Source organism: Siniperca chuatsi, linkage group LG3, assembly GCF_020085105.1.
Source record: "Siniperca chuatsi isolate FFG_IHB_CAS linkage group LG3, ASM2008510v1, whole genome shotgun sequence".
In the NCBI taxonomy this organism is placed as follows: Eukaryota; Metazoa; Chordata; class Actinopteri; order Centrarchiformes; family Sinipercidae; genus Siniperca; species Siniperca chuatsi.
In genome coordinates, this window is record NC_058044.1 from 12,588,004 (window position 1) to 12,831,796 (window position 243,793).

General features: G+C 40.4%; 8 protein-coding genes, 3 long non-coding RNA genes and 1 other non-coding gene across 25 annotated transcripts in view; 9 read left to right on the forward strand and 3 right to left on the reverse strand.

Moving 5' to 3' along the window:
* The window catches only part of bnc2 (basonuclin 2), a 165,138-nt gene extending 147,322 nt beyond the window's left edge, over nucleotides 1-17,816 (forward strand). For 6 of the 7 annotated variants that reach the window (XM_044189966.1, XM_044189965.1, XM_044189969.1 and 3 more), the window contains 2 exons: nucleotides 2,832-5,245; nucleotides 12,064-17,816. In XM_044189966.1, coding sequence (XP_044045901.1) covers nucleotides 2,832-5,245; nucleotides 12,064-12,886 — 3,237 coding nt within the window. In that variant the 3' untranslated portion in view covers nucleotides 12,887-17,816. Of the gene's footprint in view, nucleotides 1-2,831; nucleotides 5,246-10,929; nucleotides 11,004-12,063 lie in introns of all 7 variants that reach the window. The other variant, XM_044189970.1, reaches the window with a different exon arrangement.
* A 19,254-nt stretch (nucleotides 17,817-37,070) lies between these two features.
* Nucleotides 37,071-91,010, reverse strand: LOC122873348. 2 transcript variants are annotated; one of them, XR_006377403.1, is made up of 5 exons: nucleotides 90,772-91,010; nucleotides 85,207-85,349; nucleotides 81,826-81,915; nucleotides 75,021-75,163; nucleotides 37,071-37,673 (listed from the first exon to the last, which is right to left on the reverse strand). It is a non-coding gene; the product is annotated as an uncharacterized LOC122873348 (long non-coding RNA). The 2 variants fall into 2 exon arrangements; XR_006377402.1 differs by lacking the exon at nucleotides 37,071-37,673 and adding an exon at nucleotides 39,496-41,381.
* Nucleotides 72,561-79,762, forward strand: LOC122873349. The gene is made up of 3 exons (XR_006377404.1): nucleotides 72,561-72,723; nucleotides 75,079-75,191; nucleotides 79,698-79,762. It is a non-coding gene; the product is annotated as an uncharacterized LOC122873349 (long non-coding RNA).
* A 25,290-nt stretch (nucleotides 91,011-116,300) lies between the features above and the next one.
* On the forward strand, nucleotides 116,301-128,823 carry psip1a (PC4 and SFRS1 interacting protein 1a). 2 transcript variants are annotated; one of them, XM_044190366.1, is made up of 17 exons: nucleotides 116,301-116,456; nucleotides 116,932-117,021; nucleotides 117,281-117,357; nucleotides 118,100-118,238; nucleotides 118,994-119,083; nucleotides 119,420-119,533; nucleotides 120,808-120,867; nucleotides 120,976-121,030; nucleotides 121,370-121,463; nucleotides 121,923-122,103; nucleotides 122,247-122,326; nucleotides 122,652-122,707; nucleotides 123,684-123,754; nucleotides 124,932-125,033; nucleotides 125,158-125,359; nucleotides 126,684-126,780; nucleotides 128,094-128,823. In XM_044190366.1, the coding sequence occupies exons 2-17, from the start codon at nucleotides 116,950-116,952 to the stop codon at nucleotides 128,122-128,124; spliced, it is 1,521 nt and encodes a 506-aa protein (XP_044046301.1). In that variant the 5' UTR covers nucleotides 116,301-116,456; nucleotides 116,932-116,949; the 3' UTR covers nucleotides 128,125-128,823. The 2 variants fall into 2 exon arrangements, with proteins under 2 accessions (XP_044046301.1, XP_044046302.1); XM_044190367.1 differs by lacking the exon at nucleotides 119,420-119,533.
* A 383-nt stretch (nucleotides 128,824-129,206) lies between these two features.
* snapc3 (small nuclear RNA activating complex, polypeptide 3) lies at nucleotides 129,207-141,139 on the reverse strand. Of its 2 annotated transcripts, XM_044190368.1 has the most exons (9): nucleotides 140,876-141,138; nucleotides 136,544-136,627; nucleotides 136,370-136,448; nucleotides 136,096-136,200; nucleotides 135,841-135,990; nucleotides 135,522-135,604; nucleotides 133,664-133,822; nucleotides 129,642-129,749; nucleotides 129,207-129,541 (listed from the first exon to the last, which is right to left on the reverse strand). In XM_044190368.1, the coding sequence occupies exons 1-9, from the start codon at nucleotides 141,106-141,108 to the stop codon at nucleotides 129,394-129,396; spliced, it is 1,149 nt and encodes a 382-aa protein (XP_044046303.1). In that variant the 5' UTR covers nucleotides 141,109-141,138; the 3' UTR covers nucleotides 129,207-129,393. The 2 variants fall into 2 exon arrangements, with proteins under 2 accessions (XP_044046303.1, XP_044046304.1); XM_044190369.1 differs by lacking the exon at nucleotides 136,544-136,627 and having other exon boundaries at nucleotides 140,876-141,139.
* Nucleotides 141,140-142,720: 1,581 nt separating this feature from the next.
* On the forward strand, nucleotides 142,721-150,321 carry LOC122873797 (tetratricopeptide repeat protein 39B-like). 3 transcript variants are annotated; one of them, XM_044190969.1, is made up of 18 exons: nucleotides 142,721-143,045; nucleotides 144,526-144,557; nucleotides 145,046-145,150; nucleotides 145,290-145,421; nucleotides 145,642-145,718; nucleotides 146,304-146,433; nucleotides 146,558-146,660; nucleotides 146,876-146,941; nucleotides 147,095-147,203; nucleotides 147,348-147,415; nucleotides 147,526-147,585; nucleotides 147,707-147,868; nucleotides 147,944-148,035; nucleotides 148,121-148,241; nucleotides 148,331-148,442; nucleotides 148,522-148,639; nucleotides 149,255-149,371; nucleotides 149,999-150,321. In XM_044190969.1, the coding sequence occupies exons 3-18, from the start codon at nucleotides 145,056-145,058 to the stop codon at nucleotides 150,075-150,077; spliced, it is 1,641 nt and encodes a 546-aa protein (XP_044046904.1). In that variant the 5' UTR covers nucleotides 142,721-143,045; nucleotides 144,526-144,557; nucleotides 145,046-145,055; the 3' UTR covers nucleotides 150,078-150,321. The 3 variants fall into 3 exon arrangements, with proteins under 3 accessions (XP_044046904.1, XP_044046903.1, XP_044046902.1); XM_044190968.1 differs by having other exon boundaries at nucleotides 142,721-143,041; XM_044190967.1 differs by lacking the exon at nucleotides 142,721-143,045 and adding an exon at nucleotides 143,880-144,022.
* A 2,728-nt stretch (nucleotides 150,322-153,049) lies between these two features.
* Nucleotides 153,050-161,598, forward strand: dnajb14 (DnaJ heat shock protein family (Hsp40) member B14). Its single transcript, XM_044190632.1, has 8 exons — nucleotides 153,050-153,268; nucleotides 156,627-156,801; nucleotides 158,375-158,520; nucleotides 158,712-158,900; nucleotides 159,463-159,548; nucleotides 159,742-159,851; nucleotides 160,315-160,487; nucleotides 160,603-161,598. The coding sequence occupies exons 1-8, from the start codon at nucleotides 153,130-153,132 to the stop codon at nucleotides 160,725-160,727; spliced, it is 1,143 nt and encodes a 380-aa protein (XP_044046567.1). The 5' UTR covers nucleotides 153,050-153,129; the 3' UTR covers nucleotides 160,728-161,598.
* A 2,417-nt stretch (nucleotides 161,599-164,015) lies between these two features.
* Nucleotides 164,016-169,001, forward strand: pla2g12a (phospholipase A2, group XIIA). The gene is made up of 4 exons (XM_044189658.1): nucleotides 164,016-164,377; nucleotides 164,699-164,775; nucleotides 166,238-166,403; nucleotides 167,799-169,001. Exons 1-4 carry the CDS (start codon nucleotides 164,122-164,124, stop codon nucleotides 167,915-167,917), a joined length of 618 nt encoding a protein of 205 aa, XP_044045593.1. The 5' UTR covers nucleotides 164,016-164,121; the 3' UTR covers nucleotides 167,918-169,001.
* On the forward strand, nucleotides 167,189-167,292 carry LOC122874153. The gene has a single exon (XR_006377579.1). It is a non-coding gene; the product is annotated as a U6 spliceosomal RNA (small nuclear RNA).
* Nucleotides 169,002-169,412: 411 nt separating the features above from the next.
* LOC122873225 (caspase-6-like) lies at nucleotides 169,413-174,564 on the forward strand. Of its 2 annotated transcripts, XM_044189657.1 has the most exons (9): nucleotides 169,439-169,525; nucleotides 169,818-169,859; nucleotides 170,146-170,200; nucleotides 171,100-171,142; nucleotides 171,258-171,407; nucleotides 171,578-171,654; nucleotides 171,817-171,992; nucleotides 172,135-172,285; nucleotides 172,471-174,564. In XM_044189657.1, the coding sequence occupies exons 5-9, from the start codon at nucleotides 171,292-171,294 to the stop codon at nucleotides 172,704-172,706; spliced, it is 756 nt and encodes a 251-aa protein (XP_044045592.1). In that variant the 5' UTR covers nucleotides 169,439-169,525; nucleotides 169,818-169,859; nucleotides 170,146-170,200; nucleotides 171,100-171,142; nucleotides 171,258-171,291; the 3' UTR covers nucleotides 172,707-174,564. The 2 variants fall into 2 exon arrangements, with proteins under 2 accessions (XP_044045591.1, XP_044045592.1); XM_044189656.1 differs by lacking the exon at nucleotides 170,146-170,200 and having other exon boundaries at nucleotides 169,413-169,525.
* A 155-nt stretch (nucleotides 174,565-174,719) lies between these two features.
* On the reverse strand, nucleotides 174,720-191,187 carry LOC122873223 (calcium uniporter protein, mitochondrial-like). Of its 2 annotated transcripts, none has more exons than XM_044189655.1 (8): nucleotides 191,069-191,187; nucleotides 179,739-179,808; nucleotides 179,375-179,542; nucleotides 177,570-177,674; nucleotides 177,268-177,428; nucleotides 176,877-177,080; nucleotides 175,748-175,864; nucleotides 174,720-175,003 (listed from the first exon to the last, which is right to left on the reverse strand). In XM_044189655.1, exons 1-8 carry the CDS (start codon nucleotides 191,069-191,071, stop codon nucleotides 174,926-174,928), a joined length of 906 nt encoding a protein of 301 aa, XP_044045590.1. In that variant the 5' UTR covers nucleotides 191,072-191,187; the 3' UTR covers nucleotides 174,720-174,925. The 2 variants fall into 2 exon arrangements, with proteins under 2 accessions (XP_044045590.1, XP_044045589.1); XM_044189654.1 differs by having other exon boundaries at nucleotides 190,779-191,136.
* Nucleotides 191,188-191,320: 133 nt separating this feature from the next.
* On the forward strand, nucleotides 191,321-243,476 carry LOC122873227. The gene is made up of 4 exons (XR_006377378.1): nucleotides 191,321-191,483; nucleotides 195,844-195,954; nucleotides 196,629-196,733; nucleotides 239,766-243,476. It is a non-coding gene; the product is annotated as an uncharacterized LOC122873227 (long non-coding RNA).
* Nucleotides 243,477-243,793: the final 317 nt, after the last annotated feature.

Here is a 243,793-nt window from a genome sequence, read left to right on the forward strand (position 1 = left end):
GTTGTTATAATAAGAAACAGCCATGTATTGAAAGGCTTCTTGGCATAAAAACCAGTAGTAGTTTCCACATGGTCTGAACCTTAATCAAGTTTGTCCCTTCAAATTCTTTTCTAGACCGATTTGCTCCATTTTTGAATTTGTGTTGACTCAGTGCTCCAAGCCCGACCCCAACCCAAACGCTTATTGACTGGCCTCCAAAATTCAATTGACCAGTGAATGAGGAGTGCTTGGATAGCCTCCTCTCAGACAGGGTCCAGTGCATAGCAGAACTGCTGACCTGTTCTGACAGCTGGCTGGCCCTTCCTAACACTAATGGGTTGCAGTTTGGCCTGTGTCATTGTGTTTTGGCTTTTGTTTGACTTCATGAGTGGGGAAGTGGAGGCACAGGGTAGGACTAGTAGAGGATAAAACAAATGTCTAATGTGATTGAGATGCGGTTGGATAACTGCATGTGGGTTTGGAGAGCGAAAGCTTTTGTAGTTTTATTTCACGATATTACTTATAATTTGAGACTAATCCCTAGCATTTATTAATTGAGCTCCCATTAAAAGTACCTCATTTTTGGGAGCTTGTGGGTCTTATGAATGTTATTTCAATCTCAATTTGATGAGCAAACATCAAAGTGGGGCAGTCAGGAAATGGATATTAAGATGTCTTAAACTGGCTTAAATTGAATTAAACGTGGCCTAACAATGATCCCAAAAGTACTAAAAGTAGTATTGCTATTTACTGCTTATGAAACAGATACACTTATATTACATTTAGAATTTTTCATGCTTCTAATCAGAGTTGTAATTGTAGGCTAACTGAGTGTATTTACATGTGTAATACTCACAAATGAATCTTTTTCTGTCACTAGAAAATATTAAAAGACTGCTCCACTTCTTAGAACTACAATTTCTTAAGAAATGTGGTTGTGGAACTATTTAAAGAGTCACTTTCTAATTTTCTTTCCTTTTTTTTGTTTCAATTAAATCAAATGGAAGTACTAATGCCCAGATGGCCATGCAGTATGAAAAAACAGTGCCCAGGCTAGTATCTAAAGTCATACCTCCAGGCAAAAACTCCAGAGCGCACACAGAATGAAAGTGTAAAATGTTTTTTAATGTATATTTAACAACAAATACCCCAGTGACTATTGATGTTTCGTCTCAGAAGAATCTGTTTCTCCAGTATATCTGAGGGCATGATATGAAACCACTCACACTTTTATTTTCTCTGTTTTTCTCCTCTTCTTCCTCTGTTTCTCTCCCGTACCCCGTATCTATCTTTCGCTGTCTCTCTTTAAACATTTATCTTCTGTTTTCTCCTTACAGGCCCTTTGTGCTTTGTGATGTTGGTTTTTACAGCTTTTTACTCACCAGAGTTGCCATTTGTCTTTTATAGATGCCAGCAGCTAGGAGCACATATGAAATGTTACCATTTCACTGTGACTAATTGTCATCGCTTGCGTTACTCCCTTGATGTCACTTGCGCCTGGTCCCCCAGGAAGTATTTACACTATGTCTCTATGTCTCTCTCCTCTGTTTCTGTCTTGTTCACACAAACACCCATACTATACCATCTTATATAACAACAACAGTGGCAGCAGTTACTGTATGAGGATAATTTTGAGTTCTGTCATCAGTGCTATGAAGCAGGGAGAGACGTGATTTCATACAAGAGGACAAAAGCACTGGGTCAAACATTCATTGCCTCAAAACTTAGTAGCTCAACCACAAATTAAATTCTCACGCTTTGCCAAGATTTCTTTCCCAGAATCCCTTGCCATCTCTTGATGTTTGACAATGTGCACATTTGCAAGGAATCAAAACTTTTTATTTTTCAGCTGTTAATAGCAAATCTCCAAAAGAGCACTAGCCAAGTAAAGTGCTCTATCTGGAATAACGCCCAAGTCCCATCGGAGTAGTTCTGGTCTTTTAGGAAACTTGTTTCTCACCATTCCCAAGCCTCAAAAAATACAGGAACTTGAAATGCCAAGGGCTATTATAAATTATCTATTAATATTTGTTATTTTACATTTCTGCCCCTTGTCATATGACGCCACCACCAACTGAAAATGCATCATCAGTTGACAGTGTCCTACAAGACATGGTTGTTTATTACAGTATTAGTAGTAAAGTATTTCACCATTGGTATTTAATAAACGAAACACAAAATCAATGCCAATATCAAGGCATACTCAAATATGACCTTAAATGAATGTGTTTTTGTCTTTGAATGTCCAAGGCCATTCACTGATATATAGTGTAGCAGTCCCATCCTCCCATAAGCATTTCACTGCCTTAGAGATGGAAAACACACTGAGAAAAATGCCTGCCAACCAAGGTGTGATTAGTGGCTTGCATTAATTATTCTATTATTTCTGTTTTGTAAATATCCCTAGGTACAGTTTGTGTACAGAGGGAGTCCCAGCAAGAGTTCACATCTTTTACAAAGCTGTTTTTGTCTCACAGATTAACATCCCTACAATGTTGGAAGTCGCACAGACCTGCTAATCGCCCCACCTAAGTGCTTTTGATTTGTTTGCTTGAGGCTCAATTAAACTCTTGCTTACTTTCATCACTGTGTGATTAATGATCACATTCGCAGGACCGATTTATAGAAAAAACAAATGAGTGAAAAGTGGATGGCAATGAGGGACAGTGGAGGGGGGAGATTTTCGACAAAGCTCTGTTAGTTACTTGTCGCTCCAGAGGCCTCTGAATTTCATGAGCAGAAAAGCTTGCCCTTACAAACTAACCCATGCGCTATCTTCACCTTTGACCACACTGATTATGTACAATCAATAATGGTTTGTATTTTTGTCTTGTCTCTTCTGGGGCATCTAGGATGCTGCAGGCAAGGTGCTGGACCGCTGGACCATCATGTCCCGAGAAGAGGAGATCATCACCCTGCAGCAGTTCCTGCGTTTTGGTGAGACCAAGTCCATTGTGGAGCTGATGGCCATTCAGGAGAAGGAAGGTCAGGCAGTTACAGTTCCCTCCTCCAAGACAGACTCCGGGATTAGGACATTTATTGAAAGCAACAACAGGTCCCGCAGCCCAGGGCTCCTGACACATCTGGAAAACAGTAGCCCATCCAGCATTCACCATTTCGAGAATATCCCCAACAGCTTAGCCTTTCTCTTGCCCTTCCAGTACATCAACCCAGTCTCTGCCCCCATGCTTGGCTTGCCCCCGAATGGCTTGCCTATGGAGCAGTCTGCTCTCCGGCTCCGGGAGCCCAGCCTACCAAACCAAGGTGAACAGGTGGATACCAGTGAGTCAGAAGTTTCCTTGTCACCCTTCCGCACAGGCCAGAGCCCTAGCCGTGGAGCCCTGGGAGTCATGAACAACAACATTGAACCCAAGACAGAACCAAACAACAGGGCATCACCCATCTCACCAACCCCTTCCACCCAGCAGGCTCAACAACAGCAGCAACAGCAGACACAGCTCCAGCAGCAACAGCAGCAGGGCCAACAGCAGTCCCAGTCCCAACCTCAGCAACCCAACAGCTTGAGTGACCACCAAGTCCACCATCACTTTGTAAAGGACGAGCACTCTAAAACCATCACCCATGCTTCCTTTTCCTCCAAGATGCATCGCATGCGCCGCATGGGATCCACCTCACGCAAAGGTCGTGTGTGTTGCAACTCTTGTGGCAAAACCTTTTATGACAAAGGCACACTTAAGATACATTATAATGCTGTACACTTGAAGATTAAACACCGTTGCACCATTGAGGGCTGCAATATGGTCTTCAGCTCACTACGCAGCCGCAACCGCCACAGTGCCAATCCCAATCCACGGTTGCACATGCCCATGCTGCGCAATAACCGTGACAAGGACCTCATCCGTGGCAATTCAACCCCTGGTACACCTGTCATCTCAAGCACCAAAAATGGTGGCTTCACACTCACCAGCCCTGGAAGGCCACCACTTGGGTTCACTACTCCACCGGTAGACCCTATGCTTCAGTCACCCCTTCAAAGCCCACTGGTGTTCCCCTCCCTGAAGTCAGTGCAGCCAGTCCAGCCAGTGCCCCCATTCTACCGTACACTACTGTCCCCTGCAGACCTTGTCAGTCCCCCAGTGTCACTGCCCACAAGCCCCATCCTGCCCACCACCACCAACAGTACCACCCTGATGGACCAACAACAGCAGATCCTGGCTGCTGCAGCTGTAGCTTCACACAATAATGTTCATATGTCAGAGGCAGGACCCATGTCCCACCGCTTACATACACCTAATGCCAATCACGACCTTACCACTGGCAGCATAGACCCCACACCCAAAAAGAAGCCCCGTAAATCTAGCATGCCAGTGAAGATTGAGAAGGAAGTCATTGATGTGGCAGATGAATACGAGGACAAAGATGATGATGACGATGATAACCTCCACCATAATCACCACCATCACCAGTCCCTTCTTCACAACAATGTCAAAATGAATGGTAACTGTAACAGCAACAACAACAGTGGCAGTGGCACTGGGAACCACAGTGGTGGTAGTGGACAGCAATCCCCTTCCCAGGATGAGATGAGCCCTGGCCTAGCTCTGAGAGGCATGTTGAGACAGAGTGAAGATGAATGCCGGGAAGGAACTGGTAGTGACAGCAGGGGTGGAAATGATCTTCAAGGCTCTGGCGAGCTACGTTGTATGGACAGCTTCACCTCTGAGGACCAGGACCATGAGAGAGACTTTGAGAACGAGTCTGAAACCTCTGATTCCAAGATGTTCTACCGTGATGAGCTGATAGATGTGGAGGAACAGCAAAAACACATCAGAGGCGGAAGGAGTCTGGACAAGGAACAGAATGATGAGGGTGGTGAGGAAGCCCATTTGAGAAAGGAAATGGAAGGCAAAGGTCATTCCTCACCCTCCCCTCATCAGCCCCCTATCAAGATCAAGGAAGAACTCAACGATCCTACTTATGACATGTTCTGCATGGGCCAGTATGGCCTCTATAATGGAGGCATGGCCGCGGCTGCTGCTGCTGCTGCAAGCATGGCTGCTCTACATGAGAGCTTCATCTCTTCGATGGGCTACGGTGCCAGCCCACCCAAATTTCCTTCTTCTCAATCACCAGAGGGAGACCCATGCTCAAGTCCTGACCCCAAGATCTGCTATGTGTGTAAGAAGAGCTTCAAGAGCTCCTATAGCATGAAACTCCACTACAAGAATGTGCACCTCAAAGAGATGCATGTGTGCACTGTGGCTGGCTGCAACGCTGCCTTCCCTTCCCGGCGGAGCCGAGACAGGTTAGTCCTAGAACTTAGTAATGTAACCATGTTATTTCAATGTAATTCTGACAGTCGCAGGTAGGTTCAATAGAAATGTTTAATCCAATCTTTATTTATTATAATCAAAATTATGGCACTACATAAATCTACAGAATATAATGGGGTTTTTTGTAAGGATATAGCAGGGTTTTTTGTGAGAGATATGCCTTTTCATTTCATGGTAACGAAACAAGATGCAGTATTTCATTACTGTATGACATTTACCTGGATAGGCTATCACACAACATCTGTTAGCTAATTGAACACTAAATTGATTCAGGGACATCTGCTCCTTGTCAAGTCAAAGTTCAGAAGAGTAGGGTGTCAGGATGAGAAACACATACACACACATTCAAACAAGCACTAGGCCATACCCATCAACCCTGCAGCTATAGTGTGTTGTTTACCTGCCCTCACTACCTCACCTTGTCACAGGGAGGTGATGGCGTATATATTAACATTAACAGCGGTTTGTCAAACCACTGCATTTATTAGCGCATTAGGAGGTGAGGCTAGCCGTACTCACCTGGGCTTGTTAGCACATATCAGACCAACACACTCACTCTGCAGAATATATATACTGTAACAGCACTGGCAGCAGGTTGATGCCATAACACATGCTCGAGGTACATAACATCACTGGCGCCCTGGGCTAGCACAGGCTCCCTATTACAAACAACTGTTTTTTGCATCATGGGAGTTATTTTAAGTGTCAAATTGGCCAGCATTCACTAATGCTTAATGGGTAGAATTTCTCTTTCACAACCGTTTATATATAGCTACTAATAATATCCATTAGACTTACTGTCATTACAGAAATTAAATAGATATTAAAATATCAGCGTGAGAATTCATATTTCAGGTTTGGTGACACAGAAAATCATATTCCCTTGCCTGTCATGTAACAAACATGGTCAATTGACAAAGAATACTTCAGACTGGCTAACAAATCTTTCCAGAGGGAGCTTTATATTATTCCACCCAAATTCGTTGCTCCTTTCCCACCCCAATCCTTTTATTACATTTGTTGCTTTGGTGGCATCTGTTTCTACCACTGTTTGTTCATTAGCAGCATGTAAATAGAGCAGATGATTCTGGGACTGGGACTATTAAAATGGTTGGAACAGGGGGGAGAAGAACAGGAGATAAGTTAGAGTTAGTGAAGTTGCAACCCTGCTGCTCACCTGACGCAGCTGTGCCGACTGCAGCAAGATGATAGGAAATGTTATAATAGCATGCATTGACTCAGTTTGGTGTACTGCCACCGGTGAGTTTCTTAGCTCCTCCCTTTTGACAAGGAATAGAGAATGCCTAAGGTATGACCGACCTGCCGTGTAACATGTGCACACACACAAGTATGCACACTTACTTGCACACACACGGATGCAAACACACAGCAAAATGTACAAATACATAACAGAGAAAACTATTTGTTCATCAATACACCTTATCTCTTAGTAATTTGTCTCCTAATGCTGTAAAACAGTTGTTGGAAATAAACAATTAACTGCCTTATCTCAACCTTTAAATAGCAAGAAGAGAGCTCTATAGTACATGTATAGGGGAATTTAACATGGTAAAAGATTTCAGTGATTGGTAATCAGCAGATATTGCTCATATTTTTTTGGTGCTAAGGTGGATACTGTGAATCATAAATTTAAATTCATACAGCTGCCCTACTTTTCGGTCACTTATGTAATTTAGTCCCTTCATACTGGAATCTGCTGTCTTGACCCCATGATGGCTCAAGGAAAACTAAATGAGGTGACATCAGTGAGAAGAAAAAAAGAATCATGGATGGTGTGGGGAAAGGTGCATTTTCACAAATATGTAGCCAGGCGTTTGGTATCAAAGCCAGGGGTGAGTGCTTTACACAGGCACAGAGGGTTCAAAGTCTTCCTATGCTCGCTCTCTTCCTGTGTCAGCTTGGATGTGTGTGTGTGTGTGTGACAGTTTGACTCCATGATGAGAAACACCAGCATATAAATGCCATTCAAACACATAAAGTGGCAGAACATATGGGAGATAGAGATAACTTTGTAGCAAGGAGGGACAATTGCTGCTGTGAACATAATGCATCTTTGAGCCAGGGGTGTACAGTATAGCTCTGGGTGGGTAAGACCTAAGCACACTATTGTTTCCATACTTTTTCTGTGGGGCATAAATTCCTGATAGCATATGGGACATATTACTCTGACGCTGGTTCAAACAGGGAACAAAACAACAGAAAGGAGGGCATTGCATAGCTAGAGGAATCCTGGGGCTTTGAGACGAGTCAATACACAAGCCCAGCTCTCATCAAATCTGTCCCTGGATGATCCTCTAATGACATAATGTATGTTAGAGTGTAATAGTAGCAATAAAATGGGAATATAATTTAGTTGTTTTCATAAGAGCATTTGCTCTGATAAGATTAAGAAACTGCATGTACGAAGAAATTTGCACAAAATAATGTTGAGAATGTTTGTTACTAGTAAATTAGATAAGTCAAAGCCATTATTTCTCCAAATTAGATTTTTTTGCCACTTAATACTTAACACAAAGTAATTCTCTTTAAAAAAAAAAAAGAACCATTAGAATAATAACCACATTGAATTTTAAAAAAGAGGAAGATAAAGCAGTGGTTATTTGTTGTTGTTTTTATAGCTGTATAATATATGCTAAAGCAGCATTATAATATGCAGCCCTGCCTGGCTTCCTCTTCTCAATACCTCCCAAACAGCTGTTGACATCCAGCAACAGGGAAGTCCAAGTACCTCTGCATATCTGATTAGTTCATTGACTGAGTGAAAAGCCAAAGGCACATAAACACACCATCAGACACCAGCATCAAAAGCTCCAATATCAAAGTGAAGAAGAAAACGTAGGAGAGGTCATTTGATCTACAGAGAAAAACAACCAAGAGCCAATGACATTGTCAGAGTAGGACACACTGTAAATGTGCTGCCACGGAAAAAAACTATCAGTAGTGTTTGTTCAGTTTGGATCCCTGCCCTATTTATTATAAGACTGAAGGATTTCACACACTTATGCATACACAAACATTAGTGCACATGAATATTGTACATACACACACTCAGGAATACAGGAAAGGAGAATTTAATGTGCCCTGGAGCAAGCCTGTAATGTGTGTGTTTTTGAGTGTAAAACAGAGACCAACATAAGAGTGTGTGTATGTGTGGTTTTACAGTAGGGTGTTTTCTCCCAGCCTCCTGGCCGCCTGCTGCACGGAGGTAAATGATTGCATATTTATTGTGGGGAGCAAGCAGCGTCGGCAGAAGTCTTGAAGAAGCTGCATGATTAACTGCTGGGAAGGCGCGAATACCAGTAATCATCACTATTATTGGCCTCGTTAATCATATTTTTTAAACCGTTGACAGGACTTGCCTTACTTATCTCAATTTTATCAGCCTATCCTGCTTTCTCTTTTTTAACCTTCACTCCAAAATTTTAACCTGCTTCTATGTTGCTAAAGCAAGTAGGTGTCCTCCCTCTTCCACATTCCCATGGTGCAGCATTGTGCAGCACGTGGTCCCTGCATGGGCCACTGCAAACGGAGAGAGTGAAGGTTAATTATGTTGGAGAGTCTCTTTCCTCCCCTCTCCTTCCTCTCTCTGTCTCCCTCCCTTTCCCTTGGTCCCCTCACGGCATGTGGGCCCGGCTCCGCTGCTTCACAATCAGCTCTCTGTTTGTCTCTTATAAACAAAGGGCACGCTGCTCACAGAGAGAATATGTTAACAAAAGCCACTCACCCCAGTTCAAAATATCTGCTGATTAAAATATGGAAACTTGAAATTATTATCATTAGCAGTTTCCTTGCGAGGAGAATAAGAGGAATTATTTTATTCTTAGATAAATAACGCCCATGCAAGCACACTATCATCAATAGAATCGTAGTTGTAAAACTGCAAGAAATTTCAAGTAATTTTAAATAACGTGTACTTAAAAATGTTTTTCATGTGATATTCAATATCTATGCACTCATTTATTTGAGGATCCTCAAATCTTTGTTTGTAGCCTAGGCTGTTGGACAGACTGAAACAATGCAGTAGATCTAACAGTGACAGAGAGTGATAAATGTTACTAACCCTCTTGTCCTCCCACTTACACCTAAAACCTCATAACACACCCCGAATGACAGAAAAGACAAAGAACCACTCGTGTCAGTTTAATACTGCTCAGCCTTCCATCTCATTTACACATTAGGAGTCATTTAGACAACATACACACGCGTATACACACACATACGCACTGACACAAAAACAAGGGCAAGGGCCATCAGATGAACCTAAAGATGATTAATGCCGGTTGGGACAGACACACTCTTGCTCTACCTCCTCTGCACAGTCAAAAATGGGCTCTCTGGAGGCCTCCCCCATCTTTTGGGCAAAGATGAGACTGTCAAATTGGTTTGCCAGCCACATTACTGGCCAACAGGGAGGTAGAGATGGAGGGGGGAGGGGGGTGCACTTAGGAGTTGGGTTTGGGGAGGAAAGATAGAGCGTACTGAAGTGGAGTGATGGAGGTGGAGGGATGGAGGGGAGTGGGAAATTGGGCAGAAAGTCTAAATTTGATAAATGAAGGGATAAGTGCATTATGCCTACTGTGTGTGGATTCAGCTGACTTATTTTGATTATTTAGGGCAAGGAGGCATTGCCAACACAGGAGTTAAATAATAATGTTTATGCAAATGATCATAAACTGGGCTCTTTTTCTCCTCTTTAGCTCCTGAAATTAAATAATTTCCAAATGGTTACAAATGATATATCATTAAGTGACTTTTTTTCCTTCCCTTTATTTTATTTTCATATATTTGTAAAATATATAAAAAGATTGTAGCATAAAATGTGACATTTTTTCATTAGATATTGTTGTAGTATTCTAACAATGTTGTGTGTGCATTTTGAGTATTTAAAATGGCTACTGTAGCTATAGCACAGACTACTTACTGCATGATATTTAGCATGTTTTAATATCTAAAACTGAGATAGCCATGGTTAACTTAGAGCTTATTAGCAGTGAGAAGGTGTTGTTATAGAGATGGAGACATGTTGCAAAGGACCTGCCTACCTGAGCATCATCAACAGCAACCTGAACTTCAGGTTTAATTGAGCAAATGTGGCCCCTCTTTACGTTAAAGCCTGTTGGTTGGTATCCCTACAGAAATTGTGCCCATTTCCTTATATATTGATCACTGATTATGGCATATTTCAGACTGTCTTAAAACACTCTGGCCTCTCACAGCCAAGTGTCCACACATGTATTTGACTAGACAGGGATACAGCGCCACAGACATTGAATCATGACTCCCATATTTTAGCCATAAGCTAACACCATATGGGTGCAACTGTACTATCAAAGGATAAAAAGAACAAAGGATTTATATAGTCCTTTTGATCAATGTCCCACTATATGGAAGTAGTATATTTTCTGTTTTTCACGCACACACACACACACACACACACACACACACACACACACACACACATACACACAAACAGACAAAAACACGTGCAAACACACCCACATGCAGTGACAGCCATGGCCAATCGATTTGCCACGCTCTCTCTCCTCAATGCTGACGATGCTTGAGTGGACGGGCTCCTGGTTGCCTGGTTCACAGAAAAGGGTCCCTCAAATGAATGTATTTTTACCTCTTGCAGGACAATGTCGGATAGGGAAGTAAATAATTAAAGGAAAGGGACCCTTTTTGACTGCATCAACCCTGCCACTGCTGGTAAGCTCTACTATCCATTGTGACTCCATTTTTGCCCGTCCTGCTAAGGATGACCGTTTTCTTTTTTTCTTTTTTTTTGTTTTACACACATGTGCCCTCCCTGCATGGAAACCCTTCACATTAAAGGCACTGAGTGTTTGCATATTATTCTTATTTGATTTAAGTGCTGACCTGATATGAGAGGAATGGGCCTTGTGTATGTCATATCTGACACCGGTCATGAGTTGCTTAAGTTTCCTTTCTGTGTTATGCAGTTTTATTGTGACGTGTGCCGTGGGTCCCCTTTTTCTTAGTCCGACTTGGCAACTGTGAAATTGGAGTGAAAAAGCATTGAATTAGATTTTTCAAGCCCATTTCACCTTGCATCCTTTAGCATGGCTTTGTATGCTAACTGAAATCCTCACAAATCGTATCCTGGCTTAAGCATGGCACTTGTTACTCAGTTTCTTTAATCAGCTATAGCACACTGTGTGATACAGTTTGCCTTGTGTTTGGAAAAAATGCCCATCTTAATTAAATCCAGGGCTACATAAAGACATGTTCATTGAGGTGCTCGATTAAGCCACCTCCAATAGGGAACGAATGCGATAATGCTGTCAAGGCCTAGTGCTAATATGCTATCCAGTTCCCCTCGATTATCACATTACCACAGCTCGAATCAATTGATAAACTCCCATTCAATATGGTGGAGTATTTAATTGAGTCAGAGTCTATTGGATTTGAGGGCTGTGCAGTGCAGACATGCTGACAGCGGTAAACACTAGCAGGATGCTCTCTCTCTGTGATCTTAGAGCATTTTTCTGAGGAGAGCTGCAGGGTGAATGTCTGTGTACCTCAACTGATAGTAACAATAATTAATTATATATAGTGGTTCTTGGATATTGAATATTTGTAGCCTGGTACCATTTCACAGAAGTGAGATAACTTGACAATATGAAAAATGTTGTAAGTACAAATACATGTATTTCAACACTGTGGCTATTGTGTATTTGAGTCGTAATCTACATTCCTCAAACTGGCAGAATTCTGATTAACAACTATAACTGTCTCCCCACATTAGGCATAGCTCCAACATCAACCTGCACCGCAAACTGCTGACCAAAGAGCTGGACGACATTGTCCTGGACCCCCAACTCACGCCACTGCCCAAGGACCTGCGAGCCGAGTTACTGGCCAAGATCTACGCCGGGCACCACATGGGTTTGGACCCTATGGCCGGGATGGGCATTGGAGGCGGTAGCCTCGGGCCCACTGGCCTGAACCACAATGTCCGTTCCCCCATGAACATCGAGTATCCCCACCACCTTCTCAACCAAAACCTTAAAAACCACCACACCAACGGCTTCTCCCGGGGCCAGCCAGACGACTACATGGTGTTGGACCTGAGCACCACATCCAGTGTTCAATCCAGCAGCAGTATCCACTCCTCACATGAGTCAGATGAGGGCAGCGATGAAGGCATCCTATTGGATGACCTGGAGGAGGAGGAGGGAGAAGAGGATGAGGAGGAGGGCAACAGTGAGGGGGAGGACTGCTCCCAGCGTGCCGAGGGGCAGGCTGAAAGGGGGCATCGGGATGAGACTGGAGAACTAAGAGGAGAAGGATATGGTGAGGGGTTGGAACCTTCCTCCTCACCATTCCTCCTTTCGTCCACTGGGGGCAGTAACAGTGGCAGCGGTGGGATCCTCTGCAGCATCTGCCACAAAATGTACAGCAACAAAGGGACCCTGCGTGTGCACTACAAGACTGTGCACCTGCGTGAGATGCACAAGTGCAAAATCCCCGGTTGCAACATGGTGTTCAGCTCTGTGCGCAGCCGTAACCGACACTCCCAGAACCCCAACCTCCATAAAAACATGCCCTTCTCTACAATAATAGACTAAATAATGACTTGCTACGTTACCCTGTTGTCAGTCTGCCCGCTCCTCCCTTCATTCCTCATCCTTATTCCTCCTCAAATTAGCTTTTAACCCCAGCCCAGGGCCATCAAATACAAGCTAAATGCCTGTATGCCTCCTGCCCATCCTCTGTAAGTCATTGCAAGACATTGCTATGTCCCTCTATAAAATTCATTGACTCTAAATACAGTTTATTATTGTGACCGTTGACTTTTCCTTCTTTGGAAGAACAGGATGACGCTCTTGAGCATGGAGTTTGCTTTATAACAAAACTCCAGTTGTTTTTTTCATAAGCCTCCATCTTTCCTTTCAACCGTCTCCCCCACTTTGTTTTTATGTCCGTCTCCAAAGAATCTATTCAAACTCTTATTTGTGACTTTGCCTGCAGAAACGATAGTATTGAGAAAAAAAAGAAAATCTTCTTGTTGTATTTGTGTAATGATAGCTTTTAAATGAACCCCTTACAAAAGCATGACAGCTTCATTTGTAAATAATGTCCCAAGAGGCTTTTGGTGTAAAAGAGTTGTGTTGATGGTTGTTTGCTTCTTTTTTCCTCTCTCTTTATGGTTTTATGTTACAGTCCAGTACAATACTTCCAGCTATAGGCAAGAAAGAGGTAGCATCTTACTAGCTTGACTCATTTATGTTAGCTTCAAAGACACGTTTTAAACTGAGTCCTAGGAAAAAAAGAATATCATGTGGCTTGTTTTATCTACTTGTTAGATATTCAGAGGTTGCCGGCATGCATTTTTAGGCTCCTACACTGATATCATTCTCTGTATTTCTATTTTTTTTGTCTGTTATGTTTATGAGCTTTAGTATACCAATTCAGTTTTTGCACTTTGCATCTATACAAGGGGATGTGTAATATTATTATAATGAGGACTTTTGCAATGGTAAGTTTAGGTCATTGATGGCTACAGGGCCAAGGGAAATGACAGTACCTTCAACATACTTGTGCCAGTTTCTTTTTGTACGTGCTCAGTTTCAAACACAGTTTCACAACAGAAAACATCTTGCCTCCCTGAACGAAACCTGAGATCTCCCCCCATCGCTAAACAACGTGTGCAGAAAGTGTCTCCAAAGTGTCTTGCTTAAAAACGAATCCAGGTGTGACTGAATATAAACTGCTGTTTCACAAACACAAAGGAGTTAAATACTGATAATGCCTCTCCTCCTCTTTTTGTTTAAGGAGTAATTTGTGTATGGTTGCCAGTTAAGATCACAATAATTACTTCTGAGGTTTTGTGGGGTAATCTGTGTAAAGCATGACATTATTGTGACATTGTCAAACAAAGTTATCAATGCAAGAACTCATGTTTGTTCTCACAAAAGGCATCTTAATGAAATATGACTGTCCCATAGATTTGAAAAAAAAGAAAAAAGATGAAAATAGTCCTTCAACTGTGACCAAAACAAAAGTGTTTTCTTAAGAAAAGCTCTTTCAGTGTGACATTGTACTTAAATCATACCCCCATTGGATTAATATGATGCACCTGAGTCTTAAATCTTTTGCTGTGATATTTTCGGTATCGGTTTCCATTGCTGAGTGTCGACTACAAATGTACTCTATGAAAAATGTTGCCATTTTCCTGGCTGTTGGTTGCAGCCATTTTTAACATATCCATGACTGTCTCACGGTACAAATATTTCCAGTAACTGGGCAAAGTAGCCAAGGGAAGGGGTATTTATTGGTGGGTGATGTATCTTCATGGAGATGTTTTTGTCCAGTATAAGAATATTTTTTGTAAAAAGACAAAAAATAGAGACTGTTCCTCAGTTTGACTTGTTTATCAATGTATTAGCAATGCCATGTGTTACTATACAAGGAGATCTTCTCTTACTTGACTGGTGCTACACACAGAGGGAAAAATATGCAGTGTTATGTGGAGTGCTGTACAGTATTCACAACAACTTACATCCATTACAGTGTTGAGTTCCATTTGTTAGCCATTTTGCAATATAGACATGACCTATTCTAGTGAAATATTTCATGTCCTTTCAAGACTCCACCTATATGACACATGCAGTTTTCAGTCCTCTCTTCTCAGAGATAAAGAGAATGAGACAGAGAGCTGAGCTGAGCTGATGGAAAGGTTGCGGAGGTGGAAGGCTGACTAGGGAGGAAAGGATGACAGCAACGATCATTAAAAATGTGCTGCTTCTCCGTTACCTGGAGGCGTCCCTGCCATTCCAGCTTCTTCTGTCTAATAACTCACTTGTCACTTCGTTACACTGCCAGACGCCAAGGTTGCTGACAAGACGGTGACACTGACAGAAAGAGAAAAAGAAGGCAAGAGAGTGTGTGCTGTGAACAATTCAATTTGACTCATTAAATTTAGTTGAATTCAATTCATCTATTCATTTTCTATGTGTGCTTATTCTTATTCAGGGTCACTGATAATTCAATTAAATTCCTTTCTCTCATTCTATTTTTCTCTTCATCTGTCAGAGCACAGTCATTTAACAACCGCCTTACCTATTTCTTCAACCCGCCACTCACTTACCACATCCACACCCCACAGCGCAGGTCCTACAGGGACACACACTAATAGTGTATGCTTAAGTTCACCGGACGGCCATGGCATAGGAAAAAGGGATGGGTAATTGCCTGTTTATCCCAAGTGAAGGGAAAATTGAGTACAGGAACCCCTGCCTTCTCCCAGGAGTGGGTTTCACTGAGGCGCTTGCTGCCTCATTCACTCATTCAATCCCCCCAGCCCTCGCTCTGGCAGAAATAAAAAAGTGCTACTCCAGGAACCCTGCTGACAGCTGTCTCTCTAACACACAACCATACAAACACCCACACATGCACACAGAGGAGAGTGGCACACACTCACATATGCTTCCTACTTACAGGCCAGAAGGATGACAAGAACTAGATGACTTGTTAACCTCTAGCGATGGAGGAGACAGGAGCAGAGAAAAATAGACAGGAAATGAAACTCTCCATCTAGCATTAACATTATAGCTGCTGCCACTACACAGAAAGCTAATATTCCATTATGGATAGTGGTGTGAGACAGCACTGAGTCAGGCTTGGGAAGTCCAAAGCTCATTTTATTATAATTATTTCATTCTAAATATTATATTTAACAGCTAATGATTTGAAACATTTTGCCTAAAGAGGACAGTAATTAATTAGGAAAATCTATTAAAAAGCCAGCAAGCTCACAGATTGATTTGAACTTTCTAGAATTAAGAGAGCTGTATGTAGTCAACATATCAAAAGTATCTTAATATAAATGTGCTCTGCTCACTAACCTCCGCTTCTATGCCCTTCTTGATCTTAGAAAACCCAGTTTTCAGACTTGTTTTTTCAGACTCTAACACATTCTTTATGTCCTGTTACTTTGCTGTCCATTTCTCAAGCAGCAGCTGCAGTGCATGACCTCTCTTTCTACGTACTTGTGTGTGCCAAACAGAAAACTGATTATCATAGAAGAGATTCCCTTACAACACCCTTCTCCTACCTCCTACGGGCTCCTTCTGTGTCCTGCATGGTGCTGGCCATGCCAGCAGAGCTCAGAGCTGCAAGAGGCTGGAAACAGAGCAGAGAAATCATGCAAACGACTGTCCAGCACAGAGACAGACGGCAAGAGAGAGAGAGAGAGGGAGAGATGGTGGAAAGGGGATTGGGCTTAGAAAGCGGAGCCGTGCGGCGGCCACTTAACAAGGCTGGGGAGAAAGAGAGGAACACAGGCAGAAGAGAGCAAGAGAGCAGCAGGGCCAGGACTCCACAGGACTCATCGCCAGCTTCTTCTTGATTGCCTGCTGGAGAGCGATCGAGCCACCCCTCACATTTCCACCCCTCTCCCCTACACTCTCCTCTCCTCTGAGAAATGACCACCAATTTCCCCCTCTCCTCTGAGAAAGCCTCCAATCCAATCTTTGTCTTTTTTTACTTCTCCAACTACAAGGGCCCAAGTGCATTCTGCTACCTAGTGACCGGGCAGTGGATCTGCAGGAACACGTCACTTAGAGCGCCTCATTGGCTGAGACCACTGGAGTGAATCTTTAATATTTGATTAGAGGAGCGTCAAGCATCAATTATTCTGTAATTCTACATAGCACACCGAGGGAGAAGGGGATGGCAAACGGCTGAAGCGGCTGACCTGTTAATCACTGTCCGTTTTGTTCACGTTACAATGAGTGAGTACAATAGGTGTAAGCAGAGAGGATGAGAGGTGACACCGCATGCAAACTGTCCAGTTAATGTAGCTCATGGAACAAAGTGGGATTAAAATGTTTGATGGGACATCATAAGAAATAAGCAGATAAAAGAAAAATACACATATACATGGGTTTGTATAGATGCTTCAGTCTCATGTGTTATGTTCTAAAAAAAAAAAACCCTCATGAATTTGAACTGGAACTTGTGAAATGTCAATGATCCTGAAAAAAACAACTGTAAATTCATGTTTTCCATTGTGCCAATTATACTTTATACAGTCTTAAAGTATAAATAAGCCTGAAGACGTGGTGAATTTAGATTTTTGTTTTCACTTGTGTTTTTGTGAATCCACTGCATTTGTGTCTGTTTCTTAAAAAGCCTGTTATGGCACTGGCACTCGACAGCGTTGCATGGCTACATAGCCGCACTGCAAAGAACAAAACTTTGGTGTCAAAATGATGATTTGGAAGCCTCATGAATACTGTATGTTACCTAAACAGGTGTTTCCCATTTGCAGACAGGAGGAAAAAAATGGTCCTCTTTTTAAGACTCTTCTTTTTTTTCTCTTTCTTTTTTGCCTTTCTTGTATTTGTTTCTGTATCATAACTGTCTATGGTTTTTGCATAAAATGCATAAGGGTTTTGGGATGTAAATGGAATTTTATTCATATTTTGTCCAAATACCTCTTGTAATTTGTATCAGAATTCTTGTACAATTTTTATATTAAAGATTTATCAGTCACTGGCATTTTGTCATCACATTATATTCAAATGTGAGAACCTCGACTTATAAATAACCACCGAATTGTGTTATTTTAAAAAGTAAAGTAGCTTGAAAAGACACCATTCTCTATAATGTAGAAAAAAATTACAGAGCCACAAAACAATGTGTCAATCAAGCCATTTTAACAAGACACTGCAGGTTTTACTGGGCTCTTTAATTACCCAATGATAAAAATCACTAGGGAAAAGGCTATCTTGACCAATTAGTGGACGATTAGATTAATAGAGTTATTAAAAGATGTACATGCATGAGGAGAAGGTGCTGCTGGTCTTAGCAAATTAGTAAGATGGTCACTGAAGGAGGGAAACAAAGGACATACAGCACCTTTGTCTGATCATATGCGGAAATTAAATTAAATACCCTTGTGAATGCACTATGTTTGGGGGGAAAATACATCTCATGTATTTCATCTCATCTACATCATACAGCTCAAAGATTTCATCTGTCTATGAAATGATTGTAGCAAACCATCAATATTTTCATTTATGACTCCACATAAAATGAAGAATATTAACGTCTATGAATATTAACAGTCAAAAAAAAAGAGTTTAACAATGGAACAACGATGTGACACTGAAGACAGAAATTGACCATGACAACAGACAAATGCAGGGTCATTTTTGCAAAAGCGACCTGTGCTGACATCATTTGCTGTGACTAGGGGTCACATTACAAATTCATATGAGCTCCAGCAGGGATGTCATGTTTGCTCTGGTAACCAACAGGAACATAATGCCTCCTCCCTCCCCTCTGTGAAAGTGAAGGAGTGACACAGGCCTTTTTGACCTTGAATTAGACACCATTCCTCTTTGTCACACACCAGTTCCTTGATCCCCTGTCATTGTTAAACACTGCGCACGCACACACACACACACACACACACACGCACGCACGCACACACACACACACACACACACTTAATTTCAGAATAACAGCGCTGAATGGTATTGATTATATGCAGGGTTAGTAAAAGATACTCCCCCACTTCTCACAAATATCCTCAGCCACCCATCTTAAACACACGTACACACTCCCTTCTTTGGCGACGACCTCCCACTGGGAAGGTGGTGTGCGCTGTCCGCCACTAAGCTGACCTCCCCGCTACATAACTGAGGCCATCGATTGGCCTGACAAACACACTGGCCCTACACTGACCTTTGAGAGGTAGAGCTCTTTGCTGTGGGAGAGTACATACAGACAAACAGACAGCCAGGGTGAACTTTGTTGTGACTGAAATGGAAAGGCGCTGCCAGGCGGGCAGTGTGGAGAGGTTGACAGGGCAAAGACGTCCATCAGTCCAACTATCTGAGTCAGTCCTTTGAAGAGTCTGTGTCTGTCAATGATGTGCTGGTTCTTTTTTTTCAGTGTTATGTTTAAGTCTCCAAAGCAACTAAGCAAATTGGAATCAATTGGAATGTTGAAACATTTCAACAACTTCAAGTATGGTTGACATACAATAAGATATCAAATTGGTTATTCAAGCATTGTAAACCTGTGCAGACCAGTACCTCACAGAGAAAAAAGACAAATCACTACCTCACATTCACCTTCACATTTACAGGCAAGTACAATATATAGGACAAATAAATAGGACACAGGTCTCTTTTCCAGCCACAAGCAGATGTGAAACTCAAGCGACAGAGCAACTTGCTACAGAGGTTATTTTAGAAATTCAAATGAAAGTCAATAGTGTCAGCAAGGCATTTCTGCTGCAAATGTCTACACGTAGCATGTACCGTCTCCAGTTCAGAACATGCTAATGTCATGCAATAGGGGCCTGAAGAAGAGTCGAGCTGTAAAGTGATAGTATTAACTACTTCAACAACAACACATGCAAATTGATATCTATTTTGTTATTAGTAAAAACAAATTTGGAGAACCCTGCACAGGATTCAGAAGCAGTGTCATGTGTATAATCAGCTGCTGTCATTCTTTTCGCTGTTTTGCTGACGCAGCACCTAAAGATTGATACTGTTACTCTGCCATGTGTCACAAAGTGCCATGGTGAGGAGGAACCATCTACCACCAGGAGCAACTAAAGTCTGGATACACAAACATACATTTTCAAACAACTGACTTTTTAAAATCTATAATCCATATCAATAGAAGAAATCAGTCAGTGAAGGAAGTATGACGTAGTGACCACAGACTCAAACATACAGTATTGCAGCACTCCGCAATACGTCACTATGTGAATCTCTCAATGCTCATGAAGATCAGTATGTGTTTCTGCATGAAATTGTCAGTGAAAACAGATTATTATGTGCAGGTCATAAAGATACAGGCGAATAATTCCATAGGTAAACTATATATATTCAAATTCTTATATGTGATTTCTGTTTCTTCCAACATGTGAAATTCATCTTTTCACATCAAAAAATGTACTCACACACACACATATATCCACACACCACCCAGCCACTGCACTGAAAGCAGAAATCAATTTTCAATGAGGACTAATTGATTGTAATTGCACACTATGATTAGAAGATAAATTACCAGAATTTAGAGGGAAAGAGCAGAGCAGATTTTATATGTCACTGCTTTATCCCATGGCTGCTAAATTTAAATATCCATATTTAATGTAACAATGAACAGAGACATTTCTTTCAACTTTTTGAAGGGTGCAATATATAATTATACTTAAATTGACTGGATGACCGTGAGCAGAAGGACTTATAAATGTTAGTGAATTGCTGAGGAAATGTGGAATTAAAGGGAATAAAGTAGATGGTGACTCCTGATTTCTTATAAAAACTAATCTGTGGTAACATGAACCTTGGCTGGGATGGACCGCATACACGTATAAGACTTTTACTGGGCCTTATTGATTTGGTTCTACACCAGTGAGGCCTGCAATGCTGGCTAATGCTATTGACGAGCCATCAGTCTTGTCCAGAAGTGTGGAGGCATGCAGCTCTTTTTCCAAGACCAACCAAGGAAGGAGAGAGGAAGAGGAGAAAAGAAAGAGAGGGGAAAAACATCAATGGACAGTGATGGAGAGTGGGGAGGAGGGCGAAGATGCAAGCACAGCAGACAGACTCAGACCCCTGTCCATGGTTTGGGAACACTAAATTAGAAAAAAGACAAAAGGGATGAGAGAGGGAGAAACTGTAAACAGCCGCATCGATCCAACTAGTGTTGGGCAAATCAAACCATTACAGCCAGAGACTCATGCCCCGGAGTTGAGGGAGATAGTGTGAATATCTATACACTTCCCTAGTGAAGGGAAAAGTTTGCACCAGCACACACTGGATCTCTTTTTAGAATTGTTGAACTTACTAACTCTTTAGTCTGCTTCACCCACTAAATAACAAGGTGGAAGTGCAGCAGGACAGGAAGGGGTTAACTCAGAAGAGGGTGGAAGGGAGGATGAAAAAAGCCCTCTGGCAACCCAGGGACAGAGGGAACGCTGAACTCATCACAAACCCCTCTCCTGGCATCCGCCAGCACATAATGACCCCAACAAGACGGGAATCCCTTTTAATTAAAGTGAAGGGAGATCAGTTAAGCAGATGGTTGCCGACAAATATTAGGGGAAATAGAATGTTTAATGGTCTGTGCACTTATCACAGGCTATTTTCCACACCCAGCCCCAAACTGATAAACAGGACAGAGCCTTGTTAATCAACCTTACAACCTTTAAAGCCCAAGATAAGAGAATAATTCGGGATCTTTGTAAATTAGCTTGAGATGTGGCTTAGACTCTGGCCCCTCGCGTACTCAGGGCCAGACTGTCGAGGAGGGAGAAGAATTTCTATCAGTGTAATAGCCTTGCGCCATGGTGAAGAAGTTTGGGGGGAAAAGTACTTTTTCCAGGGGATAAAGATATTTTTTTCCGGCATTTTTGTGAGTTTTTATTCTCCTTGTGGTTTGACCCTCTTGCCACCACCCTACTGCGCTCTTATCAGTGACACAAGAGAGTCACCCGCCTCCGTGGAAATCATCTAAACAGAGAGGCGGGAAATTTGCAGCCCAAGCCGGTGGCCTGTACGAGCAGGTTAACGGGCCCTCACCTCTCTAAGTCAGACACAGGTGGGGGTGGCCTGTGTTTATTTTGCAGATGATGGATTGAAGAGGAAGGGATTATCGACAACAGTACCAGCCCTGTGAGAGCAGTAGCATGTACTATTTTTCTATAAAAAGCCTTATACAGGAGAGGTTTTTCTTTACACAGCATACTGCAGCTATTTCAAAATGCATGTGACTTTTTAAATAAAATTACTAGCTTACACAAATTGGTCAAAGATGAGAAACTGGTGCAGATCAACTTTTTTATGTGATGAAATAGTAATGTTTAACCTCACAATGTGATCACATAGAGGATAAATAATACACATGACTAGCTACTTTTGCTAAAACCCAACAACTTTTAATAGCAAAATGTTCACATATGTACTATAACAGCTGTACAGTAATTATGTCAGTATGCCAACAACACACGCATGTATTGTTTTGCTCTCATTTTAATCTACAAATGTGGTTAGTGAATTCTAGGATGTTAGGATAACGACAAAACAAAATCATCCACGTCTCGGTTTTCCACAGACATCACTGATCTTATTTTTCAAAGTTGTTTGTTATGTTCATTTGAGGTCTATATGTCGTGACCACACTGATATAAACAATAAAATGCAAAAACCTGCAATGAACTTAGACGATTGACATTCAACGTATGCTGTCCTCAGTGACCGTAGACTTTTTGCCAATGCAAATTTCCCCTCTAGTATATTTTACCTTTTCTTAAATGAAAAACACATTGGCTGAACTCAGCTCCACCTCTTCCCACCCTGATCTTCTTTTTTTTTTAAATCACGCACAGCAGACCCATACCCGAGCATTTGTATTTTTTACCAGTTAAGCTTTGTTGCTGTTCTAAGCTCTGTTGTTTCCTTCCTTGCCTTTTGGAAAAGGGACACCGGATTGAAGGTAATTACATAGAGAAATGCAGACATTTATCAGTGCTTGTGGTTTGGGACCTTAAATGGTCCTGCTGACAATTTTCCCTTACAGTAGGCCACTGTGGAGCTGGCAGATTCTGTTCGGAGCCCGAACGCTGGGCTTGAAGGCTTAGAGTGCTGCCATATGTTGGACCTCACTAGTGCCAGCAGCAAATGTGCTGAACAACGCGACTCAAACCATGAACTCCGTGCCTTGGCAGAGGGTGTGTGCATGGGCTACTTGCAGGAGTGAAGAAGTACGCAGTTAACAAAAAAAGATTGCGTATTGAAGTGTTTTTGTGTGTCCACATTTCTGTCTACCTGTCTGTTTGTCTGTCCAGTGTCAGATTGAGAACACATTTCATCCCCCTGTTTCTGCAACACACGCACACACATGCATACTCATATTAGTCTGAATGTCCATGGAGAACATCCCAGATTGCAATGGGTCACACCTGGTTATGCTTCTTCCCTGTCTCCCCTCTCGCTCTACTCCCCAGTTCCCACACCGGCGGCATCTGGAACCTATTGGCGGCAGAGTCACACCGAGCCATAAAGCCCTCAAAGGCTCACAAACGCACTAGGGGTAGAACGTCAAACAATGTTGGCCCAAGAAGCTGCCAACAGACACAATGCATCTTGAACCTGAACAAACCCCACTGCTCATTTTTTATCCTGTCCGTCTCTCTGTATGTCTCTCTGAACTATTCCTCTCTTTCACTCTCACAAACACCACCTGGGAATGAGTCGAGGGAGAATTTTACATTTTTACCCCTAAATGGAATTGGTACTGATGCTGAGGGAGCTAAATGCGGCTCAGGCGACTGAGACTGTGGAGAAACAGATACTGATGAGGCCAGAAACTTGCTGTCAAAATAACTTGTAACAGAAACACAACACCCCAGTGCATTCAAATCTTGGTGTATTTAAACAGCTGGATTTATTTAAGGTTTTAATCAAACGTCCTCTTCGGTCACCACGCTCTGCCCACAGTGTCACCAAAGGGTTAATGACCGCTTATGCCACCCGACAGATAATGTGATCTGTCCTGGATAGGATCTCAGGAGCGTCAGCGAGACCCATTGTCACATAGCCATCCTTTTAGACATGAGAAGAGCGGGGGTGGGGGCCATTCTGTCACAGTCTTGTAATGCTGTTATCGATTCTCCATATCTGTTACGGAGGCTGGGAAGCACGTCCCAAATTCGATATGCTTTTAATAGGGGCCAAGTTCTCCAAACAACACAGTGCCGATCAAAATGGAAAAATAACTGAAAAGATGACAGCAGCAAGAACAAAGCCTTTGCAATTGAGCAATTAAATAAAACTGAAATATGTTACGTGTAGTTTGTCTGGCAGTTCCCTTCCACACTTTATATATTGCCGTCTTTCTCCCAGCCATTTCTCCTCTTTTTGATTTCTGTGGCATAAAAAAATGTTGGCCAGTGTTTGAGCACAAAAATCTGTGTTGGAGCTATTTCAAACCAGCATTTTATTGTTAACAAATGCTGCCTTTGATACTGGCTACAATAGGTGGTACTTCACTGTTTGTTTGTGCTGGAGGTGAAAATGAGTTGCTAACATTTGGAAGGGAAGGCTTGTGAAATATAACGCAGCAACAACACAAAAAAAATGGCACTCTTTAATGTCGTGCAGGAGCCGGCAATGTTTTTCCACTCATTAGAGGGACTTTGAAGTGTGTGTCTGAAACCTAAGCTTGGGAAAACTGACAGAGACAAGATTGCGGTGCGTACTTTCTTCTCCAAGAACACCACGATTCAAGGTAACATATCCACATCCTATTAGTTTGTGGTAAACTTACCAATTGGATGCAGACAGACTGTGGCATTAGGCAGTAGAGAATTTGATCATATTGCCCATAGTATAAAATACAGTAAGTCTACATGGTGAGATAAATACAGCTCTGTCAAATTTAATTTCACCTCACGACTATGACCACAACAGCATTATTAAAAGGGAAAAAGAAGGTGGATTTCGTGTGAGAAGCTACATAAGTGCTTTGCTGGGCAAGTCCTAAGGACTCCAGTGAGGGGTGGTGCAAAGTCTTGCCTCTTCACTGTTAGACCCCAGGGTGCTGTCTAAATTAACTGGGACGAGTGGATTGCTAGAGGGATGACCCTTTCCCTATTCACCCGGTTCCTCCTCCACACACACACAGTTCATCACACATACACACTCTGAACGTCAACCGCTAAGCCTCAATAAATCTGATAAGCCACCCTGGTGGCTTCTGTGGCCAATCCGTGCAGAGAACAACATGGCCGGTATCAGGCAGCTGCAAAGCCCTCGTCAAGCAGGACTCCAAAGTACTCTGAAGGGCCGCGCTCGCACCTCTAAAGCTGGCCCGTCTCTCAGCTCTCCTTTACCCCATCCCAGCTCCCATCCCCTACCCCCATGCCTGGGTGATGTCATTATTGAAGTCTTTGGCATGCTATCCGAGGAGTAAGTTACCATTGACAGGTTCAGAGCCTGGCTGGCTCACCCATGAGGATTCATGACTTTGAAGCTATTGGCCTTAAGCTGCAAATTATTCTTTTCAGGCTCTCTCTGCTCTACCTACAGCTTTAATCCAAACCCTCCTTCTCCTCAGTACACTGGAGCTCCACCAGGCAGCACCCACTAGCCTGCACACACATACGTATTATAGATTGAGGTAGAAAGCTACAGACACACAGAGGTAGAGCGAGAGTGAAGGCAAACACATGCGCACTCACTTTCCTAGATATCTGGAAACACATACTTTATTGAATAGCCTCATTGCCACCCTCCTCAGTACACTAAAGTTAATAACAACAGTAGGGCAGAGCAGTACCAGGCTCCAGCAGCACCAGCAAAGATCCTCTTAGCCCCAGCCCATCCATTCCTCACTCCCTTCATCAGCACTTAGTGGACATCTGTGCAGTGCCAGCCCTCTCCATATGCCACAGTGGTCAGAAGACAAACGACCATGTCAGTGCAGTGGCACGCCTGCATGTCTGATGCCACACAGGGGTGCAGGGTGGGTGTGGTGAGGGACAGAGACAGGAAGAAGGCCAGGGCCGGTTAGGAATGGGCTGGGTGTGCAAAGCTGCCAGCACACAGAGGAAGGGGCAATAAGTTATCTAAACTGTAGACACATGAAAAACCAAAACTAAGTAATGGCTTTTGTGGTAAATAAGGCCTGTGTGGAAAAACAAAGAAAAACACTTTAAAGAATTGCAGTCCATGGGCCATAGAGGTGGTTTTGCTTGTTATGGCTAATTAACTACGCATATACATTATATTACTGCATGCTGACCACTTTCAAAAGCAAACCATAGTTTTTCTGATTAATTTTCTACCTTCTGGGCAGCCATATTTTTTTATTCATTTTGCCCATTTTTTATATCTGCTTATTCTGTGCAGAGTCACGGTGGGCTGAAGCCTATTCCAGCAGAAACTGGGCAGCCATTTGTTCATTTTGCTGTCTTGATAAAATGAATACAGACATAATACAGACTTAAGTTAAATAAGTACTACAAAGTAAACAGAGCATTATTATGTATTACTTATTAATACTTATTTTATGAAGTCACTTTGCAGTGCTAATGCAGTTGCAATAGGGTCATTTTTGAAAACACCCTAGATTTTAAAGTTGGCCTTCAATTAACAACCTTTGTAATACAGCCCAACTAATTCTGGATTTTTGAGGCCTGTTACTGATATCAATATCTGGGAGTAAAAAAAAAATCCTTTTATTTATTTATTTTTTTTAAAGAATTGTGACCAAGATACATACTGAGTGGGACATATTACAGCTGAAAAATCTTCTTGTCAGTGCTCTCTGATACAGAAACTAATCTAATGGTCTAATGGTGATACTGTTTCTAAATGACCTTAAACCTTGTTTGGCATTTCTCTACAGCAGTTTCTTATTTCTTATCCAGCGACATGCACACTGATACATTTCTGCAATAAGCTAATTATGATATATTGGCTTGGCCGATTTATCGGTCTAGCTCTACTTTGTAATGCAAGGAACAACTAAATTAAATTGTTTACTGTTGGTTCTGCAGGTGGCATGGCTTTTATTTTCTAACAACATAGCATATGAATGTAATGCTCTTCAACACATCTCTCAAATACCTAGATTGTGGTGCATCGATGAACACATTACCAAGAAAGCTTTACTCGCACACAACTACTTTACAAAGATTATTTAGCCGAAAAAATAAAAAATAAAGGCCAGCAAGTTGATTTTCATATAGTATTTTAATGAGTGAAAACCAACCTCTCTGCCTGGAAAGTCGGAAATCAATGTAGAAACATGAGGTGTGGTACTGTACTACTGATGTAAAACATTTAACCCCACCAGCACTGGTAATACCGCTGGTATGTTTCTTTAACATCAAAATGACCTTCAAACCAAAATTTTATATCACGCTCACAATCACAATGGAAGTTTAGAGACACACTTTCTATCAAACGATGTGGAGCTGTCAACACTAAATTACATTTGGTAGACTATACAGCTCATACTGGTCAGCATACTTTTATGATAAATCAGCAAAGTTGTCCGAATGATTTCATAATGCAAAGAATGATCCACATTATTTCCACTGCAAAATGAAGATGATGAAATTAATTTGACTGAAAGGTGACTATAATAATTCGGGTACACATAAGGTTAAACTTGTCACACTTGAAACCCAAGGATTGAGTTTCAAATGTAACGATATGACTCACATATCACCCTCATGCTCATGCTCCAAAAACAAAAATCTGTGTCCAGCCCAGGCTGAAGAGAGGGATTGGAGGTGGGGGGATGAGAGATGAGAGAAGGTGTGTGTAGAAAAATAGGGGAGGAATAGCAGTATTCCCTGGGTAACAGGCTCTGGCGAAGGAACTGAGAGGTGTTTTGGCTTGTGTTGCATTCGGGGAGAGTGCAGAGTCTCCCAGAAGGAGGCTATAAAAAGACAAAGGAGGCAGGAGGCCATGTGGAGAGACTGTTGAAAGGGAGCAAACACCCACTCCATAATCCCACCACTGCCACCATCACCTCCACTGGGGAAGGGAAAGGAACGTACACTGAGATTGAGATCACATAAATGCTACACTAAATTGCTATTACAAACACAGAAACAGACATACACATTCATACAAATACAGTACTAGCTGAAGTTTAACTTTTATTGGTCCTAGTGGCCAGTTGGTTTTGCAACATGTATTAAACACAGCATTACATCAAATACATAAGACTGACTGCCGCAACAAACAACAGACAGACATCCACCAATACAAGGCGCTGATGGAGAGTTTTAGGCAAGCAGCATTAAACAAATGCAGCAGCATGCGCACACAGTTTGAACTGATCAGTCATTAGTGCCAGTTACATATGTAAACGATGAAAATAGAGATCAGTATCTCAAATGAGAACTGGAGATGTGGCTGCACACAATGGTCTCAAGGGGCAACAAGGCTTGCTCACATATACAAAACGAAACAAACCCTCAGGCCTTAAGTCACAACTGACAGTTCGATAGACATATACACAAATATACAAAAACAAATACATACAGAACACATGGATTCACAGAGGGAGTGTTGAACATGCTCTCCTCCTGCCTACCCCTGAATATCTGAACCATGAGGTAAAGTTGGCTGCCTTTTGTGAACAACAGGCATAAAATGTAAGTCTGAATTCCTGATGCAGTACAAATCAAAATCAAATGAATCCAAAGCCCTTCTCTGCTTTTGTTTTACTCCTGTCTTGGCCACCGTGGCCAACACGGTCAGTCAAAACATGGAAGCCTGATTTGAGTGAAGGGGATGAGACATGAGAAACACAGAGGAGAATAAAAGGACAAAGAAAAAAAGGGAGGATATGCCACATCCAATTCTGAATATTTACGTGTAAAATGTGCTCTGCAGTTCTTTCCCCTAGCAGGTCCATGGGAATGCAATGCTCTGGCCCTTTGCCTGGGTAAATGTGTTCCCTATGTGTGGGCTCTCTATCCCTCTGTGTTGTCTTCACCAGAAAGGGGAGCAACTGGGCAAGGTGCAAGAGAAAGGTGCCTCTGGTTAAAGAGCTTTTTTTCTACACTTACACATATGTTCGGGGAGAGAGAAAGAAAGAGAAAGAGAGAGAGAGAGAGACAGAGATGGGGTGGGGCGAAACAGAAAAGCCATGGCTCTGTGGTTGAACTTGAGTGTGGGAGGTCCAGAAATCCCCCCCCCCCCACCTCCACCACCACTACTATTAAATACCTTTGGAACATCCCGACTGGCTTTTAAACAGAGCTGTAGAGGGTAACTGGTGGATATGGAGGAAACTAAGCATGCCCAGAAGGGGGGGATGTTGTGAATCGCTGGGTGTCCATGACCTGGCACTGCTTTAACCCTCCAGCTCATTGTTCTGGGCCCAAGAAATCCTTTATAAGCCCATTAGAGTGTGAATTTTACCAATCAAATTGGAGTGTCTAGTACTAACAAATGCTAGCATTGGATTTTATTGCTGTTTGAGCCCTCCTGGTGCAGGCCTTATGGACTATGTGGTCAAGCTGTTAGCCATTACATTGACAGGCATGCACACGTTTCTACATCTGGCTTCTGCAGCTCTAACACACCAAGCTAATTACATGCTGTTGTTCTTTTTGACATATAATGTTTTTCGTAATCAGATAATTGCTCTACCCTTCAAACTCCCCCTATACATGTTTTTTCTCTCAGTGCATGTGTGTTGCTGCTGAAATACTCTGCCAAAACTGCTTCATCAAAACATGTTAGGAAAAGGGGAAGGAGGTTTTTCTATGTTTTCTATGTCTTTCAGGACAGTATTCAAGACTTTGCAAGGACTATAAATGAAAAAATAATTACTGGAAACCCTCAACTCAAAATTTTACACGGTTCCACTTTCAAAAGTGTGCACACATGCAGAGGAGATTTCCTGAAACATGTTCTCCATGACAAGAATCTGTCAATTTCTAAATACTTGCATGTGAAAACGGCCACAAAGTATGCTGAATGTGTCAAAACCTTGATGAAGGGAGGAGATCTCCTGATTGAGTCATGTGGTTGCATATTATCCCTCAAATCAACCAGCATGTGCTCTGCACTCACATCTGCACAGAACACTCAAATCTACAGCACTCCACAGCTCTGCCATTTAGCCCAAAATACTTCACACCCTCTTAAGGATATAAACATTATTGTTGGAAGACGTATAAATGAAATGTAATCTAATGGTCAGGGTGAAACCATGATCACTCTTTAACAACAGACCTTCCTTCTTCCCAGATTTTTTACTGTCTGAAACATTATGCATTTATGGGGAATATTTGCAGAAACCTCAGGAATCTGCCCTTTCATGATTAAGACATTTCCATAAAACTACATGCAGTCATGCCACGTCTGTATGGATGCAGCTGCAATGTATATGCAGAATTTAAGTGCAGAAATACAGAATTTTATGTAAAAATATATACAACAGCAATTAATACAGATCCCTCTATATTCATATGCATATCTTCTGCTTAAGTCCCCTCATTAGGACCAATTGCCATCTGCACAAACAGCTACCCAGTGGCTGGGATAATTGTACTGCTAATTGTCATGTGGTGTCTGCTGGTTGCCAAGAATAGACAGTGCCATGTGGCCTGGTGTCTTGGGGTTTGTTTCTGGCCTTGATAACTTGATAGGGAAGATGGGAGGGCATTGGTCTACCAGAATTGAATTAAACAGTAAATAATGTTTGTGTTTTTGTCACGATTTCCTGTTTGTTAGTAGTCCCATTAGGGGTTTATCTTGGAGCGTTTTCTCTCTCACATGCCCTGCCGCTCTGTCTCTCTTTGCACTCTCTCTCTCTCCCTCATACACACACAGGGAAGAAACACTGTCTATTTTATGCTCTGCAGATGAAACACATTAGCGAATGCATGGCAAGGGACACTTAGGGAGGGGGAAAAAAGCCCTCGTCAGTTCAACGACATCAGCATTTTTTCGCAAATTTGCAATTAGTCTTAAGGGCCAGTGTAAATTAGGTCTCCTGACAAATGAGCTACCGGGACAGGACATGAAGTTTCAATAAATCTGAGAGGCTGCTCAGGGCATTGGTGTCCTCTTACTCTACAGCATCAAGAGAGATTCCCAACAGACAGCAGGAGATCCATGGAATAAGCCCTGAACACAGCACTCACCACAGGGATTCATACGCCCAAGCTCCTGCCTCTCCCCTCTCAAAGCTCCACGAGGGAGACCACTCCATAGGAAAGAAAAAGTATTTCATGATGGAGATGTGAGAAGGTGATGGATCTCAAAAGCCCTGATAAGGGGCCTCTAATGTGGGTAAACTAGCACCGGTGTCTGTGTCTACACTCCTAACTTCATGAGACCACTTTACACTGAGACACTGAGAGTGAGAGTGCCGTGGTCCCATTCAGGGGAGTCTAGAGTTGCGTCTCATCAGTGTTTAAACATATTAGAGCGGGGCCTGCGCTGTTGCTGATTTGATCTGCTGCCTCAGTGGAAAGATGTAAAATATAAGGTTTTACTTTTTAAAGACTCTGCAATTCTCTCTGCACAGTTATTGATGATGCATCAACTTACACATTTGGCCATTGCACGGGAGGGTTTCTGGACAAGTATGACAGTTAATGGAGCTGGCTGAGGAAGCCTGAGCAAGGATCAGGTTGAAATGGATTCCTAGTTACTGTCCATTTAATCCAATTGGACAAAATAACACGCCACAATAAAGTGCTGCTTAAGGTCGAGAAATGCGTTTAAAGGGGAGGCAAACTGATGACACAGCGAGGGAATGTAGAATGGGACTGTGAATAGCATTAAAGCCCCATTTGTCTGCATTACCTGTATGGGAGGGAGGTGAAACTTCCACAAGAAGGAACAGTGATGGGAGAGAACAATAATGTGGTGGCAGGAGGGACTTCTTACAAGGTTACACGCAGATGTAGCCCAAGATTGAATTGCTAACAATTGGGATACTTGGAAAGTAGAGATTGAGACATCTGCCTCATGTTACAGCGTGATGCGTACAGTATCACATTATGTGACCATGTACTGGCTATTTGATCGGTTTCATGGTGCTGGATTAGGAGCTGCAGCAGTGCCTCAAGCATTGGGACTACTGAACAACAACATACTAGTGGTTTCCATTTTATAGATGGACTTCTTTATTGTGATTGGGAATGTTATGCATTTACCTGGAAACACCACGATATAACACAAAAGCTGGGCAAGCACTGCATATCCATGGTGACAGCTGTTTCCTGGTAGGCAATGGAAAGTGTGTGGCACAGTTTACCTGTTTATTTATACTGTAACCTCCCCCATAATACAGAGAGCCCTCCATAGCTGTGATTGGACTTCAAGCAGAGTGGCACTGTACTGAAGTGCTAGTAGATGGTGTATCATAGCCGTGCCACACCTTGTATATGGCCCTAAGCTTTCCATTAATATAACACCTGATTCACCTGAGAACGTCCCTCCAGTTTTGGAGATTGTTTGAAAGAAGATTTGAAGATGTTATAAAGATTCAGTCCAGATACTGTCAGACAGGCCACATCTGAGCCAACAATGCCAGTTAACTGCCACACGTGGCCCAAAAGTACAAGCTATCAGGAAAGTAGGGCAGAACTTTGGTCTTCTGTACTTCACAATAAATACTGCAACACTACAATACAGTGCAACAACGCAGCAGTAGATTGTGGCACATTCAGAGCAAAATTGGGACGGGTTAAGATCAGTATCTGAACAAAGGAAAGCAACAAGCGAGGCAGGTAGGGGGATAAGAGGAAACACGGGGACAATATGTTGAATCAAAGATAAGTGTGTTCTTCCTCCCCAGAGAAAACTATCTGCAGCTCTGCACTTCTTGGCTGAGGCTGAGACCGTTGTGTTTTGCAGACACTATTGACACAAAGTAAAGCTGATAATTAAATTACATGTGTTGTGGCAGTCCTGAGATACTCTGAATCATTAGCACATGTAGGGGGAGGAAAGAGGCAGTCGTGAGAGACAACGTGCATGCTCAGATCAAGTTTGAAGCTTTCCACGTTTCTATCGTGGGCTATGTAATAAAGCTTAATGACAAACAAATCGTTAATGATGGTGGTGTAAAACCGAAAGGAAGCCGGTGATTCCAGTAAGCCAGTGGCCACTGATTCACTGACATTCTTCCTGGATTTGGTCCCACACATGATTTTCAGCAGGGAGAAATAAAAGAGGGAAGGAAAAGAGTTTTCCAGTTTGGCGTCTGCCCATCCATTATAACTATAAAGCCTTTCACACAATTCCTTTGATGCGCATCACTGATACGTGCTTCAGGGGCTTGTACTGCTTGCATGGGAACAGTCTATCTAAGTGACAGCTCCACAAGCTCTCTACAAACACACACACTAACGGACACATGTGTATGCATACACACACACATACACACTGAGTTAGGCAGCTGCTTAAAATCATTACATCTTGTTTAGTGTGGAGATAGAAAAATGTTTCCAGATAGTAAATGTCTCCAGTGGATCTGTATGATGCCATGTCCCCTTAACTTACGAAAGACATTTAAATGCAACTAACAGTCCATTTCTGCAGCACATTAACCTGCAGTTTAGGGATGAAATCTCTCTCTATCTCCCTCTCTGACTCCTGGCTCACCAGTCCAGTCCCTGTCCTAATTGAGTCAGCTCTCCTCTGCTGCTTGGACCTTATCGTATCACGCTTTCTAATTGACCTGCACTGCTTCATAAGACAATGCGCCAGGAACTTGACAAAAGTTATTAATTTTCACTTTGTCCAAGGCTCTGTCCCAATTAGGTCCCCTGGCTGGGGCCGACAGGGCAGCTAACGTGATTACAGGACAAGCTTATTAGTCTGCAGCAGCATCGAGGAGCAGGAGGAGGACCCTAAATGAGAACACACAATACAGCGGGTGATTACTAAAAGTCAGAAGCATGCTGGGATTGTTCTAATCTGATCTAATACACACAAACAGACCAGGGTTTCCGCCAGTGTTTTGCAAGCCCGAGTTGACTCTCGCCGGGCCTAAGCATCAGGGAATATTTTTTTGTATTTTTATATAGTTATATTTTTACGATGCTTTTTAAATTAGTTACAGTGGGGCGGCTCGATTGGAAACATAGATATAATGGCTGGAAAGCTCACCAGCGACATCTGTTGGTATGCTATAGGAAAACAGCAGGTCTGACATCTGTGTTCTTTACCCTCATTGTGCGTAGAGTGATGTTCAACACTTGACACTTCCAACTATCACAAGCTAATGTTACCTAGCAACCTTAGCTAGCTGGCCAAACAGTCAGTAACACAGATACTTCATTGTGACATTTAGGGGAAAGGTAAAAGCCAAAAAACCTTCGGCTGATGGCGATGAGGAAGAGACTGCTAACATTCGGCTCCACCGAGTCAACACTGTTAGCCCAGCCTAGGGTTGACAAAGTACAGCTGGTGAGCACCTCATCCTCAGTAATGCAACAAGAAAAGCTGAGTATCAATAACATTAACATTACTTCAAGCAGAAGTAAACACAGAGTTTAGTTTAATGCAACATGGTAGCAATACTACTTTGCTTGCTTTAACCTACCCAGTCTTTTTTGACTCCAGTGCTCATGAAGGAGAGGACACAATTATAAGTAAATGGAATGCACCAAGTACCGATTTTTCCTTAGGCCTTAAAGTGATCATTTTGGATCTCTTGGTTGTCTGTCGCTGGCCCCATCAAAAAAGACACTTCTGTCATAAGATACTTGCCACCGGGCCTAACAACTTTTCTGGGGGAAACCCTGCCTACTCACCGTATTCAATGATTTGAAATGTATCCTGTTAATAAAATTAAGAATCAATAATCTTCAATATTTTGATAAGATCATAACATGAATTTAAAGTTATAAGACATTTCATAGATCCTTTACTGAACTGTGCTGATTTTAACACCGCTGCAAGTCATATTGATTAGTCTACCCTGTCCTTTCCAAAAGTATGCAGTCAAAACTGTGAACTATGCAGCATTAAGGCAGTAGTCACAGTGAGTCTGGGGGTTGGTTAAGAAGAAACCATGCGAGCCGGTGCTCAGTGAAAGTTCACCAGATGCCAGGAGCAATGGCATCACTCTTGTCCTGACTTCCAGCCAAGTCACTCGCAACTGGGAAGTGAGTGGACAAGCTTAAAGGAACCAGTCGGACCCAATTAAGTATAATTGCCAAGTCCATCACAGTTTGGTCTGAAGCTTTTACTTTTGTATTCTCCACCACCTCAAACACCAAATGAAAATAGTAGCTACTAAATGCAACAAAAAATGGTGGCTGTTGCTGTTCTGCTCTGATCTGCTTGATACGCTTAATCATGTGTGGCATCTATTTCAGCATTAAGCACATGACAGAAGAATAAATTTCAGCAAATTTTGGTTCCTCAAACCTGATAAAAAAGTAGCTGATGCTACTTCCAAAGAAAGTCACAACAGCAGCATGTATTCCGAGCCCCTTTCAAGTTTAGTTACAGTGCTGTCATGTTCAATCAAACACTGTTCCAAGGATTAGGATGGGAGATTTGAAGCCAGCTCGTTGAAAAGAGGAAGAAAAAAAAAGTAATTCTTTAGATGGCGACTTCAATAGCCCTGAGTGCAAAATTACTACCGCACTACCATGCCCATGGGGGCCGTTTTAATGACAGCTCACAAAGATTGGCTTCACCCGCCACGATTAAGGTTACCCTTCATGATCAGAGGCAGAGCAATACAAACAGTTAGTCCAGGAAAACAAGTGAGAGGTTTCACACAAAGACACCTGCCCACTCAGCAACTCCTTGTATAGTTTCAGCCATGGGGCCTCGCCTGTAGCTACCTGGCTAACAAGTCCAAAGTCCTGTGGATGATAGGAGAGTGACAGCAGGCTGGCAAGCTACCTTCTCTCTGATTAATATTTCATCTTGGAACTTTGGCCCTAAGATGTATCATACTTGTCTGAGTCTTAGATGACTTAGTGCTGAGACTACAAAACCAGGGACTTCAACACTATTTAAAATCTGTCTCTTGCAACTTTTTTTGACAGTATGTCAAATGTTTTCACCAATAAAGAAAACTGCTTTTACTGTTGTGGCTGGTCACTGTATTTTAAACCTGATGGTCATAACTCATTTGCATATTATTTTTATGTAACTATATGTATTTAAAATGTACAATTTTAGAGGTATGTTCATAATATTGTATTAAAATATTTTAAAAACACAATATTGTGAAAAGATAGAAATTACAAATATATACCATTTCAGACAAAAAGGAAATTTCACTGTAGGTTCTGGGCCCAAAATTGCAGTGTCTGGCAAATCAATGTTACATTCTATCCTTTGCTCATCCATCATTGGTGGTTTACTGGCAGAACTCTGGGGGTAAATATTTCTCTTATCAGATTTTCCTGGCAAGCACACCTGGTATATAGCACAATTTATCATATCCACTTACAGCACAACATAATGAGGCATAATAAACAAGCTGAACCTTCATTTGAGTATTTTCATTTTGTGGAAAAATACATTTCTGAGGGTTTGAAAAAATGTCCAGTTCAAGGACACAGTAGTGAGAACCGTGTCTCTGTTTAGTGTCCTGGCCTGGCTCAAATGAAATACGCTTAAATGAGTGTGAAATCAAAGAACTGACACATGCCTGGGTTCTGCAGTGCGTATGCCATCACTTGGTGGTCTCTCAATACGTTTCACGTTCTGAGACATGGCACATGTCTTGGTGAAGTGTCTAGCATTTTTTTTTCTAAATGGTTTATTAAAATATTTACCCATGCTGCTCTGTCACTTGGAGAAAATGAGAAAACGAGGATGCACAATCAATAAGCAGCAAAGGCAAAGTCCAATTATGTAAAAGTGTAAATTATAGATTTGGTGTGGTGCCAAGGACATGGGCACTCTTGCTCTCTTTCTTATACACACTCTCTTTCTCTCTCTTTTGTATTCACGCACAGAAGAAAATATGAAATTCTAATGTTTTGAGCCACAAGCTATTTCAAGTGCAGTGTGACTACATAGTGTACATGTGAGACCATATTCAAATTTGGACTCTTCAGCATCGGGGTGCACATTTTTGCTGAAGGTTTATGAAAAATGCATCTATTAATTCATTATTTCGATTGAACCTGTATTATAAAACCCGACACTGAAACACAACAGTGATTCTGTCTGCCTCAAGTTTCTATTTCCATAATTTAATTGAGGTCACAAAAGCAGCTTTGAAGAAAGTCAAAAGTTATGGGGCACAAGCTTTACCACATGTTTGCATCGACCTTTAATTTTGTGAAATATGTGTTACACAATCCTCAGCTTCCATGGGTCAACCTCAGTGATTATTCATAGCGAAAAACTAGCAGCTGTTGACTCTGACAGCCACATTCCTCTCTAGCCTCCTGCGTTTCAATTTGTCTTACAGCAAAAAGCCCTTCCGTTTTTAAATACCAAGCAGGGCTTTTTCCCACACAGGTCCTGCTGAGGTGAAGAATCCCACTCCTGCCACCACAACAGCAGATACACCAGGGTCTTCTGAGAGGTTAAAACATTCTGCCTATGTTGGAGGAGGAGAGATGAAGAGGAGGGGGAGGGAGGAGAAGAGGGTCTCTCTGACAGTCAGAAAACAGTCCCTCACAGCGTTCGCCCCAGCCTCTGCTGCAAAAACAACACTTGAATTCCTAACAGCGAGTGCCAGGTGGTCACAAGATGAATTCATCAGGGCAATGCATAACGCAAAAGGCAGAGATTATCACATTGCAGCAGCCCTAGGGCCATGGCAGCGCAGGCTGATTGGAGACATAGAAGGAGGCCCAGGAGAGGCGCTGGTCTTCCCTCTGGCCAGCGGAGAGGTGTCGGTCCACTCCTGGGAGAGATGGAGGAGTAAGGGAGAGAGGAGGGAGGGGGTGGGTGGTTCAGAGTTATGGTTCACCTCGCTACAGGCAGCCCTCCCATTGGGGCAAGAGCAGGCTAGGAGAGGCCTGAAGGCCACACACACACACTAAAATACACACTTGCATTCTGCTTTTCAAAAGACAAATACACAATGATCTTTTCTACCAGATCCTTGGCAACATTTTTTCTTGTCATGGGACTTGTAGTCCCAACAAGGTAAGGGTTAATATCAAACAAGAGTGCTTGTATTCTTTGCCACTATAACCCTGCATTGCTGAATAGTTAAGTCTGAGTAGCTGCACTAGTAACTGTGTGTGTGTGTGTGTGTGTGTGTGTGTGTGTGGTGTGTGTATGTTTTCAAAGGTGATGGAAATCAAGAATCATCTACGCTGCCCAACAACACAATGTAAAAACAGATAGCTACTGTCATTCAGGAGCTCATCAAAATGGCCATCTGGGAGATATGTAAAACCTAAGGGGCATCAACACTGAATATTTGTATGAACTATGTCAGAGCGAGGGTAATATATTCAGTTATCTGCAAGAAAGAAACTTCATGTGCAAAGAGTCAAACTGTTTCACGTTCATATCAAATGATATACATGACAGTCTGTGGTTAATGGTTGATTTCAGTCATTTTACATTATCATTACATGATTTGTAATATGCAATCTTAACTGTTGTTTATTGCCATTACATTACCAGCAGACACAAGTAACAGTATACCAACTCTATAGAAATTATTGCAAACTGCATAATGTTCAGTATAGGCATTGTGCATACTACACAGGTTGAATTTATTTTATTTTTTCTTACACTCAAGTTTCCCTTAACAATCATCACTAAGCTATTAACTAAGCTGTAGACTGCAGTCCACTGCTTCAGTCTGACTAAACTAACCAAGGGAGAAATAAATACCAAATTCATCAATGCTCCAATAAATGTTATTTTTAGTTAAAAGCAACTGTTACAAATGATAACAGATAACACATCTAAATGTCAAAAAGAAGAAAAACAGAAATTTAATTTACAAATTTACAAATTAACCTAAAACATGAAAATATACATGTAAAAAAAAAAAGGATTTGGGTCACCTGTGAATGCTACGTAAAAAGAGCGGGTTGGCCACCCTCATGAAGTGTCGTTAAGCAAGACACTGAACCCCAAATTACTGATGTATAGGGAGAAAAAAAGTATTTCATGTTGGAAAAATGGGTTTGCCGTATGAATGAAATTTAATGTTTAATGCCAAAATATGTTTGAGGATAAACTTGATGAGATGCAAAAACATATATATAGAGAAATAAGTAACGTATACAATTATCTTATTGTGAAGACAAGTTTATCCTGAACCAACTAAAACCAACATACTAAGTACTACCATTTACAGTACACAGATTTGAAACTCAGGTTCTTATCATACTATAACTATAAACTATAAAACTATTATAAAAAGCCACTTTGTGGATTTTTATGTGGTTATAAGATCTTTGAAATTATTCTGATAGCATACGTTTTTGTAGAAAAGTGAGACAATAGATGAGGTTAATTATCTGTCAAATAAAAAGAAGAGGGTGTTATTTAAAGCTATGGTTGTCGCTATAATTTTAATATTAACGAAAACTTGTTATGTGATGGCAACAATAAAAAGAGAAGTGTTTTGGAGGTGGAATAGCATCATTTTGGGGCATGCACTAGTGTAACCTCTGGATGCACTTTCTCAAGTCTGCCATTAATTGTACTTTGACAGTGACAAAATATCATAAACATGAACATAACATACAATATCACAATAACAGCAGGATCAGAGTTGCCACATATTAGTGCCTTTATATAATTGTGGTAAAATAAAAAATGACTATTTATGTTGCAGCTGTTAAAAAAACCTTTTTAAGATTAAGACAGCTGAAACAAGGGGCACTACTAAAACACTGATAGGACTGTAAATTAAACATCATATCATGTTATAGCACAGTATCAGGCCAAATACATGAAACTTTTTCTACTTATTTTCTCCAACTGGTTGATTTCTAATTTGTTTGTTTTTTTAAATAAAAGATCATTAGAAACAGATGATGGTAAAGTGAAATACCTGTCCATTTGAGGTCATCAAATCCCACAACATATGTACATGTACAGTTAATATGCACAACAGTAAACAAATCAATGTGTCAAGTTTGCCTCTTTAATATCCAATATTTATGGAAAGGTGTGTACATCTTTTCTGCTCAAATAAAATGTTTTTAACAAGCTCCTAATGGATGGAGGGAAAGAATAAAAGATAAAAATAAACACTGACCTAAGCAACTGACATTTTTAAAGCAAAAATCAAATCCCCCAGTAATTTGTATGTCGCAGCCATTTCCACCCAGTGTTGTTCACTTTTCTGTCAGTGTTTCTTTCTCTTTCTTATTCTACATAAATTATTGACAGGCTAATTTGGTCTGCTGGCCCTGTGAGACACTGCAGCATCGGCATGACAGCTTTATCTATTAGACTGAACCCAATGACAGGCTTGTTCCGGCTGCGTGTGTGCTTCTGTGCATGTATCTCTGTTCATGCATGTGTGTGTGTGTGTGTGTGTGTGTGTGATGTGTCTGTGTGTCAGTGTTGCAAGTGGGGGGGGTCAGGCTCATTCTCAGTTGCATTAGCACAGGAGCAGGACTGGGACACATCAACATCTTAATCAATATGCGAGAGTCAATTACTGAGGAAGCGCGTGCTTAAGCAAGATCTGATTATTGGGTTCATGTTCAGTCCACCAAATGGACCGAATCAATGCGATGCGATATGTGCTATACCCCACCCCTTCGTCCCTCCTCCTTTCGCGTCCTGTCACCTCACCCCTTCCTCACTCTCCACCCGCTGTCCCCCACCCACCTCACATTCCTTATGGACACTTGAGGAAAGGAAGGGAGGCTGATCAAAGTGACAAAGAGGAAGGATTTATGCTCTGGTACGGCAACTAACAGGACTGTGCTGAACTTGTCCAGACAGCACAAGTGTATTAAGATGAAAAGGCTGGAGGAGTTTCAAGCTCTCAACGAACCTTTAAATAAGTCATATTTGGGTATGATTTATGAAGATATAAGAGGGTAAAAAAACAGTATCATCTTAGAGGATATCTGAATGTGCTCACTACACTCTACTAAACCAAAACACACTTTATAGTGAGTCTGTTTTTTCTTGTGAAGATACACTGCAAACTTAATCCCACTTTTTATGTATTGTTTCAACTGTGGATTTGAATTTGTCTGTCTCTGATGCTTGCTGCTGATTTGTGGGAGCACAGTGGGTTCTGTTGCTTTTCATCATGTCATTCCAGCGCTGTGCAATGATATCTAATATTCTGCACCTCTTCTCAGCCACCCCAGTTCAATAAGGAGTGAAACACTAGTGCCGAGATCTGCCTTTCACTGTAGTATTTTCAGGGGCTTTGTCTTTGTGTTTTAGATATCGGTGGGTTTGTTTTTTTCTCTTTTCAACATTTGGCTGTCATATTTGCTTTTATTGAGGATTCCGTTTGGTGTGCTGCTCCTGTCTATAGCCCGTCATCTTATCAACACGGATCACACAGTAGGTCTGCCGCGCTTCTTCACAGAGAAACCTCGCCGCACCTCAGGCCCCTCCTTGGCCCGGAACCCCACCTCACTGTCGGACCACTTCTTTATTTACCTGACTGAGGACACAACAAAGGAGAAAGGTAGGAAAAACAGGGCGATGAGAAGCTGGGTGGTAGGGAGAGGACCAACAAGGCAAGAAATCAATAGCCCACAGATTTTTAACTAAGGGTTTTTTTTCCTCTCACACTCTGTCTTTTTTTATCTCGTAAGCTGCCAAACATCACCAGTGAAACTTGCACGAGGCAGTAGTTGCCAGAGGGTGAATCATAGCAATATTGATTTGATTATGTAAAAGCTCGGTGGAAGCTCAAGCCAGATGCAGAAATAACTCCTCACCTAGGTCCTGCGGGAGAGTACACACACTGGTTTGGAGGAAAAAGAGAGAGACCGAGAGAAAGACAGAGAGGAGAGAATGAGAAACGAAAAAAATTGTGTTGAGGATAAAAGCATAATTACTTCCCTCTCAGCTAAAATACTTTTTTTTTTTCATTGTCTGAATAGCGCTTCCTTTTGTGGCCCCCTGCCTCCCTTTCTCCAGCCTTGCTGGATGATAATTAACACTGCTCCACTGTACTGAATTAGGAGTTGACAGTTATGAACTCTGCAGAAGAATAGGAAGCTACCTAGGAGCGTGCTACCTTACGTGATCAGATCTGTGTGCGAGTGTGTGTGTTACCAGACAGCACCACGGCAGACAGAAAAGAAAGCAAAAGAAAAGGCAGAGCGTGCTTGGATTCTGATCTATGGCACCCTCTTCTGGACCCACTATCTCTCACTGTCCTCTCCACAGAGAACACAACAATAATTAATGATTTGCATTGCTTTTCTTATTCATCATTAAATAAATAAAAGATAAAGACTATCTATATAGGAATAAGAAGTTAAGTATATTTCTCCTTCTCTTTTTTTTTGGATAAGAGATTGTCTAAAATTCTGTAAGTTGTTCAGACCTAGGCACACATGTAATCTTATATAATGTCCAGTGTGATCTTTCAGTATAACAACCAGTAAGAATTGTATAATCATGACCATGTATTTGCAGTTAAAGGAAAAGACAAGGACAACATTTCATATACAATTTCTAGAATTACATTACTTGTAGGAATCCTTTTCTAAAATTACAAATATAGTTGTGAAGGGCTACGAAAGATTTAGAAACTCCCATATAGGATTTGGCGACTAATCTATCATTTTGCTGGCACACAAAAAGCCAGGTCTGACTAAAAGCGCTCCTGGGTAGGCACTAATTGGGCCACCTTTTTTACAGTGCATTATGGGAGCCACTGATCCAGAGGTCTGTCTTTAACTGCCCTAAATTATGATTCCACCTCACTGAATCTCCACCCCATCGAATGACTGGAACATTGTGGTCAGCTCTCATAATTGGCCTGGGCTGATATCTCATGTAAAATACTAATCAGATCACATGAGTGGTGGGAGTGTCTTCAAAGGGAGATGGGGTTTCACAGAATCTATTTGAGCGTGTGATTAGGTGGGTATAAAATGGGCCAGAATAACAGATCTCATTAAACTGGACTCTATGCCTACCCTCGCTTTTTTCCCCCATCCTTAGAATTTTGCTCATCTGGACTTCCTGTGAATTTTAAAAGGCATCTGTGCTTGTTGGTACAGTAATTCAAAGCAGATAGGTCTGAAATGCTATTGTACCTTGTTCTCCTGTGCTCTCTGCAGGGCTTGTACAGTAGATAAAACGAGGCACAAACACAAAAGATGCGCTGTTGCTTCCACGGTTGAAGAACAATAACTGTGTCTTCACTCTGATTTAATGGATATTTTAAAAATGTAATGAACAGATTATTTCAGACTTTTTCATGGGTTTATTTTGACATCGAATTAACTGGACTTCATTTTAATGAGTCATTGAAATTACATGTTCTCCACAGTTGTTTTACACATTCTTCTCTTCAATAAAAGGCCCCAATTTAAAATCACAAGTCTAAAGACTTCAACTGACCAAGAAAGCAAACCGAGATATTTTGTTAAAGCAAGGGAAGATAATTTTATCAGCTTATTTATATAGGACCTTGCAATTACAGTAAACAGAAACAATTCAAACAAATATCTTTTTTATTTTCTTTTTGACATTTTCTTCAGGGCCTCTTTTTTCAAAAAATATCAACCTGAGTCCAACATGCTATTTTACTTTTAAAAGAAAATTGGAAAAACAACCAGTTTGTCACCAATTGAATTTCTCCCTCATTCTGGATGATTAGGTATTAATGTGATTTAGTGTGAAGGAATGCATGGTTTCATACCTAACTGGCATTGACTGGTTTAAGAGTAAACATCAATCCCAGATGCACATAATCATATTACCAGGCTATTCAGCATTGATTTTTACTTGGATCAAGACAATAGAAAAGGTTGCATGCAAATAAAATAAAAAAGCATTTTAACCATGAGAAGCAGTGTACACAGGGAATCTGAAGGACAGATTGCACTTGAGGTTTGAAGTTTGGAAATAAAAAAATGTTCCTGTGTTCAAACTGATAATAATGCCCAGACTCCCTTCTTACCTGCCAAAAATCTAATTTATCTATTACTGTATCCAGGTAACTTTAGTTAGAAAGGAATCATCTGGTAGCAGAGACTCTTTGCTATTGCTGAATAATAACATTGGAGCTCTTAATTAAGGTCTGTTTCAGTGAGAAGTCCTCACTCCTGTAAGCCCCCTCTTCAGAATAAGGATAACTCCCATTCATTTGGAGGATCTCTTAATGATCACTCCCACACTGGACTCAACCTCCAAATAATACCATGCCTCAATCAGCATATTCTGCAATCAATTCTGAATGGATTTCCTTTGCTGCTGATTACTTTAATAACTTCAACATATCTATTAGCAAATGGGCATGTGAATCTTTGTGATGATTATCATTTAGCTATGAAAGGGGAGGGGAATCATTTAATTAGGGTCCAATATTACTTTTTGCTCAATTATGGCCCTCACATGTTCCTTTTTATTATCTAAATTGCTGTTTTAATACAGTCAAATATTGTTTAAAAAACAAAACAAAATTGGGAATAAAATCACTTAGATTATAATGTCAGATGAAGTTGTTTTTGCTGCTTTGCCCACAAAGAAAAGACCACTATAATGTGCTATGTGAAAGGTAGGCTGTTACAGTATCTGTAGTGTAAATGTTTAAAGCAAAACCTTACATGACATCCTACTATCAAAGTAGCATGCCAATTTGAGAGATATGAAAAAAAGTATTATTACTGATTATTAATAATCAGTGCTAATTCAGTATTACCGAATTTGAGTATTATTGGTGTAAAATTTCAATGCAAGCTTTACACAATTTGCTTATATGGATAATGATAAAATGTCATACAGATTTCAAGTCTGTGTCGATTTAAATAACATGAGGCATGATAGATCATGTCCTGTAAGTCTCTATAATATGATGATTTAATATTGTAATTTTATTTTATCACATATCTTTAGAGCACAGTGTGACACCAGAAAGGGCTTGAAAAAATCAGCAATCATAAAATATTTCAACAACTTTATCCTTTCCTGCTCAAATCTGACGTTGATCTTTTATGTCATTGTAACTGAATATTTACAAAGGCTGAAAAAGAGATTATTTAGGCTAAACACCATCACATTACATTTGAAGAAACATGCCAAATTACCAGAAAAGTTACCGAGGACACTCAATATTCATGCATCAACCCCACCACATACAAACACAGTAGCTACATTTGTCATCCCTGCTGACAGAAGCAACTGGGGAGTGCCATAAAATGTGCATTTGTCATGGCACATACTGATTTGTCAGGAGACCATCATTCATAGTTCATAATGCTCTCCCTCTCTCTGCCTATCCAGCAACGTTAATGTTGTTTAAATGCCCAGTGGAGCTGCACTACACCAGATAGCATCCATCTCCACCAATCAGTCAATCAGTACCTGGGAGAGCCCCAGAGAGCCTCTGGATCAGGCCAGTTAGGGTGCTCTCTGGTCTAGTTAGTGGATTAAGCCCTTCTCTCAAAAGGCTCAGTAGAGCAAGCCACTCAAGAAAGGTAGCGTAGCTGAAAAGTAGTATTTCCTCTGAAACGTATTTGTGGCTTGTGGTCTCAAATGTGTTCTTAATTCCTGGGACACATGTAATTGTTGTACTGTTGGCTGAATGTGGTCTGGTCCTGTGTGGAGAAAGTCTGTGTTGTTTTATATTTCATCATAGAAAAGCTATTTAAAATGTAGAACTGCTGCTCTTGGATGTCATCACATTAAATCAATGTGTGGAATTCCAATTATTCTCCATAAATCATACAAATAAACAATAGAAAGTTCAAATATTCTGATCTGACCCTTGAACCTGAACTGTTATCATTTCTGATCCAGAGATCTTTATCATCAACTTACAATTTACCCTGTGTGCTGCACTTAACTGTGGAATAAACAATTCATGTCTTGCTCCAAAGAAAAAAGACACTGAAAGATACACTTGCCTTTCTTTTAAGGGTACTACAAGTCTGTCCCCCAATTAAAATTAGTACCAATTATGAGTATAACTTCTTGAAGAACCTTACTGTCTACTGCTGCCCTTGTCATGAGCTTTGTGGAGAATACCAGGAGCAGAGGGTTTAAGATAGGACACATCATTCTGTTGGGGGAACTCATGGGGTCATTGAAGGTACACAGGCTTTTTCCCCCCGACGCATACAAGCATTCAGAAATTAAAAAACACTGCAAGGAAAAACAAGCAAATGCTGCAATTAAAGGCCAATCCTCCTCATATAAAGCAAAATAAAAGCACTGTACAAATGGCAATAAACTGTGGATAATGACCTCAGGATGCCAAAGTAATATTTTTTTCCCCCCTTTTTAATTGTAGTTGTATTTACCCTCACCGTTTCATGTTACGGGGTCGGGCTTTTTAAACTTTTCACAGCTGCGTGGAAGGGAAGGGGACAGCATCCTGAGGCGCTTTCAGGCCCTGGTGAGGGGAGTCGCTGTGCCAGCTCCCAAGACTTGGATTCATTAGCCGCTTTAGCAGTACAAACATTACCTTAAATGGTGAGGCCATGTGCTGGCAAGGACCCACTCTCGCCTTGTTTCAATTACATGGAATCAAACATTGCAGGTATGCTAGGCACAGGGTCTTTATTGAAAGAGGGGAAGGGAGGGAGAAAGTGGTTTACAAAGCCCTTGCCCTCCCTCGCCTGTGAAAGCCGGCCTTGTTTTATTTGAAAACTATTGTAAAACAAAAGAAAGTGGTAGTTTGGCAAACAGTTGTGTTTTCAGTAACAATGTGATATCTTTTATCTTTAACAAAGCTGTGCTAACTATTATATGCAGAATTTTATAGTGAGGTTCCTTTGATTTTATGTGACTTGTCAGCCTTGTTAAAACGTCTGAAAAGATTAGAGCTGGATTATACGTGTCACTCCTCACATGTATGTGTTTCATTATGAACCTTGGACTGATCCTCAGTTTGCAGGGCAGCATTCAGGCTGTTTGCATCGTTTCGGGGACTCCTGGAGTGCCCACAGCTGGTGCCAAAATAAGGCCTTGTACCTCATTGCCCTTACACCACAAAACAGCTCTAATGTGCTCACACATCTACCATCTACTAGGAGTCTTACAGGTAATGAGGTCACTGCATTGGAAAGGGATCATGAACACATTTCTATAATGTGACCCAACTGGAGGGAATTAGATGGTATGGCAAGTCAGTACACTAAAAACTCACACTCACATAGAGGGTAAGGTGCAAAGCTGAGGAGTTCAGAAAATATCAAAATGGCAGCCAGGTTTATGATAAGGTGTTGAGACCACTATAGCACATGCAGTTAGAATGCTATGCTTTTTGGACAGCAAATCTAACATAATAATGTACAAAACAAAGCACTCTGTTTGGACTAAATGAGCAGAAATAACTGTTATGTGCCCTATGTAGCAAGATGAAATAAAAATAAAAGGTGATGTGTTCTCTATTAATTATTAATATATTAACTTGGGGGAACTTAGGAACTAACTACTCCATGACCATGCCAAAGTAAAGCATACTCCCTACTGCGCAAGAATTACTCTGCATTGCCCTGTTATGTAAGCCTGCATCACCTGTGATATGCAGACCCAAAGAAGACTAAAACCAACTTTACGAAACATTGAAACACAGATGAGCATTTCTCTTTTCCAAATAGTACATAATCAATAGGAATGCTTTGCTAACACTCAATTCCAACTTGGTATCACTCTCCAATTGATTGACAGGACTTTAAATACAAGGCATAAAACAGGACTGAAAAGTTTGTACTCTTCAATGCAAACACATTGAAATTGGTGTGAGCTTTAGTGTGGCTGTAGCAAAAATGGCCCTAAAGTTTTCATTCGGGTTAGTAGGAGTAAAAACAAAATAACTTTTCCAGCAATTGGATGAGCCTTTAACCACTTATCAGGGACAGAAACACTGTTCCAGAAACACTGTCAAAGTTCTCTTAGGTTTCTTCTGGCTATGGACAGAATATTGTGACAATAGACAAAAAATATACAAAACATATAAATTTGCTGTTTTTATGTGGAAGTCACAGCAGTGCTATGAAGACTAGAAAGGGTGAATTAAAATCTGGCAGCAGTACTGAAGATTCACATTTGTGATTTCCTGCAATGCAGTCATTCTCTGTCCTACATTATATTCAAACGTGTTAATTTTATGTGAGCAAAGTACGGCTATGACACTGTTATAAAAGTTTATAGACTGTCTTGTCAGCTCTTTAGCAACATCACTTATACATCGCCGTGCCATCCAAAATCAATACAATATTTTTCTCCCAATAAATAATGTAGGCCTGAAAAAGGTCCAAATGCACGCATCGACAGTTGGCTGCAATTAGGGGGCGGCGGCAGCAGTAACTGATGACAGTCCCTCCCTCCCTCCGGCTCACATGGGATCAGCAGAAAATGAAGACGCGGAGACCACTTTGTCACCGGCTGAGGGTGGACCTGGAAATGACTCCTAATGGAAAAAGGGCTCCCTGAGCCGCCACTGCATCTGCTGCTCCAAGCACTTTCTCCGGGCCAATGGGCCAGCCCCAACCAGTTTCCAGCTCCCTTTATCTAAGCCTTTAATATGCTCTGGGCAGCCAGCAGCGACAGCAAGCTGAGGTCAGGAGGCATCAGTGGTTGAGTGTATGTGTGTGCCTAGTCTCTACACATTTGTGTGTGTGTTGTGAGAGTGGACGACAGCAGAAAATACCATTGATACGAGGCTACCAGCTTGAGGGAAATGATAAAACACCTGTCAACACCAAACAACAGAAATTAGAAAAAAGGAGGAGCAAGATTGTAGATGAATTAAAAAAGAAACATCTTAAAAGACTAGCCATGCTACAGTCCCTGTGAGGCTGCAATGCTCATTACACACCAGAAAACAAAAGAAAGACAACGTTGTTTTCTGATATCCTTACTACTATTAGGGCAACATAATATAAGTTTGGTATGAGTACCGAACCAGAAAAATTACTATGTTGTTACCTAAATCAAAGGGGTTTGTTCTCTGTACAGTGGACATCATCGGTTCTGTCTGTCAAGCTCAGCTCTACATTCAGACAGTCATCATGCTAACGTTCGAATGCTATAATGCAAGTTAAAGAGTGGGTCACACTGACTGTCCCTATTATATTATACTGAGAATAATATGATAAACTCTTAGCTTTTGCACATATCACTGCTGCTGTTTTAGCCAGCCTATACAGCCTACCTCTACACCACAAAATCATGAAACTGGAGTGGTGTGTTGGCATTCGTCTCAAAGTACAGCTGAGTTTGACAGAAATTCAATCATTAGTTCTATGTGTATCCTGTCATGTGTGTTGAAAAGGTAAAAAAATTGACTTACGGGTGGCACTAAATGAACAGTCAAGGATCACCAAAATTAGGATTCATCCTCGGTGGACCATGAATGTCTGTACCATATTACATGACAATCCATCTGGACATTTTATTCTGAACCAACGGACCGACCAATCAATTTGGTCTGTTGATTTACCAATCAACAGACCTACATTCGTATCCCTTGAGCCATGCCACTAGCATGTCTAAAAATGAAAATGAAGGTACTATGGGATAAAACTGCTCCTGCCACTTGGGATGCTGTGTATACTTTTTCAGTTTTCCCAGACATTTTATCTAACTCCTGTGGCTCCCAAGCATATTACTCTCAAAGGACTTTTTTAGCTCTTCAATTACTTCAGGAAATTCAGTGAGAGATAAAAATAAGTACCAAAGCAGTCAGAGATTATGAACCATACTTGCAGCACTGTACACGCTACATTCTGGGACTAACTTTCTAAACAGGCTGCTCTGAGGGGGTGACAGAGACGGTAGAATAGAGCCTCCCTTTGTGTCACTGTGCCCTGGCCTGCAGGTGTCTTCAAGTGATGGAGAGGGCTCTGGGAAACATTTATATCTCAAATCCACTTTATCGACCGTGCCCCTGTCAGAGCGGTGCTAGCAGTGGTAGGGGGGTTGGAGGAGAGCAAGTGGCTCTTAGCACACACGCTGACACTGAAGGAGCCTCCACCACTCACTCTTTAACTGTGAGTCTGGAACTCTTTATGGTGATTGTTTTATCAGCGTTCCTGTCTGTCCCCCGGGAGGCTGGGGCCCAAGGAAGATGACCCTCATTTTCTGAAAGCAAAGTGTTCAGTATTGATCAGTAGGAATGAGCAGTCCGTGACATGGGTTAATTTACTGGACCTAGGAAGGTTCATTGTTTCCTGTCATTCCTGAACCCATAGCACTGACCTTTACTAACCTGTCCTGCCATGCACTGTGTGTGTGTACACATGGACACCCAGACACACACACACACAAACTACAAATACATACTGCTCAAATGACTCCACTGTTCACTGCCTAACCACAGAAAGAGAAAAAGTGAGATCGACACATTGACAAACAGATGGACAGATAAAGACAAAGAGCAACCATCCCTTCCGCAAAAAAATAACCCTGAATTCAAGAAAGTTTCCCATCGTTTTCTATAAAAACCGCAATGGGAAAAGAAAACCAGTATTACTACAGGTATACCCCTCTAACTGGCGGTAAACTGTTAAGGAAACTTAATGAGGCTGATGGTTGATAAATAGAGCGATACATCTGAAACTATCATAGACCTATTGCACCTGTATTATGAAACATCTGCTAGGTCGGAAATGTATTCCACAGATAATTCACTAAATATGCAATTTCCCATTCAATCCACCACAAACTGAAAAGGACTCAATATCTGAACATCTTTTAGACAAGATATAATCAATACTAAATTCATAACCTGTGCTCTGAGTATTGAGGATGACAGAGGTCAAAGGTGAGTGACTGTGGGTGAAAAGGCCAGTTTAGTTACATCGAAAGGTCAAAGCCTTAATGTGAGGCTCAATTGCTAAACTTATTAGGGGCATGGCCTAACAACCAAAATACATAGTGTGGGGTTATATCACTTTTGATAATGTAAACCAAACATAAACAACAGAACAAAAAGGGGAAGAATTTCTGAAGAATACCTGTAATAGCTGCTTTTCACAAACAGGTGCAATAGGCATGTAAAAGGTTTAGCTTCTTCACAATGCCTGGCTCTAGTTTCATATGAAATGTTATTTTTGCTTTTTAAACTGTGTATATCGACAGTATAATAGTGATATTACTTTAGGGTACCTGCTGTATGTTAGTAATCATACATCATTTATCAAAAACACTACATGGAAAATGTATTTACTTCACAGCTTAAACGATTTGTGTATTAATCAATTAGTTGATCATCAGAGAATGATGTGGCAGCTATTTTGATAATAAATTCATTGTTCTATTTTAAACAAAACACCAAATATTCCCTGGTTCTTGCCTCTCACCTTTTAAGATTTGCTGCTGAACATCTTTGCAATTTGATGACATCACCTTAAGCTTTACAGTAGGAAATTTCAACGGGCATTTTTCATGATTTCCTTACATTTTATAGACAAAATGATTAATCAATTAATTGAGAAGGTAATCTGCAGACTAATCAATAATTCAATTAATCATTAGTTGCAGCCCATATATACATAGTTTAAATTTACTCTACTGTACTGTATCTCTCTATCAGCCAAGGGAAAATAATTAATCACATTTTGATCTAGGGTGCACAGTAGGGAAATTCAAAATGATGAAATAGTAACAATATCAAGATAATCAAGATAATAATTCATACATGCAAAGCAGCAAAATACAAACAGCTTCAGCTCAAACTCAAGATGTGTCTGTTGGTTCAGAATTTCCAGGATCGCATTTGCCATGTTTGGTTAACATGGTGGTTAGTTTTATTTATTTTGCCCATTTTATGCAGGATTCACCCAGCTCAGGATGGAGATTGGGAGGTAATAAATCCGTGAGGTGTCATCTCGCTCCCCTCCCCTCTGCCTGGCATCTGCGAGTGCTATGCCACTTCTGATTAGTGCCGCCTTTCCCTCCCAGAAAGCCAGCAGACAGGAACAAACTGATTACTGCCCATCTTCAGGGGATTGGAGACACCTAACAGGAGGATTACATTAACATATTAACGGACGCCCCTCACCTGCAGCCCTCCTAATATCAGTACCATGCTTCTTTATTTTTTAGGGAGGGGGTGTGGTGTATGTGTGGTGTATTTCATCTTCAGATGGAGAGCAAATAAAAAAAGAAAGATAGTGATTCCCTCTCTCTCCCAGGGTGCGCTATCTGTCATTGATGATAGGTGAAGAGGAGAGGGGCGCCTTTGAAGTTTTTCGACATAAAAGGCGCAAATAAACGCAAACACATCCTTTCAGCTATTCACATGAAATTAGGACCTGCTGAAGACAGGGGTAGGAAGCTGGCCTCCGCAGCCACACCTAATCACTCTGACGGCAAGAAAGACTTCAGTCGATGCTCTACTGGGAACATCAGAATTAAGAATGAGGAAAAAAAAGTCAAAAAAGAGTGCTTTAATCTGCCTCAGCTACTTTTCCACTGTTTTTAACAATGTTCTGTTGAAACAAAACAACAAACAACGAGCAGAAAAAGAGAAAAGTTTTGCCGCCCTCTGAAATAAATATGAGGAAACTTTAAGTTCGTTGACAGAATTGTGGATGAAGTTGACTCTGGCTGTGATATCTTCAGTCTTTGATATTTTCACTGTGGAAAAATCATAGCATGATCCTATGAATCAATTACAAGGGTGGACGGGATAGTCCCTCCTATGAACTACCTCAGAGTACGGAGTAACAGCACAGACAGTGATAGTTATCAGAACTGTTAAGTGTGAGGGGGCTCTTCTGTCATTATTATTTGAAGCACTGCTCCAGACAAAATGAGCTAACTGCCAAAGGAGATAAAGGGATTTAGAGATTCAAAAGAATAGAGATTTAAAAATTAATGGTGGAAAGGATTTGCCTTCATGTTTCTACAACTTGTAAGCGGAACATGACTTATAAAGAGTCAAGGAGACAAATTGCTTTTTAGAATAAAGTGATGGTGAAAGGGAAAAAAACAAGCTGTGAATATTTAATGGGCACCACAGCCTCTTCACAAACAAATCAATATAGTGATAGTAAACATAAGGAGACTCATACTGTGGCATGCAGGCCGGGAAAGAAGGGAGGACAGGTGTCAGCTGGCCCAGCCACAGAGTTTAGGTTTATCTTGACATTTCTGAAGGTTAAAAGATTGTAACTGTCTATCTGTGTCAATCACTTGGCTCAAAGGTCACAGCTAGTCTATTTTTCATTAATTATACCTTCAGATGTCTTCAGAAGACACCTAACAATCCCAACTCCCTAAACAACGACCGCTGAAAGGTTGTAGGAGAGGAATACATACATAAATTTATAATTCAACATTTACACTGAAGGCTTGGTCACATCTGATTTCAGACAATGTTTTATATTTGCTCTCTGTAATTAAAAAGGACAGTGATCCTTGCTACTGTATGTTTATTACAAAACAAGAGTACTTGAAATTAATACTTTAAATAATGCCTTACTTATCAGTCTGTGGCAGAGTCTGAACTCTGCCATTCTGTCACTTTCTCTGTGATTATAATAGGTGGAGCTGCTGTTTCCCTCCTGATTTTCTTTTAGTGTTCAACATGCCTAAAGCAGCATTTTATTTTATCTAATTTCATTTTATTTCTGCCGCGCAAATTTGTAGGACAAGGTGCCTGGGAAACTGAATAATAGAAAATATGGTCTGATGAGTCATCTTTCACATTTTTATACATCTGGATGAATATTCCTTTTCACGAAAGCCAAAGTTGTCTGCAAACTTAAACATGATGGTGGATCTATAAAGACATCAACTGCCATCTACCGGGAGCCATTAGCCCTAATGATTGCTCTGCAGTGTCGCATAGTAGAACTCTATAAAGAACTAGAAAAACATTTTACACTATCAGTTACACCTCACAATGCCCATTTCCCTCATAGCGTCCACATATTCCAGGAATTCAATTGTAAGGGTGGGCTAATGATCACAATGCCTTCCATAGCCTTCCAAGTAATCAGATGTAGACATCAATAAACTTTTATCAGATGCTCTGGAGCATGGGCATTATATAAAAGAAATCCAAGGAGGACTTGAGGACTTGTTCTGAAGGCAAATAAAGGTGCTTTGAAAATCATATAGTTTTAGGTGTTTATTATGTTTTGACTAGTCCATGCATATTTAAATTGAACCATCAGTATTCTATACCTAAATTTAAAAAACATATTTGCAGCAGTAGCCAAGCCACTTAGAGAAACAAAATTACAATGTAAGACACATTGAAAACTTTTACTTACACAATGGTTGTATGTAAGGCTTCAATGAAAATATTTCATTCCCCATGGGACTGTAGAGATAGCGACACACAACATCTCAAACCGGTGTCTGATTTAAGGAAACTGGTTTCTGACTTCTGCAAACTGGTTTCAACCATGGGTTTGACATAATCAGACTTTAACAGATGGATTGATCTCATCTGGGGAGCCTTCTGGAAGCTCAAGGCCCTCTGGAGAAAAGGCAGGAGTCCATTGGAACTTAAGCTAGCCATATTCGGGTCCACCTGCCTCTCTATTCTCACTTAGGTTGTGAGGAATGAATCATAACACCACCAACAGCCAACAAGCTGAACTCAGTTGGTACCAGCTGCTATTGTATTCTTCTTGGGGTAAAGAGAGCATAAACGCAATTCAAACTAGCCATTCTCCAATGTGTTTGAGCAATTTTGTTAGTGGATGCATGATGCATGAAACTCAAGACAAAACCTGGATGACTAGTAATCACATTCATTTACCAACCAGAAACAAGAGGTCTTTATGTAGGTATGTGTACTGAGACCAAAGAATCCTAAGGAATACTGCTTCACCTGTTTCTCTGAAGTCCCTTGCACCCTCTTTCACAAAGGATTTGGCCTTTCTAAAACTTTAAAGCTTGTGGACATAGTTGTAAAATTTACTTGACATTTAAGCACTTACTGTTTTTATATTGCTGCTGTAATTCAGACTATTTAGTTTTACTTATTGTGGGTAAGCCTTGTGAACAGGATTTTACAGTTTGCTTGTCCATTAATCTGCCTGTCACCTTTGACCTCCTCTGGAGCACTAAATGCTTTTCATGTCTTACCATGCGAAACAAGGCTGAAATAACAACGCTTCTCTTTCGCTCAGGGGGCAAGTAAGAAAATGGCACACAACCTGAAGTGAACAATAGTATGTGCACTCAGAGCACCTCTCAAAGCATTCCCTGAGCAGGATACTCCACCGCTGTGACCAAGCCCTAAAGTGAGCGCTGGACTCTTCTGAGGCATGAAATAATAATAACATCCCACTTCCCTCTCCCTGCTAGAGCGGTGGGGAGGAAAGTATATGAGGGCCTTCTATTGTCACCGTTCACTAGAGAGATCCCAGTATCCCAGAGACTTTAATGGGAAAGACAATAGGGCTGGCCTAAAAAGGCTTCGCATTAAAATTTAATCAGAGACTTTTGTCTCTCACTGTATGTGACCATGTGTGTGTCTCTGTGTGCCTGTGTGTGTGTGTGTATGTGAGTGTAAATGACTACAGGGACAGGTAACAGCACTCACAGCCCATCTTCATCCCCTCTCGTGTTGTTTGTTTCAAATTCATCCCTTTCCTGTACCTTGGGAGAGTTATTTCATTTTCTCCCAGGTGTGTCACTATCCTCCTTTAACCACCCAACCACATGGTAACGGCTCGAAAAAATGTTAAGGCCAAATTGGATTAACACCACGGTCTATGGTCTGGGCACTTAACAAACACAGATGCACTTAAGGGGGCCCACAGAATGATTTGTGACTGAACAAAGAACGGGAGAGATGGAGCCTGGGCATGACCACAGGACTGGTGTAATATGTCATCTACCGGAAGAGCTATCAGCTCAGCCTACTGGAAAAGGAGTAAACTCCCAAGTGCTGAAGGTAAATTATATAGTGTCAAGTGCTTCTGTCCTACTTTTGTGGCTAAGACAAACATATTTTTTTGCATCAAATCACAAGACTTTTGACTAGTTAGAGGCAACTTGTTTACAGTTTTGTATTCTCTTTAATAGACACAGCTTTTCTATGGAAGAATATGTCTCAGTTTAATTATATAGGTATGGACATCTGTGCATATGGATATATTATATAGGTAGGATTATATAAAGGTAAACTGAGATAGAAACTTTTTTATTTAACCAACAAAAGTTGCCTCATCTTTGAATCTGGAGTTTGGTGTTTCCTTACTAACCAAAAATTATTTATTTTCCTTTTTAATTTTTTAGCATTCTTCTGGGCCAACCACTGCAACAAATCAATAGTGGAGGTTAACATATTAGTATGATGAATGTGTTGTCTTACAATTGGGAGGCCTGACCCCAATAAACCTTGACTAAATTCTAACATTATGCAGCTGTGGCCTGTTGCATTGGAAGGATTCAGAAAAAAGCAAGCTCATTACTCTCTCTCTCTCACTCTCTCCCTTTCTCTGTCTATGTATCAAGTTATAGGTGTGTTAGAGAATGCATAAATGCATATGATTGTGTCAGCCGGTTCTATTATCATTCTAATGTTTTAAATGGATGATTAGAAGAAACATTGCATAAACACCAGAGGGTTAAAGGGTAAAGAAGAAAGTGCTGTAAGACACCAGCTGCTAGTGAATTGATGATTCATTAACTGAGGTTCTGCACACTACAAATGAGGTTTAATTTACATACATATATACTGTATATATATATATATATATTTAGCTGATATGGAATGTATCACTCTTCACTGCCTTTTGTGCTATCTTTAATTGTACTTTATTTCCTTCATACTTTAGAAAATAAGCTATTAATAAATGCTAATTCTACAGGGCCATATCACTTTCATCTGGTGACATTTCATGGCGAGGCTTAGCCATTGATTACCTCTCTTTGCTTTGTAATTGTTTCTTCAAGGTACTGTGATCCTGTGTGCAAGTTAAGTTCCATGTATGGATTTCTTTCCAATTAACGTTGGAATTATTCACAGGGGGCTCACCCTTGACGGCCTGCAAACAATGACATAACATTGGAAAAACATTTTTGAACCAATCGATGAGAAACAACCAAATGATGTTGGCTGAATGATAAACAGCTTGGACTTACACCATCAGGCTCTTAAGAGGTCTGATGTCAAGTAGAGTGACACGCACACACACACATAAACACGCTGCGAATAGGCTTGATCTTGTAGTCTCGAAGGCAGCTCGTTCTGCAAGGTTTCTGCAACACCTGGAGATGGGGAATGAGCAGGTAGGGAGTCGAGACCTATGGGGAACACTGTTCCAAAGGAATGGCTTTATGGAAATGAGGGTTAAAGGGAGCATCGTCCGTCCTCTGATAGGGAGCCTATGAAGTGCTGACACATGCACCCCACCCCCACCCCACCCACCAACATGAAACCATGTTATATGAGAGGGGGTCACCGTTCCCCCTAATCACGGCCGTGACATGACATGCTGTAGGTTGCCCCTCAGTGTTAAATATTTATGTCAGGACTGCCGTACTGCCTTGATGGCTGTCAAGACTTTGACACATTCTCGCTTTCTCTATCTCTCTCTCTCTTTCTCTCTTTCTGTTTCCATTAAAATTCAACAAAACAAAAGAACAGCAGAAAAACACAAAAACACAAAGGCATAAGCTAAAGGTAGAGGCATTTATGTATTTATAACAGCAACCAGCCATTAGAATTGACACCTTACTGTATATGCAAAGGCATGCACTATTTTCAGGTGCTTCTTTGTGTCATTCAAAACTCCATGCCTCAGTGTGCATGGACGCCGAAAGTCCAATTGGAGACTGTCCCAAAGACTGTGGATGAAAATGATCTGTCTAGCCATATCTATGCACAATTCATTAGACTCCTTTTAAGTTTGTGTTCTAATTATTGTTGTCTTAGTTGAATAAACTACAATAAACTAAACTGTGATGGCAAGGCCAACACATGGCTTTATATCCTCTCTTGATTAACGTCCATTGTTTATCTAGGAGTGATTTCACTCACATGACCAAATCCAAAAGACTTTGGGGGTGACTGAGATCACAGGAGACAGTGCTCTCCTCCTCTAGCCTTGCTGGCTCCCCATGATAGGTGTCAAAGATATTCTAATGAATGTCAGAGTACATTTCAGGGGGCCATGCTCCGTACAAACCACTGGAGTGGCCCATCTTATGGGGCTGCCAAACCCCCTCCACTCTAAGCTCCCCACAACCACTCTCTTCATGTTCAAGAGGGTTAAGAAGATTAATCAATGTCAATGTCTTTTCCCTTTTGAAGCCAATAAGGTGCACACTGTCTGGCCATGCCCAACAGAACATCACTTTGTTCCGTCGCACAGCCGCCCCTTCGCTGCCCTCACTGACCCCCCAGCAGTCCCACTTGTCAAAGTCAAGGGGGCGTTTGGCGTTTGGTAGAGACTGGCCTTCCAGATAGCACTCAGCTCCGCCCTGCTTGACCTATTCTCTGATATTTGACTACTCGGTTGCAAGACACTTGCTCTTTCGAGCTGAAATGTCACTGGGGCATCTTGTCAGTTCACAGACACCTCAGCCTGACAAGCGATTTTACTTTGGTGTGCTACAAGGCAGAAAATACAGGGCCGTGGCCGTGGCCTTGAAGCGCACAAACTGTCAGCTAGCCAGCAGGGCTACTCGATACTGACTTACAGGCCCAGGGTTAAGGCACAAGAATTGTTAAAAAAAATGTGTAGCTGGGACATTATATCAATATCTGGAAAATTATGCTGGCCATGCATGAGAAATGAAAGCTGTAGTCCTGTGTTCTCTGGGTATAACAGCATGAGTTGAGAGAGCATATAAACTTAAATGGGGTGTTTGGTTTAATTAATATGATGACAACAAACTTAACAAAGTAGGTATCCTGGTAGCTAGACATATGGCACAAAAGGTCAACTGATAACCTATGACTTGCACTAAGTTTCTACCCCCTTTTACCTCTCGTACTCTCACCCCTCCTCTCCATCCTCTCTTTTCTTGTCATTTCGACCCCCCACTAGTCTATTCACCTTTAAGGTTTTTACTAAATCAGCATGTTCTTCAGTTAAACGAGGGAAAGCACACTGCTCTCCCCTTTCTTTGACCGCCAGTGGCATTGCAGCATGAAAGAGAAAGATGGGGATTGGAAGTAGCAGTCACATCATTTCTGGTTTGCGCAACCTGCTCAAAGTTTGCAACTAAATGCTTGTCTTCAGTCGAGCTGACAGGGGAGAAGTGGGCGCTCAGTGAACCATGGCCGGGCTGCCATGAAATGACAGGAATCATTGGCATACATTTCAAACAGCCTCGCGCTATCCTATTAAAGTGCCACATCCCCACTTTAAAACAGACAAGAAGGAATCCGCTTTGATAGATAGAGACTAAAATGGCTTATTGATTTTCTCACCCTTTTTTCTTTGTTAGGAACTTTTAAAAATTAGACCCCAAACTTAGGTGTTTTTTTTAATTACAATAGATTGGGAAAATAAAAAAGTGGTCTCTTGCGACATCACAGCTTCTGTATAATAAACATTCATTGAAAAGTTTTTGTTATATAATTAAGGAAATACCACAGCACAGTATTCTAACTATGGATTGTCCTGTCATTACAGCATAAATATATTAAATTAAATGTGTGCAGAAAGAATGAAATAACATAGAACAACCTCATGATTAATAATGATGGTGTAGTAAAAAAAAGGTATTTAACATTATTAATGTTAAATTATTGTGACCTAAACATTATACATTACTTGTCTGTTACCATTCCTCCCAGTTCATTACATTGTTATGTGCTACTTTGTGTATAGTTTCAGTGGTGTCAGTGACTCATCTGATTATAATTACTGTATTTCCATGGTCTATTGTGTATACTGTAGTTGATTTTAGTGATGACTAAAATATTTCATGCACAGTACAAATAGATGTTCTGCATACTGAGCTGAATGTACTTTTTCATAATGTTGATTTATAGTTGTTTCCATTAATATCTGGATTATAAAAGATTAATAGACTACAGAGATGGCAATGAAAAAGTATTTTATCACAGAGGTATCGTTCACGACTTGACTGCTTATAGCCTTTTAACTTACTTAACTGCTTGACTTGACTGCTTATAGTACATTTAACCCATTATGACAGAGGAAGTAAGGAGACGTAATGGTCCTTTAAGCAGTTTACAAAGCTGTTAGTAGAGGAGTAGGGAGTCATGAAGTAGAATCAGACAGGGGGTGAACATTTGGACAATGGTAGAAATGTTTGAGGAATTAGATTTTAAGTGTATCTGATTGCATTAAACTGATGCTCAGGTTTTAGGTGATACTCGTGAGGTTAAGACTATAAGGACAACTGCACGGTTTATATGAAACGCTGAGTAAGTGCTAAAGACCAATTACAGGAGTTCTCAATGAATCTTATCCAACTATTTTGTTTCAAAGAATATTTTTAGGTTCACTCTTTAGAATTCAGCAATGTGGTTCAGTGAGATGTGTTAGGCTATTTTGTGAATATTGTACTACAGGATAATCAAATTAGCATTATTATTTCAGAGCTGCCTGAGGCAAGTGGTGGTTCATTCAGTGTCAAAGGGCTTGTGTCTAGCTGCAGGGTTGGATTTGATCAATTATATCCCAAACATCCTTATACTAAAGTGCCTTTGATAAAAAAAATACATTAAATTCATTACTTTTTGACTAAATAGAAAATTTAGGAACACCTTGACACAGAGCATGTAGATTTAAACTTGGGAGCAGAGCTCTGAATGTCTATTCTATGCTTCTGCACTGCTTGATACAAACACAAATCCACAGGATTAGCCTAATCGGTGACCGTGGCTGGACAAAGTCCTAACAACCTTGTCAAATGCTTTGTGCCTTTCAGAATAGAGACTGTGTTCTGGCCCATCAGTTTCATAAGGCCTACATTATGGATCGTTGAGTATGTTGAGACACCCATAGCAGGGGATCCGCTGCCATGCGTGATTCCCACACTGTTCAACACAAATATTACAGCCATGGACATAACATGGTGTAAAACACAATGATCTCAGGTCCGCGGCCATATTCCTCTCATCTATCATTCAATCCTCTCTAATTAGGGTCTTTTTGTCATACTGAGAGAGGGGCACTGAGTAGCACTTCTGGGGGTGTAAATGGTACAAAAGCAAGGGTCTCATTTCCATCTGACAGTGTGATGGAGATTGAATGTGAGCTTTAGGAAGATGGGCATCCCGCAACCCTCCGACACTATCTGCAAAGCTGCTCTATAACCCTCCCTGGGGAATCATTTAACGGTGAATATTTGGGGCCTCTTTCGTTAAGTTCTGCTTAGGTTTGTCAATAACTTGTCAGGTCCCCCACTCATTGCCATTAAATTAGTGAATACATTGAGGGGAAAACCAGTGAAAATGGGCAAACTGTTCAATACAGTCAATGTTATTAGTGTTCAATTTGGGTTTTGGAATTACAGAAAAAAAGTAGTGTGTTTGGCAGTCATGTTGTGCAATAAAACCATGATAACAATGATATAAATTCATTAGTTTGCCACATAAAATAGAAACGTTTTGATTGTCAGTAACCAGTTAATTCTTTAACTTAAAAAAAAGTTATTATTTAACTCTCTCTAAAATAATCTTCATTTGTGACAGAGTGTGGGCGTGCACCAGAGAGGATGAGTGAATGTAATTGGGTGTACGTGTCAATGTGTGTATGTGTGTGTAGGGAGGGGTCGGTCTCTCTCCCTAACAGCCCCAGCGGCCCTGCTTTAGGTCCGGTGACAGGGCTCTGTCTCTCAGCCACACTTGACTGGGTCCCGCTGACACTCAACTGTCAAGCCGGCAAGCCCTCAACCACCACCCTAACATGCTCTACAGCTTCACCCAATTAACTTGCTTTCACTTGACATCGCGGCAAAGAGCTTCATAATAGGTGGTCAAGGTGCAGTGTGTCTGCTTTCGCCCCTCTCTGACGACTAACAGTGCGCATACACACACATTCAAGCGTTGCCCCCACTATCCACCCCCCTCTACTACCTCTCAATGCTTTTGTGCTTCTGTAGGTCTAGCAGGCCTCTCTTGGCTGCCTCTGCCTGTTCACTGCACTGTGACAACGGGAGAGCATTGATCCAGGAGAGGGGGCTCCAGTGGGGTACAAAGAGTCTTGCATGGAAACGTACCTACACTAATCCTACTGGACACAACTCAGTCTTCTCACTATAGAATACAAAACTACATATGCAGATATGCACATCTGTGTGCATCTATGCTTGCATGAATGCTTGCGAGCATGTGTTAACATGCGTACATGCATGTTTTGCAGTTTGGTCTGTGTTATGTGCATGATATTAGTGTCTATTTCCAAATGTGACTGTGCGAGTGTGTGTGTTTGTGAAGCACTGTGTGGCTATCTCAAGCTCTCTCTCTATTAGACATTCAGTAAGTTGGACACCAAGCCAGACTGGGCGAAGGAAGGAAAGCGATTTGACCCCCGACTGCGTTTGGGGAAGAGGGTCTTGAAGCATGTCAGCTCCGCTCAGGCTCCACTTCCCCTCTGTGTCCTTCCTATTTTTTCCCTAGTGCCAGGCCCAAACTTTGAAAACATCCACCTTAATAGGACCTAGTCAGCGAGAGCTACTCTTCCATCTATCAAACTGTGATCCGAGGTGTCAGTCTGGGCTGGCTTTGACAGAATGTCTCCAAACGAACAGTACAATGGTGTTTCCCTCCCCAGCACTCGGCTACTCTAGTGTAGCCCCTTGGCTGCCTGGCCTCTCCATCTCACTACACCACCTCTCCCCTAGTTCGTCTGCTTGATTTCACCTCATAGAACACCTTGCAACAGTGGATTGACTGACAGCCACAAGCGAGCCTAATTGTCTTCTTTCCCAATTTAGAGCACATTGGAACGCTTCAGTCTTATTTCCCTTAATAAGAAGATTAACTTTTTCTTAAAGATGGAGGAATATGAAGTAGCTCATCATTATTTAATCACAATGCTTTATCAAACATGTACTGTAGTTTTTCAGAAACTGCAGTGATAAAAGCAAAACGAGAACCCTTATGTAGCTGGCATTGTGTATTTCTAAATTATATGTGGAGTTGTTATAGAATTCAGGAGCTAAAGTTTTATGTGCCTGCAGTGATTTGACCCAAAACAAATGCCTCATACGCCAAACTCCAAAACGTGTATGTACAGAAAATAAATATTGGGCTTAAATTCCCAAAACATAACAATCCCACTCCATCTATTCTTCACTCTGCCCAAAATAATATAATTCATAGCTGTCAGGCCCTATGGCATCCCAAATTTGAACAGCATCGATCGAGGATATTGACCATTCACCAGATGCAACTCCCTGTGTTTTAACACAGTGTGCTGAAATTATATCTGCCCTTCTCATTAAACAATGGGCTCCCCAGTGGTTCACATTACTCCATGATAAGTAAAAACAAATATGAAAGGTGAAAATTAACATTAGTAACTATTAGATATGCATACATTTGTACCACTTGCAATACCCAAATGGAAATTACAAAAATGTTAATGAAGATAACTATTCCATGCAATTATACCACATCATTTTGTTTGGATTTTGTAATACTTAACACTCCTGAACCTTAACATCTTCAATGCTGTGCCTCTAGGCATCCTGTTCACTGTAGACATCCACTGAAAAGACTGAGAGAGTAACGTAAGAGACTCAGAGAGCTGACTGTTACTGAGGCTTAAGTGTTGTTTGGTTTGGTGATCTGATTGTGCTGTTGAGTTTTAACTATTAATACAAAGTCCGGGCTGCATTAGAGTACGCTTGAACCGCCAGAATCTCTCTGATGACTTCCACAGCTGAGGCTTTGTCCAATAAATTAAAAATAACACAGCCAGCTACGTGTGAATCAGAGCTTCTTTTGCACCCCAGACCATTTTAGGTAAGGGAAAATAAAGTCCTTTCTCAAGGCCCAGAGTCAAGGAGAGCAACTGGAGAATAGGCAAGTGGTTTCATCCAGTGTTTCGCAGCACACCTGAGCTGCAGTATAGTGCTGGTCCCAGTCTCTCTCCTCTCCTCAAACAAATGTACCCCTTTGGCCCCTTGGCTGTCAGTGTAGTTTGTCATTCAAATTGTATGAAACTACTGTGGATTACCATGAGGAGGAAGCAAACTGCACTCCAGCTATTCACTGTAGTCTCTTAAAAGCACTATTTGATGTTGTTTTCTCAGTGTGTGTGCGTGTGTGGGTGTGTGTGTGTGTGTGTGTGCATGCGTGCGTGTGTGTGTGTGTGTGCGTGTCTCCCACTCAGCTGTGCTGGTGTTAAGATGGCAACACTTGCCCCTCTAACCATCACTGAGTCAACAAATGAGTCCACACTAGGTACTGTTGGAGGAGCTCCCAGTGGTTTCCCAAGTTCCTGCCAGAGCTGGTGGAGACACACGTGCACATACCTACGCATGCACTTGCCACACAAAAGAACGAGCTGGTCCCAAGGACACTCATGCGGTTTCACATCTAGTCAACCACCCAAACAGACCATTTTGGTATTTCAGTTTACTTTAACATCCACATCCACAAAGAGAGCACTGGCACAATATTATTAACACTTAATCATTTCCTCTGACCTAAATGATTTCTTTATGGTGCTGTGGAAACAGCAACCAGAGTCATGAACTGGGTTTTAATCTGGCTGAATGTCAGAAGTGTCTTCAACGAGCACAAAGGCACAGACAAAACACACATGCACACGCAATGGCACATACAGTAGTCACATAACAAAATATGCTCCTGACAGGCTGTGCATTTGAGTTTTGACTGCATTTTCCCTCTAGCTTTTCTCAGACTCAAACATGTAACATGAGTGAACCTTGCTCATATGTATAATAATAATAAAACTGGAATTTTGTGTAAATATTTCTGCATCACCCGCTCAAGTATTAGGCCCCGTTTCATGTTTTATGCTTGAAATTTCATGCCATGGCTGCTTCCTTTAGTGAATTTTCAATGCATATCAGGATAAGCGGTCTGTTCTCAGGAGTACCATTAGAATAAGATAAGTATTTAGCTTCAAGGAAAAAGCCTTTGAAATGAAGCCCTCGCTGTAATGGTAGAAGTAGCAACATATCTGAGAGGGAAAGACTCATTATTTGTTGGAGTGGGATGTGGCTAAGAACAATTTCAGGACAGACGTTACCAGGTGTTTCCAATGAATCACATTGTTCAGTTCATTCATTGCATTAAATGTCATTTTAGTCCAGCTGAATTAATTTAATTTTATATTTAAGAAAACAATGTGCATCTATAGAGTTTAACTGCAACTTGGCTGTACACGTTTTCAAAGAAGAAATAGCAGTCTGGAAAAGAATTAAGCGAGAGATGGAGTAAGGAACAGAAATGGAGACGGGTGTGAATGGGAAAAGAGGAGGGGGGCAGTATTTTAATGCCTGTTGTCACCACGTAATGTCCTCACTGCGACAAAATGCTGAACCAGAGAAACTGGAGAAGACTTTTATAAAATCCCCCTGCTGCCTCCAACATATCTCAGGGATATTCCAACAGCAAAACGTATAAATCTGGGTCTTTCCACATCCAAGTCCCTCTCCTGAACTCACACACACACACACACACACACATACATACACACACACACACACACACACACACACACACACACACACACACACACACACACACACACTGAGACATCCCTCAGGACCTATGACTGCAGTCTGAATACATACTGCACACTACCGGGCCCTTGTTGGAGCCAGCCTTGGCTAGGTTATATTGAGACTATAATAACATGTAAGACAAGATGTTGGTCCTCTTTAAATTGTCCTGTTACTAAGTTAAATTAAGAACCTCATGTCATCTTTACTACTGTGAGACTCGGCAAAATGAGTCACATCTCTCAGTTATTTGCAGGAGGGTTAAATCTGGACTATTCTTGATTATTGTTTAACACAGATGAGGGGGCCAGAGAATCCCATGGCCGTTGTTTAGTTAGTTGTCTCCGCCGTTCGCCAGTTGCATTCCATAGTCATTCCATGATTTGTTTTTAATTTACTTTCTCTTCCCACAGCTTACATTTTCTCTCCATCTCTCATCTTAGAGTTATGTGCTGGTGGGGTGTGTACAGACTGTTTGTGAATGAATGTGTGTCCTCATTGATTTATTTATTTGTTTCGGTCAACCACAAGCCGGCGAGTGGAGGAGGAACCGTCATTTTGCGTAAACAGTCATGAAACATGAGGGAGGGGAGCAAGGAAAAGACAGAGGGAGGGGAAGGATAAAAAAGAATTGGAGGAACAAAAGGAAGACAAAGGTGCAGCATGTTTGGGAAAGACAGCAGCTCTCCTACATAGCCTGGGGGCACAGAGATGGCAAATGTGCCCCATTCCCCACATGGAGCTTGTCAACAGGAATTCAGTGCCGGCTCTAACGTCTGAACCACACAGCAGGAAAAGGAGGAGGCGGCAATAGTGGCATAGGAAATACTCTCCCCACCTTCTTCATGTCAAACACAAGTCTGTGTGTGACTGTGCTGTTGCTGCCACCTGAGGGACACATTAACATCTTCCCTGCTCCCCGCCAGCCTCATTCCCCTCCTAAAGTCACACTCATACACATACAGAGACACGATTGCACAAATATTAACAGACTCTCTTTCACAAACTCACTGACTATCTTTGTTGCCTGTCCTCGGGGTTGATTAGGTCGCAGGAGCAGGCCTGTCCCCACATGGAGGCTTTTGGTCCCACGCCCAGTTTGATTTCCCCTCTGCCTCCCTGATTAAATCAAGCTGGACATTTCTGTGGAGGTGGGAGAGAAGGAGGGAGTAACAAGGGAAGGAGAGAGGAACAACTGCCAAACTTAAAGCAAGCAGCGACGCACTGTTCCAGACAAGTCACACAAACTTGTCTTCCTCTCTCTCCGTCCATCTTTCCCTCCCTTGTCTCAGTCCTTTTCTTTCACTTCCTCAAAGTATTCTATGTTTGAAAAATGAATCAATGTATATACTGTATGACTCAGAGAAGCAAAAATGTCATCTGTAGAGGAAGGGAATGACAAAGTATTTAAAAAGGACATAAATCTAAATTAGCCTGAAGGACGTGGTGAAAGGACTCAGTAGTTGCTAACACATTCATGGTCACCAAGCTGGGCAACGCAGCAGGGGAGCAAGAATGTGAGACAAAATCTGCCAGCTGGCTACAGACTGTAGGACATTCAGCAAACTCTGCTCAAGTGTCCAGTCCAATATACTGACTTTAGTGGCTTGTCATTTTAGGTATGTTAATTGATGCCAAAATATGTTTTGCATATCAAAGACGGACATCTATAATGCTACCACATAGGCACTGACGTTGATAAGTAATATAAGCAACATCAAAAGGGATGCATCTATCTAGGTTTGCTTCTCTGTACAGTCCATCAGACAAGCCCAGTGTAATGTCAGTGAGTGATGAGTCAGAAAGCTGTGGTTTTTGTGGGGATGTAGAAGACAACAACAAGCTGGGCTAGCCCAGTATTGTGAGGCTCAGGATGATGACATCATGACACAGTGAGTAGGAGGTAAAGAGCAGAACAATAATCATTCATCCCCATCAACCTCTGGCTCTGTTACACAAACCCTCATTGATCTTTCTTCCTACTTTCGGACAGTCACACTGGAATAAACAATTAGGTAATGCTGTTAATACACACATACCTAGACAGAGTGAAATATCACACGGTGATGTCCTGTTCTCAAACATACACAGATCAAGAAAAGTGTATGCAGATGTCCACACAAAAAATTATAAGCATAGTGACATTTTAGGGATATTTCCAAGTGCTTGCATGGGTATGTATGTGCATAGAAATCTATGGGTCCACGTGTGCACTTGCAGAGATAAGATGAAACTCTAAACAGCCTCTACTCTGGAGGCCTTAAACCAATTTACACACCAACTCCTTCCACCTCCTCACATACAGCCCCATGATGTTTAAATTAAGGGGGGGGGGGGGTGTAAAGGAGAGAAAGAAGAAAAAGTTTCCTGAACATAGTTGAAAATTATTTTCTCTGGACAGTTTTAAGAGTCGACATCCTGTGCTGGAGTTCTCTAATCATCACCAGTGCAATTTACAATCAGAACACACAGCAAGCCAGTTCAGACCAGCTCATCTGTTGACTTTGGCCCCAGCTGAGCTCGCGTCCTGTTCTGTATGTGTGTGTGTGTGTGTGTGTGTGTGTGTCTGTGTGGGCCTGTCTATGTGCTGTTGCCATTTGAGACTTGGGTGACTCGGCACTGGGCCCTGACAAGGGTGGGGTAAACCTCTGTGGGGCTGAGGCGACCGCACACATGCACATGTTCCCTCTCTCTTTCATATACACATTTGCACGCTGTTCTTTTTTGCACAAAGGCACACACCATAAAACGTCCACTGAACAAACATGGAAATGCACTTGAGCACACATGCGTGTATAAGTATGATTTGGGCATAATTGAGCACTTGATAAACACAGATATGCACGCCACCAGGAGACTATTGCAACACACACAGCGTCAAATACAATTTGGACGGATGTACCACAAAATTCCCACACACACATATAGTTCTATACATACATGCAGAAAAAAAAAACTGCTCCCTCCCCATATCTAAACTCATACTCATTCAGTGTGGCCTTGGTTCACAATGCACAGCCCTTGTGTACATATGTGTGTATGTGTGTGCATGTGTGTGTCACACTCAGGATGCTCTCCCACCCACAGTTCCCTTGGCTGGCCTCCACCTAGCCCAAGCCCAGTGCTGTGCTGCTGCCTTGCCGCAGGGCTGAACACAGCTCACTGTGTGTGTCTGCCCCCTCACAGCCCCAGACTGTCCCGACCAATGTGCTTCTGATTAGGTGGCTTAATTACAGCTGTAAAAACAATGTTGATATAAGCCTCAAAATTGCACTGTGTCAGATACTATTAGCCTACCTTGGACTCCAGCCATTGTTATCCAACTCCTCCAGCGACCCTCCCCACCTCTCCCTCCAGCTCCTCCCATACTTTTCCTCTCCCCTTCACATTTTCTTCACTCTTTCGTGTCACAAGCAGCAACACAGGCAAACTCTGAGAGGCCAAATGGCCTGCAAATAAACAGCAGTGGCATGCCCATTGACCTTGACACAGCCAGGAAAGTCAGAGAGACCTCTCTGGAATAACATGTTAGAAAATACAATGACAATAAAAGCAAAAAATAAAGAATGACCATCCACTTTAGCTGATCAGGTTAGAATTAAGCTTCATTTGTTTAATTGGCTCTTTGGTCTGGGGTACTTGACTTTTTTTAGTGGTCTGTGGTTGTTCAAAATAAGGGCTCTGGCTCTGCAGCAGACTAAGAGGATATTCTATTAGCAAATATTACAAGGCGGCGAAGGCATTCCGAGAGGAGAGGTCAGACAGTCTGGGACAGGACACAGGGCTGTGTGTTGGGCTCTTTGTGTTCCAGTGACAGTGACTAAGGAGCGGGAGTGCAAAGTATGCCAGAAGTCTGGTCCAGGGAAAACTCTGCAACACCGTTGAGTGGAGGCAAGGAAGAAAAGCAAAGTAAAAACCTCAAGTATGCAAATCCTGGGTGGTCCAATCTTTGGACTGGTCTAAGAGAAAGTCCCCTTTTTTCGTCTGTCTCCATCTTTGAGGCACCTTCAACATCAATTCTCCTGAGATCCAGGTGTTGTGGATGAACTGCGGACATTCATCAGGCTCACTTACAGCTAATCAGCTAAGTTAAGACAACAGGCACTGGAGAGACCAACGGGAGTGGGTAGAATTTGACAAAAAGGCGGTGGAGTGAACTGAGGGACACGCCAAGGGCATGTTTCCAAACCCTGCAGGCCTCCATGGTGGCCTGCCTTAGCCCTGTGGCCTTCTCAGCAGCTGGCACTTCAAGGTTTCCCAAATGTGAAATGCCACGGCCCTAATTTCACATTGGTATAAAGAAAGAGACAGATTGAAACAAAAGCGAGGAAGCTAACTACCCAGGCCTGTATTGATTCTTGCGGGCCGGCAGGGTGTGTCTCTGCACTTCCCAGCCTTGAAAGGCCGTCTTGTCACTAAAGGTGGAGGCAATACAGTATGCCATCATTTGAATAATTGATGACTGATTCCTAAGTAATCAGTGTCCTCACAAGACAATGCATTCTCTCTCTCCCTGGTGGAGAGAAAGAGCTTGGCCTGTTTTTGTCCCGATGCCTTTAGAAGCGAAAGGTAAAAGCTTTAATGCACTGAAGCCACTGGAAGTGCTGCCTCTGAAGGACTCCCCCTGGAATCAGCTGGGATGGTGTGTCTCTCCTTATGAGGGGGTCTATCAGAGTGGCCTTCCAGTAAAGGGAGTGAGAGAAAAAGAGAGAGACAAAGTAGGAGAGGAAGATAGAGTCACTGAGTGAGCGAGTGTGTCAGAGCAGGAAGGCATGTGCATGCATTTAGATGTGTGAGTGCACGCTTATGTGTATGTGCTGTAAAATGTATACTAAGTATAAAGTTTGTTTAGGTGGTGCGCATAAAAGTATCTGTGCTCATGAACAAGAATGTCTTCATAAGTGCCCATGTGCGAGTATGTGTGTGTGTGTCCTGGAATGTACAGCCCCTTCCTCTAAACAGGAAAGGAGTACACTTAAAAGCATCACCACCCTTTCCCCTCGTACAGAACGGTGGCCAGACCAGAGGAACTTTAACTGTGAGCCAATCTGATCCTGTCCTGAACCCTTTTCACAGTAAAATCCCACACAACGTCTGATTTCCTGAGATTTCCCCCAAATTTACTGTCTACAAAGTACCTGGCAGGAGACATGAAAATATCCCTATCAATCTCTTTGCAAACAATTTGAATGCCATCTACAAGATATGTGAACAAGGCAACAGAAAACAGAAGAAGCAGGCAGTTGTGGGAAGGACGAGCCAATAACTCTACTACTGCTTATCTAGACAATAGCAGGTAATTAGTGAGTCGGTGTGTTGTTTCTTTGGGAGAGCCGGGCCGTGAGGTCAAGGCGGCTGTGTCTCTTGCAGTGGGACTCTCACTAGGCCTGTGTGCATTTACCATTTGTGTTAATACAAAGACACTTCTATCCACACACACACAAAATGTCCTGTTATCACCTCATAAAGCAACCCCAAGGGTCATACAACACAGTGTCCTGAAAAGACACTAAGCGTGAAAAAACATACAACGCTGTGACTCCTGGGAAGCACACGTTATTACATGTACAGTGTAATTACTGTATTTGTCTTGTTTAAGCGCATATCCACCAAAGAAATATTATTGAATCCATGCTTTTACAAACCCCAGAATAAAGCGACTTTAGTAAATCCCCTAGACTGCCTATTTCCTCTGTATTGCATGATTTACTTGTAGGGCTGGTTATCAAACCTCACTAATTGTTTGGTACCAAAATGTATGTGTAGCAACGAGTATCAAAAACTGCCAAAAGCTTGCTCAGATTCTTACTCTTCTTTACATTTTCTTTGATCAGGTTCAGATCAGATAGATTAAAAATCCTAATTTTGCCAAGTTTGTATTTTTTTAAGGCAAAGGTTATGTTGTGATTATTCCAACCGTTACATTTTGATGTAATGTGAGTGAACTTGTCTTGAACTTGAACGTTTCACAAAACAAAATAACTGTATTATTCTGTTTTTAGATGATTTGTAGCTGTAGTTGTTTCTTAACAAAGAAAACATTAATTCTGGGTCCCAATGAAACTCATGGCCATGGTGAGGTAAATGTAACTTACAGTAAGAAAGTGCACACGCAGTTCCATTTCTTCTGCTGAAATGTTTGTAGGAAAGCAATAAGATAATTTCAATATCAAAGGCACATGTTCGCCTAATTTGCATTAAACAGGGGAGGGTGGAAGCACATTTGGAGCTAAGAGGAGGTCCTTATCCCAATCAATCAAGATATGTTACTTGCAAAATCACATAATTAAAAAATGCACAAATATCATAACTTCTCAAAAATATCCAATTATGATTTCTTTTTATCCCTTAGCACATGCCTCTCCAGTTTTCATTATGTTGTGACAGTAAAGTGAAACATTATTTTATATTTAGTGATGAAACAGGCAAGAAACTCTAACTTGTGCTACAGAAATAAAATAAAAGAGACAGTGAGACTCTCCGAGGAATATGCTAAAAGTGTCAATGCTGCTGCATGAATATGGCAAAATTGCTTATTTTCAGATTCAGCCACATCAAGCAGTTTTTTCCTGGCTGTTTGTGGAAGAGCTTGCATATTCATGGCCCGCCTGTTTTGAGAACCTGTCACTGAGCCTGTTATATAGCTCTCCTCCTTGTCTCTCTGTTCAGGATGGCTTCAGAGGCAAAAACACTCCATCAGACTTAACACTGTCCAGCTGACACAGTCAGGCAGTAAAACTGACAGCCAATGGAGTCTGGCCTAGCAAATGAACCGGATATAAACCGCTGACACAGGGGTCACCTTCTGTCACTGCCTAAGTATCCACACATTCATACACACATACATAGAAACGCACATATACACATCATATGGACAATGCGCGCCACATCCTATTGGTATTAAATACCCATACACTCACACACACAGGCACAGACCATCACTTGCATCCTCCCACTTCTCTCCTTTGGCTGGGTTAAATCCAGCAAAACCCCAGCCTTGTATTTGACCTGCCTCCCACCTCAGCTGTAAAAGAGCGAGTGCAGGAAGGAGGAGCTGGTGAGCACCAGGCTGCCCACGTCTCAGACAAGAGCAACTATGGATTTCTGACTTAAACTTGGCTAGTTATAAGGTCAATATAATATTGAAATGCATGGGAATAATTCCCCCTTCTGCGTGGACAGCTACCTTCATAAGTCTGAAGGATTAATAAAACAACTGGGTGAGTGTTTTTGCTGCTATGAAAGTTCTCACTGACAGCATATCCCCCCGTGGCTCTGTGAAACACAATAGGTGTTCAATGAGAGATTTATCAGCACAGCTAACGCTCAGGTCAGGAGCCCTTCATGTTGAAACCATCCACTGACAACACTGTATGTGCATATGTGTTTGCGTTTCTGTGCATGTAGGTATATATTTGCTTTCCATGTGAAGATAGTATTGTGTAAGTGGTGTGTGTTATCAATCCAGCTTCCTCCTCCCACGCAATGTGACTGTTGTGTTCCCCCTCCTCCCAAGCATTCCCTCTGCTGCACAGCCTCTGTACACGGAGAGCTCTGCACAGTCCCCGTGGAATCTCCCGTGTCAGTACATTACCTTATAAGTGGAGGCATTGACTGTGGGGACTCTTTGATACACATTCACATACAGTACAAACACAATTGATCTTCAGCGGAGCATTGAGAGGGAGGGAGGGATGCTGAAGAAGGATCTACACATGTATAACAGATCACAGGCCTTCTTGTGGAATAAGAACTGTGTGCAAGAAGGAACAAAATGCTCCTTTGATAAGGATGTGACAAGGAGCAATCTTTCCCTGGAGCCAGCCGCTGAGCACTGAACACTATCAGCGATGTGGGAAAGGCTCAAAGCACCACAGTAAAAATGTAACATTATCCTATCTGTTCAGCCTCACAATGGGCATAATGTGACTGGCCGTATTAATTATACATTTCTTTTTCTTTTTGCATGAGCAGATTTTCCCCTTAGGGATGCTAAAATAATGACTCCATCTTTTGACAACATTTGCAGCTCAATTAAAAAGTGTTTATGTCAATCTTCCCCTGTGTGGGCGCTGCCGGTTCACCATGTACACAGTAGTAGTGGGATGTTGTCATCTAGCCGTGAGTGTCAGAGACCTTAGGTTGTCATGACAATACACAGGGGTCAAACTTCAGCACTGACTTTCTCTCAAGGCAAAATAAATATTCCATCCAATCTCTGCACTTATTGGTAAAAGGAATTATTTAGTCGTTTTATGTATTTTCAGAGAAAGGGGAAAAACATACAAAAATCAGTAAGTGACTAATCGATCCCTCCTCCATTTATTTTTAAAATCGAGAGAGGGGCGTTTGTTAGGTTCAAATAAATACTTTCTCTTAGATGTGGATGCAAACTCAGACAGCAGTCAATGATATGTTTGAAATAAAAATAAATGAATTGGAGTGTTTTTGCTCTCAGTGAGGGGAGAGCCCTAATGAGAGTGATCACAGATGCCAAGACCAAACACTTCAAACAAAGGCAGCTTGTTCTTTCATACATGAACTGAAAAAACCTTTAAATATATTCTCTTTAAAGAAAAACAAAACAAAGAGAGTGACAGAAAGAGAGATAGTGGAATTATATTGTCTGGTGAAGAAAGTCTGCACCGAACAATCACAACCTTTTTGTTATCTTTCTGTAATTCTGTAATTTAGAAAATTACTAACACTAATTTGTTGTAATTATGGGTCTCCCCTTGCATTACTTACTCTGCAGGCTCTCACTGCTACATGCAATGCACACTATATTCTAAATGCTTTAGCTGTCCATATTTAGATGAGTTGTGAATATAAACAAGTGAGTGAGTGAAAAGTCCTTCTTGGTCTATTTAAACCCTCCCCTGCAGGCAACAGTATTTACAAGGAAACGGTTATCATTTAGTCTCTGTTGCGGATCAAAATGTCAAGCTCCACAGAGAATCTGAGCAGTGCTGTTAGGGCCAAAAGTGCAGTTTTAGAGCCCCAGGATCTGAGAGAAAAAAAATGATTTGCAAATGCCCAAATATGTCTAATTGACCTGAAATATAGCCTGTGTGCAGGAACTGTTTGAAATCAATACTTAGAGCGAAAAGAATATCCTTGAAGGAACATTTCAGAAGATAAGACCGCACATCTTTCGGAGCAGCATTATGAAGTACGCAAGAATTATGAAAACAATCAAGAAGTCATGAAAGGTCATGTGAATTAAAATTACAGTGGTTTCAGTAAATTAAGAGACTGAGGAACAGCTGTTTTTCACCTAGCAGACCAGTAATAGGAGTAAACTGAGCGCTACTGTAGATTATATGAATATTCTGTGGATGTGAAAGCCATTTGTGAGTGAATTTATACATAATGTATTCCCTCTGTATTTGTTTATTGCATGTGTTTAGTGAGGTAAATCAATAGCCAGTATTCCCAGCCTTGATTGGATTCACAATTAGCTCTAGTAAGAGATTCCCTGACAGTGGGTATGTTATATTCAACACAGCCAACCAACCTGATTGTCTTTCCCTCACATCAACCTTCCAATCCACGCCATCCTATCTGCTGTCCAGGTGCCTTGTGGGTAACGGTGAGGACTAGAGGGAAGTTCCATCCGTGTGGCAGGTGGGCCGTGACAGCTCCGAGATGCTCTTTGACCTGAGAGGAAGGGAAAACAACATCAATGGTAATTCCCCTTCAAACACATTAACTGGGGATGAACTGGGTCCCACCGAGCCCCTCTGAGTGGACTCGCATTGATCGCAGAAATCCATGAATAAATTTAGCACTAATTGATTTTTTTTCCTCCTCAGAAAATAAATCTCTAATTCTGAGTAGAGGCAGTGAATGTAGCAGATTGTGTAACCACCTTCCTTTTCCTTTTTTATATCTGTAACATTTTGAGAAGTAACTTAATAAGCTACAAAAATATTCAGTGTCCTCTCATACCGTCTGATCCACGACGACTGTTGTTTTCAGTGCAGCCACAAAGTTTTATCATTTTGTGATTGGACAAGAGTCAATAAAACGGTCCACCTAGAGCTCAGTTGCTAAACAAACAAAGAGAATTTATTGTGTTAGGATTGCCGAAGCAACAAGCCCAGAAATTAACCCATTAGGTCCTCTGGATTTCAGCTACCTTTTAATTGCTTTCAGTGGGGATTGAAGTTATAGTTGGAGGGGAAATGGTGTCACATATGCATTTACAAGAGCTCCCTATCCCTTCACCCTGCCAGTTGGAAGAGTGATACCGTCAGTATCGGAGGAAAGCATTTACCAAAGATTCCAAGCATTAAGCGTAAATGCTGCAGTGTTGTTACAAAGTGGAAGAAGATGTTGAAAATATGCTCTCATGAAGGTGAACTGCCGAAGTAGTTTTATTCAAACTGAGAAAAGGAAAATGGTTTGAGATCTGTGAGCCTTTAGCATTATATTTACAAATGGTAAGCTAAAGAACATTTCCTTACTGTTTTTGACCAAAAAAAAGAACAAAAACAAAATATGTCTACATAAAATATTTTTATAACTGTGGAATCTTGGAAAAATCCCCCAAAATATATTAGTATCTTAAACTCCAAGTATCTATTTAAGCTATATTTTAAAAACAAGCGATTTAGCCAAAGGACAGGTGTGGTTTTTAAGCATAGCACTTATTTTAGTCATACCATATAAAGCTGATTGGAAACACTTGAGCATGCCGTTCACAGTTTAATCAATGGATCCTAAAGTTCAGGCTGATCTTTTAGTCAGATGCTATAGTATTTTATTTTATATATGTTTTTCTTTTTGCTTTTCTAATTAATTGCTACAGCTGAAATCACTACTCAGTAAAATATCACAGCTTTGTGGATGAAAGTGCATGCTTTTATTTTATGCTGTGATAAGAATGCTAAATCAGACTTGAATATGGATGTTTGATCTGTAATAGTAATATAATAATAATGGTTAAATATACCACTTTGTATATATTAACTGCAAAATATTTTATTGTCAGTTGAAATTGTCAGGGTGCTTATTCGTAGAAATGATTGAGTCTTGATTTGGGAAGTTGTAGATTCAGGTATCATACTGCCACCTACTGGTTGAGACTTTTCTCAAAGATGATAAGTCAGTCAGAGTGCACTCAAATGAGTTCCTCATGATTAAAATTATTCAGTGATTTCAGGAAGGACAACTTCTACTTCAATGACATCTATGGAAATTAAATATTACATTTAGTTTTACTTCAAATGATAGATAATTTCCTCAGACATCTGCATTAACTAGGAGAGGAAATGTCCCATGGGTGCCCTGACTAAACATCGTGCCCTGGGCCCTGTAAAGCACATGTAGCTGAAGATGTTGTTATGGTCTATCAAGACTCTCTTCACTGACAAACCTCAATTGCTCAGTCGTGCAAAGAAAAACGCATTCCTGAAATGTTCCTTTTTGTTTGATGGATGAGTTGTACATATAATGGCTGGGCATTACCTCTGCAAATAAACCAGACTTGACATTGCCCTGCGCTGGAACATCTGGGACGCCCCAGAGACAGGATCAAAGGCCTTGCTCGTCCTTGGACTCTATCTGTGCCAAACATGCACAGCAAGCTCAAGAACAGCTATCCAGCGCATTTCAGTCATCATCATCTGCACTGGCTGTGTTTGTTAGTCATCACCTATTTCTGTTTAATTTGTTACAGTCATATTCCTCAGTGTTTTCGTCATGGCAACAGCAGGGCAGATCGGTGCAGCTAGACAATACACTAAATCAATTTTTGAGCTTATTATCCCACAACAAAATTATATCTTTGCCTAAGTGGAAACATGAACATGATGTTGAAAATCAAGTGCTAGACTGATTGATCTTTCAAGCACTTTTCCAACTGACACGTCAGACAGCATATCAACTCCACTCGCATCTGTACTATACTATTGGGGCTGCTACAACACAATCCACATTACTTGGGCTTTGTTTGGAGAGAGCCAGCCAACTGCATAACCTTAATTAGTCAAGCTGTATTCATTCAAGTGATTACAATGCCCTGCACAGTAGTGAAGAGAAGCATCTGTCACTTAAACTCAAATGATTTCTCAATCTTACCAGTTGGTGGAATAAATTTATCGTGTGTGTATCAGTATATAATACATTCCGATGATGACTATGCGCCAAAATAAAATACAATCTTGTCTAGGGCTGCCACTAACAATTATTTTCATTATTGATTAGTCTGTCAATTATTATTTGGATTAATTGATTGTTTAGTCTACAAAAAGTTAGAAAAACGCCCATAACAAGTTCTTAAATTGCTTGTTTTTGTCAGTCCAAAACTGAAAGATATTCAATTTAAAATGCTATAAAACAGAGAAAAGAAGCAAATCCTCACATTTGAGAGGCTTGAAGCAGCAAATATTTGGATTTTGTCCTTGTTAAATTACTTACACAGTTAGATTATTTAAATTGTTGAGGATTTATTTTATGTTGACTGACTAACCAATTAATCGATTAATTATTCTGGCACTTATCTTTTCTCTTTCTCTATTGTGATATATTAAGTACATTCAAAATGCAAAAAGCATTGCATATTTTTAGCATGATGTTAATTCTGCCGTGGCTCTAAAGGACAAAATGAGGTTTATCTGGGATCACTTTTTTTCCCAGGTTCTTGAGTTTCATTGTGTTTGCCATTTCTAAATCTCCCCAAGGCTATGCATCTGCTGCTCTCCAGCATGCACAATGGGGGAAAAAAGCAGAATGTCACTTTTGTGAACTAGCAGCAGCGGAGCGGAGGGAAAATGACGCAATCATCAGAAAAGTGGTTTGGGTGGTGAAGCTGGGGCCTTACGAGGGGCAGGTTGTAGGGATCGCCCGCACCTCGGCAGATGTGCCTTGGTGTCACTCTACATCCGCAGCCGAATGAATCACCCAACAGATGTTTAACGTCAAGGCCAGGCTGTCACGCCAGCCAAACACACACATGCACACACCAGCCATGCAAAAATATGCACACACACACTGTACAATTTATTACTACATTAGGAAGAATGGCTCCACAAGGGGTCAGACCAAGGCGATGATGTTCACCTTGATGTGACTTTGACCAAAAATAACAAAAGCGAGATTTCACTAAACCTATAGAGAAGTGTTTGTAGGGTGGAAAAAAACCCTGTGATGTGCACTAAATACACAAAACACACTGACTGAAGTGTAGCTCTACTCAAACTCGCTGAGTCTCATGAAATGTTTCTACAGCATAACGTATTTTCAGACACTCTTTTTGATCTCTGGCTTGTACCATCTGAAAACAACCCGTCAATACTGAAAGACAGACGAAATTTTACTACACCAGCATTCCTGATTCCTTTTTGTTTGTGGGACCTTTCATGGCAGAATAAAGATATCTTGTCAAAACACCTTTCCACCAAAAAAACTAATGTGGCATCTTACTAAAGATGTAATCTTTATCACCTCTTTGTTTTTAGGGTTTGTTCTAGCAGTTGTTTTGAGGTGGGGATGACGAAATGCACCGCTACTACAATAAACTGCCAATGCTATTAAACAGATGTTCTCAACGTTTGTAATGTCACACTGCCATGCTGTACACACCACATTTCCACATGTGAGATTTTATTGATAGGAGGAAAATGATCAAAACCAGATTACAGAATTTAGTTTCAAACATTTACATTTCTTTTCTCTGGAACCGGTCCTTTACCCACTGTCACTTAAGGTGAACAGTCTCTCAAGGATTTGACTGATCTTCTCATAGAATCAACCATTTCGTGTACCGTGGGTGTATTTTTATAAAGTGTGCCTTGGTACCAAGAACACTGAGAATCACTGTTAGAAAAGACCAATTGAAGGTAAGGAGCTTTTAAGAAAGAGTTGCTGGATCTTTGAGAACATTCTTGAGGCCCTTTTCCCCTCTTTTGGAGAAACCCAGGCAGATAAAAGGAAACACTGGTGGATTAAAGTGTTCAGAATGTATCAGCATCAAACCACTAGAGTTTTTGCCCTCTACATTTTTCAAACGCAGTCAATAGATCTAAATATTTTACTGTGCCCTGGCCGATTTATTGTTTGATGTTTAAAAACTTGTGTGGAATGAAAGAAAATTCATTAAAGAAGATGGCCCCAGAACGAGGCCCTACGATCAGCTTTGAAAGTCTAGTTTAACTGGGATATTGATCATTCTCTTTCTTCTGTGACAAAGGCCACCAGGGACGCTGGAGGTGTCGGTGGATGAAGGCGAGCTGCCAATAACACCAGACGTGTGCGTGTACACTGTAGGTGAGGCTGGGAATTACACTACTGACACTAAAAAATCCAATAAGTAAAATATGACCAAACAAACATCACATTTTTGATTTCTTGCTGGTCAAAAGAAGATTCAGGGTAGATTCTGGTTTAGATGAAGAAATGTGCACTTGAGAATTTTGATTTTTGAAAGGCATCACAGATACGACTACGATATTTGGGAACTTAATTATACAGCTTTGTGGGGTCACTGGAAATAGTTTATTTGAGCATCCCTAAATTCATATAGGACTTTAATCTGATCACAGGACTTCCAGTGTGCGTTCATGGTGTAGAAGGAGCTGTTCCATTACTGACTATGGATTGTTCTGCTTAAGAAGAAACTGATTCAAATCACAAATCAGAACTGTTATAGAAGCAACATACTATATGCATGTTCTATTTTAGGGTGGATTTTCCCTTTTAGTCGCCCAATCTCTGTATGTCTGAGGGTAAAATTTTACATATTCAAGCTTTTCTACAGGTGTGGCTATACCCATCATGGCCTAAAAATTTTAAAAATTACACTGCACCTCAAAAAGTCTTATGCGCAAGCTGGAAACGCAAGAGAGATTTTTCATAGAAATCTTTTTTGAAGTCTATTTTGGAGATATTCTGCATGGTAAAGCAAAACTTAATCCGCTTGAGTTATTCAAGCTTAGATTGCCATCAAAGATAACTCCTAAATTTCTGGCAACTTTCTTGACATCAGAAGACAGACTAACCACAGCATAATTAATTAAATCTTTGGAATATGCAGGGCAAAGAGTTCTTTTCCCTGAGCTGCAAAACATTAGACAAACAGGACTTGACAACTGTCAGCAGTACTTTGGAGATGGCCAGGCTACGTAGACTGATACCTTAAAGAAGACATACACAATAACGACATATCATCAGTGTATCGGAAAGAAAGAATATCTGTAAGTTGTGACATTTGTAGAATCTTAGAGAATGTGCAAATTGCATACCCCATATCCACATATAACATAAAACATTATTATGATTATGAAATTAAATTACCATAAAGCTAGCCATAGAAAAATAAGGCAATGTTTTGTATGAAGATGTAAATAATTTAAGCAATGTAAATAACAAATGACATTATTACATTCATCATTCGTCCTACAGGCCTGCACACACAGGTAATTAAGCTGACTTCCCCTTGACACTGCCATAGTGGGGAGATGCAGTATCCTAAAAAACGTTCAGCCATGTTGGCTTTCACTTGGAAGTGTTTCCTTAATTTGATCAGGCCATTTTGGAAAACCAACCAAAAAGAGCTGCCCCCCTCTGTGCCTCTCTACTGTGTCCACAACACTGAAAGAGCTCACAGAAATATCAGAGGATCAAATAATGTAGAGCATAATATTGCCCTTTTTTAAAATGCTTCATAATTTACATTAAAAGTTAATTATGACAAAGTTTTCAAGGCAAATGACTATATTCTAGATCACAATTTATAGTATAGAGAGAAAGAGACTAAATTTCACACATTTTAATGCCAACTATTCATGCAACTCAAGAAAATAGCAAAATCATTGCACTTTTTTCTTTAAAAAATGTGTTTTTAAGAGATATGTTGGCAGAATGCTTTCACAATGTATGCAGAATTGTGAGATGCTCTAAATGTTTGCATTTGGTTTTAATAAATGTATTGCAATAAGTCAACCAATAAGTAGCCAAAATGAACACAATGTATTTATTTGTTATTTTTTTGTTATATGTTACCTCTATACCGTATAATGCAACACAAAACATGTCTGTTTTTCAAATTAGGCGCATGAAAAGCAGTTTTGTTCGCCCCTCGTTTTGCACAAAATTACCCTCCTTTAAAAACTGAAACAGTTTTTGGCACAGCTGTGACTATGCAACATGGCCAGTTTAAAATAAAAATGCACCTCTTCTCTTTCCAAGCATCGGTTACTCATTTCCATTTCATTTCTTTTCCTGCTCCAACCATAGCTCTGATCACAATGTCAAGACTAGATCTCCCACAATAATATGTACTGGTCTAAACCACTGATGGTCACTTAATGGATACTTACAGGCAGACCTGCTGGGCCATCAACTCCCAGGACCAAATCAAACCGCTCACTCACTGGAGATGCTGGTTTCTTCCATGGCATGTATAGAAGCTGAATAAAGAGAGTAGTTTGGAGCATGTCAGTATCTTTGTCGTTAGTAACACGTTTGTCCCAGCAAAATCAGGTACTTGAAGTAAATGAAATATGGAACTGACTCTTAACAATATCATGAACTACTGAGCTGCTGGTCAATTTGGTGTAGCCTACAGGGAAATAAATGCTGATAAATTATCCTACTGCACTCCTGCTGCTTAACACACAACACTGACATTTTTCACCTTAATGAAAAAACATTTATTAAGAGATACATTTCACCAGCAACTCCATTATTCAACTCCATTAGCAACTTCATTATTACATCCAATTACTACGTAGCACACAGCTGTTTCAAGGTATGTCTTTTTTTCTACATTGTTCCTGTGGACAATCTGTGAGAAGATGCTACCTACATCAGACATAGCACTTGACTGAAGCTTGATTGAAATCTGTCAAGAACCCTTGGGTTGCAAAACTAGGGGCTAGTTTCCAAGGCAACACGTACACCAAGTGGTATTAGTTCATCATCAGTAGCAGTACTTGTGGCTTTTTATTGCCACCTTCACAAATTTCTCTAATTAGTTGCCAACCCTGGCTGATATTCACCCTCAACTGTTCAACTCATATGTCGTACCCATATTTAAGTTTTATCAGAGGCTCACATCATAAACTGAGGTTTGCTTTGAGGTTGTTAATGATAGATAATTTAAAAAAGTGTGTGTGTCTCAATTTAAATAATTTACTGTGATAGTGAACTGTTTTTCACCCTGAATTTTATACATAGTGGTGTGACCTGATTTATTAAGAATTCAAATCACATAAAGATGTACAAACTGTGTAGCCCATATTTTCACATAAAACTAGTCAAATTGGTTTTTAGTGAATATACTTTATATTTCGCCAGTGCATCAGTGAAAGTGTCTCCCAGCACGCTGTCCTTCTTTCCAAACTCTCCTTTGAAAAGACACACAGGACACAGCAGGAGGGGAGGTATGATGTTCTCTCTTTTTATTGACTGACACGGCTGATGAGGGCCCATCCTGCACTTTGGCAGGAGGGCAGCAAGCATGCGGAGGTGGCGCCCACCAGGGTGTGAGGAGGGGACGACATGGTCGTCCTTCATAGATATTCCATGCGTGGCTTTACCCTCAGCTGCCCTGTCAAGGTCTGTGTATGCCCCTCCAAGGGGGCTGAGACAGGGTCATGGATGACACCTGCCTCTATGCCAGACGTGACAGCACAGCTGGGCCGCTTAATGACAGAGGGGCCTGGCCCAGCATACACCTGCCCATCCTGGGCAGGCCAGGCGACCTCACGGGGAGAAAGAGGAGCCATTGCCACGTTCGATGGACAGATGTTCTGGAGAGGAGACAACAGAGACAGCTGCACTACAGGGACCCCTCCGTTTCTCTCCTCTCTCCAGTAATTGAAAACCATGTAAAAGGTCAATTGTGTGATACTGGCTGTCCCTCTTTGCAAGTTGTTTCTTTCAGCCAAAACATGACAAAAACAACACTGACTGGATGACAGCTTTTGCCGCAGTTACTGCCTATTTAGCTATGGATGTCCATGTAATGACGAAATCTGTAAACATTCCCAGTGACTAAATCTGCATATACAAAGAGGTGTGGGCCATCTGTTGGAGGCCATGAATAGGGGTCCCTGAGAGAAACCTAATCATTGGGTACATTACACAGACTGTTATGACATTTGGACTCCAAACGAAGGAGGACTGTAAGGGGAATTCCAAACTCTATCAACATTTGCTGAATAGCAAACCAACAGCTCCTGTGTAAAGAGTCCACTGCGGTACTGGGGGTCAGTGTCTGTCCTGAATACCGACAGAGAGTGACCCTCTTTCTGGGTTTCACTCTGATGAGAAGTGGCAAGGTTCTAACCTCCACAGAATTGCTTTCGGTTTGTGGTTGTCTTAAACAGAACCAGCTACAGAACTGTCATACACCATCAGCCTCTCTGGAATTTTGCAGAGATTTCTAGACCTTTATAGACAAATTAACGATCAAAATAGACAATGAGGATTCATCAAGAAACACCAAACAGGGAAATGAGATAAACTTTAGCTACTTTTGTAAGACATTTGGTTGTTGACTTTCAAGTAGTAGAACCTTGGCAATGTGTTTGAGAAGTTTTTTTACTTGACCTAGATAAATACCTAGAGTTTTATGGGAACTGAAGAAGGTACAAAAGGATTAAATGCTCAGACTGTGAAATACAGTATTTAAAGAGTGTGTGTCAGTGTTGGACAAAGAATGGCTACTATAAATGTGACATCTCATACATTTATTTCAATAATCTAAAAGTTTGAAAAAGTTGTTACTTTTAATGAGGAACATCTTAGGGTTCACCCACAAACATGTGGTTTTGAGGGAACTCTTTCAAATTTTAACAAAAACAAGTGCTGTGACTTGAGTACCAGCACAAACAGGAAGGAAACAATATATTCCATAAACTCCCCCAAATGAGAATGTTATCAATTACACTTGTGTCTGCAGGAAAAACAAAATGAAGCTCTTCAAGATGCATGTTTCTGGTTTGACTGACCGTAGCCTTTTGCCAATAACAATGTTACCCGCAATCACGATCCAAACCACACACCCTTGGCACGGCACGCTGTCACAAATTATGCTTTGATTCTGACCAAATGCAACAGCTTCCTGTCTAGTGCTGTTTTCTCTTACTGTCTGTTTTATTATCTTGAACCAAATGCAAACTAAGGGATGCTGTTTTCACTGCAGAAAGGACATTTTGTAACATATCAAAAATGTTGGATGCTGCAGATGACAAACTTGGAGAACAAGTATCCTCATCAAGGAAAACAATGACTGTAACTTCAGAACTTCAAAGAAACCAACACTATCTGCACTCATTAAACCCAATGAAAATCTGTTTTAGACGCTGTTGTTCCATCATGGACTTTACTCCTAATTTTTCTCTCATGTCTAGAAAACAAATACACAACAGTTATTTCTAATCACTCCTAAAACCACTGGGTGTCTTAATTCAAATGTGTGAGTGTGACTGTGTTTGTGTGTATGCCACTTGTATGAGAGTGCAACTGCATGTGTGTAGCACACCAGAATGCACATTTCAAAGGCAAGACAGCTCCTGGGCTTGCTGAACTTTTGCTTGTTATCAGGAGCTGAGAGTGAAATGGAGAGAATTGATCTTTTGTCTACTGGAGGTGCACTCCCTTGGGCTGGGCCGCTCGCTTGCTCACTTGCTTAGCTGCCATGCAGAGGGCTCTCTCTCCCCCCCTCCGCCCCCACCACCCCCTTATTCACTCACTCTCTCGCTCTCTCTCTCTCTGCATGGCGGCTGCCTCTCCTCCAGCTGACACTTGTCCTGCCGTTACTGGGAGAGATGTGCGCTGAGCTGCTGACACCAGGATTGATCTTCCTCCTTTTCCCCATAAGCTCCATATCAAACTCCTAAAAGAATGGGCGGAGGGGTGGGGATAAGGGGTTGGGGAGGCGGCCAGAGTGGAAGGGAGAGTAGGGAGAATATTGTCAACTCACATCACCTCTTCAAACTAACAATGTTTGGTGCTGCAAAGGAATAGAGAACACAAAGTTGACAGTTATATTGGTGGTGGTAGAAGGAAGTTCACTCTTTTTGCTAAATTGTTGCTTACAGTGATACCACAACACCTACAACTACATTTGCTAATGCTATCAACAGGAGTTATTTTTCATGAACAAGACTCAAATGGTAAACTATTTGCTATTAAAATGAAGATGTGGTAATAAAAATAAATTAGTTGCATCATTCTGTAAATAATAGACCTCAAAACTTGCTTGATTAGAATATTTGTCAAATTGGTAGATAACTGTGCCTACAAGATGATTTCGAGGTCACACTTAACACAAATGAAATCAGCGCAAGCTCTGATTTATGCCAAAAGTAGTACTACTTTCAGTGTTGTTTGATTACTTTAATTTTATTTCTTTTGTACTGATTTCTAGTTAAGACAAGTTAATTACGCAGATGAAATAGACTTTTAAGAAATGGAAATATTAAGTTATTTGCTGCATCTTGTTGCATCTTGACTGTGGTGAGAGCAATACTTGGGAGGCTGATTCAGTGGTGGCAGAAATAATAATTTAATGTTTAACTAAACTGTAAATTGTTCAGTCTTCAATGCAACAGACTTTTAAAGATTATTTTTGGGCATTTCTGCCTTTATTACATAGTGACAGCTGCAGAGGGAGACAGGAATGGGAGAGAGAGAGGGGATGACATGATGCAGCAAAGGGCCCCGGGTTGGAATCAAACCCGGGCCGCTGCGGTAAGGACTCAGCCTTAATGATACAGGCTTTAACTGGGTGATCTACCAGGGCGCCACCCACTGCAACAGACTTAACCATATTTTTGGCAATAACCCTTAACACAACAAGTAAATCACAGCTGAGTCACCACTGGAGCAAGGCATAATGCAGAACACATTTTAACTCTGTGGTCTTGTTTACATTATGTGTTGCTTTTCTGAAAAGCCTCTACTTACACACGTATTGCAATACCTTTTTTATGCCTATATTTTATAATTTATGTAGTACTTATACAGGTCATTTGCAATGCCTATGAGTGGAAAATAAACAGGGAAAAAAGCTTTTTATTGGCAACAGAACCAAGATGAACTCTATATTGGATACTGGCAAATATCAAACTGAGACCCTGGCCTGTCAAAGGATATGATAGATTGTATCTGTGACAGTCCTCTTCCACTTTAGAGATTCACTTCATTTGAAATGTACAATAATAAGCGTTATGTAGACCTCCTCTTAGTCAGGTATTTAATATGAAATGCTATGTACAATGGTCTGAACTTAAAATAGTTGAAAGGATAAAATAGTTGACATAGTTTTGATTACCCTTTAAAGCACAGAAGTAGCTGGTAGATTTCTTTCTTTCCCTAAACCAAAACTAAACCTGGCTCACATTGGTCTTAGCTTTATAATTTAAAAAAAAAAAACTACAAAACATGATAATGTTAACAACAACAATCAGATACACTTGCCCGATTTTTTTCTATTCTATAAAATGCAGTTCTTCATGTTAAAATAGCAAAAATGTTACAAAATGTCCATCCTGCAATGTTAATAAATCCTTTCCTGGATCTGCACCTGATCTGGATTTCCACCAAAAACGAATCACTTCTTCCCCAGCTCATGGCCTAACCTTCTGTTAATAGATTTTTCCAGTACCGAGCTAACTAACAAACAAACAAACCAAACTACGCAACAGATGTAAAGATTACAGCATCTACAACTGAAAGGTTTAAAATGAATCTGAACTAATAATTAGACTTAAAAATAAAAAAATGTATAGTCATAAATAACACGATCAAATAAACACTTTCATCAAACGATGTGTGCAGTCATACAGTACAGAATGCATTTTCAGTGGCTCTTGAGGACTTCCGTTGTGATTGTAAGTCCAAGCATTGGCGTGGATATGACTGGGGATCTTTACAGTTATTACTGTGTGTTATTGGCATCGCACAGAGAGCAGACCTGGGAGGAAGGGTTCAGAGTGGGGGGGCAGATGGGAGAAGTCTAGCAGCAAACATTGTAATTTGTGGGTTAGCCAATTTCAGGAGGCTGGATGGCCTGATACCCTTGGTAAGCATCCGAGAGCAGCGGAGACCAGAGTAGAGCAGGGCAGAGCCATGCAGAAGGAAGATGAATCAAGTTTAATAACAAAGGGTTCTAATTGCCCCCCACAACCCTGCACCCCCACCCCTGAGCTGAACTCTAATTACGGTGAGAACACAGTGCACTGTCACCCAATATTAAGTTGTTGAAGAGCGGGACGAGATAATCGATAAACACTTCAGATGAGGGGGGGCAGAGAGAAAAGGGAGAATGAAAAAAGTAAGATGCCCCTTCCATTCAGTGGGAACCAGCAGCACCCAAAGCCCTCCTGGCTCATGAGAACACCGTTGGGACAATCCAAGAATGATTGCAGAGCAGATTGCAATAATCCTGAGCACCCCCCACCCCCATACAAACACACATACAGCACAATGTAGAGCCCCACCTTCCCCATGGACTGCCTGAGCACCCGTGTGTCTGAGAGGAGGTGAACACGGTCACCCTAATTACAGGGGCCCCAGCTCTCTCACACACTAACACATACTCACCAGGCATAACTAAAGACAGGCCAATTAGGGCGAGAGGGAGATAAGGGAAGTTTTATTTGTATACTAATTAAGCCCCTGATGAAATTCAAAAGGGAGGTGGTGAGGGGGATTGGGGGAGGGAGCGGACGGGTAATTGTGTGTTTGAGAAAAGGTTGCTTTAGGTGCGGTTATCTGAGAAGCACAGCCTTGAGATAGTTGCCCCCTAATCCCATGCTGAGCCCCAGCACTGCACTGCAAGGTCTCTCATAATTTGATCTGTTACATATGAAATGGCAGGCTCTGACAGCAAGCGTTTATTGTCTATTTGGTCCTCATTTCAGCTCAACATAAAAGAAGTTGTCATGCCAAAGAGACTGTTTTCTTTTTTTTTGTTGTTGCTCTAGTTTGAACTTAAAAAAGATCTCAAGATAATGTGGATTAACTTCCAGCCTATTTGTTAAACACATTAAGCATTGAGAATATTTGGCAATGTGTTTGCACATATGCTAAGTAATGTTTGAGGTTATAACCTCTGATCACTGAAGTATGAATTAAAGTGGCTAAAAAGGTAATTATTCTGAATAGATTCTTTTTGTAGATTTTAACTTGTCACAGCAGGTGTAACTAATAACATTAACAATATTTCTTTTCTATTCAAGCATCGCAGTAAACAGTTATGATGAACCAGAATGTACAATACCAGGACCATGGAACAGTCTCACCTAAATGGAATGCAGCCATCGTTAAGGTTATTATTTACACCTGTTCTTTTCCTGCTATAAAAGCCAAAAAAAAAAGTCTAATCACATAAACTATATGTTGCTCAGCGGGTAGTCTAATCATTAGTGTAGTCCGTAATAAAGTGTTTCAATATCAGCAGCCTATTAAGTCTTGCTGTTGTAGATCAGTGATTTCCAACCTTTTTACCTTGTGACCCTTTAAAGCAATCAGTCTACTTGCTTACTTTCATCACAAGGTGTGAATGTCTATGGGCTGTGAGCAGTGTTCCCTTGTCACATTATTTCATTTGAATAGTTTAAAAATAATAAATATATATAAACATAAATAAATAAATATGCTCAGTTTTTTTCTTTCCTATTTCCGATCTTATTACTAATCTCACAACCCCTCAGATTTATCTGGTGAGTCCTTGGGGTGGTCCCAACCCACAGGTTGGGAACCATTTGAGATAAATATAAGTCTGTAGAGAACATGTGTTCAAATTTTTTATGTGAATACTTTTTGTATTAATTCCTCACTTATCAGATTGATACTTGATGTCACAACATTAAAAATGTAAATGTCATAGGCTGCATTTTGTAGCTGTAAAGGCTGGATATACACTCAGAATTGACACACACTTGAACTGTGTTTCATTATACAGAGAGGTGTTTTGTTATTTAGTCTCCCCTCATTGATATAAATAGGATGGACAAAATAATAGAAACACCTGTCATTATAACGCAATCAGGGATGGGACGATATACAATTTTATCGTGGATCGAGACAAAAAACACTCAAGATTAGTTGATCGTGATGATAATATCCTCACGAGTGACTTGAAAAAGCTGTCTAGCTCACTAACATACAGTCCAATATTGATTTCCTGATTTATTTTGAATTGCCAAGGTTTGGCACATCTCACTCTATAGGCCACAAGGCTAGAAGCACTTTGATGACAGAAAAGAGCCACAATGCCAGTTGGACTTTCAGTCCAGATGGATTTTCGTTAAAGGATAATTCCTGTATTTCTTAAGTCGGGGGTAAATTATATAGGCTTATACTGATGCAATTGATGAAATTGTTGTCTGTACCATTTGACATCATGGTAGAGAATTGAAAAATAGAGCCGGGTTTAAAAAATACAGAAATTATCATGTAAGAAAGAACAGACTCACACAATGTTGCTATTTTTTATTTATTTATCCTTTATTTATGCAGGGAGACCTTATGATTTATGATTACCTTATTTAAGATTGTTTGATTTTCACTAAAAAGATGTGTCCTCTGTGATGCAATAAAAATATTTGTTTCTTAACAAAATGTAAGGTAAATTGATTCCAGTATGTTTTAGTGCCGTTTTAAGAGTTTTAAAAATATTGTGATGATTATAGGGATAATATCGTGAATCGCAATTATTTTGGCCAGGATAATCGTGACATGAAATTTTCATATCGTCCCATGCCTAAACGCAATACAATTCAACAGCACCACAAACTACATCCTCCACAATGACCTCTCTAAAACAGTTTTAACAAGAAATGAACATAATAACCTTTATTGCAGGACTGTTGTTTTAGACTGCATTAGTTTTAGCTAGGTGTACCTAATAAACTGACAACTGAGTGTATGAAGTAGAAATAAATCTGTCTTAGAGACTTCTATGGGCTTACACACCTAAAGGATTTATGCTGTTATTTTGAGAGTTGATGTCCTAACAAGTAAGGTTAAGGAGCTGTCAAATTATGGCTGTTTGGCAACAAATAGTTGCAGCCATAGGACACTAAAACAACATCAGCAACAACACATTTCCAGCTTACCACCTGTTAGCTAACTATTGTAGGATGCCACACAAATGGGACAGAAATATAATGTTTGCCTCGTCTGTGTACTGACAGTAGATTTCCATAAGGCACAATGAAAAAAATGAAAGTGTCTTTTATGAACATCAACATTAGCTAGCTAGCTTATTGTACCAACATTAGCTGCACTGTACATCACAGGTTGCTTACCTGTCCATGCAGCAAGTATAATGCCAACTCCGTGTCAGTAGCCCAAAAACTGCCTCCACCTTTCACATATAACGCTACAGTTGCTATGTTCAATGCAACGGTCACTCGTGATTTGGAGAAACAAAACCGAATATATGAGTGCATTAGTGAAATGTTATTATTATTTCTGGACGTTATCTTCCCTCTAATTGAGAGAGGAATCCCCAAAATGCCCGGAGAAAAAGATGGCGTGCGCTTCAGTTTGTATGACGTATGTATTGTATGAGTACGTCTGTTAGTAAGTTATTTACAGTGCTGCACTGTGGACAGGTTGTCCAGCATTTTTATTATTTTAATGGAAATCCAACACTTTGGCAATACTACCTCTTATTGCTTGTAGGAATGGATTGGAGACCCAAAGTGTTCAATATTAAATAAATAGATAAAATCAGTCCTTCTTGAATAAACAATCACACGAATAAATACAGACAAAGTATGTAATATAACCATAAAATACTCTGCTCAATATTATTAAATGTTATTTCATCCTGATTATATCATCTCAAAATCATTGCAGGTCATTTTAATTTATTCCAGCTGTTTTTATTTCAAAACACAATTTTTCCAGTGACCTTTTTCATTCCTTAATGCCACTTTTTATAACAAAGTCTTTGTCAATCAAGACAAACAGGATAGAGCCAGTCATGTGATTGGCTGTCCATTTATTGAGACCAAAGCAACAGCCAATTCACTTTTAAGAAAAGAAATGATTTAAATAAATCTACTGGTAACTTGTTTTTCATAATTCAATAATTATGGCTTGTTATTTTGATATTATGAGAAAGTTTCTCATAAATTTGACACCAGCTCACATTTGGTTTCTCAGAAAAATAATTTGTGTTTCATATAACAAAAATAGTAAAAATAAATAAATACATTTTAAAAAATAACTGCCGTATCTCAGTGAACAGGAGCAGATCCAACAGTGGTGGGTCCATCATTAAGGCTTCTACTTCAACCAAGACATCATCATTAACAGTCAGTCTTAAAGCAGTTCTGTAAAGCTGCTTCATCAGAAGTAGCGTTTCATCCCTTATTAGAGATTAGCTTCACAGAGACCCCCTGTGACGTGTTGTCACAGTAAGCCATGTTGGGTTGGGTATCAAAGTGGGTGCCCCATCGAGGTTTAGCAGATCTCCCTCGTTACTGGCCTCAAAAGAGTAGACCACATGTGGCAGGTTCTTCAAAAAAATCCAGCAATCTGGATGATTTGACAGTTCACAGCAGGCATCTGTGTTACTCATTTCTTACACCAATTCTTCACTGATTCTCCACCGTTTTGCAAAGCTCTCTGCTTCAAATTGAATTTGCCAACCAGCAGATGAAAATATTAATGATGTAATAATTCAATCCCAAAGTCTTAGTATGTGCTATGTACTGTGTGATGCTGAGTGATAAAGAGAATGAGATATGACCCTAATCAGTGAATTGAAGACACATTCATTCATATAAATGCAGTGTATTTTACACTTGTGGCTTATATTCAGGGTAAACCAGAAGTGTAAACTAGAAAGTTTTGAGGCACAACAACACAGATTAAAATTCAAACAGTGAATGTGTTTTGAGACAGACTTTGATGACTGAAATATTCTCACTGTCACACCCTACCATCAAGTGGAGTAAACTTTTAATTTCAAGACATCATTTAGATTTAATATAACAGTTCAGTGAGCAAAACTAGTTTGCAACACTCTGGATTTCTATTGACTCTCAATAGTCCAATTAGTTATAGAAAATTTGGATCAACTTTCAGAAGACAGATTGTGCTGAAAAACTGACTAATAAAGATTTAGAAGAGTGATAACATTTAGCTATGACCATTTGTGCGTTGTGGATTCACTTGCCAGAGATAGGCATTGGGGGAAGATTTGAATAATTCATTCAAGTTAAACCCATTAAGAATATCCATCTGGACACTTTTTTGATGTTAAAGACAGTGTATGATGTTAGGGTGCTTTCAAACTATATCTGGCCATACTTGTGGTGTCTGTTTTCCCCTGAAGCGACAAAGATCAACTGGCTCCTGTGTTAATTCTGTAGAAGTGTACAGTAGAGAGGTCTTTGCTACGGAGTTGGAAGGCTAGCTCCCCTATCTCTGCACGCAGCCTGAATAAGGTTTCTCAAAAACTAGAGAATGACCAAATGTACGTCTTTCACAAAATGTACTTTATGAAATATGTTAGGCATGAAGGAGCTCTTACTGTCAAATGACTGAGTCATCAGCTCAAAACTTTGATTAATATCCTACTTTTACGTCAAAAGTTTATCAACTTGATAAGAGTATCACTTGAAAAAAGCCCATGTGAGAATTGCCACTTCCTACTTTCTTATTAATTCATATGAAATTAATGTTGTTTACTGATTTTTTGCAAACACATCAGTCCAATTTTCATCCATCGGATAGGTTTCCCCTCTTGAATTTCACAAAAATATTTGTAGGTGATGCAAACTCCAGCAACAACCACAGGGTCAAAACAGAGTTGTGAGAGCTCAGAGAAATACAAATCAAACATCTCTCAGAGTACGCCACTGTGAGTACCAGACAAAGAGCGTGCATGTGAGCATTTGAATGAAAGGTAATTCAACACAGCGCTTGTCACGGATCGTAAAGAAAAACAACATCTAGCTATCACCTCCTACAGCATAACAGCTGTCAGAGCTTTTTGGTTTTTGCCCAGTGGTCACTTCACTTTTCAAGGCAGAGGACTCGTCTAAGTCTCCCGCACACACACACACACACACACACACACACACACAGTGAGGGTGAGAATCAGAGAGTAGGAGGTTTGGTGTGTGAAGCAGCTAGGTGAGGCAGAGGCTCACCTTTGGGGCATGACTGTTTATCCCGACCAAGACATCGTGCTTTGCTCTCAGGCAGGACCTCTGCAGGCCTAAGGCAGAGTGTACATTTTGGATGTCCGTCTTCCAGTGTGAGCCTCAGCAAACTCCCAAAAAGCCTATGAGCTACAAATTACTGCTTGTCAAGCATGTAGCAGAGTGGTAGAATCGGTCCTTGTTCACATATTCCTTGCTGTGCGATGAATCCAACAGGGATTAAAACACGACAGAGCCGAGACTTGTGACCTTGTATCCTTCAGCGGTTATTAGCCAGGGACCACTAAGGAGGGCTCTGGAGAGCTTCCCACACAAGAGCCAGTGACAGGCCCTGCACAGAAAAACTGCCAGGGAAGCACAATAAAGATAATTAGCAATGAGACCACTAGCCACCCGTAGCCCCACCACCACCACCAGCCCCTTATCCCCTGGATATCTCACCCCCTTCATCCTCGAACTGTGCTTAACTCATCCCCTCCATCTTCTCTCCTCGATTCAACTAGGTTCTGTCTGTCAGACCAATAAGTATATCATACTTGGAGAGTGGTAATGGCTCCAGCTAGTGGAATGGTTTACAGGTTACTGTCAAAGGAATATTTGGACATTTCTCATCTAGCTCTCGGCAAGAAAGCAAATTAGTTAATTTCCCAAAATGTTGAATTATTCTTTTAAGCTTAAAATAAAACAGTGTGCAACATTACACATTGAGCACTTAAATTCCAGGGCTCAACACCGAACCCTCACTCTAGAATTTGTAAGAAGCACAGGGTAAAAGCAAGGTCGTCTGGTGTTTAGCAACCCATTACTGGACCCACGACACTCCACCATTATCCCAGCCCTTCAGCCATGTTACTTCTGTCTGAAAACAAGGTAGTGTAATTTAGAATGCATTTCAGGGCAATTAAAATTTCTCAGGCACAATTACTTATTCCCCCAGTGGGGCTGCCTCAATCAGTCTATGTGTGTAATGGGTTTACGGCCTTGACGCGGCAAACATGTCCTGCCTATCTGCCTCGTGCTCTTCTCAAGGCTGTGGTTATTAATTGTGGCTAAAGTTGATAAATAAAATCACCAGTGCTCTTAATGCTAATTAGTGTTTGAGATAATATTTATGATTTCATAAGCACATATTTCTCCAAAGGCTCAGGCATTGTGCCCCCTATCCATCGGTCATAGGCTGTCTTGGATGTAATCTATCTTTGGGGAAAGGAGAGGCCGAAAGACGGGCCAGAGGAAACACAGGCAGTAAATACTAATAGTACTTAGTGGGTACTTAGGGAGCAGGAGTATTTCAGGCTATTTATTGAGCTGGGTTACTAAAGCAAAGATACAGGTATTTATAGAGAGAAATAGCTATGATAAATGATATGATAAATAAGATTGTCCTTAAAAATGGGAAACATGCAATGCAGTATTAACAAATATTTCAAGTGGCATGAAATCAATTTTTTTTTATATTAACAATGGATCACATGACAGCTTGTATGTGATGGGGGTTGCTCATAGTAACAACCCATCCATGAGCTAGGAGGTGCCGCGGCGAGTTCAGACATGTCTGGACAGAGAGGACTGAACCCTGTGGTTCAGCGTTGCGTTTTTAGACAGAAGAGATTGCAGATAAAAAGTTGGAAAAATGACTTTAGAAGAGAGATTTGATGAATATTATGGATATGGATGAAATCTGTGCTCACATAGTAATAATTGTTTAACTAGGTTTCAATTTCTAATAGCCAGTGCTGTAGTGGAGTTCCAGTTATTCTTAGAATATGGAAATATAATCCTCTAAACATGCTTTAATTTTTTAAATGATCAATGAGCGATTGTACTGAGTTACAAAAGCTAGTGGAACAGAGGCTATAGCCCAGACGTGATGTCATGACTTTGGCACTTTATTAATGCTAATGTTGCTTTGTATCTTCTGGATGTGTAAAGAGGCAAGTGCTTGTTAACATATGTTCCATAACAACTTTATAAGGTGATAGATTATATGTCAATGTTGTGTTTACGGCCTATTTCTGCTGCCCCCAAGTGTCCAAAAAAATCTGTTTTTGCAGGTTTAAGGATTAATTATATATCATGTAAGTTATGACTTCTAACAAGTATACAGTAAGGTAAACAATTTCTTCTACTCGTTTTGTTTCCGTTTTTCCATAATTTTCATCCATTTACAGAGCAGCTTTGTATGGCTTGCTCCATTGTGGCTTTCCAGTACTTTGTAGCCTGCAGTGTGCTGTTGAGATGATCTTGACAGGAACCGCTTCCTCTCACCTGCTCGGCGCACAGGCATTGAGAAGCACTTCAGCTCCTTTTTAACATCACAACATGCTGGTGCCAGTGGCTCACTGGTCTGACTATTGATCCAAGTCACCACATCAAGGTGAGCATCAGTGCTGCAGAGTCCACTGTGGGACCTCATCCTGAAAGAGCAAAGCTGTCCACAGCTCTAGGCGATGCCCGAAAGAGTGACAAGTGCTGAAACCACTTCAAGGGGGCTAACAGTGCCCTCAGCCCTTTCTAGTCCCCGCTTCAAAGCTGAGAGCAGCCTCTGGCAGTTCACCCCCTCCCTCTCTCCCTCCCTCTCTATGGTCCTCTGGGGTAGCTGGTCCTATTCTCCTCTCACAGGGCCGTCAATGTCAAAGCATGAGTGAGTCCAGTCAAAGCTAGTCCCCCCCCTCAACACACACACACACACACACACACACACACACACACAGACACACACTTGTTTTTTTTTTCATTTCTTCCTTTAAGTTTTCTATTTCCCTCTGATGCACAGGTCCCATTCCCTCTGCATGACTGGCCCTCACTGACAAGTGGAAATCACAGAGATCCTACTGGCAAAAGATGGAGAGTAAAGAAGACTTCAGAAATGTGTACCCTACAGCAGTGTCCTGAAGTCAAGAATGAAGACACCAAGCATATCTTCTCTGCTATATACTATAAAAACTAGTGAGAACATGTTCACAATTTTTTTTAAAGGAGGTTAGAAAAAAAGGATTTGCTGCATGGTGATTATTATTTTTTTTGTGGACTTTCTAAGATAAATAAGTGATAGAAAAGACGGAAAAGAGGGAGCTTTACTTTGCCAAAAGGGACCTTGGGTTTTGCCCTGTGGGCATGGCAGCTTTCATTTTCCTCTTTCCTCCGTTCATATTCCCAGCCGGTTTCCGGAGTTATGATTGAGTTTCACATATTGGAGTTATCTAGCAGCCAGACTTGTTTATCTGCTGGGGCTGATAACTGTACTTGCCTGAGTATGAAGCAGAAAGCGAGGGGAGGGAGAAAGAGAGTGGGAGGGGGATACAGACAGACAGACCACTCATATATTCTCATCTCCTCCAGTCTTTTCTCATTGATTTAGCATGTCTTCATCAACAGTCTGACCCAGGTACAGCTTTTTTTCTTTATCTCGCACTCCAGCTTAGACCTCTGGTATGGACTTGACGGGAGCACCTGCCTAGTGTGTGTCAGTCAAAGCAGCAGAATATGGACTAAAGATGGCCAAGAACATAATTTATGGGGGCATATGGATGCCATATTAAAATGTTTTGATACATTTGTATCAAAAAGCTGCATTTCAGTTGTTTATTGCTTCTGAGATATAAATAATTTACTGTCTATCTCTAATCCATCTATTCTTAATAAGAGTCAGTCAGATTTAGTACAAACAGACATTACTAAAGCTGAGGGGCTCTTCCAGGCCAGATGGATGAAATCAGAAGTGAGACCAGGTTTTTAACACAAGGGCATTAACTGGAAAATACAAGTAATGGGTGACAGAGGGCAAGACACAATTTGGCTCATCTAAAACTACAGTGTCACAACATCTTCAAGACAGAGTCTGTCTAGAACTGGCTGTTGAGTCCAGTTCAAAGGAAAGTGAGACAAAGAGACTTAAGGAAAGGGTTAGGAGAGGGGGAGAAGGAAAAAGGAGGACTGAGGGAAAGCGAAAGAGAGAGAGAGCAAGCAATGCTTGCTGGACCCTGACTGCGTGCGAGGCCTCAATTATTCATGCGGCAGTGCACATGTCAAGAGCCCACAGACAAGCACAACAGCAAGGCTGAGTGCAAATCAAACAGCGCATCCGTGGGCAATGCCCATAATGCACCTGGAGGAACACACCTCGGCCCATTTCTCTGTTGTTCTCGGATAAACAGAGAACAAGGCTACCTGAGCACTGCCTGATTCTCCTCAAGAGCCAAGAGCTGCTGGAATAGTCTTTGTTTGTTTGCCCCCCCCCCCCCAACTTTATTTACTTGCTTCTTTTTTTGGCAGAGATGTTGGTGCCAGTGGGTTCCATCTTTTCATGGCTCATTAGCCCACTGTTTCATTCACTTTATTTCTCTGAACTAGCTATCATGCCCTTAGTGTTGTTTAAGTCCACTGCCTCTCTTTGCTGGTCCCCAACATGTCTACATTAACTACAGCTGAGGTTTGTCTCCTCAATTGCTGGAGGTTAACGGATGGCTCCAGACTTCCATTCTCATCTTGTCTTAGTTTATCGACCACTGCCTTGCTGTCTACTCTATTTTTTCTCTCCATATACTCCCAAGCATGCTTCCAACACTCGTGCAGACCTTCATCAGTATTATTATTGTATTGTTCAAGGCTCCGAAAAACATGCATCACCAAAAATTACAGCTAATCATTCAAGAATTACTCCAAGCCTCTTTGGCTTGGCTTCATCACGATGCAGTATGTTTAATGATTTGTGTATTGTTGTCATGCTATTTTAAAATAGCCTGATTACCAAATAAAATTGCAATTTTGTTTGTCAGTCTGACATGTGCTCATGTTAGCTGTTCTGTGTTTGGGAGGGGTTTTATTAGTTCTTCATTTTCTGTTGACACAGAAGCTGCGGCAGCTGTTGCTAGAAGTTAACATTTGTCATGTTAATCAAAGAAATATGCTGAATTGAGAGTTGTTATTTCTGAAAGTTGACTTAACAACAAACTGTATAGCTGCATTGATCTCAGCGAAGCTTGTCGCCGTTTTTGTGGCGGTTTTTCTGTCCTAGACACAAGAAGATGACGTTCACATTCTTAATCTCCCTCCAAAAATGTAATTGGCTCAATTGGTTTTCCATAATGGAAATAATTTTAATTACTGAAGAAAAGCTATTTTAATAGTTGTAGACCATAGAGTTGTTTTAAGGAGGAAGGCTTTTACATGATAGTATTAGACATTTTATTACTTTTGTTGAATTTTGATTTTGTGATATTTTGTATTATCTGTCTTACAGTATGTTGTTCATCTGTAACTCATTGTTACTGCTGTCTATCTTGGCCAGGACACTCTTTAAAAGAGATTTTTAATCTCAGTAAGACTTCCAGTTTAAATAAATGTAAAATTAATTAACTCTTTTCAAATTTTGGATACTTGAGAGTGAAGTATAGTACTTATATGCACATTTAAACCAAATCTTCTCATCAAATTTCCTGTGAAGGGTCTCAGCAACTTCAAAGCCCTGATCCACTGTCACTCTCACACAAGGGTCAGCCTTTTAGTGTCCTCTTTGATTGGCTCCCTGCTGTTGCTGACAGGGAGCACTGATGGGTCACCTCAGGTCTGCCCCAGGCACATTGCATTCTGGGACAGTTGCCCACATCCTTGGGAGGACTGTGAAGCCACACAGCCAGCAGTTTTTAGCTGCCACATACGGCATGCCTGTGGGTGCAGAGCTGAGCTGTTGTGCATGAGTAGCTTTGGCCAAAAATATCTAATTTTCTCATGCCCAACTTTTTTTTTGTAATTTGTTGCCATAAATAATAATACATTTTCACTTTAAAAATACAGTATATCGTCTATTTGCATGATCCTTTTTTCACAGTATTTCCTCAGCTCCTTGTACTGTAATGTATTTGTACTGTACACTTGTGAGACGGTACAACAACTAGTTCTCAAGACACTACTGACAACAGTTTTCTACAATACTTAAAATACATTATTGGTCCAATCCCTCTGTGTTTGTATCCTGAACTGAATTTTCACTAGCCTGACAGACATGAAATGTGCATGGCACAGGTTTAACTGAGGAGCACAGCGGCTCTGGGGAGAAAAAAATCACTTTCTTGAGACATCATTTTACCGGCCAGTGAATCCCATTTCTTCCTTCATGGGGGATTCTAACCTGCAGTAATGTAGTAATCTAACGTGTTTCCTTTGGACCTGCAATGCTCAACATCAATTTAGAAATATTTTCAAGGGAGGGCACACAAGCACTTCGGGCAATTCTGATTTAACTGTGAATTTCCATTCCCTTCCATTTTTTTTGCTTGCAACATTAATATATTTTTGTTGGTGAAAGGGCCTTTTGTTTTGGAGGGTTAAGTTGAAGCGACTGTGCAAACATACCACAAGGGATGTTTTTTTTTCTTTTACATTACATGTTCAACAGAAAGACCAGCTTCACAGTAAATTACCTACAATAGCACAGCTTCAGTGTGTGTGCAATAAACCCACAAAGGAACACTGCCACCATGTTTGCAGTGTGGATTATTGTGTTTGTTTATGATACAGCAAACATCTAGGACTGATGGGGAGTTTGTATTAGCTGAAGGCCTTCCTCCTGCCTGTGTAGGTGAGTGTATCTATGTACACAAATACAGACATTCACTGTTCAAGAACATAACTCACACTTTCCATCTACATGCAGTGTGTTTCAGTGTGAAAATATGAAGAGTACAGGTGCAAAATAAATACAACCACTAATACTTTCCTGGATTGGATGCCATTCTGCATGCTTTTCCTTATCAGCGGGTTCATCTTCTACCCCCTTAAACCCTGAGCAGCCAACCTTGGTGTTCTCCATAGAGGCAAATAAGAAAAAATAAATTGTGTGAGTTGAACATTACATTGTGTTTATGTTTTGAAATCTATTGTGAGCACTGCACACAGGTCGACATCTGCTCGGACAGCTGCCGGTTAATAAAGGCTGACAAGCAAAATGACGGGAAATGTGTGTGGAAATGTATTATTTTGAAAGTGTTTCAGCACATTGTTGTTACAACCTGTCATTGTCTCACCAGCCACTATACTCATCACAGTCACTCTGCACTCCCTCACCTGATTGTTAATTCCCAGCACCTGTCACCCTTAGCACACCTGCACTTAATCAGCTACTCTACTCCCTATAAAACCCAGCTCCTCACCTCAGCCGGGGTCCGGTCTCGTTAATACTAAGGACAGATTATAGCAGTCTTCCTACGTATACTTCACGGACTCACCACTATGATTCATTGGAAATTTACCCCTTGGAACTCCGAACCCCGGCTCCTGTCTGTCACAAATCTCCTGAGTGTGTTGCTCCTACTCCTGGCTCCCGTCTGTCTCCTGTATCCAGAGCTCCTGTGTGTTTCCTGTCTTCCGTGTGTGTCGCCCCAGTGCACACACGATTCCGCCATCCGTAAGATAAAGGACAGTATCTATTTCACTCCATTATACTTCTGTGTTGCAATGAACTTTCTCTGTATCCTTACCATCGTCTCCGGTTACTCTGTCCGTAACAATTGTAGGGTCTATCTGAAAACAATACTCACATGCCCTGTATGGACAGGATGAACAATTACAGCAACTAAAAAACTGTTTTAATGTACATATGGGCATGTGAATGTTGTTTTAACACTGGCTTGAAAAAATGTTAATATTAATATTACACTGCAAATATAGTGCATGAGGCTGTTCTAGATAAGGTAAAATGCCAGAGACCTATATGTGTATTTAAAGTACATGCTCTAGTGTTTTGCAATCTCGTTTGTTCAATCTGTACAAAAACTGAAGTGTAAAAATGACAAGTTGTTGTTTTACGGGGGGTTTACGTACCAGACTGTTTCTTGGCCAGGCACAGTGACTTCCTGGAGTCTTGTCGACACGTGAGGTTGCCAGGCAACCAGCAGAGACTCCACGAAGTCACTGAACCCGGCCAAGAAATAGTCACACAGCACTAACAGACAGAGAGAATGGTGTTGAACTTCTTATTGAACTATCTGCAAATAAGCTTATTTCCCAAAAGTGTCAAACTATTCCTTTTAAAAAAAACAAGCAAAAGGTCTCAATCATAAGTAAACAAATATTTATGTGCCTTCAGTATGATTCATATTCAAGTGACTACTGCTTTTCTTGTTGAGTAGTAAAAATAAATGCCTTAAACCTATTATAAAACCTAAAACTTAGAATTAAAAATTGAGGATGAAAGGATGGCGGTTCTGCAGTGAAATTATTAAAATGTGTGGAGCAGTAATTAGCACAGCCTCAGTGAACTGCCAGGCTCGAGTTAATCACACCCTCACTGAGGTGGCGTTGGCCAGATATAGATGAACACACACACACACACACAGACAGTTCTTTCCCAAATCTCTGCAAGCAAGCAAAACAGACTCACTCTACCAAGTAAACACAGTCGGCCACGTCGGTCTGCTGTGTGGACAGTGAAAGCCAGCGCAGCGGCGTGCTGCCCTGTGATGGCACCAGTGACTGCTTTATCAGCATCCCATCATTTATGTTGTGTTAATTAGGTCCCTGTGGCTGAGGCTGGCTGGTAGCAGTGGCTGGTCCCATGAAGGGAGGATGGGAAGATGGAGAGAGAAAGGAAAGGAAGGGGTGGTCCTCACAGACATAGTCACATTAACATGCCCTCAGCATTGGCACCAAACCGAGATACAGGCCATGTCATAATTAATGTTAGTGAATTATTAATGCAGCTGTCCTCGGTATGTTTGTGTGTGCAAGCTCTTGTGATTTCGCATGTTTACCCACAGCCTCCTGTGATTCTGAGAGTAAAACATTCACTCTGAGCTGCCTCCTTCACATTCAGTGATGAGGACGAATGTCATCACCTGGAACCCAGAGCAAAGCTCAGCTGCTGCAAGGCCCCAGCTCAGCCATCCTACCTGCTCATTAGCTCAGGCCGAGGTCAGCGGGTCAGGCAGGGGAAAGCTGCAGCATGCCGGCACCACGGTGCACAGGGGCCGATACACAGGCAGTCCTGCAGGCCCCGCTGCTGTGTTATTAGCTCACAGTCATGCTGCAGAGGGCCGGTGCAGGTCGCACACTATGGTCCACTGCATCTCCCATGAGGAGTGTGGGCTCCTATGCACACACAAGTACACAAACATACACACGCTAAGCTGTGAACAGTAGAATACAAAACAGAGTACACTCATAGAGAGTGTACACACACACACACACACACATTGAGGCTACATAAAATGGAAAGGCTGAGTGGTATTAAGATCCATATTGACAGAGTGGAATCCTATAAGCACCCCAGTTCTTTCTGTGTGTCAAATATTCCTCCATGTGCGGATCGTTCAGTTTTATTACCTTGCTTTAAAATTCACTTGCACAAGAGATTTATGTCTTTTGGTGGAATAAAACATACACAAACATGCATACTTACACACACTCTCCAGAAGTCTTATTACTGACAAAGTGAAATACGGATTAAAGGACCAATTCTTAATTTTTGTGACCATATAAGTTTGAGTTAAATCCACAAATATATTTGAGGAGTTTGATTTAGAGATGAAAAGATATAAGGTACTTGTACTTAACTCGAGTATTTCCATTTTATGCTACTTTATACTTCTACTCTGCTAGATTTTAGAGGGAAATATTGTACTTTTTACTCCACTACATTTTTTTAACAGCCGGTTTACAAATGAAGATTTTTACACACAAAACATACGATGAGTTTATAAAATATGATGCATTATTATAGATTAAATAACCCAACAGTGACTACAACAGTAAAATGCTATTTACACATGATTGCATTAGCAATAGTTATCCAGTAATACAATATATGATAATTTAATACTTATGGGCGCCATTTTTTTAGCTGATAATACGTGTAAACTTACTTTTACTTAAGTAAGATTTTGAATGCAGGACTTTCACATGTTATGTGTATTTGTATGTGTATGTGAGTATTTTTACATTGTGGTATGGCTACTCCTGAACCACAACATAGTGATTTAAACAAACATTTAACAGCATCAGAAAACAATAACTGAGATTTAGTGGTTGAGAAAACAATCTTTCGATTATATCACATGATCTTCATCAGTATATGGAGTTTTCTCAATTGTCATGAAGTTGTAGATGTTTAAATTTCCATTTTTTCTGAGCACTATAAGGACTTCTCACCCGTGTTGCCTTAAATCCGAGGTTCAAAGTTCATTCTTGACTTTGGAATCAGCAGATGAGAAAACAATCTCACCACAAGGGCCCTTTAGTTGTGAGTGTTAGTTCATATATTAAAAGACCTGCCAATCAATTTGGGAGTATTATAATGAGTTCCATCCTTTGGAGCTGCCCTTCTGATTACTTTGAGATATTGGATTGTGCCTTTAATGTCACATTCAAGTAAGAAAATGTATGATATATACATACATAATATAAATTAATATAATTTTCTATTATACATTTGTATTATTTATGTAGACAATTAATCTTTGTTGCTGGTCAGTGGAGAAAAGCATAAGTTATATTTAAAAATGTTATGTTAAAACCTTAAAAACTGTGGAGCCAAGGTCACCACTGTTGGGATCTCATGTTCCTTTAACTTATGTAATTTCATTTGATCTTGCGTTGCAGTGTTGCAGCACTTGTAATGCATTTCAGAAAATAAAACAGTTTCACACCCAGTCAGCTACATAATTTATGCATCTGAAGCAATGAGGGAATAAATATGCCTTTTGAACACACATTACAGAGGCATGGCCTGACAAGTAGCAGTTTTATTTTTCCTTTTACATACCCTATATAGAACGTAATAAAACTCCCCCTCAAGACATTTAAATTGCTAATCACCACATAGCTTTAATATCATACAGACAATAAATAATTTAGACAAATGTCCAGTCAGCATAATTCATTAAGTCTCGCTCAAATCCCTCTTTATTTCAATCTGTCCAACCTTGAAACACTTTAATCCAGCGATGTTAAATGAGATAAAATCATAATTATGGCAGCAGTGCCTGTTATTTAAACCAGATCAAGGACAAGAAAGACTGCAGGGGTGGAGGGATGTAGCATGGATAGCCATGTAGCAGTAGGAGGAGTAGGAGAGGGCTGTAAATGGGCCAAATCCTCCCAGACCCTTGGCACTTTGTGGATTTTAAACCCATAGACCATGAATGTCTTTATGAACTAAAAACTAACCTTTTATGCCCAGACAGGAAAAGTATAAATCTAAGCTTGTTGTGACCCTTTCAAGTGAGCTGAAACACATGACCACTGATATTGATACACGGTACTAATTTGTGACAGCTGATACAACCAAAAGCCTCCTTCCAGGCTAAGAGGCCTTTTGTATTTTACAGTAACATCAACATTCATACAATTTGTCTGATAGCACCGCTAGAGATGAACGCAACCCAACGCAACACTGTTTACCATTTGTGCATTGGTATATGGCACTGTCCAAGCATTGGAGCATTTTGCGTCACTCTTGCATCAGTGAATAAAGAAAAAAATGCTTGTCTTTTCTCTTGCATGTGTCTTGAGCTACAAGTGTAAGCAAGAAGTAGGTAAAGTAAGTGTTCAGACCAAAAACAATGTGCCTTCAAGTATCTATGACTCTGTGGTCAGGAGTGAAGGAGTCATTGAAGGAACAAAAACTGCTATTTGATAGCAGTCTAGTGTGGGTCCAGATGACTTTGGCTGGGTGTGGACGCCATGAAGAGGTGTGTTTGTGCATGTGTGTGTGTGTGTGTGTGTGTGTGTGTGTGTGTGTGTGTGTGGTGGTGGATGGTGGCCAGAATAGCTGCCGTCTGTGTTTGTGCAGCAGCGGGCCAAGAGGAGCATGCCCGCGTTGTATAGCCACAACCTTCAGTGCCCTGCCCATTCACAGCCACCTTAGCTTCTTAGCTGTAGAAGTACAGGAAAACCACTGCAGGAATAACAAGTACAAGATGTGGATAAAATCAAGTCTCTATCCACAAAAGTCAAGAATCAACATGAAGAATGTCAATGTTTGCGCAGAGAGAGAGAGAGAGAGAGAGAGAGAGAGAGAAAGCCATCTTAAAATATACATTTATTCAGAGCCTGTGCGAGATCAAACAGCAAAATTGATCTGCTCTTCCTTCAACCCTTGCTCTACTCCCTCCCCTCAGTTCCCCTTCACACCAAGTATCGACTTTCCACATGGGCCTTCGCCATGACGACTCCGACCTGGCCTGCTGTCACCGCTCCTCTGGGCAGAACCCTGTCTATTATGGGATAGGGTTCATTTGATTGCCTTGGGCAAAGATGTGTTTGGAGGAGTGCACAGAGCCCCATTCACATGCACACTCTCTCTTTCACACACACACAGACACACACACACACACACACACACAATCATAAACTTCTCAACTGGGCCCTCTTGTCTTACAGTAGTGAGCCACTGTTTCCCAGGGGCCCCCTTCAGACCACAAACTACAGTCTAATCAAGACTATGAATGTGAGCCAAAGTAATGCTACAATTCTCCAGGATCCTCTTGCATTGATCCAACAGGAAATCAGATTACTCACTGTGACCCATCAAATTTAATTAATCAGTCTGTTCCTTTAAATTGCTTCTTTGCTGAGTCTTTTTACAGTAAAGAAATGTCATGAAATTAACAAGGATTTTTTTTAACGGTAGGAGGCAACCCACGTTTTCAGGTGATATCCTATCCTGCAGTAACAATTCAATTCAATTGACTTTAATGGTATGAGAAGGTTTGTATTGCCAAAAAAAAGCAAGTAACGTGGATAAATATTAAGGATTTAAACAACAACAATAATAGTGACAATATTCATAAACAAAACTTACCCAAGACATTTATACACACAAAAATGAAAAAATCTATATGACAGTGGGCTAGATGTTAAAGGATAAGGGTGGTGATACTCTATGCTTTTGTTATTGTTAACAAATCTCATGAAAAGACCAAAACCAACTATGAATTAGTCCATTTCTCAATACTTTCTGTCTTCCCCAGCCAGTCTGCTTGCACGTGAGTATTTACAGTAGCGGGACGGTGTATGTGGGACTGAATTAATTCATTGTTGGTTTTGGCCTTTTTTTGGGATTTGTTGTTACAAAAATATAGAATATCACCAGACTTATCCTTTAAAAGATTTATTGGCTTAAAAACGTTATCAAACATCATGGCCAAAGCAAAGCAACAAAGATAAATTACATAACAACAATAATAGTGACAATATGTAAAAATAACACTTATGCCTGAGTCATACATACTCACAAAAAGAAACATTGTGTGTCAACAGGCTACATGCACCCAGTGCCGAATATGCACAATATAGTAATATAACAGAAAGTTTAGAGATAGATCAGTGGTGAATGTGGAGCCACATTGCACTGTCAGAATTTTAGAGCTCGGTCACAAGTGTAAATGTGAAAAAGTGTAAAAGCAAAAAAGGGTTTCTTGTCAAATTTGAGGAGATGAAGTAGGAGGATGTAACATATTAATGGGAGAATGAAACATCATTTGAAGTTTATTTTATTCAGCAACTGAGTAGAGTTTAGAGACTTCAGAGTCAAGTCCAGAATACAATTCATTTGATACCGTAAGTGAAGAAGTGCTGTTGTGGCTGGACGGACGCTGGGTTTGGTCCAGTGGTGCAGATATGGAAGCAACAGCTCCTGTGGAGGCAGATCTCAAATTGGTCAGAAAGGAGGATCAATACCACCAGGAACAGATGAATGATGGGCATCCCAGGCATCTCACTGAAGTAAATTACATTAGACCAAGACACTGATTCATGATTAAAAAAAATAGAGGATGGAGGAAAAAACAGCCATAGCGAGTTTTTTCAGGATAAGTTAGCTCTTAAAATTATGGACTCTCCCTTCCAGAAAAATCAGGTTATCGTTTGTAAATCGTTTTTGTATTTTTTCAGTTGAGGACTTCCATTTTTTGGGTGTAGAGAGAGTTTGGATATTATATTGTATGGAAAAAGAGCTGAATCTGTTATCCTAAACAACAATAATTCATGTTCCTTGATAATTTTAAAGGAATACATTTGTAGGATGCAATTGTGGAAGAGGTATTAAGATAATTTGTTTAAGTAAAAATAGCAATACTGGAATAACAAAAAAACTCCATTACAAGAAAGGTGTAAAGTAAAAATACAGAATTATTATTAGGAAAATGTACTCAATAGACTCAAAAGTGTTTGTACTTTTATATATTATATTTTTCGATTATTAATTCTGATGCATTAATGTGTAAGAAGCATTTTACCATTCTAGTTGGTTGAGTTGAAGCTAATTTTACACACTGCCGGCTATTTTAATGTACAACAATACATCATAAGCTCATCATATGTTTTGTATGTAAAATTTTGTAAAGTAACTAGTAACTAAAGCTGAGTTAAAGCAAAGTGGCATAAAATGGAACCTCATTTGCACTCAAGTACAGTACTTGAGTAAATGTACTTAGTTACATTCCACCACTGGCAAGAAGTGAATAAGGTCCTCACAAGGCTGTCAAAGTGGTGAGCCACAAATTTAATCCAGAGTGTGTCTGTGCTCCAATTCCATGACCTAAAGCTCCTCCTCTGGCCAGAGATCAACATTGGATTTCTTTTTTAAAGGCTGTCTGCTGGTGATCATGATCTCTCCTTCTCTGTAGTCCGTCATGTTGGGTATCCACCCCCAGCCTCCTGTGTGATGTGACAGTGTAGGTGACCAGTGGGTGGCCCCCGTGAGAGCTAGCCCGGAGGTCAGTCGGTCACTGTCCCTACGAGGCAGCCCTGCCGCGGGTCACCTGCTGCCCGCTTTCCCCTCGTTATTTATCTCTCCCTGACAGTTCATTCCTCTTCCTGTCAAAGCCCCTCCTCTTCCATCTCCCCATTTTCTCCTCTCCTCTGCTGAGTTTGGCACCGGTCCTCCGATCCTTTCGCCAATACCGGCTACCCGGGCCAAGGCGTGCTGATTCGACCCCTTCACTTCCCCCCCCGTCCGGGTCATATGACATCCAGCTTCAGGGGCCTCTTTAACGATGGGGGCCGGGCCACGGGCCACAGAGTGTGAGTTGCTCTGGCCGGCTGGACGGGCTCCTCTCAGCGGTCCAACAGAGGGGTAATTACTTCCCCAAGTTGGGCTTGGAACTGGACTTCTTGCCCCCTCAAGTCTCTGTGGACTGGCCGGGACGCAGCACCCCCTTTCATTAGGAGAGCGGCTTATGGAGGGAGAGCCTTGAAAAAAGACAAAGTGAAGGCCCTCCTTTGGCCGTTGATAAATTGGTTTGCCTCGCAGACCGGGGTGGGGGTGGGGTGTTGGAGAATGACACACAGAGGACATGAAAGGGATGAGGAAGTCACAAATACAGTGCAGGAGAAGAGGGATTTTGCAGATAAAAATATCTTAAGCTGAAGAAGAGGTGAGACGCAAGAGCTGCTTTTGTAGCCATGCAGTTTGGCCTCTATTCTCTGTTCGCTTGGGAGCACACATCAAGGACAGAGCCCAAAGTGTGAGAAAGTAGTGGGCATTAACATCGAATTGGCACATTGTAATTACAGGAAAATAATTGCTATCATCTTCGCCCGGTTACTTAGACCTGATTATCCCAAAGTTAGATACAGGTTTCTGTACCTTACACTACCTCCCAGTGATCACAACCAGTATAAAGTGACATGGTAAAGAGAAAAGGGAGTGAAGTGAACATGTAATTAGCAAGTGGTTTCATGTAAGTGCTCTTTGATTTATAATTCAACATAGCGAGAACCCCTGCAACCCAAGGCAAGTGCTCCTCTGAATTAGCCCTGCGACTGGGAGAGGCTGCAGCAAGAGGGGGGAAGAACCTGACTAATTTGTGCTCTGTTTGAGGTGGGTTTAAAAAGGGAAGGAGACGTGAGGTCCATACCTGGACCTGGTAGGCATCAGATCATAGAATATGGCATATAGGTTTAAGGCTGAACTGTTATGTAGGCATCTTGCTCTCTCTCTCTCTCCTTGATAAGATGAAACGATGGTAAGAGTTGTAAATGACGTTGCAACTGAACTTTAGAGAGAAAAGTTTGATATGATGAAAGCCGCTCATTTGTACTTTGACTCAGCAATAAAGTACACAGTGGCATTAGATTTATTTGCAAATGTCATCATATACTTAAAAATAATTTCACAGTTTTCAAGCCAAACCTGTGAATGAAGTTATTTTCTATGGGAATTGAGCAACATTATTCCCACTCTAACTGCATCTTTGATAAGAGAGGCTTTTCTGTCAGCAGTGGCCTCGTTTTTCCTCCTCCTCAGCTTGGTACATACTGGATTCTCTTTGGTTCCCCATGGGTCCAATGATCCCCGATCATCCTATATTCTGATGCCCTTATAAAGCTAATGTGCTGATTTTACGTTTTCAACCTGCCGTGATCCCCCACAATCCCCTCTGTTCCCTCCGGTTCCGCTTTCACACTCAAGTGAGGATCCGCTGCCGCTTTGATCACAGTCCCCCTGTTAAAGGTTTAAAATGTCTCAATTCCTGACGATTGTTGGGGCCTCTGTGGTTTACTTTAAGCATTTCCCCATGCCCCCTGTCCAAATTCACTACTCCTAAATGAGGAACCCTCACTCCCAGCTTCCCATCCCAGCAATGCTTTCAAGTTCCCCCGATTGGGTGCCGCAGCTATAAGCCCTAGATTTTGTCTCCTCCATCTTTGTCAAGCCCATTTGCCAAATACAAAAAAGACCCAATAAGCTAGGTCTTCATTGCTGCTCTCCAAAGTAATCCCCAGATCTCCCACTCTCTCAAAAATCAATGCAAAGGTTGAGATGAGGTGAAACCCCTTCTTAATTCATCGGGCTGGGAAGTGATAAAGTCTTAGGATCACTTTTTTTTGTAATCATTGTGGCTCCATGATGAAACTAATTGTCCTATTTCATGCAGCCTCGCAACTTTTTAAAATGTCCTTTATCAACACACTTAGAAAACAGTAGAACTGAAGAAGATGTTTGTACTGTGCTGGTAACCATAAAATAAGTTACTGTTTTGAAAGTGATTGTTGACAAATAGGCAGAAGAAATACCAAAACAAATTTAGAGCAACATAGTCAAGTGCTATTGGATAATGTGACAGCAAACAGCTACTTAACTTATTAAGCAGTAACAGAGAAACAACAGCACCCCACTGGACTCTTTCTCACCCCCTGTCAAATATCAGTCCAATATTCATTCACTTTTGAGCTCCTGAAAAAAATAACTGACTTTCTTCACCAGATATTCATTTATGTTGGCTCTCTCCCATTTCATGCAGGGCAAGCATCATACAGTTGGCTTGTGTGAGCTTGTTTGCTGAAACTGGTTCCCACAATTTATATGGAGGGTTTGGTGATAGCCATTGGAATTGGAGTACACAGACTGGTAAAACAATAAGGTGAAATGGGTGATGATTTTTGTGGGAGCTGCAACTTTTTAATTTTTTCTGAGACACTTGGTTAATTAACATTACAAATATTGTGTAAACTTTCAATAATTGATTTTTTTTTCTTTGCATCTTGGGGGTAGCGTAACAAGCTTTAAACATAATATTGACATATTATCACATGTTAGCTAACAGCTGCCTATTTACATGTCCAGCAGACACGGAGCAACGTTGTCATTTATTTAAAGTTGTGTTTCTGGCCACCTGGTGAATGGAAGTTCAATACTGTCTCTTCTTTTAGCTCTGTTTTTGGTCTCTAGCAACCCCTGAGGGAAACATCTGGCTTTTTAGTGCCTAAATGCTCCATTATGTTCACCAGTAAGAGTCACTAACTTCGTCTGGTCGCATTTGGTGCTAGGCAGATGGCATACAGTGGGGTTATCAGAGTTCTTTTTGCTGAAAACAGCTGTGTGCTGCACCTGAAAACAATGCTAATGAGAGCAGTGATAGCAAACCGAAACAATGAAGTTTGGAGGCGGTAAAATCAAAACAATGAAATGTGCTAAAAAGCTTCGTAGAGCTGAGGGGAACTGCAGAGTCTGGTGATAATTCTCTGTTGTGACCCCATTCACATTATACGTAGTCATCTGATCTATTGTTGAATGAAAATATTGATTAGATAACCTTTAATGGAGCTTTAAACACTAAGGTTTGGTGTTTGATGCAACCTCACATAACAGCTAGTCACTTGTGCTTAAACCAACCTAAACTGCTACCTCTGCATCAGTGAGGTCTGGTTGAAAAAGAGGGCTAGTGCTGGGACAGCAGTAAATCTGCCAGGCAGCCTTGGCTAATGTCAGTCTGATGAAGGCTCCAAACCAGTGGGGTGGGATGTTCCGCTACAACCCTCTGCCCTATGGTCTACCGTCATAATTAATATGTTGTTGTATCAAAGTTGAAGCATTTGCCTCCAAAATGTCCCGTGCCCAGCCCCCTTATTAAAGACCTGACCTCCAAGCAGCTGAAGGTTGCTCTGCAAACTTGGCACACCCCCGAGTGAAAACATCTGCTTTCCTCACAGGCAGGACCGCCACGGACCCCATGTCTCAGCTGGTTCCCACAGCTCAGAGGGAGAGCCCTTCCCCTGTCCTCACGCGCTGACCCCCACATTTATAACCCCCACCCCCACCGCCGCTGAAACCTCCTCAAGCCTTGGGCCCAGGCCTGGACCTCTCCATCACTTCGCTCTCTCCCACATCCACGTGTAGTACTGTGCCAGTGTGGTCACTTTACTGCTGAGAGGACTGCTCCTGTCTTGTTATCCCCACATCACAGCCTGTCGAGAGGATGGGAGGGATGGAGGGGGAGTAGGGATGAGAGGGAAGGAAGGCATGGAGGGAGAGGGAGAGGAGGCATCTGCGCTGCTCCCACAAAGCGGCGACTGTTGGAACACTGACAGAAGCATCTGTCATCCCCTGCCTTCACACACTCACCTGCTGTCCAAGGGCCTGACTCTTTCCATCTTCCTCCTTTGCTCCCTCCCTCTTTCCCTCCCTCTCCCTCCCTCCCTCCTCTCTGAGCTGTCTTGGTGATTGTGTGAAGCTCTTGGATGCCTCCTTTAGAAATCCCATAAACTGTACCTTCTCCCATCCTCACATTTAATGGCCCTCAGTGCCAGTCCACAGAAAAAAGCGTGTAGATTTCTATTAAATATGAGTGTGCTGGTATTGTTTTAAAGTTGTTTTGCACATGCCTGAATAATAAAAAAGAATTTCAACCATCAAAATAATGCTAAAGGTAACCCTCCAACATGTATTTTAAGAAGATGGCCTCCGTACAATATCTATGCAGACGTACATGAGATTCTACTTTGCCAAGTCCTTGCCAAATTAAGTAGTATATATTAACAAATATTGCTATGGTGTTAATGAATGTACTGACCTGTCTTTTGCGACTACTTTATCATTCTCCAGTGGCACCCCCGTCCATTCCCCTAACATGCTGAAGGGTTGCCAGCAGTAAGGGAAAAATGCCAATCCATGTGTATGACACACACATAAAAAACACACACAAGCTCAAGGACACCATCGCTCACTCAAGTCCAGGAAAGGTGCCCTTCAGATGAAGCCACACAGGAGAGTGTGAAAATCCAAAATCAATGACTCTGGACAAAGTTTGAAGCAGAAAAACCTTTGTAAATATTCAACAGTATTAATAATTAGACTGAGAAATGGCAGATGAGGGTACTTAAGAGGAGGTCTCTTCTTTTTTTGGGGAGTTTTTCCTTTTCAAAAACAGGGTTTAAAGATAGAAGATGTGATTTGTAATTTTGGGCTATATAAATAAAATTTAACTTGACTTATAGGTTGTTTCTTAGTAGCAAACCTGTACATTGTCATTCAAATGAATATTTAAAATTGAAAATTAAAATTGCAGATGTTACTACTGAGGGAGTAGGTTTAGTTTTAACATTGGTAGGGATATAGGCAATATGCACGTGTGCGTGTGTGTGTGTGTGCGCATGTACACACACATGCAAACACACACAGAGCTTGATTCTGAAAAAAGGTTGTTTTTTATAACTTTACGGGATATTTCACATTCAGTTTCCTGAAGCTAATGAAATAGGGCATTCATGACAGAGCCATATGCCAAACATGAATCTATATTTAACCCATCTCAAAAACATCTACTTGTTTTTATAGTTTATTCAGCTCATGAACCAGCAGATTTCACGATGACATCAGAGGTCATCTGAGAGCCTGCAGCTCGTGTATCTGTGTGTGTCTGTGCCGGTCAGGCTGCTGCATTTGTCGGTGCAGCAGTTCTGTAGATCTATGCTAAATGTCGTAGAACTTGTGAAGCAAATTACTGCCTTTCCTGAAATCTGACTGTTCCCTTTTCTGGGTTGCCTCATTGGCCAGAGGGCAGCACTAAAGTAGGGAGGGAGGTGATTTTGAATGGCACTGGTCATATATAAAGTAGCTTCTCTCAGCATGTGAGCGAGGACGCTGCAAAGAAGAGAGGCAGGTTAACAAATGAGTGAGGACGGATAGCAGGACTTTGTGGCCCTCGGAGACAGAGTGGGTTGAGATGTTCTGCCAACACCTCGTCTGCCAGGGTGAAGGATACACACACACACACACACACACACACACACTGTCATCTCTCTACAGCTCCATCCCTGGCCTCCGTTACAGCCGTGTGCCTGAGCAGGAACCCCACCAAGCTGGCTGAGGTCCAACACCAAGGTCTCTCACCTCGCAGGCTGGGCAGGGGGTCTGGTAGCTCCTGTGAGTTATTCCTGGGCATGGACCTGGGTTCCACCTCTCTCGTCTTCTTTTGTCTCATCCACTCTCCTCTGGCTCATCCTGGCCTCCTCTTCTCCCTTATCCCCCTCTCTGGGACCCTGTGGCTGATGAGCCTGTCCTTCAACTATCAGCATCTTCAATTGTCTTTAACACACACACACACACACACACACACACACACACACACACACACACACACACACACAGTATACTTGGATTGATGTAAGCTTTCTTGTGTATCTGTGTGGCCACAAATGTTGAGGTCACCTTCATATACTTCCACCATCTGCAGTGTTTTATTAGTATAAAGCACTTCAGAGCCTGGTGGCTGACTTATGTAAAGATGTTTTTTCTTAAACTCTTGATTATCCCTTAACTTCCCCATGTTTTTTTCAACCTAAATTTAAAAAAAAAAAACATTAGAGAAACAAACAAATAAGTATTAAGAGAAAGTTTTGGATCGTGATTAAAGCTGAAACAATTAGTTGATTAACTGATTAGTTGGTTGAAAAAATCATCATTGCAACTATTTTGAAAATTGATTAATCATCAAAATCAAGTTTTTTTTCAAGCAAAAATGTCAAACATTGTCTAGTTCCAGCTTCTCAAATGTGAGAATTTTCTGTGTTTTATATCACTGTAAATGGAATATAGTTGGGTTTTGGACAAAACAAGACATCTGAAGAATTTGGGATCAAATACATTTTTATTTAATAGACTAAATGATGAATCAAGGAAACAATTATTATTTTTCAGATTAACTGATAATTAAAATAATCATTTGTTGCAGCCCTAACTAGAATTTAAAATACTTTTGTTAGAACAGTAATAGGGCATATAACATGAGTTTGTGAAGATGGGAAGGGAGTTTAGACAATACAGTATATCAGCTGTGGAAAAAGCTATTACAGATACATTACAGGATATGCAGAGTGACAAAAAAAAGTTCTCATTCCACTGGTAGTTTGTGAGATGCACTGTAGCAGAATCACTACTTTTTTACTGTAGTAAAACCACAGTTAAATAAGTTCAAATACCAGATAAGGAGTTTTTGATGGGAATTTACACCAAACTCCATATCAATTTTAAATTGAAATAAAAACCAGGCAAAGCATAACGTGGGCTTGCTGATCTAATACTTATGATCTATTTATGGAGCAAATAACAAAACCTGGCCATCATTTTTGCTCACACTTCATGTGTTAGGCCTGATCTTTCCACTAGAGGTCACTGAATCTCCAACCAAATGGAGTTATGATGTCTACACAGTACATAAAAAATATGTCCATATTTTGTTACAGAAAATGTATGTTAATTAGTAACACACTCATACATAGATTATGTAATCTATTCATTGAATGTTTGCTAAGGATTTGAGATTAAAGGGTAATAAAAGTGATCCGTTTCTTTGACAGGGATAGAAGCCATGTTCTTTGTCTTGCTAATAACCATTAAAATAAATCTAGACCTATTAGTCCTGGGATAAACCATGGGATAAACCCACTTGTTATTATTAAGGCTGGATCCTGCATCAGAGTGGCAGCCTCAGCATCAGTACCAAGCAAGAGAGAGGAGCAGCTGCAGAGCTCCCACTCTGATCCTATTTTCAGGTACCAAGAACATCCGAGATTTACACGTAATACAAATCGTTAGTTTTATCTTTTTAATCAGAATCGTACAGTTTTAGAATTGTCATTATATGATTGCTCCAACTAGTTGCTATGGCAACGACGTTCAGTGTGGTTATATCTATTTGTATTACGGGGCGAAAGCGCATGCGTAGAAGTTGACGCCCACATTTTTCAGTCACGTCCGTCAGCCGTCAACCCAAATGCCGGCGTAGACGATCTTTGTAGCGGCGAGATGTTCGGCGTGGTTACTTTCACCAATACTTGCTCTCATAAAATCCCATTTGGCGTAATTATGACACAAACTATGCCTTCACGAGCACTCTTGCATTTTTGTAAAGTGCCTTAAAACTTTTGGTTCTGCTTCTCCCCACCCTAAAAAAAAAAAACACCCAGGTAACGACATGTGATTAAAATAGACTCCCCCGTCCTGTCATGTAATAGTACAGTCTGTCAACGTCCTGCGCGGGAGCGGAAAACGTGCATCCGACTGTGAGGAAAAGGAGCGGTGTGTTTTCCTGGTAAGTTTTGAGCTGCTACAACACTTTACTGAAATATGAATAATATTTGGCTTTCTTATAAACGTCTGCACAGACTAGAGGGACATTCAAGGGAACTGTTGTAGTTTCGGTAGCATTAAACAGCTACCAGCTAGCTAGCACGTATATCTGTTGATGAGGCGTTCTTCTCTGCTTACATCTTGTTCACGCTTGTTAATTTAGCTCGTGCCAAGTGTCAGTGATATTAGCTTGAGTACATTCAGTGTGTGTTTGTGTGTGTAATGCAGGACTATTTTTGTCAGACTGAACATGACTCATGTTTTAATGATCTGTGGACTCCAGAGGATGTTGGTGGTGTTTAGGGGGAGGGGCACTGAATGAAGACGTTTACTTGTACACGTTTGACGTTTTGTACCTCAGCATTGTGTTAAGTGAATTGCTTAGCTAATACGTACAAATATGTTAAGGTGTGTATTTACTTGTCTTGATTTTCTAGCTTGGTAATACGTTCAGCATGGCTCCAGACTGGAAACCTGGTGATCTGATCTTTGCCAAGATGAAGGGCTATCCACACTGGCCTGCAAGAGTAAGTCTGGGCCGTAATTATAGGCAAAGTCTTGCAAATTTATTAATATAGAACATTTAACTACAATTAAACTCAGTGTGTTTCCCATTAAAATGCACCCATCCACCAAAAGACAGCAAATAACCCACATCCACCCCACATACACAAACCACAGACAAACAAACCATTACTAATCCAACTGTGAATGTGGACACAGTATGAATTTTTGTTGTTTATGACTGTAAGTAAATACCTGTTTTTTTTATAATTTCTCTACCAGATCGATGAAGTCCCAGACGGTGCTGTGAAGCCATCCAATATCAAGTTCCCCATCTTCTTCTTTGGCACCCATGAAACGTTAGTAACCGGCCGCTAACAATCTTTCCTTTAGTTTGATGGGCTTACATTGTACCTACTTGTAGCATTAATGGTTGGCTTAGTCTGAGTGGCCAGAAGAAATAGGAAGTATTTCAGGAAATGTGGGAAAATTTAAATCCATTGTTATATGGTCAGGTAAAACTGATATTGAAAATTGTATTGCCATTAACAAAGGTGGAAAAAGTCAATTACATACTAAATTTGAGTTGTTAATCCGAAAGTTTACACAAGACATCGGCCTTCCAATAGGATTTCCATGTGGAAGTATATGAAACTCAGAAGAATTTAGTGGCAAAGTATCTTATCCTTGATACATGTAAATATTTCAGTGTACTTTTAAATCCTCATGGGAATAATTGAGCAGTGATTGGACTACAGTGGTTAATAAAGCAATTTGTTTTATTATCTCAAAAGTAACTGTTAATATTATTTTAGAGTTTTTAAGATTTTATGCACCTTCATACAGTGAGTTCACAACATAGAAATTATTTGGCTGCATTTATGTAGCACTTTTATCCAATTTTCTTTATTGAGCTGTCATTGTGCTCTATTGAAGGTGTTTCTTTCAATACATAAATGTTTGATGAGTGGCCGAATAGAGTTACCTGTTTGCTTTGTCTGTGGTCTGCTGCGCCATCTCACAGTAAACACACACTCACACACACTACTTTTTTTACATTTTTAAATGGACAAACATTCTGTCTTATCTTCTTTCAAACAGTGCATTTCTTGGACCAAAAGATATCTTTCCGTACCTGCCCAACAAAGAGAAGTACGCCAAGCCCAACAAGAGGAAAGGCTTCAACGAAGGATTGTGGGAGATTGAGAACAACCCAAAAGTTGAGCTCACTGCACCCAAGGTACATTTTCCTCCCCTCTGTCTCCTCCAAAGACATTTTTCAGTATTTATCCTCCAGATGTCGGCCTTAGGCTTGGATTGACCGTACCTCAGATCCTGCTATACCTCCCAGAGTTTTGCAGTTTTTTTGTCACTTGTGTTTACTTTTATCCTTCATTTTGTAACTTTCGGGGTTTTTTTCCTGGCTATCTAAACCTACTTTAAGCATGAAAAGTGTTTTTATATTTCTAGTAGTTTTTAGCCACCTGAGAGAAGTTGGGGTTAACAAAAACTAGCATTACTTCATTGGGGACAAAGTTCTGCTGAAGGAAAAAAAAACCTAGCAGCCAACATTTACTTTTGCAATGATAATATACTGTTAATGCAAACTCTGTCCTTCCTGCAGCTGCTTCACATTTAAACAAAAGGGAATTTTACTGTGAAGCAGCTGCAGGAAGGTTTGTTATAGATATTAGGAGTAGCATAGCATAGGTTTGTTAGGTTTAATGAAGTTTGAAGTAGTTCTCAATGTACATTTAGGTGTTTTTAGTACATTTTTGTTGGCGGATCAGTTTTACACAAATTAACCTCCATTTGAAAAGTTGCAGGCAGCTGAAGTTGAAAAAAATGCCTGATCCATGTCCATCATCCCTGTATGCTGTTTTTCGCTGCACCTGCCTATTCCTCTGACATTACTGTATGTGCATAGAGCCTCCTAGTTATTTTGTTTTTTGCCATTTTGTTTCATTAAATCAATTAATCATTTTTTGTTTAAAGCCGGTCCCCCCAGAATCTTTCACTGAAAAGGATTTGGACAGCAGCCCAAAGGGAGAAGAGGAAGCAGATGACAAGGGGATAAAATCCAAAGTAAGTTTTTGCTGTCTGTCATTCACAAGTAAATATATACATAGTCGCATCACTGCATTGACATGCTACTGGTTTGTTCCTGTGTTGTCAGCTTCTTTCTTCTTTTGCTGTTTTTCTCTAATACTCCTCTAATGTGTGTCTGCTTCAAACTGAATTACATATCAGCGCAGGCAATAGCTTACAAATTGATGGTGTCATTTTGTATTAATAGATTAAAAGGCTTGTACGCTGTAAGAGTAGTGTGTGGAACAGAAGGATACTCGCTAACTTTTCTCCCTTTCAAGACTCGTTTACCCCACCACACTGCGTCCTATGCTGTGTCTTGGGTGCATTCAGGTTCCAGGAAGTGAGGCTGAGCAGGAGAATGAGAATGAGGAGGAGGAGGAGAAGGAGGAGGAGGAGGAGGAGGAAGGGTCTCTGATCTCTGAGCAGGGTCCTCAGAACCAGGATGTACGTACTTTGCATGCTGGGATCCCATAAAGCTGTGCAGGTCGCCTCATCCCTTCCCCGTGGGAAAGCATGTGACACTTGGTGGTTTTTCAGTTGGTGGTTTGTTTCTGCTTGACTCAGAGTTCTTGTCGGCGGCCACAAACTTGTGTTGGTGCTTGATGTTTTGATTAGAGTGCCTCGTCTGGGTTTGCTATGTTAATGCCACTGAGGTGATAAACGATTTACAAACAGATTGAATTATTTGAGAAAACGGTTCCTGCGTTGCCTCTGAAAATAATTTATAAGATTAAATGATATCAGGTAAGCACAGCTGACTCTGGATCAAATTGATTTAGGTTTGGGACATTAACTCTGTGGGTGACTATAATAAAAATAATTGGAAAGTGGGTTTTCCACTTTTCTCTGTTACCTCTCTGAGACCACCCTGACAACTTGTGTTATTGTTTTCCATTTCCTGCCTTTCCCTGTCCACATATTCACAAAACTACTGTTTGCAATTAGTTGATGTTATTTTATTTTTGCATGGCTTTCTGTGTGCTTTGGAGAAAGGTAAGTTGTGACTCACTTATGTCTTTATGCATTTTACTGAGGATGAGACAGACTCGTTTCTTTATATTTTATTTTGACATTTCCCCTTCTGTCATAAACTGTGTCCCAATTCCTTACTATATACAGTATAGCCAAAAAGTTAGTATGAATACTAAAAACATTAGATTTTTGAGGCTACTGTTAATTTACATTATTGTTCCACAATGCAATGCATAAAGGAAATGGAAGAGCTGCTCACAGTTGCAGAACATTAAAATAAATTGGGAATCTTTTAGATGAACAAATTCATTGTCACAAAGCTGAAAACAGGACTGTGTTACTTCACTCATGAAATGTTGATGTTTTGGAGATAGATGGTTTTCACAGGACAGTGATGATGTATACAAAAACTGTATACTTTAAATATTAATATACAGTATATACTGTTTAATTAGTGTGTATGGAATTTGGACACAGCTGTTAATGAAACACCGGCACATTTATTACTGCATAGAGTGTAATATCACAGTTATACACTAGATTGTGCTATTGATCCAAAACTGTCAAGAGGAGGGTAAAAATTGGATCAAATCATCCAAGAAGGACTGATTATATGCAAAGTTGTCCACTTGACATGTTTACCTGGCTTTCATTTTAGCAGCCGCTGCTGTTGTATTAAAGAGAACTTCAAAGACAGTTAAAAGTCAGGTTTGTAGATAAAATTAACAAAAGGTGTTGCATTTTAGGTCTCAGCACAGAAAGAATCCACAGATGTTCCTAAAGCCAAGAGAGGAAGAAAGAAAAAGGTTGGTAGTATTTCTTAATAGGTTTACTTTCAGTGAGTGTATAATCTATTAAAAAATGTATAAGATCAAACATTTTATAAGATGGCATGTTATTAATTTTGTTTGCAGAGTGAGCAGGAGACTGAAAAAGACGATGCTCCTGCTAGTCCTGTTAGTCCCTCAGGTAAGCTTTATTCCCTGTCATGTTGGTACTCATAATGCTGTTTATGGCTTTGTGCTATGCTATTAAGAAGATAAGTAATGTTAGAAAGTTCAAGCTCATTCCAAGCACGTTATATTTTATGTGCAGGTACAGATAGACAGGAGATGGATATATACATATACAGCAAATATAAGAGAATCTATTAATCACACTGACAAACATATCGCACTGTGGAATTTTAGGACATTGGCACTGTATCAAATATAATTTCAACTGTAAGTAGAAGTCTTGGCATTCCGCTCCCCTTTTGCATAAAATAGGTTTATGGTGTGTCTGCCTGTGGTGTTTTTGTGTGAGCAGGTGGTGAGGCTCCTAAACGAAGAGGCAGGAAGCCCAAAAGTGAGAAGTTACTTTTGCTCCAGCAGCAGGACCAGGAAGGCTCAGGAAGTGAAATGTAACTACATAAAAATGAACACACAATGCAAAATTCACTACTTCTACTACCTTTGCCTGGGTGGCAGGCCCAGAACGATCTATTCCTGCAAAGAAGAAATAATGCTAATGTTCTTTCAGTTTGATTACAAGTTTGTCAAATTGGCAATGCATGCACTATAGAGAGCTGACCCTTGAAACTGCCATTTCAAGATGCATAGACCAATAGATTTGCTCCTAGTCCAACAGATGTAAAGTCCAAAGCAAAGCTCTAAACTAAGTTTCTGCCCCAAACTTGTATTTATAACAATATTAGTTGATATGGGAGTAGGCTATGCTCATGGACACTTTTAGCTATATTTAAACTGTTAGTCATTATAATTACATTCTCGTATTCTCCAGTGTGAGGCGTATGTAGTCTGTAGTCTAGACTTTCATTTGTCTTGTAAGCCTCTTAACAAAGCCTTTCTCTCCCATTTAGGGACACTGCTGAGTCAGACAGAAAGAGAAAGAGGGCACCAGAGGACAAATCCAAGAGTGGAGAGGAGGAGAAGAGAAAGAAGGAGGACAGCAAAGGAAAGGATGCAGAGGGGAAGGAGCCTGAAGCCAAGAAGAAGAAGCAGTCCAAGGATGACAGCTCCTCAGGCTCAGATGATGAAGAGGCAGGTGTCGAGTCCACACAAATATCTTCACAGTTAGAATTTGTCAGTGTGAGACACCAACTTTGTTTCTAATAAGCAGGTGTCATGTTGAACACTCAGTATGATGCTTTCATGCACATGATTTTGATCTCTTTTAATCTCAGAAAAACAAAGGCCGAAAGAAACACCAAAACTCAGAAATGGACAAAGATGTGCGGCGGCGGAAAGCAGATGAATTGAGAGAGTACGTATACACACGGTGCCCATCAGAAGTTACCATTGCTTTTTCTGGTCTGACCAACAGCCAACAATCAGAGTATTTAATTTACAATTATATGAAGGGAATAGCTAACATTTCAGAAGGAATAAGAATTACATTAAATGTATTAATGTTAAAAGTATTAAACTTGAGGAATGATGTGAATGTTAAATGGAATAACAAAATCAATTTTATTTAATTTATCAGCTACTCGTGTTGGCACTATTTATGACACTGAGATGTTTTTTAAAAAATCATTAGGAGAGGAATGGATAGATTTCTGACATGGTGTGGTTATTCTGCCTTGCAGGCCAAACAAAGATGATGGGAAGAAAACTGAAGAGAGGACAGGAGTCAAGAAAAAGGGTGAGCACTGTAGTTGAAATATTAGAACACAATTGGTTTGTACAGGGTGTTGAATTCAACTACCACAGTTTTCAAGGATCATGTTTAGAGAATAAGATTATCTTAAAGTCTTCCTATTTGAAGCTAGTAAAATGAAATATGTTGTCAAAATTGTCACTGATGTCACAGTCGTCAGTGCAGCTGAGTTGAATAGAAAAATGGGGAATGGTCAAGATTTATTGTCATTATACAATACAACATTGCATTTATTACATAAATGTATAAGCAGGTCATGTAGAAAAAATGGAACAAAGTAGAACAGTAGTTGTATTTAATTGAATCAAATTGAAGTTATTGTGCAAAGACTTGAGGTTGAAGTGGGAATTAGGGTGGTGCTATGGTGATGTGCAAAAGGGAAGTATAACCATGATATGGGCCAGTACCATGTACAGTTTACATGTAACTTTATAATAACCCTGTGTCAATAGCTTGGAACACCTGTAGAAGGTTGTGGTTTTCAAACACAGCTAAATTAACCAAAGTGACCTTAAAGTGTGGTAATGCCATTTAAAATCATGTATTAATGTGACATCTTGTTATGGTTCAACATTTTCATAATTAATCCTTCACAGAGGTTTTTCCTGCCTGACTAAATATAAGGTGGTCTCCCTGTTCGGTACCGCTGTAGCCTCATGTTCAGGCAGGGAAAACTCCCTCAGCTTTACGTTGTAACAAATGTAACTGGAATCTGTTTTGAGGGTCTTGAATTTCAAAGTCAGTTCCTTGGTGGCTTGAAACGGACATTGCCAACAAATAGAAACATGTTGTGTCAGCCAGATAAAAACAAATGTACACAAGTGTAAAAAGCTGTTGCATATCCCAAAACGTGTTTTTGAAACAGATATAATTCTTACATTCACACTTAAAGTTCTGTTAAAATAGTAATGTAAGCCAAACCGTTTCCATCATGTTTTATTTACTCTTTTCTTTTCCACAGAAATGTCAACTGACTTGAAACTCCAGAGACTGCACAATGAAATCAAGATTTCACTGAAAATTGACAACCCTGTAAGTTGTACTAATGACTGTCAGATCATAAACACTGTATATCACAACTCATACAAGTCTGTCTTTCTTCACTGAGAACTTTCCAAATCAATGTTTGTTTATTTTACCCTTCATACACTGAACAAAGACAAAAGGCTCACTCTGCATTTTGCTGCACCTTAAATTAAAATAAAATGCTGTGAAACTGAAAGCAGTATAAGGATTCCTTTTATCTAAATATTATTAATGATTTTATTGCAGTATTTCATGTATCCCAGGGTCATTACTGGCAAAATAAAAAATACTAATATCCTAAGGTGAATGACCCATTGTCTCCCATCCTTTGTTTGTTTATTAAACTGCCAAACTAAGTGAATCACAGACACAGGTCTGTGCATGATCTTAAAAGCATTAACAAAACAATTTCTTTGTGACATAGTTTGGAGACAGAAGCTGGTCATTGTCATGAATTTATTGACGCTGTTATAGACACATGGACACCAATGTTTGAACATTTAAAGAAAAAAGAAATTCCCTCTTTTCCATCAGAGCCAAACGTAAAATAAAGTTACGGTGTTTTGTGACAAAAACAAACAGCAAATATTATGAACATTCATTACTTGTGTTCTAAAACAGAAATAAGTGCCCATTCTTTTAGTCAGGGACTTTCTAGTAATGTCCTGAATTACGACAGTTTTTGGAACACTGTTCAACAGCCCTCCATCAGATAAGTTTTACTTTGCTATATCTGGGTACTGTCATTTTCTTGGGAAAGTTGTTTTGTACCTCAATATTGCTGTGGACTATGTGCATCCTTTTATGTCCACCTTTTTAAAATGGTACTTCCAGCAGGATAATACACCATCTTTCCAACATGATTCAAGGAAAATGACATCGGTTGTCATCAGGTTGTGTAGTCCTCAGAACTTGCACCCCATTAGATACTGACCAATAAAGGACAGATATGTGGAGAACTGTTTTGACTACACTATGGTTAAGTTTTATAATTGGCTGCATTTCTTCATTATTGCTCCGCTATCTATTTGTTTTGCTTGCTTTTAATTTTTTTGTATTTTTTATTTTTTCCTGCTTCTGTTTATTTATTTTTTTTACCTCTGTTGACTTCTAAATGCCTATACATCTTTTCTTGCTTTCATGCCACTTTTTTCCACGCCCCATCCTGCTCCCACCTCACTAGGATGTGAAGAAGTGCCTGGAGGCATTAGATGAGATTGGTGCCCTTCAAGTCACAACCCAGCACCTGCAGAAACACAGTGAACTTATTGCCACACTCAAAAAGGTAGATTCACTCATCCAAAATCCATTTAAAGTATGACTATTTCAAATTGAACAATCAGACTACCCCAGGTTGTGTTTCCAAGCCCTTTGTTGAGTGGTGATGCATGTTTTTATCCACGTTCTAGATTCGCAGATTCAAGGCCAGCCAGGACATCATGGACAAGGCCACCATGTTGTATAACAAGTTTAAGAGTATGTTTCTCGTTGGAGAAGGTGACTGTGTGCTCAGCCAGGTGCTCAACAAGTCTTTAGCGGAACAGCGGCAGCACGAGGAAGCCAAGAAAGGAGCACTGAAGAGAGTGGAACAAGCCAAGGAAAACAACTCAGGTATTATTTATTATAGATTCAGTCATTTTTCTTGTAAGTTGTTTTTAACTCACTTTAAAGTAAAATGGTTAGAACATATATAACATACTGTATAGCGTATACAGGAAATTATTAGTTCATCCATGCTGCCTCTTTCAGTCGGCTGGAACACATACAGACAGGCAAGGATTCTTGGTGTACATGGGATTTGTTCAGTAATTTGTATACCAATGTCTCACACATCTGCAATTTCTACTTTGTTCTTAAACCTACAAACATTTTTCACCTAATAGTTTTCTCCATGAAAGAATTTTGAATAAAAATTACAGTAGGCACATACAATAAATATGCAAGTATTGACTTGTAATACCTCTAAACACATTATATAATGATATCTGGAGTTCACATTGATTATTGTCAGATGTTCTGGACCTTTGAGCATAGAGCGAGTGGTTTTCCATATGACGTGCAGTCGAAGGTTGATTAGTACTGGAGGTTTGGAGTATTGAAGGAATTGCTGGAGGTTCGAGGTCACCCAGACTGTAAGCGCCTATTGCCTGCAGCTCTTCATCTAACCAGCTCACTGTTGCTGCTTCTGTTTTTTTACCACCACTCTCTTGCTGTAATAACCCTTGTTATAATGGTCTGTAGATTTTTTTATCAACACAGGCACTTTTTGAATTCACTATCTATTGTAGTAACACATTTATAATACTAGGAATTGCTGCTAGAGTAAAAGTAAGGAATCTTACATATGAGCTATTTTGAAGCTGATAGAGTATAACAGCACAGTTAAATTGTAGAAAAGGTTTCAGTCGTAGTCATCTGGACACTGTTTTCAGAATCAAGACGTTTCGGCTGCCATCCGGAAGTCATTCTCAATTGTGTCATTCTCAATTGCACAGTTAAACGTTGTAACAGTCTGCTGGTTATTGGTAAATCAGTTATGACCAGCTAAGTCACAGTATGAAAACCAATCAGAGAACAGAGACATTGAAGCTTTCAGTCAGTTTCTTCTGTCCTTTACAGGAGGACATCATAGGATCTCTGTGGTTAACATTCTCAGTAGAAATACTGTAATCAGAGGTCTGCAACCACATCCTTGCTCTTTTAACTCATTCAGTTGATGTGCATACTGTACTTCCACCAAAATGGTTGTCTCTGTTGAAAGGTCTCTTTCTACAGCAAGGCATGCCAAATGGATGGAAAATTGTATTTATCTCAGTACGGTCTGGAGCTCGGCATGTGTCATCACATGCTCTTGTGAGTTCTCTCTGCGGTGGTTTGGGTTGTGTAGTGATGTTCTGTCTGACTCAGTGTGTGTCTCTCTGTGCAATGCCTTAAGACAAGATGACAAATGGTGATATCAGCCCTGAAGAGAAGAAGCAGGAGACGGAGAGAGAGAAGCTTCTTGAGGACACCACAGTGGGAGAAAATCACAGGTGGTTTACACATACAACACGTACACAGATAACAGGGAAGGATTGTGTTGCCCCTTAATGGGACGGTATAGTCCCTCATTCATCCAGGAGTGTTCTATCGTAGAAAAGGTTTCAGTCGTGGTCATCTGGACACTGTTTTCAGAATCAAGACGTTTCGGTTCCCATCCGGAAGTCATTCTCAATTGGGAATGACTTCCGGATGGGAGCCGAAACGTCTTGATTCTGAAAACAGTGTCCAGATGACTAAGACTGAAACCTTTTCTACGATTGCCCCTTAATGGTCTCAACAAAAACTGAAGGAAAGCACTCGTGTAAATGTATTGTGTTCTGTCTCTTCTTTAATATATGACAAGATAATAAAAGTTACAGTATAAAAACCACAACCTATAGGCATAAAGAGAAAAACACGAGATAAAAAAAATAAAACACACCAAAAAAACAGGCTATTTGCCGTAGTTTTGTCTGGGGTTCTCTTCAAGTACTACATGAAAAAAGTGTTTCAAATACATTATACAACTAAATACATTTTAGCTGACTAAGAAACATCTTGGTGCAATGTAAAAATTAAGAGTTTAAAACATTCAAAAATTAACTAAAATTATCAACAGAATGTGAAGAAACAGTTTTGATGTTATGTCAAAGACATATTGATTACGTATTGTGTTGCAGAGATATCTACTGAAGTTAGCATGCTAACCAGCTAGCCCCTGACCTGATATGTGATATGCTGCCACCTATTTCTTTGGAGTATGAATTTGACAGGTGGAGAGTAGTCTCAATTCTTACATATTGCACCTTTTTAAAGTATATGGCTGACATTTTTTGATATTTTTCTTATTGTTTGCAAATCCCATGTTAGTCTGTCTCTCAGTACTTCCCTACCCTGTTTGGCACTCAGCCCCAGGCCCATTGGTTCCCACTGAAGATGTAAAACTATTAAAAACAAGTTAAAGTATAATTTCATTTTAAAAAGGGTCATTCATTTCCTAAACCAGCTGGGCGTTGTAGTTTTCAGAAAATGTTACTCAAGCAGCAGTAAAAAGTGTTTTTGTTGGGGATTATTTTAAGCTGCGGATTAATACATATTTGGTTCCCTAGTGAGTAGTTACAGCATCAGGACAGTGTATGTGGGATTGACTCAAGATGAAGCAGCCATGTTCATTGAACTAAAGGAACATGTCACCAAGTGTAACAGTGTGGCTCATTGGTGTGTTTTTGGACAACAGTGGAGGTCCATGTCACAGAGGAAGAAGCTACACCAGACTGCCAATACTGTCTTAACTAATGTGTTTGTTTATTTTCTTTGACTGTAGTGCCCCAAAAGCACAGGAAGAGTCCATTTGAGTGTCCTACATGCCTGAAAAACAGAAGACATTTTCTGCTGTACTGATACCTTTGTTCAAACTGGGATCTCCTGTCCAGTTGATTTTGAAGACTCATAATGATCATTTCCAGTTTACTGACTGTTTCCATCAGTGTTGCTACTCAAAGGTTTCAGTACATCAAAACCCTCCACTTCCGAGATGACTGACCGCATATTTTATTTTTTTTATTTTGTGTAATCTTTACCTTTCAGACACCTGGTGTCACATGCATTGTCTCATCTGCTGAATTTGAGTAATGACAGTGTAATGCTAAGATACTTGTAGATCTGCAGCACTTTGAACTTAGATCTTAAAGAACGTGCCCACAGAGACAGGGTTACTACCATTTGGTCCTATTTTTCAATTGGAGTAGATGGTTTTGATTGTACTCATTTCATATTCATTTAAATTGTTTTTGACATTTACAAAATCAACAGTTTGATCTTAACTTCACATACAGAGGTTTAGTTGTAGTTAGAATCACCATCACCATATTGGCTGCATTCAGAAACAGAAAATTCTGCATTTGCCAAAGTTTATTTTGCCAAATTTTCTCAACCATGTTCAAGTGTCTGTTTTAAAAGTTGGTTTTGTTTTTAACATAAATGTAAATAAGAGTATTTTTGTGCCTGTCCGATGACCTGTTTCAGCATCCAGAAATAAAGTAGTACATTAAGTACTCCTTTTGTATTTAATCATATATGCACATTGAAACATTGCTGTCATGGTTGTATGGAGCACCTCACAAAGATCTGGACACTCGTCTTCTTCCTTTGATCCTCTATTGATGAAGTCTGAAATTTTTTACTAGACTTTGCCTGTTTCACCACAAGGGTTATTGCTGTGTTGTGAGTCCCACATTAGTTATTAGTAAAGAATATTTAATGTTATAGGAAAATATGTAAAATTTTAAACCAAGTTCTCAGCATGAGATATATTGAATGATTACCTAAGTACTACTTTGCTAAGCACTAAAATGATGACATTGCTGTTTAATTTGTAAATCATTAATTAAAAACATGCAAATAAGCTTTCACATGAAGAAATGCCCAGTAAGATAGATTTTCCAGTAAATATTGATGTTTATTTCAAACAAAGTCTGTAAAATCAAATCATTAGTCCAAAAACACAAAAACTGCTTTTTAAAGAATACATTTGAAACATTTCTTTCTGAAATATAAAACATTTAACTGTATTATACAGCAAAAAAAAAAAAATAGTGATCTGAACAGTTCACCAAACAAAAGCATTAGTTAAATGCACCACGGTCCACATAAGGATAGGCCAGGAAATCTCCCAGCTTGTTGCCTTGAGCATCGTAGTGCAGCATCCGGAAGCACTTGTCACAGAAGAGACATGGGTCACTCGGAGCAAACTGATCATTGGTAGTAAACCATCTGGAAAGAGTCAGGGATATTAAACTATTCACACTTTAAAAATGCAGCAAAGCTGTTTCCATTGTATGCTGTACTGTATGCATTGCTGATTTTTACACACCTTCCAATGTAGACATGGCAAACGGCACACTTCTGGGTGGAGACCCTGTGCTTGTGTGTGAGAAGTGGATACAGCTTCTTATCCAGGCAGTCGTTCTTATGGGTCAGTCTGTATGTGTAAAAAGAGAGGAAAAAAAGACCAGGGCCATTTCTTAAGAGCCTGAGTGATGAGATGAATGCAGATTTGTCTCACATTTGTGATATTAAAAGCTGCTTTCATGGGTGGTTACCCTGCTCACGCCAACAGTAAATCAGCTCATAGATTCATCTACTATTACGCATTTCCTAATGCGATGAAACCAAAATTAGCTATAAAGTCTTGTGAAAGCAGTCCAATCCAGTCTGACAACAAAGTGCCTTATTTCAAAAGCTTGTAGTAATAATACAGAAATTAAGAAAGTGCAGACAAAATCACATCTTGTGACAAACCATACCAATTGCACAGTAATAATATAGTTTATTAAGGCATAGGATGACCAAAGTCAGTAGGATTAATCCTCAGGGGACCATGTGTCTGTACATGTCTGTACAAAATTTCATGGCAATCCACCTAACAGTTAAGACATTTCAGTCCAGACCAAAAGTGGTGGGCCGACTTACTAGAGCCATGCGGCTAGTGTGGCTAAAAATGTTGCCTATAGGATTCTGAAGTGAAATTTTGAAAGCTTTGACTTTATATTTATTATGTTCCTTACCAGCTGTTGTAGCCAGAAAATCCAAAGTTTGTTTTTCTTAAATCAATGTATTTATTGATTTTCAACAAGACAAATAGACAAACATCAAGACAATATTGAAAACATAATTGACCTCTGACCAAGTACGACTCTGTTCCCTTTGTTCGTACCAAAGACCATTGAAAAGAATCGGATCGTGAACGTAACATCGCTAACTGACACAGTTCCATGGCAGTTGTAATATGCCTGAGAACGTTTATTTGTTTTATGGTAACACCACCACATCAACTCTCCAACATGGAACTGCCATGAAAATGCCATTGCATAACTGACATTGTTACATCCACGAGTCAGATCTGTGACCAAGCAAATATTGACAAGCATCTTTTATCTACTCCCCAAATGCCCTTGTTAGAGCGTTATCTGTAGCAGTCTTTTTATTACAGCTGTTTTGTGATTGTTCATTTGTGATTTAGTAGAATTTAGTTTTTCTGTGATCAGTTTAGTGCTAAACAAGCTAACCATTATACTAGCTTGTAGTAACTTGTGGGCTCTTTGTGAACAGTGGTGTGCAAAAGTGTTTGCCCCCTTCCTGATTTCTTATTTTTTTTGCATGTTTGTCACACTTAAATGTTTCAGATCATCAAACAAATTTAAATATTAGTCAAAGATAACACAAGTAAACACAAAATGCAGTTTTTAAATGAAGGTTGTTATTATTAAGGGAAAACAAAATCCAAACCTACATGGCCCTGTGTGAAAAAGTGATTGCCCCCTAAACCTAGTAACTGATTGGGCCACCCTTAGCAGCAAAAACTGCAATCAAGTGTTTGCTATAACTTGCAATGAGTCTTTTACAGCGCTGTGGAGGAATTTTGGCCCACTCATCTTTGCAGAATTGTTGTAATTCAGCCACATTGGAGGGTTTTCGAGCATGAACTGCCTTTTTAAGGTCATGCCACAGCATCTCAATAGGATTCAGGTCAGGACTTTGACTAGGCCAGTTCAAAGTCTTCATTTTGTTCTTCTTCTTCGTCTGTCAGCCTCACTAGAATGCTGTATCAAATTCACATCTGAATCCATATAATCCATAAGGTTTGGCTATTATGCAACAGATGCTGAATAAACATTCGCAAACAGTTTGCTCAACTTATCTCCACTAGGCCACTCCAAAGTCTTCATTTTGTTCTTCTTCAGCCATTCAGAGAATCCAAAACAACATCCAAAGAACTGCAGGCCTCACTTGCCTCAGTTAAGGTCAGTGTTCATGACTCCACCATAAGAAAGAGACTGGGCAAAAATGGAGTTCCAAGACGAAATCCACTGCTGAGCAAAAAGAACATTAAGGCTCGTCTCATTTTTGCCAGAAAACATCTTGATGATCCCCAAGACTTTTGGGAAAATACCCTGTGGACTGACGAGACAAAAGTTGAACTTTTTGGAAGGTGTGTGTCCCATTACAGCTGGCGTAAAAGTAACACCGCATTTCAGAAAAAGAACATCATACCAACAGTAAAATATGGTGATGGTAGTGTGATGGTCTGGGGCTGTTTTGTTGCTTCAGGACCTGGAAGACTTGCTGTGATAAATGGAACCATGAATTCTGCTGTCTACCAAAAACTCCTGAAGGAGAATGTCCGGCCAACTGTTCGTGACCTCAAGCTGAAGCGAACTTGGGTTCTGCAGCAGCACAATGATCCAAAACACACCAGCAAGTCCACCTCTGAATGGCTGAAGAAGAACAAAATGAAGACTTTGGAGTGGCCTAGGCAAAGCCCTGACCTGAATCCTATTGCTCCTATTCCGATGCTGTGGCATGACCTTAAAAAGGCAGTCCATGCTTGAAAACCCTCCAATGTGACTGAATTACAACAATTCTGCAAAGATGAGTGGGCCAAAATTCCTCCACAGCGCTGTAAAAGACTCATTGCAAGTTATCGCAAACGCTTGATTGCAGTTGTTGCTAAGGGTGGCCCAACCAGTTATTAGGTTTAGGGGGCAATCACTTTTTCCCACAGGGCCATGTAGGTTTGGTTCATTTAAAAACTGCATTTTGTGTTATCTTTGACTAATATTTAAATTTGTTTGATGATCTGAAACATTTAAGTGTGACAAACATGCAAAAAAAAATAAGAAATCAGGAAGGGGGCAAACACTTTTGCACACCACTGTATGTTTACTAGATTCATTACCTTCATTTCCCTTTTGCACTAAACTATTCTATTATGTTGTTCTGTAGGGACCACATCCCGTGATCTTTCAGTGGTGATACTTTGTTTCTTCCGGGCATGAAGCACAATGTAACTAATTTGACCGTCTGAACCTCTTGTTTACGGTTTATTATCTCCGCTAGGCATAGGATCATGCATTTGGTGGTGTGTGTGTGTGTGTGTATATCTGTCTGCAGATAATCTCACATACTACTGGACCCATCAGCCTAATATTTTTTGTGCACATTTATGACAAGGACCTCTTGTGGTTGCGGTGATTCACAATTTTTGAAAAAACAATTTTAGTGACTGCTATGTTTTATACTGCCATTGACCGCTCACTCCTCTTAACCGAACGGTAGGTAAGTACATTAGTTAAGTTACGTACGTAAGTTAAAATAAGTCAGCGTTGACTTTTGGTTTCACACAGAACCATGGATGTACAATAAGAATTGGATACGCCGCCGCCGCTGCTCAGCCTTGCAGCCAATTTTTTCCAGCGGCCACTCGCGGTATTGCAACGAAAAATTCCTCTGCGAGCCCCATAGGTCACCATTATAAAAGAATTATTATTATTATTATGAATTTTTGATCCATGGAGGTTTTATATTTGTAAAACTTTTCTAGAGCCAAGAAAAGCAATTTAAAAATCTTTGATGTTATCACAATGTAAAGTTTATGGGCCGCTCGGGAACTCGGGGGCGGGGCCAGCAGTAGACACACTACTGCACATATTCAATGGGCCGCATACCCTGCAAGTAAACCCGGAAGCTAGAAAGCTTTTTTGGCATATGCGTCAAGTGAGTAATTCTCTTTGGAATGATGAGGCGCCATCTTTGTGGTCCGGTATCCAATTCTAATATTATATATAAATATACATTACTGTATTGTATATTCTGTTTTCAAATATTTTGTTTTCAAAAATATAAGTAAAGTAAGTAAAACATAATTAAGGGTATTAAAGTACGTAATTTTTATAAATAACCACAACATGATATATGATGGTTATTTCTGCTATGGGATGGTAATATTCATACTTATTACACCTTTTAGTTAGAGGTTGAGTGGGTTTTGAAAAGGAGCTGGATCATAAAATTGAACAACGGCTGAACAATAATGAGAAAAAACACAGCACTAACCTGATGTCTGTGATGATGACAAGATGTTCGCAGTCTCCCTGATGACAGTAGAGGTACGGGAAGCCCACTTTCACTGTCAGATCCACAAATCGTGTGTCCTCCATCTTGGCCTGGCTGTAGGTGGGGAAGTTGTGGGCCTTTGCCCATTCAATGGTAGTCCTGTATCATAAACAAGCAGCAGGTGCATCATAAAAATGTCCTTTTAAATACATGTCTGTTCATTTTAAAGTTATACATCACAAACTGAAGTCAGTTTACAGTTTCTGGTAGCTTCCATGTTTATCTGTTTAAAAATGCTCAAATGACACTCACTTTTGATAATTTTAATTGGATATATGACTCTAGGGAATGACGACTTTTGGTTTGAACTTACATGAATGAGTAATATGCGAGAGAACGTTTATTTGTTGTTTTGTGGTAACACCACCACATCAACTCTCCAACAACTCTTTCCCAGAGTATTTCAGACTGTGAATGGAAGCACGCCAAGTGCCATGTTCTGCCCCAAATGTTTCTATCCGCCTTCTCTGGTCTACTAATTGTTTGAGATTGTTCCCACCTGCTTCAAGACAGCCACCATCGTCCCTGTACCTAAAAAGTCTGTAGTGTCTAGTCTAAACGACTACCGCCCTGTGGCTCTCACGCCAATTCTGATGAAGTGCTTTAAGAAACTGGTTCTCCAGTACATAAAGAACAACATCCCAGCCAGCCTGGACCCTCACTGAGGATGCCATCTCTCCACTGCCCTCCACTCTTCACACACCTTGAGAACAACACCACCTCCTACATCAGAATGTTCTCTCACATCTCCACCCTGGTCAAGAAAGCTCAGAAACGACTGTATTTCTTAAGGAAACTTAAGAAGGCAAAATTCCTGTGCCAAGTTCTTGTTAACTTTTACAGAGGAGCAATAGAAAGCATCCTGACTGGAAACATCACAAACTGGCATGGGATGTGCACGGCCCAGGACCAGAGGGCTCTGCAGCGGGTGATTAAAACCACTCAGAAGATCATTGGTACCAACCTACCAAGCATCAGTGATATCGGTGAGGTGCCTGCGCAAGGCCCAGATGATACAAAAAGACAGTACCCACCCCAGCCACAGCCCGTTAACACATTCAGGTTGCCCACAAAACCCTAAAATAATACAAAGCCAATTAAAACAAAAAATATTTCAATGACATTATTTCAAATATTATTATGCTATTACAAATTGTGATTATAATGTAGACATAGTATAATGTGCCACATAAAACCACAGAATATAATAATACTCATTTCCCTCAGAATAATAATTGATTCTACTAGGAAACCTGATAAAAAAAAATCCTGTTATTTACACGGAATCATAATTTAAGGCTTTGCATTCATAAAAGTTAAAGGAATAGTTTAAACATTTTGGGAAACACACTTAAAAGAAATAGTTACAGCAAGCACATCACTGAAGTCACAAATGATCGTTTTTACATTTCTGTTTGAGTACAGATTAAAACAAACAAGATATAACATTACTAATTAGTGAACTTTAGAGGTATTGGTAGGCATATCTTTTAACTTTGGAGAGAGCCAGGCTAGCCTTTTTCCCCTCTACTTCCAGTCTTCATGCTAACCTAAGCTAATCACCTCCTAGCTGTAGCTCCTGCTTAAAACACAGACACACAGAGTGGTATCAATCTTCTCATCTCGGAAAGAAAGTGAATAAGTGAATCTATCAGAATATTGGACTATTCCTTTAAATGATCAGGCAAAGAGGAATTTCAGTCAAACAATCAGGGCAGAGGGTATACCTTAGCAGCTGTTTACAAGAAGAGGCGATTATCTTAACCAATCATTCAACTAATCAGGAGGTAAAACTTACATGCTGATGTCCTGACACTCGGGGAATCGCATGTCGTTATAGAAAACTCCTTCGAAGAAAAAGAAAGCTGACTTGTAATGCTCCTGAAACAGAAAACATGAAAATATTACCTGTAGGTTTTAGGTGAGTTGGTCTTGTGCGCAAATATTGACAGAATCTGACCTTACAATACCACACAATAGATACTTTTAATATAACATTGAGAGGTACAGTCACAGTAAATACACATAGACCACTTGCTTTAAGTGTGGATACACAGTGTGACAAAATAATTATGTTCTGATGCTTGGAATTTCAGAAGAACTGTACATGTGCTTACTTTGCTGATGAAGTCTGGAGCCATGTCCGGCGTGTTGCTGAACTCTCCACACACTTGCAAGTCGCTGACGCAGCAGATGGCGTCCCTGAGCTCTGCCAAACTGTGGGAGCCCGTCATTAGCAGAGTCATGTGGGGTCTGACATGGGTAAACTGGAGGGGGGGGGATGTCAGTACCATGGAGAATAACATTTAAGAAAAAATGCCTGGAGATTGTCAGATTTGGAGGGTTTCACCATTAGATAAGTGAAAGCTCACTTTCTCAATAACAGCTGGGTAGTAGACGTTGATGGTTAGCATGACTTCTCCTTCAGGGATCATGTTAGCCACTGCTTCTGGTTTTCTACCGACAGTTAAACGCTCCTGGAAATCACACAGAGAACCAAGCCTCTTACTAAGATACATGAAAGGTTACACGTCTGACACAACATATTTATTCATAAGCCTACATGACTGTTCAAATCTATTGTACTATTCTAGGTTTGTGATCTTACAGACTGACAGCATTTCAGTAATACTCCAATGGACCCACCAGTTCATCCGCATAGAGGTCGTGTCTGTTCTTGCTGACTTTTAGAGAAGCTCTGTAATCTTGTCTCTTTTTTCTTTGCCTGTTAAAGACAAACACAGAGCATTGAATTTGTTTACATGCTGTTGGTTTACCCAAGAGACAATATAAACTGTACCAACCGAGGAGGACTCATACACTAGTGTTTTCAGTGTTGGGTCTGGAGGTACAACGTCTGTATCAGGCTGCTGATCCTTAGGATGGCAACGGAGTGAATCAACACTTGAAAGGAAAAATATTTAAACAAAGTCAAGCAACTAGTTTGCAAACATGGTAAAAACTGGCAAAAGGAAGCTTTTAACAGATGTGCAAAATATAATTTCCTTTGTTACAACATTGTACATTCAAACTGTAAATCATTGTAAAACAATATTGGACACATAAAAGTTGTACTAGTGTCATAGTTAGAGAAGCAGAACGGTTTCGGCATTCGTATATTCGTATACATCCTAGCAAGAAAGTGAAATTTAAAAAACGGTTTCAAAATGTCCCCTCCTTGAACCGCCACCTTAACGTGGTGGAGGGGTTTGAGTACCCGAATGACCCTGGGAGCTATGTTGCCTGGGGCTGTATGCCCCTGGTAGGGTCACCCATGGCAAACAGGTCCAGGGTGACGGGTCAGACCAAGAGCGGTTCAGAAGACCCTTATGGATTATTTAAAATCAAGGCCAGTTACGTCGCCCGGATTGGCGCTACCGGGGCCCCACCCTGGAGCCAGGCCTGGGGTGGGTGCCCGACGGCAGCGCCTGGTGGCCGGGCCTTTCCCCACGGGGCCCGGCCGGGCACAGCCCGAAGGAGCGACGTGGGGCCGTCCTCCCGTGGACCCACCACCCGCAGGAGGATCCGTAAGGGGCGGTGCAGAGAGATCTGGGCGACAGTCGAAGGCAGGGGCTTGGCGACCAGATCTCCGGACACAGAAACTGGCTCTAGGGACATGGAATGTCACTTCGCTGGGGAAGGAGCCTGAGCTTGTGCGGGAGGTTGAGCGTTACCGGCTAGATATAGTCGGCCTCGCCTCCACGCACAGCCTGGGCTCTGGAACCCGTCTCCTCGAGAGGGGCTGGACGCTCCATTTCTCTGGCGTTGCCGGGCGGGGAGAGGCGGCGGGCTGGTGTGGGCCTGCTCATAGCCCCACAGCTCAGCCGTCACGTGTTGGAGTTTACCCCAGCGAGCGAGAGGGTCGCGTCCCTCCGCCTCCGGGTGGGGACAGGTCTCTCACTGTTGTGGCGGCCTACGGGCCGAACAGCAGTGCAGAGTACCAGGCCTTCTTGGAGTCCCTGGGAGGGGTACTAGACAGTGCACCACCCGGGGACACCGTTGTTCTACTGGGGACTTCAACGCCCACGTGGCAGCGACAGTGACACCTGGAGAGGGGTAATCGGAAGGAGCGGCCCCTGATCTGAACCCGAGCGGTGTTCAGTTGTTGGACTTCTGTGCTAGTTACAGTTTGTCCATAACTAACACCATGTTCAAGCACAAGGGTGTCCATCAGTGCACGTGGCACCAGGACACCTAGGCCGGAGGTCGATGATCGACTTTGTTGTCGTATCATCTGACCTCCGTCCGCGTGTCTTGGACACTCGGGTGAAGAGAGGGGCGGAGCTGTCAACCGATCACCACCTGGTGGTGAGTTGGATCCGCTGGCGGGGAGGAAGCTGGACAGACTTGGCAGGCCCAAGCGTATCGTGAGGGTCTGCTGGGAGCGTCTGGCGGAGCCCTCTGTCAGCAGGGTCTACAACTCACACCTCCGGGAGAGCTTCTCCCAGATCCCGGGGGAGGTTGGGGACATTGAGTCCGAGTGGACCATGTTTTCCACCTCCATTGTCGATGCGGCGGCTCGTAGCTGTGGTCGCAAGGTTTCTGGTGCCTGTCGCGCGGCAATCCCGAACACGGTGGTGGGCGCCGGAAGTAAGGGATGCCGTCAGGCTGAAGAAGGAGTCCTATCGGGCCTTGTTGGCTCGTGGGACTCCCGAGGCAGCTGACAGGTACCGGCAGGCTAAGCGTGCTGCAGCCCGTGCGGTCACAGAGGCAAAAACTCAGGACTGGGAGAGGTTCGGAGAGGCCATGGAAGAGGACTATCGGTCGGCCTCAAAGAAATTCTGGCAAACCGTCCGACGGCTCAGGAGGGGGAAGCAGTGCTTCACCAACACCTTGTACGGTGCGGGTGGAGAGCTGTTGACCTCGACTGGGGATGTTGTCGGGACGGTGGAAGGAATACTTTGAGGATCTCCTCAATCCCACTGTCACGTCTTCCGAAGAGGAAGCGGAGGCTGGGGACCGGAGGCGGACTCATCCATCACCCTGGCCGAAGTCACTGAGGTTGTTGGCAAGCTCCTTGGTGGCAAGGCTTCGGGGTGGATGAGATCCGTCCTGAGTATCTTAAGTCTCTGGATGTTGTGGGACTGTCTTGGCTGACACGTCTCTGCAACATCGCGTGGCGGTCTGGGACAGTGCCTCTGGACTGGCAGACCGGGGTGGTGGTCCCTCTGTATAAGAAGGGGACCGGAGGGTGTGTTCCAATCACAGAGGGATCACACTTCTCAGCCTCCCGGTAAGGTCTATTCCAGGGTACTGGAGAGGAGAATTCGTCCGATAGTCGAACCTCGGATTCAGGAGGAGCAAAGTGGTTTTTCGTCCCGGTCGTGGAACACTGGACCAGCTCTATACTCTCCATCGGGTGCTCGAGGGTTCATGGGAGTTTGCCCAACCAGTCCACATGTGCTTTGTGGATCTGGAGAAGGCATTCGACCGTGTGCCCCGGGCGCTTTGTGGGGAGTGCTCTGGGAGTATGGGGTCCGGGGCCCTTTGCTAAGGGCTGTCCGGTCCCTGTATAACCGGAGCAGGAGCTGTGTTCGCATTGCCGGCAGTAAGTCAGACCTGTTCCCGGTGCATGTTGGACTCCGCCAGGGCTGCCCTTTGTCACCGGTTCTGTTCATAATTTATATGGACAGAATTTCTAGGCGCAGTCAGGGGCCGGAGGGTGTCCGGTTTGGGAACCACAGGATCTCATCTCTGCTGTTTGCAGATGATGTCGTTCTGATGGCTTCTTCAAACCAGGACCTGCAGCATGCACTGGGGACGGTTTGCAGCCGAGCGTGAAGCAGCTGGGATGAGAATCAGCTCTTCCAAATCTGAGGCCATGGTTCTTGACCGGAAAAAGGTGGTTTGCTCTCTTCGCATGGGTGGGGAGTCCTTGCCCCAAGTGGAGGAGTTTAAGTATCTCGGGGTCTTGTTCACGAGTGAGGGACGGATGGAGCGTGAGATTGACAGGCGGATCGGTGCAGCGTCTGCAGTGATGCGGGCGCTGTATCGGACCGTTGTGGTAAAGAAGGAGCTGAGTCGAAAGACAAAGCTCTCGATTTACCGGTCAATCCACGCTCCTGCCCTCACCTATGGTCATGAGCTTTGGGTAGTGACCGAAAGGACAAGATCGCGGATACAAGCGGCCGAAATGGGCTTCCTCCGCCGAGTGGCTGGGCGCTCCCTTAGAGATAGGGTGAGGAGCTCAGTCACACGGGGAGCTCGAGTAGAGCCGCTGCTCCTCCACGTCGAGAGGAGCCAGCTGAGGTGGCTAGGGCATCTGATCCGGATGCCTCCTGGACGCCTCCCTCGGGAGGTGTTCTGGGCATGTCCCACCGGGAGGCGGCCCCGGGGAAGACCCAGGACACGCTGGAGGGACTATGTCTCTCGGCTGGCCTGGGAACGCCTCGGGATCCCCCCGGAGGAGCTGGAGGAAGTGTCTGGGGCGAAGGAAGTCTGGGAGTCCCTGCTTAGACTGCTGCCCCCGCGACCCGGCCCCGGATAAGCGGAAGAAGATGGATGGATGGATGGATGGTTTCAAAATGTGATTTACTGTCTAACTTTATTAGACATACACCTGTTGTCTATGTGGACAACATGCTCTGTCTTCATCAGAGGAGGAGGAAACCAGCTTTACCTCACAAGTCCTGTGCAAAAACTCTGCAATACCAAAACATCTACGCTTCTTACATATCCTATATATCACAGTTAAATAAACACATTGTGCAATAACTGTATACTCTATCCATGTACATCCATCCATCCACTTGCATTTGCTTATCATTGTTTAGTTAAATGTCGGTTAGATTCGGTTGGTTTCATGCTGTTTTTTCTTTTTTTAACCATTGCCTGAAATTCCTGTGGTATTGAATTTTAAGCCTCTGAAGCACCTCGTATATTCCTGTGTATTTGTCCTTGGCACAAAATGGAGTTTAATTATTTGTATGTTTATACATACTTGCCCAATAAAGGTGATTCTGATTCTGACAAACGTGAACTGTATTTTAGTCGATTGCATTAGTGCAGCTCCGTGATGTTTTATACACATCGTTACATGCAGAGAGACAGGAAAAGTAACGATTTTTATGAGACACAATTCATGTTTGCTGTTTGAAAACTGTTAGCAGAAGTTAGCTAGGCTGAACGTTACGTCTGCGTTGGTGTAACTACCTGCAGATGGTTTTCAGTTCAGTCATGGTCTCCGCACCGATCCCCATCTGTTTCGCAAAGTTAGCATCAAACGTGTCCTCGTCCTCCGGCTGGTAGGAGTAGTTGCTCGGCTTCAGTCTGTTCAGCCACTCGGTTCTGAAAGAGCCGATATGAAATGGTTTGGTGTTTACATCAACATATTCATAGTCTGGGATGTTTGTGTTGGAGTCTGTCGAGAGCTTGGACGCCGCCATATCTTTCCGAATTAGCTACGCTGTGCGTGGAGGATCATGGGTAATGTAGTTTTTATGACCACATAGTGGCCACGAAGATGAAAGAGAAACTACGAAATTGTTTTAATACATTTGAGCCTTTTTTCTCCAAATTTCATAAAATACCCTTCTGTACTGATATTATTTAAACATTATTTATTTACAATCATTATCCTCATCCTTTTAATTGTATGATTAAAAAAATACAATATGAAATAAAATATAATACGATTTGACTTTTTTTTTTTCAGTAAAAACATGAAAATACATTTTATTGCTGACATAATTTTCCATGATTTTTTGTTTTATCCTTGCAAGTCAGCAATGAACAACCACAAGACAGACTTCTTGATTGAGCTGCCTTGTGGTTAAAACAGAAGGGGCAATAGTAATTTGTACAAGATTTGTCAATCACGTACACATATTAACACCAGATGCATGAGGTATAAAAGACTCAGAAAGACTTGACTCATTATGACAAGAAGTAAGAAGTAACAGTGTGTGCACAGTTGTACTGCAACAGATCTTGGAAGAATTGCTTTTTTTATTACAATTTTTTTGTGTAAAAAGCACAACATGGAAAATCCACCTCAACACAGAATGTCACAATCATTGCTGTTCTGGACAAGAAAGTCAATACAACTGCATATGTTTCAAGATATGTCTGTTATCAGTATAGTCATAGAGTCTGACTATGCTGGAATTTCTTCATTTCCTTTCATATTTGACCAATCATGAACTGCTTCGGTGTCTAACTATCAGTTACAGGTGAGCCTGGAGTTCTCTTCAAGGTCCATCTAATGTACAGCCATAGTCGAGTACAGCTACTCCTGTTGTCCCAAAACAACATAAACACACAGCCTTAAGGCCTCCCTTGTAAAACCATTTTTCAGACCCAAATACCATAAATTCTGTTGCGCCCATAAACCCCTTAGTCACCCCCAAATTTCGCCCACAACCACCCCTTGTGCGGTCAGTGAGTGGAGTTAAACAATTATTGACAGGACATGGAGCAGCTCAAGGGATTTGTCCATGACATAAATATGAATAAATTATGGTCATTTGTGACGGGGATGCCTTTCCGTTGTCTGCCTTCCCTCTCCCTTGTTTCTCTCAGTGGTGTAAAGTAATCTTCTCACAACCCCCCAGATTTATTTTGTGACTTGTGGAATCACTGGACTAAACTAACAAACTGTAAAGTTGATAAGCTAGCATTGTTGCATCAGTAATATGTAATATTTAAGAATAATCACTCGCAGGGGCCATTTTCCATTTAATGCGTACTTTTACTTTTGATACTTTAAGTACATTTTGCTGATAATACTTTTGGATTTTTCCAAAAGTACGATTTTGAATGCAAGACTTTTACTTGTAATGGAGTATTTTTACATTGCTGTATTGGTATTTTTAGTAAAGTAAAATAAAGCACTTGGTGGACCAGTATAGGCTACCACTGGAGGTACCTGGTGAACCGGTCTACCAGGTATCTCCATTTACATCCTTGTTCTGCACATCTGTTTTGTATCAGCAATCTCAACCTGCTACCTGCCTCTGCAGCTGCTTCTCATTAGTCTCTCAGTTTCATGCTACCTAGACAGATGAGCTGTCTTTGTTGGAGCATTGTCTTGCATTTTCAATTCTATGAAATTTCCCTTTGTACTTTCTAACAAGACAATAAGATTTAGGCTATTGAACTACAATTTTAATTTCATTCACTTATCCAGTTTATCCCTGTTAAATTAGCTGGGTGTTCTTTACCACATTAATTGGTTTCACGCACTTGCAGCTGCACCAGCTCGTTTTGACTAATAATAAAGAAGTATTCAGATCCTTTACTTAAGTGAAAGTACTAATACCCCACTGTGAAAATACTCCACTACGAGTAAAAGTCCGGCATTCAAAACCTTACTTAAAAGTATGTAAGTATTATCAACAAATGTCCAAGTGCTATTTGTGCAGTAAAATGTTCCCTGTCAGTGTTTTACTATTATATGATGTTTCTGGATTAATATTACTGCTGCATTAATGTGTATATTACATTTTACTGCTGTAGATGTTTAAGATTGAGCTCATTTTAACTACTTTATATACTGTTGGGTAGTTTAATCTACAACAATGGATCATATTCATATAAGATCATCGCATGTTTGTAGCGTCGCTGTTCTGTGAGAACCACGTATCTCTAAAAAGTAAACTTTTCATGAGCTCAGAAAAACAGCCCTGTTTTCAGCTTCGTGATGATGCATTTTCCAGCTAATCCCAGGGGGATTTCTAAATAGTTTACTTATCTTAAGACGTTGGAGAATTTTCTCAACCCATAAAGGAACTTAATCCTTCAGTTTATCTGAAACGTTCACATTCAAAATCACCACATTTGGAGATACACGGCTTTCACTGAACAGGAAGGGTATGCAGAATTATAATCTGAAAAGTAACACTAGTGAAGCTGTCAGACAAATGCAGTGGAGTATAAGTATAAAGTAGCATAAAATGGGGATACTCAAGTAAAGTACAAGTACCTCAAATTTGTACTTAAGTACAGTACTTGAGTAAATGTACTTAGTTACATTCCACCCCTGATAATAAATTATAATATTTCTTGTAAAGGTTGCTCATAAAGTGCAGGAACTGTTGGCAAAATATATTTATATAGCCGTACGTACAATGATGTCCTGTGACATGAAGAGACAAGTTTGTGGGCTGGATTTGCAAATGTAGGCCACTCCCAGCTTATAAATATTGGTCTGCAAGTGAAGAGAGCGCTTGACTTACAGAGGCTGCTTAATTTCTGACAAGGAAAGACATAAACTCTCTTGTTTAGTGACATAAAGTGTAACTTCTTGTTATCTGACTCAAATTCAATCAAATGGAGACGAAAGACAATTCACCACAACAGGTAGGTTATGTTTTACTGCATCTTCTCTTGCAGTTTTATAACAAGCTATAACAAGCTTTATTTCAACAATTTTCTTTCAAAGCTGTTTCTGTCTCTTCATTTTAATTTCATCATTCAAGTGTGAGAGGAAGGAAGTTGAGTTGTTAAAAGTTGCTATCCCCTTAATGCACCCCCTCATGTTCACCTGCACAGTGTTGCTCTTACTGGGCACGTAATATATTGTGCATTTTGCAGATAATACGTCTTTTACCTATGCGACTTTTACTCGTGCTACAGCCTACAATAAGCTCACAGAGAGCTGATGGGGGCATGTTGACTGGGATATCACATTTTTCTTCTTCTTGAAATTAATAAAATAAGCTAAATAAATGACATGTTTAGGCAGTTTAAACACTTAGAAATGTTTAAACTGCTCTCACCACACACTTGAAAGATCACAAGGATCCAGTTTCACTTGAAAATCTGACTTAAAGTTAGATTTGTCCTTTTCCCCTCTGTTTCAGGTGGACCTAAGCCATCTCAGTGAGGGTGCAGAGTAAGTGAAATTCTTTTATTTTTATAGGTTTTACAGGAATTTGTGCATGTATGTCAGTGATTGGCACATAATGCAAATAATAATCAGGCATATATAGTTACGAATCACAGCGAATCCTACAGAAATATCCTTTATCCTTGCAATGGGACGTCTTATGATGAAATCTACTCATTGCAATGCACTACACACACACACTAGAGGTCAGCAGATATAGCTTACTGACACTTTTTATTCATTCTTCAAACTGAGGGGTGCTATACATTTTACATCTCATCCTGGTTAACATTAGGAAAGCAAGAGAGGAAGTTTGAGTTGATTTTTGTTTGTTTAATCCAGTAATACAGAGGTTTTCATTAGTGACAGTTTTCTGGACTTGTTGGCTTTGATACTCCTGTGCCCCCAGATACTTGCGTATGACTTGTTGTCAGATGTATTGCATGTCTGTTGGGATGTAGAAGACTAAATTAATTTGCAGATCTTTTATTCAGGTCACCTAAAATGGATTTAGAGACTGCACTGAAGGAGTGTTCCACCGCCCTCGATCTTTTTCTGAACAACAGGTTTGCTGATGCTTTGGCTCTCTTAAAACCCTGGTAAGTCACAGACACCCTAATAACAATCTCCAGCCAACTCTGCATTGCGGTGTACAGCCATTTCACACGGCTGGTTGATTTTTAGTTATAGGTATATGCATTTTGTTTCAAAACAAAACGTTGCATTTGTCCCCTTCAGGAAGAGTCTGAGCATGTACCACACAATGGGCTACAGCAGCATCTTGGTGATGCAGGCAGGCATGACCTTTGACCCAAAGGACATGGATGCTGCCATGACATCACTGAGAGAATCCCTGCAGACATGCCAAAGGTATATCTTAAGAGTTAGAACAATTTCCTAAAAGTTGAGGATGTTGTTTTAAGTTCCCACTTCAACATTGGGACAACATGTGAGTTAGGAAATTATAGTCCTATACTGTATACAGATGAATTCGTGATTGATCACCTTGTCAGTTTAGGCACTGTCCTGCTAACATTGTCTTTATTAAAAACTATATAAATTCACCAATACTGTGTGTTCCCTAACTTAGTTTTCGGAAGAAAACTGGAATAGTGGAGACTCTAACCAGCCTATGGTATAGACAACCAGTTGAAAACCTGACAGAAGGTAAGTGATAAGCTTCAACTATGTCCAGACTATACACCTTTAGTGAATATCCATAATTTATCCTGTATGACGTTTTCACCATGTTGACATACAGGAAATTCAAAGGAATTTGGATTGCAACTAAAGCACTGACATAACAATTTAGCCAGAAATGACTATAATGAACCAACATCTGGTAAAAAATGCCTTTGATCCAGTCACAGCACAAAAAGTGTGGTTACAGTTAGGCCTGCACATAGAAAGTATACCTTTTTTTTAATTTAGAATATATACCAACTATATTTCATGCTATAGGCTACAGCAAATATCCTGTCCTGTTTGGTATTAGTGGTATTATTTGTTCTCCTACAAATTTACGCCAATTACTGTTGTTACCCTAGGGCACTGATCACAGTGACACTATGAAAACATGCAGTTTGGTGTGGCCTATAATATAAAATGTCAATGTGCATTGCGTTTTTAACAAAATGTCTGCAGTTCTGAATTGTTCATTCAACCATATCGCAAGTTGCAAAATGGCTACTTTACATTTCTTTATTTAAACATTTTTTCACCCAACATGAGACATTTAATTTTTGTTCACAGAAGAGATGCATGCAGAGCTGTGCTATGCTGAAGTTCTGCTGCAGAAAGCAGCTCTCACATTCCTGGATGAGAGTATAATCGGCTTTATCAGAGGAGGGATGAGAATCCGAAACAGTTACCAGATTTACAAGTAAGAAACTTGAAGGGGGCTTTTGTTGGGGATATAATATGGCATTGTGTCCCAAACCAGACATTGAGAAAAGGAAAAAAACATTATCATATAAGTTTTAATTATATGTTGTGTCCCTAACCAGGGATTGCCAGGCCTTGGCAAACAGAAGAGAAGAGAAAAAACAGAAGAGCACACACATTCATTTTAGAGGCGGCGTCAACATGGGCATTGGATCATTTAATCTGGTGAGAGCTATAGAAAGCATTGCAGTATTATAGTAGGCCTCATAAAAATGTATTTATGCCAATCGTATGTGTGCGTAATGTGCTTTATTTTCCGAACAAATCGATGCACTGTCTTTGCACTTCTAAAAACATTTCAGTAGCCTTTGTTTTTCACAAAGTATTGCTGTTAAGTTGTATAATAATTACCACATTTTACCTACCTTTTTTGTTATCAGATGCTGTCTCTGCTCCCATCCAGAGTCCTCAGACTGATGGAGTTTTTGGGCTTCTCAGGAGACAGGGTAGGTGCCATCAGTCTATATGCAAAGTTGGAGCCCATGTCTTTTTTCCCCCCAGTAAAACTCATAATATACTGATAGTGTTTCTATAGTAAAGTTGTTATGTTTTGTTTTTTTTTGTCAAATTTAAAGAATCATTTGTTAATTATCTTACAGGAAATGGGTTTGTCTGAGTTGAGAGAGGGAGCAGCCAGCAACAGCCTGCGCTCTATCCTCAGCACCCTGACTCTGCTAATGTTTCATCTCTACATTACAGTGATTCTGGGTGAAAATACTGTGGGCTCGGGACCACTGCTACATTAAATTTAACCCCTAATTTATTTATTTGTAAATAAACAGCATTTTCTTATGTTGGGATTTTTAATGGTCAGAAAATTCTTTTCTACTTGCATACATTTTCTTCTCTCAGGTACTGGTGAAGGAAACCTTACTGAGGCTGAAGCTCTGCTGGAGCCCTACATTGAAAAGTACCCTAATGTGAGCAGTGTTTTTTGCTGATTCTAACTTATGGCAGGTGTCACTATTTTAGTGCCCTTCTGAGTAAAATGGCATTATTTTGAATGAATTTGTTTGTATCTTGTCCACAGGGAGCCCTCATTCTTTTTTACACTGCAAGAATTGCTTTGCTCAAAGGAAACTTCACATTTGTGAGTCCTCGTAATGTGTCTACAGTAGCCCAATGTTGTTTTTTAAACACAATCTCAGCTCATGCAGTAGCTGTTGTGGTAAAAGAGAATGAAAGCCCATGAGTCTGGGTTTCTCCGATAGGCCCAGGAGAAGTTCCTGGCATGTATCGCAGCACAGGAAGAGTGGCGTCAGATTCACCACCTGTGTTACTGGGAGCTGATGTGGGCGCACTCCTTCGAACTAAATTGGAGGGAGGCGTATCGATACGCTGACCTGCTCTGCAAAGAGAGCAAGTGGTCGCAGGTAACTAATGTCATCTTTTCTCCCTTTGCCCTGTTGTAAAACTGCTCATGTGTTAAAATTGCTCTTCTCTTGCAGGCTGTCTATGCATTCCAGAAAGCTGCCATCTTGAGCATGCTACCAGAGGAAGAAGTGACTGAACTTGGAGAAAATGTGGTGGAAATATTCAGGTGTGCTGGAGAGAACCATTATTTGTGCATACAATTCAGTTGTAAGTTTTGTACTCATTAGAACTGTGAAACATGTGGTTTGTAGGCAGGTGGATGGTCTCAGACTGAGGATTGCTGGGAAGTCGATCCCAACAGAGAAGTTTGCAGCAAAGAAGGCACAGCGATACTCTTCTTCTAACCCAGTGAAACCAGTCGTCCCTGCTTTGGTGAGGACGCGTGTAGTCTCCTACTTTCAATGAATCAACATTGTTATCAAGCTAGTAGTCCTTTTCAAACAACTATCTCTTTTCCACAGGAAATGATGTACGTATGGAATGGTTTCACAGTAGTTGGCAAAAGACCCGAGTTGACTGAAAGCATCTTGACCATCTTGGAGAAAGCAGATGAGCAGCTCAGAGATGATCCAAGTGAGAGAAACAGCAGAACTTTAAAGCACTGACCAATTTGTTTTTACGTAAAACTAACAGAATTTTATTGAATGTGTAGACCCATCAGAGTATCACACTGATGACCAGTGTGTTGTCCAGCTGCTGAAGGGCCTGTGTCTACGACAGTTGGGGCGTCTGGTCCAGGCTGAGCTCTGCTTCAATCATGTCATTTCCAGGTGCGGCCATCCGAACACCACTGCAACACACACAGCACTGGAGAGGGAGTGTACTGCACAAATTCAATCAAAGCACTCAGAATATTGCATTGTAATGTTAATTTATGATTACAATCAGCGATAAGTCATTCAGTTACAACAATCAACTGGAATAGTCTTATCATGAAGAGAATAATAAATAGAACTGTTTCTTTTCCAAAAGCTAATCAAATTTATATTTCTAAAGTTGACATAAAAATGCATGTTTCTAAGGGAAAAATACAGTTTGAGCTAATTCTTTGGTACTATAGCATCAACCTGGAGGCTTTTAACAGTATATGATATTTCATCACCTTAACACAATGAATTATGTCATTATGGGGCACTGTAAAAAAAAAAAAAAACACTCTTAAGGGTCAGCCCTGCCATGTTGGTATTTGTAGTTGTAAAATACTTGATACAGAAATATCTCAACAGAACGTTTTTCCCTAAGTGACCCACAGATGTCATTTTAGTTTTCTATTCATCAATTAATTTTATTGGCAAATATCAGACTTGGTTTAATCCAAAATTTGCAGACTGAATACTTACTGTATAGACACACTGAGATTACTTTAATTTTATATTTTTTTTCAGTGAAAATGATATCAAGCATGACAACTACCTGGTGCCGTTTACCATGTTTGAGCTGGGCCTGTTGCACAAACAGAAAGGTGACATTAACACGGCCATCACCGTGATAGAAAATGTCAAGTAAGTGTTTTCAGCCCATCCAAAGTCCTTGGTTACATTTAGTTTCACGTTTTGTATGGTGGTGGTGGTGGGGAGGGGTTTGCTTCTGTTGTTGTCTTCCCTCAAACTTAAGGTGGAAAATCCCAAAATGCCTTGACAAAATATGGCTGCCACATAGTGAAATTTGGTCCCAAGTTATATGAGCAAGGAAAATTATATTGTCCCTGTCAGAGAATATATAATCCAGCATGAAGTGTATCCCACAATTCACTGCAAGAAGATTGTAGTGCAGGTCGGATGGTGTAGCTTCACTATTGTGAACCCTGCCTAAAAAAGCTTAGATTGATGTGTAAAGTTAACATCTGGCATTCTTCTGCTTTTATTGTGTTATGTACAATGCTACACTGCTGACAGTTGCTGTCAAAATGGCAAAAAGGTCTAAAGCTTTTTTGAGCTTAATGAGGCATGGTTTCTTTTGGCAGCACTACCTTTCTTTGGTTGTTTATACCTTGCTCTTGTTGGGAACACATTTTGCTAACATGGAACTAAATGCACCGACATATTCAAAAATATCAGCTATCTGTTAATTTGAGTAGCATCTGTACTGCCATGTTACACAAAGAGCTAATAAGTGATCTTTATTTGTAGGACAAACTACAAGGACTACAATATGGAATCGAGGCTACACTTCCGCATCCAGGCAGCACTCAACACCATGAGCTCATAATATATCTAATATCCAGTTTGAGACTATTTTACTTGTCTTGCTTGTCTTTATTCATGAGATTAAAGTTGTTTCAATATTTAAAGGATGCTGATGTTTTAATACAAACTATGCCCTGGTACAGTTGAACTATGTTCTACAGCTAACAGTGTTCTTGTAAATAATCTTTTCGTCATCTTTTTTCTGTGCAGTATGAATCTGTGTGCTTTGGTAAATGGTATTTACTGAATAAATAATATGAATCAAATGATGTGTTCTATTTAATGGTGACAGATTGTACGGCATATGCAAGGTTTTGGTGTGTTGGTAGTACATTTGATCGCTGAACTTGAAATAACCTTTAATCAAATACAAATTCCTCAACAGCTTTCTCAAAAGGCTTGTCAGTACCACGTGATAAACAAATGTTCTTCAAGCTGTTCCATACAAGCCTTGACTGCCAAAATTCATTCTGTTCACAAGGAGATATACACAAATAAGGGATAGTAACTACCCCTTTTTGATTTTATAAAAACTCTAAGGGGAAATGTGTAAAATACAAGAAGTTAGTTAATATTTGCCTCAGCACCCTGGGGAATTATATCATGCTGATTATCAGTTGATTCTTTGACTACCACTGTTAAACAAAATTAAACATCTCTACTGTATTTTGAGTAAATGTGGACATCTTTGGTGAGTACAACTTGATATGTGAATGTGATATACATTTTAGAGGGAAATATTGTATTTTTTACTCCACTCCATTTATTTGACAGCTATAGTTACTCATTAGTTTCAGATTAAGATTTAACATAAAAAAACAGATTATAAGATTATAAAATACAATGCATTTATGAGATATTAAACCAGTGGTTCCCAATCTTTTTGGCTTGTGACCCTTTTCAAAAAAGCGAGTTGGTCTAGTTGGGACCCCTTGTCACGTTCCAGTTGTCCGAGTTGTTCCACCAAAAAGTGATTTTCCCCTCTTAACCTATCAAATGTTAAAGGTGGGGTATGCATTCTGATCCAATGCACGTCTTTCTGTCAAATTCAGGGTCCGCTAGCTGTCCGCTCTGTATGTGCGCTATAAAAACTTAGTTTTTGTACACAGCCCTGGCTCTGTAAATGGGAAACAAATAAAGCGGCTCGGACCGAACCACACAACACTATTCAGCCATGATTTGTGTGTCAGGTCACGTTAAATGACTTGCCCACGGACATTCGGCTTGCTTTCTAGTTTGCCGAGATATACTCTTGTTGTGATGTTTGCTATAGTAGCAGGAGAGTTGTGAGTATCGCTGTCTGGAGCTGGTGTGCTGGCTCTGGGAAACGTCTTGTCCTCTCTGGCTGTTAGCTTCTGTAGGGACAGTTTGCAAACCCAGAGCCTAGCTCACATTAGTTGCATTACTTGCTGTGTCGTTGTTCGCTCTGTATCATGGTATTTGTCATGGTATTGGATTTCTCCAGAATCGCATACCCCACCTTAAATTTAGAGCAACTACAAGGAACTTTCACTTTTGTGTTGATTTTGGTAGCCCCTGCGGACAAAAGCGGTAGTGTTTCTACCGCCTCGTGTCGTAAAGATCTTGATCTGGCTAGCGCTTGAATTTATTTTGGAAGTAGTGAAAGAAAGATGCAACTTGTTTTTAATACTATTTTACTTTTTTAAACACAGCTGTTTGCAGGTTGCACAGCCATGAGGTAATATATCTATTTGTGGCTATGTAAGATTAATAACTGTAATATATATGACAATGGTGAAACAAAGAAAACTTTGTTTTATTACCATTCATACAATAATGGTAGGTTACATGTAAGTCTACGACTTCGGTTATAAGCCAGTTACGTTATACGCCAGTTGGATTACAGTAATGACCACCGTGACCTCTACCTCTATTCCATGACTCTATGTATTTCATAAATCAAATAGACATATTACATACCTATCTAGGAGGAAGAGGGCCAATTCAGTAGGGTTTTGAATACTTTCATATCCTGTAATTCTCTCCATCTGTTGAATGACCGACCAAGGTTGACTCGTGTTTTCGCCCGTGCTCTATCACTGTCCCTTTTTCTCTTTACTGATCCTGCCCCAGTATCTTTCATAACCACAAAATATGTCAAAAATAAAATTCTCTAAAGAAAAATCTCCTCCTGCTTCCTTTTAACATACTATTCACTGTGAAACTTTGCCTGGGAAAATGTAAACATAGGCTCTTCCTGTCTGCGTGGTGCCTGCCATAAATTGTTTCGTCTGATTTCACGGGGAATCAGACCCGGTGACAGGCATTGAGAATAATAAATAGCCAATTTTTTTGCTGATGGTCTCGTTTGCTTATGTGGGTCATTAGTCTTAAATTGAGACTGTTTCTGAACCAGTTAAAAAACTCTTTGTAGGCTTGAGTACCAAAGTATTAAAGTATCCTATATTTCACAAAAAAAAGAAAAGATTAGAGGAAAGTCCAAAAAATGAATACAGTTTTGTGTAGCACAACTTTGTTTTTTCATCTTTACTATTCCATTAATCATCTCATGGCCCCGGCCCCTCAGATTTAACTTGTGATTCTTTGGAGGGGGCCTAGGTTGAGAAACACTGGACCAAACTACCTAACCTTATATAAAGCAGATGAAACTACCGTGACCAGCAAAAACAGTAGAATACTACTCACACATGGATGCATCAATATTAACAATTTAATAATGTAATATGTAATAATATATCAATCACAGGGGTCATAGTACATTAGCTTTTGATACTTTAAGTACGTTTTTCTGCTGATACTTCAGTTTACTTACTTACTTTTACTTGTAATGGAGTATTTTTACAAGGTTGTACTAGTACAATGATCTGGGGGATTCTTCCACCAATGCCATTTAATATGCATCTTTTCAAATATATATAGAGTAATATATACTGTATACATGTATAACAACACGAAGAGGAAACATAGTGCCAGAGAACATTATAAAGTCTTTCCCACAAATCCACAGTAACTAGAGGCTGTCAGTGCTGGTGACCACGTGGTGTGTGAGTTGATCAGCTGACTCAGCCGACTCAGCCGGAGGAGGAAGAGGAATGAAGATGGAAGGGAACAGGGATGAAGCCGAAAAATGTATAAATATAGCGACGAAAGCCCTCGACGCCGGAGATAAAGAGAAAGCGGTTAAGTTTCTTAACAAAGCAGAGAAGCTGTACCCAACTGACAAAGCCAAAGGTAAGCCGTTTGTGATCGACTTGTCTGTTTAGGCGAGCAGGGCTAACCTAGCGAAATGTTAAGCTAGCTAGTAAGTTCGCTGACGTTTGTTAACATCATTCACGGCTTAAGTTAACAGCAGGTCACCTGCTGACTATTGTATAACGGTTACAGATGTTTGTATGATTAGTTAACGTTAGTCAAGAATATACTTTGGCTTAAAGACAGGACATCAACCAACACACAACCGAGTTAACATTGGCTAAGTTGTGGGCCTAGCATTATGTTAGCTGACCTAGCCAGCGCTTCGCTGTAGTGGAGTAAATTAGGGTGATATATGGTGACGTATAGTGAATAAGCCTGTACTTTTGATAACTGTCAGTGAAGCATTGTAATGCTTCAGAATATCAATAATTAAACGTCAATCCATAATCAAGCCATCATTCATTCAGTTGTTAATGCTAGCTGTCACTTATTGTGTCTTGAAGACTAGCTGACCTTTTAAAGTATTTTTGTTAGCTACAATTTTACTGTCACTTCAAGTAATAGACTTTGACCGACATTATTAATGCTGCTTTTTAAAGGCCGTGGATCTGTAGGGATTTCGGTGAGGGCAGAACAGGCAAGGGGGGCCTGGAAAAGGATGTAGCGTTAGTTTAGGCTAGTCCTTTCTAGTCCAATCCTTTAATTGAATGATTGACCCGGAGAAAACCTCGCAGTATAGGCTAATCCGGGACACACAGCTAATGACAGTTCCCAAGCTTCCCACAGGAAGCTAGTAGATAACTGGCTTTCCAAGCCTGGAGAGAGGTCTCTGCAATATTTTCTCTCTCTGACTTACATTTTATTTGCAGTGTAACATAAATATAGTCAAAGAAAAACTAATAAAGATCCACAAGGAACAATGGAAGGATGAGATTTGGAATAAGCCATAGCTCAGAAACTATGTTCAAAGACTATTACTGCACTGAGCTTTATATACAATTTAATGTACAGAGAGGGCAGAGGTCCCTGGTACCTTGCCTCTGGCAGTGTTTTTGTGATCTTAGTGTTGTTGAGGGTGAATTACATTTTTTATTCCATTGCCCCATGTACAGCGACTTGAGGAATCATTTGTATGAAAAAATGCACTTGAGGAACCCTGTTTTGTTTTGGTTGTCTGAAGGTAATATGTTGAGTTGGCTCTTTAATGAGGAGGTTTTTGCTTTAGCAAGATTTATAGAAAATGCATGGAAACTAAGACAGAGAACACTATATCCATCATAATAAGACCTTATTTGTTATGGAAAGTGAATGTTTTGACATGTTGAATTTGTAGAACTGTATGTTGTGATTGGTCATGTGACCATCCTGGTTGTTGTTGTGTAGTGTCTTGTAAGCCCATACGGGCTGGGCACCATAAGGTGCAGGATACTTAAATAAACAAATCAATCAATCAATCAATCATGTTGCAGCTGCAAATATATGATTCAGCATGGAAAAAGCTGTAGAATATAAGTACACAGCTAGAATAAAAAGCAGAATACAGTTTTGTTTTGTTTTTTTTAATCACAGTAAACATTACATATTGTTCCCTTTCTCAACATGTTAAGTAGCCTAGAGTGCTATGGCAAAGAGGGATCATTGTTGTGCAAGAGGCAATAGTTGTGCGCTTATGTTACATGAGAACAAAGTGTGTAATGATGAATAATGCATTGATAAATTATAAGGAACATTACAACAATTAAAAACATTTCTGCTGCCAAGCCAGAGATGATTAGGCTGCTTTGAGTATTTATTTTTGCATCATATTTCCTACATGGAGAGCCATCTTGTACGTGAATTTAAGACTATTGGAGGGACACTGCAAATAGTGTAACTGAGTAAATATAAAGGCTTGAAGAAAAGAGAAGTTTAACCAAGATCTCTGTGACAGACTGTGAATAAAATACAGGGGGCAAATTTCAAGTTTGCATTCTTTATGAATTGAAAGCCTCATCACTACCTGTCTTTAGGGCACAGTGGGAATATTTTGTATTTTCAATCGTCATCTCAGTGTGACTATACAAAGGGTCTTCCCTAGCGCTACAGTGAAGGAATAGTGCAGTCATTTAGATTATACTAGTTACTGTCAAAGGGATCCTGTCAAAGAATTGTAGTGTAGTTAATATGTAACAGTAATCTTACTGGTCATTGAAAACTTGGTTATGGTCAACTAGCTTCCTGCTGGTTAGGAATTGGCAACTGGATTTAAGTGATTTTGATTATTGAAGGCAAAACTGGGTCTGTAAACAAAATGCACTTTACACTTGATCACTATTGACACTTTTAAAGGTTCAACCTGTGGTTAGTGTACAACAACCCTTCTATGTTCACAGTTAGTCATTTATTGGAACAAAAAATTGGAAAGCTGTACTTTTATCTGTGTTAGGTTGATGACGCTATTTGTTTTTCGAGAGAGGTGCTTGGTGGGAAGGTAAGCTTAACATAAAAGAGAACTTTAAATATCCTGAGGGGAATTGTTGAGCAGTTGCAGTATAAAGTAGGAAAGAGTACTTTAACTACCTTCTGATGTAGTCATCTCAACTTGACTTTGCAGCATAAACTACTGTGGTGATTTGCTCTGGTTATAAGTGAGCTGCCACTATGACACTGTAATGCCAGGTTACATCCAAAGTGAACTTGTTTACCAACATATCTCACTTCAATAGAAAGCTATCTGGCATTGCCCTCTTGTACGATTATATCACATTGCATCACATGCTGATAATGCATGATTTACTGCACAAACTTGTCTCTGTAACACATAACATAGTAGTAATGAAATGATAATTAAGTCAAATGTGTCTTGTGTACAGGAAGAATAACTTCTTTATTGGGTGAAGCCAGTACCTCCTTGTACTGTGCAAAATTTGATTTTTCTGGCTCAAGTGTGGCCTTTTCATTTATTGACTAAGCTTTAAAGGAAGAGCAATTTAAAGGTCTTATTGGGCATTGTTCCAACCGGACTGAGTGCTGTCTTTCTAACTTGCTACTTAAAAATCTTTCAACTGTGAGTAACTGTAGGTAGTACTTTGTGTTTTTCTGATCAAAGCTGTGCTGTATAAATATGTTAATATCTAGAGCAGTGTATCAGAATTGTAGTCAATCAAGATCTTGAAATCCAAAATCATCATCAAACTGTGTGTCATTACAGAAATGTACGTTGTGTAATCTGTGGTAAACAAACCATCTGATTGCTCTTCGAGTCTCATGTTACCCTGATGTTAAAGCTTTTTCATGTATAATCTTAAGTGACAATTTTTCACTTACGGAAGTTGTTAAAAGCTTGGACACTTGTAAGATACTGAAGGTAATAATTTGTCATTTAATTTATTTAGCTTCTTCCTCTATTCTTCAGCTTTTTTGGACGCATTAACGAAGAATGGGAGCTCAGCGGGTAATGGGGCGTATCGTAGGAGACCAGCAGAGAGCTCAGAAAGCACCGGTGCCCAGCCAGAAAGGGATAGCCAAGAGTCTGGAGGAGGCGACTCTTCTAAAGGCTTCACCAAAGAGCAGGTCGAAGGTGTGCAAAGGTGAGAAATTTATTGTTCACTTTAATGCTGTATTTCTTTTTCCACTAACCGGTACTGTAATCTGTCCAACTTCAGTTGGCTATTTTGGTGCTTTCCTACAATTGGCCATGTGACAGCAATACTGTTTCTCTTTTACTTGATTGGACCTTTCATCTGTGGCCGCAGTGTTGTGCACACACGGCTGTTGCCATGGGAACCTCTTCAGCTTGTTGTCATGTCCATGAGGGGAGAAAGTGAGAGACATTTAGCGGTGTGAACTAAATACCAGGTAACCACTACATGCTCTAATTTTAGACCACGAGAGAGAGGCAGTATAAGATCATAGAAAGTTGCAGATGGCAACTTGAGTTAATTTACAGGATAAACATGCTGCTCATCATTATGCAATCCTACCAGTGTATTGCACTTAAATGTAGGCAGTGGCTTTATTCCCTAGTGTTTTTATACTAAATCCTTTGGGGTAGCTTCAGTGGGTCAAAAATTGCATCATGTCTTCTAAGAAAAAATATGACCGGTTGTCCACTATGTTTACATTAAAAATGTCTCCTGTGTGACCTCATCAGTAGTCTTACTCCAGTTATGATTCAGTGATGGGTAGACTGGGTGATAACTTATTATCGACTTTTACTATATCATTGATGATTTGATCATATCGTTAACATTTAATTAAATTAATTAGTAATTAAATTCTGTTGTCCAAATGAATCATTCCCAGCAAATTGTAATCCAAAACTAATAAAATGGCTTACTAGATTTGTTTTGTTTTACAAATGTGAAGTTATGTCTGATGTATACGTTACAGTGGAACACAGTTCATGTAATTGAACGTCAGTTTATTTATTCTATATGTGATTTTTCATACATCTGCTATTTTGTGATGCATATTGATATCTGAAAAATACTGATATTAATTTTGTAATATTGATTTCAACCATACAGCCCAGCCGTAATGACTGACTGGAATATGCATCACAGGCCAGTGTATGTGCAGATCTACCGTACGTAATAAATAAAGTATACATGCTTGATTCCCTCCTTCCTGTACTTGACCTTTTATGGAAAGAGTCATCATTCCTCAGGAAGAAACGTGGACATTATATAGACCCTCTGTTTTTCCTTTGAATAATGTCAAGTGCTGGAAATAAAATATCCTAAATACAGTGTATTCCATCTTAAGTCTCTCACTGGGTCTTGCTATATGCATTTGTACATACATATATATGGCAAATGCCTTTTCTAAATGCTTAGTATTGTGTTTGTGGGTATACAAACTTCAAATTAGTAAACCACATGGGATGTAGAGATTGGTAAGCTTGGTAAAGCTATGAACTAATTCTCTGGGGGATGTGCTTGAGCAATGTGCTTGAATGTCACTCATTTGTGAGTTGGGCTAAGGCCAGGACCGTCAACACTTTCAATTCTAGCACCTGTTGTGGTTCAGAAGGCAAGAGAATGTAACACTAAAGGTGTTGAAAGACATTTTTCTCACCTGCTTTTCTGTCGGAGTAGGATAGGTCAGAAATGATGCACTGGATTGTTTTCAGATGCTTCACTCTCTGTCCCTGTCTTTCAGAATAAAGCGGTGTAAGGACTACTATGAAGTGCTGGGCGTCAGTAAAGAAGTCAATGAGGACGAGTTAAAGAAAGCCTACAGGAAACTAGCGCTCAAGTTCCACCCTGACAAAAATCATGCACCTGGAGCGACGGAGGCTTTTAAAAGTAACTCAATTATGATTATACCTATTCTAAGCTTTTTGAAATGTAGCTCGTATGTGATATACAAATACTGTATGTAACGCAAACTTTTAATATCAAAGCATTGTATTTTAACACCTAGAAAAAACAGTTTGAAATGGTTTATGTCCATAGCTTTCCCCCCTCTTTGATACATCAACTGTGTCCTCCTTCAGAGATTGGTAATGCATATGCAGTGCTGAGCAACCCAGACAAAAGACGGCAGTATGACCTGACAGGAGGAGAGGAGCCAAGCAGCCCGGGTCACTCACACGGAGGAGGCTTTGACTTCCACAGGGGCTTTGAGGCTGACATCACTCCTGAGGACCTCTTCAACATGTTCTTTGGAGGTGGCTTCCCCTCCTGTAAGTGAGCACTTGTGTGCATATAGACTCAAATCACTAAGTTTACATCATTCATCATTTCCCACTTTGTGTTTTATCCAAATGTATTGGTTTTATTTATATATTCTTGTGATCAATCAATTTAGTAGTCAACGGTCTTGTCTTTAAATTTAGATGGAGTGTTTAAGTGAGAAACATAATGTTATGTTATCTTGGCTTTTTGGGTGAATCTTGAGCTCCTCAGATAATAACATATATGGGTTCAGTCAATGGACTACATCTTGTGATAGAAAGAATTCACTAATCAAACGCACTTGAATGTGGCTATATTAGTCTATCTAATATGCCACTGCTCTGGGTGTTGAAAATTAGTATAAGTCAGACCAATAGATTGTTGGTTAGGATGACTGGTGCACCATTTTCTTTCCCCAGTACCTAAAATTGCACACCAGTTCTGATTTTCTACATAATGTAGAACACCATTAACATATAGTTTTGAATACTGATCTTTAAGAGTAGGTGTAATTGGTGACATATTCCATAACTTTGTATCTGACCTCAGTCATAATATTTTTGTCTGCAGCAAGTGCACACACCTTCACCAACAGCAGAACAAGCTACAGCCATCAGACGGATTACCGACAAGAGAGAACAGAAGAAAGGGGAGATGTACGTAGATTGGTTCAGATTTTGTATCTTATATTTAAAAAAAAAAAAAAAATGTAATTAACATTTTATTTGCACAAACATACATTATAATTTGAACTGATGTGCACCTAGAAACAACATGCTTTGACTGTTACATTATCATAGATTTGTGTTGTTGAAAATTAAGTACTCATTGTAATGTATTTGCCTCTAGGGTGGTTTCTCAATGTTTATCCAGCTGATGCCCATCGTGGTCCTGATTTTAGTATCAATACTGAGCCAGATGATGGTGTCCCCTCCACCCTACAGCCTCTACGCTAGACCGTACGTGCGTGCGCACACACACACACACACACACACACACACACACACACACACACACACTCACAAACACTCACATTTTCTGTTTTTCATCACTGCAGTAAACTTGTAGGTAGCTAATCACAACTTTTCTATGTTCCATTCACTTCAGATCTGTAGAACTGATTACAAAGAGGCTGGTTGACAACTAGAAAGTATTTAGTCCACCTTCTACCTTTTTTAAAATGTATTATGAAGCAGTAAACTTTGTGCCATGTATCTTTCTTAGGGTGTTCTTATTCCATCTTTATCTCACCTTTCTTTCACATTTATATTCACTGACAATTTGGTCTTTTCACAGTTGTTTTCCATGTGATCTGCAATTTTAATAATACAAAAAAATACCTTCAGGATTCAACATATGTGGGGAAATTACTACAATTATCACCATTTTCACAACAGCTTGTACTTCCTCCATCTCTTCCAGGTCCACAGGTCAGACCGTAAAACGGCAGACAGAAAACCTGCATGTCGACTACTACGTCACTAGAGATTTTAAGTCGGAGTTTAAGGGCTCGGCGCTGCAGCAGATTGAGAAGAATGTGGAGGAGGACTATGTATCTAATGTCAGAAATAGCTGTTGGAAGGAGAGACAGACAAGTGAGTAACCATGGTTATAATACACCCTCAGAACTGAATTGAGTAATAGTTTCACTTTCTTTCATAGATTCTTTTGTTTTATCAGTCACATTGTTTTTCTGCTTGTCTCATCCAGAAACAGACCTGCTGTATGCTGCTAAGGTATACAGGGACGATCGAATGCGCAAGAAGGCAGAACTCATGACCATGGATAACTGCAGGGAGCTGGACAGACTAAATAACCTATTCAGGGGGGGATGAGCTGGACGCTTTAGATCATGTAAATGTATATGAATAGATGTGTATGTTCATGTTTTTTTAAGGAAGAGTCTTTACACTAGGAGCAAAAAACTTACTGAAATAATTTAGCTCTATTGTTGAAGTTTTAAAATGTCCCTCTACTCATATCCCCTCGCCAACTCCTCTCCTTTCTCACTCCAGCCTGACCCCAGGAATCGCCTTGTTACATGTTAATGAAACATTCTACACGCACTGTAGAAAGCCCCAGATGTTTTTTATTTTTTTTACACTGCTTTTCCTGTTTTCCTGGAATCAAGAAGGACAAGGATGCTTGACTGTAAAGGCATGTACTGCAAGTAGTAAGAACCCAAGAGGCAGTCTGCACAAGCAAATTACTGTCTTAAGATCAACAAACTGCTTTCAGCATCATCTGCTTGACATAGATATAAGATGGGAGACTTTGTAGGTTCATCTAGAGGTGCTCTCCGCCAGCCAAATCCATTTCTTGAAGAACAGGAACAAAAGATGGAAATAAAATAACATAATGCTTATTTTAGCTTCCTGCTCACCTCCAAGTGTGGATGAAGAACAGTGGATCATGAAGAGATACCTGTGATTTTGCTACTAGAGAACATTTTATGTTCAAAGCCCCCTGAGGCAAATTTGTGATATTGGGTTATATAAATAAAATTGACTTGACATGATACTTCAAAATGTTTTAGTTGGTTGGGACTAAACATGGAAGGACATTGAAACTGTTATACATAAATGGTTGTACATTTTCATTTTTGAATGTTTGAAGTTTATGCAGTTATTTAAGTAACTATAGAAGAAACAAAGATTTTCTTCAATGCTCGCGTAATCATTTAAATAAAGTAAAATTACTACCATAGACTTGATGTATTTCTTTGATTCAGATGTCCAAGAGTCAATTTATCAAAATTACAAAACAATAAACATGTTTTATCACTTATATCTAGTGGTATTTAGCCATGCAGATAGTTTTGGCTTTATTTGGCCAAGTTTTGTCATTTCTGGGATTTCTGCTGCCACCCTAATACAGTGGAGGTGAATGGAAATTGGGGAATGGGAACTATTTCTTCTAAAATGTTGACAGTGAGGAATGTGGATTATCCTGAGTAGCGTAGGATATATGATTCCTAGCGTCTCCCAGCAACGCCGACTCTCAAGATGGCAGTCAACCGCTACCATGGAAACAGTCCTCCCAAACTAGGTTTACACAATTGTGTCCAAAAAACGGTTTCATCTTCTTTTGAAAATGGAAAAATACGCACAGAATCTGCAGTATCTTTATAGATTATATTTCCTTACACAAAAAGTGAGGAAAAATTACATTTCGCTTCCATGTTTAGACGTATTTTACGAATGAATATTTATAGCAAATTTTGCAGGCAGTGAAATACCTTCAGAAATGTCAACAGTCGACAGGCCTTTAACTGTATCATTGAACCACTTTCAGAGGCAAGAGTCGAATTATATTTTACAGATTAAAAATGTCCTAACCATGAAAAAACACAATTATTTTTTATGTTGGCTAGTTTTTTAATCTTCAATTTGTTAAAACCTGCCAGATTCTTTCATGTACAGCAGTGGTTTGTTTTATTTGGGCTGCTGCTGCCGGGTGAATGATCATGTGTGACTCATGTCTCTGGTAAGCAACATACTAATAACTGAACCGCAATTGGGCCAATACATTTACAAAAGCAGGAGACTGATTTGGGTCACTGAATATTTTACTCTGAGTTGATGTAATGGCCAGATTAACCCACCTGAAGGAGCTGTGGAGCAAATGTGAAATCTGCAAAAGTCTTATCTGCTAAATACACCCAAGGTATCAAAAGTACTTAAGGTACAATATGCAGAATGGACTATCTCATAATGTTATATTATTATATTGTGTTCTTGTTTTATTATTACTAGTGCCCTAACCTTTAAGCAATGTTGCAGCTGGTCAGGGTGGAGGTATAACCACATATCTTTAACTTGTCATAGGTTTTTCATATAAAATCTTAATCTGCAGAGTAACCAGTCACTACAGCTGTCAAGTGAGTGTGATGGAGTAAAAAGTAGCCTTCAATATTTCTTTCTGAAAAGTAGTGGAGTATAAGTATAAAGTTGCATAAAATGTAAATACTCAAAGAACAAGTAGCTCAAAATTGCACTTAATACAGTACTTGGTTGGCACCAATTATAACTAAAAGATGTTTTGAGCAAGAGTACTACAAAGAAATGCCTTTTTTTTCATTATAGAAACAGATGGAAATGTCTGTAGCTGCAGTTCTTATAGTGAAAGATATTATGGTTTAATAATGCAGACCCTCATATACAGATAGCCTCCATGGGTTCCTTTCATGGATCATTAGCTCTGTGAGTTCCCTGTTACATTTTAGTTTCAGCCTTATACATATAATCAGATTTATATTAAAACAGTTTTTTAAAATGTATCTGTATGCTAAACTTAATTTTGGGACTGATGATGGTCTGAAGCCCTGGGGAATCTGTGCCTTGTACTGTGGGAAATGGAGGACGGAGGTGAGCTGTGGAGCAGGGACGTGCACAGACATTTTGGGGGTGCAGGTGCTCAAGCAAAAAAAAGGCCACAAATTCTCTATTCCCACCCCGATGATGCCACACCGGCATTCATAATGACACAATATTCACAACATGCCGTGTTTAAACACCACAAAATTGAAATGTTTTCATGAAATTCATTCACTGTTCACTTGTTTAGACCAATTCAGTCACGTTAGATAAAGGGCAGAGGAATTCAACTATTTAATATATCAAGGTAGCTATATTACATTTCTGAGGTGGAATGGAAAAAAAATAGGCCTTTTCTATGTAGAGTAGCCTGTGCATTGCTTTTGCACCAAAATGACTATACAAAGGTAGGTTAGGTAGGTAGGTAGTTTTGTTGTGCTTTCCCACCTCACATCACTTCATCAGTGTTGTAAACAATGGCACTTTCTACAGGACAATGTAATTCAAACTACTTTAAACACATTTTCTGTACTGCAAATTCTTTTTACATATAGGCCAACATATCTACCAATGTCAATATCCCTCTCTTTCTTTTTCTTAAGCCTTTCCTTTCTGTGCATTGCACTACAATCAGCAGATGATCAAAATGGAGCAATGTTGAATAAATTACTGAATTTTGCTGCTCTGACTTACAATAAAGCTTTTGTGTTGCGCTGAAATGAATATTTAAAATATCACGGACTTGTATTTTCCTTTACTGTGGTTGCAACTTGTGACATCATCTTCATTGGTTTATCAGCGGTCACATGAGAGCGTCAAAACCGGAAACGATAGCCACAGCTGCGGCAGGTAGTGAAATGAAAACAACCGTCGCGACAACATTTTGAGGAATAAATCAGCCTAAATTAAACCAATGTGCCGGGAAACGCTGGTTTCTGGCTCTGACGTTAAGTGGACTATGCACTACATCTGTGTTTTTCTGTTGGGTTTGTACTCTTGTGGATGTCTCCCATGTGTGTCTGCCTGCAAATATGAGCCAGAGACCCCAGACTGGAGGATGACTCTGAAAACTATCCGTAACGGAATACACAAGATTGACACGTACCTGAATGCAGCACTGGATTTGTTTGGTGGCGATGATGGACTGTGCCATTATAGGTGCAATGATGGTAAGCTAGCTTCTTTCTTTCTTTCTTTCTTTATTCAAGCCAATTCTCTAAGTGCACACCTAAACATCAAGGATATTATTCATACCTGTGCTTTTCCTTTCATGTCAATTCAAAATGAAAGAACTATGGAAAAGTAGTAGGAGACAAACTTAATGAATGATGAGCTTTTGCAACACTTGGGAGCCAGAAGATATACATTAGTGCCCCTTGAGTGTCACAGTAAGGCCTTAAGTTGTCTGTGCTGATGTGGTTATCTCTGACAGCAAGATAACTGACTGTGGCAGAACAAGTAACATCTTCACCTTTGCTCCTCTCTCACAGGTTACAAGCCGGTGCCTCGTCCCGGGTACAAGCAGCCACCACCCAATGGATGTGGCTCCCCGCTGTTTGGATTTCAGGTAGTCTGACAGGGCTTGGGAGGTTGGAGGTTTCGTATATGTCTGGGACATGCAAAACTGGTTACCATGTGATGCCTGTCGCACACAACAACCCAAACTGCATTATTCTTGTGCACTGACTGCTACCTAATATTTTAGCTTTGTAGTTTGATGTGTAGATTTTTTTGTTGTGAAAGTATGTCTAAACACAGCATGTTTAGTCCATATTACAACAAGGTACTTTGTGAATAAAAAATAGAGCCTGACCGTTAAATTGGCCCAGGCCGATATAAGCTTATTGCAGATATATTGGTATCGGCAGATCGGTGACAAATTAAAGGAAAAACCAACATGAAGTATCTTAGTATGGAGTCAGTCCACCACGAGCCTCCAGAACAGCTTCAGTGCTCCTTGCCAAGTCTGTGGAACTCTATTGGAGGGATGAACGCCATTCCTCCACAAGATATTCCCTCATTTATATATACAACCTTTATTTAATCAGGTAATCTCATTGAGATCAAGATCTCTTTTGCAAGAGAGACCTGAGTACAGCAGATAGAAAGAAAAACAAACACAGCTAGACATAACAAAAGGATATATAGCATCAGAGACAGCCACACACATCACAGACATCAATAATTAGATTTATATAGATTATATAATTTGGTTTTATGGAGATAGTGGTGGGGAGCATTGTCTTACACGTTGGTCCAAAATCCTCCATAGGTGTTCAACTGGGTTGAGATCTGGTGACTGTAAAGGCTGTAGCATTTAATTCACATCATTTCAAACCATTCAGTGAGCCCTGGTGCACAGAAGCATCTGCATTTGATGTTTCTCCACTCTTTTATTCAGGTTTTTCTTTTATTTTGTCCCCTGTCTGTATGTTGGCTGATAAGTAACAAGAAATTAAAGTACAGATATGGCAAATATGTTTGAGATCATTTACTAACCGTGTCACCATTCCATAGATTGTCCACCCAAGAGTATTGTAATTTTATTTTTCAACTATAAGATGTATCACTTAGTGCACATGTTGGGCACACCTCTTAAACCAAATATCGGCCAATACATTATCAGATTGTGTAACTCTCAAATATTGATATTGGTACAGAGCTCAAAAATCCAGTGTCAGTCGGGCTTCTGCTACACAAAATACTAAATGTTAGACAAATAACATGCTTTATTTTAGAATTTTTTTCACACATTTGAGTGATGTAAAGTAGAACAAGAAGGGCTCTCTTTTAGTGATTGAGTTATGTTTCATTTACAGTATTAGTTTAAAAAAAAAACGTGTACTTGGACCAGTGTATTGTTCGTTTTGTCGTTGCTGAAACTTTTTTTATTTTCTTCAGGTTTTACTAACCAATCACTGAACCATTATCACATGTTTTGCATTTGGGGAAATCCATGTCTCCTGCTGGCAGTATAATTTGAATGTCAAAAATACATTATAAAGAGTGACGTACCTGTTTTTTTCCAGTTTGACATAGGCATCCCGTCCATGACCAAATGCTGTAACCAACATGACCGCTGCTATGACACCTGCGGCCGTGAGAAGCACGACTGCGATGACCAGTTCCAGGACTGCCTCGAGACCATCTGCAGGAATGTGCAAAGGACTCTGGGATTGGCCCACAGTGTCCAAGGTAAGAGCCTGAGCCAATGTGTTCAAATTAGGTACAGGAAGAGATGGGGTTGCATCCTGTACCAGAATCAGATGATGGTGTGTAGATGATTGTAGATCACTATGCACAGTGTCAAACACTGTCTGGCAGTGAATTTAAGAGGCTTTGCACACAGGGCAAGTAGATGAGCTTTCAACATTCAGTTCACTTGCATTCTTAAGTTGTTTTTTTGTTCTGACGGTGATTAAGAGTGTTTTTTAAAAGTGTTATCAGTTTTATTTTTAGAATCTAGGGATTTATCTGTATGTGTTTGGAATACTAAAATATTACCAAAAAATTTATCAATAATCACTAGAAAAATCCTGGTGCAACTTTTATTACTTTGTGGGTCTGGAGTATAATCATTCCTAGTTTTGACACGTCACAGTAGGTGAGTAAGCACAGGTGTAAATAAGAAAATAATGGTGGCTGAATTCCAATTGGCTGCTCCTGTTTCAGGGTCCTCGAATTATGGCTCACTGTCACACTGTTATGGCTTAATGGGACACTTGAACAGAAGAGAGCCATCGTTAATGTTATTAGTAACACCTGTGCTTTTTTTACCATGACAAGTCAAAATGTCTGCTGTGAAAAAAAGCCTATATTTTGTACTCTGTATACTGTGGCCCTCCCTTGAGATGTCTGTACTGAGTCAGTGTGAGCGCTCAGTCAGCAGGGCCAGTTTCTGAACAACTGGGTATTTATGTATATTTACAATTAGTGTTCCACAATAGCATGCAATATAATCTGATGTAGGACAGGAGCACTTGCTCAGGCAGCACATGTGATAAACTGGAATTGATACTGAGAAGATTAGCGTGGCCCCCATGTAAAGGTGCCAAGTAAAATTCCTGAGAATTAAAAAGTGATGGACTATGGAACACTTTTAGCACAACATTTAGGAAAGAAGCTATGCTTGTAGACATTTGTAAAAAATGTACATCTTATATGAACAAATCCATTTCTGCTGTAGTTCAAGGATAAATAGGAAAGTTATAGAGCATTCTTGTGCATGTAAGTGGACAAGTGTAAAACACAGTATGTCCAGCAGAGGGCAAGATAAAGCAAACTTTTTAAACACTCTAAATCTAGATACTGTAATCTGTTATCTGGATCAGAATGACTCTAATTTACGGTTATTTTTAAATACTGACTCATAACCACAACGTCAAGCTCATCTTGTCTGTCACGAATGAAATTAGAATTATTCTATTGTTCTGATCCTGATTAAGGTTTTGAAAATGTCCCATGTTCTATATTTGAGAATCAAGATTTAGAGTTTAATCAAACCTGTCTTATCTGTTTTTATGCCAACTCACCTTTCCCCTGCTGTGTATTTGCTCATGTTCTTCTTGTTCTTTCTCTCCTTCTTGGCAGCTTGTGAGTCAGCAGTGACTCTCCTGTTTGACGCTGTTATGCACTTGGGATGTAAGCCATACCTGGACAGCCAGAGAGAGTCTTGTGTATGTCAGTATGAAGTGAAGAGAGAACTGTGACACCGCCACAGGATGGAGACTGTGGAACGGACTGATTCAAAAGCACAACACTGACAGAAAGATGCCAGCAATAAACTTTTCTTTCAGACTCCTAGATTTTCTCAGGGATAGAGCCTCTTTGGCCTGCACTAACTTGTGTCCATCGCCTCCCTTTATTGGAGTTTTGAAATGTAGACATCTGTTAGACAAAGTGAATGTGAAAATACCTAGTTTTTTGAATGGACAATTAATATCTTTCCTGTGCAATTAATTATTTATATTTAGTTAATACTGTGTAGTGTGTTTGTCCTGTGATGGACTGGAAACAGGGTGTTCAGGGTTTCCCTGGCTTTTGGATGCTTGGGTAGCGCCCGTCACTTTATTTTTTGGGTTTGTAAATTCCTAATAACGTCCTAAGTAAAAAAAAAAAAAAAAAGAAAGAAAGAAAAAAGAAAAATATGTAATTTGGCACTGATTATAGGTAAAACAGGGACAGTGTTCAACTGGTACAATTGCAATTGATTAATTCCAATTAAATGCTAAACTAGCTCAACTAGGAGTTTTTATTTAGTGCACATAACAACAACAACAACAATAATAATAATAATAATAATATTCCAATAATAAATTAATGATGAATAACAATTTACTTGGTTGTAAATGGAGCTGTTTATTCAAGGACGTTCCTCTGGAAATCAGCAACTGCTTTTAAACTCAGCACAACAAACTAAACTAACTAAATTAATAAGTTCAAAGCTTTGTCTGTATTATCCCTGTAATTAGCACCAAATTTACATAGTTCTTTCCAGAAACGATCAAGAACTTATTAAGAAATAATGGACCGTAAAATTAAACATTACTGCCCAGTTCCCCTCCCATAACACTAATAGGAACATGTGATAAATAAGTAAGTCAACAATGTCTGTTTCTACAGCATCTAAAACATTTTTGGTTTTCCCTTTTATAAAATTTGTAAAATATTTGTACAATATCACATGAAGGGGAATGCACTGGTGAACTCAGCTGATGCCAATGTGACAACCCTGTGGAAAAAAAACCTGTGTGAGACTGTTGTAAAAATAAAGAAACATGCTTTTATTTATAATTGTGTGTCATTTGTCATCATAGACATTTTTGTTTAAACTATGTATCTTGTCAGCAGCATCTTTTAACACAGAGGCTCAGAGTGACTGAGGATGTGCTGCCATTGAGCTCTCATCCAAATGATCAAACGTAGTTTTTCTGTCATGTATTTGAAGTTGATGTTGCAAGAAAAGGCCACTGAAATAAAGTCTGGATTAGATATTTAGCTCTCCTAATCTTCGGATGTACCAAACATAATCTCACTTTTATTGTTTGTAATTCATTAAATCACTTTACTGAAATGTTTTTTGAGTCGCTACAGCAACGTGGCAAACACGGAAGTCCTGGCTGTTGACCTTTGACTGACAGACGCAAGAGCCAATTGGGTTGTCTGGTTGTCACATTCAGCCAATAAGACTGAGGGGGAGGAGCTAAATCATAGCTTGTCAGTGTTGGATTGTTAAAGCAAATTAATTTGTCAGTGGTGGCAGTCAGAGTGCAGACAACCTGTTAACATGTCTACTACGGCAGAGGACAGCTGTGGAGGTAACTTAACATATATGTTTTCAATTAAAAGTAGACACAAGTTGTGGACTACTGCGTGTGGAATTTTAAATGTTAGGAAAAAAAATGCAATGACTACATTTCCGATGTAAGTTGACTTCGGTTTAGTGAAGCTCTGTTTACTGTGTTTTACACAAGTGCTGACACGACTTTACTGCAAGTCTTATTTCTCTTCAGTCAGTCACGAAGTTAGTACAACATGTGAGGCAGATTTTTAATGTCATTAAACCACTCTGTGTCAGAATGTAATTGCTCTTTGTCTTACCTTTTCCAGGAAATGTTGCTAAAGACAGCAGAACAACAACAGACAGGGCGGGTGAGTGCTTTACACTAGGTTATATACTTATACTGTTTCTTAAGCTTGTGTACTATTATAAAATGTTCACATAGGAGAGGAGAAATGGTTTGCTATTATCAAATCAAAAGTGAAACAAATAGGGTAAAATTGTACCGAAATAAGTTTTTATTGTCAGTGATGCTAAAGTACAGCCAACTCAGATAGGGTGAGATTAATCATCAACTCAAACTTCCTTGATTATTACTTTGTATCATGTAGACAGGATATAATTTTTCAATATTCCCTGTCACCCTTTGTCATTTAGAAACGGATCAGCATGGAAATGTAAAGGTGCTTTTTTGGTTGGCGTGACAACTCAGGTATTGAAGATGTGACAGCCCAGCTAGCTAAATTGTTTTGTCTTGATCCAATATACATTCATGGCATGTTTATTAGGTATGACTAGCTAAAACGAATGCAGTTTAATACGACAGCCCTGCAATAAATCTTCCTTTCATGAAGCTTGTAATTTTCAGTTTTTGTTGAAGCTGTTTTAGAGAGGTGTTGATTAAATTGAATGGCCAATTGGGAGGCAGAGTGTGTGGTGCTGTTGAGTTGTATTGTGTTAAACTGAGAGGTGTTTCTAATATTTTGTTTTCCCAATATATATAAATGAGTGTACACTATATATTAGAAACAGCTCTCAGTGTACAGTGTCCAAAAGTTGAATCTGCACCTCTATGAAACCTCTAAGAAACTGAACATTATAACTTTCAGTAAAGCAGGATTTATTGTAGAACTGTAATAAACTGGCAACTGAGTGTATGAACAAACAAACACCACCAAAGTCAGATAATATACTCCAAGTTGTCAAACACCCTGAGCTGCTGCCTTTAGCACACAAACCTACATATCTATAGGGTGGGGTATGGAGGTGCCATTTTTGGCATCTGTTCTTTTAGCAGCCTTTGCCATCTTTCTCCACCTGTCACCCAGCTATTGAAGGCCGTGAGGACTCTAAGCTGATGGAACAATGGCTGCTTGACCCCGTACCAGCAGTAGTGGAGCAATTCATGCACCTGCAGTTGTACTGCTTAACAAAGAAGCAAAAGCCTGAAAATTTCAATCATCTGTATTTTTGGCAACTTTAAGTAGTTTAACTTTGAGTATTTTTGATATTAAAAAAAGCTGTAAATCCAGACTTTTCAGTGCATTATTGTTTAGTAATTATATTCTACATTATTTTGTGGGTTATTCATGTATGTGTTGTTTTTTATAGCATGCACAGAGAACCTAACAGAGACTGACGCCTTCATCAGAAGGTAAACTGTTTCTTCTTGTTTGTGTGGTGCAATCAGCTGAAAATTCTCACGCCCCCGGTTCAGTACGCCACCTAATATTGTCTTTGTTTCTGTGCTCTTTTTCATTATGAAACAGCTCTTTAGCTTTGGATCCTGCAGAAGAGTACAAGATGGACAACAAACGACGAGGCCTTGCACTCATCTTTAACCAGGAGCGCTTCTTCTGGCGCCTGGGGTTAAATGACAGGAATGGGACCAATGCCGACCGCTACAATTTGGAGAAAAGGTATCACTTCCCAGCCAGCTGCTGGAGAGGGAACACTGTATTTTGTGTGCTTAAGAACTTGTCTGTACTTGTTCAGTGATTTTCTGATTAAATCTTTCCTGTGGTAACCTTTTGTAAGAATTTCCCTTGTATTTCATTACATTCTGAACTTTTTATCACATCTCTTTTAGACTGAATGAGCTAAACTTCGAAGTGAAGACTTATGACAACTACAGACAGGAGGAAGTCTTAGATAAAATCAGCGAAGGTAAGCACATGCAGGATCATTACTGTAGTTTAAATTCTTATGTTTCTTTGTTGTCCTGTATATGCAAAGATAACATGTCCAACATGTGAGATGCTGTACTGTAGTACAGGCCACTTTTACTTGTTCAATAGCGAGTTTAACAAATATCTGATGTCCCACCAGCCGCAGAGGCCAACCATTCAGACGTCGACTGCTTTTTGCTCGTCTTCCTGAGCCACGGCGAGAATGATCACGTCTACACCTATGATGGCAAGATCAGCGTTCAGGATATCACATCCCTGTTCAAAGGAGACAAGTGCAAGAGCCTTGTGGGAAAGCCAAAGATCTTTATATTACAGGTACATACAAGCCAAAAAACAGTCAAATCCATCAGAATATGGGAACCTGCAGTAATAGCTGGGTTTTTTTTAATGCTTTACTTGGAAATCCATAGTTTTTAAAAAATGCAGTCAAAGTGAATGTGGCTGTATCCGTCTCTAGGCATGCCGCGGAGACAAGCATGATGATCCAGTGACTGCCTGTGATGCTGTGGACAGTGAGCTGAAGACGAATGAGGTGGTGGTGGACGCCAGTGCCGTACACACCCTCCCTGCTGGAGCTGATTTCATCATGTGCTACTCTGTGGCTGAAGGTGAGCCAGCCAGGATGTTTAAAACTCTTAATCTGCTGTTTTTGACACTTTATTTGATTCAGTTGATACTTTGAAGATGTAGCATTAATTCTACTTAGACACTAGAGTGAATTATTTAAGACATATAAGTCACTTTAAATGTCCTTTTTGCTGCTCAGTCAATAACTATCCTGTTGTTTGTTAAGGTTACTATTCCCACCGGGAGACCATAAACGGCTCCTGGTATGTCCAGGATCTGTGTGAGCTGCTTCAAAAGTATGGGGACTCCCTTGAATTCACAGAATTACTCACGCTGGTCAACAGGAAAGTGTCGATGAGAAGTGTTGGGAACAGTAATGACAAGAATGCCATTGGGAAGAAGCAAGTACCGTGCTTTGCTTCAATGCTCACCAAGAAACTGTACTTCCGCCCAAAAAAGTAACAGTTTCAGACCTCAGTCATAAAATGAGCTGGTTTTATATTAATGCCTGGGAAACAGGGTCTCCTCAAGGCAGATTTTAAAGAATTTTGCTGGGTTTTTTTTTCTTTTCTAGTCCTCTACTGTATGTTGCTCATGAACACTATTATTCACATATGCATTGAACAGTCAGCTAATTATCAGCCTTAGTATTTGCAGTGAAGGTAATGGTTATAAAATAACAGGAACAACTTGTATTCACATACACTACAGAAATATGAATATTCCTGGCGTCAGGCAATCACTTCATTCCTCCTCATGTCGAAATTGTGGTTTCATTTATCATGTAAAGTTTCTTCTGGAGAAACCAGATTCCTTGACTTGGTTTTTAAGATTTTTGCATCGGCATGACAAAGAATGAAGACAGGGAAAGTATCTGTGGCAGCAGTAAGGCAGAGGAGAAATCTGATTAGTGATCAGCTGCTAGTAAACAGTAAAACAGTATCTGATTTACTGGTTTGTCTAACCCATCTGAACCTTATTTATCACACTAATCTGGTTTCTTGTGTGAATGCAAACATACAGTAGACATTATAATGCAATCTAATACAACAGCCCAGCAATAATTCAAAGTTAGACCAGTACATTGGAGGGCCAATATTGGCTCATCATAGCTACATGCATGCATTGACATATGGGGGGGAAAAGGTAAAAGCATTTGAGGTATCTTAAAAACAGTGTCATAATAATTTGTCTAGCAATAATTTGTCTGGGTGGCTTATCACTTCACCTAAACAATTTTCTGGGGAAAACTTGAATGCATATATAAATTTATTTACCAATGTCTACCATAATTCTTTTATTTCCCCGATAACCGGTATGTCTGCAGAGGTCCAGTATCAGGGTGACTTCATATCCAATACTGACTATAGTGTGAACTTGTTTGTGACAGAAATGTGTTGACTCAAATCAAGGGTAATTTGAGTCCATGATTCATGGTCTCGTTGTATTGGATTGCATTATGTTTTGAAGGTGTTCCTGTTATTTTGTCCAACTCCTGTAGATCAGTACACATTTTGCACTCTCAGGAAATTGCTTTTAAACTGCAGGATTATTATGGACCACATTCTGTGTTAGCTACTTTTCTTAGCTTTTTGTCACATTTTTAGCTTTCTTGTTTAATCCAGTTTAAACTACTGTGGTACCACACAAATGTTGCCTTATCCTGCAGCTGACTTGATTATCTTAACAAGCCAAGAAGATGGAAGTAGTTGACGTTTCCAGTGGGCTTGCGCAGGGAAGCTTTCCTCAGACTTAACATTGTCTCTGAGGAAGCTGGAAATGTCAGGTAAGTCTGGTTTTCTTGACTGTAAAGTCAGTTGCAGGTCTACAAGCCAGACAAATACTTTACAACTTACTGTATCTTGCGAGGCAGGTGACAGAACAGCATGACAACCAGGTACTTCCAATGATTTTGTTCACATCGGGGTTTAAAACTTAATTATCTCTCTATAAGCACCAGTGATCAAGTAATGTCTGACATAACAGATTATCCAGGCATCTCATAAACATGCTGTTTGTCTTCAAGCTTGCTCCATCAAAAAGGGAATTCATGTTTGTGCTGTTCTTTGTGTTATAGGAGTTTACAGTACTAAAGTTTAATAATGCGTATGTTTGTACCCAAAATGGCAACAAACACCAGTGTGGAAAGTTCTTCAGGGAGAAGAGCTGTTTTTAAAACTGTACTGTGGACCCAAAACACTTCTAGCTGTGTCACATGATCTATGACTCAGGAAAAACAAAGCTACCAGCACACACTGATCCTGTATTGTTGTCGTCTTACTGTTGTGACTTTGTATAATAAAATCGGTGTGACATTTTAGTTACTGTTTTGCTCCCAATATAGTTGTTTTATAAAACGTGCCCTGAAATTGTTTACAAATCTCCATCCTCTAAAAGAACTCAGTTATTTATTTACCAGCAGTGAGAACAATCACAAGACCTTTGAGATTTTCATAAAAAGACATCAGGCAGACAGATGATTCTCCCACTGTTCGGGAAATACTTTTTATTTCAATAGTCTTCAGTGTTTATACTTTTCTCAACGATATAATTGGCATCATTATCAAGACTGTAAACAAAACACAGATGAGATATGGATTCCTAGTAAAAAGGCGCCATTATCAAAATAAAGCAGAAATATTGTTTTTGCTCTCAAGTGTGTACGTGTTGGTGACCATTGTTCATGGCTTTGGCTGGATCTGTTCAAGTGGTAGCTGAAATTGAGTTGGATCTCTCAGACGTCTCAGGTCCTCCTCCACCTGACAGAAAACACAGTCACACAGACCTCTTATTACCAACGATTAGTTCAGCAGGATTTCCAGAAGACAGTGGATCATAATTGTTAGAGTGTCTTGAAACAATGAATGCATTAGTACAATTTTCTTAAAGAATTTTTATTTAATTAGAACTTGCTTTCAGTCATGGTAGCGGTGTGGTTTAGGTGAGCCCCTGACATTTCCTTTAGCGCCAGCATGAGGTTTATATTTGTGGTTTTGAGGAAAATATCTCAACAACTACTGGATGGATTGCTATGACATTTAGCACACAAATTCATGTTGCCCTCAGGGTGAATTAGAATTAACTTTTCATCTAGTGCCATCATGAGGTCAGATTTTTAATTTGTCCAGTACTTTGTTTCATAACCAAATATCATTCATAACTAATGACATTCCCATCAGTCTCAGCAGTACTTTGTGTTTAGTCCTAATTAGCAAATGTTGGCATGTTAATACGCTAAACTACGATAACTAACATAATAAACATTGTCATAGTTAGCAAGTGTGTTATTTGATTTACATGCTGGCTAGTCGGTCACTGAAATTCTATCTTTCATTTTTGCTCTGACACTTATAGTAGTTCAATTTTAGCATATTTGCAGTTTACTTGTTATTCCTACAGTTTTATGTGTCCAAAACATGTTAATGACGTAGATTGTGACTCTTAAGTGCTAAAGATAAGTGCTAAGGATTTAGCTAATGTAAAAAATGAATCAATCAACAAACCTGAGTCAGTTCATCCTTGAGTTCATTGTATTTATTCACGTTGAATTTCTTCTTGCTGGCCCCCTTATAAAAGTAATGCAGGAACTGTCTGTCTTTAACATCTGGGTATATATAATCCTGAGGGAAAGAATAAAGTAGGATTGCTATTAATGTGGGGAGGAAAAACATCAGTACACATATGCATGACTTTGTGCTGTCAAAGGAATAGTTCAACATGTTGGGACATGCGCTAATTTTCTTTCTTTTGATGTCATATCGCTCTGTTAAATATGAAACCACGGCGAGCTAGCAGTTATCTTAGCATAAAGATGCTAAACAGGGGGAAACGGTTAGCCTTTGCTCTGTCCGTAGGTAACATAATCCACCTACCAGCACCTCTAAAGCTCACTAATTAACACGTAATTTCTAGTTTGATCCATACAATAACCAAAGTGCAAAATTGACTGTTGATTGTTGGATGACCCGCTCTACCACTAAGCCACAGCCACAATGTATAGACTTATACAAAAATATTCCCTCCCATCATCATTTATGACCCACTAGCAGTGTGTGGCGGTGTCTGTATCTGCAGAGACCCTGCCCTCTGCCTGTATTTTCTTAGCTTCTTCTTATTTTGCTGTGTTCGTGACGTTTCTGGGCGTCAACCTTTGGGCAGTGGTGTGTAGCCTCCAGTCAATAACAGCACGCAGGGTGTGAGGTCGGGACTCTGCTCAAAATACTTTCTGCAGGGTTGGGCAGAGGTGTGGGCATGTTTATTTGTGCTTTGCTGTGAAACAGTCAGAATCAATTAACTGTTTCACTGCTTTGTTCTCACTAACGCCGCTCCTTCTTGTCATTCACTCTCTTGCCCCCTCGACCACCGCTGCTCGCTCTCTCGCTAGCTCGTTGTGTCAGGAGGAGGGGCCAACTTTGAATCGTGTGCTTACAAACAGCAACCGACAAATCCTACCCATTCTACCTTTAATGGATGGACATGAGTGGTATCGATCTACATCTAACTCTCTGCAAAAAAGCAAATAACACTGATGCTTCCCAAAATGTCAAACTATTCCTTTATATTAAATCAGTTCAAGTCCACAACTGGAAATGAACAAAACTGACATTTTTGTCTCATGTCCCTGAGACTTGCCTGTTTGGTAAGGACATAATAGGCGAAGGCTCCAATGCTGGTGGCGTAGGTGATGAAGTAAGTGACGGGCTCCATGACGTCCCATGAATAGACCCACCAGGTGAGCCAGGCCAGAGCACCACCCTGCACAGATAACAGGGCCATGCCGGTCCAGATAACCCTGGAGGTGTGGAACTCTGCTGTATGGGACAGCTGTGTCTTCATCTGTCAGGCAATAATACAAGGAGGGACTGGTTACCAGCCAATTCGTAGAAGCCTGTCCAACAAAACTAACAGGACAGAAATGTCATCCATCACTTTCAAAACAGTACTAGAAATAGACCGTCGGGGGGATGTAACGAGGGAGGAAGAGAGGTTTAATGGCATACGGATGTTGAGACACATCTACTACCTTCTCCAGAGGTGACAACTCCTGTTTGAGGTGGTCCAGTCTGTCCAGCAGCTGCCTCTCTGTCAGCAGGTGGTGTTCAGGCAGGTGGAGTGCTGTGTGCAGCAGATGCACAACATGCTTCATGTCCTCCAGCCCCATGGCATGCTCACTGGACGTACACACTGCAACAGAGGGCACAACAAGGTGAATGAGGATGAGAAAAAGAGATGTGCAATGAGTCATTCCTGCAGAGATAATAACTGCTATTTATCAGTAGGCCGAAGTAAGACAAAATGAGGACCATTTATAAAATGTGGTTGTACCCTTTTCAGGAGAGCAGACATTATAAACTGCATCATTGATGACGAGCTGGAAGTCCTTCTCCAGCAGAGCGTCTATCAGCGTGGTGTTGGCTACACGCTCTCCATCTGTCAGAAGAGGACAAATGTCCAACTCAGTACTTTTATTGCAATCATATAACTTCATCTTTATAGCCCAGCAAAACAGACAAAAAAATGCATAAAAACATAATGATATGCTAGACAGATCACCCCTGCATTCACTACACAAACCTCAGATAAAAATCGCCTGAGAGAGAGAGAGTCAATAATTTACAGCCTAAAAAATGTTTTCTCATCACTCCAAAATGACAGTTCTTGTAAAGGAATGAGACACATGGGGAAAATAAGGAAGACCACAATGTTGTATAATAAAAATCTGTACACCTCAGTTGTAACATGTCCTATTTCCTGAAATGAGAGAAATGTGTCTAACAACCTGCCTCAGTTGGTGATTTCAGGATACTTTTCAGCAGCCTCTGAACAATGTGCTTGCATGTGTTGCATTTGGTGGTGTACATGGACAGAGCAATTGCTACAGTAAAAAGCACATTTTTCCAGTCTGGAGAATGTGAGTCGCACCCCGTACTAGCTATTCTTGTAATGGAGCAACAAGGATAGCTAAAATACTTGACTTCATTGTAACTGCCTGAGATATGTCAACATCATGTTATGTCATTTACAGTCGGCCAGTACATCACCTATTGCAGTGGTTACCAACCTGGGGTCAGAGCTAAGGGGCCACACGGTGATTAAAGGGAAGAGAAAGACAAAAGATATATTTCCGTTCTCTGTTGTTTTTTTAAACAACTTTTCTGCAATTTTCTTTTGTGAAATACTGGATACTTTTACTTCTTCAGGCCTCTATAATCCTTCAAAAAAATCACTCCTTGGTTGAATTGCTCATAACTCATTACAAAGTACTCCACAAATTTAGCACTGCACTCCTATAACTTTTCCGTACAATGGACAGTTTAATAAAAAAGCATAAAAATCAAAGCAGCAGAATAAAAGATAGTCTTTTTTATTCCACACATCCATCCTTGTTAAAGTCTGTTGCCTACATTACTCACAATGCAACTTGACCTCTGACAGTTTGGTCGTAGAGTTGGGTGTGTTTTGCTGGTAGCGGCTAATGTAGCCTCGAGCGGTAAGATCATTTCTTTCTAGCTCCACACCCCCACTTTTTTCCATTTTCAAACTTGTAGTCTTCAGTCACAACTGACGTTGCCCTAAGTGACATCACTTGAGGCAATTTATCAGACTTCACACAGTTCCCTTTGGTGCAACAAAAGGCTTTATACAGCTTTGTTCACATATGCATTAGTACTCCCCAAGACCTGTAAACAGACTTTGATGTGTAAAATTCAAGTTCCCCTTTAAGACCATAGCCTGTGTTGAAGTAGACATTGCTTGATTTTAAGGGCTCACAAGCTAAAAAGATTGGAAACCTCTGACCGATTGTATTACAAATTAGCCCAGTTATTAGCAATGCAAGGTACATTTCCCATAACTGTTTTGAAAAAACAAACTACAATGAAACTACTACTCAGAGCGGATTAACCTTTTAAAGCCTTCAGGGTGGATGTTAAGGAAATATAGCAACAGTGTTGAAAATTAGTTAATGGTTTGTGAAATGATATTCTGCTGGCATCGTGCCAAACTACTCTGTGCTGCTCTACAGCTTTCACTCCTAATAACCTGCCAAACCACTTCGCAACAAAAATGGTTAAACCAGACTGACTAAACGCCAAGAATGTGATGGCTCTGGTTTTTGCATAAAAACCTACCCTTGCAGTAAATGGAGGCAGTGGCTCCGGGGTCCTCTCTCTGCAGATCTGTGATCAGGTCTCCTACATTCATCAGCATGGGTCGGAGGAAGAACAGACACTTCTCATTCCTGGAGGGCAGCGGGACCTCCAGAACCAAACGGCCATATTTGTACTTCAAAGACACATCTGCAACACAATGACGGGGGGACATCTGCTTTCAGAGGGTTGAGCTTGCACTTTTATGCTATATGTCTTGTGCACAGATCATCAAGTCATGCTGACACATTTAATTAGCAGGAGAGATTCTAAAGTCACAAACAGGGTGGCAGCCATGATGTGACATACAGCAATTTATCATGTGGATGTAGTAACTGTATATTACCACTGGAGGGTGGGAGTGTACTGTAGAAAATAGCTTGACAATTTCCAAGTAGAGGAAGCCTCTGTTGAACCTGAAAAAGGAAAGAGAAAGAGAAAGAAAAAGAAAGAAAAAGAAAAAGAGCATTACCAGCTTATTCACTTTGTTCTTTGTACTCAAAAGTACATCCCGCCCTTGGTAAACTCATATCATATCAGCTGACACTGGAGAGTAAACAGATCCACAGCATCCTGAAAAGAAGGATCTGAAAAAAGATCCACACAACAACAGTCTGCCAACAACCACATCAATTAAGTTTTCTGGGCTTTGGCTTTGCTCTGAGAGTGCTTTTAAGCTAATATGAATTTCTTCTCTGACAATCGCTGGCTTTTGAACTGCTTTTCTAAATGGTGTGTAATCTGACAAGCTGATAGTACAGATTCTTCTGACTCAACCAGCTCCTTTTTGCTGATGCACAACTTTTCATTAAGTTAATTAAATTTTAGGCTGTGGCCTTTATTGCTTGATGAAATGCCAGTGTGTCAATACAAAGTACTGTCACTCTGCAAGGCTCCAGTCCCTCCCACACTCCTGATAATACAGAGGGCATCCATGAGAAACAGCTCATTATTCTAGTCAGCAGGAGTACTTCTCTGTCCTGTACTTCACATTCTCTGGGTGTAGTCTTTTTAGTTTACATGCAAACTCATATTTCTACTCAATATTTAAAGCTGCTGGGATGTGCCACAAAGCAGCAATTTTAGCATGATGCCACAAACACAAAGAACTTTACTGTGGACAGTCAGCTTAAAATCACCATGTGATGATTCATGATATTATGTCCTCCAGTTTCCTACTAAAAGCCCTGAACACTAGCTTCCTGGCGTTAAAACTCTTGGGCCTTTTGAACCTCAAAAACAGAATCCATCCACAGTATTTCCTATTTAGATGAGAGTCAGAGGGGTCCCAGTTAAATACATCTTTGTCCAACTGACATCTAGGGATGTGGCACCGACTCTCTCCCACCCTTTTGTCCTCCAGTTTGTTCAATCAATATCACATTAAAGAGGAACAAGGGAGCCATCCAGTTCCATGGGCTGAGAAAGCAAACAAGCCAGAGGCCAAATGTGCAGAAGTCCCTAACGCTCCACTCGTTAGGAGATGGGGCTTTAACAAACATTCATATACATGCAATGAGTAACTGTCCACATGACCAGAGGTAACATGAACCATGAAGACAACATAACATAATACAGTGGCTAGAACCAGAGGGTGAAACAGAAAGAAACATTATAAAGGCAACTTGAAAAAGCTTTTGCTATCTGGACGTTACATACAAATTTTGAACTACAAGTGTTTGTTTGCTGATGAAGTGGTGCACCACACTGTGAAGGAATACGTGATTTTATAAATACTCTATGTCCCAAAAAGAGCCAAACAAAGTGATTCCAGTGAGACAAGATTTAGCTGTTCAGCTTGTGCGTGATCTCCAGATGTTATTACACAGTTGAAAGCTGTCACAGATCTTTACCACCCACGCATCAGCACACCAGCTCTCCATGGACTAAGGGAAAAAGTATATTATATATATATTCTCTTTAATACCAGTGAAACATGCCATCCAAATAGATCTAATCACACAAGCAAAACAATAAAAGTTAACTTTAAAGAAGCATAGGGTTAACAAGGGCTAATGACTTTACTCTGTTTTAAAAGATGAAGAGGTGATGCAAACAGTGCATATAAAGTGAGTCATATGGATAAAATTCTCTATCCCTGTGTATGTGTAATTTTATATTTTGATATAGTAAATCTTCTGGAAAATGAATTAGGAAACTGTTTATGGACCATTCATGGCTAATAGAGCAAATTAAATACCTGACATTTCAGGTAAAAACAAACAAGCAAACAAAAAACATACTGCCATAAAGCAGTCCCACTTATTGATTTGCAACATTGGCTACAATGGCCTTATACAGTGTTTCCCAACCTGGGGGTCTGGAAAATATGTTTTTCTTAAATAAAATATTTTTTCTGACGTTTCTCTAATTTTTGCCTTTTCTTATGAAATATTATATACTTAAGGTCTCTAAAAATCTTTCAAATATAACAATCCGAGAAGGAAAAATCATTCTTTGGTTGAATAGCTCACTACTTATGTTCACATTAACCTGTAACAAGGGGTTGCAAGTAGACATTGCTTTGTTTTAAGAGGTCACAGGCCAAAAAGGTTGGGAACCTCTGGCCTATTACAACCAGAGAAATGAAAGGGATAGCTGCCACGGTATAAATAGTATAGATAAATCTCTGACAGTTGACAAATTTGTAATATCTCACTGTCATAACGCTCATCCGTAGTACAGTTGTACATAACCATGCTGTCCCTGAAACTTGAAGTCTAGTTATTCTGTGACTCCTCATAGTTAACCTCAGACAGCAAACACATTACCAGTATGTTAAACAGCCTGGAACAGCATTTTATAAGCCACCCCTTCTGCCGCAGCCATAGCGCTTCATTAACCTGAGTGGTGCAGGTGCTGACTGCCAAAACATAAAGTAGGTGCATGACAATAAAATGCCTATACCATGTCATTCTCATTAGCAAACACTTCATGTCAAAAGAGTTCAACAGGGGAGTGTTTGAGCTCACACTGGTGAAAACAGCAGATCTGGAGCCAAGCATCAAGGGCAAGACTAGACTATTTATCTCTTTACTGTGTGTGTGTGTGTGTGTGTGAGATCACTGACCAGATTTAATTCAGCAGCTGACTGACTCCAGGCAGTTTATATGCTATGTGCACACATACCAGTCCCATTCTAAATCAACAGAACGTGGCTACTGTGCCAGATAATGCAGCTTGAGAGCTGTGTGATGAATAATAGTCCATTACCAAAGCCATGCTCCTTGCCCTGTATTATTACAGTCTGTAGCACACAGAATTATAAATACTGGCCCTTTTAGTTCTCTCATCTACATGTGGAAGTTACACATGCTCTTAGACAGCAGTGCAATAACATTAAAGAACAATTTGGCAAGAGTATGTTATATATTTATAGCAAACACAATCTATATACACACAATCTATACTCTATAATACTCCTCCTTAAGGGGAGGAGTATTATAGGACAGATAATGCCTAAAGTTGAGGTTTTCTAACAGACTTAAAAAGCAGCGGATGAGCCCCCTGGCTTCATTACACTCAATGACAGACACATAAGGAGCGACTGCAATAATGCTTTTTATGTGCCTTGTGCGGATAATCTGACTGCTGCTGTAAATGCCTAGAACACATTGGCCAACAATACAGAGAATCCTTTGGTATTAACAGAGATAAGATAAGACAGAACAGAGAGGCTGTTCACTGCAGAACCAATGGGTCCAGCTCCACCTCTAGGTCCAGCCGCACCCCAAGGCCTTGGAGGCCAGTTTGAAGACAGGGAATACAGTACCGAGGTGATATACGGAGTTTCCTGTTGGACAGAAAGCTATTCTTGTTGCTAAAGTAGTTAACCGCTAACTGCTGCTAACTTTAGTGTTGTTAGCTCAGTTAGCCAGGCTTACTCAGCTAAGGGCACTACAGTTAGAAGCAGTTAAACTCCGTAAATCGCCTTGGCACCGTATTCCCTGTTGGTCCTGGAGGCTGTGTTTGATTGCCCGCTAACGACAGCTACAGCAGTTAGCGGTTAGCTACTTTAGCAAGAAGTAAATCTATCGGTCCATCAGGAAACTCTGTAAATCACAGAGTTGAAGTTGAGCAGCCGTAGGACATCGGAGGGAAAACTAGAAAATATTTTCTCCATAAAATATGATCCAGTTTCACTGAAATCAGTGAATAGTTAAATATAGTATAGTTATAAAGTGGTGCTTTTGTACAGTGATCAATGAGGCCCAAACTACTGTATATCTTTTTTCCCAGGGTGGCAAAGGCATGACCTGCCCTACTCTGCCTCTGATTGGCTTACCCTGATATTCTTACCCTAACCTTAACCAATTTCATGGAGTTTCGCTATGTCCAGAGAGGTGGAGCTGAACTAGGTCCAGATTTTAGTCAAGCACCACCCATTTGGCTCTGCAGTGAGCACCACTTGACTTTATTTATCCCGAGGGAAATTGTTGCAGTACAAAGTAGGAAAGAGTGCAAATATAAAATATCAATAAAAAGGTACAAGTATATAAATATCCATAAACAAATATCCAAAATCCTAAAATACACAATGCCAAAAATATAAACAAGGTTAAGGGTAAGGATCATAAGTTGCTCATATTATCAAGTTTCTTCTTGGTGAGTTTCATAAAGATATGTATGAGAAGTGACATATAGCTATGTACTGTATGTACAATATCAAATCTCAAGTACAGGTAAGTGTATGGTTAACTCAAAATGTTTAATGATTATGTCCATGATACTGCAGCTCTGTGAGGCTGTTTTTATCTAGGCAAAGTGGTGCTTTGAGCTAAATGCTAACGTTTTCATGCTAACATGCTCACAATTACAGTCAACAAACTGGTGTTTAGCAGATAATGTTATAAGTGTTCTGTTAGCGTGTTAGCATGCTAACATTTGCTAATTAGCATTAAACACAAAGTACATCTAAGCTAATTTTTGGTCATAAACCAAAGTACTAGACAAATTAAATTGTTTACCTAATAATGGCGCTAGTAGAAAATTCAGGGAATCACCAAACCACCAAAGTTATGTCAATTCGTCCTCTTGGAACATGAATGTCTGTCATGGCAATTGTTGTCAAGATATTTCACTCAAAACCAAAAATGTCAACCTCATGGTGACATTAGAAGAAAAGTCAGGGGATCACAAAAGTCATTTGGCTTATTCCTCTGCATACCATCTCAATGTCTGTACAGAATTTCATGGCCATCCGTCCAAAGCTTATTGAAATATTTCAGTCTGGGCTAAAGTGTTGGACTGACCAAGAGCCCTGCTGCTAACAAAGCTAGAAATAGCATAGTAGGTAGGCTAAATCAAAGGAAAAATATTGTTAATCATGTATCACTTTCTATTGCTAATTAATTGCCATAACACTTATTAACGCAGGCACTGACCAAGATTAGTTGAGATAAAATCTAGAAAAATGAATGAACTGGTTCATAGTTTATGCAATATGGCAGATTTTGAAGAAAAAAAGCTGATGTCAGTGACATTGACACTATTACATGACTTACATTCATGTGAATTTAAGATATATCCAGGTCATACACCCTTTTGCTGTGAATCCATCCATCCATTTTCTACCGCTTGGTCCCGTTAGGGGTCGCGGGTGACTGGAGCCTATCCCAGTGACTTTGGGCCTTAGGCAGGGTATACCCTGGACAGTGGCCAACTCGTCGCAGGGCTAACACAGACACAGACAAGGACAGACAACCATTCACTCTCACATTCATTCAATACAGGCAATTTAGAGTTATCAATTAACCTACACATGCACGTCTTTGGACGGTGGGAGGAAGCCGGAGAACCCGGAGAGAACCCACGGTAACACGGGGAGGACATGCAGACTCCACCCAGAGAGATTGCGATGTTGGTCTGGTCCGGGAATCGATCCCACGATCTCCTTATTGGGAGGCAGGAGCTTTAGCCGCTCTGCCACCGTGCACTTTGCTGTGAATTTTAACTGTAATTCTTTTTGCATGCTGATTACTTATTTGTACTTATCGTATATCTTACCTGTATGATAGTGTGATTTGCTTAGTACTTCTATACCTTCTATTCTCAAGTGTGCATCGACGTGATAGGGTGCAGCTGTAACGAAAGAGTTTCCCTTTGGGGATCAATAAAGTATGTCTGATTCTGATTAGTCAACATTTTTTACCTGTTTAGACATGTAAGATGTGAAGTAGACAGAGATTACAACCCTTGCACCCAAACGCAAGAAAGATCAGCTGGTGTGTTGAAGGGCTACCACTTACTGGAGTAGACACACCCATAGATTATTAAACACATAAATGGCTGTAACAGACTCCAGACTGTACTGCCTGAACAAGCCCATACACAGCAAACACACAAGTAACAAGCAATCGCGCTCATGCCATGTCACAAGACGCACATACATCCTGCAGAAAGGAGTGGGCTCTTCTACTACACATGATGACTAACGTCACCATTGGCTTCTCAACTGAACATTTGTCTGCTTATCAAAACAAAACACACTTCCTAATTACAACTAATCAATATTTAGAGTGCAGGGTGGTTACTGTCTATCCATTGTCCTTCACACATTTCGGGAGTCAAATTGGAGCTGGAGGGAACAATGCTGCACACCTTCTTCTCATCGCCAAATAATTTCCTCCAACTGTTCTTTCTCAAAGCAATCAGCTGAAGGTATATTTACCCCTTGAGCTAAGCGTTTCTTATTTATGCCATGCCAACAGGGATAAGACGGGTAGTGAAAACCAAGCAATATGGTGACAAACTGCCATGTCCCTCCTCTGCAGAGAAGCAGGCTGGGGCTTGAGCAATGAACAGGGCTATCATGGTGACAAGCAGCCTCATTTTCCCTGCAGTCTCCCAGCAGGCGTTCCATTATGAATCCTGTCACAACTGAGGTATGACCCGTTGCATCTAGACTTCCTAAAGGTATCTCCTCCCACTCTCATCAAGGGTTTGATACCACTGAGCAAAGGGAAAGTGACTTTTCTCCATACACACGTGATCATAACGTGATGACTTACAGTATCTAGCAGGCATGACTTGAAGCAGGAAGAAAGGATTTTAGGCCGTTTATCACTCTCACACAATTAGGAAATTGTGTGAGAGTGATAAACGGCCTAAAAACGAAGGCTGCCAAGACAAGAAAAATGATGCCCTGTTGTCATTATGACTAAGAACAGCCAGCACAGTACCATGAAAATGATTTGCATTGAAGCATTTGTCTTCTGTTATCCAGTTAATGATCCAGTCAGGTTAGAAGGACAAAGACGAAATACAATGCAATGCAGATGACTGCAGTACAACGACATGAAGGTAGTGGAAAGACAAGGTTTGTGTTTGTACAGCACCCATAAATGTTTGGTAACAGTGAAAAACTGTAAAACAAAATGAAAAATAATAATTCATTGAGGGCTAAAAAAACATGGAAAACATGGATACACAGTATTACTCCAAATCAAAAGCCAGATGTAATTTACTTAAAGCATGCTGGGTATGGGAAGGTCGCCTTTAGTCAAGCAGGTCAAACAAGCAGGGCCTTTAAGTTCCTGACAGCTTCCCAAATAGTTATTCCACAGCTCTTTACCTTGCAGCCTAGCATAACACAATGGAGGATCTGAATACTGGAAAGAGAGGGACAAAAAGCAGGAGACTGATTTAGGAATTCATGTGGTGTTTGCAAAGGCCCACTGCAGTCAAATTTAAAATGGAGCAAAAACCAACTTCCCTCCCTGAATTAAAATTCAAAGCTGCCACAAAAACTTTGCATTTGCCAACTTAAGTGAGTCATATTTCCCCTTTGGTCACACAAAGCCAAGCAATGCATCATCACAGGGTCGTCACTCCAGGACAAGACTTGCACTCAGTGGATAACTAAAATAAAGTTTGTTGGATTAAAACTACCTTAAACTTACTTAAAAAACTCTTACTAAGCTAAGTCTCAGCTTAGCGTTAGCAAAGGAAATTAATTCACTTGTGCTGTTTCACTGTTACGATTCTCTGGGATTCCTTTGTCCAATGAACACACTTCAAACTTTCAGTATAGTTAGTTTAGAGTATGTAGTATATATAGTTCTATAAACCTTAACAGGTTTGTTATGGGATTGTTATCACAAAACCTTACCTCAATGGAGTCATCATTATCACGCCCATTGTTGTAACTTAAGCCTAATTAAGGATTCAATGACACCTTAGTGATCTTACATACTGTATGTCCAGCATGTGTTGTTGACAAGACAGACCACAGACAACAACATTAAGTGACTTATTTATGTATATATTTTAACTACAAGGATGATACACTGAATATTATTGTCTATGCGCATTTCTACAAGGAATCAATAATGACTTGGCTCAAGCAAATTGCAAGTCTGAGCTTTAAAGCCTGTGCCAGACAAAAGATATTCAAATATCTCTAGGTGACTAGTGATGCACAGAAAACACATTTAACTTTTATAATACATTTTAAGTGTTGCATGAGAAAGACTAAAAACTAAGACCCCATTTACACCTGGTATTACCTTGCAATCTGAATAGGGTTATTCCAAAAAAGGACAGAGGCATATTTGCTGTTTCAAGGTTTACTTTAAAACCATTATCAGGAGCAGGAAGACGTGTAAGGAACCAATAGCTGATAAATACAACTTGTACCAGCTGATTGCTGAGTTGCATCAGTTAAGCTGATGATGTCACAGGCCTAAACAGTTTGTATGATAGAAAATCAACGCATATTAAACACCCAGTGTTTTAAACATGATCACACTTATGTGTTCTAAATATCAGAACATCTCCTAATATCTTGTTATGTTTAATGATACTTAATCAGAGGCCATTGCATTTACATCTGGTACTAATAAGTGTTCTTATTATCTCAATATGCAATTTGTAGATTGACTTGCAGATCTATGCAAATTAGGTAAGTAGGACTGGTTGAGTTGTCAACAAACATGCTGCTGTATTAACTCTACTTATTTTTCATTTGCAGAGGAAGAGCTTGTCTGTGGCTTTTTGCCAGTCCTGCTTGAGACAGGAGGAAGAGGCTGAGTTAGGTACCTTTCCACTTGTTGGGCAGATTTTTTGTTTAAGAACGTGGTTGTAAAGTAGTCAAGGGGTGAAACTTTATTGATTGCATTTACACCTGGCTCAGATCTGACTACACTGCGAGCCAGACCACCTCCAGATGTTTTGTATCATGCATTTTCCCTGATTCAGATTAGATATCCAGATACAGATTGCATTTTCCAGGATTTCAGTCCTATTGTATTCCTGTGGATTCTGCCCTAATAAAGAACAGCCTCTGTGCCAGGCGTGGCCAGGCTTGACACCAAGAAACAGGTAGTCAGGCTTGCTGGAATGAAATGAAGGCTGGTTTGCAATCACACCCACAGTCAAATGAAGTGATCCAGTGCAAAGGTTCAGTATGTTGGATTATATTTAATCAGCTAAGCACAAAGACTAGGAGCAGAGGGGGCTGCTACAAAAAACTGCCACAAAAAATGCACCTTTCAACAACTCCAGAGCTGTCTTTAATCACATGTTGAGTCTACTTAGTTAGCCGGAGCACATCCAGAACAAACTCAGTATCACTTATTTGCATTGAATGCACACTCCTGCCCTGCTTAGTAGTCTTTCAAGCTCCATCATATTATGTTTACCTGTACAGCATTGCAGTACTGACTGTAGAAAAGAAACAAATTATCTGACAGCACTTAGACATAGAAGCCAAACTCCCTAAAGCTTCTCTCATAAAAGTGGAAGTGTCTGCCTTGATAATATTTTCCCAGTAGCAAACTTTCGCTGAGGGCAGTAAAAAGGTAACAGCAGATGTTAGAGAATTGTTAGAGGTTTTATCTCCTGTGGACTCTTAGTGGATGGTGGCTCATTTTACTATTTTTAAAGGAAATGTGACATAAATGACACTTTCCCTAACCACAAGAAAATGTATCTCAGGTCTGAACAGTGCGCGCTGCCGGCTGCTCACACAGCTCAATACTCAATTCATGTCCGACTACAGTTGTAGCAGTTATAGCTGCTGTTACACCGGGGTATAGAACCAATGAAACATCCTGGTGGCCTAGGGGTTAAAGATGCTGACCCTGTAATTTCAGGGACCCTTGTTGCATGTTTTAAAGCAGACTAAATACACTGCTTCTGCTGTATTTTCAGAGCTTCAAAGAGGGCGATAGGACAACATGAAAAGAAAGAGTGACCTTAACCATATTTTGGTGAAAATATGACTTGTTTGGAACATACTGAGCATGCCGATGAGTAAGATGAGGTCTAAATGGTGTTTGCTGTAGGAACACTTCACATTTTAAAAGAGGAAAGCTGCAGCTCTGATTTTATATATGATTCAATCTAAAATAGAACTCTTCTTAGTCATTATTTCATGCAGGGAGTGACTCATGACAGATTGCCCATCTAAAGGAAACAATGGGTTTTTCTTCAATCCCACAAACTGTATGTCAATATTCACTCAGTATGGAGACTATCATGGCGTTTAGCAATACAGTATGCTGTTCTCCCTGCACTGGCCGAGACTTGAGACTTGCTCACGACTAAACTATGCTACTATGGCTCGGACATGATGACCAGTGATGAATTATATATACAGACAAGCACGTGATGATGCACAATACTTTCATATGATACAATAAGACATCGACCTTTATGCTTAACATACTGTAAGTTAGACTGCAGAGTATAGCAATGTTAGTGATGTCTCTTGGGATGGTGTGGGGCAACCCAAGTCTTCACTTAAAGTTTAGAAGTATATTTAGCAACCTAATCATGGTCTCTTTCTCCAAATGGGTGACTAAACAGCGTCCTCATAGGAGTAATTGAGTAAGCACTGCTTTAGTGATGAGATAATGTACAGTAAATATCATTCACACATACTTTTCAAGGCTTGATCAGTCATGTAGACATGTTTAGACTGTCTAAACCCCTGTAGAGCTAGGTAATGTACTTGAATAATTTATTTGTTGTTCTGTATTGTCCTAAATGAAAATTACAGGGCACAGAAATAGAGAGCAGATAGATAGTGACAGACAAAGGCAGAAAAAGGGAATGTGAGAAATTAATTATATTGAGGACCTCTCTAGCGTTTAGCTACGAGTAAAAACAAACCAACATCTGATTTTAGACTGTCAAGAAACTTGGCCTGATGTTACAAAAAATAAAGAGTTGGAAAAACGAAATCCCCTTTTGTACAGTGCCCTCAAATGACTTAAGTTAGCTATTCTAAGCGACCACAGTTTACCAAAGTACACTGGGTTGTGTTCAAAAAGCAGGAAACCAGTTTATCAACCACAACCCAGCAGACTCAAACGGTTGTACGGTTGTGTAACGTTAGCAAACCTACGACGAATTACATAAAATGGCTAAATTATTAATTTACCTGGTGCAGAAATGTAACCGGACGAGTAGTTTTGAGACCGTAGTGAAGAGGGTGAATACTTCCAAAAAGTCTTGCCGTAACTTTGCCGACCATTCGCACCGCAGCCATCGTCAGCCGTTAACCGTGTTAGCTATGCTGTTGGGTCATACCGGGTAGAGATACTTCCACAATATGTGCCTCGGAGCCCGGTTTACCAGTTGAAAACGGACCGCAGTCTGTGTAAATAACAACAGATGAGATGATAGCTATGGGACAGTCAGTGGGAGGCACAGCCAGCCTGAACTGCATACCATTTCCTCCTAACAGCAGATGCCGTCCGGGCCAGACTTCGCTTCCTTTTTCGCCTTTTTTTCTCGTTGGTCTGTTTCGCATGAATCAGCCAGCAGGGAAGTTGGAGCAACTGAACGTAACGTCCCGTCCCAACCCAAGTGAACGTAAGATGACATTGCATCCAAAGCACCACACCCCCTGATTAGTTGGCCAAAAGTGTGCTATTCGGTAAAGCAGCAGCTGGTGTGTAGTGTTTATTTGGCTGGGATCCGTTTTAACTCGCTTATTAGCATGTGAATAAGTACCACCAACTATAAAGTGCTATACACATGCACTAGACAGGTAGTTATGCAAATGAGGCTCGAGGACCTTCAGAAAGTCACCCACCAATCTACCTGTTGGTTTCTCGTCATCCCAAATTAGCCTTCAAGATAGGTAGGTTTGCTATCTTGTGCGTGGAATATGAAAAGATAAATGTGTGAGCACTGTGTTGTAGTGTTTAAATGTGAGCAGTTAGCATTAACTGCTGCAATACAGCTTCCAGTCATCAGTGGAAGTACTGAGCAGGGAAGAAATTATTTCCGCCATCTTGGATTTTAATACTAGTTAAGTGGGACCCTTCTGTGTCATTTTAAATTATGATCCAAATGTCATAGCCCCTCATATGATACTAAATGTTGTTTCTGGTTTCTATTTTAGGTAGGTTTGTCTACACTTCAATACAACCAGTGCAAGTGAATGACTCCCGGTCTTTAATGGTTTAACTTTTGCCCTGGCTTCTGCCCTGACCTATTCTTCTTTCCTTTCCTTATCTCCTTCCTCTCTGTCCTTCTCTTTTCTGCCATTGGATTCTGAAATAGGGCCTACATGATTATGATATTATTATCATCATAGTCTGTCAATCTTAAATTGGCAAATTAATTATGTAACTAGCTAGCTCAATATAAGCAGTTTAAGTAAATCTTTGTTGAAATATCTAGCTAACTAGCTAAATTTATGAGGGACACATAAAGGGAACTCACTTCCCCCATTAGAATGACTTGAATGGCTATCACAGTTTGCTAGTAATACACTGTCCCAGTGGGACAGTGTCAAAATCGCATTAAAAAAAAGATTAATATGAACGTGATTTTTTTAAAAATTCTGATTCACCATTACATCCCATAACAAAATATATAACAATTACTAACTATCCATCAGTTTTTTTTTTTTTTTTAAAACTTTAAAGGTGCTATTGATAACGTTGATAACATCCAGCCACTAGATGACGCACTCCCCCTCCAATTCATTCCAGTGGTTGGCAGTTCGTTGCACAACCTACGTATTTCATGGTCGAGTGGAGTGAGACTCAGACTCAGTCTTTTCAGAGATGAATCTTTCGTGATAAAGTAATGAATTCACTTTGCAACATATAGCTATACAGATAGATTTAGCTTACTTTGTGCAGTAGTGTTTCATGTAACGTAATCTTAGGATATGGCTAGCTAGCATTAGGTAACCATTTTTTCCCCATCATTTAATAATTATAGGGGCCCTGTAGTGCAACACTTACTGTAAAATGATATTTTAATCATCCTTACACTATAAGACATTAGGTAAATATTTACATTTTAGTCCAATCAAAGAGTACAGTACAGTACATTGTAGGGATGCTATTAAAACCCACAGTGCTCGACATTAGAAAGACAGCTACAGTAAAAGTTGACATTAGCTAGTGTTAGTGTTAGCGAAGTGTTGAGCTCGAAGTGTTTTCTTGCTGAAAACAAATCTCAGCACCAAACAGCAACTATGGGTACAGAGAGAAAGGACGACTGTATGATCATGTTAGTATTTTCAGATTTTCATATTAACGTGAGTACTGTAGCTGTTGAGCTCAACGCAGCTGGCTACATGGCTAGCTAGCCACAAGTACCTCAGCAAAGTGTCTCATAATAGGGCTAACGTTAGACTGCTATATGAGATGACACCCTCAATAAAAGTCCTGTTTTGGGTCTAAACAGTATAATAAGCCGATTTACAGTAGTTCTGAACTTTAATTTACCTTCGACATGACACATTGGTAATATATTGGGATCCCACATCCACTCTGCGGACCAGAGCGAGAAGAAGAAGAGCAACCGTCTTTTCATAAGCGGACCAGTCCGCTGGTCAATCCACTGCCCTGCATAAAATTTTACTGGCCCCGGGCCAGTAATGTAGCTCCTCAGGGATTGATGCTGTTATTTTTCTAATTTTGACAATCTAACCGGTGACAACACATTAGTTAAGGTTTTAAGGACTATGCCTGGCGGTAATTGTTGTTTATTTTGTTTAAATATGCAGAACTGTAGTTTTATGGGTTATTGTTATTTAAGCTAAGTTAGCTAATATGTGCTAACGTAAGTGTGTGTTTTTTCCACATTAACTGGCAACTATACCACGTGATACCAACGTTGTTATACTATTTGGCTCACAAGCCTTGTTAGAAGCAGGAACCAAATGTCAGACATCTCACACGGAGATAAACATTCATTTTGGACCTGTCAAAATTTTTAAAATGATTAATTCACAATCATATTTTTTTAAGAAAAGGGATAATTTTATTCCACACCTTTCTAAAAGCTCTGTGGGAGTATTTTTTTTAAATATTTGTCTACATAAAAATGTTATCAATATAACCTTTAACATTATTCACCTCAGAACGCTATATCATTTTACTTAACCATCGCGGTTCACTGCAAGGTTGTTGAATATGGTGTGCCGCGGCCCCAGAAGTGATGTCATAAGTGATGTCATAGCCACATAACCTTTTTTTTTTATCACATACTTGCTTATGATGAGCTCAGTGTTGATTTTTAGTAATGGAAGTATATGCATGTAAAGATAAAAAATTATTAAGCTTAGCTGGTCCCACTTTACCAGTATTCACCCTAGATGTGTTGAGTTTAAGGGAATTTACCTCCATCACAGTGAGTTGCACTTTTGTGACTTTATTAACATCAACTTTTTATGAACTTGTACTGAGAAGTTAACCTGTCTTTTGATGTGTTTGCACTTTCAATATTCGCTCAATAAACAATAAAGCCCTTTGAATTAAATTGAATTGAAATTGAATTGCAACTTTATTGGAATGGAATGCAAACAACTGGTGCTTCACAAGCATTGTTGGGCAAATTACTTGAAAAATGTAACCAATTACCAATTATTCATAAAAAAAATTATTACATTGCTTTACTTATTATGCAGTAGCAGAAGAAATTAGTGACATTACTCGTTACATTACTCTCACCTCCAGCCCTAGTGCCATACAAACAGGAAATACAAACGTTATTTTGTCACCTGTTATCAGTTATTGATGTTATTTGACTGAGAAATACCGATGGGGGACAAATTAAAGGAAAACCCTGAATAAAAGAATAGAGAAACGTATCAAATGCAGATACTTCTGTGCACCAGGTCTCACTGAATGGTTTGGTGAGTATGAAAATGATGTGAATAAAATGCTCTGGCCTTTACAGTCACAGATCTCAACCCAGTTTCACACCTGTGGAAGATTTTGGACCAGCGTGTAAGACAATGCTGACCATCTCTATAAGACCAAATTATATAAACTTTTATCTTCAAATCTATTTAGTAATGGTATATATCCTTTTGTTATGTCTGGCTATGTTTGTTTTTCTTCTATCTGCTGTACTCAGGTCTCTCTTGCAAAAGAGATCTTGATCTCAATGAGATTGCCTGATTAAATAAAGGTTGTATATATAAATGAGATATCTTGTGGAGGAATGGCGTTTATCCCTCCAATAGAGTTCCACAGCCTTGGCAAGGAGCGCTGAAGCTGTTCTGGAGGTTTGTGGTGGTCTGACTCCATACTAAGACACTTCATGTTGGTTTTTCCTTTATTTGTCACCCATCTGTATGTACAACTGTAAAAAAAAAGGAAGCATTTTTAAATTTCTTTCAGTGATTATCACATAGCACATAATTCGTTTTAATTAAAACACATATACTTGTGTTTATTGGCATAGAACTTTGTGAATGTGAATGCATCACCACATTTAATCAGTCTGATTGATGACTTAAGTTTTTACCCAAACCAAACCCTTCCCTGATTCATGGGTATGGACTTCATTAGTTCTTTGCCTCCGAACTAATCAATGAATCCTCAGCTCTGTGGTCAATAAAGGAGTGATTTGTTCATGGCTCTCATTCCAAAGAATGACCAGTCATGGTGGACAAAATGGCAGTCTGGAAAATCACATTTAAGATAGCATTGATTCTGGTGACTGCAATTTGCTCATTAATATTTGAGCATTTTATAGATAAGCTACACTTATCACTACTACACTTGGCAAGCTGAGTCTGGTTAATAAAATCTTTATAACTGAGCTCAACAGACAAACATGATATCTGATTGTCTTTTTAACCTTTAAGCCCAACAAAACTATACACCTACTTTGAGCACACTCTTGAAAAAGATGTCTCACATTGTGTCTACTTTGGAGAACATTTGTGTAGCTTTTCATCATGCATACAATATACTGCAGTACAATCTGTTGTTTGTAAGGTATGGTGTGATGGGAAGTAACTGTTTGTGGACCTGTGTTTATGTTAATCCCCATAAGGGCCCTAAAAGAGCTTGTTTCCTAGACTCAAATGAGTTGCAACACAATAAACAGATGCAAATTAAGACATTACTTCTCATAAAATACCTCTTCTACTACTAAAACATATTAGATACAAAGGAGAAGAGGTATTATTCTTGAAAGCAATTGCTCATTTGTCAGTCTTCCTTTCCTTATGCCATACACCACAGACCAGTACACTGAATCCTGTAAGATTGGTGAAAGTCATCAATACGCCCCGAGAGAAGACGGAGAGGGATGACAAAATGGCTGGATGCAATCAATATGCTTTTGGCAAGGAGGTTATTTTTTTCCTTTCGTAACTAACCAATTTTTCTTTGTTTTCCCTTTGTTGAACAATTTAGACACTGTTGAAAGAAAATGTTGCCTCATTGTTGTACACAATAAAGTTGGTGCATGACTAAACAACAGTGTATTATCAGTATTAATATGTGTCAGTCATGATGTGCAAGCTTTCTTTGATAGAGACACTCTAATGAAATTGCAGACAAAATTGTCTACCCAGTTACTGTGTTTTTCTGGTCAGCATTTATGCATCACCTGCTGCTAGATTTATCCTTTCATATCGGCCACAAGCTGACTGAATAAGACTGCATTCAGCTCTCCTGCTGAATGAAGTTATTTATGGGAAGTGTGCCAAGTTTCTTTTTATAATGAGTTGGCTGGTGTACTTTAGGCCATTGAGAGAAGCTGCAGTTTAATAACAAAATCTGCTTGCGCAGAGATTTGTTAAGTTAATTATTGAATAGCAAGGTGATGCATGCAGTAATTCTATATTTATGACGAGAAAACACTTAAATTATATCACCACATCTGGTTTTTCTGTAGATTTTAATGTGCTTTTGTCTTATTCAAGTTTTAATTCTAAACTGGTTATATTGATTAAGAATAGAATTGTTGTAACTTCCATGAGGTTTTTACAGTATATTATTTGTTCCCCTGGTCTATATTGCAGGTTTCAGGTGTACAGCTTTACAGCAGTAATATGGACTGAGAACCTGCTCAGCTACGTGGTTGCTAAGATTCACAGACAAAACAGCAAACTCAAACAGCTTGATAGGTGAGTTTGTAAGTTTTTTTGTCATCTTTTGGGTGGTCCATCTTGCTCAACAGACGAAGGCTGCCACCTTGTGCTTTTGGATTAGCATTACAAAACCATAATGCACAATGAATACCGTCACAGAAATTAACACTCTACAGCAACTATAGAGCTACTGAACTCATACAAATAAAAAACAGGATTCACTACTTGCATAAATTTACATATAAGCGTACCATGTTGAGGTCTTGCTGTTTAAATTAATGGAAAGGATTAAAGATCAGTATTACAGTACTCTGCATTAGGCTTCCACTGTGTGGATATGTAGCACCATCTTGTGGTATCAAATAGTCAGATGCTCTGAATATGTTCAGCCTATGTAACAGATCGAAAATGACATAACAATGCCTGAAATACCCAGTAAGCTAAGTGAATGTCTGTGTAAAACAGTATGGTTCTACTGACATTACACACAAACACTGCTCAATATATTGTATAATATATTGTATCTTCAGAAGCATGAACAGTTTAATGATTTGATTAATTACATATGCTATAAAAAGGATGATATATTTCCAAACCAATTTAATTTACAGTATATTGATAGTATTAAAAAAATAAACTTCACAAAAGTTCCCTGCAGTTCTGCATATCACATCAAATCCAAACTCGTGTGTTGAGAGACTGTTCCACACACAGAGACACACAGGCTTAGAGACAAGTTAACCCTGAATTTTTAATATCTTCAGACTGAATATCAAAGACCTGTGGAAAATTATAGATGAACCATAACAAGTCAAATCCATTTGAGTTAATTAGACAGAAAGACATAGAGAGAATTCTAGAAAACTACTGTATAACCTGTATAGGTACCGGTAGTTTCACTCAGAGTATACTGTACCTACAGCATGTCGCTCAGCATGTTCAAAGTTACCTTATCAGATTTCTTTATAACATTACAGGACTTCATCTATGGTATTTGGATAGTCGCCATCCACATTTTACAGATTGTATATAGTCAGTGTAATTCCTAGCTGGGTTTGTTTCACCACTAGGAGTTAACTGATGTAACGCAGTGTGAAGCACAAGTGTTGCTGCCATAGTTAACTGTAATTTAATGCATAGTGCCTATAAAAAAGTATTCACCCTCCCTTGGAAGTTTTCATGTTTTATTGTCTTGCAGCATAAAATCAAAGTAGCTTATTTTGTCACTTATCAACAGAAAAATACCCTTTTCACAGAATGGCTTCAAGTGTTCATTTGTCGTCATGGTGTTAAGGTTTTGCTGCCATAATACTGACTCACCAAAAGTTGGACCTTCCAGATACACTTATATTGCAATCAACTGAAAACCCTTGACTACACACAGGTGATCTCAGTTTAACTAATTACATGACTTCCAATTGGCTGCACCAGTGATGATTTAGGTGTGTCCTTTTAAAGGGAGTGAATACTTATGCAAACATGTATTTTGTATTTTTTATTTGCAATGAATTTAGATAACTTTGTAGAGATCTGATTTCACTTTGACATGAAAGGTTTTTTTTTCTGTTGATAAGTGTCAAAAAAGCCACATACAATTCCCTTTTATTCAATGTTATAAATCAATAATACATGAAAACTTCCATGGAGGTGAATACTTTTTATAGGCACTGTACCTTCAACTATTGACCTGAGCTGCTGCATGTTTGAATTGTCCTGATATATGATTTTAGCTGATACCTGCCAATCAGAAACAAGTTTTTTGTGTGGCCATGTTACAATATATGATTCATATCCAAGCTTGTTATATAGTTGGAGAATGTGTAGTGTGTGTGTGTGTGTGTGTGTGTGTTGGCTGAGCAGAAGCAGTAGAAAGTGGAGAGCTGTCAGAGTCAGAGGGACTGGTTGTTGTTTGAAGTGCCGGGGAGCGCAGAGCTGAGGTAATTGTGTCTGACGGGCGGCGATAATTATGAGGCGCAGATCAGATCAGCTGCAAAACCCCTGCCTCCAACCCCCCGCTGCTCGCCTTCACTTTTCCCTTCTCTCCTAATTGACTGGGCCGCGTCTCCCCCGAGCCCCTTTGTTATTATTTATTAATAATTCATCGCTAAATAATTCACACCCTTGGACCCGCAGTGTTAATTGAGCCGGGTGGGGTGGCAATGCTGGTGGGTGTGTGAATGTGTGTGTGGCGGTACAAGGGGGTGACTTAAAAACTAGGGAGGAAATGGGATGTGGGCCTTCCTCAACTTGTAGGGCAACTAAAAAGGGAAATGGTTTGTTTTGTTGTCCATAGGGATGGATGGGGCTTTGGGGCAACTGGACACATACAGTTGAAGGCCTACATGTGGTTTGTGTGTGTGTGTCTGGGTGAGAGCGAGAGAAGGGAATAAATCAATAAAGTTCATCATGATTGGAAGTAAGGGCTGAAAAGCACTTGCATCTTAATTCTGACATTGCTCACTAATAACATTAAGGTTCTCACTCTTTGCCTGTTTTGCAAATGGTATGAAGGGCAGTAAATAAATAAATGTTTAATATTTTACTGACATTGCATTTAAGTGAGAAAGCGAGTGTTCATCAGCTCATACATGAATACTTGATTATTTGGAATTTACTGGAAAGTAGAGCTGAAACAAGTAGTCGATTTATCAATCTTTACAATCGACAGAAAAGTATTTGGCAACTATTTTTGATAATTAATAGTTTTTGTCATTTCTCAAGCTAAAAATACCACACATTTGCTGATTCCAGCTTCTCAGATGTGAGAAGTTGCTACTTTTCTCTGATTTATTTTTGGGTTTTAGACATGGTTGGACAAAACTAGACAATTTGATGATGGCATGCGCTCTGGAAAACCATGATGGGCATTTTTCATTATTTTCAAACCTTTTTAGTTGATCCACCAGAGAGCAATATAAAGTGCTCTAAAATGTTCCTCTTCGTAGCCTACATATCGTGGTCACAAACAAATCCTCATCAAAAAACATTTGTTTGTTTTATGTTTTTACGTAAAACAATATGAATATTGACCATTACAGTATATCATTATCTAATTTTTTAAACTCTCAATTATCAGTAACCTCAGTGTCTGAGAATAATGTTCAGTTAGTCTGGGAACAGTCGTGCATTCAGCAGCAGAGCCGTCCAGTAGAGGTCAGCATCAGATCACCAGAATATCTACCACATACAGTGGAGCTGCTTCATGTGTTTGCAGAGCTGCAGTTAATTTGGAATCACATGTTTTGTTTATGGTAAATTATTCATGCAACCTTTCATTAACACCCTAAACAAATACAAATTGCACAGCATAGAGGGAACCATAGCATTCACACAGTGCCAAGGAATGTTTTCTTAAGAAAATGCCTGCTTGCTGATTTGTAAACCTGCTTACTGTATATTATTACTGAGAATCACACATCCTCGCCAAACCCCACTGGCCGGCTCTTTCGCTTTCTGCTTGCTAACTAGTTTGCAAGTGATTAGAATACATAAAATATGAAAAGGTTAGACTTGAGACTTTTTTGTTGCCTCTGGCTGAATAGCTCATCACACTGAATCCAATGTTTAAAATTTAAGATAAATTTAAAATTGAAAATGCTGACTATTTCATAACAAGTTACAAAATCATTCTCTCTGTCTTTTTTTCCTCCTCTCTCCCACTCAGTCTTCCTCCGACTCAAACACTGGCACTGTGTCGAGTCGGTTGGGCAATGCTTGTCTTCAGAGCATTGCCTAGTTGCTAAATCTCTTTTAAGCAGAGCAATATATATATATATATATATATATATATAATAAAAAAAATCAAAGCAACTGTGAACCCAGTCTTTTAAAAGTTTAGAACTTTTTGTTGGGGGAAATTTATGGGTTGGGGGGGAAAAAAAACAAGTTTGTGAAAAAAAAAATCTCCCCAGTTTGTGTTTCTTTGGGGAATGGTTCATCTGAAGCCGTCAACAAGGTCCATACAAGTCTCCTGCTACCATGGAGCATACAGACTGTCTTTCATGCTGTGGTGGTTTGGGACCAGAGAGGAAGGGCCAGCAGAGAGGAATCTGTCTAGCCGAGCTCAGTGTATACACTGCATGTATTTTTGTAGACATCGCCGTAGACTTCACTTAATCTAAGAGTACATCAAAGCATCCTCTGCTCTTCTTCTTCAACTAAATCCTTCTCTGGTCCTTATTACCAAAGTGCTCATAAATGCCTTTGGGGAGTTGAGAAGAGGAAAAAACACAAACAAAAAACAAACATGTTTGCTTTTATCTTTCAAATAACTATTTATGCTAGTACAAATGAGCATTCTGAGAGGGGATCATATTGTATCATAGTGGGTGAAGAGTAAAGATTCATGCTGACTGAAAAGAACAAAAGGAAGACAGTGTACAGCAGAGTAAATTGTTTCTGTGACGTTTGCCAGAATGTCATCATCGCTGGTAGACGATAAAGTGTGCTGCCAATCTCAAAAATGATGCTTTTTGATTCAGCAAGTGGTTTCAAAAAGTGCCAGCGAACATGAGATTAACAAATGGCTTGCACAAGTCTGTTTTTGATTTCGTTTAGATGGCTCTGATGTGAGCATGGAAGTGAAGGGACTTGTTGTATACTCCAGTGGACCACGGGGCCGGGGAGTAAACAGGCTCTCAGCGGCGCAGGAGTCTTTCCATCAGGATAGAGAGTGTAACCCCATGGAGATCCTAGAGAGTTCTGAAGCCAGAGATGGTGAATAATAGAACAAAGTGAGGATGAGTCTTCTGAGGTTCCACTGCTCTTCAACATCCCTCCATCGCAGGGTGTGTGCGTGTGAGAGAGAAAGATGGAGAGAGCACTGATAGTTGCAACTTCTGCGTCCATCCTCACTAAACTATGAATAAAAGTTACCTGACATGTTTTTCTCTTACCAAGTAAAACACGCCACCACATCACCAAAACTTTGCTTAGAAAACAACTGCAATTGTAAGATGGCACAATGACAGCTACACATAAACACAAAGTCTGCATTCATATGACAGCATCCAAACCTAATCCCATGGGACTGTGGGCCCCCTTCTCTTTTTTTCTCCACAGCTACCCCCCTATGTCTCTCTTCTGTGCATCTCCAACACCGAGAACTGACATGCGGTAAACGGAGAATTATTCAAAGGCAGGCCGGGGCTGCCTGTCTCCCACATGGGTCTCCTTTTTACCCCCTCACCACTGCTGAGAAATCAAAACTCTTTGGACGTCACACAGGCCGATTGAAGTTTGGTGCCTACTCTGAAACGGTCCCTTGCCCGACGATGGCAGGCTTCATTAGAGCTGTCAGTCAGGCCCTGGCGACGGGGCAGCGCCGCAGGGCACCCTCAGGGCCCAATCAATGTTGGGGTCCCCAGGAAAGGGCCATCAAACGACCCTCTAAGACGATGCTGTAACCCTGCATCGTCGAGCTTCACGCTCATCCCCCACTGATCACATGATTAATAGCACAGCTCCACACTTTCAGCCCCATGTTTTTGAGCTCTGATGCAAAGCTGTGGTCTTGTATTTTTAATCATTGACTTCCCATTGGCTCGGTTATGGAAATGTGCACCCTGGAAGTCTATATAGGAACAGTCTTATTGAAACTCTAATGATGTAGAATGAAACTTCTCTCGCAAACAGCACCCCAGTAGCGGCAGTGGGAAACAGGAGCTAGTTGTTATTTTTTGCATAATTTAAGCCTGCTTTTCCCAGTGTGTTGCAATTACAATGAGTCACATGATGCAATGAAAATAAATGAGTCAGTGGGTGCTTCTCTGTCCAACAATCTCAAATCCTGGAACAATGAGATATCCCCGAAATCATGGTACACAATTCAAATACAGGAGCAAACAAAACCCAAACAAAACAAAGCAACCATCTTTGAAGAGCGAAAAACTCTGACTGCCTAAGTTCCTTTCAACAATATACAGAGTGCAATATTCTCAGTACCAGTATGTTATTCAGAGCGTTCCTCCAAATATTTGGAGAGAAGGAGGGGAGATGAAACGGGGGTAGAACAATGGGACTTTGGCTGTGTTATGGCGTTCGTGCACCTCGCCCCGCCAGCCCTTTGTAGTGTGTGTTGTGTAGTGTCCGTGTCCCCAGCCGGTCCCCCGCTTGTTCTGAGTCCAGGTGGGGTCTCAATCCCCCTCCCGTGCCACCTCCCCCCCTATCTGCCTATCTTGCACACATCTGCTCCATCACTCTCACACACACACACACACACACACACACACACACACACACACACACACACACACACACACTTTTTGTTTCCAGGCATCCAAACACAGATTAAAGAGTCATTAAGGGCTACTTTGCTGTTGAATATTGGTCATTTAATATTTTATATATTTTCTGCTAAACATCGGTCTTGGATCAGGATTGGTGCCTGTAATCCAAATCTGACTTTGGCCATAAAATGATGTACCCAGTAGGTGATTTGTTAATTTTTAACAGGGGACCCGGTTCCTTTTGTTCACCCGCGACTAGCGAACGACTCATGAACGACTCTTTTGATTCTGTATTTTTTAATATGCCGCTGTAGCTGTATAGTTCAGAGAATATTATAGATCCAAGACGAAACTGACAGAAGGGTGGGACTCAGGACAGCGCCATGGATTTATCAATACACAGCACAGTTAGACTTATGATATTTCAGCCATGGTCGGGGCCATAGATTCTAACTTGCACAAACCTCAGTCAGATAAAAGATCAATGAGTCAGGCAGACTAGACATGTTCAACTGAACAACACCTCTGCCCCCGACTCTCTCTGCTACTAGGGGATGCATTTTGGTCATTTTGCTAACAAGGGGGATGGCATCCCCCCTCAAATCGCCTACTGAATTTACCCCTCTATAATGTTAATAACACTGTAAAATATTCTGTTTGATCTGTTTGGTTCAATTCAGTGACATATGAGAAGGTATTTTGAGGATAAAAAAAGTCTCTTTACAAAGAATATTAATAAAAACTTTTAAAAAATGGAGCTGTATTTAATATATACGCACATATTATATATACATATTAATTTAATCATATATTATTGATTACAAACAAGATCGCTGCTGTCAAGTGCTGTGGATAGATGAAGAAGGATAAAGGCTGTTGCTAATTTATTCAGGCTCTCTTCTAATGGAAATGGGTAAAATATTCTCTCTGGACTATAACAGTGAACAACTCCTGAAAGTTGGGCAGAAAGTTTCCCTCATTTCAAATGCATTTAATATATAAAAAGTTGCCCTTAAAATGCCCAAAAGCAACACATTTAAAAGTGGTAAGATTTCAGTTTAATTTTATCTCACACTCACATCAAATCCATTAGATAAACCCTTCACTTCCCCATTTCCCCACCCAGTATGCAGTTCGCAAACAGACCACTGGGTGATGCTGAGATGCGCGCCGCACAAAAATGAAGTTGTTGAGTCTGGAACAAAGAAAATAAAATAATGATTTCTCTGTCAGATATTTGGCTTTGGGTACAGAGCGTTGCTCATGTTCTTAGTAAAGGGTGATCATTAGCAAGTAACAGGGGCTGTAGACACCTTTTATCCAGCAATCAAAGGCAAATAACAACAAAAATGAGGTCTGACCTATATTCACTCTGCTGCAGCATCCCAAAGGAACGACAGGTACCCAGGCATCATGCATCCTCCTAGCATTACATTAACTCCTTACAGGATGTGCATGTGACTAAAACAGATATGATCATAACCTTTCTACTTTTGTAAATATGGGCTGATAAAAAGAGACTCCTTCCAACACATGATCAATATATTTAACTATTCAATATTACATTTAAATCTGGCTCTCTCCCTCTCCCTATGGGGGAGTTGGGGGGGTGTCTATGGTCAACGTGTAGTGGCTGTGTCTGGTGGAGGTAATCCTTGGTGATCTGCCCTAATCTGTCACAGATACGCAGCTGAAGCGCAGAGAAGCTGTTAGAGGAGAGTGGAGAGGGGGGATGAGAGTCAGAAGGGGAGAAAACTGGATTATGGCAGTACGTCTGCATTAACTCACTGGCCTTATCTCTTAAATGCTCTGCAAAAACAGCTTTGGCTTGTACACAGGGAGTGGTGTGGTGTACAAGCTCGGATGTATGTATGTGTGTACGCAGGCGTGCGTGTGTGTGTGTGTTTGTCATGTGTGCTGAGCTTATTTCATGCCAGCCATACAGGCCTGAGAAATAAGTGTCCTTATTATAGAGAGGAGCTCATGGGTGGCACTGGGTCCAGTGCCACCTTGTGCTGGTTCACATCCCAGCCTTCCCTGAAAGCCTGACAGCCATTCCCAGGTGACTCAGTTTCCATTTCTCCCTCTTTGGTTGGGTGCAGCGACCAATTTGCTTCTTGGAATACGGTTTCTTGATTTCCAGACATAGATATCAAATCTCTCTTTGTCCCCATATCTGAGAATTATGTGCCTTTGACATCATTTTTCCTGTTGGAACCACATGCAATTATGGTTAAGCAGTTATCGTGGAAAAATTACTAATTGTCAGTTGTTGCGGATGAAACTGTCTCACATGTCAAGTCGCGCCCTGGTTTGGAGCCTTATTTACCCAGCAGCACAGGAACACACACATCCTAGTCACAAACACGTACACACACACACACACACACACACTCTTTGTCTCACACACCCACAAGAAAATCTCAAAACGTGTTCACAAACAACTGATATGTTGATTGATACAGTCGTCGCAACTCTCCCTAACACAAACAGTCAGACAGCCAGAAGCACGCTCAGTCCTGCACTCGTGCAGTCCCTTGTCTCCAGTCATGGGAGGGTCACCCCTTGGCCCTGAGAGACAGAGAGAGACTGTGTGGATGCGCTCATGTTTATGTTGGGAGATTAGCAATGATGAAAGAATGCCTTTTCAAGTCTGGGCTAGAGGGGCCTCTGTTCAATGCCCCACCCTTTCAACATACGCAGGCACATGCGCACTCCCTCACACACACACACACACACACACACTTGTGCATGTGTGCTTACATATATTCGCATACACACTCACAGAGATGTGTGTAATTCTGTCATCAATCCCCACACATTGTACTCTATAGCCAACAAAAATCCAAAGATTTGCAAGATTGCAGAAACATTGCCTCCAAATCCAGGCCTGACATTGATGCAGTCATCTCTCGGGGGCCAGGAGCTTAGTCGTACTGTATGTGGAAGCTGCACTGACACCCTCATCTATCCTCTTCCCTCTCATCTTCCCTTCATCATCGAACCCCAATGAAAGAGCCTCATTGTTCTACTCTGCCTGTATGTGGTCTATCACTCTTCTCTCTCTGATTTTCCTCCTCTAGTTCTCTCTCTTGTAGCCATTTGCTCGGCTCTCTTTAGTGTTTCTTCATCTCATGTCCTTGTGGTGTCATGGATTATAATGTGACTTACTCATGTTTGGGGGTTCCCATGCCCATGCCAGGAGACAAACCCAGTACTCCCAATCTTCCTTGTCATTATCCCTCCCCCACCAAACCAAACAGAAGAAGTTATGATGTTTAAAGCTGTCTCTCTCTCTCTCTATCGGTTGTGGATTTGGATTAGGGAATCCCTCAGTTTGTGGGGACAACATGCTCAGGCAATTTGCTTCCCATTAGCTATAATATAAAGCAGGGTTTTCCAAACAAAACATGATTACCACTGGGTGAAGCACTCACCGCATCTAGGCCTCTCCCAGAAAAATGATCTAAAGACTATTTGGTTACAGTCCCATGATCCTATTCACTCTTGAACTGTTCCATTGTCTGAACTGCATCAATCACAGGTTTGTTTGACCAGGTATTAAAAGCTCTATTGTCTAACTTTTTTCCTTTATGCAAAGCTGATTCTGTTTTCTTTGGCTCGTTGACAAGGCCCCACATGACAGTTTCACTGCAGAGATTCATGCTTGGGGAACAGCTCATACTTTTACGCCAGAGTTCATGCTTGTCTTTAAACTGACTAAACACTTTGATATTCCCCGGTTTTATTACCCAGCGTGGTGACTGTATCCAGCTACCTCCTTTGTTGTCTTGGCAAGTAAACCATTAATTCATCAAATGGTTGGACCCACAGATGTAATTGAAGTTTTTAGTACGATCACTGGTTCTGGGGGGCCCTGGCTGTTGAGAGGCAGACTCCCTCAGGTCTTACCTACCAAACAGTGGAAAGCACCTTTTCAGGTGAAGTCATGAGAGAGCAGTTTTGCGGTGAAAGTTTGAGGATAAGGGAAACAGAGGTGTGTTGTTAGAACATACTGGAAACTACTTAATTAAGCATAGATCCAGATGATAGTCATTATCTCCTGATTGGCTTGATAATGTGTTAGCACCAGGAGCCAACGTCCTGTTCATGACACAGAGAATGAGGTAGAAAGACAGATAGAGCGACATATCAAGGAGGTATAAAAGAAAGAAAAAAGATGAAAAGCTGTTGTAAAAGCCATCTTAGTGAGCAGTAAACCTGGAGGCACTGGCCTGGCAGCCTGTGTGCAACATGATATGGCCTCTGTGACAGCTGCTGACACTGCTTGATGTGTAGACTCAGAGGTTGTGGAACCAGTCAAGAAACTACGGGAGTGTGCATAGTTGTGTGTGTCTGTGTTGTGGCGGTGTGGGGTCGGGGTTGGCATGCTTATCCAAAAATGCCACAAGGCAAATGATACACCATCCTCCATTTTTAGAATTGTTACTTGCAGATTAAATTGCATTCCAACGTGCCACTCAAAGAATGAGACATCTTGTGTGTTGTGCCCGCTGTCGATCACTGCCGTGGCACTCGCAGTTAGCGTCACACAGGAATGTGATGTCACGGGGAGCTGACCTATATCAGCATGCCCTTAATACAAATCGTTAACACTGTATATGCCATGCATCCTGCTGGCAGCAGCCTGCCTTCTCTGCTGCACAAGAACAGTCCTCCATTATTTGTCTTAGGCACAAAATAAGGGAACAAACATACTGACTCAATCAACATTGTCCTCATGAAACTTGTATGAGCAGTGAAACAAACATCCTGGATGTATTACACATTATATGCCCCAATATAAAACCTATAGAGTGATAAAAGCTACAGTCTGAGGAGCCAGTCCACATGCAGGACAGGATATGTGTTTGGACAGTGAGGCAGTTTGTTAATGTACAATATTTGTTGTACATGGGGAGCAGATGGCACTACCATTGACCCCTCTGTGTGTCTTCCTGTCCCCTAGCTGAACCACAGCGTAAGGGGTCCCTTATCTGGTCAAACTGGGCGGTGGGGAGGGGAAGGCTTTGAAGGCACGCTTGTGTGGCGATGCAATCAGGCAGACTGCTGTAGGGCCGCAAACGCCCACCCCCCACCCCCAACCCCCAATCCCTCCCGTCCAATACCCCTTATTGCCCTTCTTCTGCTGTTCGAAACTGTAGACAGATGCGGTGATGCTCCCTGGGTGTTGTTTGAGCAGCAGAGGCTCCTGGACAGGCCCTAGGAATTATGAGGGTGGTATCACGTAGAGTCCTTCCCATTCCCCAATCACAAGTAGCATCAAGTGATAAAACACTTACAGAAACCCAAGGGATTTGGTGCAAATTTTCCACCCTGGACAGAATAATAAATAGAGATTATCTATAGAGACAATATGATCCCAGTGGTCCCCCTTACTCTACCCTCTGCATGGAGGACACAGATGAAGTCTCTCAGATATCGACTGAAAAAAAAAGAAGGCTTCAGAGATGGATAACATGTACAGTAAATGCAGTTGGATGTTCTGTATAGGTCCTTGACAAAGCTAATACCATTGTATAAATGTTTCATCCTGCTGTCAAAAACTCTGTGGAAATGTGGGTGCGTCTTCAAGTCAAGTGAGTTCATTGATGTAATTGCACATATTGTCTGTGTTTGTTTTGGCTGGTAAAGAGGGAACACAGTCTACTTTGAGATGTCAGTCAGGTATGATTGAAACTCTGGTTGTAAAATGTCACTTGGGCCAAAGAAAGCTGCTGCTTCCAGTTCACATGTGGCCATCGTATATAAGACATTTGCATGTTAGCAAAAATGTATGCCAGCTCTCCCAGATTTTTCCAATTATTTCTTGTGATATAAAAGACATAATTTCATCTAGCTAACCACTTTGATGCTTTCATCTTCCGCTAATGTGTTCCACACTAGCATTGTAACAACACCCTTCCACTCACAGATATTGATTTGGATTAGGCTCTGTCACGTTCAGGGATTGCGTAAATGAGGCTTCTTTTTTTTTCTTTATTCTCCCCTCACTCATTTTCGTTCCCCCTCTCACTGTCACATCTCCATGCTGCCTCCTCACAGGCCCTTTGATGTGCCTGCTTTAATTTGGAGCTTAATGGAATCTGCGGCACTGCTGTGCCTATCGGTGGCAGGATCATAGATCCCAGGGTTCATTGCGGCATGCCTCCATTCTGGTGAGTGGGTGTCAAGATAGCTGTGAAACAATGGAGGAGGGCCTGTAGCCCTAGGAGACAAACTGCATTTCCAATGCAGATCCCAGAGTATCGGAAGCCCCTGTCGGGTTATTGCCAGTGTGTTTCACAGGAGGAAATCCCATCTGTAGCTCCGTGTTACAAACAACTGTTGACTTAACAAAGACAAAAGAAAGCATAAAGCCATTTTATTGATATTACATGATTATTATGTACGTAAGAACAGGGCAGAAAAATTAGCAACAAAAATTTTAAAACTAGAATTAGTAGGTAATAATAATAACAGTAATAATGGCAACAATAACAAAATCAGTTGTCACAGTTATAGCAGAACTAATAATAATAATTAGTTGGTGCTGGTGTTTAAGATGCTGACCATAATCAGTATGTCGCTGAGCAACAGCTGAGTAAGTCTGACCAAGTCCCCCATCTCTTTCTCCCCGCATTTCCATCATTGCTCTTTAATAAAGGCAAAAAATGGCCAAAACATATTTAAAAAAGGGAAAGAGAGAGAGAGTAAGATCAGATATTTCCATATATCTATAGAACATCTATGAGTCCATGCAGACACATACACATATATACTGTAAATAAATGCGCATACATGCACCTCTGCACACATTGTTAAGTACAGTACAGTCTGTGTATACACATATAGTATACACTATACATGTCTACAAATATCCAGATGATGATGATGATCCTGGTGAAGTACAACATTTCTCACAGACGAAATATTTTTTTCAGTTGAGCCACACAAAAAAAGCTCCTGTTGTATGAGAGATGTGCTATTGGACCATCATTAGCACCCCTCATATTTTAAATATGAAAATACATAATATGTTGACAAAATTCACAGCAACTTTTAGAAGTCTCAACACTTGTCCCTTTTTCTAAATGTTGGTTTTATTCAGGAATCTGGACAGTCACTTCCAGTCGGTCTGTGTCTGTGTCAAACAGCAGGAGTTCTTCCTTGGGATATGCTTTGGCTGTAATTTCTGAAACATGTATGTTTTATAGCCAAAATGTCTTGCTTATACAGCCACGTGTGCCCTCAGATGGTGAAAAGATAATGTTGATTTATCCCTGTGTGGCACACTTCATATTCTCCCTCCCTATAGTATACAAGGACATTTGTTTTTTTAATTGCTCCTAATGTTCACAACCATTTGCCACCTTACGTTGGATCACACATTATCTTTAATTCTTACCAGCGGTCTCCTTTGTAGATTTTTTTTTCATATTAGCTATCCATATTCAAGTCTGACTCATATTTTAAACCATCAGGCTCAAAGTCTGGACTGCCCAAAGCCCAGCAGTGCAACTGAACCTAGAGATGTCAGGGATTTCACACACTGCAGTCCAGACTACAGCTTTCAATCCATGGGGGTTATAAATCAAAGCAGGTGGTTTCCTCCCTAAAAACCTCTCCACAGGATAGAGTGCTTGGGGGCAGCAGGTTATGAGTGAGCGATGATAAAAGTATGGCCATAAATCAATTCTTCATCCTTATCAAAGGCATATTTCAATCGCTGTATGTACCGTTTAACTAGCATGCTAGTAAAAAAATAAAAAGAGAGACAGAAAGAGAAGGAACTTCCATCTGTGTGTGGAAGGAAGACAGGATCTGGGATCTGAGGCCTGACGAGAATACGCCCTCAGCCATGCATTTATACAGTATTCAAAGACACTGGCAGTCATGTTCAGACAGTATGCTAGCAGGGGGAAATCCCCCAATACAGGGGCCTTTATCTCTCCTCACATACTCAGCTTAATGAACTCTGCTGCATGTAATGGCACATACAGGAGCTGTGTTGGAGGTGCTTTGCTTCTGTCTTTCATCCATGTTTGTATTTGATGTGTGCCTGCCAGATCATTATATTGCAGGGAGAGTTGTTTATGGCTTTGAGGTCCTGCCATTTGGTAGTGGGTGTGTTTCGCTCTTCTTTTATGTTGTAGAATCTGCATCACACAGGTCAAATTTTGAAGTAAAACACACTAAAGAAGATTTGAAGTGAGTTGAGGTTAACTATAATCAATACATTTATATGAGGCCAGTAATACATATTTGTTTTCTTTCAGCTACAAGAGAACTTTGTCCATTTGACCATTCAGAAATGGATGCCGTGTGGAAAAACTGTTTTGAACACTGAGACATTAAAATTCCACACCACAGCTTACTCAGAATAATAGACATGTATGCACACAATCTCTGAAATGTTAATGCAATCTCATTTTGGGTGCATCAACAAATTGAAATTATAAATGAATGCAGCAATATGAAATGCAGCATGTTTGACTGGTGGTGTGTAATTGAGTTTTCTTGTGCACAGAAATGAGATCTTGCCAGACATTTCAGAGATTTCGTGCATGCACATTTCATATTTTCAACGAGTTTTGGTCAAGAAATTAAATAATTTTTTAACAGTCAAAGCAATTAATTCTCTGAAACAGCCTCCATTCCTGTGGGGTTCAGATTAAAACATTCTACTGAAGCTGATTTGGAAAAAAAAAGTATTATTACTAGCTCCTGCATTTATTTGATGTCTGACAACTCCTCATACAAAGACATATATTACACTTGACTTCAATGCAGTTCAAAGTAAAATATGTATTTTTTTTCTCGCTTACAGTGGTTTGAATACTCTTCATGCAGATCAAAGCAGAAAAGTTCAATCTTAACTTTGGTCAAACTCAAATTCCAATACATCCGCAGGCATGTAAACAAGATTTGCTTTGTTTGTGTAATGTACCTTATGCTACATCAAGTTAGAAATCAGCCACTCTGGACAAACCTCTGCTGCTATAGTGAGCTCTCACTTCGTGTCATCCCTCTCATGTCTCTCTGAATGAACTCAGTGATATTTAAGAGCCATGAAGATAAAGGCACATGGGCAAATTGCTAATACCATAAAGCAGTTTACTGGCTGTTGGAGCATGTTCTCTTGGGACTTTGATGTATCGACATACAAACCTTTATGGCTGCTGGTGGACACACCACCTTAGTCAACCCATGCTTCAGGACTCCAAGCTGAACTGTTTGTGCTCTTGCTCGTAAATCGATGTGTGTAATGAACCCAACAATGAACCTGCTTTAGCAGAGCTGTCCGAGCTGTCTGTTCCATTCAAATTTGACAGATGAGGAGGTTGTGGAGCTGCAGCCCCAGCTCTCTTGGCCCTACCTGTGCAGGAGAAGCCTCTCCCTCTGATGTCTGTCTGTAAATTGACTCGCCTTTTCAGGCTTTGACCCTGATGTCTGATGTAAGACCCAGACACCCACACATCAAAGGGAACTGGGGGTGGGTGGGTGGGAGAATGGATTTCTATTTTGGAAGAAATATTGACTTTAGGCACTAAAGTGATGAGGCACCCAGCTTTTCGTATCCTATGTGATATTACAGAATCTAAAAATTGTTTTTTCTTTAAATCAAACTATCATAAACTATCATGGGGTACGTGCAGTGTTTGTTGTTGTGAAAAAATGAATTGGAATGAAATTGGCAATTTCTCCTGGATGGATATAAGACCAAGTCTAATAATTATTTTGTCTTTATATGCCCTGATGTTTGTGATCTGGTTTAGTTCACATGTGTCTGCATTCACCATATTAATTAATGGTTATTTTCACAATGATGTCATCTGTTGTTTTTAAAAAACAATTACAAATGAATCAGTTTTTTTTTAAATTAAATCCAAAAATAGAGAAAAATGTCCATCACAATTTCCCAAGATGACATCATCAGATTGCCTATTTTGTCTGACCAATGGTCCAAAACCCAACCATATTTAATTTACGAAGATATAAAACAGAAAAAAACCATCACATTCTTACATTTAAGCAATAGTGGAAGAAGTATTTGCATCCTTTATTTCAGTAAAAGTAGCAATACAACAAAGTAAAAATACTCCATTACAAGTCTTTAATTAAATAATTGAAGTAAAAAGTAAAAGTATTATCAACTTAAAGTATCAAAAGCAAAAGTATGAATTGTAAAAACAGAATTGTAATGTAGCTGTTTGAGGTGGAGCTGATTTGAACCACTTTACTTACTGTTGGTCAGTTTAAACTATAACAATGCATTATATTTTATAAGCTGATCATATGTTTTTGTATGTAAAATCTTAATTTGCAAAGTATCTTCTAATTATAGTTGCTGCAGATAAATGCAGTGGGTTAAAAAATATAATATTTCCCTCTGAAATGTAGTGGAGCAAAAGAGCGGGAAATGAAAATACTCAAGTAAAAAAAACTAATTTTACTAGCACTTGAGTAAGTGTACTCTGTTGCTTTCCGTGCATTTGAGAAGCTAAAACCAGCAAATGTTTTGTATTTTTGCTTGATAAAAAAATAAGTTCAACATTTCTGTCAGTTGATTAATTAATTAATCAACTAATAATTATACCATCATACACCACACACACTATAGGTGAATATAGGAGTATATAGGCGTCTTTATAAGGAAAACCAAAACCAGCCTCCTGCAGCACTGAATCTATAAATTAATGAAAGGACGTTATATTCATGTGGACACATGCAGACAAACTTCACCCTTAAATGTAGGGATTTAGAGTTTGAGAAGCTGGATTGAGAGTGGAGGAGTGTTGAGCAGGCCTCTCCTCCTGCTGCAGCCCAGTATCAACAAACAGGACCCAGCTGTTGTCACTAGAGACAGGGGCCACCTGCTGCTTATCCTGCAGGCTCATTCTACTGCAGCATAAACATACCTGCATGGCTTTGGGACTGGGACATCAGGGAGGAAGCTGAACACACACACAGACACACACAGGGTGCAGAACCAGTTCTTGAGGCCTACAGGTGCTAATTTTACTGATAGTTTAGGTCAGAACAAGGATTGGTTTTGCTGGATTCCAGTAAAGACTCTGGTGAGAGGCGCTGTGGTGAGTCATACACACTGCCAGGAAAGGCTGAACTGGCAACCCCAGTGGTTTACTTCTTTTTAATATGCAGTTAGCCAGCACTTCATTTTTTTAGTGTAAGTCACGGTCATGATATATTCTGTATGTCAACAATCTGACAACAATTAACTTGCAATAGCTTTACCAAAAGCTTTTTTTTTTGCAGGAAAGGCATTTTCTTTTATTTTGCCTATATGTGTGAGAATCACCTGAATCAGTTTATAGAGTAATTAAAAGAGGTGGTGAGACTGCAGCCATCACACACACACACACACACACACACACACACACACACACACGCACAGAGCTAGACTCGTAGAGGACCAAAGATAGCACTAAAGCTCCTGATGACGAGACTTTACTCACACACACAAACATGAGCACACACATCTAATGGCACTACCAAAGCTCCCGATGATCTTTATTGTGAAAAGTTAGCTGAGACTCTAGAGCCATCTTCAAGGTTCAGTCAGCCGCTGCGCTCAGAGAGGAGTTTGTGGGATGGAAAAGCATTTAAGCTGGATTCACAGTGGGGATCTCCACAAAGCACGCTCAGAAGACAGCAAAACCAAGTATTATAAAGCTTTCTTTGAAGAGTGGGAAATACCAGTTGTTATGTTTCCCCAAAATAAGCAGCACAGCACACTGTGGGTTTGTACCTTCAATTTTTCTCCTTGTACAAATAAAACTAAACATGGGGGAAACGCAAACACACACAGCCATGCATGAGCACACAGGAAAACTCTTTTAGATTCAGGGACACGCTGTATACATGAAAAAGCCTCAGTGATTTACAGTACTTGTACACACACTACACACACATGGCAAACCACTTCCTAACCCTTTACCGCTAACTAGAGTGTAGCAGTCTGAGAGTTATGTCCCTCCTCTGACTGCTCTTCTCGTAATCGTCGGCTGGCTGCAGCCTCAGCCACTGCGCTGCCTTGCTCAGGAGCCTCCGGGAAAACAGGCCAGCCAGCCACCTGTGAGGTAGGCTGGCTGGCCCGTTGCCAGAACAGAAAACAGATATGAAAGATAGTACCTGTGAAGGCGTCACACTCTAGTGCAAACCATATACACCAACGCTTGCACACGCACACGAAAAGGAAGGATAATTCCCTTGGCCACATGAAAGCAGGAGGCGGTGGGCAAAACGCCAGGCAGCGCTACCTGGAGACAAAGGAGCAGCACCTCTGGGGGGGTTTGATGTTCATCTGGGATTCAACATGCTGATGGATCCTGCCCGTGAGGGGGAGAGGGAGACTAGGCTTGTGTGTTTGTGTGTGTGTGTACAAAGATGAATATATTTGAGCCTGCAAGCAATGTGTGCTCCCAGCATGCTGCAGCTCCGTAGTCTGCAATTAATCTCTTCGACATCAGGCCTTACCCGGGGGGGGGCAGATTTCTCTCTGCTGCTACTGATCTCCGCCGCACAGCGGGCCCGGGGGCGTGTGGGCTGTCTGAGAGCTCACCCAGTCTACTCAGACAGGAGGGGATCCACCTGAGACATGAGCAATGGCACAACTCACCTGGCTTGGCAGGGTAGATGGTGTGATGTAAAATTAGTTGTGATCGTCGGCTAATTAAGTGTAAGAAAGCACTTTAAGTAATGTCATGACATGTTTATTTTCCTCGTCATTATCTTCCTCTCACAAGGCTGTTTGTCATTATAACTCCCTGGCTTTTAACTGACCTACTTATTAAAATAAAAGTTTTATTTGAGAACTACAAATACATTGTTGTCATGTGAAAACTCCAAAGCATGACTTCTTTTTTTAGTATCTAAGTCAAACAGTGTAGATTTCCCTTTGATGACAATGCGTTTTGACATTATCTGATGGGTTTTAAAAAGGATTTTACGAGCCCCTCCAGAGTTTGATGGTGTCTCAACTCTCAACTTTTTCTTCAAATGATTTGACGACATGAGACTCACCAGGATTGGAGGCACAGAGTTTTCAAACATCAGCAATGAAAGACAAATAGAGTACAAATATGAATATAGTTATATGTTGTATTTTGAACATTATACACATGTTAATATTTGACAAAGCTTTAGAATTAATTTAAATTAGAAATAAATTATTTGATAAAAGTAGAAGGTTGAAATGAGATTGGGCAAAACCGGAAATTGCAGTTGCATTTAATCAATATGTGCATATGTGTATGTATGTAAAAGACTAAACAAAATACCATTATGTTACATGTAGGCTATGCTCTTGTTTGTGGCTGCAACTAATGATTATTTTCATTATTTATTAATCTGTCAATTATTTCTTGGTTATTTTATTACTTGTTTGGTCTTTAAAATGACAGAAAATAGTGAAAAATGCTCCCAGAGCCCAAGTTGACGTCTTCAAATTGCTTGTTGACAAACAACAAACCAACTGTTCAAAACCCAAAGATATTAAATTTACTATCGTAGAAAACAATGAAAACCAGCAAATATTCACATTTAAAAGGTCGAACAAGAGAATTTCAGGCATTCCTTAAACGATAAATTGATTATCAAAATTGTTACCCATTATTTTTCTTTCAATTTATTAATCTTTTCAACTATACTCTTGTTTCTATGGTATGATACAGCTGGTAGATAGACACCGAGAAGATCATGGTCATTAAAATCTAATAATCAACTTTCCACTAGCTAAAAATGAAGATCTGATGATTGATGATCTAGTGATCTGATCTTACCAGCCCTCTTTGGTTCAAGGCCTTGGTTTGACCTTTTCAGAGTTACATAATCTGAACAAGAACAAAAAAAACCCCCAAAAAATAAGCTGATGCTCTGGAAAACAATGCACTTTTCTGCCTGTCCAAGCCTCTTGGTTCTGTTCCACATACGGTACAGCTGACTGATAGCACCGGAGGAAGCAGTGGTGCTGCTGCTTCTGCTGGTGCCAGATAATCCCATGTTTATGTTTGCATGTGTATACTGAAACATGCACAGTGTCACTTCACATCAGTACAAAGGACCTGTGATGCGAGGATTACCACATAGAAGCCACGCGGTGCTTTTGGTTTCATGCGGTGGGACGATGGCTGCCTGCTGCACACCAGCAGCCTCTGTACTGTCCTAATGATGTTGTCTGAGCACTGAGGGGTGGGGGTGGGGTGGGGATGTTACTTATCTCCACTGCTCCGCAGCATTTCTCTTAATTAAAACTCCTATCTGTGTCTTTGAAGTTCATAATGAGTCAGTTTGGTTACGCGGAGGAACAGGGAGAAAATAAGGCCAGAGCTGATATTTATGCTGTTACTTCTCCATCTCTGATTCCTCCTGGAATTCGACACCACCATTCGACTATTGAACGTATGTTACTGCGTGTTATGCGACGGAATGCGTATTGTTGCGTCGTTGTCTCTTAGTTAGTTATTTACATGAAAACAACCTAGAGGAGTGACGATGTAAGAAATCTGGCTGATAAAAAGGAGCTAGTGCTGCTCATTTTTCATTATAGGATGTGAATGAGTTTAATCTTATCACTGGCTGCTCCTCACAGCTTGTGCTGATCTCTCTCTTTCTCTCTCTCTGACTGCACACTCCTGCTTTCACAGGCCTTTCAGATTACAGTCAAATATTACAGCCCGTGACCAATCTCCAATTAACCAAATGTTGTAAGGGTATAGTATCACCCTTGGCTCCTTTCATGCTCCTTTAACGCCTTTTCAAGGGGCTTGAATATTTTTCACTTCTGTACTATGAAATATCATTCTGTTAAAGCCTCCTTACCCATCAACACGGCACCAATGGAAGCTTAACCTAAATAAATCAGTCTTCCTGTAATGTATTCTAAATCAGCTTGGAATTAATTGAACCTCAAAATTGTATTCCAATCAAGTAAATTACCACAGCATCCCAGTTTTGAAAGGCTGACCAAGGAATTTTAGTGTCTCTAATTTTCATCACAAACTACCAGGAATAATCGAGCGTTAAATGAGCTGATCTTTTGACAACATGGTCTACATGCATTCTGATGGTTTACATGCGTCTCCTTTGTGTGCATTTTGACGTGCTTTGGCAGTGGTATCACTGTGACGTTTTTTTATCTACCCTTTGTCCTGTTTATGCCTTACCATCGTGTCCATATGCTGTCAGTGTTTTGCGGGTCCAGAAACGAATGCGATTCACATTGACTGGTTGGGAGACTATAAATGTTTTTACCGTGTGTGCTGTGATTTGTCGACCTGCACGAGTCTTCATTTGCAAGCAAACACAAAGCATTTCTTCTTCAAGTTTCTTACAGTCTGATTTTTCCTCGAGTGCTTTTCTTTTAATTTTTTTCTCAGATGAACCTCAGAGATAACCTGAAAACCTTTAATTCTTCACTTCTCTCTTAAACTCCAGTTGCTCAAAGCTGGCATCTTCTCTGTTTTCTTCCAAGCAAAGAAATCAGGACCTTCTTGTCCAGATACACTGGATGTGAGACTCCAGATAGCATGCTATTTATTTCTCCTTCTTTTTCTTCAGTCAAGTGAACTTCAAAAGAACGCACAGATAGTGTGAAGCACATTTGATGTCACCAGGGACAAATAGCAGCCGAGACTGACAGAAAAAGACTACTATATTCTACTACTACTATATGTCATAGTATATGTTTTAAAATTAACTTAGATTCAATTTATAATATCTCTGAATTGACCTTTGAAATAAGCTTTTCACTGTTTCTTGAGTCACTATGTCAACAATGACAGTTGCTGTAGTCAGACATGGGACTGACATAGATGTGTACTGTTTTGCTTTGTAAAGACTGAAATCAAAATGATGACTGTGAGAATGGAGACTGTGAGTGTTTTGGTTTTTCTGGCAATAGGTTTCCTGTTTGAACTACCATAAAATACAGTTCTTGGTGATGTGGCTTTTAATTGGTAATCTAATTGTTCTCCATGAATTTTCTCTGCTTCAAAGGCAGATTTGATCAGTTTCAACCACTAGAGTTTCATAATTCAATTATTGAACTAATATTTCTATGTTATGGTGCTGTAAATCTACATCATGTGTAGACTGTCTTAATTACTCTTAATCAAGTTCTGAATAAAAGTGAAATGACTCAAGAAATGAAACACACACACTTTACCAGCTTTTAAATATGATATTTGTATGCTATTTGTTTTTGTCCACTTGGGTGCAGCAGAACAAGCTGTAAACACAACATTGACATATTATCACCTTATTAAATTGTTTTGGCGAATGTGCTAGCAAGCAATCGCCTATTTACACATCTTACAGAAGCAGAGCATTTTTAGTGTCCATTTGGAGTCGTGTTTCTGGCCACTTCATGAATATAAATCTAATATTTGGTCTCCTTTTAGCTGGTTTTGGTATTCACTAATACCTGAGGGAAATATTTCTGCTGATTGCTTAACTGTTCAACAACTAGTTGCTAACTTTGTCTGTCTGCTGTTTGGTGCTGAGCAGGTAACATACAGTGGGGTTTTTAGTGCTTTTTCACTGAAAACTGCTGCCTGCTGCTGCTGAAAACAATGCCACTGTATGAGAGTGGTGAGACTGAACCAAAATCTTAAAGGGTAACACTTTATTTTAAGGGTCCTATAGCTTCCTAATAAGGAACTGACACGTGACAATGATTTCTTTCTTCTTAAATGGATTTGAATTAATTCTATCTGTTGTTTTGAAGAAATTCCTCTGAAACAAATCAACAACTACTTAATAACTTCACGACTACAAATACTAGCATTTCTTTGTTCCTCCTTAAAAACTAAAATAAGTGCAGATTTTTACTATATGTTCTGTCTCTGAACATAGTCTCTATTTTCCTTTATAATTAGTAGAACTGTCTTAGGAAATGATTAAGAAATTGCACTGACCCATAAAATAAAACGTTACTCAGTAAAGTTGTTGGCTGTAAAACCAAAACAATCAGCTGAAAGATGTTAAAATGTTCAGTCGAGGTGAGGGGAAATGCAGAGTCAGGTGATAAATCTCTATGATAAAAATATTGATTAACAGCTGTAAAGCTTTATTGTAATTAACTTTAGGCTCAAAATAAAAGGAACAAATGCAGAAGAAAGCAAAGTTGACGTGTTTATCGTTGATATCTCAAAGGCCAGGGCTCCAGCCGATACCAGATATTCCAGCACCTCTATTACTGACACACACAGCCCAGGGCCTGGAAATTGCCTTTCTGTGTCCAGAGGCAGAATTCACGGGAGCATCTTGAGAAAATGCATCTGCAAGGACACAGACGTCCTCTTCAGGTCCAAACCTTTGATCCTTAAGAGACCCCCACCTTCCTTTTACCCCTTAGGTACAGGCATCAGTGTAATTGAAGATCATTACCAACCCACAATGCAACCCTCTCAGCGACCGTCTCCATAATGGAAATGAATTGTGCGGCGCAGAGCAGCTCACAACAGCAGAAAATGGAAGCCAAGAGGTAGAAGGAGTGAGGGATGTATTCCAAATTGAAATGAAGTGGAAATATCCTGTCCGTGGTGCCATTGGTTAGCCAAGGAGCCGAAACGAGCAAGATTACTGGCTTACATTTGTAGCTCCTCAGTGTTTTTGTTTTGTTTCGCTGAAGTGGGGTGATATAGGGGGGTTGTGTGTGCACTTCAAAATAATTTGCAACAAACCTAATTCATCTGAAGCGTAGGATGAGCTGGTAAGAAAGATGAAAGATGAAAGTGAGTTGGCATGGAAACAGAAAGCACATCAGTGCTCGCTGGCACACAAAAGGGCTGCCTGTGCTGCATGTTGCATTTCTGCGGGAAAGGATCCAGAGAGGCTTCAAGTGCTATCATGACCTTACACACAAAATTAGCCAATTATGACTAACTAGGATGCTCAATTTCCACTTTTTTATGAGACCGTGCTTATCATGTTTTTCTCTATTTTTACATAGGCCTATAATCTGGAGCATAGAATCAACATTTTTGTTATACACCTTCGAGTATATTTCCTCCACACTTGTTGGAGTGTTGCTGATCAACATGAGAGCACATTCAAGATTTCCAAAACACCTATAAAGCTCATTCCATCTCTGTTTCATACTTTCTTTCAACCTCTTGCTGTCCCAAGCTCTGCTGTTATCACTTTTCATCTTCTCATAGACGCAGGTGAAGTATTAATTGGAAAGCAGTGAGAGCCCATATATCTTTTTTCCATTTGATCTCAGGCTGGGGAATTCCACAAGTTGCTAATGCATAGACCTCCAGTGCTGCTGCTGCTGCCACTGCACACCCATACAAGCACCCCTCACACAGATACATGCATGCTCGGTACATAACACAAAAACACAAGAAAAGTCAACAGAACATAAAGAACTGAAGATCTCAGAGAGAAAGTTTTTCTGCAAACTACAGCAGCATTCACAGAAGAAACACAGTCCAAGTAAGAAAAAAATAAAGAAAACATTAAAGCAAACAATCATTTCCAGAAAAGCAAACAATGTACAACATTGTTGCCCCTAAACATTCGTGGTCAGAACATTTGAAACAAAGAGGGCCTCTAAAAAGGTAAACCGCGGGGACACAGTGTTTACCATTTCATGTTCTCTCTCTGCAGAGGAGTTTGATCTTTTTCTCCTGTATATCCCGCAGTGTCACAAACACAATGCAGTGTCTTGAAGCTTCAAAGGCCCATCGGTGACAGGTTCAGGGGGAAAAGATCAAATATTCATTTCTAAGACAGAATGGAAATTTAAATGAAATACAGTAAAAATAGGAAAATAGCTGCTCGTGTCACTCGTGACAGGGACTTGCTCGAGAGGAAAAACCTTTGGGCTCTCCTTTGTGTCGTGTTTTATTTTTATAACGTTCAGTGTGGTGAAAATCGCTGTTTTTTTTTTCTTAAATTTGCTTGCACAGAGAGTTTCATCCTTAAAATTAGTTCTTTGTTTGACAGAGAAACAGACAGATAGACTGAGGGTCTGATTTAATTATTTTTCAGCCCTTTATGAAACCTCAGGGTTTCTCACTCCTAACTGTAGCCAACTTTGTGTGTGAAAGATCGCAGGCTTGTTTTGCCCTTGATTAAAACTTTTCAGTTTGTTGCTTGTTATGGCACCAAATGTTCTCATCATATCATCATATTAACTGGCAATTCTCTCTCTCAGCTCACTTTTTGCTCACTGCATACCATCAACAAAATATCCCTCTGGGCCTCCATGGCACGCCCAGCAAAGAGCTAATTGAATTAAACTGCATTAATATGACATACTGTATGTCCTTCCAACCAAAGAAGAACATCACTCTCTAATGCCCTCATGTTTATGATTATATGAGATATTGATTCCAGCTCTTAAAAGAGATGTGCGTTTTATCATATCATCCAAACAGCTCTCATATGGTTGCTTGTTTACAGCAAAACCCGTCTAAATCGTAAACACAGATAGCAAACACATGCATGCAAAATTCCCACAGTAATTTGAATACCAATCCTCAGCAAACACCCTTTTTACTCTTTCGATGCACTTGCGGAGAGAGCAACTTAATCTCTCTCCTCTTAGAGGCGAGCCGGGTTGTCAACTGAAATATGGGCAGGCTGCGAAACTGATTGCTAGCTGAGTGTTTCATCAATATAACAACGATAACAACCAGGCTGACCCCGCGAAGCCTTCAAATCCAAACTTCACAGAGGGAGGAGGAGCTCCCTGTTAAGTGTGTGAAGAGGTGGAGGGCTTTAGTGGATTATTGTGATCCCTGCCTTGCTGGCACACGCATGGGAGCGTCTGCGCTGAAAGTCAGGATATAAGGAGGATCCGTCAGTGCCATCATTGTTTTCTTGATGTCACTTTTGTTGTGTATTTTACATTTAAATGTGAGCATCATTGGCCAAAGGCATGTTGAAGATCTTAATGAACACACCAAATTACCCACAACAGTACAAAAGCAAACATCACACTAGACACAGCCAGGATTAAATTACCTCCTCTTTTTCTCATGCCGTATCCCTTGTTCTCCTTTTCCCCATACTGCACTATATCATTCCTTCATCTCCCCCTTACATTTTGTGTATGTGTGGATGCATCTGAAATGTGAGAGACCGCTCCAGCAGAGGGGAAAGCGGAAGGGAGACCAGCCGGCACATGTTGAAAGGCATGGCTGCTCTTTAATGTGGCTCCAGCTCGGGAGTCCTGGGCCTAATGAGGTGCTGTGGAGCTCTGCTGCTCCATCTCCCATCGCCTACACACCAGCAGCCCACATACTGCCACGGCTGCACCATTCAGGATCATTAAGGAGATGCTCCCAAATTCCTCTAGGGACCCTGAAAGAAAAGAAGAAAAAAAAGAAAACAGCCCTCAAGATTGGCACAGAGGAATTCGGTTGAGAACTATGCTTCAGTCGCCAGCAGCCACACCCTACATCCAGCACACACACACACACACACATTCACTCATAGCATATCTTATCCTTGACCAGCACTCAGCAGTAACGCTAGCATCTGTAATTAAGGAGAGGTGCAGCCGTGACATCATTCACCTCACAAAAGTTTAATATAACAACAGCATACACAGGGCTGGGTATAATTTAGTTTTGATCAATTCTGTTTCTGATTCTCTTCTGCTTATTGATTGCAGTTATTTCCACATTCTTGGCCTGTTATTTGAGTAAGAAAATAACCTTAACCTTAACCTCATTTTCAGCAGATTTGAAAAACCATAAAAAGCCATTTAACATTAATGGCCAGATATATTGTGATTAATTTGCTGAAAGAGTAAAAGAAAGGAAAACATTAATATTATCTACCCAAATGCACAAATTGAAGTTCACGTTAAAAAACAAAACAAAAAAAACTCTGGGGCTGGAAGCACATCTACTCTTTCTCAATCATTGAAAAATTTTGGATCTCTGAGGCCCGCCCACCACCGCTGCGTGTTAGGTTGACCGGTAATAGGTTGACCGGTTCCGGTGAGAGCATGGATGTGGGTGAGAGAGCCAAGTTTGTATCTTTGCAGACCAGAGACTTTCAGAGGGTGTGGCAACTGCCAATTATTTTTTAATTTGGCCAATCAGTGGCTTACAATCCACTGTCAGTCAAAAACTTATTTCACCAATACATTGCCTGAACCAGTTGTCAATCACTTTTTAAGGATCCAACTGCAGTCCTTCTTCCTGAGGCCACTAGTTCTGTGAGCCAATGTGGTTTGAGCATGCGTAGTAGGGTTCCGTTGTAAGAAGTAGGCTACGTAAACTTTCACTTATTTCACCTTAGCAGTCTACCAAAATCTGTTTCTGAACAAATTTGAGACAAGAAATAAGCAATCTAGTTGCTGAATCTTCACTCATATTAGATCTACAAGTCCTAATTTAAAAGTTTGTTCCGACTTTCGTAAGGCAAGGGCACCACTGCACTTTTCTAGCCTGTTAGCTTACTACTGTAATTTCCCATAGAGGTTAGCAAGTTAGCTAACTTTAGCTTCCAGTTTACAGCATACAGCCTGTGATATCTCAGTAGCTGCCAGCGTCTAGCTTTCCAACAAAACTTACAACGTGTGATTTCTAAAATGAGCAGTAGTGAAAGTTACTATATTCTGTTATGATCAAAAGTTGTCTACTTCCACTTCAAAATGTTGATTAAAAACGTTGCTGTCTGTTGACACTTTTATCCTGTGATTTGAGCTGAAAACTTCAGATCTAAACACTGAGAAATGAGGTAAATTTGTTTCTTCGTGTCGAGTCGAACCTCCCCCTTCTCCTATGAGAAAGATGATTAGCCGAATTAAAAAGTGATTGACAATTTGTTCAGGTGGCGTATTGGTGAAATTAGTTTTTGATTGACAGAGGATTGTAGGCCTCTGATTGACAGTTACCCCTCCCATTCAAAGTATCCAGTCTGCAGAAATACCCTACTGGAGAGAAGGGTGCTCGTCAAGATGGCTAGAGTTAGAGGAAACGTCAGAGATTCAGCCATACATGTTTGTGCCTCAGTGAGACCCAGATGATGAGTTTATTGTGTATCAAAATCGGCGACTAGTAGACGTATCAGAATGGTAAGTGTAGTTGGCATCTTTTGTTTGTTTATGTTGTTTGTTAGCTTGTTAGCTTGCAACTGGCAGTGACTGACACAGCGTTAGTAGTTGTGAAACATACAACAATATCTGCTACGATGTGCTCACATTGTTATTACATAACGTTAGTATATAGTGGAAGGAAGCTCCAAGGTCTGGTTCACATCCAAAAACTGCACACTCTACCATGTTTGCTGTCAAAACTTTCACTATGCTAACTTAGTGCAAACTTTCTGTACTGTCCGCTCTGCACTGGAGGTTTCAGGTTTCTTTGCTGGTAGCATTGCGATTGGCTTTTGAATTGGTGACGTACCAAATCTAGCTTGCCTGGAGTACATTTGAATCTTAGATTTTAGGGAAGTGTACAGACATCTCCCCCTTCAGTAGAGGAATGTGAAAACACCTCTCTAGTGACAAACGTTGCACAGATACAAGTCAGTAAAGTCAAGGTCTGACATTTTAGGAGACTTGAACATAAGAAAAACACATTTTTGAATGGAGTGGTACTTTAAATATGCTAACATTAGCTGATTCTGGAGCATTATGACTACTAAGGGACTTAGACTAATGTTTTTTAAATTATCAATTAATCTGACTATTATTTTCTCAATTAATCGATTGACCTTTAAGTCCAAAGTATGTCAGAAATAGGGAACATTTCCCATCACAATTTCAAGGAGTTCAAGGTAACATCTCCAAATTGCTTGTTTTGTCCAATCAACTAATTGGTTTAGCTCTTATGACCATATTGCATTCTAATACCATGTAGCAGGCCTTTGGCACATTTGCTGTTGATTACGTTTTTCTGTTTCACTTACTGTCTTTTGTGAAGCCTAGCTACACTTTTGAGTACAAGCTCCTGCAATAATGTAAACATTTCACCTGTTTAAACTTTTTTCTCTCGTTCATAAATGTACTTATTAGACGTAGATGATTACGTGAGGATCACACACATAATGATCAGTAAGATTATCCTATTATCTCTTTTCTCTTCATTTACACAAACTGATCTAACCTCATAAGCCTTGAGCAGTCCACTTTGTAGTTCAAAAATACTTCTAAATGAAGAAGCAAGAGTCTGGACTTCCATTTCCTAATCTTTACTAGAACAGTTGGGCTGAATTAACACGTCGGCCTCTAAAAATTAAACAAATTGCCTACTGTCTCCGCATGTCTAACCACAACAGACTTAGTGTCACCTTTTCCTGTTCTGTAGCATTATGGATAATGTAGTGTTTTATACAACACTTAGCATTTAGACTTATCTGTGCTTTCTGTTACCATTACTTAATGTGTAAATGACAATGGAATATTGCATATGGTATTTCACTCTTAACTAAACAGTTTCCCTTGAACTATCTCATATAACACTCAATCTTACTGTCCAAAATACCCCTGCATTATTATTATTGTTAATTAAATTTCCACCTCAGTTTCAGTTTGGCTCTCATTTGCTGTTGGCAGTTTGCACTCCAGTATTAGATTTCAAATGCCAAAATATCTAGATGGTGGGTCATAAATATCAGCAATATCATGTTTCTCAAACACAGTATGAGCAGTTCAGGGTTGCTCTTCCAAAATAGGAATGGAGGTCACTGAAATTAACACAGGTGTTAATTTGTTTTGTTGAATATTTACTATAAAATTTGTCATTTGTTGTTGCATGTTTTAATCCCTGTCCTCTCGAAGTGTTGAGGGGGAAAAAATGGATTGTTAGATTGTTAACCTCAGTTTGTAGGTTGGTAACTACAAATTCTTGGTGACAAAAGTCTCACAGTTTTTAGTACTATTAGACTTTTGCGGTTTCTTTTTTGTGGAACTTAAGATTCGCTAAGAATCATCAATACTACATAACTTTACAGTATCTTGATAACAACAGCAGTTTCAACGATCAAAGTGTGGCAATGGAAAAAGTACGTAATCCTGAGTAGGAAATATTGGTGCAGTTATTTTTAAAGAGTCTGCCTGTATGTGTATGTCTGTATATGCATATGATGCTGCTGCTGCTGCTGTGTGACAGTGGTATACGGCCCAACGAACAGGATGAATAATCCCCAGCACCATCAAAGGATCCTCAACTAGGGAGCTCAGGCCATGACAGCAGCACATACAGTGAGTCTCCTAGCCTGTCTCATACCCCCTGGGGACAGCAGAGGCCGAGGAGAAAGGGGAGAGAAATAGAGAAATGGGGAAAATGACAGGAGAAGAGAAGGGGAAGGAGCAGAGAGGGGAAATTGGAAAGGGAGAGAAAAGTGGAGAAAAGCAAAAAATAAGAAGAGAGTTGGTGGTTGAGGGGAAGAGATAATGTGAGCTGCAGTAAGTTCAAGAGTATTTAAGAACTATTCCTTTGGGTGATGGAGACAAAGTGTAGTAGATAGTGTTATGTCCCAGCCTTGGGGAGCCTGGACTAACATGCAGTGTTGACTCGTCACTCTGCTCGCTCTAAAGCATGACCAGCTTAAATCGTGCCTAAAGTTCAAAGTAGCAGTTTTATTTTTCTTAGGAAAAGCTTTGGAGTGAGCAGTGCCAAAACAAACAAAGAATTCACCAATAACAATTTTACAGAGGCTGCGAAGTCCCGAAACATGCAATTCCTTTAAAATGTTGTTTGCACAAATTATTTACTTGTGCGGACAAATTCTTATCTTATGCACAAAAGATATTGGTAGATAACTGTGTGTGTGTGTGTGTGTGTGTGTGTGTGTGTGTGTGTGTGTGTGTGTGTACATTGTGCGTACATGATAAGAACGGCAACAAACCTGAGCTTCTCACTCCTACCAGTTAATACTGCTACTGGATTGTGCAAAGTTTACGATTGACAAAATGCTCTATTTACAAGTATACTTACACAGGATTATAGGTTAAACCCTCATGCAGTCTAAAACTCACACAAAAACTACACAAGCAGACTCTAAAGCTGTCAATTTCACAATAAGCAAAGGACTGTCCATCAGAAGTAGTTTACAAAATAAGTACACATAGCTTGGTTGACATGTGAAGTCAAGTCAAGTTAATTCTATTTTTATAGGCCAAAATCACAAATTTGACTTGACGGATTACGATCTGGACAACATACAACTTGAGCAACATCAGCACCTTCTGCCCTTTGACCCTTGAAATAAGGAAAAACTCAACAAAAAACAAAAAACTAACAGGAAAAAAGGGAGAAACGGAGGAGCAACAGCAGAGGGAACCCTCTTCCAGAATAGACAGACATGCACATGCAGTAAGTGTTGTATGATGGTGATGATAATACAGATCGAGTCTGAAATGTTTCTTGAATCACAGTAGCTCCACTTGCAACATCACAGAAAAGACAAAAATGAAGACAAGAAACAAAGATACATACATTTAACATAACATTACAATCACAGAAGACAGTATTCACAGCCCTTCAACCTACATTTGATATGGGATTAAGCTCCATATTTAATTTTAGGATTGACTGGTGTAAAAAAGAGTGCTTCCTTCTAACTTTATTAAATCGTGGAACCCTACAATATTTGAGCAGATTTTCATTTGGTGGAGCAGTTTTGACTTTAAAGTAGTGGACAAACACTTGTAACCATGTAGTGTTACAATACTGTAGAACACTCATAATCACAGAAGTAAAAAACTAAAGAAGAATTTGTTAACTCGCACCAAAAATCTAAGGGAGAGAAAATACATTTTTTAGTTTGTCTTTTTCGCATTCAAATTCAGTGTGGTCTATGTGCAGAGTAGACAGATGTCCATCTGATTATCTGATCCTTTTACTATACAGTATACTGTATGCCAGCTCTATGGCCAGTGACAGGGAGCAAAACAGTTTGTTCTGATACCTCTGGTAATTTCCTCAGGCCTAGGCTGCATAGGCTGCATGTCATGGTCAAACAATCTGAAACAATATAAAACGGGTGATAGCAAACAAGGAATGGGCTACTAAGGAGCAATATGACATACATATACTGTACATGTTTCATCATCATGCTTTTTCTCTGCCTCTTTTTTTCCAACTCTCCTGTTAATAACTATCACTTCTTTTCTTTATGACTTCCCCATCTCTGTAAGCTTCAAATCTTCTCCTCGCCTCTCCTCTCTTCTTGGCATCAGTGCGTTACTTGCCTGTCTGACAGGGAAATACAGTAGATCACAGCTGGCTTGATGCCCACAGATAGAGCGACTCCCCAGCATCCTCACACCACTGCCTCAGATCCCGCGCCAATTCTCCTACCCCGCCTCGTAGGTCAACCTTGGCTGCTCTATACACCCTTACACTCCATCCCCTGAGCCGATGCCCAACCCACCACCCCTGGCACAGACACTTCTGCCTTTCCCTGCCAGCTTTTTACACAAACCAAAGAGAATACAATGCAGTGTTTTTGTTATGAGATGGACATGTAATTAACCTTGGACCATGGGTGTTTTTACTCTGTGTCAAGACTCGTGGAGAGGTACGGACGGCAGTTTAGCTAACAGTCAGGAATGTTAGCAGTGTGTGTGTGGGGGGGCTAAATTAATGAAAAAGCCATCCATTAACCTTTGTGACTCACTGGCTGCTCACTCAGCCTGGGCTTCTGGATGGATCACAGCAATGTAAACTGCGAACAGCATCTTTATACTTAGAGCTGCAACAATTAAGACGATTGACAGAAAATTAATCTGCAACTATTTTGATAATTGATTAATCATTTAAGTAATTTTTCAAGCCAAACATTCCCTAGTTCCAGCTTTTCAGTTGTGAGATTTGCTCCATTTCTCTGTCTTATATTATAATAAACTAAATTTCTTTGGGTTTTGGGCTGTTGGTTGGACAAAATAAGAAATTTCAGACTGTCCTCCCAAGAAAAACAAGAGCATCAATGCCCCAAAACGACATTTGCTTACGTTCGAGTGACAAAGTCCTCTAACGGCCATAGGAATTATGACTTGTGTCCATCGGGAGCAATATTGGAAGTAGTTTGAGGTCGAGATGGTTGGATGGGTCAACAAAACATTGGACACGTTAGACCACTGTTAATTTCCTGTTTCCAGCCGACAGTCAACGTTGGTTTCTTTTAACTAAGACCACGATTGTTCCCTGACCTTAACAAAGTCGTTATTTGAACCAAAACCATGATGTTTCCCATAACCTAACCAAACCTTACCCATAGCTGTGCAAGATCAGAAAATGGTTTTATATTTGAAACAATGATTTGTCATTTTTTTGGAACCAGGAATTTGGAGGACTTGTTGATATTTTTTATGGACATTTTTCTGTTATGATATATGATCTTAGGACCCAAAAGCAGCACACAGAGTAGGTTTGCAGTTTTCAACACAGGGAGGTTTTTATTGAATAGTTGAAAGCTAAAACCAGAAATCCAGATCCGGGAGTCCAGGTGAGTGAAGCTCTGGCTGAGAGGATCCGAGCAGGCGCGTTCTTTGGGGGCTGACAGAGTTTTCTGGAATGGCGGAGCATGCAGATAGGGTGAGCACAACGTGGTTGGCGTGGCAAGGGAAGCCGAAGACTGAAGACAAATAGTAACCTGGTGCGCGAAGCTGGCTGAGATCACAGGCGAGAGATAATCTGTAGAACAGGGAAACACAGGGTCAGGCAGGAGTACACATGAAGCACAGAACAAGAATTAGAAAATTGGCCGACTAATCAATAATGAAAATAATCATTAGTTGCAGTCCTATTTATACTGTATTTAGGAATATAAACACATTACGCCATTTCACACACCACACCCATGGTTCCCCTTTACCTTTATTTACTGAGAGGCCTATGAATCGTCTGCGAAGGTGTTACGGTTACATTTAGATTTGCACAGTCATACGACTCAAACACTGATTCCAATATAAAGATCTCATCACATGACCCTCTAATCCGTCCATCCCCCAATCTGCCAGTTCTGTGACATTGTTCATCAGCAATTACATAAAGCCCTTACTGCCGCTGCTGATGTTAGACAGCATCTATTCACATGCAGATGTTACTAAATCCTCTTCTTGTTTTTTTCGGGGATGGCTCATTTTGTTTTGGCTTCCCCCTCCCACAGCTCCCTCTCCTTCTGTGTCTTCTTATTTGCGTTTATTGCCAAAAAAAGAAAAGAAAAGAGATTAAGCCCAAATGTGGATGGTACAGAAATGTTAATTGGTTGCATGGCCTATATAATCAACCCCTGCACGCTCTGGGTGACTGTATAGATGACGACTGATAAATATTTTATTGTAGAATGTATGTACATCATCCCCCCCAATCCGACCTGCTGCCTCCCTTTTTTAGAAAAAAAATCATCTGAACAATAGGTCTGACATTTCTCCCTTCGCTGTTCTATTTCACCTTCTTTCCCCTCTCATTCTCTGCCATCCCGTCTTTAAAAAGAGGCTCACACATGCCCTATCAGCAGGGGCTCCCTTTCATCATATGCTGAATCCAGTGCTCGCCTTTTTTTTTCTTTCATCACCCTCACAATAAGTCAGGAATCATGGCGACATTACGCAATATGCTGTAACACTATTACCTCATTGTCACATTTTAGCGTTGTCGTGAAGGCGGGTACAGTGTCTTCCAACACCGTAATCCAACAAATTCAAATGTCCCCTCACACGAGAGAGACACGCTGTGACTTCCTTCTTCTGCCAGACAACCAAGTCACACTGTGGCTGGTTGGCCATCTCTAATTATTTCATGCCCCTTGGTTCTGCATGTACAGGACGACACTGCGTAGTGTTGGAGAAGAATGAGGATGATTGACAGCCAGCCCCCATCCCACAGGAACTCATTAGGCTTCCTGACTAAAAGCTAGTGGGCACGCTCATGCTGCTCTTGCCTCCTTCTTCCTCTGGTCTTCCTTTTAGTCCAACATTCAGTAAGTTGGAAAAAGAAATGCCTGAACTCAGCTGCAAGCAGAGAGTGAACTTACTGTGCTCTTATCTCATCTGATCTGAGGATCATCTCAGAATAAAAGTTTTTTTTGGGCTCCACGCTCTTTCATTTTGAGTTTCTTTTTCTCTGTGAGGGTTTCTCTGCTCATCTCAGCCCCTATGACTCTTGCATTTTGGTTTTAGAGTGTTCTCCCTCTTGCTCGCTGTCTCTTGCGTTCTCTTTCTATTTCTCTTTGGCCCTCTTTTCGCTCCCTCTCCTGGGGTGATACAAGGCAGTGGTGTGGGTTCTAAGAAGCCCTTGAAGTGTTGGCTCCTCTGAGAGTACTTTAAAAGGCCATTTCATCATGTTCATGAAGCAGCACTTGAGACCAAGCTCAAATATGACTTATGTGAAACTAGCATAAACTCCCTGAAAAGTTTTGTTGCGCCCTTTACAGTTATATACCACTTTTCTGTGCTGTGGATGTTAGCTCTTGCTGCGTGTTTGTAGTCTTGCAGTTGCAATATATTCAGATCCTCATGTATGTACATAATGTTTCTAGTTCAAAGAAAAGGAAAAGTGAGTCACTGGATACTGATAGGCATTAATTATGTCGAATTGTAACCCTGATCTGAGCTTTTCGGTTTCCAGAATTATTGAATTGCAGGCCTCAAACACCAAAATTGCTGACCTAAGAGCGTGGGGTGCAAAGACGCCTACTTTTAGACATTCAGTGTCCAGACTTCACAGGCTTTTGTGGAGTGGCAACTATGACATGCCAATTAGACAGAGACAGAAAGATGGATGTGCAGCTCTCCAGTTTCTAATCCGCTCCCAAACTGGGAAATCTACAGACCAAGTGCATCAGATTTGGTTTACTCACTGCCATTCATTTAACATGTCTGTTATCACACACAGGCACAAATGTAGCACGGATGGGCACACGCACACACATGGATAATTGGGTATGAGTCTAAATTGTTGATTAATTAAGAATTAACTTAAATAAATTTTACAACCAGAATTTGAGTCAAATTTAGGCAAGTTGATGTAACTTTTTTGTGTTTACATTTGTCAGTTCTCCAATATTGTTTTATTCCAATTTCTTTAACGCTTTTATCAAAACAAAATAATATTTCCACCGGTCACATTTTACATCTAAAGCGCAAATTATACTTTTCGTGTCCGGGCAAGATTCTGGACTGTACATGCTGACAAACACATCCTTGATGAACTTGTTAGCAAACAGTTGTTTATTTACACATCTAGCAGATATCTAGCAACATTGGCGAATGCAAGCCCAATATTCACCTTCTTTTAGCTCTGTTTTAGTCTCTTAACTCCTCAGGGAAATATCTGGCTCTTCAGCTGCTAAATGCTCCACTATGTTCACTAGTTAGTCCCCAACTTTCTCTGTCTGCTGTTTGGTGCTGAGCACACTGGGTTTTTAGAGCTTTTTGCTAAAACAGTTGCCTGCTGGACCAGAAAACAACACTGATGAGAGCAGTGAGAGTGAACCCAAACTGTAAAATTGTGGGCCGGAAAACCAAAACAATGAGCTGAAAGACGCTGAAACGCTCTGCAGAGTTGGGTGATAATTCTCTGTGGGTTCATCAATATTGATTATAGCCACTTTGCACATTAATTAAAAATTAGTTTTAATTTCTTAGATTTTTACACCAAAATGCAATTAGTTTTATTTACAATCTATTTGACTAGATTGTTTAATTAATGGATTCATTCACCACTGGTGCACACACACATCCTCACATACAGCTTCTTGTCTGAATAGATGCATTCCATATTATTTCAACAATTTTTTGTGTTGTTTGAATTTACATTCACCCAGCTCCCTTCACCAAAGCTGCTTACTGTTTCTGTCTCCCAATTAGTTTCCAAATACATCTGAGCAAGTTCCCGTTTAAGCTCATGCAACTCAGTGTAGACAATTACTTCTTCTACTTGCAGTGTAGTACCAAGACTTTAAGGCTCAACAGCTTGTTGTGGGAGCCGGAAGGAAATGTTGATGGTGAAATCATGCAGTTTCATCTGCGATTAATATTATTTACGACATTGTTTGGCCTGAGTTTAGCAGTAAGAAATTAATGATGGATTTTTAGAAGGCCATAAACACAATCTTTTTTGGTGCAAAGCCAGTGGTTAAATATAAATTAAGAAGAAAGCGGAAGATCAATGGGGCCTCTATCACTCTCAAATCCCCATTGCTTTATGTTCTGTTTGATGTCTCAAGTGAAGAGCTCATTCACACTAAAATCAAAGACCTGTCATCTTGGTTGCAGTAAGAGCAGATAATATCATGGTGCGGGACTTCGTTTTTAAGCCTTTAGGAAATTGTTGTTTCCACTGGGAGGTTTATTAGGGCTTGTCTTTGACTCTGTTGCTCGCTGCCTGCTGACCAACATGTTTACACCACTTATTGATTATCATCAGGGACCAGTGAACAGTCTCATGGGATTTTGACCAAACAGACTTCGTAAGAGGAGTTTTCCAACTGATTCTGCACAGACAGAATGACTGACTGGTACAAGCGATTAATAAGCAACACAAATGGCCAAAAATGTAATTTTGAAAATGTACATATAAACAATAAGGACTCAAAACAGTAATGTATGCAAACAGGTACCTTTTACCTTCTTAAATCATAACACTTTTGATATTTTCCTTCCTAAAATACTAAAATCACATAATTAAAAGGACAGATCAACATGAAATACAGACTACTCATTCTAGGTTTCTTTTACCAGTTTTTCTGACTCTACCTACAAAGGAATGTTTAGCTCATTGAGTCATCACAGACAGTTTTGTAATGCTTGTCATATTCCTAAATAAATTCCTTTTGTTTTCAAATCAATTGCATGTGTTATGAGGCACTCACCACCACCTTATTTCAAGAGAAAATTTGTCTACAACTTGACGTTACTCAGACTGATGTAACATTGAAATGAAAGGGATGAGCTTGTGTTTCCCCCGGTTCCAATGACTTACCTCCCTATATAGTCAATATTATGATACTATTGTTTATGAAGCTCCTGTGGGAATAGACACACCTGTGAGGTTTTCTTACGAGACTGAGCCATTAGTCAGGAATTTTACAGAGGAAAATGGAAAAAACACATACACTCCCTGACGTAGAATTGTAGTTACAAGCTGTAACATAATTTTGTTCCTATAATAAAATACCTTTTGGATTGGTAACTGCTTATATTCATAAACTTGGAATTTCAGCATTATACATTGACAAGGGAAAGTTGGTTGTATCTTATAGTGTAATTTTTCTCAACAATATGTTTTCATATAATGCATCTATGTGACATATGATGACATGATTTTTGCCTTTATGGATAGTTGATAGTATAGAAACAGACCAGGGATGTTACGGCTATAGTATGTGGTATGCGTTTTAGCCCCTCGTCCAACAGGACAACCCCAACATTACTTTTCATTTCTGGAATACTGACACTGGTGTCTTCATCGGGTAACAGGAGAAATACAAAAACTGTCAACCAATAAATAAATTGCAGATTTTTAAATGATCCCATCCCTCTGCCCATATGAAATAAAACTGCCGTTCTTTCCATAACTTGGAATGATCCATCTGAAATGATGAACATTTAATCAGTCAATCAATCTGCAACTTTATTTTTATAATCAATTAATTGTTTGAGTCATTTTTTAAGCCAAAATGCCAAAAAAAAATCTGGTTCTAGCTTCTCAAATGTTTATGTTTTCTACTCTTTTCTGTTTTATTTGATAATAAACTGAATATCTTTGGATTTTGAACTGTCGGTCGGACAAAGCATGCAATTTTAAGACGTCACCTTGGGTTCTGGGAAATTACGATGGGCATTTTTCACTATTTTCTGACATTTTATAGTCAATCGATTATGTGTTATGTATTATGTGTTGTGTCCTAATATCTTGCTCCTTCAGGAAACACATCAAATTAAGTTAATGAGATACTCTCAAAATGCTGTTTTTATTTGTTAATTTTCTCATCTACTATAAGAATTGTGTTTATATGCAACTATCTTGCCTTAGCAAACTACGTTTTAGGGAAAATGTGATTTATTCTTGACAGAATGATCACATTGAAAATATCTGGAAAATGTCCACTGCACACAACATTCTTGTTTGAATATTCCCTCAATATCTCAATATCCACATGTGACAACTAAGGTATGGTTAAGGTTAGGGTACTAAAACCACTTTGTTAAGGACAGGGGAAAAAAATCACTCTTGAATACTAACAATGACACAAGAAATGAACCCACACCAACATCAAAGTAAAACACACACCTCCACCATAAAAACCTCCACACACCTACTTTTTGCTGAGCCATATGGAATCACTTTTCTTCCTGTTCTGAAAATTGATTTTATATTGCAAATACAGAGCTACAAATGAGCATAAGTCATGTGAGAAAGTGTCTCTTTAAATAGATAAAATTAAATAAACTATTGTATAGAAAATCACACAAAAATACTGTATGTGTTTTTTAAAAGCTATGTTTTCCCAGGTGACAGATTTTGGTGAGAAATCTGGTCGTATCACTGATCTCTTGTGACATTGTGGAGCAGGATGTGGTCATGGCAGATGTGAAAAGTGTTATAGCAGCTTATTGCGTGAGCCTTCACTTGTAGATTAAGCATGTAAAGCCGTGGAGGAAACCCACACGCCACATCGCGAGAGTAATGAGATGAGACAAACACAAATCACAAGCAGCAACAGAAAAAACTTCTCGTCCCGTCAGGCGTCATGACGAGGCCACTCAAATTAAATAAACAGTGTCTAAACAGTGAGTGATAGAAAGAGGGAGAGAGAGAGTGTGTGTATTGCTGTAATCATGTGCGACCATGGATTTTAATTGTGCTGCGCCCAGAATGCCTCCACCAATCAGATTCCTTACTCAGGCACGCTTCAGGGTGACCGCAAAGGAACAAAAAACAAATGCTGGGCAAACAAACCAGCCCTGATCCGAAGCCACTGAGCCCATCCTGTCTTAGCAGCAACAGAGCTGTCAAGAGGCTTTCAGGGACAGACCCCCATTCCTCCACACTTTCTCCTAAAGATTTTCCTCCCAGGATTTTCCTTTTTACCCCAAATGATCCTCTCCTTTACTTCCTTCTCCTCTTTTGACTTTCTTACTCCCTCTCCCCATCTATCTCCATGCTTTCTGTCTCCCTCCCTCCTTCTCTCCCTCTGTGTCACTCGGCCCATCTGGGCTGTCTGGTGGAGTTGGGAACATCGGTCCCTGTCAAGGGAGCTCAGTGGGGCCCTGTTGAAGACACAAAGGGCGGATTACTGCAGCTGCCAGTCACACTAAGACCGACACAGCAGCTCTTCGGAGTCTATTCCAGTGTCCTCAACCCTCACACCCAGCCCTATCACAAAGGGACATCATTAGCTCCAGCACAAAGGAACCCCCTGCTCACCCCGTCTTAAGCAATACTGCAATCAGGCCCACAAATAGCGTGATTAGTGAAGATAATATGCATGTGTAATGTATGCTAAGGCAGTGTCATCTGCTCCAAATAGGAAGGGTACGTTGAGGGGCTTTGTTTTTGAGGCGCATCTTTCACACAGATTTCACATCTTGTCCGCTCATAATTGCATGTGTTCTTAGTGGTTGTCTCACTTTCCCAAGCTGTTGTTTTTCGTCTGTTTTTGCATGATGTACCCGTAAACATTTGTTCACTTTTACTTGCACGAGTAGGGAGGCAATTGTACATTATAAGCATCAGTACAGATATATAAGATATAAAAGTCCATAATCAAGAAATACAAAAGCTTTTTGTTTATGTTTATGTTTCCTTTCCTTGCTTTTAAATAACCTTAAATAATGTGTCAGAGGATTAAAATTAGGCCTCATAAAAGTGTAATGCTCAACTGAAAGGTTATATTATATATTAAGTAGTTTTAATTATACATCAAAAAGGTATGTTTTAATTGGACTTTCCAGGAGAATTTCTCTCCTTGTCTTGATGACGGCATCTGGTGAAATAATGTTTTTGTCTGAGAAATCATTACATTTGATCTTAATTGCAAGAAAGGAGAATTCCCCACCCACCACTCTCACATCATCGAACAACCACAATACACATGGTTTCCCTTTTGTTTGTTCTTCTTGTTTAATCATTTCACATATCATTCAGAAGAGACTGTTGTGCGATGTCGCGTTGGACCAAGATTATTTTCATTTTCACTCCAGCCTGATCCCCTATGACAGATCACACTGAGCATCTGGCCAGATCTGCTAATGCACCGAAGCCAAGCAGCACTCAGGGTGCCTAAAACACATATTCACTGCTCCAACACTCATGCTGGGTCGCCAACACTGTCCAGCGCGGTTATAGTGTTGGCTGTAGACTATAACTAATAATGTCTCCATTCATGCAGTTTGGCCAGTGACAAAATCTGAATTCATTGCATGGAGGGCCACTTTCTCTCTTTCAGAGTAACATGAAAATGTTTTCGTTCTTCTTCTGTCTTGTCAATAATCTCAACATAGCCTTGAAATATTGGTAAAATGTCTCCTTGAGTGGATGTTACAATTTCTCTGGATGTCTACTGTGTCTTAAAGGAATAGTTCCACATTTTGGGAAATACATGTATTTGCTTTCTGGTGGAGAGTTACATGAGAAAATGAATACCACTTTTACATCTGTCTGTTAAATGTAAGGCTACAGCCAGCAACCGGATAGCTTAGCTTAGCATAAAGACTGGAAACAGGGGGAAAGGGCTAGCCTGGCTCTGTCCAAAGGGGACTCCCTAAAAACTTGGTATTTCACCCGGGTGCGGTGCCTTACGTCCTGCGTCGTGCAAATGTTGTGTACCTGATGCATGTTCTCGTCGGCCCGCATTGGGTTGTCACTTTTTGGATAAGCTAGCAAAACCGTGACATAAAAATTTGTTTATTAACCTAATCTTTGCCTCAACCCCAGGATTAAACCTACAGGATTTTTGTTCTCCATTACAAAGGTGCACGCAGGCTATCATCTAAAGCAGTGATATGGGGCACATGTTATGACAGTCTTTATGTAATTTTAGCATGACTGGATAGTGCAAATTAAAAGTAGTAACTGACATTTATACAAAACGAACGTAACTCAGCCTCCATTGTGAAAAACTCTTGAACATGCATTCAGAGCACAGACTGAGACGGTCACGGAGCTCGCCGAAGCGTGCACTGCTACGTCCTGCAAAACCACACCCGTCTGGGAGAAATACCAAGTTTTTAGGGAGTCCCATGTCCAAAGGTAGCTAAATCTGCCTACCAGCACTTCACTAATGCTCACTAATTAACAGGATATATCTGCTTTATTTAATCCATACAAAAACCAAAGTGTAAAAACATCCATTTTCCGTTTTACAGGGGGTTTTGTACCATACTATTTAAATACCAGGCTGAACGACATTTAGTTTTCAAATACTTGTGATTAAAACAAATAGACATTCTCTTCCACAGGAACTATGGAGGGCATATCTGCGATGACTTTCATTTTCCGTAACTGTTAAAATTATATAAAATTGCATTGCACGTCTTCCCCTTTAATAGGTTCGTTGTTGAACTAGACTTTTCCATATCAATTGTTTTATCAATGACCAGGGGAATTCTCATAACCTGAGAACAGAGTAGAGAATGTGTTGGATTAAAGCAAGGAATGATATAAAAATGAGGCTAAAAGGCTCAATAAAGAGGTTGGAAATGCCTTTTAAGTCTGAACCTGGACCAGTGACAGTCTACAAAGAGAGGAAACATTCACGTGTTTTATGTGTGGTGGGAGGGATTTCTGTCAATGGAACTGTGTGAACATTTTAAGGGTCATGTGAGGAGGATTGGCCTCTCTTAAATCATTATCTGGGTTTTCTGTCTGTCTCTTTGTCTTTGCATCTGTCATTGTAGTATCTGAAAAGGTGACCCCAACAGAACCGGCATTCCCAGACAAATCAAACGACTGCACTGGATGGAGATGAAAACAGAGAAATGCACGAGGGAGGCTTGTTTATGAGCATCGCTCCAAGTCAAAGCAAGGGCAACTCAAGTGAATCAGAAGAGAGCAAATGACATTAACAGCAGTGGGAAGGCACAAACACTGGAAAAATCAACAGAGGCAGTAGGTCACCACTTCCTGAATGAAATGCCTTCCTGATACATTTCAATTATGTGCAAGAAAATTTGGAAAAATCATATGAATGTTTACAGAACATTCTTTGAGGTGTGGCGGCACTAAATCTCACTCTCACAGGCCTTGTCGTGACTACTCTTTAAGAAGCAGATGGCAGGGCGAGGCAGGGCAAGAAGGATTTTGGCACAGCCACTTTACTATACATCCTCTGGGATTTTACTGTTTCAAATTTGGCTCAAATTGGGCCGCAACTTGGGCAAGACTCAGGCCAGGAGTTCAAACGCTCTCCTGGTCACATATTTCAGCTGTAATAAAATTAGCAACAAGACAAAACAGGCTGTAGCTTTACAGTAGACTGTACGTCTCGGGCCCCCCATACTGTATGCATTGCACTTCAGAAATATTACCTGCAACCACATGTTGGAGCTCAAAGGAACTTTGAGGGGGAAAAAATTACATTTTCAGTTTAGTCAGCTCAGAGATGAAGGCCAGTTGCAGAAAGATGAGGTCTGCCTTTGATCTCCCCTCCCAGACCGACAAGAACAATCACACACTAATTTACCAACACATGAAGTCATGCATGCATACAAATAAACCTCACCTCAGCACAGATTTTCCAAAATCTTTTTCTACACACACAATTACTCACACACAATCCCAGGCAGAACTATTAATATTGGTCTTTGAATGTGTGTGAAGCAAGATAACTTTTCTTTTTTTTTTTACCATTAAGGACAATTTTCACAGATATAATTTAAGATATCACAGAAAATACATTTCAATACTAGTAATCCCCACTTTTATCAGAAATAATTAAAGCAGTGACAGGATAAGTAAATCATTTTTGTCTACGTAAGAACACTTTTTTCTCCTTCACCGGAGGTCTGCCAAGAACAAATGACTCATTTGCAACAATTTCTTCATGTTGGGAGACGTGGGGGGAAAACTCTTAGACAAAGGAAAGAAATGAGTTGTTTTCCCACTCTGAAACAGAGTCAAACGCAGCCTGCCTAAAAAACAAACACTCATCTGATGCTTTTTAAATACAACAAAGGAGCGGAGCCAAGGTGCCTAACTAAACCTGTCAAATTGGCAGCATGTGCCTGTGTCTGGAAATGCTTTCCTCTCTAGTAACAACACCCGGGAATTGTGGACTTTTCCTCTGAGACTAGAAGAAATCAATCAGCACGAGTAAGTATCACACTCTAGTGGTTTTAACAGTTAATATCCTAATGGTGTAGGCCGGTGCACACAGGAAATACAAACCTGGTTAAATATTACTTGCTTGGGCTCTTTATACAGGACCTCTTCAGTTATGGGCCCTTAGAAACATCGTCACCTTTCACCACACTACTGACGCCACTGCCCAAACTAATCCCACAGAGTATGTAAATTGAAATAGATGTGAATGTGCATTATAACAAACCCAAATAGCCACATGGCAGCAAACATAAACACATTCACTTTGATTGGGTATCGAAAACCAACTCCAAATTAAAATTGTTCCAAATTTATAAGAAAAAACATGTTTTTTTTATATGTTTTTCGATGTCTAAGCCATAATGTTACAGAATATACAAAACTATTGTTAGTGGGTCCAACTTGAGAAAAAAACTGGTGTAAAACAGCAAAGATAAAACTTGTGTATGGCACATTTTCTTTATTTTTATGACAAATGTTTATGGCAAATTAAAGCTGCTCTGTCCAATAGTTTTTATATTAACAATGGGTCAAATCAGTGTGCATGTAAAAGGGGTCGCTAATAGTGAAGGTGACACTGAGCGTTACCACCTGACTCTGTGAGCTTCAGCTTCTTTTAGCTCCATGTTTTGGTTTTTCTGGCGTGTAACATTGTTATGATTCAGTTTTACCGCTCCAATCAGCATCATTTCCAGCCACAGCAACTCTACGCCACCTACTCAGCACCAAAGGCCACACAGACAAAGTTAGCGACTAGCTGGTGGACATAGTGGAACATATTGCAGCTAAAGCGCCTGATTTCCCTCAGGAGTTGGTAAAGACCAAAAACAGAACTAAAAGAAGAATGAATATTGAACTTACAGTTGTCAAGTCGCTTGAAACACGATTTCAAATGCAAATGTTGTTCCATGTCAGCTGGATGTGTAAATAAGCAACTGTTTGCCATATTGACTTTAAAAGGTAATAATATTTCAGTTTGAGTATTTACAGCATGTTGTATTGTGTTTTTCTTTTAACATATTTTCATTGCTTTACTTTAAATAAAATGGCAAGAATAAGAAGAACCAGTATTCTATAAGAGCCAGAAATGATAAACAGAATCAAAAATCTAAATCAGAATTGATCCAATCTAAATAATACCTAACCTTCACACACCAAAGTGCAGTCATGCACAAGCTTCGATGCAGATATGTACACACACACACACACAGAGTGAGCAAAACCAGGCTGGCTGTTTACTGTTTAGCCCTGCGTGCTGATGTGATGAGACACCCAGGCTGATAACACAGGGCCAGAGGTACTTGCCGCTCCGTGTTTGATCTCAGGCAGCCGAGACGGACTGAGGCTGGGCAGCGGGACAGACGGAGGAGCGGGGTCAGCGACGTGTGCTGTGTGCTTGATTACAGACTGGATGGGAGCCCCTCGACCTCTTAGCAGGTCAGCTCTGAACCCTGACCCCAACACAGCAGGCCCTGACACGCTGCTCAGTGCTTTCTCCAATAACACAGTGGGATGAAAGGAGTAGCTGTGTGTGCTGAGAGGACTGGACCACTTCCCCTTTGGACCTGAAGAATGTAGCACGACACAGCAGCGCGCAGTGGAGGACGGCTGGTGGTGAAGTTTGGCCAGCCTCTGGACATATGTCGGCACTGTGCAATAAAAAAGAGCCTCGTCATGCCTCTCTAACCTGATCAATTACACTAGTCGAGACCTTGACCTGTCCCACAACGTAACTGAAGGAAATACCTCTAACTGTCACTTAGAAGAGGATGAAAAACTGAAAAGGTGCAGAAGATGTGCTTTTTTTCTGATAAATATTTCAGTAACCACTGTGTTGCATTGTGTGATAGGTCATTTCGGATCATTCTTACAGCACACACAGAATTGAATGACTGCCCCTATCAACAATAGAAAAACATGGTGCCAATGGGCAAGCTCTGCAGATTCATGCAAACTGACAATCCGCTGCAGACAAGGTGGCCGTCCCAGCTGGGTGAAGTTTGTAGGTAAACACCCTCACCATCATTTTCCCTCAAGGCACCTGGGTCAGCCAAGTGTTAATCTGCCCATTAGTCTTGACGAGTGACAGCGGGACAGTGCTGCATGTACACACACAGAGGAGAAAGACGGCCTGTCATGATATAATATGCCCCAGAGGATTGTTCTTTTGGCTGTAGTGAGGCAACACTTACAAGTATCAGTGCGTGATGTGAATGTGCTGTGTGTTGAGGAAAGTCAGAGAAGAGATAGATTGTGTCTGTGCATGTTTGCCCAACGTTGTCCACCGATGATGCGGCATGCAAGCACTCAGGTTTTTGAGGCTTGGAGAATGTAAGTTAATACTGTCTCGCCTGTGAGAGTGAGCCAAGTCTCGGGGGGAAAGTGATCTCTCTCCCTCTCTTTCTCTGAGGAGCTTACTCAGTGCTTCTCTCTTTTCTGTCAGCATCACTGACTGGTGAGGATAGAAAGGTAGAGTCAGGTGCCACTTGGTGTGAATCATTCTTTATCTCTGCGAGTAAGACAATCTGTACAGTGGGTGGAGGAGTGGATACTCATGAGGAAACTTGTTTTTCTACATTGTTTCAAATGTAGAAATGCTGCAGGG

Bases quoted from the DNA above. Each gene is read 5' to 3' on its own strand.
- psip1a (XM_044190366.1), top strand. From the start codon at position 116,950: ATGGCTCCAGACTGGAAACCTGGTGATCTGATCTTTGCCAAGATGAAG. The intron at 117,022-117,280 runs GTAAGTCTGGGC...TTTCTCTACCAG, and splicing joins ATCCACACTGGCCTGCAAGA to ATCGATGAAGTCCCAGACGG. The intron at 119,534-120,807 runs GTACGTACTTTG...GTTGCATTTTAG, and splicing joins AGGGTCCTCAGAACCAGGAT to GTCTCAGCACAGAAAGAATC.
- dnajb14 (XM_044190632.1), top strand. From the start codon at position 153,130: ATGAAGATGGAAGGGAACAGGGATGAAGCCGAAAAATGTATAAATATA. The intron at 158,901-159,462 runs GTAAGTGAGCAC...TTTTGTCTGCAG, and splicing joins TGGAGGTGGCTTCCCCTCCT to CAAGTGCACACACCTTCACC. The intron at 160,488-160,602 runs GTGAGTAACCAT...TGTCTCATCCAG, and splicing joins TTGGAAGGAGAGACAGACAA to AAACAGACCTGCTGTATGCT.
- pla2g12a (XM_044189658.1), top strand. From the start codon at position 164,122: ATGTGCCGGGAAACGCTGGTTTCTGGCTCTGACGTTAAGTGGACTATG. The intron at 164,776-166,237 runs GTAGTCTGACAG...GTTTTTTTCCAG, and splicing joins CCCCGCTGTTTGGATTTCAG to TTTGACATAGGCATCCCGTC. The intron at 166,404-167,798 runs GTAAGAGCCTGA...CCTTCTTGGCAG, and splicing joins ATTGGCCCACAGTGTCCAAG to CTTGTGAGTCAGCAGTGACT.
- LOC122873223 (XM_044189654.1), bottom strand. From the start codon at position 190,886: ATGGCTGCGGTGCGAATGGTCGGCAAAGTTACGGCAAGACTTTTTGGA. The intron at 179,543-179,738 runs GTAATATACAGT...ATTGTGTTGCAG, and splicing joins TACACTCCCACCCTCCAGTG to ATGTGTCTTTGAAGTACAAA. The intron at 177,429-177,569 runs GTACAACCACAT...CCTCTGTTGCAG, and splicing joins TGTCTGCTCTCCTGAAAAGG to TGTGTACGTCCAGTGAGCAT.
- LOC122873797 (XM_044190967.1), top strand. From the start codon at position 143,993: ATGGAGACGAAAGACAATTCACCACAACAG. The intron at 144,023-144,525 runs GTAGGTTATGTT...CCTCTGTTTCAG, and splicing joins AAGACAATTCACCACAACAG to GTGGACCTAAGCCATCTCAG. The intron at 148,242-148,330 runs GTGAGGACGCGT...TCTTTTCCACAG, and splicing joins AACCAGTCGTCCCTGCTTTG to GAAATGATGTACGTATGGAA.
- LOC122873225 (XM_044189656.1), top strand. From the start codon at position 169,495: ATGTCTACTACGGCAGAGGACAGCTGTGGAG. The intron at 169,860-171,099 runs GTGAGTGCTTTA...TGTTTTTTATAG, and splicing joins AACAACAACAGACAGGGCGG to CATGCACAGAGAACCTAACA. The intron at 171,143-171,257 runs GTAAACTGTTTC...ATTATGAAACAG, and splicing joins ACTGACGCCTTCATCAGAAG to CTCTTTAGCTTTGGATCCTG.
- snapc3 (XM_044190368.1), bottom strand. From the start codon at position 141,108: ATGGCGGCGTCCAAGCTCTCGACAGACTCCAACACAAACATCCCAGAC. The intron at 136,449-136,543 runs GTATGAGTCCTC...TGTCTTTAACAG, and splicing joins CCAACACTGAAAACACTAGT to GCAAAGAAAAAAGAGACAAG. The intron at 136,201-136,369 runs GTGGGTCCATTG...TGTGATTTCCAG, and splicing joins ACCTCTATGCGGATGAACTG to GAGCGTTTAACTGTCGGTAG.